Genomic DNA, 288,358 nt, shown 5'->3' with positions numbered 1-288,358 from the left:
GGTTTTGCGGAACACCAGCTTGAAGTTGCCCTATAGCACAGGGCCCATCCAGATCAGTCAAACATGGCATGCCGATTCTTGGAGCAGACACCTACTGACCACTGTAGCAGGGCCCATGCTCACAGGTGCTGTCAATCAGGTGCCAATCAGGCAGAAGATCAGCGGTTTGATTCCTGGCTCCTCCAGTCCACATGTCGATGTGTCCTTGGGCAAGATACTTAACCCCAAATTGCTCCTGATGGCTGTGCCATCAGTGTGTGAATGCGTGTGAATGATTATGGTAGCCCCTGTACCCATTCAGTGTATCAATGTGTGTGAATGGGTGAATGTGATTCGTAATGTAAAAGCGCTTTGAGTGGTCAGAAGACTAGAAAGGCGTTATACAAGTACAGTCCCTTTACCATTTACCATTTAAAAACACTCATCAATGACACAGAAAATGCCAGCAGCCAGAAATGAGACAGCATTTAGACACACTTTGAATTTGGATTTTTATGACAATAATCATGACATAAAATCACTTCAGGGAACAGGCAGGTGACATTGTTTTACTTTAGTTTTATGAGCACTCGCAAGCACTCGCTACCAAGTGTAGCACTCAAGAGTGAGATGGAGTGAACTCCAGCTGTTACAGGCTAACATCAAATAGAGATTTCCTTGGTTTTTCAGTATGTTCTATGTACTGCCCTTTCAATGCAGCATCAACATTCACTACTTTGACTTTTAACATTATAACAACATATTACAACATTATTATTATAACATTATAACTTCAACATCATAAACTAGCATCTAACATAATTAATTAACCTGTGATTAAACGTTTGCCACAGACGTATTCCATTCCTTCAGACTTTGGGGAATTAAAGGAAATCGTAAATTGTTTTTTTTTAATTGTTTGAGATGCAAAATGCAATGCAGCAACTTGTTTTGCCACTAGTTTTTCCAATTTGGTGCCAGCACTTTTGCAGCATCTGTTTTCACTCAAAGGGAGGAATGATCATTCTGACGACAGGGAAGTGATGTATGCCTGCTCTCATGTATACCACATTTTTTGTCAGTACTTCCCAGCTGTATATAACAATAATTCCTAGTAATTTAATTAATCAATTAACATACGTTGGACCCAGATGTGTTACACAAAATTGCTGGATAGATTAACGAATTACAAAATAGTTTGTTCATTTAAGTTTTTGCTAAAATCTTGACTTGTCCATTGTGAGTGGATGAGCTTCCTAGTTACTGTAGCTGCAGTGGTGACAGTGTTTGCTACAGGTCTGATGGTGCTGACTGAAACTCCACAGAAAAGGATGAAGCAGCTTCCTGCAACTTAATCCACTGTCGCACCAGTCTCTCTTCTTGTTTATAGATGTCCATCAACTCTCCATCAATTCTCAGGCAATGATAAGTGTATGTCCTGAAAGCACAATATATTTATACAGGAAGCTGCAGAGGGTAGATGCTATTCTGCCCCATCTCAACAACCATCAGGCTAGAGGTTTCCAGCCAACATCCAATACCTACATGTGGAAGTGAAAGCCTGAATAACAAGGATCAGATTTAATCTAAGACAATGGGTGTACTGAACCTCACTGCAATGCCAGCTATGATTGCCTCAAGTAGTGGTGAACCTCCTTCTGTTTCAATACACACAGCACAGGAAAGAATTGCTGATGTGTTTAACTTAAGAAGTGGGATGCACCAGACCTCTGTACAGCAGAAGCTGGTAAGAAAGGTAAACAGGCAACCACTATGTTGTAAAAAAATTAGGGTGGTGGATTTATCATGTGCACTCTGATTAGTGGTCACCAAGTCAGGGGACAGCCCCATGTTCACAAACCAACTCAGGCTCAAGAGCATGAAGAAGCTGAGTCAACAACTCTCTTGCCTGGAAAGCAAACAGCACTGCCCAGAACTAGACCACTCACTGGGACTGTACAGTCAACTGGATTAGTTCTACATACCAGGCAGCCACTTTTGCCAGTCTCTTGGAATGAGAGACCGGAAGTTTTCTGTAGCACTCAGGAGTGAGATGGAATGAACTCCAGGCCATAGTTGGTTTATATCAGCACATCTGGCAGCAGCAGCTGCCCAGGCTGTCTTCAAAAACATCAAGGAATTGCTCACCACATTTAGGTAAACAGTTGATATCCAGGCTGCAACATTGTGGGAGCTTGTGTGAAAGGATGCCCACACCGTGACCTGTCGATTAACATTGACAATACTGTGCTGATGCAACTCCATAGTGAGGGACTTTGGTCTAATTCTGGGGGTCTTGGAAGATGGTCCTGTTGATCCTGGAAGACTAACTGTCATTCTCTGCAAACTTTGCAGCAGTAGTCCTCTCTTGTAGATGCCCCTTGTACAACATCAGGAGAATTTGCCTCCTTACAAGGGAGGTGGCCCAGGTGCTCATTGAAGTACACCTTATCTCCCACCTGCACGACTATAACTCCCTCTTTGTGGAAGCCCCTGTATCAGCATGACCATTGTGTTTTTCTGCTTGTCTTCATTATTGGATTAAGTTTGTTAATTAGTCATAGGCAAAGTTGTCATCATGTGACAGTGGAGTGTGTAACTTCAGTCATGTTCAGTTAACTGATGTCTGTTGTCTGTTTCTGGTGCACTGATGTAATGTTCCCTACAGCTGTCACATGTGCTATAATACATTATTCCAGTCTTCCTCTCAGGAGGAGTTCATCCTGGTCTTAAGCTAGGGCAGGACTCTTATCACCTTTTTTGTGCACTCTTAGTTGTTTGTTTAGGATAGATGCGTGTACACATTTTGAATATATCTAGCTCTTGTACTGGCAGAGCTTGAATGCACTTATTAAGAGCTGCTTTGGACAAAAGCATCTGCCAATTGAATGTAATATAATGTTATGAACTCAGTAAGTTCCTCAGTGGCAAGCTGGTGGGTGCAGATGAGGTACACCCTGAAATGCTGAAAACTTTGGATATTGCTGTAGTGTCACGACTGGGATGTCTCTTCATTCCTGCTCGGAAAGGACAAAAAGTGTTTGTGTTCAAATTATGACGACGGATCTGAAAAGAAGCTTTGTGCACTTGACTGTGCGCTAAATACAAGTGCAGGGGGTTTCACTTGTTGGCTTTGAGCACTTTCAATGTGTGTCAAAAATGAAGCATATTTGATATGTCAGTTTGCATTTTAAAGTGCATTTTATTGTGTAGTTTTTTCAATCTGACTGTACAACATAACAGTAATTTGTGGGACAGTGAAACCCAGGGTCAGATTGAGGGTGACAGGATGACAATACCTAGTCAGAATCAGAATCAGCTTTATTAGATAAGTATGTTTGAACACACAAGGAATCCAGTTTCCAGTGGCTCTAAATGTACTGACATACAACGTACCAAAAGATACATATACAGAAGATATACAGATAATCAAGTACAGCATGCCAACAGACATAAGCAGACATAAACATATAGCCATTATGTGCAGGAAAGTAGGTGGAAACAAGAAAAAAAATAAAATCAATAAAATAAAAAGTGTTTGTATGTATGTATGTATGTATATGTTCATACACACAACAGTGGACAAACAATAAACATGCAATGTCTATATCAAACTGTCACTGCAAACTATGTAGACAATACTGCAAATAGTATGGGTAATGTAATAAGTTACTTTAAATGCATATAGTCTATACATGTAGATACACATTATTGTCTGGTATGTACAGTAATTTACAAGAGTTTGTACATGTTTATTACATGATTTGCATGTATGATTAGTCTATGTATTGGTAATATATGGTTATTGCACAGAGATTATTCATTGTCATCACATGTCTGATTGTTCAGTAGTGTTCAGTATTTAAGTATATGTGATGGTGTGTGGGAAGAAACAGTTTTCTGTGGTGCCTACCAGAGGGAAGAAGTTGGAACAGGTCATTTCTAGGGTGTGAAGGGTCTTCAGTGATTTTCCCTGCCTGTTTCCTGACTGTGGAGGTGTACATGTCCTGGATGGTGGGCTAGTTGGCACCAATGACCTTTTCTGCAGACCTGACTGTCTTTTGTAGTCTGTTCAATCAATTCAATCAGTTTTTATTTATATAACGCCAAATCACAACAAAAGGCATCTCAGGGCACTTTTCACATAGAGCAAGTCTAGACCAAAACCCAACAATTCCCCCATGAGCAAGCACTTGGCGACAGAGGTGGGGGGGTGGGGGAGGGGGTAACAACAATCATTACAATAACAATAACAGCAGCAATAGCCAGGGAGGGACACCAACAGGACTGCGAAGGACCGCAAAGGCTTGGCAACCCAGGGTTTCCTGTGAGATGAAAAAGCACAAAAAACTCAGGGGAAGAAGCCAAGTTAGTAACATGCATTGATGGTACATGAATGCATACAGATGGAAAGGAGGAGGAGGAGAGGGGACCTCAGTGTATCATGGGAAGTCCCGCCTGGCCGGCCCTAACTATAAGCTTTATCAAAAGGGAAAGTTTTAAGCCGACTCTTAAACGTAGAGGGTGTCCCCCCGGACCAAATCTGGAAGATGGTTCCACAGGAGAGGAGCCTGATAGCTGAAGGCTCTGCCTCCCATTCTACTTTTAAAGACTGAGAGCGCAGTGTTGTAGTGGGGTAATACAGTACTGTTCCTGTCCTGTTTGGTGGCTGATCCAAACCAGACAGTAATGGAGAACAGATTTGATGACTGTAGTGTAAAATTGGATCAGCAGCACCTGAGGCAGGTCGTACTTCCTGACCTGGCGCACATCCTCTGCAGGGCCTTTTTGATGACTGTGTCAATGTTGAACTCCCACTTCAGGTCCAGATCCCAGAAACCTGAAGGGTCAGCTGTTCTACCTCCCATCTGTATGCATACCAGTGGCGGCTGGTGACTCAAAAAATTGGGAAGGACAGGAGGAAAACCAACATGGAATCTTACAACAAACCGCATCAAACTATATCATTGTCCCCCACTTGATGAAATCGGAGGGGTGGGGGGCAATTTTATATGCCAATAAAACAATTTGCTTTCAAAAACAAAAACCCCTGAGTGGCGAAATGGCTGCTTCTTTATTTAGCATATACATATTGTTTCTAAACAAAGAAGAGCTCATTTTAGCCATGGAGTGGTTCAGAATGTCATTTTACCGACAAAGTTAAATTCAAACTTATAGTATTGTTCTATTGTGACAACAGATTTATGTTCGCACCAAAACCGACAACATATCACATGATTTACATGTGTTTCCTATGTATTTTCTTAGTATACAGAAATATATAAAGTACCACAAAGCTTATAATGTGATACAGGTACAGATCAGTGCTGAATACAAGACTGAACACTAAAAATATTCACAGATCTAAAAAAGTATTAATGCATGTATCAAATACATGACTTACACACTCTTATCTATATAAAAAACATAGTCTACAAAGCTGACATGTTAGCACTCGTTATTCTAGTTACTTTAAGCTTATTACTCAATATACGGCTCAGCTTTAAAACGAACTGAAGAAATTGTCGCAAGCAAGCAGCCAGACCTCCTGCACATTCATTCACAAATCACACAACAACAACAGGTACATCATATACATATATATATATATATATATATATATATATATATATCTTCTGCATTCTTGTTAAGGTGATAAATTCACACATCAGCCACACAGAGAGACATTTAACCATCAAAGATTAAATTAGTGACCAGAGAGACAGAGAGAGAAGCTGTATCTGACTCACGTTATCTGACATCTTCCTCTTTCTTTCATGGAGATGAAGTATCCATGTCATCACTTCCATTTGTGGCTGTTGGTCATCTTGTTTGTTAGTTAGCAGAACTTTGCGGCGGTTGGTTAACCAGTCTGATATCATTAGCAACAATGACAAACAAGCTAACTCTCCTAGTTGTTTGCCTGGTTGGTTCTCTTCCTCTCCAGCCGTTCCCTGGTGGCGTCCTGCTGCTGCTGCGCTGCACAATCCAGATCCATTCTCACCATTAGCTTAGCAACGGTCCTTAACAGTCCTTCCATGGATGTATAAAGAGTCCTTCAGGGCTGTTACAAGAACTGTTGGCTAACACAAGCAGCTATCTACTGCTCGATAAAAGAAGTGAAACGTAATTTATCTATATCTTACCAGTCTTCTTCTCTTAACAGTTTGTCACTCTCACGTACTTTACAGTGGTAGAGAATAGAAGATGAAATCTGGAAACTATCATTGGACCGACCGAATGTCAATATTGCATTCTGGTTGTTGATTGGTTAGGGAGGACGTCCTCCCTTGGTGATGCATCATCCACTAACTTGTTTGCCTGGAAGGCAAACTGCAGGGGGTCCAGCAGGCGGCCTGTGATATCCTTCAGGTGGGTCAACACCAGTCTCTTAAAGGACTTCATGACCACAGATGTCAGGGCGACAGGTCCTCGGCCATTCGGTCCTGTCTGGGATGATAGTGGAGCATTTGAAGCAGGAGGGAACTTCACACATCTCCATTGATATGTTGAAGATCTGAGTGAAGATGGGGGCCAGCTGGTCAGCGCAGACTTTCAGACAGGAGGGTGACAAACTGTCGGGCTGGGTGCCTTCCTGATCTTCTGTCTCTAAAAGAGCTGACAAACATCCTCTTCTCGGGTGCTGTGTGCAGGTGGGGAGTCGGTGGGGAGGTGATTGCAGGGGGTGCAGCTGATTGTGTGATGTCTGAATTAGATGGGTTGGTGGGTGAAGGGCATGAATGTGAAATTATCAAATCTGCAGTAAAACACATCCGATCTGATGGTTCTCCACAGTGTGTGGAGGCTTTCCTGTCAATGTCCTGCAGGCTTCTCCACACTAATGAAGGGTTTTCAGTGTAGCTTCTCTTTGCTACTCTGATCTCCTTTGCCAGTGTGTTTCTAGCCTGGTTGTACAGGATCCTCTTCCTACTTTTGTAGGCCTCTTCTTTGGCCTGATGAAGCTGTCTGAGCAGAAAGTCTTAGTGGGCACACAAATCTCATAAAAACTGATGTATGATCTCACAGTGTCAGTGAGTTCATCATATACAGATGGGTGACAAATTAAAGGGAAAAACTGGTACAGGTCTGAATGCTTGATCCCTACAGTGCGGGGATCTGGTGGCTCTGTTATGCTGTGGGGGGCATTTTGCTGGCATTGTGTGGGTCCACTTGTCCCCTTAGAGGGAAGGGTCACTGCAAATCAATACAAAGTTATTCTGAGTCATCACCTTTATCCTATGATGAAACATTTCTATCCTGATGGGAGTGGTCTCTTCCAGAATGACAATGCCCCAGTTCACAGGGCACGAGGGGTCACTGAATGGTTTGATGAGTATGAAAATAATGTGAATCATATGCTATGGCCTTTGCAGTCACCAGATCTCAACCCAGTTGAACACCTATGGAAGATTTTGGACTGATGTGTTAGACAGCGCTCTCCACCACACATCATCAGAACACCAGATGAGGCCCCAAACAGGTTCTGTGGTCCCAGGCTAGTGCTGAAAAATATCCCCTGACCATTGAACCAGAACACATGCTAGACCATTCTCCATGCATGTCAGATTGCCCGTGCAGTCAATTTGACTATTCCCACAGAATAGTCAAATCAACAGATGTCCCCATCCGCGTCGCGATCCTTAAGGGGCAGAAAATACTTGGTTCACAGGCGTTCTTCCAACCCTTGCCCCGCTTCTGGTAGCTCAACCTCAACTACCTATTAGTTCAGAATCTGATGCACGATTGATTCAGGTGACAGTGCTACTACCATTAGGGATATTGATTGACAGCTCTTTTGATGACTTTGAACTGATGCCTGTCATTGGAGAGCTACCCCTATCCATAGCCAGAGACAACATCCTGGACAATGTTCTTTACACCTTCCTGACCAAAATGATCACCATTTCCCACCACAAGTCGCTACAGAGCAAAGCAATCTGTAGCGCTGCTCTGGGCACCAGAGGGGACATGGTCATGTACACCCTCATGACTCAACCAGAAGACACAACCCACTGTCGGCAGCCCAAGGCAATGAAATACCTTGCATTAAGGTGAACATCAGCACAGGACAGTAGGGCCCCCACTCAGCCCACACTTTGGGCTGGGTGGGGGCCCATAGTGGTTAAGCAGCATGCCCACTTAGGAGCCTACTGTGGGCTGCCCATAGTAGGCCCCTAAGTACCCAGATTTTGGGCTGGGTGTGGGCTGTCTCTCTGGGCCACCACCTGGGCCTCATAGTGTGGGGCATTTCAGACCGATAATGGGGCCCACAGTGGGCTGCCCTTGCAGGGCATGCTGCAGGCCCACAGTGAGCCCCACACTTTGGGCTGTAGGGCCCGTCGTAGGACCCTTTGAGCTGGTGTGGGCTATCCACAGCACAGTCCATTTTGTCATGTTATTGCTTCCTAAAATACAAGTCTGTATTTTATTGTCATCAGAAAAATCAGGTTTAAAAATGTTAAATTTATAGACATAAAAATGTCTGAGATTCATGCATGAGGACTGTGAAAACAGTTGTGTATTTAGATATTTTAGGTTACTGTATGGTTAGAAAACTATGTAACACTACATGCTCTACTTACATGCTCTAAGTCAGTGGAAGACTTCTTGGTTTCTTCAAAGCTTAGCTCATGATTGTCTTCTGATTTCTGCAGTCAAGGGATGACAGGATCACTAGCAGGAATCTGAAGGACCTTTGGAATCTGGATGGATTGAATTTTGTATCATTTAATGATATATTAACCTCTTTATTGAAAACAAAATCTACCAGCATTGTTATTCCAAACCGTACCTCAAGGCAATCTGTCCATGATGAACTGAAGCTCCTTGCCCTGCTTCTTCTGGCTTGAGAAATCTGGAAGACACGTCAATAGTGCATTAGTGTAAGATTTATGATTCTGAAAAACAATTTATCTTAGCATATAAATTGAGTTTTCAGATGCATCTACCTTAGTGTGGATATAGTAAAAAAAAAAGTTTGAATTTGCTGAATTTCACACCTGGGTGTGAGAAGAGCAAAGCATGGTGGGAACTAAAGTCTGTTTTGGACTCCTTTTGTTCTACTTGGTGCCATTTCTTTGATATCAGGCTGAAGAGGTCCCTACGGGCTTCAATCAGGCTTTATGACTGCGTGCAGGCCTGCCTGCCTTTGTCTCTCACACAGGGTGTAAGAGGTCCAATAACAAGTGATGAAAAGTAGTAGTGAAAACGTTTGACAGAGCTATAGAATATGTAGATATTCATAATGTAGTTTGTGCAACCTCATTGTTTTCAACTCTCATTTTATATATTTTCACTAAAAATTTTATATATTTTTATTGAAAATAAAAAAATAAAACAAAATAATGAGTTGGGAACATTTTCACATGGAAAGCAGAGAGCACAAGTCTTATAATATGCCTTTAGCTATAAAGGCAGTATAACATAAACATAATTCAAAATCATAAGAGTATATGCTTTCATTTCACTCCCCCCTTTCAGCATTCCATGCTAACATCAGACCTTCAATTATCTACATCTCACATTGTAGAGTCTTCAACCCACTTTGCACACCGTAAAGGGCCATCGCCATGGGGAGGTTACTAACATTTATGATGCATGGTGGTATGGATTCCATCTTATGATTATCCTGTGATCAGGGATAATGGACCTCATGCATGAATGTTTTCTTATTTTTCTCTTATATTTGTTCTTGCACAAAGCAATAAGAGGAAAATAAGAAAATCCTATGTGGGATTCAACCAACCCTCTTAACTGCCTGAACATGTCCTAAATCACTCCTTTCAGCCTGATGAATGCCATCTGTTCATGAGGAGGTGCACATTCGAGATGTGATCATTGGCATATTCCATGCCCTTAAAATTGCCATATAAGACAACCTGTTCCGCTCAGTTTGTGGGCAAGTTTAATTTACAAAAAAAGTTTCCAAAGAGTAAAAACACTGCACAGCTTCAATTCCTGCTTTCAGAAATCAGCAGACAAAACCAGAAAAAAATTAGGAGTGACAGTAGGAGACCTGAAACAATTAGGAAATATGAATCAAGCTAACATGTCAAAGCCCCCACCTTTGACTTTGATGTAGACGAACAAAATTTGGTAGGCACATGCATCATGTCCAGATACACAAAAAGGCCTTGTGGAGCCATACCCTAAGTCCAAAAGGAAGTCAGCCATTTTGAATTTAATTTGCAATTTTAGTGCAGTTTTTTGCAATTTTAAAAAACTCCTGGAGATTTAACACGACTGACTTCAAATTTGGTCAGTGTCATCTAAAGACCTTTACGATGAAATGTCAAAATCTTGAGTTTTCATTGAACGCCTTTGCTGTGGTGACGTGGTGAACTTCAATGTTTTGCCATGAAACAGGCTGTTGTTGTAACTTGAATGTACATTGTCCAATCTGCACCAAATTTCTCATGCTTCATAAGATTCCCAGCCTGACCACATCTCCATGTGAATATTGAGTCATAGCGCCATCTACTGAGAACTGGCAGTCAGCCTTACATGACAAACATCATCTGATTCACATGAAATTTGCAAGGTGTGGGCTACACTTGATATATAGCAACATGATGTATTATTATGGGTGTTCCCTAGCACCGCTTAGTGGACACAGGAAGGGATATTTAACTTGTTCATGGAATGTCTGATAAGAGCCTGGTCCTGAACACATCTGCATGCCTGCAGTAAAAGTCTTGCAACGCACCCTGACATTTTCTCCGCAAAGAATCGCATTTTTCCCAGGGCTGAACTTTTTTTTTTTTTTTTTTTTTAAATTGTGAATAACAGTGGGAACAAAACAGGCACCAAACCTGCACCAAATTTCTGATGCTTCAGAAGAGTCCCGACCATAACACAGTTACATGTCAATATTGAGTCATAGTCATAGTGCCACCTACTGACAACAGGAAGTCAGCCTTATATGACAAACATCATCCAATTTACATGTTGTGGTCTACACATGATATACCGCAACGTGATGTATACTTAGTTGTTCTCTAGCACCACATAGTGGACACAGGAAGTGATATTTAACTCCTTTATACAACTTCCAATATTCATGAAAATACACGTGCATGTCTGTCAACCTCCACTAAATATGTTGCTGCATTAACGACCCTCTCGTGTAGCACCGCCTACTGGAAACAGGAAATTAAATCTTATGTAGCAAACATCATCCAATTCACGTGAATATTTACATGGTATGGTCTACACTTGATATACAGAAACATGATGTAGAATTAGTGGCTGTTGTCTAGCACCACATAGTGCACACAGGAAGTGATATTTAACTAATTTGTGCAACGTCCAATAAGAGCCCAGTCCTGAACACATGTGCATGCCCACAGTAAAAGCCCTTCAAAGGCCTGATCATCACCGCTTGCAGCTGCAATTACCCCTGTGTTTTGACCTTTGGATGCTGAGTCTTCCACAAACAACTCCAACTTTGCATTTACCAGTGGTGTGTCTTTGAGGCCTGGCTTTTGGGCTACACACTTCATTTGTGATGATATCTTAACCACCTTGCTGCAGAGAGATGAGCAGTTTCATTCACTGACATTCACTGTAATACATCAAAAAAGCCTATCTGGGTTTTCCCCACTGCTGGGCTTCAGTATGAACCTCACTCATGGTCTTAGGTTTTCCCACTACTTTGTTTCGCTCTCTTTTTTTCCTTTACGGAGATGTGTAGTGCTGAGTCATCTATTCAAAAAAGTTTTTGTCCTAGTCCTGACACTGCTCCTGTCTCATGCATCTCATCTATCCAATACAACCTTGTACACAATTTAAATCATTCTTTGTCTTTCCCAAACCACTATAGCTCAGTCACATCCTATTCATAAGAAATGTGTGTAGTACACCATGAGTTTACTGCTTTATGTAGTGCACTTCCTGTTTCTGTGTGTGTCTGTTTTTCCAAGCAGTTTTGAGGTTATATGACCTGGGCCCTGAGGGTTGCAGGTCCCATCAGTACATGTACAGTGGCATGCCACGCCCCAGTTGCACGTATTGACCTGGGAAGCCTGATACTCTAGTGACTAACTGTTTATCTCTATCTCCATCCGCTGGGATTACAGTGGCGTGGTGTACAGTTCTTTTACTGTGGTGCCCATTGCTCTCACACCATGAATGTACCCACCACTCAGTTCTGGAGGATTTGGAAATTCAGCCTGTTTTATAACAGAAACAGTAGTCCCAAAAGTCAACCACAAATTTAATATTTTTGCCTGCCACCTTGCAGGGTCCTTTCAGGTGTCAACCTCACAACCACCTATCTAGTCATATTGACCACTTCTTTATATCTACTGTATGTCACAAGGAGAGTGGAGCAGATGAACCCAAATGCAGGAGACGGTAGGCATACAGGATCAAAAGCAGAAATATTTATTGAAACTCAAAAGAAACTGTGGAACAGGCAAACTGATTAGATGACTTGACAATGACTGAACTGAAAACTGGACTTAAATACTAACTGAACTAACAAGGATATGAGGTGCAGGTGGGGACAAACACAGAACAGGGCAGAGCTAATGAGGCTAGATGTAGGGCAGGTGAGTAGAAGGGCAAAGGGAAAAGCAGGCTGGAGAGGAGCACAGGAACACAGGAGTAAAAACACAGAACAGAAAACCAAAAACCCAGAAACACAATCCTATACTTAATAAACTGACATGCATAGAACTGCCACAGAATACACATGAATACAACTCAAATACACAAGCAACACTACAACCTCTCTTATCTGTAATAAACAGAAAACCAAAAAAACATAATCATAACTGAGACTGAGTATATGCTGTGTGAGTACAGACTGCAATGAAAACAAAATTCATGTAAAAACACTGCAAAACCTGGTTTGTCTGTGTTTTGCTATCATTGGCTTATCTTTTTTTCTCTAAAGTTTTAATATTTTCTTGCAGTAATTGATGTGTATTTAAGTTTGTGTGTGTCTGTGTTCTTACTATTTCTCTGGTTTTCTGGGTCCCGACCTTTCCCTGACCATGCACACTGTTAGTGTCCACCTTCTTCTTTGTCTTCTGGGTTTTGCCTGTGCCTCTACTCTGCCTCTGCCCTGTCCATCTCGCCTGTAGCCTCATCCCCTGCCACGGTCATGGGTGTGACTTTGTGCTTGGTGCATCACTCCTTTTTGACTGACCTTGGAACCTGGCCAGCTGTGCTATTTGGAGCTTATCTGCTGTGTCTTCTCTTCCCTTGATCTTTTCTTTTCCTTATCTCTGAATCTTCTTCCAGAATGTACGGCATGTCTCACATCTGCCAGCTTCCAAGACAGCTGCCAATCTTCCTGTATCACAATCAATGCAATGTCTCTTTATTTCAGACTGTTTATCTGGAAGCAGTCCTTGGATGAAGTAGGATTTCAGATGTGTTTCCCATGGCATCATCTTGGTTGTTTGCAGGTCTTGTGAGACAGCTGTTTGCATCTCATACTGGGTTTGGCAGTGTGTCCATGGTCTAAACATACTTTGTGTTTAGAGGATCACATTTTTGGCGTCTCCATCATCAGGAGGGAGAAAACCCTCCACCATGGGGAAGATACTGCCTTGTTCTTGTTCCTCATTTCACTCTGAATCTGTGGGATAAGGAAAAGCTTGTGTCTTGCTTCTAGTGTGCATCTACAGCTGTCCTTGCCCTGGGCTGATCTGCACTGGAAGTGCTGCAGGGGGTGGAAATGGCCTTCTGGTGCCCCTCCCTGTACCCACCCATTCTTGTTGGTGGTGGTGGCTCAAGAATCTTTCCAAGACCATTCTTGGGTTGTGGTCTTCTTCTCCTTGGGGCAACCCCCAAGGAGAAGAAGACTGGAGATTTTGTGGCTGGAGATTTTGGGGCGGGGCCATGTTTCAGACGGGTTCCAACTTATCTGTTTTGAGACACTACATAGTAATCCTTGGCTATATATATATCTGTTTACTCTGCCTGTATTGTGTTTCTTTCTGTCAATCCAACATTAATACATTTTCTCTAGGGAAAGATGAATCAACTTTTGGAAGTAATCAAAAATGATTTGACTTTAATAAATTATCATAAAACTGAATTAATTCATTTAAATAGCATCGATATTACTCTTGTTGAGTCGTACAAATACTTAAGAATTTGGTTTGACTGCAGGCTATCATTCAAGATTCTTATTCAGCATTTGACTTAAATAATTAAAAATCAAACTAGGCTTCTTGTATAGAATTAAAGGATGTCTCTCTTCTTCCAACCGTAAAACTATTGTGTAGTCAACCTTCATGTCTGTCCTTGACTTTGGAGATATCGTCATGCTGCCCATCAACACTTCAGCAGTTAAGCTCTGTTTATCACAGTGCATTATGCTTTATCACAAATGACAAATTTCATACTTATCATTGCTCTCTGTATCACATTATTAGATGGACTTCCTTAAAATCAAGAAGAAATAGTCATCTCATGTTATTCATCTATTAAACACTACTGTTGAAGCTTCCAAACTACTTAACATCTCTTCTCTCATTTAAATCTAGTAACTATAGTACACAATCAAGTATCTACTTAACCTTAGATATCCCTCTTATGTGCACTAATGTTTGCAGAACTGGTTCCAGGTGCTATGCACCTTTTAAATAGATCGAACTGCAAACTGCCCTCAAACTTGAGTCTTACATTCCCCTTAGAGATTTTAAAGGTTTATCTTTTTTATGATATTTGAAACAATTTTATTAATTACTTGCTTATTGTTTGGTTGTGTTATTTCTGTCTGCTGATTGTGTTCCTGTCTTAAGAATGTTTCTTGTTCTCAGGTCTCTTTTTGGAAAAGAGATCTTAATCTCAGTAAGGCTGCCTGATTCAGTAAAAAAATTGTGTTCGGTAATGGTCTATCATGATCAATGATAATAGATTATAGACTCTGTTGAAAACCACATCCATGTAAATATATACACACATATATATATATATCACTGCAACACTATCACATCACACTTGTGCCAACAATGATGGTAAAGCACACCCTCTTGTGTAATATTACGATTATACAACATTTACCAACAAAATAACAGATATAAACAAAATGTATTCATATTGTGAGGCAGTTTGCTCTAAAAATAAAAAACTTTTTGCTTGTGTTATCTCCATTTCCATGGAAATACATGGGGTATGACTAATACCTGGAAAACAATCACTCACGTCAGTAGACTCCTATGTAATGAAGCCTAGTTTACTACTCCAGCAAGTAGGCCGAATCTTAGTAATGACTTAGCAACAGAGACGATGTCTAGTCCCTGCTAAGTCAACCAGCCAACTTGAGCTAATGCTTTCTAGAGACCGTGGGATTTCCCAAACCGAATAAATACCACATATATAAACACAAAACTGCTTTGCTAGCTCAGTCTTGTTGTAACTAAGATATCCACTGAAAGAAATATATTTTCCATGGACAGAATTAGCTACTACATCTGCAAACTTCACATACATCTTTAAGCTAGTAGTGCTGTGTCACCGACTCGCTGGCACAGCTGATAGAGGATGCCGGAGTGGAAGCTAACATATACTCTCAACTGAAGGGAAAAAGTTTTGCTGTGTATAGGGGTAATGATAAAGAGTGGAGAAGAGTTTGGGTTTTTCAGTGTGTGTGAGGGTGTGTGTGTGTGTATCACTCATGCCACAGTCTCAGCATTCAATTCACTCAGTAAAGGGTCCGTTTGTTTTCCCCACGATCCCTAATCAGTTCAGTTCAAGTTTCACAAACATAAAAGAAAGACAACTCAAAACTCCGCTCCAATTTTTTTTTTGCCAAGTTCACATGTCTCCACAATTCAAATCAACCACCAGTCGTCTAACCAGAAATGACTGTTGTTCTTAGTGCGACGTTACGGTATGTAGTTCTAATGAATGGCGGAGTAATATTTTTAGTGATGAGGTTTTTTTTTCATTTGAGCACGGCTAGGTGTGCTGTCATGCTGATTTGAGCATGTTCTAAATGTCTAGTTGACCAATCAAATTGCTTGGTCGGAACTACATGTTGTATAATTAGCATTGCAAATGTCTTTAGATGTCACCTACCAAATTTGAAGTCGATCGGGTTAAGTTAGGAGGAATTTGTTAAGGTATAATGTCTGCAAATGGCAAAAACTGTGCAAAAATTGCAAAGTAAATTCAAAATGGCTAACTTCCTGTTGGACTTAGGGTATGGCTCCACATGTATCTGAACCAGTGGCGGCTGGTGACTCAAAAAATTGGGGAGGACAGGAGGAAAACCAACATGGAATCTTACAACAAACCGCATCAAACTATATCATTGTCCCACCTGATGAAATTGGAGGGGTGGGGGGCAATTTTATATGCCAATAAAACGATTTGCTTGAGTGGTGAAAAGGCTGCTTCTTTAAAGACATTTAGCATATACATATTGTCTCCAAACAAAGAAGTGCTCATTTTAGCCATGGAGTGGATCAAACGTGTCGTTTTACCAACAAAGTGAAATTCAAATTTATAGTATTGTTCTATTGTGACAACAAATTTATGTTCTCATCAAAAACAGACAACATATCACATGATTTACACGTGTTTCCTATATATTTTCTTAGTATACAGAAATACATAAAGTAGCACAAAGCTTATAATGTGATACAGGTTCAGATCAGTGCTGAAAACTAGAAAGATTGAACACTAAAAACATTCACAGATCTAAAAGTGTAGGTTCACATCAGAAAGTATTAATACATGTATCAAATACATGACTTACACACTCTGATCTATGTGCATGACATACAAAATATAGTCTACAAAGCTGACATGTTAACACTGGGGGTGTTAACATGAACACAAAACTCACGGATCGGATCGTATCACGGATTTGAGTCACGAAACAGATCATTATTAGGATCAGCGTTGTTTCCCATTGTGGGAATAAATGTTTCCCATTTATTCTATAACACACTTACAGCCAGAAACAGCAAGGAACTTTTGCCCATGGTCTTAAATGAAAACAACATTTAAGATGTCCAATGTTTAAATAAAATAAAATATATAAAATATTCAATGCTCAGTTATTGCAATATGAGGCATGATACCTTCCTCTTTTAAACAGTGAATGAAACAGCCTCTGTCCACATCATCAAAACTTGATGATAACAGACATTCACCGCTAACGTCAGTTAGCAGCTGAATGCTAATTAGCTGCTCAGCTGCAGCACATTAAACAGCAGGTAAACATAACTCAAATGTCACTTCGGAACCGTTAGATGCTGGTTTGATCATTGTTCTTCAAAATCCCTGTTAGCGACATGCTGTCTGCCCATGACTTGTACTTACAGCAGTTTGTTTACTTTGTCTTAAATGAGACATTAAATTTTGCAATTAATCCGCAGTTCATATGCCTTCCGAACCGTGGGGGGGGGGCAATCAGTACGGAAAACGGATCAACTACAATCCGTTAGACCACTAGGTAACACTTGTTATTCTAGTTACTTCTATCTTATTACTCAATATATGGCTCAGCTTAAAAACGAACTAAAGAAACTGTCAGAAGCAAGCAGCCAGACCTCCTGCACTCATTCACTAATCATACAACAATCAACAGGTGACTGAACAACCACTCAATTAAAAACGAATGAATGAGTGAGTCCAGACAGCTCACTGTAACTTCAACGAGCAAACTAACGTTACCCACAACACATTATATGATCTCTGCTGCATTCTTGTTTAGGAGATAAATTCACACAACAGCCACACAGAGAGACTTTTAACCATCAGAGATTAAATTAGCGACCAAAGAGACAGAGAGAGAGAAGCTGTATCTGACCCACATTATCAGATGTCTTCTTCTTTCTTTCATGGAGATGAAGTATTCATGTCATAACGTCAATTTGTGACTGTTGGTCATCTTGTTTGTTAGTTAACAAAACGTTATGGCTGCTGCTTAACCTGTCTGATATCATTAGCAACAATGATGAACAAGCTAACTCTCCTGGTTGTTCTTCTGGTTGCTTCTATCTCCAGCCTCCCCAGCAGCATCCTGCTGCTGCTGCGCTGCCCAGTCCAGATAATTTCTCCCGTTAGCTTAACAATAGTCCTTAATAGTCCTTCCATGGATGTATAAAGAGTCCTTCAGGCTGCTACAACAAGCCAGCTGTTGCATTGGCTAACGCAAGGAGCTATCTACTGCTGCTGTCAATATTGCATTCTGGTTGTTGATTGGTAAGGGAGGACGTCCTCCCTTGGAGCGTCATTTCACGTGTGATGGCCAATCACAGATTAGCATGACAAAAAAATGAAATACATTAAGTCCAATGTAAGAGATCCCGCCCTGCGGAGGACAGCAAGCGCCCGTCCTCCTCTGTCCCCCACTCCACCTCCACCCATGAATTCCTCTTTCATGGCGAGACATGCAAATTGACCAGCAGGCTATGTCAAGGGTGTTCCATGGAAACTCACGATTTTGATAACTTTTCAACACAAAACTCTTAAGATGAAACCCACCAAATTTGAAGTTGGTCAGTTCAAATTTTTAGGAGGAGTTTGTTAAAATACAATGCCTGCAAATGGCAAAAATGGATCAAAAATTGTAAAATTAATTAAAAATGGCTGACTTCCTGTTGGACTTAGGGTATGGCGTCATGAGGCTTAAGTTAATTCATTCGTCTCTTCTCCCTGTGCCTCAATTAACAGTGCAGTGTGTGGAGGTCAGGGTAGTGGATGGGTGTGTAGCATGTTTGACTTTCATGCAGGAGACCATTGTTTGCACCCCGTCACAGACCTGCAATTAACATCCCTAGCCTTAACTATACTGTGATACAAAGCGAGAATTTTGTAAATGTTGGCATTGGACAGAAATCATTGGACGTAATCTGGGGTTTCTCAAAATTGTTCAATATCAACACTCCTGTCAAGCAATAGGGTTGCAAATACCAAGAGCTTGAAATAAAGAGCTTTTTTTGTAATTTGTTGGGTTGGTGAAGAGCAGGGATGGGCTGAATGCAGGCCCTGTCCTCACTCAGTGCGGCCACAAATTAAATTCAAAATATCAATAAATTGTTGGTTTCACAAGCATTGCAGGCAAGCGGGCTATTTGACCAAATTTGGACCGGATCCTGATTGTAATGATACTCTCCACTGATAGAGGGTGCTCCTACAGGGCGGCCTGTAGCCAAGCAACTGCTTGTACATGGTCTCACCTTGGTCTCGCTAGGCCTCTTTTGCAACAATACACGATGAAGAGACACACGAGTGGCAAAAACCTGGAAAGAAAACTGGACCAAGAGAACCATGTCTTCGAGGCAAGATGGAAAACAGATGTTCTTTTTTCCGGAATTCAAAGGCAAACTTATGTGTTAAGTGTGCCAGGAAACAAAATCAACCATGAAGGATTCAGTGAACTTCAGTCGCCACTGCAACATCATGCACGAAAACAAATATCACATGTACACCGGAGCTACCAGAGCTGCTATCATTGCTTACCTCAAAGGAAAAACTCACCGACAGCCTTTTTACCAGAGCCATGACTACATAGGAATCCTCTCTAAAGGTGTCTTATACTGTTTCCTTGAGCTTGCTAAAGCAAAGAAGCCCTTGTCAGAGGGTGAAACAGTGAAGCGATTTGCAGGAGAGATGGCTAATGCTTTTGGCAATGATAACATGATTAAGAACTTTGAAACGATCTCTATGTCCCATTGTACAGTGACACAGGGAATTTTGACTGCAAGTACTTCTCCTTAGCATTGGATGAGAGAACAGGTGTGATGGATGTTAGCCAGCTTCTCATTTACACAAGTAAATTTACAGTTCATTTGAAGTGCTCAAGGAGTTATTGAAATTGGTGTCTTTGCATGACATTCCCAAGGGCAAGGATGTTTTCAACACTGTTAAAAGTGTTGTCAGTGAGCATAGGGGCTTTAACAAGCTTTCAGCTGTTGTTACCAATGGCGCACCATCAGTGCAAGGAAGACACACTGGTTTTGCCAGGCTCCTCCAATAGAGTGGCACTGACTGTCCAATACTGCACTGCATTATACATCAGGTGAGTAACATTATCGCTAGCTAACTATTAATAAATGATTATGAATGTGGGTATTCTTTGTGAGAATTATTATCATAGGCTAAATCCTTTTTCATTTTGGTCTTACAGAAGGCCCTCTCTACCAAGACAATGAATTTCAGCCATGTCATGAATTTAGTACCAAGGTTACCAATCTCATCGAGTGGGAACAGGTCTCTCAATCATAGGAAGTTTTGTAGCCTTTTTGGATGAAGTGAGTGGGATTTACAGAGGCATACTGAGATCAGATGGTTGAGCCACAGGAAGTGCCTGGAGGGTTTTTTCTGTGCTGCTCACTGAAATCCCAGCACAGCATTCGATGTGATACAAGTGCTTACTGCAGTAAACTCGGGGATACAGATTTTCTCTGCGACATGGCCTTCCTTGCAGATATTACCTCACATTTTAAACACTTGAATGCAAGAAAACATCTCTCAAGTATAGAGCCGACATAGAAACACTGCAACAGCAGTTCATGGACCACTTTCAAGATTTCTACACCATGCAGCCACAGATTGCGTTATTCACTGACCCCTTCTCTGCTGCTTTCAATGAGCAACCCCCAGAGTTGCAGCATGAACTGTGCAAACTACAGTCAGATCCCTTCATTCAAGCAAAGCACAATGAGAGGGGAATTTCATTTTGGAAAATCTTGGAATTGAATTTATGGGTATGATTCTTCCTTCCTCCTAGTTCACAATGTAAGACAGTAAGAAGATCTCCCAAATGAATGGATCATACAGCCTTGATCATCAGCACAAATAAAAGAGAGAGACTGAACATTTCTGTTGCTGTATGTTTTGTATGTTTACATCCCTTCAACTATACCTTCCTGCATTTTCTGTTGTAACCAGTGTTCAGGATGAAACAATAGAGCAGCATCACTGCCCTGCTAATTCCAGCCATCTCTTGCCATCTACCTTCCTGTTTACACCTCCATCAGATGTATGTTTCCAACTGTTCCTTACATCCCCTCTTCCTTATAGCAGCTCTGTTGTGTCTGCCTCTTCTCATCACACAGAGCAGGGTTGTCTTATATCTGCTGTAATGTGTAAATAAAATAGCACAATCATAGATCACATTCAGCTGTGGAAAAAAGAACAAGCCACTCTTCTTTCATTTTATAAATGATATATGTTGGTGTGGTAAATCTTGGTCTAAAGGGAGGACAAATTGAATCAATAAGAACTGCCCCATATGATACAGTTGGAAAAAGAGAGAATCAAGGTAAAGACATAAAGAAGGATGGAAAAAATGAAAATGTTTTTCACAGCTTCTGGTGGGCTAAAATCAGTAAATAGCACAACACACAACACAACTCAGTGAAATATACAGGTAAACTTCAAGCTCAGTGCTCCTCAAACAGCACTGATGAACAATGGGGTAGGACTCTAGAAAAAAGAAAGTGGGTTATTACATGATCCCATTGCTTTTCCACACACAATCCAAACCCCTCTATAGGCTTTTGAAATGAATGTACATGTTTTCCAAGCAGGTATATCTATATTCTTGTTGTCTAGTGGTAAGACCTGGTGAGGTGAAATTAAACAGATAATGTCTAAGGTTTTAAGGGCGATTAAGAGCATATTTCCTTGTGTTCTAAGAAGCCAGTAGTATATTCTATAAAACTGCATGTATTGCATCATGGTGGAGATCTGGATTTGGTGCATTGCATGTTAGAGACATTTTTCTCTGCTTGCTGACTAAAGCCCAGCTAATACAGAATTTTATGAGAGCCAGTACTAGTATTGATATTGTAAGAATTCAAAATATCTAATGTCAATACAATAATGTGTTTTTAACATGAAGACATAACTTGAACAAACATTTTTGTAATGATCCCCCTAAATTTGGTCCTTAAAGAGTTGTGACCAAGATAGTTACTGGACTCCCTGTTTCTAAATGACCTCAAACATATCTTTGACATTTCTGTAATGACTACTGTTCATTGGTTGACACTATACACTGATACAAATATACTTGCAATAAGCTAAAACAGGCCTATGTATTGGCAGGGCTCTCAGTCTGAGTATGAGCAACAGAGCACCTTATCTGATCATTATTATGAAGGGGCACTCCACTGATTTACAAATAAAGGTCAGTTTATCAGTCATGGTTTAAGTGCTACTCACCCTAAGAAATGTCAAGTCTGAGAAAATAATCCTGATGATGTCATAGTGATGTAATCCAGGTTATCTCAGGTTTGGCTTGGATACTACAAGTTCATAACAGGAAGCCTGTGTTTCAAACTTCATGCATCGAGTTTGGAACATGGCATACTAAATCACTGCAGCACCACTTTAAGCACTAATGTAAATGCTATGGTCAGTCAGACTGACTAATTCAAAAGGAAAGAACAGGCCTAAATAACAACAGCCAGTCATAATAATCATGTTCGGCAAGTTCTGAAAGCTAATGAATGAGGGCTCAGTGGATTAGATTTCAATCATATCAACAGGAGCAAATTACCTCTAAAACAGGGATGTATTTGGACTGTTAGTTGCTGTAAATGTTTTTAAAAAAACTCTTTACAGAGCCTTTTCTTATTATTTTGGTTTATGGTTGGAATGGTCTTATGTATGTGTATGTGTATGTGTATGTGTATGTGTATGTGTATGTGTATGTGTATGTGTGTGCTTGTGTGTGTTGTAGACCTGAAGTTTAAGAATGGACTGTCCTCTTTTTCAGAAGCTGAGGAGCTGTATCAGAAACGTATTTTAACAATAACAGGAATCTGCATTGCACTCCTAGTCGTTGGAATCATGTGTGTGGTTGCCTACTGCAAAACAAAGTAATTCATGTCACATTTTTATGTTTGATTTATAACTTAAAGGTAGACTCGCTGATTTTATTATAGCGCCCAATAGTGCCCCCAAGTTACAAGACTCCTCAAATGTGAACTCTGCCTAGTTTCAAAATAATGATAGAAAGTAAGAAGAGTACATTCTTTTGAATAACGCTTTTCAAAATTGGGGTTACATTAAACAATACCTATTAAACTAAATACTAAACAATACATACATGCCAAAAAAGAGACAACAACAATAAATCACATGAGTAATTATTTAGATATAGGAACAAATTGGGGCAGGGAAGCATCAATAAAATTAGATGTTTTTTGTTTTTTTTTTAATTTAAAATTCATATAGCTTGGAGCCAGGACAGCCAAATATTGAACTTTGAGTGGGAAGCTACGAGGGGAATTTGTTCTGATCACCTGAAAAGTCTAACAGGAAGCCAGTATAGTGAAGCCAGCACTGAGGTAATATACCCTTTTCATGGCAGACATTTTGACTTGTCATAGCAGGAAAAGCACAGGTGTAATTAATAACATTAATGATGGCTGCATTCCATTTAGGTGAGTTAGTCCCAGGGCTCTGGTATTGTGCATGCTCACTCACTGACATGGCTTACTGGGACATTTAATGGGATGGAGCGATTGTTAATGTTATCAGTTACACCTGTGCTTTTCCTGCTATGACAAGTCAAAATGTCTGCTGTGAAAAGAGTCGATTGTGCAGCAAAATTTTGAACTAATTGTAATGTGCTCCAGCTTTGGCTTAAACAAGAATACAGAATGTTACAATAGGAGGACAAGAGGAGACAAAACAGTGAATGATTTGTCCTAGCTGTTGGAAAGATAAGAAGGGGCATAGTTTGGTGCTTTTGGACGCTATAACAATATTGTGTATTTTGTACTGACCTCAATGAAAATATATAACATAAAAATATTACTGACCATTATTTCAGTCAAGCCATTATAACATTAGAACTTGGGGTATATGTATCCCTTTTGGAACATTTGGAACTCTCCCCTCTGATATTTTGTCCAGTAGTGATCCGGACTGTCTCACAGTTTAGTTTTTCTTCCAAACAGGAAGCACAGGAAGAAGCTTCATGACCGTCTGAGGCAGAACCTGAGAAACAAGAGGGACAACCTGGCAAGCTCAGCCAGAGGACGTCAGATTTCTAACTTGCCTCTTCAAGATTTGCAGCTTATCAATGTATGCTGGTATTTGTTGGTATCAAATGAGAGGCATCAAAATCTGTTAAATGTGTGCACTCACATCTTTGTTCAACTGTTTTCTGTTCCTATTTCCAAAGCACTGTAATGGGATGACAATGCAGCATGCAGCTGAGAAGGAGACAGAAATAACCCTCTCCACAAGCAAAAATGCCATATCTACGCATGAACCCACCACACTCACCCACATCTCTGGCCAAAGGTAAGGAAGGACTTTAAATGTACTCAGTTTGGTAAATTTGGTTTGGTTTGAATCAGTTAGAACTTGTAACTCTAGGGAGGTGATGTGGAGGTAACATGGGTAGCTTGTCAGCCACTAAATGATTACCAGTAATTCAATGGCTGTCCTGGGGGAGACACCAGGGATGAGGCAAACATAGCAGCCCAGCCATTCTGTCTATCCAGCTACAAAACTAAAATAATGTTATTTATGTTCTCATATTCAGCCTTTTTTTTCTTAAAAGAGTAAGACGAAATAATTCCACTTACTCCTGGTGCAGTTCCTGTGTATAATTTATTGTATTCTGTAACCAGAGAACACTGTTCAGCACAGAGGTGTCTGGTGGTGAGAACAGCTCAGAAAAGACCTCAACCAATAGAAAGTGAATATCTGCAACATCATAGCTTTTCATCCTCTAATTATGAGGTTCATGTCTGGCTGTTATGGCTGTATGTGTTGCCTGTGTGTGTTTTTCTTTTTCCTCTCCTGTCTGTTGCTCTGCCCAGGTCATCTACAATCAAGGGTGGGGCATAACACTGGCAACCTGACTTGATTCATTTATTTACATTAGTTAATATACTATAAACTCTCTATACATGACAAATGGCTCTTGTGTAAATTTGAGGAACTGAAAAAAATAACCATCTGTATGTATGAGAAATACAAAATTTACAAATATAAGGCTTCTGGTGATACTGTTTAAAATCATCTCCACTGAAACCTGATTTAGACCCAACATGTGTTTGTCACCAGCTAGCACCATTTATCCATGCAGTATGTGCTGGGATTGTCCTAAACTTCATGTGATCAGTGGTCATCAAATGAAGTATACTGATATACTGTCTAACATCACAAGTGTATGATTGTGGCCTGGTACTTTACCTGCACTTTTTGGAAATGTCATGAAAGATATTATCACAAAATAAGATACCATACACCAGTATGTTCAGTTTCATCTCTGTGTGTTCAGTGGAAAGACTGGTCTGTGGCATGAGTTGGTTGGAGGTTGGGGGAGGCAACTAGCCTGCACCAAAAGAGGATGATTACATCCTCTGCTGAGTTAAAGTTGTCTACATATGTCTTCTAAGCTGGCTCGCTAACGTTAGCCTCTGTAAACATACTTTCAACAATCAAGTTGGAAGGCGTGTAACCTCTTGTGTGCTGTGTGTATATACTGAGTCTAAGCTAACTATTGATGGTGAGTAAATACCTCCAAATGTTATTTTATGTCTTCATGTGTTAAATATGAAAGATGTGATGTGTAGATGTGGAGTTCTTGAAGTTGTTGGAAGGATCTTTTGTCGGGGCTGAGCTGAGTAACAAAGACATGTTGTGGTGTGTGGTACTTTTCATATTGTATAGGTCTAGTTGTGTGTATGAGGGTGGAAAATTTAAATACGTGATACATTAACAGATTTCTTTCACAGTCAGTAATAGACTAAATTATTTGCCTCACTTGCAATCCGATGGGCATGCAGTGGTCAGTGTTATGATAGTACAAATAGGCTCATTTGGGAAAGGCCACCCAGCCACAACAGTGGCATTTCATTTCTTTCATCAGCTGGACTACACAGTGAAGCAGAAATTTTGCAGTACTGGGAACGAAGCCCTGGATTTTAACTGTTCCTCCTGAGCATCAAGTAATCCTTAACTGTAGACTCTAACAGGATTACTATGCTGTCTCATTCATAGATGAAGATGAGTGAAAACAGAATAGGAATAAACATTTTTATTGGGTCTACTTTCTTACATTTTGGCAGGCTCAACTCAGATTGGCTGTACATATAGTTGCAAATTTGAGAGGAGTTCCAGTTGCTCATTTATTATTTATTAACTGCTGCATCAGTAAATCAGACTTTGAATTCATACCAACTGTGAGCAAAATTGTATGAAACGCAGTGAAAAGCTCAGGTACAAAAATTTGACCCACAATACATTTATGTCACTGTTAAGGCTTGTCTGAAACCTGTGTCCATGTAAACACCCCCTCCCTGTCTCTGCAGCTGGAGTAATGACTGGAGCAACAATGTTCTGTCTGACACTGAGTCTGTCTCGATGATGTCATTGGCGGAGAATAGCCAGGGTGCCATACAGGGCCGCAGGGTTCGTCTGAATGCCACTGGTGGCACCAGAGACTTAAGCGCTCATTCACAGAAGTGCAGAGACACAACCATCTCCGACAGGGACTTGCCTTAAAGTATGAGGTAATTGACTGATTAATTTTAACTTTGCGCCACAAACAGAAAACCAAAATGAAACTGAAACTGGCAACAATAAAACAAAGACTTTCAGAAGATACACGTATAGCAATTTGAAATAAAGTAGCCTAAAATACACACAATAGCTACATCACCCTTAAAGTCCTAAATATAATGTATGTAAGTAAAATATTTAATCATATATGATGCCGCTGTTTTCTAGCTTACAATACACTGTCCACCAAAATGTGACACTACTGGGGCCCAAACATTGAGGAATGAATGAATGAATGCATAAATAAATAAATAGGTAAAGTGACTATAAATAATGTGTGCAGCAAATCAAAATGAAACAAATACACATATCTATGTAGAAAAGAGTTAAGTACATTATTAAAGATTCTTCTATTTTTCTGTTTGAGATATAATCTATTTGAATATTTATAAATTGATGTATGACTTATTATTTATTTCCCAACTTATTTATGTATTGTATTTTCTCATGTATTTATTTTATTTGTATAAGTATTTATTTTCTTAATTTAATGTTATTTATAAAAAATGATTCAAACTCAAGTTCAAAGAACAAAGTTCAAAGCAGAGTGAGGCAGTAACAATAGTTTAGCCATTGAACTGAATTCTGAGAAAATCTGAAGAAATAACACTTCTGTGTCAGAATGTTTGTACTTGAAAACATTACCTCTTCAAAATTTGCTACAGAATTTGGCAGGGGGAAGAAGTGTGATCAGCCAAAATTAAAGGTGCGAGCCGCAATGAGCAGGTTTCAGGTTTGACAAAGCCAAGCAAAGTCACTTCAGCTAGTTTCATTGGGTTTAAAGGAGCGAGGCCAAGCATATGTTTTTCATCATTACAATGTATGCAACATTTCAATAATTGCACACTCAAAGTTCTCCCATTTGTCCCCCTTTCACTGGATGTCAATGAAACTTTGTGTGTATGTTCAGGAGATGTGTGTCTCAGTCCCCAAAGGCTGTATACCAAATTTGGTGTTGATGAAGTCAAAATCCAAAAAGTTCTATTCATGTTACTGTCACTGTTTCACATAATGCAGATTAGCAAAAAATCCATCGTGGCAGACTTTTATGGTCCAGGAGACTTTTTTTCATAGAGCACATTGAGCTGGACTCGTGTCAAATTTCAATTCAGTTGGACACACAGTGTGAGGGGCTTGGCTTTTCAAAAGTTGAATTTTTGGGCCTTGATTATACTACTATCTGGCCGATTGAGCCAATATTTCTTGGGAAGCACATGCATATCATTTTGATTTGAACAAAATTTGGTGTGTATATTCAGGAGGATTTCTCCCATGAATTTAATCAGGAATGCTCAAAGGCATCTTGAGTTATGAGCAAATATGTAGAAGGCCACGTCCACTTTCACCAATCAATATTGCACTTCAGATTTTGTTCAATACTCACCCCAAGAGCATGCACACCAAATTTGGTGAAATTCTGTCCATCTGGATATCAGATACATGTTTGTAGCATTTTGGTGCCCCCTTAAAGTGCTTTGGCAGACCAGTTCCCAATCAGAATGAACTTATGTACCAAAATATTATGAAAAAATTATGATAATTGACATATGGTTAATGAGTTATGGCCAATATTTGCTAAGCCTAGCCCTTTGTGAAGATATTTTGGTTGATTGGTTGGTTGACAACCATTTTTTTCAACCAATCTTGCTCATTTATTTATTTAGTGGTATACCAAATTTGGTGTTGATAGAGTTAAAACTCAAAAAGTTCTATTCATTTTACAGTTTATGCAAATTAGCAAAAATCCATCATGGTGGCCTTTATTATCCATGAGGCTTTTTTGTAGAAAGCAGAGATGTATAAGTGTGCCACATTTCAAGACATACAGACTCACGGTGTGGAGGCGCCGGCCTTTTAAAATGATCACTTTTTGGATTGTTAATTATAGCACCACCATCGGGCCAATTGGGATCATATTTCTTGAGAAGCATTTCTGCATCATTTCTAGTTGTGGTGCCAAGTTTCGTGTCTGTAGCTCATTCCAGCTCACAGTAAATTCAGCATGGGCATAAGATGGCAGATATTGAGGAACGGCCACTTCCACCAATCAGGATGGCACTTCAGATTTTGGTTAACACATGCCCCCAGGGCATGCACACCAATTTTGGGGAAATTCTGTGCACCAGGTTTTCAGACACACCTTTGTGGCATTTTTGGCACCCCGTGTGGGTCAAGCTCACAATGCTTTGGGAGACCTGTTCCCAATCACGGACTGAATGTGTGTACCAAAATTTATCATGATTGAACAAACAGTTAATGAATTATGGCCAATATTTGCTAAGTACCACCCTGTGCAATTATATTTCGGTTGATGGCAGCCATGTTTTTCGACTAGTCTTGCTCATTTATAATAGAAATTTGTAACTCAATCCTGTGATGCTGTATACAAAATTTGGTGTTGATAGAGTTAATTTGCAATTTGAGCTGCGGCAGAAGACAAATAATAATAATTAAAGCTGCAACCAGCAATTTTCAGGCCCTCGCACCTTCACACATGTCGGGGTGTGCTGCAGTTGAAGGGCTTTTATTTTGGGCATGCAGATGTGTTCAGGACCAAGCTCTTAATGGACGTTGCACAAATAAGTTATACATCACTTCCTGTGTGGTGCTAGACTGTTATGGCCACAAATAACTCAACCCTGTGGCCCGCAACATATAAGGAAAATGCCAGACCCGAGGTTCAATGATGCAAGCCATGTTTTATTCACAACAACCTAGGAGTTAAATAAACTACAACAAAAAAAAGAATTAACCAAAAACTATGGGAGTCGGGAGGTCTGGCCAAACAGAACATAAAGGTGGGGGGAAGTCTGGGCCAGTAGTGGGCCAACCACACAGTGGGCTGTCGGACCCGGGGCTTCACTCCCCTTTCCTATCAAAAAATGACCATAACCCAACCTACCAAACAAAACCATGAAAACTGGCCCACCAGACCTCCGTCCTCAAAAAAAAGATGAAAAAAGAAAACATAAATAATAAACAAAGAAAAAGAAAAAAACAGGAGGAGAACAAAGAGAAAAGAGGCCTCCAGCCTCTCTTACATATAGGGCAGGGCCAATTAGTAGTTAGCTGACAGAGCACCTGAGAACGAGAGAGAGAGAAAACAAAGGGAGGAAAACACAAGGGAGGGGGAGCACGTAACATAGACAACACCCACTAATTATACTTCATGTTGCTATATTTCAAGTGTAGACCACACCTTGTAAATTTCATGTGAATCGGATGATTTTTGTCACATAAGACTAAATTTCCTGTTGTCAGTAGGTGGTGCTACAGAAGAGGGTCATTAATGCAGCAACATTTTTAGTAGAGGTCAACTGAAAGGCATATGCATTTTCATGAATATCTGACGTTGCACAAAGGAGTTAAATATGACTTCCTATGTGTGAGGGGAGGGAGCTGGCAAGCATCCCCCTCACTTAAGGTAAAAACAATACATGTACATTGACTAACACAGGAAGTTAATTTTTGTTATGTTGTGCTTTTATTTTGGGAACCCCTACTAATCACTGTCTCTTTGAGGTCTAGTGCACACATAGGAATGCAGCCGCAGGGCTCCAGCAGATGTCAATTACCTTGTTAGGCTGTACCAAGTGGTCAGGAATAAGAGAGGGGAGTGGGTAGAGGGTTTTTTTGTTAAGTTTGGCTTTTGTTTGGTATTTCTTCAGTTTATTATGCATTTTATTTAATCTGTATTAGGCAAGAGTCATGTGTATTTTGTGTATGAAAATATCAGTAAGGTTAAATTTCAAATATGTTTTCCAAATAATAGTTATGCCCAGTGGGAAAGCAAGTTAGTGTGTCAGAGAGGAGGGGAGGTCAGGTTGAGTGTCACCTCTCCTGCTGCCATCCACTGCAACCTGCTACACCAGCTTTTGCTGTCAAGCATTCTGCTACATGGTTCACCACCATCCAAACCTCACATATGGTGTCAGAAGTGGGATGAAATGCAGTCAGATTGAAGGGGTATAGCTTGGAGAGCTGACAGTATGGGACCTAAAGCACACACCAGAGCTCAAAAGATGGATGTGGCTGAAGATGGTCTGAAAGAGGGTGCTGCGGGAGGGCTGCCCTTGATCATGCATCCTAGGAAGGAGCACCTGGTACCCGCAGAGATGGATTCAATTACCGGCATGTTGCAGCAATGTCTTCAGTTCCAACATGACCTAGGTGAAAGGTGGGACAAAGAATAAATTAGACAGGACAAAAGATGGCACCAAATGCAGGTTCAAATGAATAACCTCCATGATGAGATGTAGCAGCAGCAGGAGAGAGAGTCAGTCCCAGTTGATCACACTGCTACAGCAGCAGGAGGTGGAGAAGCATGTTTCCCAGTCCAGTGCCTGGAGCAAGCTAAGAGGCAGGGGCTGGGGGCAGGCAGCAGTTCCCAGACTGGAAGAGGGTGATGATATTGAGCACTACCTGACCACATTCAAGCACCTGGCGGAGGCATATCAGTGGCCAGAGATCGAATGGGCATTGAGACTGATTCCACATCTGACGGGGAAGGGGCGAGCAGCAAAGGACACATTTGACTACAAGAAGGTCAAAGAGGCCATCCTTGCCAAATATAAAATCAATGAGGAACTCTATAAGCAGAAGTTCAGGGAGCCTGACATTCGCCCTAATAAGAATCCGACAGAGTTCAACTGGAGAAGAAGACCAAGGCCGGTTCAAGGCTCCTCAGAAGCCCTTCACTGCATGGGGTAAGCCACTGGGGTCAGGGGGTGGAGGTGGTCCTAGAGAGCCAGAGCCAGCTAGGCACCTAGAAAAAGCTGTAACTCCTATGAAGGCAAGGTCAATTTCTAAGCCTGTTTGCTTTTACTGTGGTCAGGAAGGACACATTAAGCCAGAGTACCCAGTCAGAAAAGCTAAAGCAGCTTATTTTTGTACTGTTCTTCGACCCTGTCAGAGTGAGAATTGTGTCGTAGGAAAACAGCAGGTCATTATAGTTAAGATCAATGGTAAACCGGCCCAAGCGTTCCTTGATACAAGTAGTGTGCAGATGTTTACACCCATCACTAGTCCAGAAGGAGGGTCCCCTAGGAAAGCCAGTCCTGGATATTTCTTGTGTGCATGGTGACCATCGGGCTTATCCTATGACAGTGTACCTGGAGGTAGCAGGGCAAACTTACCTTCTTTCAGTTGGGGTAGTAGACAGCTTAGCCCACCAGGTAATCTCGGGACAGGATGTTCCCATCCTTCAGGAGTTGGTTCGGTTATGTAAGCCAGTCAACATTGTCACTACGTTGCAGTCACAGATCCAGGGAGTGGAGGAGGAGGGAGCTGGTGGCAACCAGGCAGGACTGTTCAGGGTCCAGAGGAACTAGTTCCCCAGCTCCCAGCGCAGGACGATCCAGAGAGTCAGGGTCCAGACCAGGATTCAGGTGAGGAGGGTCTAAATGTTCTCTTTGAATTACTTTACTTTGATGAGGTTCTTACTGACAGTACTGTTAAAGTGAGGAAAAGTAGGAGACAGAAAAGGCAGGAGAAAATGGCAGGTACCGTTCAAACAGGTTCAGAGCTGCCGGAGGCAAAGATTTGTGATACTGAGAAGGAGTTGTGACTTTCTGCAGCTTCAGAAACAAGATAAATCACCGCAGGACCTCTTTAAACAAGCAGCTGTAGTGCAGCGGGGTCAGGTGGCAGGGCAGGGCTATTTCCTCAGAGACCTGGTGCTGTACTACAAAGCAAATGTAGATGACAGGTGGTCATCAAAGACTGGTGGTTCTACAGGGGCTCTGGGAACAGGTGTTAAAGCTGGGCCATAGTATTCCCTGGGCAGGTCATCTAGGGACTAGAAAGACCTTGGACAGAACTGCAAGCCGGTTTTACTGGCCAGGTGTGCGCACAGAGATACAGGGTTATCGTCAGTCTTGTTCAGTCTGTCAGCTAGCAGGGGATAAGAATGTACCCAAATTCCCATTGCAACCACTTCCAATTATGGATGTTCCATTCAGCCGAATAGCGACAGACATTGCTGGGCCATTAGAGCGAACACAGTCAGGACATCGCTACATACAGGTAATTTGTGATTACAGTACCAGATATCCTGAAGCATCTGCCCTAAGAGACATCACTGCTAAACAAATAGCATATGCATTGCTGCAGCTCTTCTCAAGGGTGGGTATCCCATATGAAATTATGACAGATCATGGAACAAACTTTCTTTCAAACACACTCAGGCAGGTGTACAGGCTCTTAGGATTAGGAGTATTCGGACCACCCCTTACCACCCCCAGACTGATGGCTGAGTGGAGAGGTACAACAGAACTCTTAAAAGCATGCTGAAGAAGTTTATCTCCACTAATGCCAAAGACTGGGACAAATGGCTCCCATATTTCCTGTTTGCCTACGGGGAGGTGCCTCAAGCTTCAACAGGCTTCTCACCTCTTGAGCTTCTGTATAGCAGGCAGGTGAGAGGTCCCCTTGACATGTTGTAGGAGTCCTGGGTGGGATCCCAGGAGAAGAAAACCAGTGTTCTGGCATTTGTCTTGCAGATGAGGGAGAAAATGGAGCAGGCCACCAAGCTGTTGAGGAAAAATATGGAGAAGGTTCAGCAGGGACAACAAACCTGGCATGACAAGGCAGCCAGAGAACGATCCTTCAGCCCAGGTCAGCAAGTATTTCTCCTTCTTCCGACAGTTGAGAACAAGTTGCTGGCAAAATGGCAGGGCCCATATACTGTGCTGAGGAAGTTGAGTCCAACAACCTATGAGATTGAGATGCCAGAGAGGAGAAATCCAAAGCAGACATTCCACATCAATCTGCTGAAGGGATGGAAAACCTGGGAAATCTGACCCCAACAGCAAATGTTTGTTCAGACAATGGAAGAGGAGGATGATGTTGTGGGTGAGTTCACTCCTACTAGTCACAACTCTGCATCCCTGGATCTCTCCCATCTCTCCCTGACCCAGCAGCAACAGTTGCAGGTCATTGTCCCCCCAGACTTGTTTCAGGAGAGACCAGGGGCAACAGACCTAGTGGAGCATGATATCCGCCTGAAGGACAGCACCCCCATCAGGTAGAGAATGTATCACATCCCACAGAAGTTGGTGCCAGTGCTGGAAGAGGAGCTTGCAGTCATGCTGGAGCTGGGTGTTATCGAGCCTTCCTGCAATGAATGGAGCAATCCCATTGTCCTGGTAATCAAGAAGGATGAAAGCATCAGGTTTTGCATCAACTTCAGAAAGGTAAATGCACAGTATAAATTTGATGCTTATCTTCTGCCAAGACTGGATGACCTCATTGAACGGGTGGGCCAAGCAAGGTTCATTACCACCCTGGACCTTTGCAAAGAATACTGGCAGGTGCCCTTGTCTGATGCTACCAAGCCCCTGACTGCTTTTAGGATGCCTCAAGGACTGTGGCAGTTTACCAAGATGCCTTATGGTCTCCACAGGGCTCCTGCCACCTTTCAGAGGTTGATGAACCAGGTGCTGGCAGGTATGGAAACATTTGCAGCTGCCTACCTTGATGATATTGTGATATGCAGTACATCCTGGCAGCAGGACTGCCACCTGGCAATCGTACTGGGGAAAATCAAGGAAGCAGGCCTGACTATCAATCCACGGAAGTGTGCAGTAGCTAAGCAGGAGACTCAGTACCTGGGCTACATCCTCGGAGGTGGTAACATTAAGACGGTGCAGGACAAGGTGGAGGCAATCCGAGCAAGGGCGAGGCCAACCACTCGCAAACAGGTGAAGTCATTTCTGGGTCTGGTGGGTTGGTACAGGCACTTCATCCCGGACTTTTGTACAAGGGCAGCACCCTTATCTGATCTCACCAGCATTGCAAAAACCAAGGTACTGTGAGGAGCAGGAAAAAGCATTCCAGGACTTCAAAGAAGCCCTGTGTCAGGAGCCTGTGCTGCAGAGCCCAAACTTCAACTAACCCTTTACAGTTCAGATGGACGCTTCTCACCAAGGGATAGGTGGGGTCCTCCTACAAGGAGAGGGAGAAGAAAGGAAACCAGTGGCATACATCAGCAGGAAACTGTTTCCCAGGGAGACTAGGTACTCTGCAGTGGAGCTGGGGTGTTTAGCCATTAAATGGGTCATCAACATCTTCAAGTACTACCTTTGGGAGGGAGCTCAACTTGGGAACGAACCATAAGGTTCTGCAATGGCTGGAGCAAATGAAGGATACCAACACCGGATCGCGCGTTGGTTCCTGTCCCTTCAACCATATCGGTTCTCCATTTACCACCAGCCAGGGAAGCAGAACACGGTGGCTGAAGCATAAGAAATGTGGTGCAGGTTGGATAATGTACATTCAAGTTACAACAACTTCCTGCTTCATGGCGAAACATTGAAGTTCACTGTCATCACAGCAACAGCGTATAATGAAAACTAAAGATTTTGATAACATTTCATTGTAAAGATCTTTCGGTGACACTGACCAAACTCAAAGTTGGTTGAGTTAAATTTCTATGAGAAGTTTGTTAAAATACAATGCCTGTATATTGCAAAAACAGCACTAAAATTGCAAGGTTAATTTAAACTTCCTGTTGGACTTAGGGTATACGTCAAATTTAAAGGTGGGAGCTTTTACTTTGAGATTTTCTAGGGGGTGCCATTGAGTCATTTTCCAACACCCAAGCCCAAGATCCATACCAGACAACTAAATACACCTCTTCTGATGCATCTGCCAAGTTTTGTGAGTTTTCAAGCATCCCTAGCCCCTCAAAAACCACTTCCTGTTTCATGGCGAATAATGCATTGCCATGGCAACAGCTTTTGATGAAAACTCAAAAACCAAATTTGAGATGGATCTGTTCATCCTGCTAGGCACAGGTCATAAAAGTACAGCACCTGTAACTTCCTGTTGCCAGTAGGTGGCGCTATGACAATGACTCAGTATTGACACATAGATGTGTTCAGGTGAGGACCCTCATCAACCATGAGAAATCTGGTGCAGATTCGACAATATACTTTTGAGTTACAACAACTTCCTGTTTCATGGAGAAACATTGAAATTCGACGCATTACCACATCAAGGGCATTCAGTGAAAACTCAAGATTTTGAAAGCTTTTTATCACAAAGGCTTTTAGATGACAGTGACCAAATTTGAAGTTGGTCAGGTTCAATCTCTAGAAGGAGTTCGTTAAAATACAACGTCTGGAAATGGCAAAAAATACGAAAAATCTCAAATTAAATTCAAAATGGCTGACTTCCTGTTGAATTTAGGGTATGGCTCCATGAGGCTTTTTTGTGCGTCTGGAAATGTTACATGTGCCTACTGAATTTTGTTCATCTACATGAAACTGAAAGGAGGGGCTTCAAATTTGAAATTTTCTAGGGGGCACCATTGAGCCATTTTGCCACGCCCATGCCCAAGACCTGTAAAATATTAAAGTTTTCAAGCACCTTTACCCCCTCAAAAATGCTTTTCTTCACGGAGAAGAATAATAATTAAAGCTGCAAGCAGCGATGATCGCACCCTTGCGCACGCTGGGGCACAGCGCAGTCAAAGGGCTTTTATTGCAGGCATGCAGATGTGTTCAGGACCAGACTCATATCGGACATTGCAGGAAGGAGTTAAATATCATTTCCTGTGTCCACTATGTGGTGCTAGAGAACACCCATTAAACATCCTGTTGCTGTATATCAACTGTAGACCACACCTTGAAAATTTCATGTGAATCAGATGATTTTTGTCATATAAGGCTAACTTCCTGTTGTCAGTAGGTTGCACGATGACTATGCCTCAATATTGACATATTGATGTGTTCAGGACAAGATTCTTATCGAGCATGAGAAATTTGGTGCAGGTTGGAATATGTACATTCAAGCTACAGCAACTTTCTGCTTCATGGCGAAACATCAAAGTTTGCCGTGTTGCCATGGCAAGATTGTTCAGCGAAAACTCAAGATTTTGATGACTTTTGATCACAAACTAGTCTAGATGACACACACTGATTTTGAAGTCATTATGATGAATTCTGTAGGAGGAGTTTGTTAAAATACAAGGCATGGAAATCACAAAAACGGAACAGTAAATTCAAAATGGCTGACTTCCTGTTGGGTTTAAGCTATGGGATTTAGAGACTTTTTGTGTGCCCTAGCATGATACATGTGTGTTTCGATTTTCATACATGTAGGTTTAACGTGCAGCGTGGGCTGCCTTGTTGAAATACTGTAGGCAGCGATATTGAGCCAGTTTGCATCACTGACGGAATATCGTCATATAGATCAAACACGTGAAGTTTGGTGCAGTTTGGAGTATTTACACTAAAGTTATAGCAATTTCTTGTGTCATGGCAAAACATCAAAACTCAACGCCACGCCACAGCCACGACTTCCTGCTCAACTTGGGGCATAGATCCAAGAAGCTTTTTTGTGTGTCTGGACATGATACATGTGCCTACCAAATTTGGTTCATCTACATCAATTCTCAAGGAGGGGCTTCAAATTTGAAATTTTGTAGGGGGCGCTATCGAGCCATTTTACCACACCCATCCCCAAAACCCATAAAATATTACATTTTTCACCACTTTGGAAAAATGCGCAAAGTTTCATAAGTTTTCAAGCGTGTTTAGGCCCTCAAAAATGTGTTTCTTTTGGAATAATAATAATAATAATATAGAAGAATTCCCTCAATTACAAGAGGGCCTTTAGACCGTTCGGTGCTTGGACCCTAATAATTCCTTCAGGAACAAGTGGGCCTTCGCACTTTGGTCCTCAGGCCCACCGCTATGTCCTCGGGCCCTAATAACAATAATAATAATAATTAAAGCTGCAAGCAGCAATGATCAGGTCCTCACACCTTTGTGCATATTGGGGTGTGTTGAAGTCGTGCTAAGCTGTCACTTGAAGCCCCAGTCCTCTGTTAAATGGTATGGAATGATGCTCACACTCCTAGGAAAATGTAACATTTTTGAAGACTGTCTAATGGTGCAGCATTGTAATTATAGAACTGAGAGTTTGCATAAAGTGGAAGGCACACAACCATGCTGCATTAATTTCACATTGCAGTTGATCTTAATGGGAATTTACACCCATACCAAACCACTAGTGGTTTGGACCAGTCATGTCCTATGAGGATTCGTGATCTCACGAATCCAGCTGCCTCACAAGGTAAGACAGTGATAGATAGTGGTAGACAGATGGTTCATAAAACCAAGTATTTTTTGAAAGTGTCCTCTCAGATGGTTCTGTGTAACAAACGATCTGGTGTGTCAGGTTAGTAGTTATCTACAGCCTCTCTAAGAAACCAGCACAACAGGATGCAGACCTTTAAAGAGGGCTTTATGTGTTGAATTTTGTTTTGAATTTTGTGCTCTTAGACAGAAAGGATAGTCCCCACTGGGATGGTACAGATTGATTGAAGTCCCCTCTTTGCTTTAACAAAATTATACTGGTCCCCTGTTAAGTGATGTGGAGTGATGCTCACTCTCCTGCATGGATGTATACATTAGGACAGAAAAAGACAGAAAATGTAATCATCATCATTAAGTTGTTATTGTTTGACAGGAAAAAAGAATTAAGTATTTGATCAGTTTTGTAAAGATGTTTCCTGTCACAGAGTCTTTAGAGGATATTTCATTGTCATCAAGTAGAAATGCTGCCTGGGAAAAACAATTTAACATGGTTTGAGAAATTCAGGTTCATGAGATTTTCAGAGATACAAGGGATAAGTCAGCTAGAGGATAGATTAACCCCCAAAATCCCAGTGTTAAACTACTGCAACACAATTGTCAAGTTTTTTACTCCCTGCCTCCATGTTTGTCATGGACAAAAGTGCATCTTTACAAATACTTGACACACAAAGGAACAACCCCCGTTAGCTGATTCACACTATTATTTTTTTTCTGACAACAATTATGGGATCTGTGATTCATATCAAAATAGAATAGTTTTTCTCTTCAAGATAGATTCTAGCAAGGCAAGATTTTGTCCGCATAATGTGTAATGTCCAGAGTATTTATATTATATATAGTTTAGATTTTACTAAAAAGTCCTCTCTTGTACTATTAAGACAGATCCAATTTCAGTTTCAATTTCATTTAGCAGATGCTTTTATCCAAAGTGACGTACCTGAGTATCAGAGACTGATATAACACAAGCAGGGATCTAGTCAGGAGACAACAACATGAGTAAGTTCCAGAAAGCTTAAGTTTTAGCCCAATAGGAAGTAGGTGCCAACAGGTGGTGCACTGAGGCAATACAGGGAAGGCCTGCCAGTAAGGAGTTGCAGTAGTCAATGCATGATATTACAAGAGCCTGTACCAGGAGTTATGCTGCATACTCAGACAGGTAGGGTCTGATCCTCCTGATGTTGTACAGCTGGATGCTGATGTTTTGTTGTATGGAGGGAATGGCTGGGATGACATGGAGCTCGGTCTTAGAGAGGTTGAGTTGAAGGTGGTGTTCTTTCATCCATTCTGATATATCGGCAAGGCATGATGAGATCCTAGCCGAGACTGAGTGATTTTCCAGTGGGAATGACAGGAAAAGCTGGGTATCGTCCACATAGCAATGGTATGAGAAACCATGGGAGCAGATGATTGCACCAAGTGAGGTGTTGTATAATGAGAAAAGAAGGGGACTAAGCACTGACCCTTGGGGAGCCCCTGTGGATAAACTGTGCAGTTTGGACACTTCTCCCCTCCAAGATACTCCCTGACAGGTAGGATATGAACCATTCAGAGACTTGGTTTAAGACTGTGTGCTCAAGTGTTTTGATAGAAAGGGCAGGAGTGAAACCGGTCTGTAGTTTTCAATCTGTGTTGGGTTGAGTGTAGGTTTTTTGAGCAGCGGGGTGACTCGGGCTTGCTTAAATGCAGCAGGGAAAACACCCGTTGTAAGTGAGGAGTTGATGATGTGTGTGACCACAGGGTTAAGTATTTGGGAAAAGTTCCGTAGCAGGTTGGATGGTGTTGGGTCCAGTGGACAGGTCGTGGGATGAGAGTCCAGTAGAATTTTGAAGACTTCCTCCTCGGTCATAGGGGAGAATGAGGACAGTGTGGCCCTGTTATCTGGCAGCTGTAGACTTGTTGGTCAAGCTCAGAGAACTGGTTACTGATGGCAGAGATCTTATCAGTAAAAAATGAGGCAAACATGTCTGCAGTGAGTAGAGTGGAGGGTGGAGGAGGAGGTGGATTGAGGAGTGAGTTAAAAGCAGAGAACATTTTCCGCGCGTCTTTGGCGCTGCAGATCTTATTCTGATAGTAAGTGATCTCAGCAATTTTTAAACTGGAGAAGAATGATGCAAGGAGACCCTTATAGTCACTAAGGTCAGTGGACTCTGGATTTACACCATTTCCACTCTGCTGCTCTGAGTTCTGCTCTTTGCTCTCTGATGACTTCAGTGAGCCATGGACTAGGGTGGGTGATGCAAGCAGGTTTGGATGTTAGAGGGCAGAGATTGTTAAGAGAGGTGGCTAGTGAGGAGTGTGTCTGTAGCCTTACTGACCACGAGTGAGGAAAATTCATTATGAGGAGGCAGGGTAGCCAATACCTCATTGGAAGGTTAAGTCGGTGTGAGGGACCAGATGTTGCGGTGGAAAGAGACTATTTGTGGAGGAATATGAGGATGTCCTGGTAAGGTGATCGTAAATTGAATAAAGAAATGGTCAGACAGATGTAGGGAGGTGACAGTCAGATTTGCTGTGGAGCAGCAATAAAAATCAGATCAAGAGTATTGCCTGCTTTGTGTGTGGGAGGGGTGGAGACCTGTTTGAGGTCAAATGAGGACAGAAGTGACAGGAAGTCAGCTGTTTTGGTTTTGTCAGTATGGATATTCATGTCTCCCATGACAATCAGTGGTGTGTCGTCATCAGGCATGGCTGAAAATAACATGTCAAGTTCGACAACAAAGTTCCTCAGTTGACAGCCTGGTGGGCGGTATATGACAACCACAAACAGCTTAACAGGAGCAGTAACTCAATACTCGGTATTCAAAGGAGTGTTGTTTAGTTGTTGTTTAGTGGAGAAAGCTTAGTGAATTTCCAGTGTTTGGAAAATTAATATGCAATTATCCATGAATAAGAATGGAGGAGCAAATTAGCACAGCAAATGATCCTTATTAAAAATGAATAAATCAGTATCTTTTATCTGACCTCACTATATTCATGAATGAGTTTAAAATGAATGCCCTGAATATGCCCAAACAGGCACTACAAAGTGTAGTTGATGCATTATTCAAAACCTGCTAAAGATTGGGAAATGTTTTTTCTCCTGACTCCAATTAAGTTATTAAGAGCAAATACAAAATAAGATATAATTCACAGGATGAAGGGAGCCCTCTTTAAAATGCATGCTTTACTATTCCGCACAGGTCCTAAAAATGACCAACAATAACATAGACAAGTATGAATTCCCCAAAGAGAAAATTAAAATTATTGCGCTAGTGTAATCAATCTTTAAAAAGTAACTTTAAGAATATATTTTTTATAGTTAAAGCCTTGATAAAGTAAATTTTGTTGCTACTACTGCAGTACTTCATATTAGTGCATGCAGGCAAGATATGATATGAAAAGTGATAGCAGTAATGCCCTTAAAAAACTGAACGTTATGATACATGAATTTTTTCTTTCACTGAAAGTATGTAGGAGTAATTAGCAGTCAAAAAACATAAAGAAGAATAGTAATAACTAGATTGCTTGCATTTCCTGTCGTGATTGCTGAAAGCTGAAATAAATAGCAAAGCACTGCTGAAAATACTACAGATTTGTTCAGCGTCCCCATTTATACAAGACAATGCATGTGAGAGCTGGAAGCTGTTAGCTGCTTCCAGCTGTTTCTATCACTGCTGCTGCTGCAACCTAATGAGAATGATGAGAGCTGAAATACACTGGAAGCTAAAAACTGTAAGCATTGCTGAAGCAATGCTGAAAACTGCTGAAAAAAAACAGCTGATATCAACTGAAATGCATTGCTTTGAAAACTTGGAAACTGGAGCTGGGAGCTAAAGTGCATTAGCAGAAGAAGCTGAGAGCTAAAACATGTTGCTTAAATGATACTCTCAAAGTTGGAAGCAGAAATAAAATGTCTTAAAATTGTGAAATGATATAGAATACCTTGTATTAATATCAGATCCAAGGGATCTTATTTTGAAAAACTCGTTTCTACTACTAGTTTCCTGGTAACATACAGTGAACATTGAAGGCTTTTATTTAGAAAAGTCTGGCTAATCCTGACTTTCCTGTTGTGAGAAAGTTATCATATTGGACTTTTATTTTGAAAAACAGCCTCATCCTGAACTTCCTCTTAAGATACAGTTACTCTATGGGACTTTTATTTTGAAAAAACAGCCTCAATCTGAGCTTCCTGTTAAGATACAGTGGCTTTTATTTTGAAAATCAGAAATGACGCCCTGTATATAGATGTGTGTGTGTGTTTGTGTGTGTGTTTGTCACTAAAAGTCCCCATGAAGACAGAAAAACCAGTTTGTGTGTGCACGTACATATGTATGTACAGTGCTCAGCATAAATGAGTACACCACACTACATTTGTCAGAAAATCTTAAGTTTCCTTTCAGAATCAACATTATCTATGGGTTACTATACAACCAAATATCCCCACAAATGTGGGCCATTGATTGCAAACAAGATTTGTTAATTTGCACACACAAAAGTGTTTTTCCTAACAAATTCATTCAAGCCCATGTTGCAAAAATGAGTACACCCCAATTAAAGTCTTAGGAGGAAGCCAAACTTAAGACTCCAAAATTCTTATTAACAAGAATTCAACCACAGGTGAGTCTAATTATTCATTTAAGAGGTGTCCAGCAGACAGGTGACTATAAAAGGGCATTACTTAACAAAGAAAACCCCTTCCCATGTCATGCTGTCACCAATGGCACCACATGGAAGAGAAATGTCACCAAACCTAGAAAGGAAATCATTTCTTTGCACAAAAAAGGTGAGGGCTACAAGAAGATCAGCAAAGCTTTACATATCAGTCAGAATACTGTAGCAAAAGTGATCCAAAAATTTAAGAAAGATGGAAGTGCAACCATCTCACAGAGACGTCCAGGCCGTCCACAGAAGTTAACATCTCGACAGGAGCATCTTCTGGTGAGAAGGGTTGAAGAAAATCGCCATGCAAGTCACTGCACTTAGCTAAAGAAGTAGAAAGCCAAACTGGAGTGACTGTTCATGTGACACCATACGGCGCACACTGCGGAGGATTGGCATGCATGGGTATCGTCCACGAAGGAAGCCTCTCCTTAAGCCCAAGCACAAAAAAGCAGGCCTAGAATTTGCCAGGGCCCATGCTAAAAAAGATGAAGACTACTGGGACTCTATACTCTGGAGTGATGAGACCAAGATCACCGTTTTTGGAACTAATGGCTTCAAAACTGTATGGCGTTGCGAAGGTGAGGATTTCAAAGAAAAATGCATGGTGCCTACAGTGGAATATGGTGGTGGCAGTGTCCTTATGTGGGGCTGCATGAGTGCTGCTGGTGTCAGGGAGCTGCATTTCATTGATGGTATCATGAACTCACAGATGTGCTGCTCTATACTGAAAGAGAGGATACTACCATCACTCCGTGCCCTTGGTCATCGTGCACTTTTCCAACACGACAATGATCCAAAATGCACATCTAAAGCTACTGCTGCATTTTTGAAGATGAACAGGGTGAAGGTGATTGAATGGCCAAGTATGTCTCCTGATCTGAACCCAATTGAACACCTATGGGGAATTCTGAAGAGACAAGTTGAGCATCACTCTCCAGCCAGCGTCCAAGAGGTTGTTCTTGAAGAATGGAAAAAGATAGATGTTGTAATATGTCGCCAACTTGTTCATTCCATGTCTAGAAGACTTGGTGCTCTCCTTAAAAATCACGGCGGTCATACAAAATACTAGATGTAGTTTTTGTTGCTGGGTGTATTCATTTTTGCTCTAACTAATTTGAGTAAAACTGAAGATTTTGTGATCTAAGTTATATTTTTTAATTTCATGTTACAGAGTTAAATAAGTGTTCAATAAAACTCAACCATGTGAAAATTTTGGAAATTGTTCTTGTGTTCATTGAGATATTGATAAAAATCTTACTTTTCAAAGGGGGTGTACTCATTTATGCTGAGCACTGTGTGTATGTATGTACAGTAAGTATGTATGTACGGTATTTATGTATGTATGTATGTATATACGGTAAGTATGTATGTATATATGCATACATGTATGTGTGTGTGTATGTACAGTATATGGGACAGTATGCATGTGTATGTGTCTGTATATGTGTCATTTTCTCCCATTCACTTACATTGTAAGAATTTGTTATTTATTTTGAAAAGTCTAGCTAATCCTGACTTTCCTGTTATGATAGACTTAACTGTGTATTAGAGTCAGTATTATGTTCAATAACTCAGACAATGATTTGTACCTCTTTTAGTACCTTTTTAATTTCAAATTTGGTATATTGCACATGAACAACTTTCAAGCAAAATGTGTGAACAGTCTTTCTGTTGTAGGTATATATCTGCTGTGACAACTCCAACTCGGCTGTCTCCAGTGTCCCACACCTCACCTGTAACTCCAGGGTCTCCTCCATCAGAGATGTCAGCCCCCCTGTCCAGTCTGGCCATCTCTGTCCCGTCAGTGGCCCTAAGCCCCTATGGTGAGGAGGAGCGCCCACTGCTGTTGTCAAACAAATGTCAGCCATACAAGTCCTTGAGCCGAGATGAACAGAAGAGGACCTCTGTGCACTACAACCATGGCCATGTGGCACATAGCTTACCACCTAGCCCACTGTCAACCATGGAGAATAACTACCAAATCACAGTCATCACAGCTGCCATCCATATGGTCTCAGCATCGCCTGAGAAGCTAATGAATACAAATACTACTATCAACAACTACAGCACCAAAAGAGGAGGCATCACCAATGGCCATGTGTTGCATAATGTGGAGTCCAGTGGTGACAGCATACTAGAGAGTCAAACAGAGGAGCCCCAGGGGGAACACACACCCTTCCTTACTACAGATAGCACTACAGCCCTGTTGCTTAGGGCTATGGACAGCAGCAGGACTAACCCAGCATCACCAAATGATGACCTGCAAGTCAAGTCATCCAGTGCCACCATCAAACAAGATCCAGTAGCTGTGTAAAGTGAAAAGAAACAGCTGAGAATCCTTTATGTTTAGGAAAAAAAGGAATAGTCACTATTAAACCTTTATTTTCTATAAATTATTTGTTGTGTAAAGAATTTTGAAGATAAATGACAAACAAAACTTTTATTTTAGTGAAGTAGCGAATAAAGAGTTTTATAAATAAAAAAAATGTACAAATGTGTTCATGTCTTGTAGGTAAAGTGCCATACACTAGTATGTAGCAATGGTTCAGTATATTTCAGCGCAGAAAAAATATCAATGGTGCCTTTCTGTTTGGTATGCTTAAGGGAGCTGCAGCATTGCATACTGGGCCATATATCCACCATCTTAATCTTCTGGTTAACAATCAAAAATAACTTGCTGGCTGCCTTTAATATTCTGTAGTATGAAGTGCCCACTGACATGACAGTTTGATAATAAATCTTATGCATTCGAGGTGCATGCTACATCCTTAAATGCTGTGATGGATTAATAAGCAGTGTATGTGGTTTCCTCTCCAGCCATTTGACCTGACTGGTCAATTATCTGATGTCTTTGTACTCATTACGGGCTTTCTCACTGAGACTTTTGTTTGGAAATACAATACTGAAAAATACAATGTCTGGACTGATGTTTATGGTGAAATGATTAATCATTACCTGTATTTGATGAGAGATGGAAAAAAATGTAAGAGATCATAAGCTACACTATAGAAAACCTGTCTAAACTGGTATCCTGCTAGTGAAAGAATATTATAACTGTTAGATAAAGGTGCAATCAGTAAAGCCTGGCTATTTAAGTGTTACAATTATGATGTCCCTAGTGAGTTTTTTCAGCCCTGATCCAAGTCCACTAGTAACAAGTATCTGATGATACTGTGTCCAAGCCAGTACTTCAGTTTATCTAAAAGACACAGATACACAGTCTACACTGAAGCTGCAACTGGAAAATCAGATAAAATAGAACTTAATTCATCCCAAAATATTTTTATGCCTAAAATGCTCAGTATACATAGTAAAAATAATTATATTATACATAGCAGCATAAGAGATGCAGTGTTGATTAAATATACACATTAAAATAACAAGTGTAACCTAAATTTAGCACATCTTATTTTTCCCAAGCTTCTCTGTAACTGTTATTATTATTATTATTATTATTATTGACACATTATCTTATATTACTAATATGAATGAAAGTTTAAAAAGGAGAAGGCAACTCCTGAAATTAATGTGACATGATCAGCTAGAAAGAGGATGTATCACTCTATTGGAATTGTTGGGACTTCACAAACACTCAGTCCTTTTGGAATTGTACAATGATGACAACAAAAATAAATAAATAAAAGCTGCAAGCAGTGATGAACGGGCCATATAAGGCTGTCTTCCATACATTGAGTAGAGGTTGCCAGACATGCATATACATTTTCATGAATATCAGATGTTGCATGGAGTTAAATACCACTCCCTTTGTCCACTATTTGGCATTAGAGAACATCCACTAATTGTCCATCATGTTGCTGTATATCGTGTAGATCACACCATGTAAAATTTCATGTAAATCGGATGATCTTTGTCACATGAGGCTGACTTCCTGTTGTCAGTAGGTGGCTATGATATACTGTTACAAGTACATATTCATTTAGAATGTCAAGGATAACATAATTAAGTTAAATTATTACTGCAAGAAGTGATGAATCGGCCCTCACACCTTGGAGGGAGCAGCAGCCATTGTATTGCTACTGGAGGTCGGTTGACACAGCTCTGAATTGTCAGGATTATTGGATTATTGGATTATCTGTGTGAATGGGTAAAATATTTCCTGCGTACAATACATGGCACTGGAAATTAAATACTGGAAACTGTGTATACATTTGATGAGCTATGTGTCATTTACACTTCACCTCCTGTTGCCTGTAGGCAATACTACATAAGTGAAATATTAATGCAGCAACCAGAGGGCAACTGACATGGATATACATTTCCATGAATATTGGAGATTGCATGTAGGAGATAACTATCACTCCCTGTGTCTACTATGTGGCACTAGAGAACACCCACTAATTATGCGTCATGTTGCTGTATATCATGTGTAGGTCACACCATGTAAATTAAATGGGAATCAGATGATGTTTATCACATAAGGCTGACTTCCTGTTGTCAGTAGGTGGCACTATGACTATAACTCAATCCTGACATGTAGATGTGTTAATGCCTGGACCGTTATCAAGCATGAGAAATTTGGGGCAGATTGGACAATGTAAAGTGGAGTAACAACAACTTCCTGTTTCATGTTATGGGCAAAATTTCATGTTTTGGGTAAAATTGACCAGCACGCCATGCCAATCAATTTTCCAATAAAACTCAAAAGCTTCACAATTTAGCATCTTTAGATGTGACCCACCAAATTTGAAGTCGCTCTGGTTAATTATCAAGTACAAATGCCTGTAAATGGCCTCACTTTGCAAAAAAAATTGCACAGTAAATGCAAAATGGCTGACTTCCTATTTCACTTAAGGTATGGCCTTGAAGAGGCTTATTTTTAAGTCTGTAGATGTTACATTTGCTTACCAAACTTCATACATCTATGCATCCATACATCATCTTAAATTTAAAGATGGGGGCTTTAACATTTTCTAAGGGTGCCCTCAAGCCATTTTATCACACCCAAACCCAAGACCCATAGATATCCAATGTTTCTGAGTTTAGAGCATCCAAAGCCCCTCAAAAATGCAATGTCATACAATACAATAATAATAACTAGAAATGCATTCCCTATGGAAAATGCATGTGAATACTGAAAGCTGAAATAATTCACATAACATTGCTGAAAATACTACAGACTTGTTCAGCATCCCCATCTATACAACTTTGCAGAATTTGGTTAACATGGCACATTACATTTAAGAGATATGGCAGTTAATAAGTAATATGGTGGTGTTTTAAAAATGACCACATGGTGGTGCACCTTCAAAATGTGGTAACCAATTACGAAAAAACAGTAAGTTATATCCAAAAACGAACTAAAATTTTTTGTTTGGGGTCCTCTAAATATGGAATATACCAAGTTGGGTGAAGATTAGATGAAATATGTGCCCACAGAAGCAAAAAATGTGTAGGAGTAGATAGCTTGCAAAAAATGTACAGAAGAATAAGAAGTACAGGAATAAAGATTTGAAGAACAATAGTGTGAATGCTAGAAAATTCTGCAATTTCTGAAGAAATTCCGTGTGAGTGCTGCAAGCTGCCAGCACCTACTGCTGCTGCTGCAGGCTGCTGCAAGTTTCTGCTCCAGCAGCAATTTTTTAACATTTTGTGGCGCCACCTACAGGTGAAATTGTATCGAATACTACAGACTTGTTCAGTATCTCCATCTGTACAACTTTGCTGAATTTGTTACCATGGAATATTATAAACTTAGCACAAAAAGTAAGGAAATTTGTGTTTGGTAGATTATTTCTTTGTTGTAACAATGCTTCTTGGCAATAAATCTTATACTGTTGGAAAGCCTGTTCCCTTTTAAATGGTGCTACATTTATAAGGAGCATGCATTTGTGGGATGAGCAGCAGAGCTGAGTATGTGGGTTGCGCCCATCAAAAATTTGCCAAATCTTGACCAATGCCAAACAGCTTATTTTGCTGTTGCTATTGAGCTTCTGGTGGTATCAGAAGCTCAAAACAAGAGTCAGGTGCCTGATTGGCACCTGATTGGCAACACCAAAACCAAGTTGCGGCATTATTTGGAGTGAGCCCTAGTACCATCTCCAAAGTGAAGGCCAAGTTCCGTATAACAGGGGATGTCAGAGACAGGCCACTAAGTGGGCGTCCCAAGAAGACGACACTTCTTCTGCTCAGGCACATATAGCTCTCCCCTTCTTTTAGCGACTTTCTTGCTAATCCCACAGTTGTTTATACACTATTCAGATCTGCTAGTTACTTTAGCTTACTAGTTACTACTCCAAAAAGGGGTAGGAGCATGACGGAAGTGCAAAAAACCTGGATGTGCTGGGCAGTAACTCATTACTTTGTTTTTTCAGTAACCAGTAGTGTGAAGGATCCAGATGTGAAATCCAGTAATTACACTTTGGCATTCTCACTGTCTTACTGGGATAAATGAAGAGTTAATATTAGTGTGGGTTCTGCATTCGAGTGACAGACTTTCCAGAAGAGAAATGCAACTCGACCCCAAAGATGTCTTATTCACATGTGTGTTCTTAGCTGGCTTGCTAACATTAGCCACCGGTACGCGTACATTCAGGAGTCACCTGATGCTAGTTTTGTTCAGAATTAGAGGGTGCATGAATCGTCAGGACTTCTGGAGTGCTATATCTTTTACCATTTTGACAAGAACATCATGTTTTCCTATTTAGTATTGACATATATCATTGGTAACTGATAGAGGGAACATTACATCATATAGGAGCCCTAAATACTGTATGTCTTCCTTGTAAAGAGAAATCACTGAATTTGTTAGATTTAAGAGAGGGTGTACTTACTGTATTTCTGCTGTGTGTGTGTGTATACATATATATATACATACACACACACACACACACACACACACACACATATATGTATATATATATATATATGTATATATATAAGATATAAACTTAGCACAAAAAGTAAGGAAATTTGTGTTTGTCCACCAAACACCAAACAAGAGTCAATGGCAGAATAAGCTATTTCGCAAATTTTTCATGTGCGCAACCCACATACTCAGCTCTGCTGCTCCTCCCACAAATGCATGTTCCTTACAAATGTGGCACAATTTAAAAGGGAAATAAACAGGCTTTCCAACGGTATAAGATTTATTGCCAAGAAGCATTGTTACAACAAAGAAATAATCTACCAAACACAAATTTCCTTACTTTTTGTGCTAAGTTAATATACAGTGCTGCTTGAAAGCTTGTGAACGCTTTAGAATTTGCTCTATTTCTGCATAAAAATGACCTAAAACAAGAAAAAAAGATTTCCACTCAAGTCCTAAAACTAGATAAAGAGACATTAGTTAAACAAATGAGACAAAAACTTTGCACTTGTTCTTTATTTATTGAGGAAAATGACCCAATGTTACATATTTGTGCGTGGCAAAAGTATGTGAGCCCCTAAGATTATCAATTCATTTGAAGGTGAAATTAGAGTTGAGTGTATCAATCAATGGGATGACAATCAAGTGTGAGTCTGGGAGGCCTTGCCTTATTTAAAGAAGAAAATCTGGGTATTCACTGTCAAACTCTGCACTTCACAACAGAAGTTTGTGGAAGTGTGTCATGGCTCAAACAAAGGAGATTTCTGAGGACTTTAGAAGAAGAGTTGTTGATGCTCACCAAGCTGGAAAGGGTTACAAGACCATTTCTGAAGAGTTTGGACTCCACTAGTCGGTTGTCAGGCAGATCATATACAAATTGAAGACATCCAACACCCCAGGAGTGGTCGAACAACAAAAATCACACCAAGAGCAGGCGTGTAATAGTCCAGGAGGCCACAACGGACCCCAGGGTAACGACTAGGAAACTTAAGGTCTCTCTTGCAGTGGCTACAGTTGATGTTAATGAGTCCATCATCAGGAGAACATTGAACATCAATGGTGTGCATGGCAGAGTTGCAAGGAAAAAAGCCACTCCTCTCCAAACAGAACATTGCTGCCGTCTACGGTTCACTCAAGACCATATGGATTAGCCAGAAGGTGATTGGAACAATGTTCTGTGGATGGAGGAGACCAAAATTGAACTTTTTGGCTGAATAAGAAGCTTTCTGTTTTGCGATGAGCAAACACTGCATTCCAGCATAAGAACCTTATCATGGTAGTAGTAGTAGGTAGTATCATGGTTTGGGCTGCCTTGCTGCCTCTGAACCAGGACAGCTTGCAATCAACAAGTTGTTCTACCAAAGAATGGTTAAAGCAGAAGAAAGATAATGTTTTGGAATGGCTGAGTCAAAGTCCTGACCTTAATCCTAAAGAAATGCTGTGGAAGGACCTGAAGCATGTAGTTCATGCAAAGAAGCCCACGAGATCCCTGATTTGAGACTGTTCTGTAAGGAAGAATGGGCTAAAATTCCTCCAAGCTGATGTGCAGGGCTAATAAACACTCACTGGAATTGTTTAGTTGAAGTTATTGCGGCAAAAGGGGTCACACCAGTTACTGAACGCAAGAGTTCACATATTTTTGCCTCCCACAAATGTGTAAGATTGGATAATTTTCCTCAATCAATAAATACAAAAGATGAACAAAACTATTTATTTTGTCTCATTTTTTAAATTGGGTTCACTTTGTCTAGTTTTAGGACTTGTGTAAATATCTGATCATGTTTTAGCTCATATTTATGCACAAATACAGAAAATTCTAAAGGGTTCACAAACTTTCAAGCAGCACTGTATTTAACAGATATAGAACTTAATAAGTAGTATGTTGGTGTTTCACCAATGGCCACAAGGTGGGGCAATTGGTGCCATGCTTCAATGTGTCATGCACATTCTCATCAGAACTTGTGTACCAAGTGTCATTCATTAAAAATAACAGAATTGCAGAAATATCATGTTATAGTATTAGATTAGCACCCCCTGTCAGTAGAATTGTATCAGATGTTACACACTTGTGCAGTTTGGTTGTATGTACAACATTCCCAAATTTGGTATCAATCCACATTAGCATTGAAGAGTTATGGCCCTTTTAAGGGCATCAGGCCACACCTTAAAAGGTTTGGTAACCAATTTCAGAAAAACAATAGGTGATAACCTAAAAGGAACTCAGAAGTTTTGTTTGGGGTCCTCTAAATATGATGTATAAGTTTGGTGAAGATTTGATGAAATATGTGATAAAAGAAGCAAAGAAAATACCAAATTTTGTTTTAATATTTTGAGCAGTTACAGGTGAAATTGTATCAAATGTTACACATTTGTTCAGCATCCCCATCTGTACAACTTTACTGAATTTGTGAAATCGACTTCTATTATAAAGTGTCTCTGGGAAAAGTGTTAAAAAGTAAAATTACATATGTTAAAGGAGGACCATTGATGTAAGAATAATCACAACAGTGAATATAATGAAATTTACATTTGTTACATCAAGTCATATAAAAATATGTTAATGTGGTAAGGACAATTAAGTTTGCAAGGTCAGAATGAATGCAGGGATTAAAGCAAGAAAGTATTTGTGAACCTGAAAAGTGTCCAGGCGGAAAAGTGTACAATGTATTTAATTACATAATATATGAATTTAAATCTGCCCCAAGTCTGAAATCAGGCACAGTGCCTGAGAATTTTAAGCCCTGTGAATGTAAAAGTATAATTTTGTATAACTTGACAAGTGGTAGTGAACTAGGGTTGGGTGATATGGCCAAAATATTCTATCACAGTATATGTAATTTGACATCATGTTAACAGTATATATCACATAAAATAACTGTAATACATCCGTGCTGCTGACAGGATTTTCAGAATAAATTGATGCCTGACATTCACAAACAGATCAGTTGGACACACTGCAGCTCTACCATTGAAATAACACATATGTTGGTCCACTTATTGAAAAGGGGAAATATGGCATTGCATAGTAGCCTTTTTTATTTGAGTTCAAAGGGATTTCAAAGATGCTATTATTGGAAATAATATGATTTTGTTTCATTCATGTGTGTCATTTCGCCTTATGAGAATATTGACAATGTAAGGGTATAATAAGTAACATAACGTACAGTACCAATACAAAGTTTGGACACAGATTCTCATTAGGAAGAAATTAGAAATTAGATATATTTTTAAAAAATCTACAATGTGAAACAATGACTTTTATCAAATAATAATTTATAAGGAAAACTATTTAACACCAAAATGCATTAGTTATTTAATTTGGAAAGCTTTAATGTATTCATTTTATAGTTTATTCAGTGTTCTTTTTTTGTTTTACTTGTTAATTAAACATTCTTACATATAATTATTTATAAAATAATTTAATAATAAAGATGTGTGTGTTATTTTGTACATCAATGATAATTTTGTCAACAACTTAAGTTGGTTTATTTGAACATTGCACTGCTGCACGTTACAACAGCTCCGGTTATACATTCCACTAGATGTTCCCCTACACTTCCAGTTACCTGTGACGACCTGCTAACATCTGTGGTGAGTTGATTTTTCTTCTGCTCAATAAAGGTTATTGGAATTAAAGTTCATAAGCAAATAACCAAAATATCATGTTACTGATTAACCCCTCTGTGTACTGTCTCCACAATGACTGCACACTGTTGATTCTTTTAATTAATTCTCCTGTGTGCTATCTTTTGTGCTGACACTGGCATGACTATTTACTCAAGGGGAAATTATTCTCCACATAACTCCCCCTTTTGTGACTCTTCAGTCACATAAAAATGTCTTCAATACCTGCAATGTTGGGGTCAGTCACACAGTGGAGCAACGTGTCTCCTGTGATGAGATAACCATAAATGTGGACACCATCTCAAATGGATCCAGTCTTTACAGTGCATGGCGTGGAAGACTTCTCCCTGTTTGGCGGGGAGTGAGTAAAAGCCACATCATGCCTACACCTCCCTGATCTGAACCTTTAGAGCAAACCTCTTTTAGCTTGATGAGGGAAACCACTTAAAATCCAGTGTTTGACTAATCCAAAGTCATGACATTCCAGTACCTTAAGCAGTTTTCACAGATAGATTTTGGTGCTAACATATGTTGTGAAACATAGCAATCAAAACATGTGACACGTCGTAACTTAAGGTTACACAATATTGCTGAATATGCAGTTTTTCTGGCCTGTTGACCTGGAGGTGACAGCAAGCTTAATCAATCAGTCAATCAATCAATTTTTATTTATATAGCGCCAAATCACAACAAAAGTCATCTCAAGGCACTTTTCACATAGAGCAGGTCAAGACCGTACTCAGAGACCATACTCATTTACAGAGACCCAACAATTCCCCCATGAGCAAGCACTTGGCGACAGTGGTAAGGAAAAACAGAACCCGGCTCTTGGTGGGCGGCCATCTGCTTTGACCGGTTGGGCTGAGAGAGAGAAAGAAAGAGGGAAAGGGGGGGGGCAGAATAACAACAATCATAACAATAATGACAATGACACAGCAGCAGCCAGCCAACAGGACTGTGAAGGACCACGAAGGCTTGGCCCAGAACCCAGGGTTTCCTGTGAGATGAGAAAACACAAAAAAAACTCTGGGGAAGAAGCAAAGTTAGTGACATGCATTGATGTTACATGAATGCATACAGATGGAGAGGAGGAGGAGGAGAGAGGAGCTCAGTGCATCATGGGAAGTCCCCCAGCAGTTTAGGCCTATAGCAGCATAACTAAGGGCTAGAGTGTCCCCCCGGATCAAATCTGGAAGATGGTTCCACAGGAGAGGAGCCTGATAGCTGAAGGCTCTGCCTCCCATTCTACTTTTAAAGACTGTAGGAACCACCAGTAATCACACTGATATACCCTTGATAAAACATTACACATAATTAAGGCACAATCTAGCCACAGTTCAATGCAAACTTGATAACAAACTTTCAAAAATTTCAAAGTGCAAAGTGTATTATTCTAAACACTCATAGTGAATATTCAAAAAATCTTTGGTTTATGAGTACCTTCTTTTCCGCAGTACCGAGTCAGGGTGACGGGTTACTCATTGTAGCACATCCTCTTCGCAAGTCATGGCACATCCTCTTCACAGGTTGTGGCGCATCCTCTTCTAACTCCTTTGCTATTTTCTTCAACAACACATCAGGCCCCCATACAGGACACACAGGTTTCAGGAGACATTGATTTGAAACTCCTCCTTGCTCTCCAACATCGGTGGTTACTGGCTCCAGCCAGAACCATGAAGGGGGTCCATGGGCCCCCCCCCCCAGTAAGGCATCCGCTCTGGCATCAGGTTGTCAAACCAGTGATTGCTCCGCCAAACCTCGTCACTGGCAACATACATTATCTCAACAGTCGTTGTAATCCACAAGATGCTCACAAAGCTGCTATGTCCAAGATGTTAAATCACTTTTTTCTTCAGTCTATAAGTGGTGTGCTGAATCAAAACTTGGGGGTGATTGTTTTGCGGTGGCAGCCAATGATCCGTGTGCTTGTTGATAATCCAAGTTTTGGTGACGATCTTTTGTGGTTTCTTTACAATCTCCAGCCAGGTGGTTATATTCTCATCCTCTTCCCAGTCCCTATTCTCTTCTGTCACGATGCATTCTCTGGAAATGTCAATTAGCTCATCTGGCTTGGTCCATATATGCCATATATATTTACAGCACGTTTCCTCCCTCTGTCTCTGACCATAGTTAATCAGCATTCGATAATCTACTGCTGTAATCTTGAACCTGCCTTCATACCTGCTACACTGAGCTCTTAATTTTTCTGCTGTGCGCTCTATTCCCTTTCTGCCATAATGCACTAAGCTATCATAAGTGCTGAATAATATCAAAGGCCTTAACCTCAATGTGATCACTTCTCCGGTAGTAACGGTATCCAAAGGCAAACACCAGCCATCCCAACTCTGATGTATATTCCTGGGTGCAACCTGATCAAACTAGTACTATAATTTGAGAGTGTTATACCTCTGGGCAGTGTTTATATACTAGTTTCCCTGTACGTTTGCTTTCACTCCCACCAGTGCCTGAACCGTGTAGTTAATAAACCTTTATTGCTTATACCACAAATAGTTCAACCACCACTGTTTCTGGCTATATATTGTGCATTGACTATAGGAAGCCATCCCGCACCTTGACCGGATTGTATCTAGGTCTCTGACATAGCTTGGTGTTCTTCTGGCACACCATGAGGCTCCTGATTCCATGCTACATACACTTGTTCATCTGGCTTCCACTCTGCTGCTGTGCCCCCTTTAACCCTTTTGGGTGTGGTGGAGAAAGCTAATACTGTTAGTTTCCCTGTTAACATGACTGGTGCACATATCCCTGTCCAATTTCCCTCCAGCACTGATCGAACCACCCACAAAACCACCCTTATCACAAAACCAGAATACATTTCCAACAGGATGTGTGCCGTTGGAATAGTCAGGAATCTTAAACTGCATTGCCTGATTCTCATTTTCTTTGAAGACAATCCATTCTCCATTTGCTACCACCTGTTGACACTTAATTTGTGCTATGTCTGTTGGGTTGCACACCTTTTTCACCGCTTTATCACTTTTAATTTATCTGATTTTATGGGTCAGTCATATTTTTCGTGCCACGCTTCACAATATCTTCCACCTCCTGACCCCTAGCAACACAAAATGGAAATTCAGCATTATCAGACACTTGCACTGTTGGTGGCACCATATAATCTTCCTATGTCTGAGTTATCCATGTCTGATTTCCACCTGTCATCAACATCACACAATGTGGAAAAGAAAGCCTTCCTCCTTTCCAACAACTCTTGATGTCTGGAACTGGTCTCACCTGGGGAAGCCTTCATTTGTTGTAACATGTCACACATATGTTTGCTCCAGTGGCGGCTGGTTACTCAAAAAACTGGGGAGGACAGGAGGAAAACCAACATGGAATCTTACAACAAATTGCATCATACTATATCACCGTCCCCCACCCGATGAAATCGGAGGGGTGGGGGGCAATTTTATATGCCAATAAAACAATTTGCTCTCAAAAATAAAAATAAAAAAAGTGGTGAAAAGGCTGTTTCTTTAAATACATTTAGCATATACGTATTGTTTCTAAACAAAGACGAGCTCATTTTAGCCATGGAGTGGTTCTGAATGTGTCATTTTACCAACAAAGTTAAATTCAGATTTATAGTATTGTTCTGTTGTGACAACAGATTTATGTTCCTATGTTTCCTATGTATTTTCTTAGTATACAGAAATATATAAAGTACCACAAAGCCTGTAATCTGATACAGGTACAGATCAGTGGTGAATACTAGAACGATTGAACACTAAAAACATTCACAGATCTAAAAGTGTAAGTTCACAAAAAGTATTAATGCATGTATCAAATACATGACTTACACAATCTTATCTATATGCACGACATAAAAAATATAGTCTACAAAGCTGACATGTTAACACTTATTATTCTAGTTACTTTAAGCTTATTACTCAATATACGGTTCAGTTTAAACACCAACAATGAAGAAATTCAAACAAGCAAGCAGCCAGACCTCCTGCACACTCATTCACAGATCACACAACATCAGCAGGTGACTGAACAACCACTCAATTAAAAACTGGATCAATTCCAAATGAATGAGTGAGTCCAGTGTGAAAGAAAATTGAATAGTAGGTTATCTTTTTATAAATCTTTTGTATATATGTTACAAATGTTTTCAAACTAAGGAGTCAATGTTTGTTATCAACTGAATGTGATGTAATGTCATCGTCATTTTGGGGATACATGTTGGTGAAGAAATCCTACTCCTAGGCTAGTTGAACTCTTGAACCTGTTTCTATCTGAGGGTTGCTTGCTGACCTCTGGGGTTAGCTAGAGATATCTTTGTCTTAAGCCTGCTGTTTTACAGACCATACTTGTTTGTAAGAAGGTGTAATGGTTTGTGGAAGTGTCCATTTAGGGACCAGACAGTTTTTAGCTTTGCTTCTGGAGAGGTATAAAGCTGTCTAGTTTGAGTTCACAATCTTTAGAGAAAGGGCTGGCTTTAGGGAAAGGGCCAGCTGAACAATATGCTTTCTCTCCAAAAATACAAGATGATTGTATTTTTGTTTGTGTTTGGACATTTGTATAATTGTTACTGATGATGTGATGGATTGTACAGTGTTTACAACTGCTTCAACAAGTAACAATGTTTAATGCTTTCTTTATGTCTCCATGTGCCTCTTTCTCGAGAGAAAATTTCCACACCACCAGACAGCTCACTGTAACTTCAACAAGCAAACTACCTACAGCACATTATATGATCTCTGCTACATTCTTTTCAAGGAGATAAATTCAGACAACAGCCACACAGAGAGACATATAACCATCAGAGATGAAATTAGCGACCAAAGAGACAGAGAGAGAGAAGCTGTATCTGACTCACGTTATCTGGCGTATCATTAGCAACAATGACAAACAAGCTAACTTTCCTGGTTGTTTCTCCAGTTGCCTCTCTCTCCAGCCGCTCCCCGGCAGCGTCCTGCTGCTGCTGCACCGCACAGTCCAGATCATTTCTCCCGTTAGCTTAACAACAGTCCTTAACAGTCTTTCCATGGATGTATGAAGAGTTCTTCAGGCTGCTACAAGAAGCTAACTGTTGCGTTGGCTAATGCAAGCAGCTGTCTACTGCTCTTATCCATTGTTGCTACTCTGCCTTACAGTGGAGAGAATTGAAGATGAAATCTGGAAACTATCATTGGACCAATGCAATGTCAATATTGTATTCTGGTTGTTGATTGATTAAGGAGGACATCCTCCCTTGGAGCGTCATTTTACGTGTCTTGGCCAATCATGGATTCACATGAAAAAAAGTACATTAAATTAAAGGAGATCCCGCCCTGAGGAGGACAGCAGGTGCCCGTCCTCCTCTGTCCCCCCCCCCCCCCCCCCCCATCCCCCACTGCTCCCCACCACCACTTCACACATGCTGCCCTTTCTCCTCCTGCCCTACAGGTGTCACTGTTGAAGCATTTTAACCAGAATTTCAATAATGGATTTTTCCAAAGAAGAAAGAAAAAATATTTTATAAATAATACTGAGATTTGGTAATGGTTTATTTCAACCAAATATTCTTTTTATATTTTGATCTTCCTCTTGCCTCTCAAAAAATAGAGGAGGAGCAACCTCCTCTGCCTCTATGGACCAGCCTATCCAACTTGCTTAGCTGAATACTTTAACCACTGATAGAACATGTTAGTCTACCACTGTGTGGTTCTCAGTTTACTCATTGTCGCCATCTGATCAGCCTGTGCACTAATCCATGCTGTTCTAGTGTCACATTTTGTTCTGACTGTGTGCTGTCTGTAGAACATTGAAACTATCTTTCCCATCTCTCTAAGGTCTCTACTGAAAATAGCTTTACCAGCTTACTTGCTCTTTCTGCAGTCATGACTAATGTGGTGTTAAAATTTATGCAGCTTTCTTTGTCATACCTGACTGTAATTTGTGCATATCCCTTCTTCCTGCATCTTTTGCCCCATCCTCTCTGAAAATGAAATGCCCTGAATATTGTCTAGGTCTGGTACTTTAAGGCATATGTGGTGATAATCAGTCAGTCGGTCATATGTCAGCGTCAGTGCTTCTCCTAGCGGTATGCGTTCTTATGATGCTGCCACTGTTGCGGTTGCTAATGCACAATTCTCTGTCTGCCTAATGGTGTTCTGCATTTTAGCTGGCTCTTCTGCCTACTAGCCCCACTGTTGGGCCGGCCCTCCCTCTAAGATGATTCCTCAGATTCCTCAGGATGTTTCGTTTTTCTTTATGGTTTCTGGTAACCTGACGCCCCTACTCCTGGGTCTGATGGCCTAGCAGCAAGCCTTTGGGATCTCCTCTCTCCCTGTTGGGCTGACTGCTCAGCTGGTCTTCGGGATTGTTTGTTGCTGCTAGTCATGTATCTGTTGTTGTTGTTGCTGCTGTTGTTATGCTTCTCTGTGTCCCCACCACCCCGCCATCTTCTCTCTCTCTCAACCCAACCAGTCAAAGCAGATGGCCGCCCACCTAGAGCCAGGTTCTGCTTGAGGTTTCTTCCCGTTAAAGGGGAGTTATACCTTATGGCTGTTGCCAAGTGCTTGCTCCTTGAGGAATTGTTGGGTCTCTGTAAATTAAAGAGTATGGTCTAGACCTGCTCCATGTGAAAAGTGCCCTGAGATGACTTTTGTTGTGATTTGACGCTATATAAATAAAATTGAATTGAATTGAATTGAAATTGAATTGATTGTCTCTCTCCCTGAGGAGTTGCAACACCTTCCCCATCTTGTTCTCCTGTGGGTGCAGTTCTTTCCCTTAAACTGTCTCTGAGTTCAGTTAGAGTCCTTCCTGGTCCTTCAGCCCTGCTGCAGCGATTAGGGTGATACCAAACAGTCCAACCTTCAACCTTGACGGTGGTTGGAGTGGCTTAGATCACCTTGAATTGTCCTTTGTTCCTGGGCTGGTCTCAGTGTTTTTTCTTGAAGACCCTGATGTATACGTAGTCACCAGTCACCAGTCACGTGTCTGAGAACCTCTGCAATCTCACTCCTTCTCCCTTCAGTGGCTCCTTTGATCTGTTGAAAGATAGGTCTGTGGATGGCAGTTAAGTGTTTTGACATTCCATTTCTAATTGCTCAAGCGGAGGTCCCTTATGGGGTCCTCTGAGGTATCCAACTGGCATGGGCCGACCCATAAGCATTTCATGCGGGGTTAAAGGCGTTATGTGGTTAGTTTGCATTCTCATCTTCATTATGCCAACAGTACTGCAGCTGGCCACTTAAGTTTCCTATCTGCACACAGATCCCAACACATCTTAGCTAGCCTGAGTTTTAATGTTCGATTTGCTCTTTCCACCATCCCTTGCAACTGAGGGTGATACACACACCCGTGCTTGATGCCCATACACTTAGTCAGGAGCTGTATTGTCACATTCACAAAATTTGGACCATTATCTGAACTGTTCTTATCAGGTACACCAAATCTTGGTATAACCTCCCTGATGAGAAACTTCTCTACTGCTTGTGCATCACTCTTGGCCATAGCTGTAGCTTCTATCCACCTACTGAACCTATCAATAACCACCAGCATGTACTGTTTGCCTTGTGCTTTCCTATCTTCTTCCATGTCAATAAAGTCCATCACTATGTGTCTGAACAGCCCATCAGGCACCGGAATTGCAGCAATAGCAGTCAAAAACACTTTTCATTGATTATGTACAGCACATATTGTACAATCAGCCAAAAATCTGTCAATCATAGCTATCAAATACGGTGACCACCATGCATTCTGAATTTTCCTTTTTGCTCTGCAAAGAACTCCAAAATTCTTCAACCTTAACTAGCTGTTGATTGGTTATTTTGTTCATAGTTATTGAGTTAATTATTAATCAAAGTTCCAAACTGATAGATTAGTACACTTTGAGACTGAATTGGCTATCTTTTTCCCTGAGCACAGGGTGGTGCCCCGTTATTACTAATTCTTATTAATAACTTTATTGATTTTACTAATTAATAATTATCTTTGATGATCATTAATTATTGCTGATAGCCAAACTTGTAGCCAAGGCCCAACATACGCATAGGTCAAACAGACATACAGAGATTCCTTGCTTTAGGAGAGAGATACACCTCATTTCACCACTTTTATGTGCATATCTTACAAATCAATTTATTGGTTATGATTAAGTTTTTCTGAATGTCAGAACAAAATTTCCAATGAGTTATAAGTGACAATTTCAGTAAAATTTATTCAAACAAGACAAATGTGTTTTGCAATGCATTACTTAAAATAAGTAGTGTAATTTTATTATGCAGGGGACTTTTAAGACAAATCGAGCCACAAATGACTAGAAAATGTATACAGTATGATGTGTTTGTTCATTGTCATCTGGTTTAATCCATTTGCTGCTACCTTCATTTCAGTTCCTATTTTGTTACAAATGTATTTTGAACTGTAAATTGGGAAAGTATTCTCGTATGAAAAAAAAATACAACTTATTTATATTTTTGAATATGGTCAGTGAGCACAGGTCTTCCAGTACGTGTCTTTACAAACATGATGATGCCCCACTTGACACTTTTTTGTGTTGACAAGATGTTTGACTGTGCATAAATATTGTTTGCTAACAAATGTGTACTGAATTACTCACCAAAATATTCAGACAAAAATGCATTCAGGTTTCTTTACATTTCAATTTGTGTAGGGATTACAACAACCAAAGACATGTTGAAAAATGAGGTTTTAAGAGAACACTCTAATTTGATCGATGTACCACACATACAGATTTTTTTTAAAAACACTGTCATTGTCAGGAACTTGGATATGAATGTCACTTATGAATCGAGCTAGTTGTTATGAAAGCCATGTTAATTACCACGTAAGGCATATTGACGAGCTGATAAGCATTGATGACATATGACTATTCAATGGCTGATCCATTAATGATTTTATCGATCAGTATGTGACAACACATAATTAATGGTAATATTTTACTACTGATATTTTTTGATATTTCTAGTCTCACAAAATTTATGGCATAGCTGTTTTGCTGGATCACACTAAATCACACTAGGTGAAACAAGTGTTCTTAATAAAGTGCTCAGTGAATGTATAGAAATGTCATCATTTTCTTTTCTTTGTAAGTTTTTATATAATGAATAAACAAAAATCTGATAAAATGTTTGAGGTTATGTCCATCTAAATTTACACATTGATTCAAAAATTGTTAAATTGTCAAGAATTTTTACAAATTTGTCCCAACTGCTGCATATATATTGAAAATCTCAATTATATATTCACTTTATGTGCCAACAACCAAAATGGATTAAATCTGTTGAGTTTAGTGCTAAAGTATCGGTAATAGACAACCAGCAAACAATTATTAAATTTGTAGGAATCATGTTCAACACCATGTTTGATAATTTTGTGCATATGTGATGATATAAACAGTAATTAGGAAAAGCTATTCATTCATTAATAAAGTTGTAATTTTTTCAGATACTACAGCGTGTTCCAATGACTACTGCTGCTATTTCTAGTCTCACTTGTGTTTAGTCAGGGTTAATGTATTTTATCATCTTCACCATATTTGTTACTTATAATTGTACATTATTTTCAAACCTGTCAATTACAAGAACCCCAGCCGGCAGTAATAAAAGGCTCCCGCATAAGCAAACGCATCACAGGATTTAAATACATGAGAACATAGTCACACGACATATCATTTTGTCCAGAAGAAGCTGGCTAGTAGGTTAGCCTAACCAGTTTTACCTAAATGAAACACAAGACAAACACCAAGCAACTGACTGATCGTGTAGCAAAAAGCACTCTGAGAGTAGTGCATGTGCGCAGTCACAGAGCTCCTGATATCTTTCGTTTCACACTATCCACACAAACAACACATCAAATGAATACTGAGATTCCACAGATTCCAGCAGTATAACTCCTATCACTGTCCAACCAAACTTTACTGAAAAAACATTAAAGAACTACAAAACAAACTTCCCTTTTTACAACTAATAATTATGTCTTACCTTTGCTGTTTTTCTATTCAAAAGTTGTTGTCTGGGCACATTAACCACTAGTAATGACTACTGAGTCGATTACAGCCATTCTGTATTCATTTGCATAGAATGGGGAAGGTATTGCAATTGGGCTACCTCCTAGCCTTCCATGTGATGACATAATCTATGTCTCTATCTAGTGGTTGAATCGTAGTGTTGACACAGATTCACCCAAAGGCACTACTTGCTAGAGTTTGTGACTTTTCAATAGAGGGGTGAATTGTCCAAATTGACCGATGGGTTCCCGAGATATTGATGCTTATTGCTCAGGTTAGCTGAGATCATTACTGACATTACATTAGATTTACATTACATTTGATATCATTACAAATACCTGATTTGGGGATTCTGTCTAAACATAACTGCTAAAACCTGTCTAAATTTGCTCTGGTTCACTTTATTAGCATCAGTCTTGGCACAGGTAATGTTCAGATATTGTGCTATGGTTTGCTAGACGTTTTGGGCTGCAACTGCATAAATCCAAAGGAAATTTCATTCGTATATTGTACAGTTTTGTTAGGTGGAAATTAAATGTTTCATTTATACTGTGTTCCATCTTCATTTACTCTAACCCAGCAACAGCTACATTGATGCTTAGAGCTCTGCAGAAATCTCACAAGTGTTACCTTTATTATGAAAAAAAAGATTATTCATATAGACCTTGTAGTTTCAGAAATGTACTATATTCATTTTGGGTATGTCATTTTCAAGCAGGGGCCTGAGCCAGAGGCATAGGGATTAAGAGATTAATCTCATTTTGTCATGTACTTTTACACTGATAAAATTAACTACCAAACAACAGTTTTGTAGATTGTAACTGATTATATTTGTTTTTGTCTTTCTTGTTTTCTTTGTTTGTTGTCTATCTGGTTTTACCGGGAATTGATGTTGCCATATTCTAAATGGTGAGTTTACACTTCTTCACAATCAAAACTATATTGTGTCATCAGTCTTATATTTGTCAAGCAAAAGCAGGGTGTTATTGTAGTATATTTTAGAAATACTCAAAGACCAAAACAGTGCTACAGAAACTATAAAAAATAATAAAAACTGAGAAGTCAGTAAAATAATTAAGGAAAACAGTGAATTGCAATTGTGTAGAAATTTGTGGATATGCCCAATCTACAACACAACATTGTAATTTAATATATATTAATGAAACATGTACGAATGAAACAATTTCTGTAATAGAGTTTGACATATTCCATATTGACAAGTCCATTTCAAAATAATTGGAAATGAGAGGCAGTGTTTTCCATATATTCATTTATTTGTGGCAACCCGCCACAGTAAAAGATTACATGCTAAAATCATAACAACAATATCCCATTCATTTCATTACAATCTGATTCGGTGGGAAACACGGAGAGGTATGAATTATTAGATACACAAGAGGTGACAATGTTTGGGAATCTCATAAATTGATTGTTATTGTTGATGTCATGATTTGATTCAGAATTAGTTATTGATTGAAAAGTGCTTGTCAAGAGTTGAAGAGCTTCTATAATTTTCTAAAACAAAATTTATGGCATAGCTGTTTTGCTGGATCACATTAAATCACACTAGGTGAAACAAGTGTTCTTAATAAAGTGCTCAGTGAATGTATAGAAATGTCATCATTTTCTTTTCTTTGTAAGTTTTTATATAATGAATAAACAAAAATCTGATAAAATGTTTGAAGTTATGTCCATCTAAATTTACACATTGATTCAAAAATTGTTAAATTGTCAAGAATTTTTACAAATTTGTCCCAACTGCTGCATATATATTGAAAATCTCAATTATATATTCACTTTATGTGCCAACAACCAAAATGGATTAAATCTGTTGAGTTTAGTGCTAAAGTATCGGTAATAGACAACCAGCAAACAATTATTAAATTTGTAGGAATCATGTTCAACACCATGTTTGATAATTTTGTGCATATGTGATGATATAAACAGTAATTAGGAAAAGCTATTCATTCATTAATAAAGTTGTAATTTTTTCAGATACTACAGCGTGTTCCAATGACTACTGCTGACAACACCTCTCTTAACATTGAGAGGTATAATTACTATAAATGAGAGGAGACAATCATTGAGAATCTCATAGTTTGATTCTGATTGTTGATGTCATGATCTGATTGTGAATTGGATCTTGATTCAGAGTGATTGTCAGTTAAATATGTCCACTGAAATGCAATCATAAACATACCGAGCAAATAATGTAAGTAAAGTTGATGAAGGTCAATGTCTGACAGATAGGAAAAGTTTTTCATTTAGAAAAGTTGATTGTATTCATTTCAAAGCATCTTGCATTTGAATGTACATTCATTGAACACTTTAGTAGGAATAACCCCTGCAATCTCATTAAATTTAATAGAAGAGCTTGTTCATCAATTTTACTTCAGAAGCTCATAGGTTTTTTTTCATGTATATATCAATGTACATGTATTAGTAACAGCTTTCAATATAATGGACACCAGTACAACACCACCACCCACTCTGGATTTAATAATAAACATAAATTACTATTATCACCTTTCTGACAATGTCAACAAGAATAAAAGGCAGCTATACTTTTACTGTCTATAGGAATGTCTTTGCTGTTGAAGAACTTAATGACTTGCTGCTCAAGTGAGTGCAATTCATCTCTTGGTGCATCCTCATCCTCCTTGTCACCTGCTGTGATCCGTGCATAGGTGCGGTGGGTTGTCTCAAGTCCAGATATCACAAGGTCATCCATCCTTGTATACTGTTCCAAATCTTCAACTCTTCTTTCAAGATCTTCAATTTTCTTATCTTTTTCTTTAATCACAGCCTTCAGTTAACGCACTTCATCAATTAAATCCTATCTGTTGTTTCGCCACCTTACTTAATTCCTCTGACATGAAGTTCAGAGACTTTTTAACTTCTTCCATTTTCTCAGCTAATTTCTTAGTAGCCATTTCTGTGGTTAGTAATTAAAGTACTTGGAAAAAAAACAACCAAATTAAAAAAAAACAAAACAGCTTTCTTGCAGAACTTCCAGGTAATCCAGTATTGCTGGTGTGTCAGCACATTGTGGCACATGCCATCAAAAGTGCCCAAAACTTCAAAAATAACAGAAAATAATCCTTCAAGTTGAAACTTAACTTTCTTGTAAAGCTGTAAACTTTACTGGACCATGTAGATGTTAAGTTATTTTCATGATTTTTGATGGATTGGTTGAGCCAAACAACACAATGAATATGAATGCATATTTTTTTTGTTTGAAATTAAACTTCTCGATCTCAGCATCTCAGTTTGTTATATTGAGTGGGAGAATTTCCACTTTCTTTATGTGTGAGGGGCTGGTCCAATTTGCTAGGCTGTGCAAGGGAAATGCTTTCCAAAAAGGAGGTTATGTTTTTTATATTTTCACAGTTTTCTTGAGTGTATAGATTGGCATAAAATATCCTAAAGGTTTAATTAATTTCTGTTCCATTTTGGGTGATGTTCCTGGTTGGATGTGTAATTGCTGTTATTAGGGATTTCTCTCCCTAAAATTTTAACTTAATAATACAAAACTATTAAGATTACACTTAAAAAAAACATGACATTATTTTTGATTACATAAAGGGATGACTAAATGTGATTTCAGTTGGAGTTTCTGATTCTGGGACTGCTACTACTTTTAGAGCTTTTACTACGATTAAGTATTAGGGTATTAGTAAGTTTTAGTATTCAAATCCTAATCTAACAAGCAATCATAGTTTTCGATGACATTTTTTCACTGATGAAAATGAGACGATAACTAGATAAAAACTAATTTATGATGACAAAAATGATGACAAAATCTATTGACACTTTCATCAGTGAACAAAAACGAGACAAAAATGTTAGGGAGAGACAAGTCGGGAAGAGATCAGACATATGGATAGATTTCACAACTAATGTCAAGGAAAACAAGACCCTTTGTAAACCATGTGGAGCAACAATCTCTGGTAAAAACACAACTTGAAGCAACATTTGCAGATAAGTCATGCTGAAATTCATGCAAAGGTAAGTACACGTAAATGTCTTTTTTTTCAAGCTAACATTATTTTATCAGCTAACTGGTGTGCTAGCTGGTGTGTTTTCACTAAACTTGTAATACAATACAAGCTGAAAGAAAACACCACTTACCAGTATGGATTAGAGAAGTAAATGACCCAGAGTTACTAATCTTAGATTGTAAATTAATGGACTGATTGTCATGCTAAAGATAATAAGTGTAAAGTTTCACTGTCCTCAAATTGAAACAAACAAGTAACAAACAGAACGCACGTCTGAAGAATTGTTTACATTGAGCTTTCAGTACCACGGAGAACATCCAGGCTAGAGGGACGTGTGAAGTAGCAACCAGATGTAACCCAATGAGGTTTGACATAAGTTTATGGTACAGTTTTCTTCCAATTAACAACAAATGACCCTGTAAGAAAGTGAAACTATGTTAAATAAAGGCCAAATAAATGTATTGTCCTCTGGGCTCTCAGTGTTTTGTTTGACTATTATAAAGGCTATGATCTATATAATATGGCATTACATTTGTCTAATTACAGCCTGTGTTGCCTAATTAAGCTATCATAGGTCAATGCTGGCAGCATTAAATGTGATGTGTAATTGCAGTACAGTTTGGTAGTAAGAGTAGAATAGCATCTAACTGTAGCATTTTTTGGATCTGATAAGGCATTGTATTTGAGTTCTAATTAGATTATGGTCTTGTAAAATGGTGTCTAATAGTGTTTTAGGATCTCCTCTTTGGCTTCTAATTAAAGTATAATTTGGTATAACAGTGTCTAAGTATAGTATGTTTTGGGTCTAATATGGCATTACATATGGTTTTGAGTTACAGCATAATTTAGGGGTCTGCAGCTGTCTCCAGTGTTTCAGGCTTTTATCCACATATCAGCACAGACTTGTCCATAATGAAAACTGCAGAGAGCACAAAAGCTTCAGTTTGCGTGTTTTTAGTCAGCAGAGGTGCACACAAAAACAGCTATCTGACATGACACACTGCATGCGTGAATCTCAGCAGTCTGTGTGCGTCACTGAACTGCAGTGTCTCGCACACTTGCAACGTCCACACAGGAAGCGTGTCTGCTGTGGCACTTCTGCCACTGGCAGCCCTATCTTTCTACCTTCTATCTTCCCTGTCTATTTCTGCTGAGAACCGCGCACGTCATGTGGAGAAAGTAGGCGAGACCTCGAATCTCTAGATGACGCGACGCAGCAGCCTCACGCAGACTGTGTGGCTGCTCTAACTTGTTAACATGGGCACCGAAATGAAAAGCAAGAGGTTCCGTGACGCACATGCGCTGCTCACGCATCCTGTGTGTCCCAGGCGTAACTTGCCTAGTATTTTGTATCTATTACATAACCTACTGAAATGTCCATCAAAATAGTAGTAGTAGTATTTGCTCTGCTCTCAACTCAGTTAATTCTGCTATAGTCCTTATTACTGTGGATAAAGACCTGCTGTATTTTTTAACTTACACTAGTTCTACTCAAACACTTAGCTCTCTTCTTCTTTTAGTGACTTTTCTCACTAATCCCACAGTTAGTTATTTTAGCTCTGCAGCTAACGTAGATAAGCAGTTTAGCGATGGCTTCTCTTGCTCTCCTGCTCTCTCTTGCTTGGTGTGTCATATGTTTAGTCGTTCCTCTGCCTCCTTTAGTGATAATGGTACGTGTAATAAATGTAGTTTATTTGGAGTGTTGGAGGCAAGGCTCAGTGAATTGGAAGCGCAGCTCTGCACCATGAAAAACCAATCATTAGCTAATGTAGGTAGCCAGCCCCCAATAGCTGGTGCGGGCAAACCTAGTGTAGGCTCCTACTCCCCCGGTAGTTCCCGAGCAGCTGGGAAGCCAGGGTGGCTGGATGACTGTCAAAAGGAAGCATAGCCCTAAGCAGAAGCCCACGGTTCACCACAAACCAGTTCGCATTTCAAACAGGTTCTCCCCACTCAGTAACACACTGAGCTCCATAATGAGAAACGTGAAGTTAGCGACTCCAGCAGCCATAGTCAAATGTATTCCTGAGGCCAGAGTGGGCGACAGTGAATCAAATTTAAAACTGCGGGCTACAGATAAACATAAATATGGTACGATTGATATTCATGTCGGCGGTAATGACCACCAATTATGCCAATCAGAGGTCACTAAAATTAATGTCAAATTGGTGTGTACATATGCAAAGACAATGTCGGACTCCATAGTTTTCTCTGGACCCCTGCCAAATCTGACCAGTGATGACACGTATAGCCGCATGTCATCATTCAACCGCTGGCTGTCAAGGTTGTGTCCAGCAAACGATGTGGGCTGGTCTGATTAGGAGAGATGGCATACATCCCACTTTGGATGGAGCTGCTCTCATATCTTGAAATATGTCTGAGTTTATTAGCAGACCAAAACCATGACAACCCAGAGTTGAGACCAGGTGGCAGAGCTGCAGTCCTACATGCTACTCTGCACTTCCATTAGAGCAGTTACCTACCCAAAACCACATAGAAACTGTGTGTCCACTGACCACTTAAATTAATTAAATCTAAAATAAACAAAAGAGGAGTCACTTGAAAAATCTAATAAAAATTAAAACCATTTCTGCAATAGTACAACAAGAGAGGAGAATTAAATGTGGACTCTTAAACATTAGATCACTATCATCCAAAGCTGTATTAATAAATGATCTAGTGTCAGATTATGGTATTGATTTATTCTGTCTTACTGAAACCTGGCTGCGTCACAAAGAGTATGTCAGCCTAAATGAATCCACTCCCCCCAGTCATATTAATACTCACGTTCCTCAAGACACCGACCGAGGAGGTGGGGTTACAGCCATCTTCAACTCAAGCCTAATTATCAACCCTAGACCTAATTTTTATTATAACTCATTTGAAAGCATTCTTCTTAGTATCTCTCACCCAATGTGGAAAACTTTACAGCCAGTTCTATTTGTTATAGTGTACCGTCCTCCTGGCCCATGCTTTTATCTGAATTCTTATCAAACTTAGTCCTTAGTACAGATAAAGTAATTCTGGTAGGTGAATTCAATATTCATGTGGAAGACTGTTTTTCTCCAATTGACCTTCCTGAATTAACGTCAATGATTTCTTCATCTAAACCATCAACCTGTCTTTTAGACCCCACCCCACTGAGGCTGCTTAAGGAAGTCTTACCCTTAGTTAGCACTTCTTTACTAGATATGATCAATCTGTCTTTAGTAATAGGCTATGTATCACAGTCCTTTAAAGTAGCTGTATCGGCTGGAAATAAAGCTGCCAACGTTGATTAGCCCGACTCACTCAACACTCATAAAACCATTGTTAAAACCCGGTTGTTAAACTGTCACATTCACACCAATAAGACCAAATCAGGTGGTGCAGCGAAAACGCCAGTCATCCCATTCATTTGGGTGGGGGTTGTGCGTTTCGGCTGCGGGCGTTTTGGCCACTGCGGCGCCACACCGGATTGCGGCTGGAAAGTTGAGCCAAAGTCAACTTTTGGAGAAACGCAACCGGACGTCACTGCGACATTCTCTTCGTTTGATAAAAATAAAGTCAGACTTCGCTGTTGGCTTCCCAACTCATTTTTAAAAAGACGAGAGAAAGGGAGAGAGAGAACACCAGTGATAGAGAGAGAAGCAGTGGTCGAGCGAGCTGGAGAGTGAATGGAGAGAGAGAGCGCTGTTAGCAAGAATGCAGGTGAATCATATCAATAAAAAGTTATTTTCTGATTGTTTCACAGCAGTTACGTTGTAGAGCACAAATAAACATGGCCACAACCCCACACACCTCAGCTCGACCCTGTGGCTAAACGCAGCACCGCCTGATTTGGTCTGAATATGCTATCAGCAGTAGCAGGTGCTAACATGCTAAGCTAACTGTGTCCGTGGCTTTGCACTAGCAGCAGTTCAGATGGAGGAGCTGCTAACCAGCCTGAGAAAACTACAACTATGGGTCGCAAGAAGAAGTTAAACTACAACTGTGGGTCCTTGTAACGTGTATCACTTCAATTTTTCATATATAACGTGAAGTTCAAGCGACCATCTCGCCTTCTCGCATGGGGGTTACCATAGAAACGTTTATGATGAAGGTGATATCGTTTTCTCCTCCAGCACACCAACAGGTGAGCGCCGTACCATGCGGCTACTATAATACTGTATGCAGCTACTATAGTAAAAATCACGGGTGCTGGTGTATAAATGACCCGTCTTTTTATTCCAAAAGTCATACAGAAAGCAAGGGAAGTACATTTAATAAAGCCCTGGAGGGCGGGAGTGGATGAACCCGGTTAAAGAGTACCTGCCCATACAGGACGCTCTAAGAAGTAAAGCGAAGCTCGCAAGGAGGCAGGGATCATTTCATTGGTCAACACTACACCTGGTCTTCTAGTGGTTGGGAGATTTTGACAGGGTTGTTGCACAAAAAATCCAAGAACAGAGGAGAAATCTGGGAGCAGAAGTTCCACGAGCGTGCAGAGGCAGCCTGAGTGCGAGGAGAAGAGCTGAAGCTTGAGCACAGGAAATTTGTGCAAGCAACATTATATTTGAGTGCAAGCACACAGTTTGAGCAGAAACAGAGCAAATCTAAGCGCAAGCAGAGGCTATTTGAGTGCGAGGGCAGGGCTTTGCTCCGTGTGTGTGTGCGTTTTTGTGTGTGTGGAGGAGTTCAGCCCTGAAACAGAGAGCAGAGGAGAGACTGCATTGTGAGAATAAATTACACCAAAATGTTAAAGGTACTGATAAAAGAACTGGTTACGTTGGAGCTTATTAATACTCCAATATTTAATAATTTAGCCCCAGGGCCCGTTTAATACCGGGTTTCTGTATAAATAAATAAAACTGCCATACCTTTGATTACTTTGGAGGAAACAGACATACAAATCAATGTATATACAACTGCAGGAAGGTGGAAGAAGCATTGATGTCTGGAAAAAGTGTCTCTTTCCCTTTCCATTTAATCATATACAAAGCGAAAAGCAGAAATGCAGCAGCAGAGTAAAATCTTTTTGCACTAGTGGTTAAAAATCAACGGACTATGACGGAACAACAACACTTTTGATGGAAATCCATCTGTAGATGGATCTGTTGCACCAATGTGTCCACAGCTGGCTGTGTGTAAGATTATTTCCTTTGAGTTTATTATATATCTGCAGCATCACACAGCAGCAGAAATGAGTTAGTTAATCTGTACGTATGCATGCATGCGGCTCAGCAGCAGTAACTTCAAATAACACCAAATCGGTCAGCATCTGACGGTAAATAATGTTTTATGTTCTGCCACACATCTACACGTCAGCTGTTACACACAGATTCAGGTTTGTATGGTGGAATTGTTTGTTTGTAAAGCATTCCTTATGGATGAATCTTGAGCTCCATCAGAGCTGTAAGGACATCTTTATTTTAAAGTAGCTTATAGTCCGAGATAAGCCTATACCACCCCATACCCACTGGTCCCCCCCAATGTCTGACTGAAGATTTCACTTTGACATATGATGGGTGAAAGGAGCAGAAATGTAGTGTAGAGACAACTTGGAGCTGTGTGTGCGTGTGTATATGAGTGGTGGGGGGGCCCTCTACATACAAAAGTGACTCTAAAGAACAACATACCAAGGAGGAGGGCATAGCTAAATGAACTGGGTGCACAGGATTACTGGTCACAATGACTGACTTTGTTCTAATGATGGAGACAGTAGAGTGTATCCAATAATTCAGTGACTGTAAGCCTAATGCTCATTGGTGTTATTTTGTTACTGTCTGAGATGGTCTTTTGCGAAAAAGCAAGGCCATGCTCTTGTTTCTTTTATATGAGACTTGGTTTTATTTATATTTGATTTAAAGATAAATAAAGACATGTTTCATATCACAACAGTCAAAACTGTGTCTGTATTGCACATTCAAACCTTAATACCATTCCATAATAACAACGGGTAAAAAGATATTTCCTCCAGGAGTCCATGAGTTTGTAGAGCATTCTGTGTATATACAGAAAATCAATTGGAAATTCTAGAGAAATGTTTCAATAATGCATTACACTTGAACTAAACCTGTTACATTTTAGTCGACTAAATCTACTGTGGATTTAGTCCACTAAAATCTTAAGGCCTAAACGCACTGGGAGTGATAACTGACTCATGATAACCTCATTCAAAGGTTTTGTTCTCACTACCGCTCGCTCTCCTTGCTCGACCACCGCCGCGCTGTCTCTCTCTCTCTCGCTCGCCGGTGCTCAGCTGACTTGCGCTCTCTCTCTCTTTTTCGGCTGCAGAGAAAACAGCTTTGGGCGCTGGGTCCTCATTTGACACTCCAAAAATCGAAACAAGGTCGGAGTAGGCGCATCAAGGCAGTTTAAAGCGTGTCATAATGCTTCTAGTGTGTTTAGGCCTTTATGATATTTAGTCAACTAAAACTAGACTAAAACTAAAACAATTCAGATGACTAAAATATGACTAAAACTAAATGGCATTTTAGTCAAAAGAATATGACTAACACCAAAATTTGCTGTCAAAATTAACACTGCTAACAAGTAAACAGAAGTTGCTGCAGGAAGGAAATATTGTACTCTACTAATTTAATTGGGTAGGTTTACATGATCATGTTTTGGTATTTTCTCACAGTATATGCTGTATCATGTACAGTTACTGTACTGTTTTTCTTTGCAAAAGACTTATTTTTGGACTGCAATGTCACTTTCTTTTGACTGGTATACAGCTCAGGTTATTTCACCTTCATATCCCCCTCGCTTGGTGAAATGACTCTTCCACAGGTGCCTGTTAGTCCTGTTTGGGACTATCCCATCTGTGCGCTACAGTTTTTTTGGAGTTGGGGAAGTTAAGTCTTATATAGTTCTAAAACAGTATGCTTCTGTTTCAAGAGAACTTAAATCAAGGGTGAGGATTTTGTGGTTGGTTTGGCAAATGTTAGTCTGGTTAACCTCCCCTAATGTCCCAAACCATCCCAAATGGAGCTAGGTGCTTGTCAGATGAAGTTTAGTCACCATGTTGGTTTGAATTAGCAAGGTAGCTGGAGTTTTTAGGGTAGGTTCGTTGTCTTTTTAATTGAGTCATTATTCTAAAGCATTTCTCTAAACCCAGCATTGTCTCGCACCATGCTGCTGTAGACTGACTTGTACACTTTCAAAACATCCAGAGCTGAAGGGCGGAGCTTGGGGTCTTCCTTCTTACACTCCTTGTGAATCTGAAATAGATGAAAGTGAACTAAATCCCCTCCAGGTACCCTTCCCATCAGGAACCCTGTCACGTCTGGAATCTTCCAGATGTCTGTTCTCTCATCATATTCAGTCATAAGATCATCTGAAAAAGGCTTCCCTTTTTTCCTGAAGGGCCACAGCTGCTCTGGAGCCACAAAGTCCCCAGTGAGCTCCCGGTGGCCACATTTTGCCAACAAGCCTCTGGATTGGTCCACCTCAGGCAGTGCATCCAGATCGTTAACTACTAGGTGAAAGTCACTTGTCAGCAGAAACTGGGAGAGAGTTTTCTCCAGGCTATTGGAATCACACATGACCCGCCGCCCAGCTGGGCTGTTATGGAGGTAATGGAGGATAGAGACATAGTCTATAGCCAGCATCAGTCGGGTCTGCCATGTGTTGTGTTGTTGTTGATGCTCTTGTGCGAGAACACCATCCAAATTAAGCAGTGAGCCAAGTGGGTGGTACTCAGTGACCAGGGCATGGTCTTCAAGGCAAAACCCCACCAACTGCACCACCTGGGGCCCCTGCAGGGACTGTAACATGGACAACCCATGGAGAAAATCCTCCAGGTAATCCAGAGAAGATAGTTTGGACAGAGCCACCTTCTGACCCTTCCACTCTGCCAGATAGACCTGGGGAAAGAAAAGTAGGTGCTTGAGTTTAAGCTCTACAAGACATACTCAGTACTACAATGACAATGGGTCTCATGCGACAACATTTTCATATTATCATCCTAAACCATACAAAAGTGTTGTAAATGATCAGACATGATAAAGGCAACCTAACATAATCATGAGGATGAGTAAATAAAAGTGTAGACAACTTTTTTAAATGTGAAATTAAAAAAACACAACACCACTGCAGAGAGATCAAATATATACTATTGTGTGACCAGCCACATATTCATGATGACATTGACAGGCCATGACATTAAAAGGCCAAAGAGAAGAAATGGGTCTTAGGCTGCATTCATATAGAATCATAGGAGTGCCATAAAAAAGAATAAATCTGTAAAAGAATAAGAAAATAAATGTGGAAATATAAAGAGGAATAAATAAAAGAATAAATAAATGTGGAAATATTAAATCAAATATAAAAGAATAATTATAAGCATTTTCATATATTTTCACATTATTTTTCCTTATTCTTTTCACTAATGCTTTTGCTTTTCCCTATTGTTTTTGCTGTTCCCTTTTTCTTTTGCTGTTCCTTGAAGGACAACACTGTGCTACTCAAGAGTGGTTATGCAAATAACCAAAAGAATTCCTTTTCTGTCTAAACACATAATACATGGGCCACCGATAACTAACTGTGCTATATTCACAAAGGTACCACACAGATCATAATGCAACAATAAAAAAAAAAAAAAAGCAAACAAAAACATAAACAAAATTAAATTAAATTAGTTACAAATCAAATTCATTACATTAGGCTCTAGTTTTCACAGCTTTAGAGTTTGTGCAGTATTTTAGTGTGTCCAGGTAGGATTTTAAGTAGGACATGAAGACAGTTAGGTTGTGTTTCTGTTTTGCAAATTTGCTGGCCCATATATGTAATTTTGTTAATAAAGAAATGTTTAATAACATACATTTTCTTGACAGGCATTTCATCAGCAAAAAACCCCCAAAATAAATTCAATTTTGAGTTTGAGTTGAGTATCTGTTTAAAAAAGATTAAGGTCATACCAAAAAGTCTGAATAAAACAGTCCCAAAAAAGATGAGTTGTCATTTCATCTGTGTGGTGACAGAGGGAACAAAGAGGGTCAACATTTAGCCTGTATTTTACAATAACTGAATTAACTGGATAACACCTGTGCAATATTTTCAAAGACACCTCCCGCACCTTATTTGAAACCAAATATTCCTGAGTAATAACAATGTTTTTTTCCAGTCTATACCAACATACAGATTACAAATACAGAAGTGAGTTTATTAATTGTGCCCCTCTGGATTATTTCCCTTATACATTATTAGTTTTTATACTCAAAAGAGGATCTGAATTCCCCATATATAATTCTGGTGTAGTAGTTTGATGGACAATATCTCTGGTTGCAGATGACAGTAGAATTTTAATACCTGATGGAATAGCATCAAAGACAACAGCAAATTGTTTAGGGAGTACAGGAATGTTATATTCTGATAACAATTCATTATAAGTAAACATATGACCCTCTTTGTTAAACAACTGACAGACAAGTAGCATGCCAGTATAAACCCATTTCTTTAAAAACAATGATTTGTTTGAAAAACATATTCTGGTTATTCTAAGTGTAGTATTTGTGAGGGGAAAAGAGAGTTTTACAGGAAGCTTTTCTATATTATAATTACATCTTAATAGAAAAATTAAATCCTTCTAAGTCCTAAAATACATATGTTGAAATAAAGTTTCATAACGAATTTGGATTTGTCAAGTACCTTCTGATCCACTTAATTGTAAAAGTGGAATGTAGCGTGTTAGAGCGTGAATCCACCAGTACTAAGCTTGTTAATCATTACATTTTTTCGAATGAGATGAGATTTCCTTTTCCAGATAAAATCAAACAAGGGCTTGTCAATTTTTGTACAGACTTTTTTTTTTTGCACTTTTTTATTTATTTATTTATGTATTTATTGTGACCATGTACAGTGTTAAATGTAAATGTTGCCATTTGATGTACTGTACCAGAGTTAGCTTATATCTAATTTTCATCTGCAGTCCCTTATGCAGGTCACAATCAAAGCATATAAAAGCACAATAACAAACAGTACAAAGCAAAAAACACACAGGACACATAATACAAATACATACAAAATACAAAGCTACACACAATAGCACATCACATACACCCACAATGTCAACTCGAAATTAATAATGTAAACTTGTCAAATTAAAAGCGTTCAGAGAAGACCATGAGATGAAATTTAGAGTCAGTGGTTACAGAGCTGAGTAGTTTTTAGCAGATTTTTTAATTTGGTTTTGAACGTACTGATGGAACTGCAGCTCTTTATATCATCAAGTAGGGCATTCCACTGAGTTGTGGCTTTCACATAGAAAGCTGATTGCCTAAATGCAGTGTGGAGGGACCAAACCATTTAAAATTTTATGAACTAGTTATAATAATAATTTGAGAATAATCTGAAATTCTCAAATCGTAAATTCTAAATTTCTCCAGTACCCTACAGTGATCGAAATGCATTGGCTTTTTGCCCAGAGTTTGTTTGTATAAGAATTCACTAGATTTTATGGCTGTTTCTCCAGCCTGCCCCCAACATGTGATGCAATAAGACATATGGGAAAGAAATCATAGCATGCATAAATATCTTGGCTGTGTCTAAAGGGAGACAGTTTCTAATATGTCTAAAATTTACTTCTTTTAAGAGATTGAGAGCTGAGCCAGCATAAACAAGTCTACATAGGCCCTCAGCTTTGGAGAGCAAGACTCGAGCAGTTATGGTTAATCTATCTACTGAAGGAAGGAATCTCTGTCTGTATGTCTGTATGCCTGTATGTCTATGTCCTTCATGCATCTCTTGAATCATTCATTGGATCGACTCTACATTTGGTGGGTGTATGGCTGGGGAACAAAAGGAGTCCAGTGTCGAATTTGGTGCAATTTGGACACACGATAAGTTTAATATTAATAAACTTTGAATAAACCAGCATTCAATGAGCCGCTCCACTCTGTGCAGGGGCAGAGCAGAGCTTCAGGGCTCTGCCAACTGACTCCCACTAGTCAGGGAGAGAACAGAGACCCGGCATGACACGAGTCAGAGAAAAGTGCTCTAAAAAGGCAAAGTGGACAGCGAAAACAGAGCTTTTAATCAAGAATGCACATTTGTATCCCGTGTCTAGACAGAAAGCATAGCATTAGCAGCACATTTAGCAGATCAGCAGCGAGTGACTACACAGGAGGCGTTCAAGTACATTGTTGAGCATAGGTCACCCACATTTTGGAAGTGCTCAGAGCCCAGTAAACAAAGACTGTAGTTAAGTGCATAAAACAGAGCAAATACTTCCATGGGCAATTCAAAACCAGTTTGTTTCATACGCTCTGAGACCATGGCGAAAGTGAAGCACCACTACAGACAAAGCACAAATCTTTGGAGCAAACACAACGTGAGCAGCATGTTTAGCACATCAGCAGCAGCAGCGAGTGTACCATTGTGCCTACACAGGAGGCGTTCAGATACATGCTTGAGCATAGGTCACCCTTCTTTTGAAAGCACTTAGAGCCCAATACACAATGACTGTAGTTACGTTAAAAAAACAGAATAAATACGCCTTCAAAAGCAGTTTGTCTCATATGCTCAAGACCATGGCAATTGTGAAGTGCCACTACAGGCAAAGCTAAAATCTTTGGAGCAAACATACCCACCCAAATCCGAACTGAAGACACAGAAAATAGGAACAATCTAAGAGACCCGATATGATCAATCCACTTTATTTTAGGATGCACATTATTTTTAAATGCAACCCTTATTTTACTTGAAATGAGAAAAGAACATGTATTTACTATTAGATTACTCTGTGTATAATAGAATGTTAGTTTCTTTCATGTTGTTGGTGTATATACTCATTCACACCTCACATCAAGTGTACTCTATAATACTTTTTGAACCAATAAATAAAATCTCTGCTGCAGTGAAGAAATTAATGGATTTAAGTTTTCACTCATTCTTGAAATTTGGTCTTTAACAATGGTAACACCCAAGTATTTAACTTTAAATTTAGCAGGAATTCCTGAAACTTCTAAATCACTGCAGACCTTGATGGGATGCAACTCATATTGGATAGGCTAAGTTTGAGACCGCAGGCTGCTTAAAACATCTAATAGTTTAACTGCAATATCAATTTGAGATCTATCCTGTAATAACAGAGTTGTATCATCCGTTAGCTGACCCAGAGAGATTACCTTTTCTGCTATCAAAATACCTTTTAAGCTACTTTTTTAAAATGTAAGTGGCTAAAATTTGCTTGGGAAGTAAAAATAAATAGGGGGAGCCGGGACAAGCTTGACAGGTACCCCATTCCATTCTAAATCTCTTCATAGTTCCATGGGGCAATTTAATCAAAATATTCCCAAAAGTATATAAGGCGCATAATTATTTTTTAAAGCATTCTCCAAACCCAAATAAATCAAGAGATTCAAACATAAATTGATGCATAGAGTTAAAGGCCTTGTGAAAATCTAGAAAAAGGAATTAAACTATAATCTAGTAGTAAATGAGTAGTGAAAGATATCAAGGATGAGTCTTATAGTATCAATTATGTATCTGCCAGACATTAAGCCATTTTGGGATTCATCAATAATGTCATTTAGGACTTTAATTTATTTGCTGGACATAATGCAATAATTTAATAGTCATTGTTTAGCAATGAGATGGGACACCAATTATCCAACATTAAGACATCTTTCTAGGGATTTGGGATTAGAGTAATTAAACCTTTGCATAATAAGGGAAGGAGTTCTTCATTGTTGATACTCTCGATAAAAACATTAAGCGAAAAGGAGGCAAGCTCTGCTGAGAACATTTTATAAAATTCAGAAGTCAACCCATCTATTCCAGATTTGTTCAATTTAAGTTTCGTAATCCTTGCCGCTGTTGCCAAGTGCTTGCTCATGGTGGAAATTGTTGGGTCTCTGTAAATTAAAGAGTATGGTCTAGACCTGCTCTATGTGAAAAGTGCCCTGAGATAACTTCTGTTGTGATTTGGTGCTATATAAACAAAACTGATTTGACTTCATATCATCCTTAATTTCTACAACAGTGATTGGACACATATTGTTTCATTAACATCTCCAATTGTCCTAACATTGCCATTTCTGCCATAGCAACAGTGGCATATGCAGATGCAATGGCCAGTAGCTCCCTAAAACTATGCTACATTTTTGTTTTAATTTGCCTTTATTTCTGAAGCACGTGTTACTTATGACAGAAATACACTCATCAACATTGGAAAAGGAAGTGGATTAAGTGTAGCGGACCTTGAAATGATCACTGTGAACACCCAACCGGATCAGCCGGTCACCACAAGCGGTGCAATTGCCCCGGGGAGAGAGGGAAAAGAGCCAAGATCAGAGCCAAGCTAACACAGCTTGGACCTAAGGCTATTCCTCTACCCAACTTACTTCTGGCTAATGTCCAATTGCAGGAAAATAAAATGGATGAAAAAAGACTCAGTTACCCAGAGAGCCTGGATGAATGGAGAGGTGAGGGATCTATCCAGAACCAAAAAAGCTGCTTTTCAGTCAGGTGACAAGGAAGCATACAACACCACCAGAGCAAGACTGAAAGCTGGCATCAAGGAGGCAAAGCAGAGGCATCAGCAGAGACTGGAGAGGGATCTCAACACCAACAATGCCAAAGATATGTGGCAGGCGATCCAGAACATCACAGACTACAAAAGCAGGATCGCCCTCGTAATGTGTGAGGCCACGTTGCCAGATGAACTTAACTCATTATATGCTCTCTTTGATATCCTCAACAAAGAGTCAGCTGTAAAGTCCACTCTGCCTTCAGAGGACCTGCCACTGTCAGTATCCACAGCGGATGTGAGAAGAATCCTGCTGAGAGTGAATATGAATAAAGCTGCTGGGCCTGATAACATCTCTGGCCGTGTACTAAAAACATGGGCCAACCAGCTAGTTGATGTTATTACTGACATTTTTAACATATCACTGTCACAGGAGAGTGTTCCAATCTGCTTCAAGACAGCCACCATCATCTCTGTACCTAAAAAGTCTACATCTGTGCTTAGTCTAAATGACTACCGCCCTGTGGCACTCACTCCCATTCTAATGAAGTGCTTTGAAAAACTAGTTTTCAAGCGCATCCAAGACAACATCACAGCCACTCGCACACTTTAAAAATGACAACACCTACACATAATGACAGCACTACAGAGTGCTGTTTGTTGATTTCAGCTCAGCATTTAATACAATCTCCCCCATGAAACTGATTGGAAAACTTAGCACTCTGGGCTTGAGTACCACACTCTGCAACTGGATATAGGACTTATTCACAAACAGACCCAGGACAGTTCAGACTGATGGTCACACCTCCTCCACTCTACTGCTCAACACCGGAGCCCCCCAGGGTTGTGTGCTCAGCCCCCTCCTATTCACGCTGTACACCCATGACTACAACCCCAAACATGGAAAGAACTCTGTTGTGAAGTTTGTGGATGACATCGGTCGGATTTCAAGCAACGATGAGAGTTCATATCGGGAGGAAATCAACAATTTTGGAGAATGAACATCAGTGGAGCTGAAGTGGAGCAGGTGAATAGTTCCTGGGTATCAGCATCACAGAAAACCTTTCATGATCATCACACATCTCCACCCTGGTAAAAAAAAAAAAAAAAAGCTCAGAAACGACTGTACTTCTTAGGGAAACTTAAGATGGCAAAATTCCCATCCCAAGTTCTTGTTAACTTTTACAGAGGAGCAATAGAAAGCATCCTGACTGGAAACATCACAAATTAGCATGGAATGTGCATGGCGTAAGACAGGAAGGCTCTGCAGTGGGTGATTAAAACCACCCCAGAACATCATCAGTACCCATCTACCGAGTGATATCGGTGAGGTGAGGACCCTGCACGGAGCCAAGGGATACTAAAAGACAATACCCACCCCAATCACAGCCTGTTCACCCTGCTGCCATCTGTTAAAAGATACAGAAGTATCGGTTGTCGTACCACCAGACTACAGAGCAGCTTCTTTCCTCAGGCTGTGAGACTCCTCAATTCATCCTCTGCACTCCAATATAAAAAAATGTCTTATTTCTATGACTTATTATTTATTAATCCATTTATATAATTTTTCTCTATATAATCTAAAGAATTAAAAAAATCTTCTAGTTCTGCAGTTGACAGGTTAGATTCATATAGAGTTTTATAATAATTTTCACAAATGTCTTTTGGATTGTCAACAGTTGTGCCATTTATGTCGGGATCAGACTACACAATATTTTTGTGTTTCACAATCGTCATCATGTCAGATTACACAATCATAGTAGGGCTGTAGTCGATTAGTTGGTCAATATGCTCTCATCCGCCCAAATTATCATTGGTCAAATAATCGCTGTGTTACTTTCATAAAGAGAAAAGTGCTACATCAATAGCCTTCCAGGATGAATCCATTTGCTCCAGCGGGAAGGACAGACTAACAACTTACCTGTGAAAATGGGGGTGTATTCAAAACAGCCCCTTTGTTTTTATAACTTATAACTCACCCAACCTAATGGGGACTGCTAGGTTTAACTGTACTTAACGTTTACTGAGCATTTCCTGATTACTGAATCAGTGTTTTCCCTATAATTATAACAACAAGAACCCCCACCAGGCCAAAAAAATAATTTTAATGCCAAAAATAACACCAAATATCCGTTCATTCGGAAATCAACAGCGTTTGGGAGTCTCTGTGCAGCGCTGTTCCGATGTGCGAGTCAACTGCTGTGTCATTCCCTGTGAAACTACTGGTAGCGTAGCTCTGTTAAGGAATATGGCGTTGCATAATATGTATACTTAAGAGTTTTCTCGAGTTTTCTTGGAGGCCAGCTCAAAGAGGAATCTCTTTGACGCTGTTTTTATAAGTTAAGATAAAACGGGAGGATTTTGGGTGTGTTCTAAAGGGTTTTACGCCGAATTATTGATGAATATTCAATTTCTTTGTTCTAGGGGCTTTAGGTGTGGCTGATGCTTTGCAGCCTGCGTCTCCTGGAGTAAAGGAATTTCATGGAAGTCTAATTCTGAGTTTTTACATGCAAAAATCACACTTCAGAGTCACTGTGGCCTAATATTTCACATTAGGCCACAGTGGCCATATACATTATTTTCATCATGATATTTTCTGATTAATAATGGTTAAGTTTACATATGTTTCATAATAACCTTCATATTAACACTTCATGATGTCTAAGCATACAACCTTCATTGGTTCAACTTTCTCAAACTATTTACACATCTTAAACCATCTTTTGAAATAAAGTTTCATACTATAGTGAAAGGAAATAAAGTTAGGCAACACTTATGTGATTAGATTACTTTCAGAAACATATTTAAATAAAAGTTGAACATAACTTCATTCTTTCAACACAGCTACTTGTCTAATTTACCTACTAAAATATGATTGTCTATGAGGTTAATAGATCACAAGTTAAACACTTGGGTGATTTTAAAAAACAAATACAAGGTTATCAAATATTCATTAACTCTTCACATAGGGGAATTTAACTCTTGTCGATAGAGGGCAGTATTGTTACCTGTAGTATAAAAGGTTAATAAAATCCAAGCCTTATATCTCTTTATGAGATAGTCATACACCTATGAAAGTTATACCATTCTTCTTGTATTTACATGACCAATAACATGATATAATATATTTCCAGTTTGCCTCAGATTTGCAAGGAGGCTTCACAAAGTCCTCAGGAATGTGGGTTAGTTTATGGCTTTGGTGATAAAAGTCTGTGCTCCAACTAAGGTGGGAGTTGTTTTCCTCCAGTCCAAGTGGCCTTTAGGGTCATTTCATGCTTTTAGGTCGTGTCATAATTCAACTTATCAAAATGGTTTCTTAGGAGGTCTTTCTGAGTCTGTTGAGCATCACTGATCAAACCCCCACTTAGAGGGTTACAAAGGTCAGTTCTGCCGAGGGTCTGCTCTTACAAACTTAGGAATCCAGGGAGTCTGCCTCTTATTTTCCTCAAGAATCAAAGATTAGTAACACAATCAAAGAACAAGCAGTTGTCCTCCTACACCGCCTTACTCTTAAAGTCAAGTGTGGTCTGTTGTGCTTGTGACTATCCAGTTGTGATGTAGCACTGAACAATACGGCATCGTTGAGTGTTGAGGTGCATTGCAAACAAAAAACTTAAAACTCAAGGCAATAGTTTGAAATTTTGGGAAATATGCTTATTTTCTTTCTTGCTGAGAGTTGGATGAGAAGATTGTTACCACACACTATCTGTCCATTAAATATGAAGCTACAGCCAGCAGATGATAGGACAAACTTTGGAGGGAAACAGCTAGGCTTTGTTCGAAGGAAACAAAATACACTGACCAGCACCTCTAAAGCTCACCAGTTACCACATTGTATGTGGTTTGTTTGAAGAATGACATCTTGTTGACATGCAACTAGCAGAAAAGATTTTTTTTAATGTTTTTTAACATTTTTAGATGTCTAACTGTTGTTTCAATGGCATTTTAATTAAGTAATTTCAACAGGTTACAAACACAATATCATTTGAAGTCCTTGTAATTTTGAGTAAGCCCTGCATTAGTATAGGATGGGGAATCGAAAATACTTTCTGTTACTTATAATTCACCCTTTCCCTTTAATTCAGTTCACACAATAAACTAAAAAAACATTCAGTGTAAAACATCATCTACCTTCTTAACTGCTCCCTGGCCGATGAGCTTCAGCTTGTGTACTTCGGCATTTATCTGTGAACATTGAAGCCAGGGGGTGCAATTTTTCATGGTCGTCATTTTAAAGTTTCGAGGCGTACAGCTTACATGAGAAGACAGCAGCTGTTCATTAGTCTGATACACAGAGTCCAGATACAGGTAGATCAATATGTTGCTGAGGAGCAAAGCAGCAAGGCATATCACCACCACTGGAACACTGTAGGAGATAGTACTGCTACCGCTCCGATCCATAGTGCTATACATCTGAAATGGAAAACAAAGGTGGGAGAGGATAATATAAGTAGGGGAGACCAAGGACAGTTGTAACACTTTTCGCAATTTTCCCAATAAATCAAAAACCATTGGAACTGGAACAGTCTATTTGCTCTATTATAAACTGCAATGTGTCAACTACTGAAACAATGTATTTAAGTGGTTTCATGAAATACAGGTTGCAAAACTGATTTAAATAATCACTCCACTGTTACAACTGTCCCTGTACACTGGGACAGTTGTAACACATGCCAGGGACGGTTGTAACATGTCAATCAATTAATCAATCAAATACTCAAAAGGAAAACAATTATTTATCATTCATGTTATTGTGACTTTTCTTTTATTTTTTTTAAATAATGAATACCTTTATTCACACTACATGACAAAAAAAGAGGGGAAGCCATCAAATTATAATGCAAGAAAATTATTTAATGAGTAGAACAAACAAAATCAAAATCAATCAATCAAAATGGATTAGTTTGAGGTATGAGTATAGGGTCACATTGCAAATGCTGTATGATTTGGCCACTGTCCTGACTGATTTGCTCTGTTTTATGCCATCTGAAGCCCTCTCCAGCAAAGGTTTGGGACTCCCCTGTCTGTCTTCCTCTTTCTGATATTTAGCATGCTGTAAGCAAACACGTTTCCACTGACTATTAGCAACTGATTATCATTAACTTACAATGTAATTTTATGACATTTTACATTTAATTTGCTATCTAGCTATCTATCTTTCTATCTATCTATCTAGTTTATATAGGCCTTTAGGTTTTTAAAATGCAGAATACCATCTAATTGACATGGTTATATTTATTAGCCTACATGAATATAAAGATACAGATTTTAATGACTGTCTCAAAATACAATTTAGCTGTTTCAAATGCAGTGTGCACATTTTTGAAGCTGGGAAAGCGGTGAAATTTACTTAAATCCCCCCATTGTCATAAGTTTCAGGGAGACTACTTTTGTCATTGAGAGAAAATGACTTTCTGCCTCTGTCATGATTTCAGTGTTCACGCAGCAGCAGCCGCTTATCACAGGAGTAAAGTACAAAAATAGATTTACATAGTTTAAAATGTTTTTCCATATGTTGTCATGTATGAAGAGACCCAAAATGAATACTGTAGGCGGACTACTTGATTTATAGGTGACTTATTTAAACAGCATAAATATTGTATAAGAATGATTCTGTCTCAGAGCTTTTTGATCCATATAAGCAGCTGATCACTGTAACTATAATCACTATAAGCAGTTACCACTGTATACATTTAAACACAGCAGAAGGTCATAGTTTGGACTTTATTTAATTTTCTTTTTGTCTTCACAGCTTGAACAAAATTGGTGAATGAATAAATAAATAACTTCAAAATAACGCTGCCACACTTTTATTTCTTAAATTATAAATGCTAAGCTTTTAAATAAAAGGGTTGCGAGTGTGAAAAGACACTTGATGGAACCGTCTTTTGAGAGTCTGTTTCCGTCCGTCGGACATTCTTTGACATGCAGCTGAGTTAAGCTTGACCGTTAGCCCGCCATGGAGCAGGCTAGTTCTGCTGACTACGTTACCATGGTTACCGAGCTGGGACTCATATAAGCCGTATTGATGGAACGGAACTCTCACTTAAATTAGATTATCAGATCTCAGGACAGTATCCAAAAAATAGTATAATATATAATAATATAATAATCTGATAGAAAAACTTTTACCTCAAAAAAACACCTTTGCTTCAAGATTCAGTTTCAAATGTGGCTCCTTTTTTGTAAGCAAGAAGACAATCTAACTGAGCATGTGCAGAGTGAGTGTAATCACTGTAGCTTGTTTCTGATTGAGGGAATTCAAGGTGTTACAACCATCCCATGTTACAACTGTCCCTGGTCTCCCCTATACTAGCTACAGCTCAAAACTTTAGTAAGTTAAGTCAATAATAAGTCAATATTGTAAAATTCAGTCTTTTTAAAAGATTTTCAAAATAAACTTTGCATGTAAAAACTCAGACTTCTCCAAAAAGTTTTGCTTTTTTCTATAGAAACAAGCCCATTTATTTCATTTTCTCATATCAGCTCCCACATTCATAAAAAAAACCCTCCAATTTGTAAAGTATCAAGCGTGTTATCAATACTTAGTCGGACGACGGATGCTACAATTATAAACTGACTGTCACTCCTGACATCACGCACTGTAGTGTACAGGCCTGAAGATTTTATCAGAAATCTTCAACACATTATAACTTTACTCCCACAGCTTCCAGTCCACAAGCATAATTTATACAAAAAATGTAGACAAACTTGTCCTCTCATCCAGTGTTACTTCCATTAAAATATGTCTCATGGTTTTTGAATAAATCAAATAAAAGCGCAGAGAGTGCTGTCTAATAGTCTCAGACTCAAATGTAATCTGAACTATTAATCTTGTTAAAAAGACAGATGATGGTTACATTTGAATTGAGATAGCTCCTTCATTTTAAATCATACAAACACATATCCTACATGAGTATTGCGAATGAAGTCTCGGGAAGCTCATACTCAAAAATTTTTTTCGATGTGACTCTTTGCACATGCATGAGAAGTTGTGTAGCTTGATATTGGATATAGGTCTTGGGCATGGGTGTGGCAAAATGGCTCAAGGGCCAAGCCCCCTAGAAAATTTCAAAGTCAAAGCCCCCACCTTTAATTTTGACATAGATTTATGAAATTTGTTGGGCAGATGTACCATCTCCATATGTAAAAAAAAGCCTCTTGGAGCCATACCCTAAGTTCAACAGGAAGCCCATTTTGAATAAATTGTGCATTTTTTTTCCACCAAGTGAAGCCACTGACAGGTGATGTATTTTAACAAACTCCTCCCAGAGATTTAACCCAAGCAACTTCAAATTTGGCAGGTCACATCTAAACCCTTTGTGATGGTAATTTGTGAAGCTTTTTAGTTTTCATGGAACACCCTTGGTGTGGCATACCAGTAAATTTTGCCCTAACCCTAACCCAAAACATGTTTGGGGCATTAAAAAGGAAGTTGTTGTGACTCCACTTTACATTGTCCAATCTGCCCCAGATTTCTCATGTTTGATAAGAGTCCAGACCTGAACACATCTACAAGTCAATATTTAGTCATATTCATAGGGTCACCTACTGACAACAGGAAATTAGCCTTACGTGACAAACATCATCTGATTTAAATGAAATTTACATGGTGTGGTCTGCATATGATATACAGCAAGATGAAGTATAATTAGTGGGTGTTCTCTAGTGCAACATAGTGAACACAGGAGATGATAGTTATCTCCTACATGGAATGTCCAATATTCATGAAAATGTATATACATGTCAGTTGCCCTCTGGTAATGTATTGCTGCATTAATGTTTCACTTATATAGTACTGCCTACATGCAACAGAAATTGAGGCCGAAATGAGACTTAGCTCATCAAATGTATACACAAAGTCTAATAAGTCATATCCACCACCACGTACTGCACTCCAGAAACAATATTTAACCCATTCACACAGTGTCCAATGATCCTGACAACCACGGCTTCCGCTCCCTCCGATATGTGTGGTGCGAGGGCCCATTCATCACTGCTTGCAACTTTAATTATTATTATTCCCCCACGCCATCACAGTTGTGAGAGGCTTGGGACACTCGAAAACTCACGAAAATTGGCACACACGTCAGAACTGGCGAAAATTGCGAAGTTCTGTGGTGATTGGGCTTGGGCGTGGCCAGTGGGCTCCAGAGCGTCCCAAAACGCAGGGCCATTTTGGAACAAAGTTCCTTTGATATCCGTAAAATTCACTGGGTTCATTGCTCTCATCATTATCAACATAATACGTATTTTTTCATCCAACAAGAAGTCAGCCATTTTGGTTTCGAGTGTCAGTTTTCATTTTACAAAGACATGTGAGAGACCTTAAGGATGCACGAAAACTTATGAAACTTTGTATCTATGTTAGAATTAGTAAGTATTGCCATTAGTATCACAATTGGGCTTGGGTGAGGCACATCGGCTCTATAGCTCCCCGTAATTACTTTACGCATTTTTGAGGTACTAGGGGTGCTCTAAAACTCACGAAACTTTGCACATGCATCAAAAGTGGTGATATCTCATATGGGTCTTGGGCATGGGTGTCGCAAAATGGCTCGAGGGCACCCCATAGAAAATTTATTAATTATGATGTAGATTTACAAAGTTTGGTAGGCAGCTGTACCACTTCAAGACTTTAAAAAAAAGCCACTTGGAGTCATACCCTAAGTCAAACAGGAAGTCAGCCATTTTGAATCTACTTTGCATTTTTTTCACAAGTTGAAGCCATTAACAGGTGTTGTATTTAAACATACTCCTTCTAGAGATTTAACCCAAGCAACTTCAAATTTGGTACGATACATCTAAACACCTTTGCCAAGCTTTTTAGTTTTCATGGAACACCCTTGGCGTGGCATGCCAGACAAGTTTGCCCAAAACATATTTGAGGAATTAAACAGGAAGTTGTTGTAACTTGGCTTTACATTGTCCAATCTGCCCCAGATTTCTCATGCTTGATAAGAGTCCAGGCCTGAACACATCTACATGTCAGTATTGAGTCATAGTCATAGTGCCACCTACTGACAAAAGGAAGTCAGTCTTTTGTAACAAACATCATTACGTGAAAATTACATGGTGTGGTCTACATATGTTATACAGCAACATGACGTATGATTAGTGGGTGTTCTCTAGTGCCACATAGTGGACAAAGGAAGTGATAATTATCTCCTATATGCAATGTCCAATATTCATGAAAATGTATATCCATGTCAGCTGCCCTCTAGTAAATGTATTGCTGTATTGTGTTGCTCTGCAATAACAGCAGTTCGACTGCAACATAGTTAGACTGTGCACACTCCGACATGCGTGAAGGAGCCAGGGCCCGATCATCACTGCTTGCAGCTTTAATTCTTCTGTTTTGTTTTATGGTGGTTGGCATCCATAAATGTTGCATTACCGCTGTCTGCTGGACTGTAACAACTTCACAGTGAAAACTATTTACAGTGGCCACTCAAAGATATATGACATTGCAGTTAAAAATTACCCAAAAATCATTATATTCACTGCATCAGCAGTGCGCAATGGGAACTTGATGTGCTCAGAGACAGAGGCAGAGAAGATGATTCAGGAGTAGCTCCCCCTGGCAAGTGACAGACTGCACCAAAGGAGGCATTAAATTCTTTTAATTTATCATTGATGATTTAGTCCTGTTGGACACATTTATCTATCTATCTATCTATCTATCTATCTATCTGTGATTGATTGATTCAAACAATACAGTTTGATTCGTTTAGGCTATGTGTTTCATTTGTTGATTGTTTAATTGTTGAATGTTCTAATAAATTTTAAGAACCAATCTGCTTGTTTGTCAACTCTCACACACCATTCAAGTCTATTAGGCATAATACAATATGTAATATAAGCCTATAATGAATATTGCCATATTGACAAAGGTTATGTATAGTGCGAATATATTTAGGCAATGTGTAGGAAATGCAACGTGTATGGCAAGCCGTTTTAACATTTACTCAAACCACACTCCTGTAATAGATATCCACAATAGCATTTCTCCAAGTCAAAATTGTATTCTCACTAGTCAGAATGGTGGTTAATGATAACCACAATAACATTCTTACTAGTAGAAATAGTATTTCAAGATATCTACAACTTGGATTATACTAGTCAAAAATAAATTTAAGATATCTAAAAATCCTTAAAAAGTATACGTATAATGCTTATTTATACTTACTTATAAGTAAGTATAAGTGGGCATTTTAACATTTAATAGCTAGACTGGCTATTGCAGATATCTGTAATTCAATTCTTCCTGGTCAAAATGAACATTTCAGATATCCACAATGACATTATTTCTAACCACAACATCGTTCTTCATAGCTTTGTATTCTGAATTTTGTGTCCTGTGTGTTTTTTTTGCTTTGTACTGTTTGTTTTTGCGCTGTTATATGTTTTAATTGTAAGGGCTGCAGATGAAAATTAGCTTGAAGCTAAATCTACAGTGCATCATTTCTGTTAAACACTGTACACTATCCCGATAAATAAAAACAATACAAATGGCGTCACTTTTGCCATTCATGTGTATTGCGTTGTGGATATCTGAAAGGTCAACTGTTAATAGGAACAATTTCATTATGTATATCTTAATGTTCATTTTGGCTTGGAAGAACTGAATTATGGATATCTGCGATATATATCCATTCTAGACATTAAATGTTAAAACGACTTGCCATAAGTGTGGCCCCGTCGGGCTGGACTGATGAAGATCGCGTAGAGAGCGTTGGAACACCCCACTGGCGAAGGAGTGGTGTCCGACTTCTCCGCGACGCCTTGCCATTTAGCAAACTATCGCTACACTACTTAGCACCTACTTTTCCCCATACGGCGCATCTACACCCGCCCTACATCGCTGAGTTGCGGATAAGATATGTCTAACGTTAAGTTCAGTTATCAGCAAGGAGTGTAGTTATGTAGATTGTTAGGTTAAAGACAGACAGGCACAGCAGGGTTACTGCAAGCCAATGTAACTACACAGCGAATGTACAACTTTAGCTACATCAACATTATTTAGCATCACTTAGTTACATACCTGGCGCCACGTTGGTTCACATAGTGTTATAATTCACCACGGGACATTATGACGAGAAATCTGTTCCCTACCAGCACTCCAACTATAGCTAGCACAGAATAAACGTTTCGTACCCGGAAACAGAAAAACACTTCCTGTCACATTTACAGAATAAAGGCTTCATAATTACGGCACTCGGTCCTTCACAAAAAAACAATTAAGTCAAATCAATATGGAGTGCGTTCAAGGTAAGATGTTAGGTTATTGACGGCGTGAATTAGGCTAGCCATACTAACGTTAGCTAGCCAGACTAACTGACAAGCTAATTAGGCGGACGTTAGCATAGAGCTAGCTAGCTTAGCCAGATACGTAGTCCTGTCCTTCTCACATTTTAGCGTTAAGACGAGGGAAGGGCTGATCCGGAGGTAATGTTAAGCACGTCACAGCTCTTTAGACTAGACTGGTTACTTAACGTTCTCCCGTGCCTAGCCTGGTCTTAAAATAGAATGAAAACAAGACGGGGCCCTTGCCTGTTTATGATGACCATTGCTAAGTTAGGCTACGTTAAGCACATAGCTATAAAACAGTAACTGATACATCAATTTTACATGTAACGTTACATATCCACGGGGACACAAAAGTATGTTTAGATCACTTCACAAAAGACTCTTTCCTGAAGATCCTGGTTGGCATGCGAAAGTTGAAGAAGGGTGCTGTTGTGCCAACTTTGTTTGAATGGACTGATGGCTGTATGAGGCCTGTAAGGAGGGCTGTTGTCAGAGGATGAAATCAGGACGTGCTCCACTGTCTTTTTCCTGACACTGATTGCAATGACCAGTTGGGCGTTTTCCTATTAGAAAAAGTATACTATTCACCTTGCTGTGACCAAGTCTTAATCCACTAATAATTACTTGCTCTTTAGTGTTTATTCCACTCTTTCTTATCACTCCTACTGTATTTTGTATTTCATGCGCCTACCTTTTGTTGCACTGTCCCAATGTTGTTGCCGTTGTTTATTCCCTCCAAACTATGCTTTCCCCTTTGATTTTGAAAGTTTAATATTAATATCTATTCTCTCATGATCGCCTCCTTTGCTAGCTTGTCTGCTTTCTCATTTCCCGGGATTCCTGAGTGCACTCATACCGACATGAACTTTGTTTTTCTCCTGACTGGCTAACCTTGAATTAGTAAATAACAGCTCATGTAATATGTCTTGGTCATTACTGCCTGATCCTGATTTAATGCTTGACAGTGCTGACACAGAGTCACTACAGATGAGTATTTTTGCCTGCTGACACTTCTTCCACCTTGTCTAATGCTAACAGTACTGCAATAAACTCACTAGCATAAACACTCAAATAATCTGATGTTCTCTTACTAACCCCCTGCTACATCCTTACCTACTCATCCAAAACTTGTTTTTTGTACTTTTTCCTTCTCCCAGCAAACCTCTTTGCTGGGAGAAGATTCTCTTACTTAAATGACTATCTTTGTGTCCCCTTAGATCTATCCAGTAGTTGGCCATCAGATGTTTCCTACAGAGCCACAGTGCCCCTGCCTCAGCTTAAAGAGCACACATTGGAGCCTGAATAACATCCAGGTCTGATAGCACAGTCTTGGCTGCTGAGCCATACCATAATCTGTTCTTGCCCTGGTTAGTACTACATAGATATGTTTCAATGATCCAATATCTCTATTTTGAATAATAATTTGTTTCTGGTGTATTTTTTTCCACAAAAAGTTAAATTATCTTGTTAAAATCCTTAAATGGACATCTCACTCTACTTCTACCTCATTAAAAATTCCAGAATCTATAAATATGCAAATATATTGCAGTTCAGAAGTTCACCTGTTGGACACAAGGGGCCAGATGTATAAAACTCTGTGTAGATTCATGACTAAAACTGTGTACGCACAAAGTCAGACATATGCATATACATTCTTTTCATCAGATTTATAAAGCTGTGCATACGCATGGTTCTGTTTTATAAATCTCAGTCATTGTGAAACTTGGTGGACGTGCACAAGCCTCATTTACACTCTCACAATTAACCATAAATGGACTGTAAACCATCATCAGTAGTAATGTAATCAATGATTATTTTTGTAGCGCTCATATCTAAACTGACTTCACAAGGTGTGACACAACTAAGGATAAAATAAAAAGAATATTAATAGCAAAAAAATTAACTCCTATATAAATTAAAAGAATGATTAAATTAATCACACAAAACTTAGGAACTTTCCACTTTCAGCAGATGAATATGAGAACAGCCTTCTAGTGTGAAACTCTGCACACATCATTCTGCAGTGAAACTCAAACATGCACCTGTAGGAACAAGAAGCAAAACCTTTTTGAGTGGAGGGGGACTTCAACACTTTTTAGTTCCTCTCAATATTCATAATTTGTCTTAAACATGTATATACCACTTTCCCAATGGGACTTTTGGACCTTACTGAATTATCACTTTAAGAGAAACGCATTGTTTTACATGTGAATAACCTCAGATTAGAGATTGATCACTAGTTTCAATTGTGCTCTCCTAAAAATGTGTCCCTCAATATTTTCCTTCTCTTTTACTTCCATTGAAGAGATTGCCCCTCTACACCCTGATCATGATTATGCTGAACTGCCCCTGCCACTGGAGGAGCAACTTAAGGAAGCCTACAAGACCATCAATGATCAAGCAGAATTAATAGCACAGCATCAAGAAAAGCAGTTCCTCCTTTGAAGATTCCAAGGTGGTGATAAGAACCCTTTTTCCTTTTTCTTTGTCATCTGAGGCAAGGTTTTTCTGAACAGGACTTTGCATTGCGCTTCAATGTGTCACAGTTAACTGTAAGCAGGGTCTGTGTAACTTGGACAGACTTCCTAAATTTCATGTTAGGATCATTTCCAATTTGGCCTTCAAGAGAACCTGTAAACAAGCTGCCTCCTTGTTTCCAGAGCGCTTATTATTAGTTATAGTTATATTAGATTGTACGGAAATACGTGCAAAGACCTAGTTCAAAAGTTCTCAACTTTGAATATACTCTCACTACAAAGGTAATACCACCTTTAAGGGCCTAATTAGATTCTCTCCATCAGGTGAAGTGAATTTGTCAATGACCTGTACACAGGTTCGATATCTGACAAGGGGATAACAAGAGAATCATTGATCCTATCTTTACTTGAGGAAGGCGGTGAGGTCATGGCTGATGAAGCCTTTCTCATCAAGCATCTTCCTTCTGAGATAAAGGTCTCCCTTGTGATCCCACTCTTTTTAGGCACAAGTAGACATTTAAACCCAGAAGAGGTGATGCAGGCACAAGCAATAGCCAAATTTCACATTCATGTAGAGGAGGATCAGGAGTATCACATATTTAATTGTCTTACCCATGACACAAGTGGGCTCTTTTAACCAACTGTGGACTGTTTGTGGCCTCTTACGTAACCTCCAAGGCCCTCTGTTCTAAAGAGTGCTAGTGCCTCAGCCGAGTGTTGCCACTTCCTGTATCTGTCATTTCAAATTTACAGCCCCTCAGCATTTTATGCACAGTCTAAAGTATTTGTACTTCACTGTGCAGACTGATGTATGTGCAGAATTTGACACTGGCAGGCTGTTTGCACATTCATCCACTGAAAGTGTAAAGTTTGTCTTTGCTCATTGAAATTTAGGCCGAAAACCAAATCCAAAAGTGAGAAATACTGTATTCATCATGTTTGGAAATAATCATGGCACTATGCTGCCCGGAAAGACACTCCCCAGTGTCTTTCCGGGACTATGCTGCTGTGCTCTCTGTTTCACACTGCATAACAGCTGCAGCCCACTTCTGCTGTTTCAAGTTAAAGTGTTGTTGTAAAGGAGAAAGTTCGTGCCAAAACAGAAACTTTATTTAAATTCATCTTAAAAAAAATGTTGCACTGTAGACTCTTTAATTCTTATGTATTTACTTGCATCAATATACCTGCAAACCTTGACAGTTTATTGAAATGTTAGTGGAATTAATTCATTTTTTGCATCCTGATAGACTAAAATGTCTGTGTGGATTCCAAGAGAGACATCATGTATATATTTAGGCCTCAACTAAATATTTTCTGGAAAATACGGGTGCATTTTCTTTTGAACATCAGCAGCTGCTTTAAGGAATCAATCAATCAATCTTTATTTATATAGCGCCATATCACAACAGAAGTCATCTCAAGGCACTTTTCACATAGAGCAGGTCAAGACCGTACTCTTTAATTTACAGAGACCCAACAATTCCCCCATGAGCAAGCACTTGGCGACAGCGGTAAGGAAAAACTCCCCTTTAACGGGTAGAAACCTCAAGCAGACCCCGGCTCTTGGTGGGCGGCCATCTGCTTTGACAGGTTGGGTTGAGAGAGAGAAAGAGAGAGGGAAAGGGGGAGGGGGGACAGAAGAAAAACATTCACAACAACAACAACAACAACAAGCACAAGCAGCAACAGCCAGGGAAGGATGCCATCAGGACTGTGAAGGACCGCGAAGGTTCGGCCCGGGGGTCAGGTTTTCCTGTGAGATGAGAAAGCACAAAAAACTCCGGGGAAGAAGCAAAGTTAGTGACATGCATTGATGTTACATGAATGCATACAGATGGAGAGGAGGAGGAGGAGAGAGGAGCTCAGTGCATCATGGGAAGTCCCCCAGCAGTCTAGGCCTATAAGAAACAAGACTATAAACATGAAAAACCTCTATAGTATTTAAATCAGACTTTCTTTGGTGAATGAAATTACTTTTGTGCAAAGATGTAATACTCTGACCAGTGGTGTAACTTCATCACTCACTTGACCAATGAATGTTTATTAGGTCTCTTTATGGACAGGTTTGAGATTTAAAATAGGAAATTATACTAAAATCCACCCCAAGGGGTAGAATGAATTACACTGATGGGCTGTTTTACAGTTTGTATTTATTTATTCATCTATTTTTTTATTATACACAGTGGAAGTTATATTTGAGCCAGCTGTATTTCAATAAACAGAAATTACATGAATTCTATAGATATCTTCTGTATTTTATATCAACTGCAAAGAAACTACATTTGGTAGACTGACTAAATGATTATTCAAGACCATATAAAACGTCAATTGTCACAAACATGAAAAATAAAGAACGATTTCATTAAACATGGACTCTTGTGTTTCATTCCATAGATTCTTTTTAGAGAAAATGTCAAGTTTGGATTTCATGTTCTTCCATTGTTCAGGGTTGAAGTAGACAAGCCCCAGATGATGGTCCTATTTGCACCTGAAAAAGAAATCACACCATATCATACCAGTGATACCCATATGTCCAACCATCTGGAAGTAGTACTCATGGATGGTCTTCAGAACATAGGTGACACCAGCCTTGCAGTACAAGTATGCACAGTCACAGTCTGAAACTGTCCTTGTCTGGACACTTGATTTCCAGAAGTCCATAGGCTGGTGCTGCACTAAAGTCCCGCACTTTCTGTCTGGTGAGGCACCCAGGTGTGGGGCATGGGGGTTAATCACAAATTTGCAGGGGTAGACTTTATTTCCAGTAATGTCCTTGTACTCAGCAGCGGCAACTGGCTCCATTTCTAGGCTGCTCTTCATTGTTTTAGTTTCATGTTGGCTGCAAAACTGTAAAAGTCTTGCTGAAAGTTCCACTATATGTGGTCGAGACAAACTCTACTCAAGCCTACTTCTGACTATTTTATTTAATATTAATTGGTGACAAATTCAACATAGTTAAATGTCTTGCACCATTTGTGGGGAATTTACACAATTTGTGCAACTTCTACTGAACTAGATCTGAACCATCAGGAATGACTAAATGACAAACACAAGCAAACATCAAAACCGTCAGATAACCTGAGGCAAAGGAGAAGCTGTGGTTTTCTGCACCTAGCAGATAACCCTAGATTTTAATCTCAAATGTAAAAAGGAAGTTGTTCAAAAGTTCCAAGTAGTCTGTTGTAAGAGATAAAGAAAATGTCACTATTTTGTGTAAAGTCAGGTAATATCAGCATGTAACTGATAGATGTCTTGGAGATAGACGATATGTGGTAATACAAATAGGAGGAAGTTGTAGAATTATAAAAAGAAAGGCCAAGAGAGACTCAGAGTTCCCTTTTCTTTTAGCCGGACCTCCTTTTGCCTCAAAAAGCCCTAAGGAAAAAGATCTCTTTGAGACTCTCTTTAGTCTTTTAGCTTTTTGCTTTTTAACCTTTTGTTCAAGTTTTTGTATTTTACTTTTTGCATCTTATATTACTTATTTTGTAAAACCTAAAAAAACTGGTTTGTATTTTTACACACTCTGACCAAAGTTCCTGACTTGTGCCCATCTCTGAAGTCTCCCAGTTAAGCAAAGACGCCTCCCTTGGGATAGGCTGACATTAGTTTTAAATTCATTTAGATTAAAAATTATGATGAAATTTGTTAAGGATAACTAGTAGTGTTTTTTGAAAAACAGATTGGTAATGGTTGAGATTTAATGACTGAGGTCAACATGCTGCTGTATATTTGTATATATTTATAATGGATTTAATTGGCTAAACTGTAAGGGCCAGGGCTCCGAAGCTGCCCTATAAAACTGAGCGAGTGCCCTCAACCGTCAGAGTGGGCCTCATCCAAAGATGACCTGTTAAAAGGCCACTTGGAGTACTTTAAAACCTCAAACACCTGTTTGCACCAATACACTTCGTTGTAAGCCAGGCTGTTAGGAATTCCTGACTACATTGGCCCATTGGTAAAGGTTCAGTGACAGCTGGTGATTATAGAAGCCAGGCTGAATCTGGTTCTCTAAGCAAGGCTTGGATGGTCTTGCGTGTAGATTTTGGGAACCCCCCTTCGATGCCTAGGTCAGTTGTAAAGCCATCTGTTGGTGCCTTATCCACACCGGCAAGGGGTATCGGTTATTTGTTATCTGTAGGCAGAAACCATTACAGTCTTTCACCCTTGAGCAAATTCTCTTGAATGATGATGGTATCGGTCAGTTGTCTTATACTTGATGCCAATTAAGTTAAGTTTAATTAATTAATTATATCAAATTTTTAAATGCAGCCTGACTTATTATTTATCTCTTTGTTACGTACTTAGCTGTGAAACCTGGTGAGCATTATTGTGAGTAAAAAGCATCTCATCTAGCTAAAGTGCCTTTCTTAGGTTTAACTCTAGGCCTATACATGCACAGTTGTGTGCATGTATAGGCCTAGAATGGATTTGCATTCATCTTTTGCATTTGTCTTTTGTAAGGTTGGTAATTTCTAGACCAAAGAAATCACCAACTATCTGCACATAAGGAAAGCCTGCTATGCAGATCAACATTTCCGTACAAAGCACTGGCTACAGTGACCTTTGCCGACCGGAACTAGTGTAATGTTTTTATAAATAAATTTGTAAATTTATTTAAGTCAAGTCATCTTTAAGGGAGCTGCCACAAACTCCCCAGTGTCTTTCCGGGATTTCAATATTTGTTTGAGCCTCTGCACTCTAATGAGCTTCATTTTACGGTTATGCTTACATATCTGAAATAGAAGATGTAGCTCATTACTCGGGTGTAAAACATCAAACAGAATGTATGAGAGAAACTCCACAGATTACACTTTCATGATGTCACAGATTTGGGGGTGGGGCTAACTATTTTCTCTTGTTTGTGGCTACAGGGGGCAGTAGTAGATGTTCACTAGTATTATTCCAACTGTCCAAGACCATATTAGTAACATATTTACAACATTTTGTGGGGGGGAAAGTGGTAGGCTGCTGTTGCTGTATGTATTGGAGGAGACATGCATTTGGCTTCCATCCTTCCTGTATAGAACTGGGGGTTCGTTTGTTCAAAGTCTGTTACCAAACCTAAAAAGTGTATTTGCAAACAGGATTTATGCAATAGATTTAATATGTAGCTACAAACCTATGCATACGACACATTTGAATGTGTCCTTGACAGGGGTGATTTGTGCATCTGTCAAGACCACAATGGACACTTTGTTGTCCCTGGCATATTGCCCCAGGTCCCGCTGGCAGCTCCTCTGCAGTCAGCAACAGCTCCTCCAATTTTTCTTTGGTCTCATCCTCTAGGAGACTGCGGTAATAAGGAAATCTGACCAAAAAAAGTACCTAAATGTTTTTTTTTTAAATGTGGGAAAAAAGTGAGATGCCTTTAAAAAAAGAGTGACCACGTTACACATTCTGGTGTAACTTACAGTAAACTGGTAATGCTACTAGTTTACAAGTTTATGGGGTTCACTGAATGCACCATTAGTCCAACCTAAGCCCATATAACTGTGGACCTCCAGCCATAGTTGGAAAAGGCCCAGCTGGGATTTGAAGTCCCAGCTGCTTGATGGGGACATTTTTAAGAAACTTTTTGGGGTTATATAAGAAACAAGCTATACATACTGCATTGATACCCTTGTAATAAATCTTTTTCGGCCAATTTTTTTCAATATTCTTTGGTTTCATACCTTGTAAAAAATCTCGCTGGACGTGGGGGTGGAGGTCCAGCATGGCCAGTGGAAGCTGCATGACTTGTCTGGAACTGAAAAGGCGTTGCCATTCTGGACTGTCTGAGCTGAAACCATTAATCCATTAATCCATTAGATGTCAACTATTAAATTAATTGCCAACTACATTTTTCGCCATTTTCAGACATTTAATAGACCAAACAACTGACTAACTAATAACTGATCAGTTAATCAAGAAAATAATCAACTGATTAATCAGCAATGAAAATAATCATTTATCGCAGCCCTACCTGCAGGTGGTTGAAAGGTAGGGCCATCCTCATCCCCACAGACCTCACATCTGCAGCCTACACAAACACCATCAATGTAGCCAGTGTGGCCGGGCAACACAACATCCCCACTGTCTGTAATCAAGTAAATGCTGGATGGAATCAGCTTAAAGTACAAGGATGACAAGGTTTTTAAGTTTGATATTTTTCCCATATTCTCTCTCTCACACACACACACACACGGACACACCTCACACTTGGTCCCACTGCCAAACTAACTTTCCTCTCCTTCACTCCTGTACACATACACATTCCTCACAGTCCCACTAGCTCTGAAAGTCCAGACGAAACAGCATTTTGAGTGTACATAACTACAATATCGTGACATATTTCCAAGTGAAACAGGATAGACAGGAGGGACATATCGTTAGGAGGAATTTGATTTGAAAATTGAAAAGTGGGTGGCTAACTAAAAGTTGAAGACTGATTGATAGGTGGATGTCATGATATTATTGGTTGAAATTGGTTGGTTCAAGCGTACATAAGAAATTAATTTTTCGTATTTAATTTGGCCTTTATCGTTAAATAGGTGCACAATATGACTGGGGATGTGATCTAAAAGGGTTAAAAAGGCATTTTTTATTTCATGTCAATTTTTAAAGTATGTTTCCCAGAGAGGTGAAGAGCTACCTAAACAGCATCACAGAATAATAATACATATCCTCAGATGCATTGTTATATGATGGGGCATGTTGTACAGGGTGTTTACACTGCTTGACATGTGGCCAGTGTTGTAAGTAGGGACAGGAAAAAATATTGCTTGTTACACCATTATTAAGCATTCAATGCTTATTACACACATATACTTGAGAAATAAAATCAAAAAAGGCAGATCAAGTGGCCAGGGAGCTATAAAATCCAAAGTTGAACCAAACTTTACTATTGCTCATCTTTGCAGAAATAATATACAGACAAGATAATCACTGGCAAATTTAGATTTTTGTTTATACCATTAATGTGCACACACAACCAGGCAAGGCTTAGAGCAAAAACATAATTCAATCTATCAATAAGTGAGGCTACTATTATTGCAAGTACAGTACAGTGCAGTTATACTTCAAGAGTACTGCATTTTATGCAATGTTCTCATGTTCAAAATATTGCACAATGCAGTGAAACTGCTGTATGTGTCCTAAATATTACATAATGTATGAAGCCAATTCAGTCATAGACTCAAACATCTATGTTGTGAAACACAACACTACAGGAGGTAGCAATATTACATTTGATTCCCCTTTGGCCACTTTTCACATTAAATCTGCTCAACCACAAAAACCAGGTTCTCTACCTGCCTACAAAGCACCCTTGCCCCACTACATGCGAGGGGGAGTCGAATTCCAGCAGGGAGTCAAATTTTGGCACAACTCCATCTTCCATCAAGTCAGCGTGGTGTCTGTCATCAATTTATATTTTAGTAATAGTGTATGCTTTTTTTATTTATCAAAAATTGGTCAATGAAGAATTGGACAATCTTCAACACATTAATGTTATAGACTAGGCCTTTCTCACAAATGGTTTAACTGCACTCAGCTGGCTAATTCAAGAGGTTAAGGCCCAAGATCAACCCTAACAATATTGTAACCTATTAATGGAAGCATCGGAAAATATGATAACGTTCAGTTCATTACATTTTTTTTCGCAATAAATCAATTAGGTCCTCAAATGATTTTTGTTTATTAATTAGTCTATATACTCTCACCATTTTCATGTTTAAGTGATACATTGTCATGTAATTACAGTACCGTTAATACAAAATATAATTAGTACAAACCTTAAATATTCTTGCTACATTAGCAATTGTGAGGTCCATTTCCCGAATGTTGACTGTCTGGGTTCCACACCAAAGACTAACTCTTTCGTGCTCTTGCTGCATAGTGTAATTGAGTGTTGGTGGAAAAGGCAGAAATCTAGCTAGTTTTTGTCTGCATTTTATAGACAAATGTGCATGCAAACAGGTGTCCTTTAACCTGGACCAAAACAATTCCTTTAAGTCTTTGATGCACAACATGGGTCAAAATATTATTTTGAGGTATTGCTCAATTAACTTGTCTTTGATCACCACTAATCCTTATTTTCATTTTTAATTTCTTACTTTTTGAATAAAAATCAAAATGTCAAAAATTACCCATGTATGCAAGTGTGATTTAAAAAAAAGAGATATACTATAATAATTTTGTTAAAATAATTATTTTAGAATTAATGTGACCAAACACATTTAATATTTGAAATATGTTTGTCACTTTGTCACACATAACACACTTATCACTGATAACTGATAACACTGACACTCTCTCAGCCTTTTGTAGCTTAAGGCTCACTTCTGATCTGAGAAAAACAGTCCAAATATATGTCAGGATTTACAGCTGTTTCTAAGGTGCCTGTGTTTGGGGAGAGAACGGTGCCTGTTGAGGGCAGGAGGTGGTTAATTTTGTCTCTAATAGTTAGAATTTTATCATAAAAGAAGCTCATAAAGTCATTACTACTGAGAGCTATAGGAATACATGGATCAGTAGAGTTATGACTCTTTGTCAGCCTGGCCAAAGTGCTGAGAAGGAACCTAGGGCTGTTTTTATTTTCTTCTATTAATGATGAGTAATAGGCGGCTCTGGCATTACAGAGGGCCTTCCTATATGTTTTAAGACTATCTTGCCAGACTAAGTGAGATTCTTCTACTTTGGTGGAATGCCAAATCCTTTCCAATTTTCGCGATGTTTGCTTTAATTTGCAGGTTTGGGAGTTATACCATGGAGCTAACCTCTTACGTTTTATTATCTTCTTTTTTAAGGGGGCGATGGAGTCGAGTGTTTTTCTTAATGAGAAAATAAAATGGTCTCATAATCAAACACAAAGCACATAACCTTGTTAGTGTTGACTCAAACACACCGGCTCCTGTATTGTCCGAAAGTAAGAGCCGAGTACAATCATTTACTGTTTGTTTGCAACATGAAATGAAACTTCTCCTCACCATTGTTGCACTCACTTAATTAACCTTCCTCTTTGTTCTGTATTTGGCGGTGCAAGGGACGATAGGTTGGTGGAGGTGGTCTATGCCAGTGATATGTAAATGATATGTAACAAAGGCCCTGTTTATACCTAGCATTAATGTGTCTCGGGTGATCCAATCACAAGTGGACAGCTCTAAGTACAGGTGTGAATGCACCCAAGACGCACTGAGGACGTATTGAGATCCGATCACTCAGACGACTTTCAGGGGTGGTCTGGGCTACATGTGGCCACATTCATTTAGCAGTGTAAATGCAATGTGTCCTGGGCCACGCTGAACGACCGCCTACTCAACTGACATCCTCTGTTATCTGGCAGACTAGGCATGAGAATTGAATTGCTGCCTCCTGTGTTCAACTTGTTTGATAACAGTATAAAGAAACACATTATTTTGTTTTTCCGTTTTCATGTGAATTAACAGAACTGCAGTTATTAGTTTTGCTGTGCTGCTCAACATAATGGAGCCCAGGATTTATCAGGAGGACAGCTACTTTACTCCAAACAGTATGAACATGGACTGTGTGTGTGTGACAGCTGACCTACTGGATGTGTAGAAGAACACAGAACATTAATTCAAATTCCTGACCACTCCTGTTGGTGTGTCGGAGATTTAAATAATCAATGAAGTTAGGCTGTTGTGTCTTGTGCGTTACTGCGCACAGGATCTCTCAATGGGGAGATGCAGCTGCGGGGAAATCGTTGCATATAACTCTATATTTGTTACACATATATGTTCTGACACGGCACTAGAACAAATCAATATAATGGCCATTTAATTTTTGTGAGGGGGCACATACAATGCATTGTATATTTGTTTATCTTGTTATCAAACAAGTTGAACACAGCTTTGGACAGGACCCCCGAGGCCTGTACTACGAAGCAAGTTCAACATACCCAGGATATTTCATTACCTAGCTTCACTGAACCTTACAGTGGCTGTGCAGATAACCAGTACTTCAAAGCTGGTTATCAACTAGCTCAGTCAACCCGGGGTTTTCTTATCCAGCTACGAGCGTGTTCATGTGAAAGAGGCAGGGTTAATTATGAGCGACCTCATCAGAACCATGAATGAAGTACTTTATATGATATGAGATGAAACAATGATACCAAGTACCTGTGGAAAACTTCTGTTTAAGGGACAGCAAAAAGTCACATTCAACAAAGTGAAATGTAAACGATAGACTGTAATCATACAACAGATTAAGAAGATGTAGAAACACTAGAAATAATTTCCACATATTAAAAGTAGGCTAAAGCTTAAAATACATAGCCTATAGGAATGATTATATATGGTTTAAGTATAGAGTGAGTATTTTTTGCTATTTAGTTGGATGATGAAGAAACCATGAATATGTCACATAAAAAAAGAAACTTCAAAGCAATGCTACACTGTTTCTGTTACCAAAGCAACGATCAGAAAAGTAATTAATGACTGATGAGGTCTATCTGACCCAAATGTTGCATTTATGATTATGGGAGCCAATTCACAGTGTGTGGATCATTTTTCTAATAAAAGACAATATTTCATTTTTATTTCCAGTTATCACAGAGTTATGTTGAGCTGCAGTGATGGAATCAGAGTGTAAAATCATCCATACTGTCAGCTATCACTCTGTGGATAAAATAAACTTCGCACAATTAAAATGAACTTTGCACACTTAAAATGCAGCTAAAATTATCATTATGGGTTTAGTGTTGTAAACCATCTCTCCGTTAGTTAGAAGCTCTGTTTTAAAACCAGAGTGGAAATAGAAAGCCTGGGCCAATAAAATGTTTCCACTGACCTATAAAAATATATATTACTCTTTTTTACTTGTCACTTTATTGTAACTCAGGACTTTTGTCCATGTCGAGATCCTGTAGGAGTGATGACTATTTTTTTTTTTTTTTTTTTTTTTTTACAGTGATCTGATTGGTTAGTGGCATGGATTCTTATAATACATCCATGGTTACTGGTCGCAGTGTTGTTAGGTTGAGATCCGATCCTCTGAGGTTAAACTGTCCCGGAGCAGGTTAGCTGTTCAGCATAAATTACCATGGTGATGTACCCCGGTAAGAAATGAACCATCGTCGCAGGACTGAAAACCCAGAGTTAAACTGGAAGTTACCTCGCTAACCCCAAATTCTGCTTTGTAGTACAGGCCTCTAGTGTAGGTGTAAACAGAGCCAAGGGGTTTTTGGAGAGCGGTAAATGCAGCCTGGATCTCCGAAAAGGGCCTGTGTGTATATATATTTAAATGTGTGCGTGTGTGTATGTGTATATGTATATATACATACACAGTGGGGTCTAAAAGTCTGAGACCACTTGTCAAGATACTTCTATTTTGCATTTGTTTTGAATGTAATACTAATTTTTTTCATTAAAAATAATAATATCAGCTTAACAATTTGAGTGAAACATTGAGTCTTTGAAAATGTGAATTTCAGAATTTCAGTGGGGCTGAGGTCAGGTGACTGTGGAGGAAAGTCCATGACAGTCAGGACTCCTTGGTCTTCTTTGGTCTTCAAGTAGTTCTTGCAAAACTTTGAGGTGTGTTTGGGGTTATTATCCTGCTGCAGTATGAATCCTTCTCCACAAATATGAAAACCAGAGGGTATAGCATGTCTCTGAAGAATATAGTGGTACTTCTCCTTGGTCAGGATGTAGTCAATTCGGTGCAGGTGTCTAAATCCAGAGTAGGCAAAATACCCCCAGACTTGAATATTCCCACTATCATGTTTCACTCTGGTTTTGATACACTGCGGTATCATTCTCTATCTTGTTCATCTCCTTACATACACCCTTTACTGCCATAAATCTCAAACTTGGATTCATCAGTAAATAGGCCTTTTCTCCAGTCATCCACTGTGAAATGCTGGTATTTCTTAGCTCATCCCAAGCGATTGGCCTTGTTTCCCTTCCTGAGAAGTGGTTTAGAAACAGCTACTCGTCCTCTGAGACCACTACAGGACAGCCTTCATTTGACAGTACTTTTCACTTTCACTTAGTTCTGATACCATGTTTCCCGCTATCACAATGCTGTTTAGTAAGCAATGATCTGCTGGAAACTTGAGGCAAAGCCATATTTATAATAGGTGAACACTGGTTGCAAGTTGAGTTACTTGAACTTGAAGTTGAGTAGATCAAACCAACCTGAGTGTCATCTCAACCCATGCTTCAATGGTAGGGAAACAACTCAAAGAAATCTAACCTTCTGTACAAAGGAGTTGGTCAGTGCCACAAATTTGCTTAAATTTGATTGCTGACCCAGAAATAGTGCAGAATCTTAAATATTTCTTCTTCATTATACATGTCATAACTTCTTGTGATTTTAAATGTATCCTCAAATTTTCTGATTATTTCCAGGTTTATGTGAAAATATTAGAGATTTTCAATGTTTTGAACTCCACTACATATGTGTGTGTGTGTGTGTGTGTGTGTGTGTGTGTGTGTGTGTGTGTGTGTGTGTGTGTGTGTGTGTGTGTGAATGTGTATTTATTACGAGCTTTGTAGAGATGGTAGTTTTATTCTGAAAACGGGAACGGAATCAGACCGGAAGTATAGCTGTTACAGAGCTTTGCAAAAAAAAAAAAAACAAACGACAAAAAACCCACAGGTTATTATCGCACCAATAGAGTCGATTGAAAGACGTCCAGCGGCAGCAAACAGGTACCATTTTGTTCTATAAAACATCTGTGTAAAGCCTTTAAAATGTGCAGTCGAGCCAAGGTCCAAGCTAACGTAAGCTTCAAGTTGGCCATCTAAAATGAAACTAATCGGAAGCGATGCCATGTTTAAACTGTCAAAAGCTAGGTTAAGCTCATGTCATAAACCGACATGACAATTTACCTTATTTAACCCAAATTACAACAAAAGTCTGTTATTCATCTTTACAGTTTGCGTGCCTCGATAGAGGAGTCTGGTATGTTCATTTGTGTCTAATAGCGTTAAAGATAGCTATTTTCTTTTGTCGACTCCAGTTCAGACGTGACATCTGTTCATACGTAATGGTGTTTTTCCGTCAAAACAAAAATGCATCATTGCGTTTGAACATGTTGGAATTGATGCAATAAAACACGTCTTGTGCTTGGGGCGTCCTTTATTTACACTCCACCTTTTGCAGATCTTAATTTTCTAATTTATTCAAGCATTAGGTTAGCTACATCTTTGCTAATGTGGGTATTGGCCCGCTGTTACTTAGAAAATTAAACTACAGCCGTGTTCATCAAAATGCTGGAATAGTGAGATGCATATAACTGAGGTTTGAGGTTCTAGGTGGCTGTAGTGGTACATAGTGGTACGTGAACATGTTCAATCAAGAATCCTTTTGCGTTTTCTGGTGGAGTACGTGCTGTAGTCCATGATTGGACTAAGCCCTGTTTCCATAGTTTCCTGAATCGTCTCGGTCGGCTGTGATGTCAGTACAGCACTGCCCTTTCACACTCCCCCTCTCCCCGTTATTTCCACCTCTGATATCAGCGATGAGTCACCTAGCAGGCTGACCGTTTCAATGATTAGGGCCCTAGCACGAAAGTGTCAGGGGCTCAGCGATCCCTGGCACTGAAAGTGCGAGGAACCTATTGTTTTTGTTAAGATTATTTGGGCCCGAGCATGAAAGTGCCAGGGCCCAATTGGCATCAAAAAGAAGGTTGTTGTAACTCGGCCTTACATCGTTCAATCTGCCCCATATTTCTCATGCATGATAAGAGTCCAGACTTGAACATATCTACATGTCAATTTTGAGTCATAGTCATAGCGCCACCTACTGACAACAGGAAGTCAGCCTTATGTGACAAACTTCATCTGATTTACCTTAAATTTTAATGGTGTGGTCTACACATGAGGTACAACAACATTATGTATAATGGGGTGGTTGTGGGTGTTCTCTAGCACCACAGAATGGCTATTTTTTTGAAGGTGATAATTATCTCCTATATGCAATGTTAAGTATTCATGAAAATGTATATCAGTTGCCTTCTGGTACATGTATTGCTGCATTAATATTTCACTTATGTAGTATTGCAGTGTTTCCTATTTAAAAACAGCTGTGGTGCTTTTGGCTATAATTCTAGTTTTGGACCTTATATGTCACTGTCTGGGTCTAAGTTATGTTAAAAGTTGAGGCTTATTTCTAATTACTACTTCTGAAGCATCTGGACTACACTTTAGTTTTAGATAACATTAGGGCTAAATTGTAATCCTTATTTTGACTTAACATTTATAACATCTTTTGCAGTGGTGGTAATGTTCTTGCTGTGGTGGTGCACCACTGCTAAATGAATGCAGAGGAAACACTCTATTGCTTGACCAGATATCAATCCATCCTCAATACGTCTTGGGTGCATTCACACCTGTACACTTGTGATCGGATCACCCGAGACGGATGTTAATGCCAGGCATAAATAGGGCCTTAGACCACATTCAGAGGTGGCCTTGGCGGCATGTGGCCACATTCTTTTAGTAATGTAAACACAATGTGTCGTGGACCACATTGTAGGACTGCCTACTCAACTGACGTCCTCTTTTTTCCGGCAGACGAGGCACAGGAATTGCATTGCTGCCTCCTGGTCCAAAGCTGTGTTCAACTTGTTTGATAACAGGATAAACAGACTATTTTGTTTTTCATGTGAATTAAAAACTTAATCCACCTCCCGTTTTTTCCTGTTTTTCCTGTTCCCCTAACTGGTTACCCTCTTCAAATCGACAATTAAAATAGAAATTAAACCAAAACCAGAAACTAACTTGTTTTTCGCTTGTCTGTCTAAAAAAATATTTCAGAAGCTAAACGTTGCTGGATAGTTTCTTCTTTCCTGTCAAGTTGATAACTACAGGTTTTAGTTTTGCTGCGCTGCTCAACATAATGAGCTCCGGATTCAGGAGGGGATGGCTGCTTTACTACAAACTGTATGAACCTGGACTGCGTGTGTAACAGCTGACCTAGTGGATGTGTAGAAGAAAACAGAACATTATTAACATTAGATCCTGACCAATGCTGTTTATGTGTCGGAGATTAAAATAATCAATGCAGTTACGCTGCTGTGCCTCATGCGTAAATGTGCACAGTGTCTCATTGGAGAGATGCAGCTGCAAGAGATCACTGTATATAACTCTCTTTCTCTCTCTCTCTCTCTCTCTCTCTCTCTCTCTCTCTCTCTCTCTCTCTCTCTATATATATATATATATATATATATATATATATATATATATATATATATATATATATATATATATATTTCGATGCAGCACTAGAGCAAATCAATGGGATGGGCATTTGATTTTCGTGAGGGCGCACAATGCATTGTATATTTGTTTATCCTGTTATCAAACAAGTTGAACACAGCTTTGGACGGAGCGGACACCTGCACCTAACGCCGGTTAATTACGAACGAATTTGGTCTTCGCGAACGGAAATGATGTTCGTGTTTATTTGCATGAAGTGAGATCTGATCAGAAGTGGTCACTCAGGACGCATGTTAATGCCAAGTGTGAACTGACGTACTTAAAGCTGTGCACTTGTGATCGGATCACCCAAGACTTAGCCTATGTTAATACTAGGTGTAAACAGGGCCTATGAGCAACAGGAAATGAAGCCTAAATGACACATAGTTCATCAAATGTCATCTCCAGCGCAACATACTGCACAGAGGAAATAATATTTTACCCATTCACACAGTGTCCGATAGTCTTGACAATACAGAGCTGTGTCAACAGACCTCCAATAGTAATACCACGCATGAGCAAGTCTTGAGCTCCATGGTGATATAATAATGATGATAATAATGACATGGCTATGAATTGTCAGGATTATCGGACACTGTGTGAATGGGTAAAATATTATTTCCTGTGTGCATTTTATGGTGCTGGAGATGCCTTATTAGAAATTGTGTGTACATTTGATGAACTATGTGTCATTTAGGCTTCATTTCCTGTTGCCCGTAGACAATAAGAGAAATATTAATGCAGCAGTGCATTTACCAGAGGGTAACTGACATGGATATACATTTACATGAATATTGGACATTGCATGTAGGAGATAACTATCACTTCCTGTGTCCACTATGTGGTGCTAGAGAAAACCCACTAATTATCCGTCATGTTGCTGTATATCATGTGTGGATCGCACCATGTAAATTTCATGTAAAATTGATTTTTGTCACATAAGTCTGCCTTTCCGTTGTCAGTAGGTGGTGCTATGACAATGACTCAATATTGACATGAAGATGTGTTCAGGCCTGGACTCTTATCAAACATGAGAAATTTGGGGCAGATTGGTCAATGTAAAGTGGAGTTACAACAACTTTGTGTTTAATGCTCCAAACATGTTTTGGACAAAATTGTCCAGTACACCACGCCAAGGGCGTTCCATGAAATAGTTGTTCATTAGGAGTTCATTAAAATACAACACCTGTCAATGGCTTCACTCTGCAACAGAAAGCAAAGTAGATTCAAAATGGCAGACTTCCTGTCGGACTTCGGGTATGGCTCCAAGAGGCTTTTTTTTTTAAGTCTGGAGATGTTACATCTGCCTACAAAATTATATACGTCAAATTTAAAGGTGGGGGCTGTGACTTTGAAATTTTCTGGGAGGTTCCCTCGAGCCATTTTGCCACACCCATGCCCAAGACCCATATCAGGTTACATGACTTTTGATGCATGTGCAAAGTTTTTGAGCAGCCCTAGCACCTCAAAAATGCTAAAAGTAATTAGGGGGCACTATAGAGCGGATGTGCCACGCCAAGCCCAATTGTGATTCTAATCACAATACTTACTAATTCAAACATAAGTGCAAAGTTTCATGAGTTTTCGCGCATCCTAAAGGTCTCAAACATGTGTTCGTAAAATGAAAATTGACGAATGAAATCCAAAATGGCTGACTTTCTGTTGGGCGAAAAAATTCAAAATATGTATTATGTCGATAATGACGAAAGCAATGAACCCACCGAATTTCATGCACATCAAAGAAATTTTGTTCCAAAATGGCCTGAGTCCAGTCACTACAGAACTTTGCAATTTCCGCCAGTTCTGACAAGCATCCCAAGCCTCTCAAAAATGCAATGGTGTGGGGGAATAATAATAATAATAATAATGTTATTAATAATAATAATAATGATTTTTACAAGAACAATAGGTTCCTCGCACTTTCAGTGCCAGGGACCGTTGGGCCTGTTGGGGGGAGGAGGGGTACATAAAAACACGTTCATGAAAAGCAACCATTTACGGCATACGGCCTTTAGAAACTGAGTACAATTAGCTGTAAACCATTAGGGATGTTCTTAATTATTTTATTATTATTTATTTAATTTTGACCGATTAATACTATTACCTTTGTCTCCCCCTTCTGGCAGTGAGAATAAAAGAGGGCAATCGTCTGTGATTGTCTGACACAGGCATGCAACACACTATTGTGTACGCACTGAATAACAGACACAGAGAGGGCATAAGAACGGATATGTTTTGACAGTCCACTGGCCCAAAAACATGGGATGTGTCCCAGTATGCCCAATGGCCAGTACACCACTGGTCATAACCTACTGTTGTGGCTGTAAAATGGTGGATAAATTGTTTTGAGTGTCACAAAAACTTAGAGGTTGACGTCTGAAAATTGTGACTACAAGTTTCTGTTTTGTTAACCTGTTGTTTTTGATCATGAATAAGCTGGGAGTGAAGGACGAGGAGGGGGAGGTTTTTGCTCTGAATTGAATCTGGAGGAGTGACTGTAGTTATCAACTTAACAGGACAGAGGAAACTATTAAGCAACGTTTAACTTCTGAAGTTTTTTAGACAGACAAGTGAAAAACATTAGTTATTTTCTGGTTTTGGTTAAATTTCTATTCCAGTATACAATATGAAGAGGAAAACGGGTTAGGGGAACTGGAAAAACAGGAAATAACGGGAGGTGGATTATGTTTTTTTTAATTCACATGAAAAACAAAATAATGCATTTCTTTATCCTGTTATCAAACATGTTGAACACAGCTTGTTGAACAGTGCAATTCCCGTGCCTAGTCTGCAAGAAAATAGAGGACATCAGTTGAGTTGGCAATCCCTCATTGTGGCCCAGGACGCATTGCGTTTAGGCTGCTAAATGAATGTGGCCACATGCAGCCCAGACCACTTCCGAATGTGGTCTGAGTGATCAGATCTCAATGCGTCCTTAATGCGTCTTGGGTGTGTTCACACCTGTACTTAGAGCTTTCCACTTGTGATCAGATCACCCAAGACGCATGTTAATGCCAGGTGTAAACAGGGCTTTACAAACATGAATGCATGTCCTGCAGCTTAGCTTGTTGAACGAGTCACCAAACAACGTCACCGCAAACGTCAATTAGCGGCTAGATAGCTAATTAGCTATCTGTCCATGCTGTCTGTCCATATACAGCAGATTGTATAGTTTGTCTCCAATGAGACATTCACTTTTGAAGTTAATCCGTGGTACACATGCGTGCCAAACCGTGGGGGGTGATCTGTACAGATCATGGATCAGCTACGTTCTGTTACACCACTAGGGGTGTCAGTATGTAGCTTTCAGCCCTTATCTTGTTGAGCTCTGAATGTAGCAGTTAGTGATCAGTGGGCCCATGTGTTGTGATTAAAAGTAATAAATCTCTGCGGCAAGCTGATGTACGACATATACCTCAGAGTAGGGATGGGTATAATTAAGATTTTTAGGGTATTACTACTCTTACTGATACTGCTTATTGATCCAGTACTCTTACTGGTTCTTCTTGTTATTTTTTAAGAGAAACAAATAAATTAAGAATAGCAAAACTGACATTGCACCCATATTTATAGCTAAACCATCAGCTGGCTAATGGTTACTTTAAATTAGTAACCCATGTTTGTATAATTAACCCTGTGTGGGCTCTAGACTGCTAGCATACATAACATACCTGAGGTTGATGGGGCAACAAGAGATAATCTACAAGCTAGGCAGTCAAAAACTGTACATTTCTCTGCCTGTATGTGATGCACTTCGCTAGATGTTTTGAAAGATTGCTTGTGTTTCTGCCCTTACATACAAAGACTTGTTGCACTTGTGGCAATGAGCATTGTCAAATTGACTCTAGTGAAGTGTAACCAGACTTTCGAGTGTTTAGATCTCTCTGCCATTGTCACTAAAAGCAGGGTCTGTGTGTTTGTGTGTTCGTGTGTGTGTGTGAGAGAGAGAGACAGAGAGAGATCTCTCTTCTGGATTGGGAATAGCGAAAATGCATTAGACAGATGTCTTAATCTTATTGCAAATTAGAAACGGAGTTGGTGAGATACGTCATAATTAGGGAGGGCTAGTGAATTTTGATTTCTAAATCAAAGCAGACAGAAATTAGCTAATTTTTAGCTGAAAAAGCAGTTTTTGCACATACAATATGTGTATTGCTGGAAAAACCACCTGTATTAAGATCATAATGCCAACATAAGCCTATGTAAACATTGTAAAAAAAAGATGTTGTGTGTTGTTACCCTTTAAAGGGGCCCAGTGGAGTTTTCTTGTAAACAGACAAAAGTTATTTTTGCATGAGAGTTACTCACCAAAACGCATTGTGTCTATCCTTAAGCTCTAACAAAAGTGCTGAATGCTTTTCCTTTGTTATAAAACAAAACCGAAATTTATCAGTATTTCAAACCCTGCATTGTATACATCCATCTTGTTCCAGAAGTTTGAACCATCTTACCCACTGGGAGGAAGCAAGAGTAAATTGCAATCCCAACATGCCAAAGGAGTGAGGTCCACCAGAGATATTACCTTCACCTCCCTACTCCTGAACCAAGCCAAGCAAGGAAAACAGGTGAACAGGTGTGACACACTCTGTCTCCTGCAATTACCGTATTTAGCCTTTTCCCACAGGATAGTGTTGATAGCCTCTGTTCCATATTTGCAGGCCAGACAGCAGCAGTAAAACATACTGTGATAACCACAAACATGATGGGAGTCCCTGTGTGCTGTGTGGTCATACTAGCATTCATTTGTCACAGCCACAGCCTGGAAACACAAAACCCACTGTACAGGCCCAAAAGGTAAGAAAAAGCTTTTAGCTTTTTATTTGTTTAGAAATTTAATTTGTTTTTCTTATATCCTGCCTCTTAGTCATTCCTCTTCTTGTGAACTAACACAATTATGTTTACATTCAATGTTTATAACTAAAACACAGTGAGTATTCCTGAAGTCTAACAAAAATGTTGAATGTATAACGTTTGCAAAGCAGATTTAAAAAAATTTTTTTTATCTGTATTGTTTACATTAGCCAGTCTTTCCTCCTTTGTCATGAGTCATTCCTGTCTTTGCTGGTGCATTGCTACATTACTGCCACCATCTATCAATCAGTGGAACAGCACAAAATTATTGGCAGGAATGTGTATTGTGTCGCCTGCATGTGCACAAGATACAAACAAAACAGCAACCTGCTCATAGAAATATTGTTATGTAGTGCTACTAGTGGTCAGAAACTCCTCTGGGAAAGCTTCTGTTACAACAGTTGTATTTCAATTTCTTACATTGCTGCATGTTCTAAATATAAGCAAACATGATAGAGCATCAGAGGGGTGTACTATGAAGCAAGCTCAACATACCCAGGCTTTCTTTGTGTGAGCTGGCTCGACAAACCCTAAACTCACAATCAGAGATAAGTGGTATCATGACGGTGGATATGAACTTTCTTTGTTAACCCAGACTTTCTGCTTCAGGCTCTGTGCGTGTCCCCATAAAAGGGGGCGTTTGGCACGTCATTTGACTCTTTTTCCGCACAAAATGGACCGATCGTGTGCTGCCTGCTTCAGTCAGGAGGAACAAGTCATTAAAACGGAGAGCTACGAATATTATAAATACATTATCACAGCAAATATCACAGTTGCTGCAAATAAGATGAGAGATGAATGCTGGCAGAAAATTGCAAATTCGTTAATTAAAACACTAATTCATTAATTTATTAATAGCAATTCATTTAAATACTTATTTTACCATTCAATGCCCTCTCCGTGCCTCCCACATCCAAAGCTCTTAAACTTTAAATTTGATGCAGCAGATTTAAACATTATACTCAAGAAGTGCATTTAGGTCCGACTCTGTCTCATAATGGAGGATAATCAATCAATCAATCAATTTTTATTTATATAGCGCCAAATCACAACAAAAGTCATCTCAGGGCACTTTTCACATAGAGCAGGTTAAGACCGTACTCTTTAATTAACAGAGACCCAACAATTCCCCCATGAGCAAGCACTTGGCGACAGCGGTAAGGAAAAACTCCCCTTTAACAGGTAGAAACCTCAAGCAGAACCTGGCTCTTGGTGGGTGGCCATCTGCTTTGACCGGTTGGGTTGAGAGAGGAGCTCAGTGCATCATGGGAAGTCCCCCAGCAGTCCAGGCCTATAGCAGCATAACTAAGGGCTGATCCAAGGTGAGCCTGGTTGGCCCTAACTATAAGCTTTATCATAAAGGAAAGTTTTAAGCCTACTCTTAAACATAGATGGTTCCACAGGAGAGGAGCCTGATAGCTGAAGGCTCTGCCTCCCATTCTACTTTTAAAGACTGTAGGAACCACCAGTAAGCTTGCATTCTGGGAGCGCAGTGTTCTAGTGGGATAATACGGTACTATGAGCTCTTAAGTAAGTAGTAAGTGGAAATCACTTTAGATTTTGCCCAAATCAAAGTGAAATTAATATTATAGATTGAATATTATCTGTGATAAATACCAATAGACTAATTAATTTTATTTTATTTTTGTTCAAAGCATTTCTTCATTAGTTTTTTGTTTTTTATTAGTTTTTTTTTTCATTATTTGAAATACAGTTTGATCTGTTGTAACTAAATCCCATCCTACAAGTAACCCCAACCTCTTGCACCATTACAAATTTACAATATGGCCTATCAAATCAACGGTAAGTATGATAAAAGACTAATCAGTTTTCTAATCGGTGTTCTAATAGCTGCAGTACCAGCAATGTTAAACAGAACTGGCAGCAAATCAAGTAGTTAGTGAAGCCGAAGCTCGGAACATAACCTACTCCGGACCAGGTTAAGTTTGCAGCATAAGTAACCATGGTGATCTAGCCAGGTTAAAAGAGAGCCACCTTCGAGACATTGAAAACCCTGGCTTTAGTCTCAACGTACCTCGCTAACCCACTAATCTCACTTCATATTACACCCCTCTGGTTGTTCAAGTTGTTGGTGTTGTTAGTGTACAGGGAGAATATCATCAACTAGGTCTGTATCTGATTCAGGACTTGGAATGGGTATCAAAAGGCTTTTATCAAATAGGAAATTAGTTAATAAGATTTTCCATGCCTAATAATGCCAGTTAATGTCCAACCCTGTTGGAGAGGAAGGTCATGAAGGTTGACCCATACAGATAGACAAAGATAAGCTAGGCATAAACCCAAGTCATTGGGTTAGTCTGAACTGGTATCACTCTCTCCCTCCATCTGTCACTCTCCTGCTTTTTTTTCGGCAAGTCAGTTAAATGACAATGGGCCTCATTCAAAACAGTACGTATGCACTGTACTTAAACCATGCGTACAAACTTTTTAAGCACAAATCCAGGATTCATCAATATGTTCTTACTCTGCAAACAAATTTAGAACTGCCTTAGACGATGCATATACACAAATCATAAATGTCCCACGATCTTAAAAAATGATATGGTCAACATTTATTCAGTGTAAACAGTATATTAACCACATCATTTAAAAAATGATTGGGCCTAATTATACAACAAAAGTGTGAAATTGTTAATAATGCAATTTATTTAGTAATTATAAAATTAATAGCTAAGATGTTGTAATCGATAAATTATCATCATAAATGTAGTGAAATTATTAATATATTAAAATTGTCCTGTTCCCACTTTTAGATGACAGTATATTTAGTTATATATCAGTTATATATCAGAATTTCCATATTGGAATGTGACATTAGTTCATTATCCCCATCAGATTTTGCCACGATATATCATGCTCATAGACTATAAAAAAGTATAGATGTAGTCACTGTGATCTCACCCATTGGTTTGTGAACTGCCACTTTGAAGCCTTGAGTTTAGCAATTTGATCATCGCCATATTGGATTTGGTTGTTGCCATGTTTGATTTTTGGAGCCAGAAGTGACCATATTTGGACAAGAGGGTTGAGCTGACCATAGCGCTAGCTGCTAGCTTGGTTAGCATGATGCATTTACAATCTATGGTTAACAGTGATAATGCTAATGCTAATGCTAATTTCCACTAGTGAAAAACAGGCCTAAAACCATTAAAATGAAATGTACTCACCGGAAAAACTGAACATCCAACTCCTTAGAGGGTCTTAATCACAACCAAACACTGAACAAGACTTTTTTAGGCAACAAAAATGTAATAATTATCTTTCATGAACTGGAAACGCACTGTGAAATAGCAGCAGCTACGCCTATACTCTGGGGTTACGCCATGGATACGTTACATAATCAATGTTTTCGCTATGGAAGCGACTTGTCAATCACAACATCACAACATAGCCACGCCCTAAAGCATACGCTGCTTTATCATCTATTTTACTCTAAATGGGACCATAATTTACAAAATGAAGACTTGAAACTAGTGATTGAGACCATAAACGCATTTGGAAACAGTTTAATGAGGTAATAAATCAAGTGAGAAGTAGGGTCATTTTCTCATAGACTTCTATACAATCGAACTTCTTTTTGCAGTCAGTGGAGTCGCCCCCTGATGGCCATTAGAAAGAATGCAGGTTTAAGGCACTTCTGCATTGGCTTCACTTTTCAGGCTGGGAGCTACCCTCTTGGTCCAGACGAATCTATCCATATAAGCCACAACCATTTGTGCCTAGATAGATTTTCCACCATTATGAATTTTGTCCAAATCTGTTTTTTCACTACTCTTCTTACAAATTTTGAGCAATTGGTGTCAAATTTGTTAGATTTTTGATATTGAAATAATACATTTTTAAACCTGTGTCTTTAAGTTCAATTTTACATAAACTCTCATAAATCAAAAATTGGCTTAAGCAATTGTAACCAAACTTACTGCATATATTTGGATGCTAGATCCAAGCTTCGTTATGCAGACCTGGGATATTCTGCCACCAGGGGGCGCCACAGATAATAAAAGTTTATATTGAAATTTGATATACACAATCCATGTTTATGTGTCAGTTTATGCATAAAATTTGGTAATGCTTGATTAAAATGGGTGTAGCTTATTACAACAAAGTTGAAAGTTTCCAGACATTTCAAACTTCAAAAATCAAAATAAATCACCTGTGCTTCCCACAGAGCGGAATTTTTTTCAGCACATCCACTGAATTGTGAAAAAAGTTTGCCCCACTGCAACCTATGGTCCATTCAGAAGTCCGATACGTTATATTTTTCAAAATATGCAAAATCAATTAACATCTACAGTGGGATCCAAAAGTCTAAGATCACATTGAAAATCTCTGATATTTTCACATAAACCTGGAAATAATCATAATCAGTTTGAGGATTCAGAAACATTTATCTCTGTTCTATTTCTGTTTATTCTAAGCAAAAAGGGTTTTAGCATCAAATCATGGCTAGACTAAAGGTTTCTATGGTGGCAGTGAACAGAACCCTAAAACAATTTGCAGAGACCGGATCAGTTGTATCCAAAGCACGATCAGGCATACCAAAAATGACCACACCGCTCGAAGATCAATACATCACGCTTAGTTCTCTGAGAGATAGATAAGCAACTTCATCACAGATACAGAATTTACTAAATAAAGATTGCAAGGCTCCAATCAGCAAAAGAACTGTCAAAAGAAGACTGTCTTGTAGTGGTCTCAGAGGATGAGTAGCAGTCTCTAAATCACTTTTCAGGAGGGGAAACAAAGCCAAATACCTGAGGTGGGCTAAGAAATACCAGCATTTCACAGTGGATGACTGGAAAAAAGTCCTATTTACAGATGAATCCAAGTTTGAGATTTATGGCAGTAACAGAAGGGTGTGTGTAGGGAGACGAACAGGAAAGAGAATAATACTGCAGTGTATCAAAGCCATAGTGAAACATGGTGGTGGGAATATAGTCTGGGTGTTTTGCCTATTCTGGAGTTGGAAACCTGCACCAAATTGTCTACACTCCTTCCCACTCCATCAGAGACATGCTATACCCTCTTGTTTTCATCTTTATGGAGAAGGATTCATTGCTTTGCAAGAACTACTTGAAGACCAAAGAAGACCAGGGAGTCCTGACTGTCATGGACTTTCCTCCACAATCTCCTGACCTCAACCCCACTGAACATTTATGGGAGTACTTGAAGACTGAGAAAGACAAGCATTCTGTGACATCACAAGAAGCTCTTTGGAGTATTGTCAAATCATGCTGAGATAACATGGGTTATCAGGTTTTGTACAAACTTGTGGAGCCCATGCCAGCTCGAGTGCTGTCATTAAAGCAAAAGGACATACCAAATACTAAAAGATATTCTGAAATTCATGTACATTTTTCAAAGATACAACTTTTCACTCAAATTGTTAAGCTAATATTATCATTTGTAATGAAAAAAATAGTATTACATTCAAAACAAATGCAAAATAGTATATATGATGATAGAAGTCTTCATTCATTCATATGCAACCAAAATTGACACAGACATTCTTTGCATACTAGATATAAAGTATTCTAAATGGTGTTCAGATTGGTAAGTCCCACAATGATATTGAATATCTTGCTCTAAATAGTACTGTAAGCACAACATTTTCATTTGATCTCATTCTGGTCCAGGGTTTGAATCCCCAGGTGGCCAAGTCCTATGTGCCAATAATATAGCAATTTATTCATGTGATATGTTTTGAAGTGCTTATTGAGGTCATATTAAGTAGAATGCTCACAATCTGTTTGGAACCCCAATCATTGCTGCTAGTGGCTATATTTAGGGATCCAAGCAGCAAAGCTGCTGGGACCCTATTGTATCTGTTAGGATCATCATTATTATTATTATTATTATTATTATTATTATTATTATTATTATTATTATTATTATTATTATTATTATTATTATTATTATTATTATTCTCCTTCTTCTCCTTCTCCTTCTACTACCACTACTACTACTACTACTACTACTACTACTACTACTAGTTCTTCTTCTTCTTCTGCCCTAAAAGTATCTTGGTCTCAGAAACCGTAACAGTGACAGTTCCCAAACTTGGCAGATAGGTTGGAAATCTCACCCACTACTCAGACAAACAAGTATACTGATTGGCCCAACGATGGCGCTATTACAACAGACTTTACGTTTTGGCCTATGACTTTTGAACTGTAAGTCTCAGAAACAGACAAAAGATTCACTGAGTGTTTGGTCATGTTACTAAGTGTGGCACGAGATTCAAAAGCCAGTGCACACTCCAGCAACAGCCCGGCACTTTGGCTCAACAGCAGTTAACACAACTCTGAAAAGTCTTACAGTTTTCTCTCAGGTAATGTTACATCTAGCATTAGCACAGTAAAAAAAAAATGAATCAGCCTGGAGCTCCACAGTTAAATAACGTGTAAATGATGGTGCTATAACCAGAAACTTTATGTTTTGGCCTATGACCTTTGAACCTTAAGTATCAGAAACAGAATTCTTTTTTTCCTGGATTCTGTGGATCCAGAAAAATCTATCCATATAAGCCTCCCCCATTTGCACCTTGGCTGATTTTCTGCCATTTTGAATTTTGTCCAAATCTGTGTTTTCACTACTCCTCCTACCAATTTTTTAGCAATCGGTGTCAAATTTGGTACATAGCTAATCTGGACTGAGTCGGGAGAAAGTAGTTTTTCTGATTTTTGATATTCCATACCATTTTGAAATCATACATTTTTAAACCTGTCTTTAAATTCAATTTTACATAAATGCTCTTTAATTAAAATTGGCTTAAGTGATTGTAACCAAACTTGGTTCACATGTTCAGATGCAAGGCTCAAGCTTTGCTATGCAGTCCTAGGATGTAATGTCGGTAGGAGCCGTCACAAATGTGAAAAGTTTATTACTTGTAATCGGCTGCACACATTTGAATGAAATTTGGTTTGCACGGTCTAGGGTAATGACTTAGTCGATGCATAAAATTTGGTAATGATTAATGAAAGTGGGCTTGGCTTATTGCAGCAAATCTAAATTTTAAACTTCAGTAAATCTAAATAAGTGATCTACATGTCCTACAGAGCTGAAATGTTTTCAGCACATCCACTGAATTGTGACAAAAGTTTGCCTCACTGCAACCTATGGTCAATTCAGAAGTCTGTCACTCTATATTTATCAAAGTATGCAAAATCAATTAACGTCTATATCTCCAAAAGTCTTCATTCATATGCTATGCATGTGGCAATTTAAGCATGTGGCATGTTTTCAAATTCTTCTGAAGGTCATATTACGTTGAAGACTGCCCTTTGTGCTTGGACCCCATTCATCACCTTTTGCGGCTATATTTATTGTGAATGCTGATTCGGAATACACACTATTGTTCTTCTAAGCTGTATTAGTGTGAATGCTGAAGCATTCTTACTTTTGTTCTTCAAATCTTTTATTCTGTTTCTTGTACATTTTTTAATTGCTAACTACTTCTGCATACTTTCAAAATGTTCAGCTCTTTAAGCACATTTCATCTTTCTAGCATATTCTAGTAATTAGGGCCCGAGCACCGACCGGTGCGAAGCCCTATTGAAACTGAAGGAATTATTATTAGGGCCCGAGCACCGACCGGTGCGAAGCCCTATTGAAACTGAAGGAATTATTATTATTAGGGCCCGAGCACCGACCGGTGCGAAGCCCTATTGGAACTGAAGGAATTATTATTATTATTATTATTATTCCTCCGAAACAAACGCATTTTTGAGGGCCTAAACATGCACGAAAACTCATGAAAATTTGCACAGATGTCAGGACTGGCGAAAATTTCGATATTTTATGGGTCTCGAAATAAAGCGGGACAAAATGGCTCGACAGCGCCACCTAGAAAGTCAAGAAAATTGAGCCCCTCGATACAGATTGTCGTAGGAGAACGAAATTCGGTATGCATATGTATCATGACCAGACGCACCAAAAAGTCTCAAGGACACATAGCCTAACTCCAACAGGAAGTCGGCCATTTTGTATCAAAGTTGAAATTTTGCACCGATTTTGTCATTTCCAGCCCGCATACTTTAACGAACTCCTCCTAGAGATTTGACCCCAGGACTTTCAAATTCGGTCCGTATCATCTACAGGCATAGGAGATTAAAAGTTGCTAAAACAATTCTCATTAGTCTTTCCTAGGGGGCGTGGCTGGGCGGCGAATTTCGATCCTTCGCCATGAAAAATGAAACGGCTATAACTCCGGCATACATGATCCTAAGAGAGCCAAACCTTTTGTGCTTCATAAGAGTCCCGCCCTGAACGGGTCCATGTGACAATACAGGATATGAGTCATAGCGCCACCTCCTGGCAACAGGAAGTTACATGTTTTACGCTCTGACGCCCTGTGGGCAGCACGGTGATGGAATCCAGCTGAAATTTACTGAGAATAGCCTCAAGACCTTGGAGATCTTATATTATGAAGTTGGTGACCCTTCGTCGAAAGGTGTTGCCATGGCGACGCGGCGAATTTCGATGTGACGCCATGAAATTTCAATGCCTTATAACTTGACTCCACGTGGTCTGATCTTTTCCAAATTTCATATGCTTGTTAAGAGTCTCGGTCTGAACACATGTTCAGTCTCATATTTAGCGAAAGTCATAGCGCCACCTACTGGCAACAGGAAGTATCATGCGTCGTACTTTGTCTAATTACTCCTAGGAAATTTGGCTGATGCACCTGAAATTAAGTCAGCTAAAAAACAAGACCTTGGTGATGCTACATTTGGCAGCTCATGACCCAAAACTGAATGCTGTTACCATGGCGACACATCCTTCGCCATGAAATATGATACTGTTTTTCAGGGAGAAGGGATTGCTCTACAGTCATGAAACTTGACACACATGTCTAGAGTGATGTCAGCTAAAATCCTATGTGGTCGCTTTGAATGGGCGTGGCAAAATGGCTCAACAGCGCCCCCTTTCAAATTTCAAAATTGCAGCCCCGCCTTCCAGATTAACGTAGAAAGATGAAATTCACAGGGCACATGTATAATGTCAACACGCACAAAAAAGCCTCTTGAAGCCTTATTGTAAGTCGAACAGGAAGTCGGCCATCTTGAAAAAAATGGTACATTTTCGCCTTTTCTTGGCCATTTCGCATACCTTGTATTTTAAAGAACTCCTCCTACAGAATCCATCGTAAGGACTTCAAAATCAGTGTGTGTCATCTAGACTAGTGTATGATCATGATGGTTTGGCCGTGGCGTGGCGTTGAGTTTTGATGTTTCGCCATGACAGAGGAAATTGATATAACTTGAGTGTACATGGTTGGATCTGCCTCAAACTTTACACAACAAGTCACTGACAAAAGCCCTTCAACTGAGCGTCACTTCGACATGCGCTGGGGTGCGAGGGCCCGATCATCGCTGCTTGCAGCTTTAATTATTATTATTATTATTATTCCTCCGAAACAAACGCATTTTTGAGGGCCTAAACATGCACGAAAACTCATGAAAATTTGCACAGATGTCAGGACTGGCGAAAATTTCGATATTTTATGGGTCTCGAAATAAAGCGGGACAAAATGGCTCGACAGCGCCACCTAGAAAGTCAAGAAAATTGAGCCCCTCGATACAGATTGTCGTAGGAGAACGAAATTCGGTATGCATATGTATCATGACCAGACGCACCAAAAAGTCTCAAGGACACATAGCCTAACTCCAACAGGAAGTCGGCCATTTTGTATCAAAGTTGAAATTTTGCACCGATTTTGTCATTTCCAGCCCGCATACTTTAACGAACTCCTCCTAGAGATTTGACCCCAGGACTTTCAAATTCGGTCCGTATCATCTACAGGCATAGGAGATTAAAAGTTGCTAAAACAATTCTCATTAGTCTTTCCTAGGGGGCGTGGCTGGGCGGCGAATTTCGATCCTTCGCCATGAAAAATGAAACGGCTATAACTCCGGCATACATGATCCTAAGAGAGCCAAACCTTTTGTGCTTCATAAGAGTCCCGCCCTGAACGGGTCCATGTGACAATACAGGATATGAGTCATAGCGCCACCTCCTGGCAACAGGAAGTTACATGTTTTACGCTCTGACGCCCTGTGGGCAGCACGGTGATGGAATCCAGCTGAAATTTACTGAGAATAGCCTCAAGACCTTGGAGATCTTATATTATGAAGTTGGTGACCCTTCGTCGAAAGGTGTTGCCATGGCGACGCGGCGAATTTCGATGTGACGCCATGAAATTTCAATGCCTTATAACTTGACTCCACGTGGTCTGATCTTTTCCAAATTTCATATGCTTGTTAAGAGTCCCAATCTGAACACATGTTCAGTCTCATATTTAGCGAAAGTCATAGCGCCACCTACTGGCAACAGGAAGTATCATGCGTCGTACTTTGTCTAATTACTCCTAGGAAATTTGGCTGATGCACCTGAAATTAAGTCAGCTAATAAACAAGACCTTGGTGATGCTACATTTGGCAGCTCATGACCCAAAACTGAATGCTGTTACCATGGCGACACATCCTTCGCCATGAAATATGATACTGTTTTTCAGGGAGAAGGGATTGCTCTACAGTCATGAAACTTGACACACATGTCTAGAGTGATGTCAGCTAAAATCCTATGTGGTCGCTTTGAATGGGCGTGGCAAAATGGCTCAACAGCGCCCCCTTTCAAATTTCAAAATTGCAGCCCCGCCTTCCAGATTAACGTAGAAAGATGAAATTCACAGGGCACATGTATAATGTCAACACGCACAAAAAAGCCTCTTGAAGCCTTATTGTAAGTCGAACAGGAAGTCGGCCATCTTGAAAAAAATGGTACATTTTCGCCTTTTCTTGGCCATTTCGCATACCTTGTATTTTAAAGAACTCCTCCTACAGAATCCATCGTAAGGACTTCAAAATCAGTGTGTGTCATCTAGACTAGTGTATGATCATGATGGTTTGGCCGTGGCGTGGCGTTGAGTTTTGATGTTTCGCCATGACAGAGGAAATTGATATAACTTGAGTGTACATGGTTGGATCTGCCTCAAACTTTACACAACAAGTCACTGACAAAAGCCCTTCAACTGAGTGTCACTTCGACATGCGCTGGGGTGCGAGGGCCCGATCATCGCTGCTTGCAGCTTTAATTATTATTATTAGGGCCCGAGCACCGACCGGTGCGAAGCCCTATTGAAACTGAAGGAATTATTATTATTATTATTATTATTCCTCCGAAACAAACGCATTTTTGAGGGCCTAAACATGCACGAAAACTCATGAAAATTTGCACAGATGTCAGGACTGGCGAAAATTTCGATATTTTATGGGTCTCGAAATAAAGCGGGACAAAATGGCTCGACAGCGCCACCTAGAAAGTCAAGAAAATTGAGCCCCTCGATACAGATTGTCGTAGGAGAACGAAATTCGGTATGCATATGTATCATGACCAGACGCACCAAAAAGTCTCAAGGACACATAGCCTAACTCCAACAGGAAGTCGGCCATTTTGTATCAAAGTTGAAATTTTGCACCGATTTTGTCATTTCCAGCCCGCATACTTTAACGAACTCCTCCTAGAGATTTGACCCCAGGACTTTCAAATTCGGTCCGTATCATCTACAGGCATAGGAGATTAAAAGTTGCTAAAACAATTCTCATTAGTCTTTCCTAGGGGGCGTGGCTGGGCGGCGAATTTCGATCCTTCGCCATGAAAAATGAAACGGCTATAACTCCGGCATACATGATCCTAAGAGAGCCAAACCTTTTGTGCTTCATAAGAGTCCCGCCCTGAACGGGTCCATGTGACAATACAGGATATGAGTCATAGCGCCACCTCCTGGCAACAGGAAGTTACATGTTTTACGCTCTGACGCCCTGTGGGCAGCACGGTGATGGAATCCAGCTGAAATTTACTGAGAATAGCCTCAAGACCTTGGAGATCTTATATTATGAAGTTGGTGACCCTTCGTTGAAAGGTGTTGCCATGGCGACGCGGCGAATTTCGATGTGACGCCATGAAATTTCAATGCCTTATAACTTGACTCCACGTGGTCTGATCTTTTCCAAATTTCATATGCTTGTTAAGAGTCCCAATCTGAACACATGTTCAGTCTCATATTTAGCGAAAGTCATAGCGCCACCTACTGGCAACAGGAAGTATCATGCGTCGTACTTTGTCTAATTACTCCTAGGAAATTTGGCTGATGCACCTGAAATTAAGTCAGCTAATAAACAAGACCTTGGTGATGCTACATTTGGCAGCTCATGACCCAAAACTGAATGCTGTTACCATGGCGACACATCCTTCGCCATGAAATATGATACTGTTTTTCAGGGAGAAGGGATTGCTCTACAGTCATGAAACTTGACACACATGTCTAGAGTGATGTCAGCTAAAATCCTATGTGGTCGCTTTGAATGGGCGTGGCAAAATGGCTCAACAGCGCCCCCTTTAAAATTTCAAAATTGCAGCCCCGCCTTCCAGATTAACGTAGAAAGATGAAATTCACAGGGCACATGTATAATGTCAACACGCACAAAAAAGCCTCTTGAAGCCTTATTGTAAGTCGAACAGGAAGTCGGCCATCTTGAAAAAAATGGTACATTTTCGCCTTTTCTTGGCCATTTCGCATACCTTGTATTTTAAAGAACTCCTCCTACAGAATCCATCGTAAGGACTTCAAAATCAGTGTGTGTCATCTAGACTAGTGTATGATCATGATGGTTTGGCCGTGGCGTGGCGTTGAGTTTTGATGTTTCGCCATGACAGAGGAAATTGATATAACTTGAGTGTACACGGTTGGATCTGCCTCAAACTTTACACAACAAGTCACTGACAAAAGCCCTTGGACTGAGCGTCACTTCGACATGCGCTGGGGTGCGAGGGCCCGATCATCGCTGCTTGCAGCTTTAATTAGGGCCTGAGCCCAAAGGGCGAAGACCCTATTGTTTTTCGTGCGTTTGTTTCTTTATTATTAGGGCCTGAGCCCAAAGGGCGAAGACCCTATTGTTTTTCGTGCGTTTGTTTCTTTATTATTCTTTATTAATACGCCACTTCAATCCTTAATTTGACCCCCTAAACATGTTCAAAAACTCACCAAATTTGGCAAGCAAATCAGGTCTGGTGAAAAATTTGATAAAATGTAAAAATTAACCCCCGAAGTGCCAAAATGTGCTCTCTAGCGCCACCTATGTATCTAAAACGGCCGCCACGGCCCGTAGGAATGTCGTAGAGAGATCAAACCAAAACTCAATTATTCGTCTCATCAAGACCTACAAATCATACGCTGACACCCCTGACCTAAATCCAACAGGAAGTCTGCAATCAGCTTTTCAAAATAAGACTTTGCCCCAATTTTGGCCCCCGAACAAACGCTATCTCCTCCGAGGGCGTTAATGGTATCGGCTTCAAACTTGAAAACATGACTTATCACACTGTGTTGAGCAAAAGTTATTAAAAACTTTGTAATAACTCGAACTGTTTAGATTTAGTAAGCCCTGAAAGTTGGAGTGCGACATTACACCTTACAATGTAAACCAATGGGGAGGCAATCTCTGGGCATGGACTTTGTGCCAAACTGGGGCATCTGGCGTCTAAACTATAAGTCCGACCACTTTCAAACCTGTATCAATGGATTCGCGACGAAAATTCCTACAAAAAAATGTGATTTTTATGTAGGATTTGGCCAAAGTCATGGGATTTATGAGGATATTTCACAAGAAGTGTTCTCTAATATCCTCCTCTCCAACTGCTCCTGGTGATGTCACTCCCTCAGTGCTGTGAAACATTCCGCAATACACACTCATTATAAAATCACAGGAGGAGCAAGAAAAGACCTTAAAACTCACACTCTAATATCTCAAAAACAATAAAAGATAGAAAACACATGTAAATTCAAGATTTGTAGGTCAAAGTCTCGTGACTCATTTAAAGTTCAAATGAAGTTTGTATCTAAAATTATGTGGAAGCAGTAAATGTTCAAAAAGGTGTGGGTTCGCTCACACTCTCCATTCAAATATATGAGTATTTTTCTGTGTCCAGCTGCAGTTACTTATTGTCTCTACACACCTGACAGTACACATGTCAATCAAACTTTCAAAATAAAAGCACACCACACTTGTAAGAAATATCCCTCATTTTTAAAAAGCGTGATCTGATCCCGACGGGCCAGAGCGCAACAGGAAGTATCATGCGTCGTTCTTTGTTGTATTGCTCCTAGGAAATTTGGCCGATGCACCTGAAATTCACTCAGCTAAGATGTAAGACCTTGGTGATGCTACATTGGGCAGGTCATGACCCATGACCAAACGCCGTTGCCATGGCGACACATCCTTCGCCATGAAATACGATGCTGTATTTTAGGGACAAGGGATGGGTCTACAATCACAAAACTTGGCACACATGTCTGGAGTGACACCAGTTAAAATCCTCAAAACTTCATTTGCATAGACGTGACAATATGGCTCAACAGCGCCCCCTTGAAATTTTCAAAATTGTAGCCCCGCCTTCCAGATTAACCTAGGAAAAAGAAATTCGGGAGGCTTATGTATCATGTGAAGACGCACAAAAAAGCCTCTTGGAGCCGTATTGTAAGTCCTACAGGAAGTCGGCCATCTTGATAAAAGTGGTCATTTTTCGCGTTTATGTATCTCATCATTGTACGCAATCTCAATTTCAAAATATGATTTTGTGCCAATTTTGGACCTTGAATAAACGCTATCTCCTCCTAGGGCGTTAATGGTATCGGCTTCAAACTTTAATACTTAACTTATCACACTGCGTTGAGCAAAAGTTATTAAAAACTTTGTAATAACTCGAACGGTTTAGATTTAGTAAGCCCTGAAAGTTGGAGTGCGACATTACACCTTACAATGTAAACCAATGGGGAGGCAATCTCTGGGCATGGACTTTGTGCCAAACTGGGGCATCTGGTGTCTAAACTATAAGTCCGACCACTTTCAAACCTGTATCAATGGATTCGCAACGAAAATTCCTACAAAAAAATGTGATTTTTATGTAGGATTTGGCCAAAGTCATGGGATTTATGAAAATATTTCACAAGTAGAGTACACTAATATCCTTCTCTGCAGTTGAGAGGGAGAGAGAGAGAATGGGGGGGGGGGGGGGATGGGTGGAGCAGCAGGTTCGTTATGTAGTTTATTAGACAGACAGGAATAATGTGTAGGATTTAATCATTGGTTCACAGCCTGAAGCGGAGGGTGGCAGTAATGCACCTAATATTCTGGTTGTCAATCATTGTTATAAACCAGAAATAGGAGGGTAAAATATTTTCCCGCACAGAGTGGTACATCCTGTCAGCCGAGGGATTTCCTATCTGTGCAGCTGAACACAGCAGTTCTCTACGTACTGTTTTACCGTGATGGTCACGGTGTTTTTTCCGTAGGTTTCACTTACTCAGCTGGCCGACAGACCCGCTGGTTCTCTCCACCTTAACCTAAATAACATATCGGGGCTCGGTGCTCCGGTTGGATCTAAACAGATAGCCAGGGTTAGCTAAGAGGCTAGCAGAGGCTAACTGGTTGTGCTTCTTTCCGGTCATGCTGCAGTTAACGCTCCGCTGCTGCCTGTTTGCTGCCTGTTCTCCGCTTTAACCTAAATAACAAATCGGGACTCAGTGCTCCGTTTGGATCTAAACAGAGAGCCGGGGTTAGCTGAGAGGCTAGCAGAGGCTAACTGGTTGTGCTTCTTTCGGTCATGCTGCAGTTAACGCTCCGCTGCTGCCTGTTTGCTGCCTGTTAGTTGTGTTCACCACGCTAGACTATTTTGTGTTTGTCTCGCTCGGGACTACTGTGTTTGTGCTGCCTTGAGTGAGAAAGTAAACTGATTTGTCGATCTGAAACCAGACAACGTGCGTTACAGACTGCCGTCCATACGTGCGCTCTCTGTGGAAAAAGAACCGCTTCTCTCTCTCTCTCACGATCGCTTTCCCTCCTCCCTCTCTTGTGACTAACACCACACTCACGCGCGCACAGATACACGCACCGACATCGTTTTGCACATCTGATGGTCAGATAACGTCGGACAAAAGTGTCCAACCTGCAAGTGTCCAACCCTGTGCAAAGCTGTTTGTGTTTTGTTTGGTAGAATTAGATTTTAGAATAGCTATTTATTGAATGAAGCATTTGTTAACTTTGTTAATTTTGCTAAGTTTCATAAACACTGTTATATCTTTAAAGAGAAGTTCTTTTGTCATTATTGGTAACATATTGTGAAAAGTGGCTGATTGAAGGAGTCAGAGCTCGAATTCAACCGTTCTTTGTTTACCCTTGAATGTTGATATCTCTCAGATATTAACATTCTAGGTGAACTCCCATTTATGAGATTACCTTGTTCAGTTATTAGTCCCGGTTTCGGGGTGGTGCTCCGTATTTGTTAGTTCATATTAATAATTCTGTTAATTGTTATAATTATTTATTATTGATAATTGATAATTATAGCAACTGTGTTCCTTGCAGATCCTACAGTTGGTGCCTGAATTATTGATTAAGGTGAACAATATTTTGATTTCATAATCTATAATTACCCATAATTGTTTGTGAACAGAGGGATGGGCTCACAGAGAGACACTGGTTAGTATTGTGTGTCTAAAGACTCTCACACTGATCATCTCCAAACGTTTTCTTGGTTCCCAGAAGCTTAGGTGACTGCGCCGCGGCCTGCTGTGCGCAAGGGCGCGAAGGCCCGTCCAACGCTGCTTGCAGCTTTAATTCTTTATTAATACGCCACTTCAATCCTTAATTTGACCCCCTAAACATGTTCAAAAACTCACCAAATTTGGCACGCACATCAGGTCTGGTGAAAAATTTGATAAAATGTAAAAATTAACCCCCGAAGTGCCAAAATGTGCTCTCTAGCGCCACCTATGTATCTAAAACGGCCGCCACGGCCCGTAGGAATGTCGTAGAGAGATCAAACCAAAACTCAATTATTCGTCTCATCAAGACCTACAAATCATACACTGACACCCCTGACCTAAATCCAACAGGAAGTCTGCAATCAGCTTTTCAAAATAAGACTTTGCCCCAATTTTGGCCCCCGAACAAACGCTATCTCCTCCGAGGGCGTTAATGGTATCGGCTTCAAACTTGAAAACATGACTTATCACACTGTGTTGAGCAAAAGTTATTAAAAACTTTGTAATAACTCGAACTGTTTAGATTTAGTAAGCCCTGAAAGTTGGAGTGCGACATTACACCTTACAATGTAAACCAATGGGGAGGCAATCTCTGGGCATGGACTTTGTGCCAAACTGGGGCATCTGGCGTCTAAACTATAAGTCCGACCACTTTCAAACCTGTATCAATGGATTCGCGACGAAAATTCCTACAAAAAAATGTGATTTTTATGTAGGATTTGGCCAAAGTCATGGGATTTATGAGGATATTTCACAAGAAGTGTTCTCTAATATCCTCCTCTCCAACTGCTCCTGGTGATGTCACTCCCTCAGTGCTGTGAAACATTCCGCAATACACACTCATTATAAAATCACAGGAGGAGCAAGAAAAGACCTTAAAACTCACACTCTAATATCTCAAAAACAATAAAAGATAGAAAACACATGTAAATTCAAGATTTGTAGGTCAAAGTCTCGTGACTCATTTAAAGTTCAAATGAAGTTTGTATCTAAAATTATGTGGAAGCAGTAAATGTTCAAAAAGGTGTGGGTTCGCTCACACTCTCCATTCAAATATATGAGTATTTTTCTGTGTCCAGCTGCAGTTACTTATTGTCTCTACACACCTGACAGTACACATGTCAATCAAACTTTCAAAATAAAAGCACACCACACTTGTAAGAAATATCCCTCATTTTTAAAAAGCGTGATCTGATCCCGACGGGCCAGAGCGCAACAGGAAGTATCATGCGTCGTTCTCTGTTGTATTGCTCCTAGGAAATTTGGCCGATGCACCTGAAATTGACTCAGCTAAGATGTAAGACCTTGGTGATGCTACATTGGGCAGGTCATGACCCATGACCAAACGCCGTTGCCATGGCGACACATCCTTCGCCATGAAATACGATGCTGTATTTTAGGGACAAGGGATGGGTCTACAATCACAAAACTTGGCACACATGTCTGGAGTGACACCAGTTAAAATCCTCGAAACTTCATTTGCATAGACGTGACAATATGGCTCAACAGCGCCCCCTTGAAATTTTCAAAATTGTAGCCCCGCCTTCCAGATTAACCTAGGAAAAAGAAATTCGGGAGGCTTATGTATCATGTGAAGACGCACAAAAAAGCCTCTTGGAGCCGTATTGTAAGTCCTACAGGAAGTCGGCCATCTTGATAAAAGTGGTCATTTTTCGCGTTTATGTATCTCATCATTGTCCGCAATCTCAATTTCAAAATATGATTTTGTGCCAATTTTGGACCTTGAATAAACGCTATCTCCTCCTAGGGCGTTAATGGTATCGGCTTCAAACTTTAATACTTAACTTATCACACTGTGTTGAGCAAAAGTTATTAAAAACTTTGTAATAACTCGAACGGTTTAGATTTAGTAAGCCCTGAAAGTTGGAGTGCGACATTACACCTTACAATGTAAACCAATGGGGAGGCAATCTCTGGGCATGGACTTTGTGCCAAACTGGGGCATCTGGTGTCTAAACTATAAGTCCGACCACTTTCAAACCTGTATCAATGGATTCGCAACGAAAATTCCTACAAAAAAATGTGATTTTTATGTAGGATTTGGCCAAAGTCATGGGATTTATGAGGATATTTCACAAGTAGAGTACACTAATATCCTTCTCTGCAGTTGAGAGGGAGAGAGAGAGAAGGGGGGGGGGGGGGGGGGGGGGGGGGATGGGTGGAGCAGCAGGTTCGTTATGTAGTTTATTAGACAGACAGGAATAATGTGTAGGATTTAATCATTGGTTCACAGCCTGAAGCGGAGGGTGGCAGTAATGCACCTAATATTCTGGTTGTCAATCATTGTTATAAACCAGAAATAGGAGGGTAAAATATTTTCCCGCACAGAGTGGTACATCCTGTCAGCCGAGGGATTTCCTATCTGTGCAGCTGAACACAGCAGTTCTCTACGTACTGTTTTACCGTGATGGTCACGGTGTTTTTTCCGTAGGTTTCACTTACTCAGCTGGCCGACAGGACCCGCTGGTTCTCTCCACCTTAACCTAAATAACATATCGGGGCTCGGTGCTCCCGGGTTGGATCTAAACAGATAGCCAGGGTTAGCTAAGAGGCTAGCAGAGGCTAACTGGTTGTGCTTCTTTCCGGTCATGCTGCAGTTAACGCTCCGCTGCTGCCTGTTTGCTGCCTGTTCTCCGCTTTAACCTAAATAACAAATCGGGGCTCGGTGCTCCGTTTGGATCTAAACAGAGAGCCGGGGTTAGCTGAGAGGCTAGCAGAGGCTAACTGGTTGTGCTTCTTTCGGTCATGCTGCAGTTAACGCTCCGCTGCTGCCTGTTTGCTGCCTGTTAGTTGTGTTCACCACGCTAGACTATTTTGTGTTTGTCTCGCTCGGGACTACTGTGTTTTGTGCTGCCTTGAGTGAGAAAGTAAACTGATTTGTCGATCTGAAACCAGACAACGTGCGTTACAGACTGCCGTCCATTACGTGCGCTCTCTGTGGAAAAAAGAACCGCTTCTCTCTCTCTCTCACGATCGCTTTCCCTCCTCCCTCTCTTGTGACTAACACCACACTCACGCGCGCACAGATACACGCACCGACATCGTTTTGCACATCTGATGGTCAGATAACGTCGGACAAAAGTGTCCAACCTGCAAGTGTCCAACCCTGTGCAAAGCTGTTTGTGTTTTGTTTGGTAGAATTAGATTTTAGAATAGCTATTTATTGAATGAAGCATTTGTTAACTTTGTTAATTTTGCTAAGTTTCATAAACACTGTTATATCTTTAAAGAGAAGTTCTTTTGTCATTATTGGTAACATATTGTGAAAAGTGGCTGATTGAAGGAGTCAGAGCTCGAATTCAACCGTTCTTTGTTTACCCTTGAATGTTGATATCTCTCAGATATTAACATTCTAGGTGAACTCCCATTTATGAGATTACCTTGTTCAGTTATTAGTCCCGGTTTCCGGGTGGTGCTCCGTATTTGTTAGTTCATATTAATAATTCTGTTAATTGTTATAATTATTTATTATTGATAATTGATAATTATAGCAACTGTGTTCCTTGCAGATCCTACAGTTGGTGCCTGAATTATTGATTAAGGTGAACAATATTTTGATTTCATAATCTATAATTACCCATAATTGTTTGTGAACAGAGGGGTGGGCTCACAGAGAGACACTGGTTAGTATTGTGTGTCTAAAGACTCTCACACTGATCATCTCCAAACGTTTTCTTGGTTCCCAGAAGCTTAGGTGACTGCGCCGCGGCCTGCTGTGCGCAAGGGCGCGAAGGCCCGTCCAACGCTGCTTGCAGCTTTAATTAGGGCCCGAGCACCGACCGGTGCGAAGCCCTATTGGAACTGAAGGAATTATTATTATTATTATTATTATTCCTCCGAAACAAACGCATTTTTGAGGGCCTAAACATGCACGAAAACTCATGAAAATTTGCACAGATGTCAGGACTGGCGAAAATTTCGATATTTTATGGGTCTCGAAATAAAGCGGGACAAAATGGCTCGACAGCGCCACCTAGAAAGTCAAGAAAATTGAGCCCCTCGATACAGATTGTCGTAGGAGAACGAAATTCGGTATGCATATGTATCATGACCAGACGCACCAAAAAGTCTCAAGGACACATAGCCTAACTCCAACAGGAAGTCGGCCATTTTGTATCAAAGTTGAAATTTTGCACCGATTTTGTCATTTCCAGCCCGCATACTTTAACGAACTCCTCCTAGAGATTTGACCCCAGGACTTTCAAATTCGGTCCGTATCATCTACAGGCATAGGAGATTAAAAGTTGCTAAAACAATTCTCATTAGTCTTTCCTAGGGGGCGTGGCTGGGCGGCGAATTTCGATCCTTCGCCATGAAAAATGAAACGGCTATAACTCCGGCATACATGATCCTAAGAGAGCCAAACCTTTTGTGCTTCATAAGAGTCCCGCCCTGAACGGGTCCATGTGACAATACAGGATATGAGTCATAGCGCCACCTCCTGGCAACAGGAAGTTACATGTTTTACGCTCTGACGCCCTGTGGGCAGCACGGTGATGGAATCCAGCTGAAATTTACTGAGAATAGCCTCAAGACCTTGGAGATCTTATATTATGAAGTTGGTGACCCTTCGTTGAAAGGTGTTGCCATGGCGACGCGGCGAATTTCGATGTGACGCCATGAAATTTCAATGCCTTATAACTTGACTCCACGTGGTCTGATCTTTTCCAAATTTCATATGCTTGTTAAGAGTCCCAATCTGAACACATGTTCATTCTCATATTTAGCGAAAGTCATAGCGCCACCTACTGGCAACAGGAAGTATCATGCGTCGTACTTTGTCTAATTACTCCTAGGAAATTTGGCTGATGCACCTGAAATTAAGTCAGCTAATAAACAAGACCTTGGTGATGCTACATTTGGCAGCTCATGACCCAAAACTGAATGCTGTTACCGTGGCGACACATCCTTCGCCATGAAATATGATACTGTTTTTCAGGGAGAAGGGATTGCTCTACAGTCATGAAACTTGACACACATGTCTAGAGTGATGTCAGCTAAAATCCTATGTGGTCGCTTTGAATGGGCGTGGCAAAATGGCTCAACAGCGCCCCCTTTAAAATTTCAAAATTGCAGCCCCGCCTTCCAGATTAACGTAGAAAGATGAAATTCACAGGGCACATGTATAATGTCAACACGCACAAAAAAGCCTCTTGAAGCCTTATTGTAAGTCGAACAGGAAGTCGGCCATCTTGAAAAAAATGGTACATTTTCGCCTTTTCTTGGCCATTTCGCATACCTTGTATTTTAAAGAACTCCTCCTACAGAATCCATCGTAAGGACTTCAAAATCAGTGTGTGTCATCTAGACTAGTGTATGATCATGATGGTTTGGCCGTGGCGTGGCGTTGAGTTTTGATGTTTCGCCATGACAGAGGAAATTGATATAACTTGAGTGTACATGGTTGGATCTGCCTCAAACTTTACACAACAAGTCACTGACAAAAGCCCTTCAACTGAGCGTCACTTCGACATGCGCTGGGGTGCGAGGGCCCGATCATCGCTGCTTGCAGCTTTAATTATTATTATTATTCCTCCGAAACAAACGCATTTTTGAGGGCCTAAACATGCACGAAAACTCATGAAAATTTGCACAGATGTCAGGACTGGCGAAAATTTCGATATTTTATGGGTCTCGAAATAAAGCGGGACAAAATGGCTCGACAGCGCCACCTAGAAAGTCAAGAAAATTGAGCCCCTCGATACAGATTGTCGTAGGAGAACGAAATTCGGTATGCATATGTATCATGACCAGACGCACCAAAAAGTCTCAAGGACACATAGCCTAACTCCAACAGGAAGTCGGCCATTTTGTATCAAAGTTGAAATTTTGCACCGATTTTGTCATTTCCAGCCCGCATACTTTAACGAACTCCTCCTAGAGATTTGACCCCAGGACTTTCAAATTCGGTCCGTATCATCTACAGGCATAGGAGATTAAAAGTTGCTAAAACAATTCTCATTAGTCTTTCCTAGGGGGCCTGGCTGGGCGGCGAATTTCGATCCTTCGCCATGAAAAATGAAACGGCTATAACTCCGGCATACATGATCCTAAGAGAGCCAAACCTTTTGTGCTTCATAAGAGTCCCGCCCTGAACGGGTCCATGTGACAATACAGGATATGAGTCATAGCGCCACCTCCTGGCAACAGGAAGTTACATGTTTTACGCTCTGACACCCTGTGGGCAGCACGGTGATCGAATCCAGCTGAAATTTACTGAGAATAGCCTCAAGACCTTGGAGATCTTATATTATGAAGTTGGTGACCCTTCGTTGAAAGGTGTTGCCATGGCGACGCGGCGAATTTCGATGTGACGCCATGAAATTTCAATGCCTTATAACTTGACTCCACGTGGTCTGATCTTTTCCAAATTTCATATGCTTGTTAAGAGTCCCAATCTGAACACATGTTCAGTCTCATATTTAGCGAAAGTCATAGCGCCACCTACTGGCAACAGGAAGTATCATGCGTCGTACTTTGTCTAATTACTCCTAGGAAATTTGGCTGATGCACCTGAAATTAAGTCAGCTAATAAACAAGACCTTGGTGATGCTACATTTGGCAGCTCATGACCCAAAACTGAATGCTGTTACCATGGCGACACATCCTTCGCCATGAAATATGATACTGTTTTTCAGGGAGAAGGGATTGCTCTACAGTCATGAAACTTGACACACATGTCTAGAGTGATGTCAGCTAAAATCCTATGTGGTCGCTTTGAATGGGCGTGGCAAAATGGCTCAACAGCGCCCCCTTTAAAATTTCAAAATTGCAGCCCCGCCTTCCAGATTAACGTAGAAAGATGAAATTCACAGGGCACATGTATAATGTCAACACGCACAAAAAAGCCTCTTGAAGCCTTATTGTAAGTCGAACAGGAAGTCGGCCATCTTGAAAAAAATGGTACATTTTCGCCTTTTCTTGGCCATTTCGCATACCTTGTATTTTAAAGAACTCCTCCTACAGAATCCATCGTAAGGACTTAAAAATCAGTGTGTGTCATCTAGACTAGTGTATGATCATGATGGTTTGGCCGTGGCGTGGCGTTGAGTTTTGATGTTTCGCCATGACAGAGGAAATTGATATAACTTGAGTGTACACGGTTGGATCTGCCTCAAACTTTACACAACAAGTCACTGACAAAAGCCCTTGGACTGAGCGTCACTTCGACATGCGCTGGGGTGCGAGGGCCCGATCATCGCTGCTTGCAGCTTTAATTTTATATATTCTTTTAAAATATTAAAATTTCTAATTGAAAGTCTATGGGAGGAATGTTTGAAAGTTTGTATCTTAAAAACTAAAAGTACTGAAGTATTCATACTTCTTGGACAGGTGTCCCTTGTGGAAACACTTAACATATTAAAACATGGTGCCAATGGCACCACCATGTGGTCAGTTATTACATGTTTTACATTTTGGCTCATGAACCGTGAGCAGGGTTTGTGCTAGCTGGCATATGCCGGCTTTTTGCCAGTATCATGTGTAGTTGTCCAGCAGATGAAAAGACCAAAAATGTCCGGCGGGAAATATGCCTATTGCCAAATAAATAAATACCATTATTAATAGCATATTAAATAACCTAATACTGTGTGACCTATAGTATGTTGTCAAGACAACTTAAATATAAACGGATATTATGCAAAAGTTTGTTTTGCCTTCGCTCTGTGACTAAGTGTGGCACAAGATTCAAAAGCCGGTGCACATTGCAGCAACAGCCTGGCGCTTTGGCTCAAAAGCAGTTAACACAACTCCAAAAAGTCTTACCGTTTTCTCTCAGGTAACATTACATCTAGCATTGGCACAGTGAAACAAAAGAATCAGCCTGGAGCTCCACAGTTAAATAACATATCGTTAGGAAGTTTAACTTTTCAATGGCCCCATTGAGATTGACATTGCTCAGGGAGACCACGGCAGGTGGAGGTGGTGGTGGAGCTGTAGCCGCAGGCTGCGCACATGGCTGCATTAAATTAATGATAGCAAAGCTATTTGTTTATTTTATTGTTTTAACCTATATGCTCAGTTTGCAAAGCTTGCGAAGAGTTCATTCTGCTGACTACTTTTAATAAAATACATTTGTTGACTCATTGTTTGTGTTTTTTGTGTTTTATTGCTGTTTAAATGTAGACTATTATATGGCTATTCAAAAGTCCTGTATGGCCAGAATTCTGGAATATTAATGGACATAATGACCGTCAAAAAAAAAAAGCATAAACTCTGACTGTGAGGCCTATCACAACAATATTTGCACAGTATATTCCTTGGATGATGCTGATTTGACTGACATAGGCCACACCCATTTTCACCTGGAAAAATTTCCTGCAACTTTGGATTTTTTGGTTATCATATTTTTTGCTTCTGTTGTAACATATTTAATCTAATCTTCACCAAACTTCGTAAATACCATATTTAGGTGACCCCACATAAAACCTATGAGATCGTTTTTGGGTATCACTTACTGTTTGTCCGTAATTTGTTACCAAAATTTTGAAGGTGTGGCCTGATGCACTTAACGGGCCATAACTCTTCAATGCTAAATTTGATTGCAACCAAATTTGGGAATGTTGTACATACAGCCACACTGCACATGTGTGTAACATTTGATACGATTCTACCTAGAGGGGGAACTACTGTAATATTATAACATGATATTTCTACAATTCTGTTGTCTTTAATAAAATTAAACTTGGTACACAAGTTCTCCAGGAGAATATGCAAGGCATATTGCAGCATTGCACCAACAGCCCCATATATTGGCATTAGTGAAACACCACCATGCTACCTATTAACTGCCATATCTCTTAAATGTAATATTCAAGGGTAACCAAATTCAGCAGAGTTGTACAGATGGTGATGCTGAACAAGTCTGTAGCATTTGATACAATTTCACCTGTAGGTGGAGCTACAAGATTTTAAGAAATTTTTGCTGGAGCAGCAGCTTGCAGCGGCAGTAGCAGCAGCTTGCAGCAGCTAACAGCTTCCAGCTCTTGCTCGCATTTTCTTCAGAAAATGTAAATATTCTAGTGACAAATATTATTCATGGCTCCGCCCAGTTACCACAGTTACATTACAATCAAGCGCACCTGCAGAGCGGCCATCCCAAAGTAAAATGAGGTATCAGCTACATGAGTCTCATGCTTTACGTAAGACTTGTGTTTTAATGCTGTTGTTCTACTTGTGAGATAGAATGTCTATCCCTTGTGGTCTCCTCTTTAGGACCCCTGTCAGAACCGAGGGTGTTTGGGTTTTCCATATAGTAGTATTTGCTATACGGTGCTGCTTGAAAGTTTGTGAACGCTTTAGAATTTTCTGTATTTCTGCATAAATATGACCTGAAATGTGATCAGATATTTACACAAGTCCTAAAACTAGATAAAGGGAACCCAATTAAACAAATGAGACCAAAAAAATCATTTTTTTCCTTTTTTTTCATGTATTTGTTGAAGGCAAAAGTATGTGAACCCTTGCTTTCAGTAACTGATGTGACCCCCTTTGACAGCAATAACTTCAACCAAATATTTCTGGTAACTGTTTATCAGCTCTGCACATCGGCTTGGAGGAATTTTAGCCCATTCCTCCTTACAGAACAGTCTCAACTCAGGGATGTTGGTGGGCTTCTCAACATGAACTACATGCTTCAGGTCCTTCCACAGCATTTCTTTAGGATTAAGGTCAGGACTTTGACTCGGCCATTCCAAAACATTATCTTTCTTCTGCTTTAACCATTCTTTGGTAGAACAACTTGTGTGTTTAGGGTTGTTGTCTTACTGCATGACACATAGTCTGTTGAACTTCAGTTCACAGACAGATACCTTGACATTTTCCTGTAGAATTGGCTGGTACAACTCAGAACTCATAGCTCCATCAGTGATTGCAAGCTGTCCTGGTTCAGAGGCAGCGAAATAGCCCAAACCATGATACTACCACCACCATGTTTCACAGATGAGTTAAAGTTCTTATGCTGGAATGCAGTGTTTGCTCATTGCCAAACATAACGCTTCTCATTCAAGCCAAAAAGTTCAATTCTGGTCTCATCCATTCACAGAACATTGTTCTAATCACCTTCTGGCTTATCCACGTGGTCTTGAGCAAACCATAGACAGCAGCAGTGTTCTTTGTGGAGAGTTTTGGGTTTCTCCCTGTAACTCTGCCATGCACACCATTGATGTTCAATGTTCTCCTGATGGTGGACTCATTAACATTGACTGTAGCCACCGGAAGAGAGATCTTTAGTTTCATAGACATTACTCTTGGGTGCGTTGTGGCCTCCCGGACTATTGCACGCCTACTCTTGGTGTGATCTTTGTTGTTCGACCACTCCTGGGGAGGGTAACAATGGTGCTGAATTTGTACACGGTCTGCCTTACAGTTGTCTGGTGGAGTCCACACTCTTTAGCAATGGTTTTGTAACCCTTTCCAGCCTGGTGATTATCAACAACTCTTCTTCTAAGATCCTCAGAAATATCCTTTGTTTGAGCCATGATACACTTCCACAAACCTGTGTTGTGAAGCTCGGAGTTTGACAGTGAAGACCCCGATTTCTCTTCTTTAAACAAGGTAGGGCCTCCCAGACTCACACGTGATTGTCATCCCATTGATTGAAACAACTGACTGTAATTTCCCCTTCAAATGAATTGATGATACTAGGGGTTCACATACTTTTGCCATGCACAAACATGAAACACTGGATCATTTTCCTCAATAAATAATGAACCAGTGTAAGGTTTTTGTCTCATTTGTTTAACTGATGTCTCTTTATCTAGTTTTAGGACTTGAATGGAAATGCTGTATTCTAGATTCTTAGCTGTTTTTTTGATATTCATATGGAGATGTTTTTTGATAGATTGTATAATTTAAGCTGTTAAGCTGGTTTTTCATATCTACAGTATATGAAGATGTTTTTTGATAAATTGTATAACCTAGGCTATTTGTCAAATGTATTGGGTTTTTCTAATGATTTTTAAATGGCATATGAATCAGGTACTTGCTCCTCCTACAGTATGTAAATGTGATTGAGGACACTCCTCCCCATGATAGAGCACACCTGTGTCCTATCCCCTATATAATGTCTGTTGAGTTGTTGTGTCCCCTCAATACCCTGAAGAAGACTGTCATGTTGAAACATTGCTAACTTATTTAACTATTCTTGCATTATGTGTACGAGTGTGCGACTACCTTTCTTCACACTTGTACTTTCATTGTGGTCAGCACCTCTATAATACTGGTGTGCATTCCTCTTCTTTCCCATCCTGAAAGTTAATCATTTCTGATGTAAAAAACACCAGATTTCCACACAGTCAGAAGAATAATAACTGTGTGTCCTGGTATTGGTTCAGTTATAAAATCCAAGCACAGCATGAAATATCTCTCCTGCTGGCTGCTGAAAGCTGAAGAGTCACTGGATGGTAAAGGAGGACGGTAAAGGAGGATATGGTTGAGACGGTGCGTGTCTGCTTAAACAGGAATTAGCGAACTTCACTGCATTTAACAATGGAGCTGAGAGCTTGGGGCAGGAAACAGTCGCTCTGCGTCATGCTGTCCTCCATTTCCATCATCCCTCTCTGTTTCCATCACACTTATGTATTTAGGTCATTTAGAGACAAGACTGTAAATGTTTACAGCCTGTAATGGTGTCACCCTTCCTTAATCTGTATATAATAACGTTAAATGACACAAAGAAAACAGTAATTGAAACTGCAAGTCGAATCAGAGGCTCATTGACTGATGCATAGACTCAGCAACTTTTAGGGGCCAACCCTATTTTATATTATTAGATTCTGTTTCTCACCTTAATTATCATTTCCACCTTATCATGTAACCAGCAGGTCACTCTAGAAAACCAGAAACAGAAACAGGATTTCTGCTTAAATGAATAGCAGGGACTAACAGGGAATAACAGGTACATGTGTGTAAATGGTGCTTATGAATGGTTTACACATCTGGCCCCAGATTTACTTACTTGTAAACCCACTGGAGATGAAAATTTCATATCATGATTATAGTAACCAAAACTATCACAGTTATCAGTATTATTGTTAAAGTGTGCTAAAAATGTTCAAAAAGTACAATACACACACTGTTATCATTTCACAGTATTATATTGAAAACCACATATAAAATTAGCCAATGCCTTTTTACCATTTCAAAACCATATCAAATGTGCATTAACAATAAGGATGGCACTGTGTGGCCATGAGAGGCAACTGCACTTTGCACTGCAGCAAAAAGGAATGCCTGTCTGGTCTACTGTATGCATGTACTATATTCCTGTTCTCATTAAGCTGTCACTTTTCTTTTTCTGACTTTTTCTTGTTGTTCAGTAACATACAGAAACTCCTCAGCTGCATTCAGACTGAAAACAGTCTGAATGACTTTTTCTTGTTGTTCAGTAAAATACAGAAACTCCTCAGCTGCATTCAGACTGAAAACAGACCTGTGTAAAACAAAACAGGGGGCTGTGTTAGTTTTACTGTGGTTTATCGTGAAACTGGTAACAGTTTCATCCGTAAAACCCATGATAAATTTGTGTTTCACCTTTCATTCAATTTGCTCTCACAATCTTTGTGTTATTAGTATATGATTTTCTAAGCTATGTTTGAATTGATTGCCTAATGCAGCTTGTTGCAACATGACTCTTTGGTTGCAGCAAAAGATGAGCTTGTTTCAGTTTCTTGCTGGACAACCCTGCGCTGGTGCCCTCTGTGCCACAGTACCTCTGTGCCTGCCCTGTGGCTAATTGGGATGGATGAGGGCATTGTTTTTTCATGCAGTGCTCATGACAATGTGAATACAGCTTAAGGGTGCATCCAGAAACATTAGCTCTCTGTGGTAAAACTTAGCCCTCTCATTAATTTGAATAGGGGCAGTGCGTTGATGCGGTAGGGGCGCCAATGCAGAGGGTTCGGCAAAACAACCCAGGTTTATCTGACAAAGTTAAATGGCTCAACTTTGCTGCAATGTAATGTCCTCTGGCAAGGTGCTGCTTTGATCAACCACATACATGCAAGCACACATTCCTGGTGGGATTACTCTGTAACATGAATGCTGTAGTGGAGTGTTTACATTGCAATCGTCACAACAAAAGATAAAATAATGGCAGCCCGGACAACTTTCCAGAGTTGTAAGATCCTGTCTGTGAGTATTACAGTTGCCTTAGGCCATAGCTCAATATGCAATCAATGCCTGGTACTGTCATCCACACACATTCTGTAAAGAAGGGCTTAGTAGGCATACATGTAAAAAAAAAAAAAAAAAAGCATTATATTGTAGCGACTCTTAAAGGACATAATTTACCATAATTGGTGGTTCAGAACAAACAGTTACGTGCTCATTCTATGTATTTTTTGTGACTCTTTTCAACAGTTTGTGTTCAGCAGCTTTTTAGAAAGCAGTGTTAGCTGTGTGAAAAATAAATGACACACACCTTTGAGTCGTCAAAAGAGAAACTGTTCGTCTGTCCTTTCCTGCAACTTCCACACTGGTGACCCTGATGTTTGCCTGCCGGATGTCTCCAGAGACATCTCTTCATGAACATGGTAACAAATGCATTCTCCCACAAGCTGCCTGAGTTCTGGGTATCATCTGCCTTGGCCTGGTTTGCTCAGGCGGAAGCACAATTTGTGTTTCAGGAGATCACTGCTGATGACACAAAATACTATTTGGTGTCAGCCCTCAGGAGTTCAAGAGAAACCAGAATGGCAAGCTTCCTCAAACACCATCCAACAGAGGACAAATATGAAATGCTCAAGGCTCACCTGTTGAAATCCTTTGAACTGTCTGATGCTGAGTGGGCCAGCCGGCTCTTCACTCTGCAAGGGCTCGGCAACTGCAAAATGGTTGAACTTATGGAAAGGATGCTGGATCTCATGGGAGAGCACAAACTGGACTTCCTCCTCCTCCAACTTCTTCTGCAACAACTGCCATCTCAGGTATGGGCTGCTCTGGCCAACACCACCATCACTGACTGCCAGGCTCTGGCCAAGGAAGCTGATAAATTCTCCCAGCAGGACAACAACATGGTGTGTCCCCCCCCCCCCGGCCCTCCTTGGCATGGATTTTCTATGCGCCTATGGACTGCTGGTGGATGTCAAAAACCGCCGTTTGATCCATGCTGCCGCCTTCTGTTCGTATGCATTCAGTGGAGCAGACTCCCTCAGGCTGTCTAGCATGCTCCGAGTTTCTCCCCCTCCTTGCCAAGTTTCCGGACCTTACGCAGCCCACCTTCTTGTCATCCGCCACCAAGCTCGGGGTAGAATACCACGTCATCGCCACCAACCACCAGTCTATGCCCAGGCTCAACACCTCGACCCACCTGCCTGGCTGGAAAAGTCATCTTTTTCAAAGTTGACGTCATCTGTGAGACCACCGGATGCCTGTCCACCCGCCAGACATCCCCAAAACAGCGGTAATCCCACTGTTCAGACTGATTGAGTTCTTGTGCATGCAGTTTGGCCTTAAGAACGCAGCGCAAATCTTCCAGCACCTCATGAACTCTGTGCTAAAGGACTTACCCTTTCTCTCAATCTACCTGGACATCATCCTCGTCGCCAGCACCTCCAAAGCAGAACACATGTCCAACCTCTGGACTCTCATTGAGCGGCTCGGCCAGCACGGGCTGATCGTCAACCCAGCCAAGTGCCAACTCAGGCTGTCCACCATTGACTTCCTTGGATATCGACTCATCAAAGAAGGGGCAGCTCCTCGACCTCTGCCTCGCTTTCCGACACTTCTGCTCTCTGCTGGAGGCTCAACAGTTCATGGTCCTTGTTGACCACAAACCACTTACATTCGTCCTGGCCAAGGTGACCGAGCTGTGGTCCGCCCACCAGTAGCGACAGCTCTCCTACATATCGGAGTTTACTACAGACATTCAACATGTTGCTGGAAAAAAACATTGTCACAGACTACCTCTCCTGAGCCATCACAGGAGCTGTCCACTTGGGGCTTGACTATGCCCACATGGCTGCAGACCAGGCCTCAAGAAAGATATGAGGGACTGGGCTGCCACCTGCGTGGAGTGCCAGTGTGTTAAGGCTCACTGCTACACCACAGCCCCCCTGGCGCAGTTGTCAGTGCCCCCCTCCCACGGTTTCACATACCTCCTCACCATGATGGACAGGACCACTCAATGGCCAGAAGTCCCACTGGGCATTCATTGGGACCTGGGTCGCCCGGTTCGGCACACCATCTGACCTATCCTCTGACTGAGGCCTTCGAGGTCCTCATGTCTGAGCCCTGGAACACAGTTGCAGAAAGCCTCATACCACCTGCAGGCTAAAGGGTTGTGCGAGCAGTTTCATGAAGGCTGCTCTGTGGGCCAGCCTTAGGGACAGCTGTTGGATCGACAGACTCCCATGGGTCATGTTAGGCCTCAGAACTGCCCCCAGGGGCCCCATCTGCTGAAATGGTTTACGGCTAACTGCTGCAGGTCCCGGGGATTTATCCCCAACATCACAGCTCCCTGGTCTGCGACCCACCAACGGACCATGCTCCTGGATAATGCCAGGGTTTTCACACAGGTCCCCACTTCCCAACATGGCCTCCGTCACCCCTGAATTCCACCGGGCGCGTGTGCGCCGCGTTCCGGCTCCAACGCAGCTGCCGGAGCTGATCGCGGCCACTCCAGTCAGTGTATCCGATTCCACCGGGCGCACCGCTGCGCGTTTCAGAAGCGTCCCAGAAGCGTCCCAGAAGCGGCTCTCCGCTCCACTGGGCTAAAGACAGGTGGCCCGTCTATTTTTTACGGAAGCCGCGTCAAGCAGTGCAGAGCAGATCGAGCTGGGCAGGAAGTCAGACCCAGAAGCAGCATTGAGCATCTGGTCAATTTTCAAAATAAAACGCCCCGTGCAGACTCCTGGTTGTATATCAACAGTAAACTCAATTAAAACAGACGAATAAAGAAATTATTTAACTATGTAGCCTACTTAACAATAGTAGAAGCACAAAAAACAAGGAAAATGACCAAATCAACGAAAGTTTAGCAAGTTAGCAAAATTGGGCAGTTTAGTTGCCCTGCTACTGCAGTAATTACGGTAGCTTCAAGGGACTTAATCAGCTTTGACTAGGCTGCTGTAATTATTGTAGTGGGAGTGCAACTGACTTTAAACGGCGAAAGGCTTCCCGGCAGTGAAGACGCTCCGCTTCTGACATGCTCCCAGTGGAATAGGGCCCTGTGCAGATGACAGAGCAAAACCACGTCAGAGCCGGAACGCGGCGCACACGCGCCTTGTGGAATCCCGGGGTCAGTCTCACGTCCCCACAAGCATACGACGAAATGGTATGGTACAGTCTTGTATAGAGGATATTCTGGAGGATCTAATAGAAGTGAGTGTACACAAAGTCACATAGTGGAGGAGGGGCCAAACCATTTAAAATTTTATAAACTAGGCACAAATTAGAGAATAATCTAAAATTGTCAAAGCACAGTAAATTGTATTTCTACAGTACCCTACAGTGATAGAAATGCATTGGCTTTTTGTCGAGTGTTTAGAGTTTTTTTGTATAAGGACTCAAGAGGTTTTATGGCTGTTTCTCCAGCCTGCCCCCAACATATGATGCAATAAGACATATGGGAAAGAATCATAGCATGCATGAATATTTTGGCTGTGTCCAAAGAGAGATAGTTTCTAATATGTCTAAAATTTGCTAAGTTGTACTTTATAGTTTTAACTGATTTTTTAAACATGTTTCTTAAAGTTCAAATTTGGATCCAGTGTCACACCAAGATATGTAAAATCAGTAACTATGTCAGTTTTTTCACCTTTGATGAAAATATCAGCATTAGGAGGTTGTACCATAGTTTTAGAGAAAAATATCCCTCTTGTCTTGTTTACATTTAGACTCAGACATGACTGATCAAGCCAATGTTTGATCCTTTCCAATGCAGTTGTTAGCTTATCAGCAGCTAACTCAGCTGTTTTTGCATGTGTGCACACAACTGTGTCATCTGCATACATTTGTAGTTCTACATCATGACACTGTTGAGGGAGATCATTAATATATAGCCTAAATAATAGGGGACCTAACGCTGATCCTTTGTGAAAACCCACTGTGTACTTCATGTTACTGGACAGTGTGAATGTGATTTTTGAACAAACAATGTGTATTACCATCTTCAGGTTATTTTACTATAATAAATAATGCTCTGCTCTGTTACTAAACCTGTGCATATATTTGTGGTCATGGATCTATAACAAGCCGTCCAACGAGCTGATGAGGCCTTTTACCAAAAGGTGGGCTACTTTGAAATAATAGTAATAATAAGCTGACTTCATGAAAGCTATACCTCTGCTATAATGAAATAAGCTTGCAAGAAAAGTGTGCTACACATTATTGTACAGATTAAATAAGAACAGCAAAAATAATTAAAGCTGCAAGCAGCGTTGGTCGGGACCTCGCACTCTGGCCGTCGGGATCAGATCATTTTGCTTTTTAAAAATGAGGGATATTTCTTACAAGTGTGGTGTGCTTTTATTTTGAAAGTTTGACAAGATGAGAATTTTCTGCAGGGTGAGACATGTCTGCCTTGCTCATATCTGTGTCATCAAAATCATGCAAGTTTTGGGCCCATTCACTTAAATTTCAATTAGTAAATTGAAAACTCGATGAGTTTGTGTGTAAAACATTAATTTCCTAATTTCTAATCCTCTATTTTTAGAAAAGTAAAGACTTTTAACCCACATGACCTGGTCAAAGTTTGATTGAAATCTATATTGTCAGGTGTGTAGAGACAATAAGTAACTGCAGCAGGACCATAGACTGTATAAAAATATGGATGTAGTTACTGCAACATCACCCGTTGGTTTCTGAAGAGCAGTTTTGAAGTTCAAAGTGAGCAGCTCCGGCTGTCGCCATCTTGGCAGTACATGACTGCCTAACACCCAGCCAATCAAAAATGGGCAAAGAGGTGGGCTGAATGGCTGAAACGAGCCACTTAGCGGCTGGTGGACCTGTCATTCAAAGCAGCCATGTCTTTCATTATGCAAAACTTTACGGCTTAATAAAATTTAAACGGGCGAGTTATAAAAAAATTCACCCTCCATACAGTTGTAATGAAAGGGGAAATTAGCTATAGAAACCAAAACCATTTTTTGTACCAGGCTGTAAACATGTTTATTTTTTGTTGTAAAGTTGGGCATTTTAACATGGGGGTCTATGGGGATTGACGCGCTTTTGGAGCCAGCCTCAAGTGGCCAATCAAGGAACTGCAGTTTTTGGCACTTCTGTATTGGCTTCATTTTTCAGCCCCGGAGGTTGCCGCTTGAGCTGGACACAGTTGTAAAAATGCTCATATATTTGAATGGAGAGTGTGAGCGAACCCACACCTTTTTGAACATTTACTGCTTCCACATAGTTTTAGATACAGACTTCATTTGAACTTCAAATGAGTTACGAGACTTTGACCTACAAATCTTGAATTTACATGTTTTTTCTATCTTTTATTGTTTTTAAGATATTAGAGTGTGAGTTTTAAAGTATTTTCTTGCTCCTGTGATTTTATAATGAGTGTATATTGCAGAATGTTTCACAGCACTGAGGGAGTGACATCACCAGGAGCAGTTTGAGAGGAGAATTTTAGAGTACGCTTTTTGTGAAATCTCCTCATAAATCCCATGACTTTGGCCAAATCTTACATTAAAAATCATATTTTGTAGCAGGAAATTTTGTAGCAAATCCATTGATACAGGTTTGAAAGTGGTCAGACTTATAGTTTTGATGTCAGAAGCCTCTGTTTGACACAAAGTTCATTCCCATAGAGTACCTCGCCATTGTTTTACATTTTAAGGTGTGATGTGGCACTGCAACTTATAAAGGGCTTATAAAATCCAAAACCGTTTGAGTTATTACAAAGTTTGTAAAAACTTTTTTTCAGCATAGTGTCATAAGTCATGTATCAAAGTTTGAATCCGATACCATTAACCCCTCGGAGGAGATAGCATTTGTTCTGGGTCCAAAATTGGCACAAGTCGTACTTTGATGGGTGTATTGCGGACTTCCTGTTGGATTTAGGTCAGGGGTGTCAGTGTATGATTTGTAGGTCTTGATGAGACGAATAATTGAGTTTTGGTTTGATCTCTCTACAACATTCCTACGGGCCGTGGTGGTCATATTAGTTACATAGGAGGTGCTCTTGAGCACATTTTGGCACTTTGGAGGTTAATTTTTACGTTTTATCAAATTTTTCACCAGACCTGATGTACATGCCAAATTTGGTGAGTTTTTGAGCATGTTTAGGAGATCAAATTTAGGATTTAAGTGGCGGAATAATAAAGAAAGAAACAAATGGAACAAATACAAGAAGGTCTTTGCCCCTTTAGGGCTCAGGCCCTAACAAACAAACACATGAAGAACAACAGGGTCCTCTGCCTTTTGGGTTCAGTCCCTAAGTATGATAATTATGATTACGCCAATGTATGGTATGATAGTTACAGACTATGAGAGGAGGGGTGCGGACTTGGGCAACAGACATCCAGAGGCAGTTCTAGAGTCTGATGCGTCCTCAATCAGAAAATCCCATCCTATGTACTAAATAATCAGATATTAATCAAAAAGCATTTATAGAATCTAAATATTTTTATTTTGACACATTTATATTAACAGTTAAATTCTGTTAGCTGCTAGATGGCATTAGTCATGTTCTTGCATTTTTAAAGACCTTTATTTAATTTTATGATAAAATTTACAAACGCCATCTCCTAAGACGTTAGCTAGGCTACATGTTACATGACATTATGTATCTTTGTTAACTAACTTTTTGGCTTACCGTTTGCTATCAACAATCATCCTTTATCATCATTTGATATTATCTGCTCCACTTACCACTGTCCTGCTTTCTTTTCTGTTCCTCCTCTTTCTTTTCTCGCAAACAGTAGTTATCTGGATGTAACCCTGGCCACCCCTTTAAAACCATGCATGACTACTAATAACCGACTGTCCTGCTGTAAAGCAGGAAATAAATCATGTTATTCTTATGTGTGTCCCTAAGGTCTCAGGAAAATGTCTGGTCCGATCCCAGCGACTGTGTGTTGAGAACAAAGCAGTCACAGGTCTTCACAAACTCTCACAACTTCTCTGTGGATATTCGGATGCCCGGTGTTGTCCCAAGTGTGGTGAGTCTGTTTCTCTGAACCATACTTCTAAGTCTACATTCTCTGACTTCAACAGTATACTCATCATTACAGCTGACACCATTAATCAATTGAATGAATCAATGAATTGAAGGAAATTGATGGTTGTCTTGATAATGGATAAATCTACAACAGTAAACTTCACTGGAATTATTAATTATTATTATTAATGTTGTTATTGTTAATTAGAATTGGCTAGTAATCAAGGGTTCCTACTTTATAGACATAAACAAGGCAGCATGGGGAGCATCCTCATCAGCTTTCACTGTCATTTATTTCTCTCAATATGCATTTCTATTTTTTTTTCTGCAGTTCTAGTCAGCTGTTTTAGAATGTGACATTAGCTAAGGGGATTAGTTAAAGGCAGTGCTTTAAATTTTTGAGATAAACTTCTCAGGCCGATGCAAATGCAAAAATTGCAATGTACAACATGACCACACTAATAAGAAAAAATCGACCCAATAAGATGAAAAGTTACCTAGCGCTGCCTCCTTCTGCCAGCTAAAAGGCTAAAAAAAGCTAAAGGAAGCCCCACCAAAGATACAAATAGTAGCAGTAGTAAGAAGTCTTCCCTCGCAAAAAGTGATTTCAAAATGAATGACATCCATTCATGGCAGCAGTTTCCTTGACCTGGGACATGCCATGTTTGTTGACAAGTCTGCCAGCCTTGCCTAACTAATTTGCATATTGAGATCCGATCACAATGCAGGCACAATTGAGAAAACCCTGGTAGCCAAATGGTTTCAGTGCGTGTCACATAACTGCAACGTGTGTGGTTTGACCGTCTGAGCATCACTCACTGGTCAAATACAAAATTTGTGGCTGCTACATGTGCACAACTTTATTCACACAGTAAACAAGCATTTGGTGCCACTAGTTTCAATATCTTGTGCCCTATTTTAACCACGCAAGCGCAACAACACACATAGTAGTGCAGCAGTGATTATTAAGTAGTGATTATTAAATACTCTCTCAGCCAGTTACATCACTCCTCTCATAGCTCTGAAACAGCTGTGCCAATCACAGTTCGGCGTGATAATTACAGCTCAACAAACTGAAGCTTTTCTTCAGGAAATGTCTGAATGATTCAGAGCGCCAGAACATTAAGACACATCACCACAAATCTGCAGTCAAGGACAGAGTATGATTTTTTGAACATCTACACTGTGCGCACAATTACTAGGCAAGTGAGTATTTTGACCATATCATCATTTTTATGCATATTTTCCAACTCCAAGCTGTATAAACTTGACTGCTTATTGGATTTAAGCATATCAGGTGATGTGTATTTGTGTAATGAGGGAGAATGTGGCCTAAGGAGATCAACACCCTATATCAAGGTGTGCATAATTGTTAGGCAGCTTCTTCTCCTCAGGCAAAATGGGCCAAAAAAGAGATTTAACTGACTCTGAAAAGTCAAAAATCGTAAAAAGTCTTTCACATGGATGCAGCACTTGTGAAATTGCTAAGATATTTGGGCGTGATCACAGAACCATCAAATTTTTTGTTGCAAATAGTCAACAGGGTCGCAAGAAACGTGTTGAGAAAAAAAGACGCAAATTAACTGCCAAAGATTTGAGAAGAATCAAACGTGAAGCTACCAGGAACCCATTATCCTCCAGTGCTGTTATATTCCAGGACTGCAACCTACCTGGAGTGCTGAGAAGTACAAGGTGTTCAGTGCTCAGAGACATGGCCAAGACCATGATTTTTATGCAGGACAATGCTCCATCACATGCATTGAAGTACTCCACTGCGTGGCTTGCCAGTAAAGGCCTTAAAGATGAAAGAATAATGACATGGCCCCCTTCCTCACCTGACCTAAACCCTATTGAGAACCTGTGGGCCCTTCTTAAACGGGAGATTTACAGTGAAACAAAACAGTACACCTCTCTGAACAGTGTCAGGGATGCTGTGGTTGCGGCTGCACAAAAAGTTGATCGTCAACAGATCAAGAAACTGACAGACTCCATGAATTGAAGGCTTGTGACTGTTATTGAAAAGAAGGGTGGCTATATTGGTCACTTATTTTTTTTTTTGAAATTTCAGAAATGTTTATTTGTAAATTTTGAGTTGTTTGTTTATTATTCTCACTTTAACAGATGAAAATAAACAAGTGAGATGGGAAAATTTGTTTTTTCATTTAGTTGCATAATAATTCTGCGCACTAATAGTTGCCCAATAATTGTGCACACAGAGAACTGTAGTTGTTCAATAATAAAATTGGTCTTCATAAATACAACTTGCCTAATAATTGTGCACATAGTGTAGTTACCATAATAATGATAGAAATAAAAAAAAAGATGAAACCGTTTATATTATTGCATCAGACTGTCACTATTTCAGCTATAATTCCAATGTATCTCACCTTGTAAATTGTCTCATAGTTCAGTAATTAATGTTACACTTCAGTGTGTCTCAAGAATAGAACATAAGATGCTATTTTTGTTAAAAAGAAATTGAAAAAGAGGTTATTATGAGCCCTGGTAACTGGACGTCTAAACAGGCAGAATATTGAGTTATAACTGCCCAGTTAGACTGGTTACTCTGTAGCAGCCTGGTGTCATCAGGTGATTTAATGAAGGTCAACACAGTGAACAGCTGTGCATAATGGCACTGTGCTCTGGCGCAGCACTTCTCTAATTGGAGGCTGCAGATTCATCAACGTATCTGTCCTTCTGCCTTGAGATACTGCATGGATTTAATGAACTTAAGAAGACGTTTGTCTTCTGATAGTATAAAGCAGCTGTGGACAACAGATACTGTAAGAATCACCCACATTCATTTATAGATCAATGCAGACTGATTTACTGGCTTTCCTGCTTTAACCATATTAAATGTTATATTCTGTGCCAATTTTGGTTGGAGTCTGTTGAATTGAAATATGTTATTTACATTTCTTCAAGGAGGGTTGAATCGAGGGCAGCTGGACTTGGTTGTAGATACCTGAAGATTTTTCGCCTCTCATCCAACAGGCTTCTTCAGTTCTAACTGATTGGTGGGGAGTCCTAGGTATTTAACCCCTGTGGGGTTGTTATCATGGTCATGGATACCACTTGGTTCGTTAGTGCTCCTGACTGTTGTAATGACAGTTGTTAGTCATTGGAGTCTCCTGAGGTGAAAACCTGAGGTGAAGTGTAAATGACAGTCATGGGGGTTGTCACATGAGGCCGAATGTGAATGGTTGTTTAATCTCCTGGGAAGGGATGAAAGGACAGCATTGTAGGTAGGGGATAAGCAGTGTCATAGACTATGTCCATGTTGAGGGATGGTCTACTTTGACATAGAGACCCTCTTTCACTCCTCTTTCAAACCATCTGTCCATCCTTTCCAAAATATGCACGTTGTTGTCCTCGAAAGAGTGTCCCTTATCGTTAAAGTGTAGGTAAACTGCTGAGTCTTGATCTGAGGAGTTGGCCCTCCTGTGTTGAGCTATGCGTTTGTTTAATGGTTGTCAAGTTTCCCAGATATACAAGTCTGTGCATTCCTCACTGCAGTGGACTGCATACACTAGATTGCTTTTCTTGTGTTTAGGTGTGCAGTCTTTCAGGTGGACCAGTTTTTGTCTGAGATGTCTAGAATGTTTACAATAGCTACAGAAGGAGAAAACCATCAATTGCGTACAATATCATTGATTGTATACTGTAGAAGCCATCCCATGCATATATGTGCTTCCCAAGATTCACAAAGAAGGAGCCCTCCTCAGGCCCATTATTAGCAGCATCAACTCAGTTACTTACAACACTGAAACTCCCATGATGTAACCTCATTTGAATATGCATCCCAACTATGGATGTGGTGGAAACCACTACATGACATCACCCTTAGTGATAGAACCAACTTCAGCCTAGACCTGATTTGCGAACTGCTGGCCCTCTGTCTGAACATCAGGTATTTCCAGTAAACTGAGGGGTTTTACAGACAAAAGCATGGCTGTGTCATGGGCTCACCAGTATCTCCCATTATGGCCAACCTCTACATGGAAGAAGGATAAAGCATAGCCCTGAATTCCTTCAGAGGAACAGCACCGAGCCACTGGTTTAGATATGTGGATGACACATGAGTCAAAATTAAAACATAGGAAGTGTAAGCCTTCACAGAACACATTAACTCAGTGGACAGTAACATCAGGTTCACACAAGAGGACATCAGGAACTGTACATATTGAAGAGAACAGGAGTCTCCACGTTGGGGTATACAGGAATCACACACACACAGATCAATACTTACTCTGACTCTCACCACCCACTGGAGCATAAGCTAGGAGTTATCAGAACCCTGCACCACTGAGCTGATAATGTACCCAGGCCCAGGCCCAAGAGAAGGAGCACAAACACCTGAAGGATGCGCTTAAAACTTGAGGATACCCTAACTAGACATTTTTGAAAACAGCCACAAGATCCAGGAAGAACACCAACACTGCAGATGGTGAAGAAAAGAAAAGGATAGATGTGACAACATCATCATTCCATACATGTCTGGAGTATCTGAGAAACTCAGGAGGATTGTCAACAAACACTGCATCCCTGTGCTTTTCAAACCCAGCAAGACACTAACACAGAAAGTGGTCCACCCGAAAGACCGTACAACCAAACACAAGAAAAGCAACCTAGTGTATGCAATCCAATGCACTGAGGAATGTACAGACTTGTATATCAGGGAGAATAAACAACCATTAAACAAACACATGCCTTGACACAGGAGGGCCAATTCTTCAGGTCAAGACTCAGCAGTTTACCTACACCTGAAAGATAAGGGACACTCTTTCAAGGACAACAACATACATATTTTGAATAGGAAAGACAGATGGTTTGAAAGAGGAGTGAAGGAAGCTATCTATATCAAAGTAGAGAAACCATCCCTCAACAGAAGAGGAGATCTATGACACCACTTACAATGCAGGGTTCAATGTTATAGTTTTTTTCACTTGTCCAGTTGTGCAAGAGGGTCAGAGATCAACTTTTCCAAAGTCAATTTTTACTTGCCCCTAGAGATATTGTTTTATTTATTAGCAGTTATCAAATAACAACACAGACTAAAGTTAATTGTCATGTTTAATTTTTAAGTAAATTAAACAGAACAAGGACACAGAGTGTAATAGATACGAAGCAACAAACATTCTTGCATATCAAAAACAGTATGGCCCATCCCCTATATTTAACTGAAAACTGAATTCTTTTGATCAGCCCAGTTTCTTTCAAATAATGGAATAGAGTCCGTAAGCTGATGGCAAATACATTTTTTAGATTCATTTCTTCCACTCCAAGCTTCCTGATTTCCCTCTTTAATGTTTCTTATTCTACAGAGGATTTATGGCAGTGAAATATTACATGCTCCACTGATTATCCTATTTGACAATGCTGACATAATCCTGAGGGATGTTTGTTTCACGCATCACACTACTAGCCTACTCAATTCTTGAATGGCCAATGGCATGTGCCAATATTCTCTGATACGTGCAAGGGGAGGGGGCTATGCTGTGTGCCAGAGAACGAGAACATAATTTATGATACGATGATGATTGAAAAAAATGATTGAAACACTTTTTATTTTATTACTTTTTTTTACCACTTTCCCAATTGCGCAAGTGGCATTTTACTTGGCCAATTGGGCAAGTGAGTTGCTGGATTTACTAGCCCGATGTGGCATTTTACTTGCCCTGGGCAATTGAGTAAGCCTTATTGTTGAACCATGCAGTGCTTTTCTTTCATCCCTTCCCAGGAGATTTAATAACCATTCACATTCGTCCTTGTGACAGCTCCAACAACTCTTGTTTACACTTGGCCTCAGGTTACTCCAATGACTCTTAACAACTGTCATTACCTGCCAGGAGCACTAAAGAATCAAGTGGTATCAGCAACCTTGATAATGACCCCACAGAGGTTAAATACCTGGGTTTCCTTGGTTTTTGTGGTCTTAAGGACCAGATTATTGCCTGAACCTCACTCAACCAGATGTTGAACCTCCTCTGTAGTGTCTCTTCACTGTCAGATAAATCCTACTATAGTGGTGACTTAAGCAAACTTCACTGCAGTGTTAGAGGAGTGGATGGGGGTGCAGTCATGTGTGAAGAGAATGAAGAGGGCTTGACTAAACGCACAGCCCTGCTGTGCACCTGTGTTCAGGATTAGGGTCGAAGATGTGTGGTTGCCCATTCTGACATTTTGTGGTCTGTTAACGAAGAAGTGGCTAATCCCAGGTTGTTGAGTTTGTCTACCAGTTTATGGAAGATTATAGTATTGAAAGGACTAAGAACCAAAGTCAATGAATAGCATCCTGACATATGTGTTTGAAGTGCGATTGAGACTGCATCCTCTGTAGATCTGTTTCCTCAATAAGCAATCTGGTAGCTGTCCTAATCAGTGGGGATGATGGCCTTGATGTGAGAAATTACAAGCCTCTCAAAGCACTTCATAACTGGTGTTAAGGCAACTGGGTGATGGTCATAAAGGCTTTTAACTGCTGTCTTTTTGGGTGGATTTTAAGACAGGTGGGGACTATAGTCTGTTTTATGAAGAGGTTAAAGATGGTGGTGAACACCCCTGCTAGTTGGTCAGCACATGACTTCAGTGTGTGGCCTGTCACCTTGTCTGGTTCTGTTGCTTTGGTGATCTCTACTTTCGTCAGAGTGGATCTCACCTGGTGGCGCTGTAGGACGAGTACATGCTCCACCTTGGGCGGTTTCATATGAGCTCTCACTCTGCTGATGGTGAGTAACCACATGGCCATCTTAATGATAGTCATGTGGTCCTGTGAATGTTCTACTATTATTCATTCATTAATGTTATTGTATTCTTTAATGTTTCAGTCGGACACTTACCTGTGCATGGCATTTCCTGTGCCAACTAGTCGTGATGCATTTATTGGTGAGTACATTTTTTCAAATATATTTAATTGATCGACAAACATACAGCGTGTAGCCCTATTCTAAAACCAAAAATCATTAGTAACTACACAGACTAGATGGTACCTTTCTAGGAGATGATGTAGGTCAGCTGCAGTCTGAGTTGTACCAATGGCTACAGTAGTCATTGTAAAGGTAGTTGAAGAAGAGTATTGAGTTTTGGTAGTAGCAGCAGTAGTAGCTGGATTAGTTTTTGCAGACATAACTGTCAACAATGCAAAGGTTAAACTTTAAGAGAAGATATTCAAGCCTATTTGGGGAAAAAACACATTACCCATAAGGGGGGTGACATAACAAAAGTAAACGTGTTTTAGTTTATAACTCATAATGCAAAATATGCAAAGCCCTCTTTTCATACTAGTCATAACACAGGATTGATTTTATATGTTGTTTACTAGACACATTTGTTTTTTGATGGTACAGTGTCACTTCAAAAAAAATGCTTTATCTCAACCAAAGGAGCTCGAAATTGCACAAAATTGAATGGGCACCACCAGTATGAGCTGCTTATGTAGCATGCCAAGTTTGGTGCAAATCCAACTTTAAGTACTTATAAATACTCCACATAATTACTGATGTTTCTTTCTACAGTACACTTGATCAATGATTAGACATTCTTTTTACAGCCTCTGCCCAGTTACAGCATCTAGTTTGTTGGGCCTAAACCATGTTGTCAGACAAAAGCAGGCTTGTAAACTCTTAAGCCTGGCTACGGGGCTGCCCTTGTCTTTTAATCCCTGAAACAAAGGGAGAGTGCCAAAAGGCTGCTCACACAGACTACAACTGCCAGCCTGCCCCGCAGTTTGCACCTTGGTGCGAAATCTGCGAGAGCCCCAAACTCTCATCTCTCATTGGCAGAGATGCTCCAACGCCACAGGGAGTCCCGGTGACACAGTTGTGACATCACCTCAGCTTTAAATACTGGCTGCACAGATATACTGATTACCTTTCCATTGTAACTGTGCAACAGGAAGCTTGGCTTTCCCCCATGAGCCAGTTTACTAAAGGAGGTATCTCCGTGCATGTGTATTCCCCCTTGCCAAGTTTGAAGATCCTCCCCTCGCTGGATGAACTGAGACTTCTCCCTGAGTTCAACTGAGCACAATTTCCGGATCCGAAGAAGAGACCGCTGTTGCAAGCTAGCGCTCTCCTGTCACCTGCAAAAAGAATAAAAGGATTTCTTCACGAAGACGCAAATAACTTCTATGTACTGCTGCCTTCCGACCAAGTCCACTGTACTGTGTTCCTCGCTGATCACCAGCTGCCTAATAGCCAGCTGGTTATCTGCTCTGACTCCAGCTACACTACTACACTCGTCACATCTTCATTTCTCACTTCTCCATGTGGAACAAAAATGGTATGAGAAACGCCAGGAAAAAGGAAGTCAAACACACTTTCTGGCTTGCGACTTCCTTGTGATGGGCCAGGGAATAACTGTGTATTGGAAGAAGATCAAGGCTCATTCCAAGATCTCTGGTCCTGATAAGGATGGCAACGATCATGGGCGTTTAGCAAGGATTGGCTTCTGATTACCCAGGCCAGTGTGGTAATGCCACCACCTGCCAACAGGCGAGAGAAAGATGAGGGGCCCCTAAACCTGCACAATCTATGTAGATCCTCAGAACCTAGAGATAGCTATTCAAGCTATCTGGCAGCTGGTGGACCTCTCAACCCTCGTCATGCGAGCCCAAAGAGCTGCAAGCTCTATGCCCCATCCAACCTCACCTGAAATCAGACAAGGGCCTGTTGGTCTTCACTCCCGATGGTCAGGGACTGGCTCGCTGGGTCGTCCTGACAGACCATAGGGAGGTGATGTTGGCCCACAATCATGATTCTCCTGTTGGAGGTCACTGGAGCTACAAGGCCACCCTCAGGACCCTTCAGCAGGTTGCCTACTGGCTGTCGATGGCCTGCAACATGCTGCTCTACATCCTGGTTTGCTGCAAGTTCTCGACCCCCACTCCAGAGCCGAGGGATCACCTTTCCGTGGTTCCTCTTTCAAATGGACTGGATCGGCCACTGCCCAATTCCTCTTGAGGTAACATATACCTCTTAATGGTCACATGTGCGTTCACCAAGTGGGTTGAGTGCCTCCCAGCACCCAATGACATGGCCATGACGACCGCTGTCCTGCTGCTGAACCAAGTGTTCAGCTGCTAGGGACTGCCCCCCTCCATCAACTTGGACTGAGGCACTCATTTCCCCGTGGGCGTGGTGACTGCCATGTTTGAGATCCTGGGAGTGGAAGTCAACTTTAATGTCAGATGTCAATGAATATGTCAGCGTGACAACTGCCTATATGGCACACCAGTATGTGACCATCTTCGGGCCATGTTTGCGTGGGCCCAGAAGGACCTGGAATCCAGTGTCAAAGGAGCCAAAGGAAAATGTCCCACCGTGAATACCATGTACGTGACAAAGTGTTCTATTTCAGGTTTGCCAAGCTGGTAGCTCAGTCCAGGAAATTCCTACCCAGCTGGTCCGGCCCTTTTGAGGTTGTGAGAAAACTCTCTCAGGTAGCTTCCCGAATCAAGACTGTTCAAACCAAGCCAGGTGCCAGCATACAAATGGGTCTATGCGAATCAGATCAAGCTCTTTAAGCTGCTTTCACTTGTAAGAGGAGAGTTAGCCTGCATGCCTGGAAGGGGGGAGCAAGCTGCATCCCAAGGTGGGGAGGACACCCCACAGTAGCTCTGTAGGGATAGATGCATGCCTCAAATCTCCCTGCTGGCATGCATTCCTAACCCCTACTCCCCTCTCACCATAGTAACTAAACTCTGGTCTGTTCCAGGATGAGACTCCCTTGGGTCCTTGGCATCTTCCTCAGCCTACGAGTCACCCGCTTGCTGATGTGGCTGACCTCAGCCTGCCAACCAGTATCACACCGAGTATGTGTATCTACACCAAGAGAATCTACGTCCGGCTAGATCCCTGGGATGTGTACTACAAACACATCTGCCTGCCTCCATGCCTGACATAGGGCAGATTGAGCAGAACCCAAACACACGACACAGTTAAGCATGCCAAGCAAATGACTGTTTGCTTCCTCAAACAGCGACGGAAGTTCCTGGTCACGGAGGAAGACCTCAGTTGCGGGAAACGTTGAAAGCGATTCTTTGGAGGCCTGTTCACTGCAGTGGCTGCCAACTCTGTCAGCACTAGAGCACTCCAAAGGCAATGAGGACATGCCAGAAATCCAACAGAGACTCCTCCTCCAATGAGAACAGTTATAGGACTTGGGTAAAACCCCTCAGGGTACCTTAGTCACTGTTAACTTTCATTCTGCCTCATTAACAACACGTTGCATGCCATAGGGACATTGTCAGAGGTGGTTAGAGACAACATAATGTACGTGCATATAGCCAGGGATCTGATGCAGGACCTCATTAGGGAGATTAGCTCCTCAATCAGCAACCTGAGCAGTGGGCAGATACCAGCCTATCTTGTCCCCCCAAGCCTGGTTGAGCAAACCCTTAGATCTGCTACGACCACTGATGTGCAATCCTCTGGCATGTAGTCTTGGCAGTACAATTCCAATCTATGTAGATCCTCAGAACCTAGAGATAGGGTTCATTCTCAACCCCTTCCATCGTAGAATGGCAGAATGTGTACCAGTTAAAATCCATGCTGAGTGTAGGTTTTTGGCAAGGCAACACCAAGCGGCAACCTTTGGGGCTGAAAAATTAAGCCAGTGCAGAAGTGCCAAAAACTGCAGTTCCTTCAATGGCCACTTGAGGCTTGCTCCAAAAGCGAGTCAATCCCCATAGACCCCCATGTTAAAATGTCCTACTTAACAGCAGAAATAAACATGTTTACAGCTTGGAACAAAAAAACAGTTGTGGTCGCTATAGCTAATTTTACCTTTCATGACCACTGCACAATTTTTTTTATAACTCACCTGTTTAAATTTTATCAAGCTGTAAAGTTATGCATAATTAAGAAAGGGGCCGCTTTGAGCCTCTAACCCATCCTGTTCCTGCTCCTCTCCACTTCTCTCCCTTTGGTTTCTACCCTAGTGTCGGTGGTGAACACTGAGTGGTCAGGGATTGTGGTGGATTAACGCCACAGACTGTAACTTAATGTGTTGTGCAATTATGTGATGTGTAGTGTAGTTAAGCTTAGGTAGAAACCATCTGCCCAGATGATGCCTTAGTTTAACTTCTCAGATGCCAGAGCCTCTGCGAAACTCATGGACTACTGAACTGTATGAACTGTCTAACTTTCCTCCCAAGGATAAAGACTTTGTTTTCAAGGACATGGACTGTGTAACCGTCAGATCACACCTCCTACATGGACTAGTTGGTCCTTTAGTTACTCTGAAGACTGGCCAGCACCCCACTCTTCAGACCAAAGGGGGGGATGTTGGACCTCAACCATGTGGTCAGACAAAGGCAGGTCTACTTGTAAACTCTGAAGCCTGACCACAAGGCCGCCTTTGTCCCTCAATTCCTGAAACAAAGGAAGAGTGCCAAAAAGGCTGCTCAAACCACAACTCCCAGCCTGCCCTGCAGTTTGCACCTTGGTGTGAAATCCCCAAACTCTCATCTCTAATTGACAGTCACCTCAGCGAAGTACCAGCTGCACAGATACATCCATTGCCTTTCCCTTATAACCGTGCCGCAGGAAGCTTAGCCTTCCCTTGTGAACCAGTTTACTAAAGGAGGCAACCTCAGTGCATGTGTATTTCCCCTCGCCAATTTTGAAGATCCTCCCTTTGCTGGATGAACTGAGACTTCTCCCTGTGTCTTCTCCCAACCAAGCACAATTACTAGATCTGAACAAGAGACCGCTGGTGCAAGCTACCGCTCTTCTGTCACCCGCAGAAGGAAGAAAAGGATTTCTTCACGTAGATGCAGATAACTTCTTCGCCCTGCTGCCCTCTGACAGAGTTGACTCAACTGTATTCTTTGCTGCCCATTGAGAAACCAGTCACTGCTAGTCCTTGAGGAAATGAGGATAGCGCTGCTAGGACCATGCATCAGAGGACCTGTGCTGGACCCCACTGATGGACTAAACATAGCTACATCTGATCGCTTTCTGAAAGTGACCCAAGTAAGAGGCTAACATCTGGGCAGAGACTGTGTTGTGTTTTGTGTTTTGTTAGCTTTATTACTTATTAAGCTTTATTGCTACTGTGTTGTGAATTGATGGACCACCGAGTCCGTGGATACTGGTATCCCTCAGATATTAGCATTCCTAAGTGAACTCCTTTTATGAGACTACCTTATTGTTTGGTTATTGGTTCCCGTTTCCAGGTGGTGCCCCGTTATTATTAATTGATTTTAATAATTAATAATTACCATTGATAATTATGAATCATTGCTAAAACATGCTCCTCCCAGCACTAACAGGTTGAAAAATATTTTAGTTGACCTCGTTGCATCGACACTGGAACTGAGCACTTCAGAGTCAGAGCTGCTCTGTGTCACATTGTCCTCCATTTCCATGATTCCTTTCCGTTTCCATCAAACTTGTATATCTAAAGTGATTTCACTGTGACTTACTATAAATATGATGATGCAGCTAAAGAACAATCATCGACGTTTGGGGGCAGCCCTAACAATAATCTAGCATAGCCTACCTGGTAAACAACACAAGTTTCATGTGGTTATGCAGTATGTCTTCTAGTGTTGTCATACAAAATGCTGGTGAAAATTTTGTTAAAAATGTAATTTTGTATAACATAATTGTATCACATTGCTGTGGTCTCCGGGACTTTACCTGTTGCCGTATTGACCCCCATCTGCCATCCTCACCCATTGCTCTTTCTACCTTGAATGGAGATTTCTTACCACGGACTTGTAGTCAAGCGATTTGAAACTGACAGCTAGTAAGAAGAAGATGGATTCAAGCTTGTTGCACAAAATGTTAAAGGTACAGGGAACTCAAAATCATTAGCTAAATAGGTGTTAATTATGTATAGTATGTTGTCTTGCCATCAGCTTTTATAGAAACATAATGAACCATTGTTAAATGAAACAGCAGCAATAGACCAACACATATTTTACTGTTACAGCTGTTTGACAGTAACATTTAACAGCTTGTCAACCTCGTCCCTCTCTTACCCCATTCAGACCAACCCACTGATGTGTGTTAAACTTGTTTGGGGGTCTATCTGTATAGGACGGTGGACAGGGGGCAGAGGCTACCCTCTTTGATGATCTAGCATTGCTACCAGTAATAGAAATAAGTCCACTGATACGAAATTTCAATTTAATTTAACCAACTACTGAGGGAGTGTGAGAGAAAGAGCATAGGGTTGTGAGAAAAAGAGAGAGAGAAGTGGAGAGAGAGAAAGAAAAGGTGTGCTGGGTAATCAAGAGAGATGGAATGTGCATCTGGACAGAGCACATAGAGCCAAAAGGGACTTAAAACACAGTGTCTGAACCAGGCACTAAAGATAGAATATTTGATGAAGAAACAACATTGAAATTACAGCAGGAAATTTACAGCAATTGACACAGCTGTAATATGTGATTTACTCCAAAACTATAGAATATATCAAAACATAGTATACACAAAATTAACAGAAAGTCATTGAAATTCTTTGGCCAAAATGTGTATGAACCCTGAACTTTGAGATGGCAAGATAGCGCCAGTGTGTCAGCTGCTCCAACTGTTGTGTGTGTTTCTGCTGTTTCTAACACTTGCTGCACATTTCGTCAACACTCTATTGGTGTATGATCGCCAAACGCTGCCAGATCTGAGAATCACCGCCAAAAATCTTGTCAAATTTGATCATTATGGGAGAAAAACTGACCCTCATTTCCTATCGGATATCCCAACATACATCCGCCGCACTCTAGCGCCACCCCCGCGGCGAAAACGGCACCGACGCCAGGGAAAGCGTAGCGGCTGTCTTGTGAGGCTGAGGGCCAGGTTGGTACGTCCTGATCGAGGCGGATATGGAGCTGGGCCTCGCCTGTGTGTCTCTCGACGTTCCCTGGACCCTGTAGCTGCCTGTTTAGTCCCGGTGGCGGGCTCGGATGTGGTGTTCCAGCCCCGCAGATCCTGCTCTCCTTGTCTCCGCTGGTGCGGAGTGAATCTGGGGATCCTGCGGCCTCTGTGTCGGGCCTCCTCGTCAGCTGTTCGCTCTGATCCGCCAGCTCCTGCCAGGTTTGGTCTGGTCAATGCCAGATCACTTGGGAATAAATCATTTATCCTCAAGGATTTCCTCATATCCTGGGAACTGGATTTCCTCTTTATCTCCAAGACTTGGCTGAGTGTTGGTGAGTCCAGTGTCTTCACAGAACTCTTACCTGACGAGTGCTGCTATTTTAATTCTCCTCGGATGTCTGGCTGAGGAGGAGGAATTGCGACTGTTTTTAAGAGTGACTTTAAATGCAAACAGATATCGCTGTCATCCTCCTTCACCAGCTTTGAACTGAGTCTGTTTGAGCTGGGGCATTCTCACACGGTGTTGTGTGCTGTGGTTTATCTGCCTCCTAAATACAACAGAGACTTTTTATCAGATTTTTCTGTGTTCTTGGCTGATATTATGCCTAAGTATGACCGGGTCCTTATCGTTGGAGATTGTAATATTCATGTGTGTTGCCCTGAAAATCCTTTGGTGCGGGACTTTTTAAACATCATTGACTCTTTTAATCTTGTGCAGTCTGTACTTGGGCCTACACATGAACGTGGTCGCACACTTGATCTTGTTTTATCTCATGGTTTGCCTGGTTTGCTTTTTTCTCTGATCATATGCCTGTACTGTTTGAAGCTGCTGTTTGCTGTCAAACAGTTAAACCTAGCGCTGCTGCTTGCACATGTCGAGTTATTAACCCTTCCACTGCTGCTCACTTCTCAGATGCCTTCAGTCAAAACTGCGTTATGCCTGAATCTGTGTATGAGGATACAGAGGCTCTTAACTCATGGTTTCTCGACACCTGTCAAACTGCCATAGACATTGCGGCTTCATTGAAGACCAGACAGCATAAAACTAAATTGGAGGCGGAGCCCTAGCTGAATGAAACAACCCGTGCTGCCAGGCAGGATTGTCGAAGAGCTGAGCAAAAGTGGAAAAAGGACAAATTGCAAGTGTCTTTTCAAATGTTGAGGGATTACTGGCGTCATTACCAATCCACTGTGAAAGAGGCTAAAAGAAAATATTTTTCTGATATTGTCTTGTTAAACTGCCACAAGCCTCGTGTGTTGTTTAAAGTGATCAACTCTGCTCTGAATGCACCACAGACTGTTGGAATTGAGGCCTCCCCAGCTGTGTGTGAAAAATTTCTTCACTTCTTCACTGATAAAGTCACTTCTACCAGAGCATTTATTTCACCTCCTGCCATTGACCCTTCAGTGTCTGTCCCCTGCTCTGCTGGGTTGGACACATTTGAGCCTGTGACCCTGCCCTTTGTTCAGGAGATTGTGGGTCATTTGAAGCCCTCAGGTTCTCCAGATGAAACTGTCCCTCTCCAGACTTTTTAAGGAGGCTTTCCAGACTGTTGGACCATCTTTTCACACAGTTATTAATAGCAGTCTGTCCTCTGGAGTGGTTCCTGTTCATTTTAAACATGCCGTTGTGCAACCTTTGTTAAAAAAACCTGGGCTGGATCCTACTGTTTTGGCAAATTTCAGGCCTATCTCTAAATTGCCTTTCCTCTCTAAAATCTTAGAAAAGGTTGTCTATTCTCAGCTCATGGACTTTTTAAATGAACAAAATATTCTTGAGATTTTCCAATCCGGTTTTAAAACATTGCACAGCACCGAATCAGCGCTTTTAAGAGTTTTTAATGACATCTTTTTAGCTGCTGACTCTGGTCACTGTGTTGTCCTTGTACTTTTAGATTTGACTGTAGCTTTTGATACTGTGGACCATGAAATCCTGATTGCTCGTTTGGAGCAGTGGGTGGGCATCAGTGGCACAGCACTTGAATGGTTCAGGTCCTACCTGTCACATCGAACCTTCTGTGTCAGCCTTGATGACTCTGTGTCCTCCACTGCTCCCCTCTCATATGGGGTACCACAGGGCTCTGTGCTTGGCCCTCTTTTATTTTCCCTCTATCTACTCCCACTTGGTTCAATTCTCAGGAAACATGGCATTTCTTTTCATTGCTATGCGGATGACAGTCAGATCTATGTCCCCCTAAAAAAGTCAGACTCCTACAGTGTTAAGCCATTGCATGAGTGTTTACATGACATTAAAGCCTGGATGTCTCTAAACTTCCTAAATTTTAATGAAAAAAAGACAGAAGTCATGGTCTTTGGTGGCACTTCTGTGACCCCCCTGGTTGATCTGGGTTCTTTGGCACAGTACCACAAGCCAACTGTGCACAATCTGGGGGTAAAAGTGGACACAGACCTTAAATTTGACAGCCAGATTAAAGCTGTGGTGAAGTCAAGCTTTTTCCAGTTGAGGCAGCTGGCAAAAATTAAACCAGTCCTTCAGAGACAGCACTTTGAGACAGTAATCCACGCCTTTGTGACCACTCGGCTGGATTACTGCAATGCACTTGATATGGGGGTTAGTGCGTCCTCCATTGCTCGTCTTCAACTGGTGCAAAATGCCGCTGCACGTCTTTTAACTGGCACAAGCAAGTTTGAGCACATTTCACCTATTTTAGCTTCACTCCACTGGCTGCCTGTCCATTTCAGGATTCATTTTAAAATTATTTTATTTGCTTTTAAAGCCTTGAATGGCCTAGCCCCACCTTGCCTCTCAGACCAATAGAAAAGAATAGGCCAAAAAACAGAGGCATCTCACAATTTTAGAGCCGTTATTGTGAAACTAATAGCTTTTGCGCTGTGGACCAACAAAGCTATTACACATTCTGATGTGAGACTCGATTGATTTTTCAAGTGCTATATAATATTTTAACCAGGGTGTTTTTCCTCCTCAGTGGACTTTATACCTCATGCCAGTATGGACACAGTCCATCACATGCTGCTGTTTGGCTGCCAGACTCCATTCTCCACTAGCAACTACTGGTAATATTCAACTTCAGGTCACTGTTCTGTTTTTAGTGTTGAAAATGAACATTTTTTTTATTACATTGTTTTCTTTATTAACATTTTATTCTACCTATTAATGAAAGGCATGCTTGTATTAGTTCAATATAGGCAGGGTGCTTTTTAGGCAATTTGGCTTTTTTTTGGTGCTAATTTCCAAAATTTGTTTGAACACAAAACTGCAGTGACCATGACAAGTAATATTTTTTCCCTGATAGCCTGTGTGTCAGTCCTTTTTATGGAAGTGCCTGCAGGTTTTCTTCCCACCAAACACTAGATTGTTGTTGTAGGAACAGGTGTTTAGAGGTGTACCTTTTGTAATTCACTGTGTTTCCCCATTTGATTGTGTCATTTCTCTCTTAAGGGACTGCGGCAGTGTACAGGGCACTTGTGAGGATGAAGCCTCCATTATGTATGCCTGGGCTCAGAATGCACCACCCACTAAATTACCCAAAGGTATGTCTCTCAAAGGGTTGGTTCACAACTATTAATAATCATATTTATTAACTGACTTCTAGTGGTATCTAGTCATGTGGAGGGTTTTTGCTGTCATTTGTCCAGCTTCTGTCTTTGAGATTTTTGTCTCTTCTTTAATTATTTTGTGGTGCTTACAGCATTGAATTACACATTACTCTGTATAATCCACTGACCAGTCAAAGTAGGATTGTGTATTGTCAAGTATGGGTTTTCATGTATAGTTATCCATCTTTTCTTTCTTTTGTATCTCAGTTTAGAGTGCCATGTGGATTTGTGTCTTTTTCTTACCTGTTTTTCTCTCTGTTGTCTCATCAGATGTTGGCTTTAAAGTTGGAAGAAATTCAGGCATGTCCTACTTTGTACTGCAGATCCATTATGGAGATGTCAGTGCTTTCAGAGGTAAGTCTCAGTGGAAGTTAAAGTATTGACAACAACTACTGGAACGATTCCCATGTAATTTGGTATAGACATCAGTGGTGCCCAGCTGATGAAACTTAATGAATTTGTTACTTTAACTTTTCATCTAGTAGCACCAGCAGGTCGAAATCTTTGCTTATCCCTGGAATTAGATATCTCAACAGATACCAGTACAGACGTTAATGGTTCTCAAATGATCATTCCTTATGACCTTGGTGATCTCTGTCTTTGCTATAGCAGAATCATAATGTTTACAGTTGTGGCTTTGAATGAAATATCTCAACGCTTATTGGATGAAATTTTGTACAAAAATCCATTCCCTGCCACGGAATAATTGTAATCACTTTGGTGATCCCTTGACTTTTCATCTAGTGCCACCATCACTTTGTCCAATACTTTGGTTAATATAGTTAACATTGTACATTGTAATTGTGAGCATATTAGCTTGCTGATGTTAGCAATTAGCTCAAAGCACAGCTGTGCCTAAGATAGCCTCACAAAGCTGCTAATATTGCAGACTTCTGTAGACTCTGTACACCATATCTACAAAGGAGGTGTAGCGTAAGCAGCACATTGGCAGAGCAACAAAACTCTTAGTCCTCTGTGTCTACACAAGATGCATTCGGGCAGTGTTGAGGGTCTAAGGATACAATGTAATTCAATCCAATACAACAGCACTGCACTGTTCAACATTCTTGACATAGTTTAAGAGGAGTTGACTTCATATCTCTTTGAGGATCTACTTTTTTGTGGTTGTAAATTGGACTGCCATGATAAAAGGTGTTTCTAACATTTCACCCACTTCCGTTTAGGTAATTTACATACAGTACACATCAACTTTGGTAATTATAGTGCTTATTCAGATGAAAAAATAAATTTGGCAGATGCTAAGTCTTGTTTTTTTTTTCTTTTCTTCTGCAGACCATCATAGAGATTGCTCAGGACTTACCTTAAAAATGACATCCAAACCGTAAGTATTTACTTAAAAGCATCAACCTTTCTGTTGTATAATAAAATACAAAGTCTTGGTAGAGGTACTGTGGAATTAGGTGCTTGTTGGACATGAATAAAGAACGACACGGTGTTCAGCTTGTCTCCTTGAGACTACTATATGTGTGTTTCTTCTAGAGGACCAGGAAGAATGTATGTTTAGAAATCAGCTTGACAAAAAGGAATAGGAAGGAAATGTCAGGCGAAAAGTGATTAAAAATGTGACCAAAACTTTACAGCTTCCTACCCTCTAACTGTGTATCTGTGTGCCCTCCTCAAAGGCAGCCATTCATTGCTGGCATATACCTGCTCATGTCTGTGGACACAGTTATCCTTCCAGGAAAAAGAGGTATGTTTAATGTCTATTTTCTTCTATGTAAATGAGTCAAGTGCAAAGATATGAAATTCTTCTTATAGGCTTCTCTGAGAGACATGTTCTTTCAATATTTGTTTTATTATACATACAGTGATAAAACAAAAAGTGGCATAAAGGTGACCATTGGGCATATGGCTCATACAAAGATTATGACAGAACAGACATGAAGTTGAAAGAAGTTAGTTTTTTTTTGTGTGTGTGTGTGTGTGTGTGTGTGTGCACATGATAAAAGGATGTGTATGATTGTTATCTCTAGAACAGTGTATGTCATACGAAGAGGTAAAGAAAAATAGATCAATTAATTGGAGTTAAGTTAAATTTACATATGATTAATAATTAATAGTTATAATATATATATTCATTGTAATATAGGTTCACCACCATCATTATTATCACCATCACAACCATCATCATCACCACCACAATTAGAATTAGAATTATATGAAGGAGTGACATCGTTTTTGGACCGATCTTGGTAATTTGTTGTAAAATTGTGTATCTAAGTCACCCAAGGCTGTGTACCAAATTTTGAGTCATGACCAAATGCATGACAAATCTTTAAACTTTTTGCATTTGTGGTGCCCCCTAGTGGCAGAATATCCCAGGACTGTGTAGTGAAGCTTGGACCTAGCATCCGGACATGTGCACAGGTCTAAAAATGTGTAATTTCAAAATGGATTGAAGTATCGAGACTTCCTTGATAGCTTTTGATCCTTAGATGGTGCTGAGCAAGTTTCAGGACGATTGGCCCAATAGTTTCTGAGGAAAATAAGTTTCTGAGTTGTCGAAAATAGGATTTTGAGAAAACTGAGAAAAAGTTGCAAAGCTTGATATTTTCAGAGCAGAAGACTGTTGGAGCAAAGATGCAGTTGAATTGAGAGGTTAAAATGATGAAAGCATTTTGACTCTAAACCATAAACTTGATTGTTACTGCACCACCTTGAGGCCAGTATGTCATCTTATGTGCTTGAGTATTGGGTGGAATTTGCAAGCCACCCGCCAATTTTGGTGACTTATGGTCTTACGGTTTTTGCTACATGAACACTTTAAGTGGAGAAAAACAAAGAAGAAGAAAGCTTCAAGCAGCAATGAATGGGCCCTTGCACCTTGCGTGCATCGGAGGGACCAGCAGCTGTGGTATTGCTACTGGAGGTCAGTTGACATTGTGGAAAAATTATTTGTGTTCCCCAGGTCATTCTCTGGTCATCTTCTGTCCTGGGAGCAGTAGGTCTCTTTCAGAGCAGTTCATCTCTCTGCCTATTGAGGTTGGCTGGTATAAGCAGCTGTCTTGATAAGGCTGGCTGTCTCCTATGTTAATCCAAGGTCAGGGTGAGATATGCTGTGCTTTTTGCAGATGGTCAGACTGGTCTCCTCTTAGAATGGTTACCATTCTAGGGGCCAAGGGTCCCTGGCGCTGAAAATGCAAGGAACCTATTTCTTTTGTAAAGATTATCATTATTATTATTATTATTATTATTATTATTATTATTATTATTATTATTATTATTATTATTATTATTATTATTATTACCCCATGCCATTGCATTTTGAGGGGCTTAGGATGCTTGAAAACTCTCTCGGACATGGCCAGCTGGCTCCATAGCACCCCTAAACGCAGTGCCATTTTGGAATGAAGTTTCTTTGATGTTCATTAAATTTGGTGGGTTCATTGCTCTCATCATTCTCAACATAAAACATATTTTCTCAAAATTTTTTCGCCCAACAGGAAGTCAGCCATTTTTAATGTGGTGTGTCAATTTTCATTTTACAAACACGTTTTAGGCCTTTAGGATGCCCAAAAACTCATGAAACTTTGCACCTATGTTCGAAGTAGTAAATATTTCAATTAGTATCACAGTTTGGCTTGGGTGTGGCTCTTCGGCTCTATAGCACCCCCTAATCACTTTTAGTATTTTTGAGGTGCTAGGGGTGCTCGAAAACTCAAGAAACTTTGCACATGCATCATGCATCATGCGTAACTTGATATCTGATATGGGCCTTGAGTTTGGGTATGGCAAAATGGCTTGAGGGCGCCCCCTAGCCCCAACCTTTAAATTTGACATAGATTTACAAAATTTGATAGGCAGATGTAACATCTCCAGACTCAAAAAAAGTCTCTTGGAGCCATACCTCAAATCCAAAAGGAGGTCAGACATTTTGAATTTACTTTGCAATTTTTGCCCAGTTTTTGCCATTTGCAGGTGTTGTAGTTTAACAAACTCCTCCTAGGGATTTGACCCTATTGACTTCAGATTTGGTCGGTGTCATCTTACGACCTGTGTGAGGAAAAGTTATCAAAATGTTGACTTTTCATGAAATGCCCTTGACGTGGCATGCTGGTAAATTTGTACATTTCACTATGAAACAGGAAGTTGTTCTAACTCCACTGCACTTTGTCCAATCTGCCCCAAATTCCACATGCTTGACTGGAGTCCAGGCCTGAACACTTTGACACAATGAGTCATAGTCATAGCACCACTTACTAACAACAGGAAGTCAGCATTATTTGATAAACATCATCCGATTTACATGGTGTGGTCTACACATGATATACTGCAACATGACATATAATTAGTGAGTGTTCTCTAGTATCACATAGTAGACACAAGAAGTAGTATTTAACTCCTTCGTGCAACATCCGATATTCATGACAATGCATATGCATGTCAGGTGACTTTGACTTAATGTACCCCACTTGGGTAGCACTGCCTTGTGGCAACAGGAAGCAAGCTTTATGTTACAAGCTGATTCTGATCTCCATAAAAACTTCCCACTCTCACCAAGGTCAGAGTCTTCTATGTACTGTTTAAATGTTTCAGTTGAATGGCAGTCCTCTGATGTTACCTGATATTGTTGAGTTCCTGATATTGTTGAGAAGTCAGTTATGGAATTCATGACTGTGTCTCCACAGATTATGATTTGTAGAATCACTTAACTGCCTTAATTGCATAAATGTTGTATTTTTATGAACATGTCAATCTATATTACAATTACAATTACTAAATATTATAAACTGTATTGTACAGTGAAGGGTAAAAACTCGCTTTTAGAGGTGTGTGCACCTCTGTCTGCCAAATGTAGCCACTGTTGGGACGGGCAGTAGTGTGTTTGGTTATTAGCAATAATTGTGTGATGTGACAGGTGTGTATTGTGCTTTATTAAGGCAAGGTTCTTGTCCAGCTGTTTAAATTAATTCAATGTTAAACACTGCTGCATTTGTCGTATTTTCCTTTGTAGAGGATCTCTAATTAAGCCTATTATACTTAATGTTTTATTGGTTACATTACCAACCCTAATTGCAAAAAATTAAGGGACAATCAGCAGTTAGTGTAAGGCACATTGTCCACTCCCCATAAGCCACAGTCCATTACTGCTGTTGAAATGGGAAAAGAATAGCAAGGGCAGAAATGTTACAGTGTACAGTGATAACAGATTTGGCCTGCCTTGACATTCCTCCTTTTTTCTTTGTCAGTTACAAACGCAGACATTGGCTGTGATTACACTTCATATCCCTTCTACCCGTTTGCCTTCAGGACCCACACACACCACCTTGGTAAGTCATACCAGAGAATTTGGCTTTCAGAGTAACTTTTATCAGTGGTAGTCTAGATGAGTGTTTCTGTCACAGGGAAAGTGGTCAGCGGCTACAGGATCCGAGATGGGAAGTGGAGCCTGATTGGGAGACAATCTCCTCAGCTACCACAGGTACGTTATCACATCAGAGAGCAACTTAAAACCGACATTTTCATGCCACCCAGTAGCGGAATAGTTAAGGCATATACTATTAGAACCGCAATGTCCCATGATTGATTCCAGCAAGGAACCTTTGTTTCTTGTCCTCTCTCTCCTTGTTTCCTGTTTGCCTGTTCACTATCAATAAAGGTAAATATGCCCAAAAATTAAATTTCAACCTTTAAAATGTCATGTTTTATACTGTAACCCACTGCTGCTGTTGCCTTGGACTTTCTATACAGAAACCCAGTCCAGGTTACTCCAGTAGACTCCAATAGCCTTACTCCTTGTGTCCACATGATCTGGCTGCGTCATGTTCCAGTTGTGCTATGCTCGTTCACTGTTTCAATGTCCACTGGAAATAATTCAGAAGCAGAGCGTCTGTTCTTTAGCTTCTGCATTTCTGATAAAGTTCAGAGTTGTCAACAGGCCAACAGTTATGCCTGGAGGAGATACAAGCATGGATGACCTTTTATAAGTCTGCAGAGTAAATGAAAGACCTGGGGCCATATTCATAAAGCTTCCTAGTACAAAGAGTTGCTCCTAGTGACGAAATTCGAAGAAAATTCTTAGAATTATGTTTTCTACAGTTAAGACTAGATCCTGGTAAAGATAAAAGTTATTCACAAAGCATCTTAGCCCATAAGAGAGCTCCTAAGGTGAAAAACTGTTAGGAGAAAGGAGGAGGCCTTTAAAGAGGCTTAGAAGTTTCTTAGGCAGAGGAGGAAATGGCAGAAAGACAAAGAGGTAGGAGAAATATTCTCCAAACACTGAATGACAGTTAATGAAAGACTACAGATTAGATTGTGCAGGGATAATGTTTGTAGTCGATCTTATTAGCGATACGCTCACATAGCCTACCCACCCATGAAATGAAAATGATCACATATTTGTCGACTAGAAAAATTTGGAATTTGCTGGCAGCTGGAGAAAAAAAATTACATGCCAACCAACACTGCTACTTATAGAATGGCCCGCAATCACAGAAATTGTTAAAAGCTTAGCCATTTTTCCCCCAGTAATATCAAATTGATTAAGTACTAAAAGGACCAGCATGGTAAATACATGTAAAAAAAATAAATATAACAACTATCAGCATGTGAAGAGGCTACATGCACAAGTTGTTTTCAAACATTTTGAAGGCTACTTTTAGAGTATGGCTCACAATTTATTCAACAGAGATGTTCATTACATGAAATAGTATTTATAATAACACCATGTCTTAATGGAGACTAAATTCTGTGATTAGGCATATCGATTTCACTGTCCATTCTATGCCCATTATCACTAAGAGTGCTTTTTTTTTTTTGATCAACCAATCACACACTTAAAAAAAATGTCATACCTAGCAATGGGGTCAACCACACCTCCACACTAAGGTAAAAGTTTCTGTCCCTTCCTTGCTCAGAGTTGCTCTTAGAATTTTCCTAATTCACTCCTAAACTAGGACTACTTGCTAGAAATTTTTAGGCCAAGTTAGGAGCTCTCTGAGAGTATTCTCAGAATGTTTGTGAATATGGCCCCTGATCTTAGTTAGCTGTCTCACTTGGGCAAAGCAGGACTTCAACACTTCAGTCACCTGAGCATCAAAAGACAATTCTGAATCAAAAATAACACCTAGGTTGCAAGCCTCTTGGTGAACATTATTAGACAAGGCACCCAGAATAGAGGAGAGATTGTTAATACTGCTAGTTCTGGGGCCACAGGGTGTAATTATTATAATTTCTGATTTGGAGTCATTCAACTGCAGGAAATTTTGGGACATCCATCTCTTAATTTCAGCAAGGTAGAACATAATACAAGAAACATTGGTGGTACCACGCTTTAGCAGGACATACAATTGGATGTCATCTGCGTAGCAATGGAAATTGATGTCTACGCATGCATTTGCCCCGGGGGTAGCATGTATATAGTGAATAAGAGGGGACCCAAAACAGACCGCTGAGGGACCCCACAAAAGAGAGGAGTGCAAGAGGAGGAGGCATCTCCAAGCATTACAGAGAAGGACCTGTTTGACAGATAGAAGATGAACCAATCCAGAGCCACATCACTGATGCCAACATAGTTCTACAGATAGCTGATTAAGATATTATGGTCCACTGTGTCAAAGGCTGAGCTGAGGTCAAGGAGAATTAAAAGAGGAGTACAGGTAGATGTGTGCTTTGTGACTGTACTTGAATATGACAACCCTTTTTGCCTCTAAGGCCAGACTTGAGCCCTGCGTGAAAAAACATAGCCCTCTCATTCAGTTAAATGGGGGCAGAGCTTTGACGCATTGGAGGGGTGAATGCAGAGAGCTCCTGCAAAGGATTGCGGTCATTTGGCAAAAAAGTTGAACCTGGTTCATCTTTTGCTGCAGAGCATCGTGACGTCATCCAGCAAAGTGCTGCATTGGCCAATCAGATAGATACAAGCGGTCATTCCTGGTGGATTACTTTGTAACATGAATGATGTGTTTCTGCTGTTTATCTCGCAATCATCACAAAGAAAGATAAAGTAGTTGCTGCCACGATAACTTTCCAGAGAAGTTAAATCCTGAGTGTGAGTATTATAGTGCTGCTTTGCAGTGTTTTGGTGTCTGATAATGTTTTTTTACGCAGGGCTGTTTTTGGTATGAATGCAGCCTAACTTTCTCTGTTATCACTCATTTTTTTGTATAACGAACGCTTTATTGAATGTTTCAACAAGGTAGCAAAGACAGACAAACGATCATTTCACTTAACAGGGGCCCTATAAATTAACTTGCACATATACACACCTAGATGGAGGTTGGGGGATACACAAACATACACAAACAATGAAAGATACGCAGGTTCCAGACCCGGTTGATACTCACTCACTGGATAGAATGGCAGCAAATTATTTCTGGGAGCCATAACAGAGCCGGAATGTGACGCAGCCTGATGCTGTGGACATTGCAGGTTAGCCTGTCACTGGTAAACAGTATAGGATTCTGATCAATCTGGACAGGGCCAGGCTAGCAGTTTCCCCCTTTCCGGTTTTTATTCTAAGATGAGTTAACTGGCTTCTAGCTTAATATTTAGCCAAGAGATATGATAGAGTGGTATCGAGTTTCTCAACTTGGCAAGAAGACATATTTCCCAACATGATGAGCTATTCCTTTAATCAATGGTTTTGATAATTGATCAACCATTTAAGTACTTTATCAAGGTGAGTGTCGGTGAAACAAAACAAGCATTTCAAACTAAAACCAGAATGCAGTAGTTTATGTAATTTTTGCATTATTATGTATTGAAAATTTTGCATTTATTTTTTTCAATAAATTTTCAGTTAGGGTGCTGTATGTTGTTTGCTCAGCAGTGCAAGTATTTTCTCTCCAGGCTTTCTATCCTGCTAACAAGGAAGTAAATGTGAAGTATGGTGACATCATTGCAGCCAGATGTGTGTTTACTGGTGAGGGCAGAATCTCCAAAACATATATTGGGTAAGTTCTGCTTTAAAACCCAATGCACTAATGCGTTTTACACCCCATTGTTGATCAGAGTACCTGTATAATAGATGAGCTCTTGTTTGCTTTCCTTGGACTGTGTTAATATTGACATACAATGTAGCTCCTAGGCATTTATCATAGGAATGTAAGATGGGCACTGTGACTTTATTCCCATCATGGTCTGTTCTCCTCTGCCGATGTGACATGTGACATGTATTTCTTGTATGGGCACAAGTCTATGTCACTAGAAACTGAATTTAAATCATTTATATTTGAATTTGAATTGCTCAACTTGAAAAACTGCATTCAAAAATTAATTTGAATCACATAATTTGAATTTGTATCATTTAACTTGAATGATTGTATTGAAAAACTAAATCTGAATAGCATAATTTGAAATTTAATTCATTAGTTTGGAACAGAATTGCAATAAACTTGAAACTAAACTCTCTCCAACTCTCTATATACTTCCACATTCAGTTCTGGTAATTCAAATTCAGTACTTGCAATTCAATTTCAATGCCAAATTGAGAAAGAAAACTTCCATACATATTCTAATTCCTGATTTCCGTTCATAAACGCACCTTATAAAACCAGATATGGGTCATTATCTGTTTTTTGTTTTCCTACTACTGTTTCTAAGTGGAAGTGGTTTGGTTTTCTCATTTTAAAATGAAAAGTACATAGCTTGAAAAGGAGCTCTGTGAATCTGCACTTGATTGCTCTTCCTCAACAACCAGATGTGTGTCTCAGTAAACTGAAATTGAATTGCAAGAACTGAATGTGGAAGTATACAGAGAGTTGAATTTTCAGTTAAGGATAAAATACAGTTTCAGAGCAAATTAATTCAATTTGATAATATTCAATTATAACATTAAATTTCAAATTATGCTATTTAGATTGTTTTTCAGTGCAAGTATTCAAGTTAAACAATACAACTTAAAATTATGTGATTCAAATTCATTTGTTAAATACAATTATTGAAGTTGAGCAATTCAAATTCAAATATAAATGATTCAAATTCAGTTCTAGTGACATATTTCTGCCCATACTCTTGCTATCTAATTGCTCATGCAGTGATACTACGTAAATATATGCTGTATGCACTAATGGGGGAACAAAGCATTATAACCAGGCATTCAAATTAAAGAATACACTGCATTAAAAAATGCTCGGGTCTGTGTTCAGTCATGAAACTTGCCTTCATGAAATACGATTCTGGAAGGCAGATTTGAGTGATACATCCATGAGTTTAATCTAATCAGACACCAAAAATGCACAAAGGTTTATAATACTGTAGACAGGATAACTGTCCAGATTACAAAGTAATCTACCAGGAATGTGTGCTTGGACACATTCATACTTGCATGCTTCTGTCCGAAAACCTATAAAGTATTCTGTTGGAGGGGTCACACGGCTGGCTTTTCCAAAATTGGAGTACAGTTAGAAAGTTTGTTGTTGAACCAATGGATCTATGACAGTTCAACCAATGTGTATGAGTTAAAATTGTTTTTTTTGTAATCACAATCAAATCCTTAATTGATCCTACATGCATCCAGTATTTCAAAGAAACTTGAAACTAGCTATTGCCTTCACAGTGAGACCAACTGTAATTGAGATATACTATAATATAATAATCTGGAAGCCCCCCTCCCAGTAGGAGCTTGTAGTTTTGAAAGTTTAATTCATACATATTTAAGACCATAAAAATGTAGATATTGCAGTATTAACACATAAGGAAAAAACAACTTACTAACATTATCTTTAATATTAATAAACGAAGATAAATGTCCACAGTACTTCTTTGTTTTATGAATGAAGTGGTACTCGAGTTGAAGCAGCCACAGTGCCTGAGGCCCTATTTACACCTGGCTTTAATATCTGTCTTGGGTGATCCAATCACAAGTGGACAGGTCTAAGTACGTCTGTTTACACCTGATATTAACATGAGTCTCTACATGCGTTTTGAGTGACCACTTGTGATCGGATCACTTCCCCGCACTATATGCAAATAAATACATCATTTACGTTTGCAAAGACCAAATTCGTGGTTGTTTTTAACTGGCGGGACGAGAAGGGGTCCATGTATCCTCTGTCCAAAGCTGTGTTCAACTTGTTTGATAACAGGATAAACAAATATACAATGCATCGTGAAATTCAAACGCCCGTCCTATTGATTTGCTCTAGCGCCGCATCTGAACACACATATATATATATATAAAATACAGAGTTAAATGCAGCGATCTCCCCGCAGCTATGCGCATTTACGCACAAGGCACAGCAGCATAACTTCATTGATTATTTGAATCTCCGACACGCTGACAGGATTGGTCAGGATCTAATGTTAATTCATATTCTGTGTTCTTCTACACATCCAATAGGTCAGCTGTTACACACACAGTCCAAGTTCACACAGTGAAAATGTTTGGAGTAAAGCAGCTGTTGTCCTGATAAATTCTGCGCTCATTATGTCGAGCAGCGCTGCAAAACTAAAAATGTAGTTATCAACTTGACAGGACAGAGGAAACTGTCCAGCAACGTTTAGCCTCTGAAATATTTTTTTAGACGGACAAGTGAAAAATGAATGGTTTAATTTCTATACCAATTGTCGATTTGATGAGGAAAACGGGTTAGGGGAACGAGAAAAAAAAAAGGACAAAACAGGAAGTGGATTACATTTTTTAATTTACCAGAAAAATGGAAAAACAAAATAATGCATTTATCCTGTTATCAAACAAATTGAACAACCTCAAACCCTGCCCCCAAAGTTTTGTACTTTTGGAAAGTATCACCCCTGTGAGCAGAGACTTTTTGGAGTTTGAAACAACCTCCTTGGACATCATTTAGATCCTGGTACCTCTGGTTGAAACGCAGGTAGTTGAACTAAGTTCCTGAATAGGTTCCTAGTCCATGGGAAAAGTTACTGCAGTGGAAACGCGTCTTTACAGATCATCTGCCTTTCTGTATGTACTGCAGTGAGTGATGTATTTATCCCCAGGTACTTTTCTCTGTTTTGTCCGCAGTGGTACCTCCGATGATGAAATGTGCAACTTCTATATAATGTACTATATGGACAGCAAGCATGCGATCCCCTACATGAACTGTATGGAGACCGGCTCCAAAGAGCTATTTGAGCATATTCCAGCTGAGGCCAATGTTCCCATTGCTATCAGTCCAGGTCATATGAACTCAATGATGCATATGGGACACTCAACAGGTACAAAGGCATTAAGTACTGTCTCTGTTGTGTACCTCAAACCCAATGTTATTAATTTAAGTATTTCATTGTTTTGTTTTTACATTGGATAAAATGTTAATGTATGCCAATGTAAGGTTCACACTTTTTTCACATGTTTCTCCATTTATGCCTCCATGTCTTGTTGAACTTTAATTATTTTTCAAAATTAACCTGCCTGGCTTTGCTTTTGTCCCAAAGATCATCAAGATAACAGATCACTGATGGATACAAACAAAGGAGGGCAGGCTCTGGATCAGGGTGAGTTCAAAGCCAATGAGCTGCATCACTGTATTATTACAACCATACTAGGGTGTAAAACTATTTACCTGGATATTGAAGTTTTTTTTTTACTACAAGAACCAGGCTGATAATCAGACCACTGTGTTATTCAATCTGATATTGCCCTCTTGGCAGTCATTTTCTGTAGCCATCCACTATGACTAACACTAGCCATATGCCATTTACATTATAAGTCAACACTAAGAGTGTGTTATTAGAGTAGAGTATAGATAGCATAGGTTTACAGAGAACAATAATTGACATAAAGCCTACATGTTTTGGCAGATAACTGTACAACTGGACAACTTGTTCTACAAAATCTGACAGAAATTAACACACTCTCAAATTAATGCACTCTCGACTGCTAAAAGCTCTGGGCACTGTGGAAATTAAAGTTATGGATATATTCCAATTCTGATTTTGAAATATTAAATAGCAGGACAAACTAATGCCATTAATATTGCAATTAAATTGGCTACTATGTACAGTGTATAATAAAACTGAGTACGTCCCTTTGCAACATCACTAAAATGTTAAATGTTTCAGAATTGTATCATCTTACAATAATTGTAGTATTTTTAGGGTTATTTGTTATTAAAAACAGGTTATACTAAATTGAAAACACGAGCCTCAAAGTACAACCTCAATGCAATGAAAGTGAATACACCTGTGACCAATTTAATTCAATTCAATATTTATTTATATAGTGCCAAATCACAGCACTTGGTGACAGTGGCAAGGAAAAACTCCCCTTTAACAGGAAGAAACCGCAAGCAGAACCGGGTTGGGCAGCCGTCTGTCTTGACCGGTTGGGTTGAGCGAGAAAGGGGGGGTTGGGGGCACAGAGAATCAGAATAACAACAATAATAACAATAGAGCTATGACTAGTAATAATAATAGCAGCAATAGCTGGAAAAGATCCCAGGGCAGGACACCAACAGGACTGCGCCACCATCCCTGCACCATGATTGATGAGTTGATGATCAGTTTTCTGCAAGATGAGAAAGCACAAAAACTCCGGGGAAGAAGCCAAGTTAGTAACATGCATCAATGGTACATGAATGCATACAGATGGAGAGGAGCTCAGTGTATCATGGGAAGTCCCCCGACAGTCCAGGCCTATAGCAGCATGATTACAGGCTTATCCAAGGCAAGTTTGGTCAGCCCTTACTATAAGCTTTACCAAAAAAGGAAAGTTTTAAGCCTACTCTTAAATGTAGAGAGGGTGAAACCAGTGAAACAAAAGTGAGTACACCTGTGACCACTGATCCAAAAATGATTACACCTGTGACATCCAATTAAGACTAATTGCCTGAACAAGGTTATAAAAGAACCTGTGAACACTACAACTTTCTCAGTTTTGGCCTGGGTTGTGCCAAATTCATCATGGCTCCACAAGGTAAGGAATTGCCTGAACAAGTAAGAAACCAGATTGTGAGACTTCATAAAGATGGGAGAGGGTACAAGATCATCAGTAGGCTACTGAACAGAGGCCAACAGAAGTTGCTGTAGTGGTTAGGAGGTACAAGAAGACCCATACTACCAATAACAGAAGGTGTGAAGGCTGTCCTCGAAAATGATGGCTCACACAGTTCGCTATTTACACAACCTTGCATTGAAAAACAGATGGGCAAGTGCCTCCACAACCTCCACAGAGGATTGGTCACAAAACAGCACAAAACTGCATGATTAAACTTTGCCAAAAAACATGAAAAGAAACCTGATGAATATTGGTGGCACATTCTTTGGTCAGATGAAACCAAAATAAATTTGTTTGGCTCAGGTGGGGTCCAGCATGTTTGGCATGGACCTGGCCAGGACTACAACAGTGACTGCTCTGTGCCAACCGTGAAACATGGGGGTGGGAGTGTGCTGATAAGTGTGCTGATATGGGGCTGCATAAGTGCAAAAGGTGTAGGTGAGGTGACATTTATAAGTGGCACTATAAATGCAAGTTTGTATACCCAAATACTCAATGAAAAACATGACAATCATCCCAAAATTCAAAAATCACCTAAGAGTTTTTAAAGAAGAAAACAGTTAAAACTATTACCTGGCCAAGTATGTCCCATGACTGGAATCCAATAGAACACCTTCACAACTGAAAAGAATCATCTGTGAAGAATTTGAGAGATTTGTTCTAGACTGGTATCATTCATGCCCAGGATCATTGAATCTGTTATCAAAAATAAAGAAGGGCATACAATGAAGGGTGTGCTGACTTTTTTTGCAGTTCATTCTCACTGGTTTAACTCTTCTTGGGTATTGTCTAAAAACAAATAAAATTGTATTAAATGAATCAGGTGGTGAGGGACAAACTGAAACCCACAGTGAGGGGAACAGAGAACATTTTACACACAAGGTCTTCCACTCCAACCTCCTGAGAGAATTTTCCAGCATATCAAGGGAGGTTGGTGGGGGCCCTGTTCAGAGGACTTCAAAAGGACTTCACACAGTTATAGATATGACCATTGTGAACAAGTACAGTAGAAATGTCAGTTTTCATGATGGGTTTATTAGCAGGCAGTGCTTACAGAAACATTGATCAGCCATTTCTAACAGTGCAAAAAAGCTTGACCATCATAAATATTAACCAGTGATATTCACATGATGTTTGGTTAACAATCAATTGTCATTCCAACTCAGTGATATAAACTGTGTTTGAGCCATGAGTTGTAAAACCAGTGTGAACGGGCGAATTTGGGGGCCTTAGGAAAACTCAGTTATGGGGCCTTCTTCACACTTCATTTTCACCCTTTCTCTGATTGAGAATATTGGTATTGGTGGTGGTAGACAAAGTACTTAAGTCTTTAAGCTATTAATACCACACTAACAATACTTTGTTAAAAGTAAAAGTGGAGGTCATTTTAGCAGCTTTATATACTGCTTGATAGCTCAAGCTGTCTCTGTTGATCATATATTTTGTGTGTAAAATCTTAATCTGTAAAGTAACCAGTAACAAGCTCCCAGATAAATGTAGTAGAATGACAAGTACAGTGTTCCCTCTGGAAGAGAAGGAACTGAATCCTCCCAGTAGAAGTGGAATATAAGTAGGCCTATACAGTTTGTATAAAATGGAAATATTGAAGTACATGTACCCCATAACTGCAAGTATAATGCTTGAGTAAATGTACTTGGTTACTTTTCAATGTATGATGATTTCCACAACTGCAATCAAATGTTGATGATTTCCATAGCTGCAGTTACCAGGTTTTCCTCTGCTTTTCTGACATGAACTGCTCACTGAACCAGCCTGTGAAAAAAAAAAAATTATTATTATTATTTATTATTATTTATTCAAGTGAGGGAGGCCACTTGTACTTTTGGCTACTTGAATATTATTCTCCTTATGCTGTGTTGGATTGCATGTTACCTCGAGGAGTTTCGCAACCCTATCAACACGTGAGTCAAGTGCTACGCAGTTTTACAGCGGCTCCTCCAGAACAGTCAATTAATCTGTAGAGTGTGGGGGGTGCTGTTTTGCTGTCCTTTTGTACATAATTTTGGGGTATAATGAGTAAGGATAGTAACACAATTTTATATGTTTCATATCTAAACATCATAATAAATCTATAGCTGTTCAGGTGCCCTTTTAGTTGGGGGCCCTAGGCAGTTGCCTACCTTACCTAATGATAAAGTCCGTCCTTGAGTGCAAAGCTGAACTGTGGACAGCAGACAGAATTTCTTGTCTGCTTCCTGCAGACTCTCCCCCTGTAGTGATCTCAGATTTATCGCTTCTGGAGGGCAAACATCCTGTTTCTGCATAAAAAAATTTTCAAAAGCCCCAAACGGAAAACAAAATCTGACCACAGATCACACATTTGGTTATACACAAGACTTTAGTGAGTGAGTATATGTTAAAATCCTGTTGTTCGCAGTGGACTTTGGGGAGAAGCCACTCTAGTCAAGCATTCAGAGCTCATTTCCCACAGATTAAATACAATTGGTCAACAAGGAACACCCACAGTAATGTTGAGAGAGGGATGGTTACAATTTGAGTGGCATTTTAGTGGACCAATAGAAAATCCCTTCTGGGACTTTTGAGTCACATGAGGAGAGAGACAATTTTTTGGGAGGCAGTTTTTCTTCTTGGTCGACTGAAGTCCAAAATGAGAGCAGTTTTCCACATAGTCTTTTAGACCGAAAATAGATCAAGTGATGTCTTCTTTACAGGAAAATATATTTCATGATTTCAGTGTTTGTAGTTTGCTTTTTTTTTAATGTGATGTTTTAAATTTTATCTGCCTGTCCTTTTGCCCCCACTGTTATTACATTGCGGGCAGAATGTTCAACCTCCCTGTCAAGTATATCTCAGAGTTGTTCCACATGCAGAGGTTCTCAACAACACTCTCATTGTGGGGTGTACTAGGGCTAGACAAGAGGAGAAGTGCAGGGGCCTGGCTGAGGACTTTTTTAAGATGTGGCAGGTGAAACCATCAGTTGAACACTTTCAAGATGGTGGTGGAAAATTGAGGAAAATTATCCAATGTTACATATTTTTGCGTGGCAAAAGTATGTGAACCTGTAGGATTATCAATTTATTTGAAGGGGAAATTAGAGTCGGGTATTTCAATCAATGGGATGACAATCAAGTGTGAGTCTGGGAGGCCCTGCCTTATTCAAAGAAGAGAAATCTGGGTCTTCACTATCAAGGTCTGAGCTTCACAACACAGGCTTATGGAAGTGTTGTCATGGATCAAAGGATATTCCTGAGGAGCTTAGAAGAAGAGTTGTTGATGCTCACCAAGCTGGAAAGGGTTACAAAACCATTCCTAAAGAATTTGGACTCCACCAATTGACAGTCAGTCAGATCGTGTACAAAGTGAAGACGTCCAACACCATTGTTACCCTCCCCAGGAGTGGTTGACCAACAAAGATCACACCAAGAGTCCTGACCTTTATCATATAGAAATGCTGTGGAAGGACCTGAAGCAGGCAGTTCATTCAAAGAAGCCCACCAACATCCCTGAGTTGAGACTGTTCTGTAAGGAGGAATGGGCTAAAATTCCTCCAAGCCAATGTGCAGGGTTGATTAACAGTTACTGGAAACGTTTGGTTGAAGTTATTGCAGCAAAAGGGGGTCACACCAGTTACTTAAAGCAAGGGTTCAGATACTTTTGCCTCCCACAAATATGTAAGATAAATAAATGCAAAAGTTTGATGTATTGATCTTCTGATGATGTGGTCACTTTTGGTCTGCCTGATAGTGCTTTGGATACAACTGATCCAGTTTCTGCAAAGCATTTTAGAGTTCCACACACTGTTCCCCTAGAAACAAATTAGTCTAGCCATGATTTGATGCTGAGAAAGCTTCTCTTTGATTAGAATAACAATTTGACTTCTGACACTTTCACTTAGTTCTGCTGCAAGTTAAATTACTTGAACAAGCCTCTGGTGGGTAGATAAATCCACCTGAGTGTCATCTGAACACATGCTTCAATGGAAGCGATACAACTCAAGGAAATCTGCCTTTTGTACAAAGGAGTTAAGTTGGTCAGTGCCACAAATTTGCTTAAAATTAATTGCTGACCTAGAAATAGTGCAGAATGTTAAATATTTCTTCTTCATTTACCGTCATTACTTTTTGTGTTTTTAAATGTTTCTGAAACCTCAAACATTCTGATTATTTCCAGGTTTACGTGAAAATATTAGAGATTTCCAATGTGGTCTCGGACTTTTGGACTTTGGACTTTTGTATCAAAGTCCAAAATTCCTGAATTTTCACACATTTCCATAACACATGAATGAGTGTACCCTCCCCTCTTCATCTCCAGCAGGTAGAGTCATCTTCGAGCTTGGCTTTGTGAAGTCTGGCAGGGATCCAATATAATTTGAATTGTATTAGCCTTGTGCATGCCTCCCATGACATGTACTTCAAGTTACTTTGAATGTTGGCCCATTCCTGCTCTGAAAATACAATAATTTTTCACTAAGGATGGAGAGCTGCACTTCTGCAGTAACATAGAATAAAACATGGATACTTTGTGACCTTTCCTTAGCTGGAGAAGATAAGATCTGCACAAACTGAAACTGTCGCTGGAAGTGACTGTAAATGTAATTAAACTTTGGGACTACTATATCATCTTTATTATGTTGGCTCTATCTATATGTAGTTTAAATTGGTCTATCAAATGTTCAGTATTCAGAAGATCTGAAAGATTGTGTGGAAATAAAACAACAAGATATCGAATACCCTAGGCTGGCCACTTAATATGCCCTAATTCAAATACTTTTTTGGGACAGTAGGATGTTATGGGTATGGCCTCAGATTTGGACCAGCTTATCTTGTATCCAGACAGTTTGAAAAGTTAGTAAAAATGGACAGTAAAGATGAAATTCACATCTCTAGGCTCCTGACAAAATTTAAATAACATCTGCATAAAGTATCAATTTATATATTATAGGCCCTATACATATACCTTGGAAGTTACAGTCTGACTGAAAAGCCATGGCTAATGGCTCCAGGGCAAGAGCAAAGATAGCGAGGGAGGTGGGGTCATCCTGACGAGTGCCTCTCCTTAGTCTAAACTATGGAACTATGGGGAGATAAGTCTATTCATTCTCACAGCTGCAGTGGGTTCTTTATAAATCAGGTGCATCCAGCGACAGAAAACCTCCCCCCCCCCATCAAGGTGAGAGAGATTCAGGCTTGACTGCAGTCGGGTGACCACTATGTTTACCTACAGTGAAAATTAGACACATTTATGGCACAATTTTATTTTAACTATTCAACTACTTACCTACAATTATTTGCGCAACACAATCCAAATAGCAAATAGGCTATGGAATAGTCATTGTTATTGCTGTTACTAGTCAGCTAACATTGGTATAATTATAGTTACTTTAGTTAATGTCAGTTAACCTGTAGCTTCAGGCTGTTCCTCCCCTCCGTCTTCTCATATCAGCGAAGTCAGGTGCATGCGGCCATCCTCTCTGTTATTATATGGGAGGAATTTTAGATGCTAAAACCGGGCATGCTGTGATTGGGATGGACTCTGCCAACCTCTGACTCTTAGCGTGTTGTTAGAGAGACAACACGCTGAGAGTGAGGTAGGGGGCGACTTGTGACTTTTAACAGCTTGAAGCCAGGAATGTTAAATATTTCATGTCTGAAAAGGGCTTTAGACAGAGCAGGTACAGTATCAACAGAAACAGCATTACATTGGACTGTTGTGAGTGACCTGAGTCTGAGGGCATTGTTCTTACATCCCTCACCTCATTAGCTATTGGTAGTGAGTGAAATAACTTGACTATGGATACAAACAACTGAAAACAGCTTCCTTCAGATATATCTGGCCTTACCCTTAGGAAAAGAGTGAGGGTGTCCAGTTGTATTATTCCCTGCCCCAGTAATCACAGCAGACTTCTCTCTGTTGTATATAGTTTTTGTGAACAAGGATTTGTTATCATGTTAGGATCTTTTTAGTGGGGATGCACAAATCCATACAAAAATTGACATATGATGTTTCAATGTTCACAAGTTCATTAAGGCTGTTTACACCTGCGCTGAATATGTTCACATTTTTGCAGTCCACCATAATAGTGGAATTAAAACAGCAAATTTCACTGGAAGTTTACATTAATATCATAATTAGAAATTGCAACACAAATACAAAAAAATGACATCGAGATAACATAGATAATATTGAAATATATAAAAATACAGCCAATAAAACTTATAAAAAAAGATACATTATTCTTAGGGCCCTATTTTAACAATCTGAAGCGCATGGTCTGAAGCGCGTGGCGCAATTGCATTGAGGGTGTGTCCAAATCCACTTTTGCTATTTTAACAGCGGAAAAATTGTCGCTGCAGCAGGTGCATGGTTCAAAGGGGTTGTCCATAGTCTCCTAATTAATCATGGGTGTGTTTTCGGTGTAACATGCAATAAACCAATCACAGTGTCATCTCCCATTCCCTTTAAGAGCAAGGTGCACTTGCACCTTGGCAGACTGTTATTATGACGATGCATTTGCCAAGTAGTAAGAAGGAGCGCTTCTCTGCAGAGGAAACGGATCTGCTTGTGTGCAAAGTGAAAGCGCACGATCCATAACGAGCACACTGCTGCTCCCGGACCCTCCCGTGGTCAGCCCCAGACCACCAGATTAAGGTCCTGTTCATTAATTTGTTGCCAATTAATCATCGTTTGATTTTTGAAAAGGTTTATTCTCTTAAATTACAGCTTTGGTTTCTTTAAAATCATTTTGTTCAGTAATGGAGTAACAGGTCAAATCAGCAGGGTTTTAATTGCTGAAAGTATGGAAAACTGATTACTGTACTCTCAAAAATGTTAAAGAATATTTGTTAAATATTGTTCAAAAATTAAATCATTAATTTTAATCATGTAAAGAATCATTTACACAGTTATCAGGACTTGATCAGCTCTCCAAGGTGCTGATCCTGCTGCTGGCAGAAGCTAGAAGATGGGCAGATTTATTTCCTTCTCTAGTTTAATCATTGTTTTCACCTCATTTATTTCCTCATGTGTTCCTCATGTTATCATGTATTAATGTAGCAGGAAAGTCGATCTGTGTTTGATCCATTGTTGTTTACTGTTTAAATACCTACGTGTATTGCCATGATTTGGTCAAATAATTAAACAATTTAATCCATCAATTACTGCAATTAGTTAATTCTGATAAATAGTATGACTAAACATTATGACATGTATATTTTTAAATATATTAATATACATAATAATAATCTTTCACATTGTAATCCTTTTATTTGTTATCTTTTGCATGTTTGTGCGCTGCTACACACAGGACATGTGTGTAACAAGCAGAGTGCATGGGTGTTTTGTAGGCGCATCTTGATAATGCGCCCTTAAAATAACAGAAACACTGCGCCATTGACTTTAGACCAGTTTTTTGTTGGTCAATAGCTCTCTGCTTCCTCAAGATAGCAATGCGCCAACAATGCGCCTGACCACACCTTACTTTAAGACTGACACACCCATGGGCGCAAGTGCCATTGCTATTTTAACAACGTGGGCGCTGGACGGGAAAATGACAACTGCGTCGATCTTAAAATAGCAAAGCTGCGCTTAGCGCCGCTCTGCACCTGGCGTAAGATAGGGCCCTTAAAGTCATGAGCCTTGCCAGTTGTAGTCAGCATTAATTCATGTTCATGCAACAAAAGATTCCAATTTTTACCAGTTTATCACCAAGTGTAATAAAGTATAAGTTTTGAAAACTAGAACTTCTCAAACCATTCCAGTGGACACATCCATTTTTCTGCTCTTCATCCGCACTCACCATTTTAAGCCTACAGGGGGTTAATTGATAGTCAAAGATTTTGACTGGAATAGACATTTTTCAAATTTGCATAACAAAAGCAGCTTTTCAAGTGGAGCAGTTCTTTTGTTATTCTTGCTGAGCTGTGTTGCACATCTAGGCCTTACAAATACAAATATGTATGCTGTCTTTTTGCATCTCTACCAGAGAGAGACAACACAATTGATAAAGAGGTACTCCACCGTTTTTCCCGTATCAGCTTGTTTCCGGGTGTTGTAGAGTACTATTGCATATGTGAAAAAGGTTGTATAAAGCTTTTTGTTGCTCCAGAGGGAGCGGTGTGAAAGCTGATAAATTGCCTTAAGTGATTTCACTTGAGTCGGCATTGGGGTCGGGCTTGGTTTGGGCTGCTGCTTTACATTACAGTAATGTTATTGTAGCTTGATAGTTTGGTTAGCTTGACTGCTTATAAAGGCTGCTCAATTATGGCAAAAATCATAATCACGATTATTTTGGTTAATATCATGATTATTTAACACGATCACTCACTGACTCATGGAACAGAAATGCTTCCATTTTATGAAATGTATCAATCCACGCAGACTCCGAGACATGTGCGAGTGACATGCATCTCACAAAGACCCCTCGCCTTCTTTAAGCTCCCAGTCTATTTCTGTCACATTTAGTGAAGCGTAATCTGCACAGACAGCTGTATAAATCACACAAATATTCCGCTGTATATGTGTTTTGAACTTATTAATTGTATTTATGTTGATTGATCAAGGCTCCCAGTCTGTCTGTGAGCTGCCTGTTTCACCACAGGCAGATTCCCCTCACTTGCTATGGTGGGCGTGGAAATAAAATCAATGATGCAGTAAATACAAACACTATTGATTTCTTCCTGTGGAGCCGACATGAAAACTATTTCGGTTCAGTAAATTTCTGCTGTCAGTCAGCCTGGTGAAAGCAGTTTGTCCGGCTGCTGTCCTCTCAGCTCCCCTGGAGCTGCGGCTGACAGACGGCCAGTTCTGTGGAAAGAGACGCTGAACGTAGGTTGGAGTTGGTGTATATTGAATGGATAGAGCGCATTTATGAGCTGCTCACATCTCGCTTACTATGTGGATTCGCAGTGAGAGTGAGTTTGGGCTTTTAGGGAGAGTTGAAAGCGCACCGTTGTAACAGAAAAGGGTGCGTGGATTTCTGATAACGCAAGACAAAACGAGAGCATCATTGCAAAATGGAACAAAGTATGATAATCGTTTTATCTTGATTATCTTGTTTTCATAATCGTTGGAAGCCAAAATCATACTTCAAAATAAAATTCAATCAATCACCCAGCCCTACTGCTTATGTATTCCAATTACTGTACACACAATTACTGTAATTAACACCATGCCAGTTAAAGTTCTTCATGCTCTGTCAGATTTTTAAAAGAAAGGCTTTTTACATTTCCAGAGTGAGGGAATCAGGAAAGAGGAGAGAGAAGTGAGGAAGAATTGTGGGATATAATGGTGTTGAAAGAAAAACAAGGAGAAAGTAAAGAACTGATTCAAGAAGGTTCAAGATTAATTTATTGTCATTTTAAAACACAAGATTGTACAATGAAATGTCGTTTGTAGTCCCTTAGTGCTACTCACAAAAACAGAAATTATATAAATGGATGGTACAACAGCGGATACTTCTGTATCTCTTGCCAGATAGCAGCAGGGTGAACAGGCTGTGGTTTGGGTGGGTATCGCCTTTTAGTATCCTTTGTGCTCTATGCAGACTCTTCACCTCACTGATATCATTGAGGCTTGGTAGTGATGGGTACTGATGATGTTCTGGGCAGTTTCAGTCACCCGCTGCAGAGCCATCCTGTCTTGGGCCATGCACATCCCATGCCATTTTGTGATGTTTCTAGTCAGGATGCTTTCTATTGCTCCTCTGTAAAAGTTAACAAGAACTTGAGATGAGAATTTTGCCGTCTTAAGGGTGGAGATGTGTGATGTCCATGACAGGTTCTTTGGAGGTTGGAGGTTCCAGGAACTTAAAACTTTTCACCTGCTCCACTGATGTAGACTGGAGTATGTGTTTTTGCCCCCTTTTTTTATAAAATCAACAATCGGCTCCTTGGTTTTGTTAACATTGAGCAGTAGGGGAGACCAGTGACAGTTGTAACATGGGACGGTTGTAACACCCTGAATTCCACCAATCAGAAACAAGCTACAGTGATTACGCCCATTCTACACATGCTCAGTCAGATTGTCTTCTTGCTTACAAAAAAGGAGCCACGTTTGAAACTCCCAGACAAAGTTGCCAGCAAAAGTGTTTTTTTGAGGTAAAAATTTAACTTTTCCATCAGATGTATTTTTTTGGATATTGTCCTGAGATCAAATGTCTAGGAATCCAAATAAGTATTATTAGAATCACTGTTTTGTAAGCTAAAAATAGAAATGGCTAACATGTGTCAAACTAGCAGTCAAGCTAGTTAACATGAGGTGAAAGAATGGCTGGTGATACTGGGACGGCGTAATGCCTTGTTACAACTGTCTCTAAACCAAGTTTTATTTATAAAAGGCTTACATAAACTGGATGGATGGATGGATGGATGGGTGGATGGATGGATGGATGGATAGATAGATAGATAGCAAATTAAATGTAAAATGTCATAAAATTACATGCTAAGTTAATAATAATTAGTTGCATGCTAATAGTGGAAACACGTGTTTGCTTACAGAAGGCTAAATATCAGAAAGAGGAAGACAGACAGGGGAGTCCCACTTCCTTTGCTGGAGAGGGCTTCAGATGGCATAAAACAGTCAGGAAAGTGGCCAAATCATATGGCATTTGCCATGTGACCCTGTACTGAATGTTGACTTAAACTAATCCATTTTGATTTCATGTTTAAACCTTTTTGAGGATGTGTGTTCTACCCATTAAATAATTTTCTTGCATTATAATTTGATGGCTTCCCCTCTTTTTTGTCATGTAGTGTGAAAAAAGGCCTTCATTATTTTAAAAAAAGAAGTGAATAGTCACAATAACATGAATGCTAAATAATCTTTTTCGTTCCGAGTATTTGATTGATTAATTATGTATATTTTTGACATGTTACAACTGTCCCTGGCATGTGTTACAACTGTCCCAGTGTACAGGAACAGTTGTAACAGTGGAGTGTATTTAAATCAATTTTGCAACCTGTACAGATTTCATAAAACCACTTAAATACATTGTTTCACTAGTTGACACATTGAATGCAAATGGACAGTTCCAGTGTAAATGGTTTTTGATTTATCAGGAAAATTGCAAAAATTGTTACCAATGTCCCTGGTCTCCCCTAGATTGCTCTCTGTGCACCATTCTGCTAGATTGTTGATTTCCTCCCAATACGAACTCTCACCTTTGTTTGATATCCGGCCAATGACGGTGATGTCATCCGCAAACTTCACAAGAGAGTTCTCACCATGTCGGGGGTTGCAGTCATGGCTGTACAGCGTGAATAGGAGGGGGCTGAGCACACAACCCTGGGGGGCTCTGTAGTTGAGCACTAGGGTGGAAGAAGTGTGACCACCAATCCAAACTGTCTGGGGTCTGTTTGTGAGGAAGTCCAATATCCAGTTGCTGAGTGTGGCCCAGAGTGCCTAGTTTTCCAATCACGGGGGACATTGTATTAAATGCTGAGCGGAAATCAGTTAACAGCATTCTGATGTAGGTGTTGTTATTTTCAAGGTGTGCGAAAACTGAGTGGAGGACAGTGGAGATGGCATCCTCTGTGGATCTATTGGTTCTGTATGCAAACTGGTGAGAGTCCAAGCTGTCTGGGATGTTGTCTTTGAGCTTGAGAACCAGTTTTTCAAAGCACATCACAATGGAAGTGAGTGCCACAGGGCAGTAGTCATTTAGACTAGACACAGACGCAGACTTTTTAGGTACAGGGATGATGGTACAGGTCGTCCACTAATCGGAAGATTGGCGGTTCGATTCCAGGTTCCTCCAGTCCACATGTTGAAGTGTCCTTGGGCAAGATACTGAACCCCAAATTGCTCCTGATGGCTGTGCCATGAGTGTATGAATGTGTGTGAATGATAAGTTCCCTCTGATGGGCATGTAAGGACCTTGCATGGAAGACTAGAAAGGCACTATACAAGTACAGTCCATTTACCATTTACCATTTGATGCCAGCTTCCTGACCAAAAGGCAGCTTTTTTGGCTCTGGATAGAGCCCTCACCTCTCCATTGATCCAGGCTCTCTGGTTGGGGAATGATTTTATTGTCTTTGTGATCACCACATCATCAACACATTTGCTAATGTATGATGTCACTGTTGTCCTCAAAATTGATGTGGTTCTCCTGGGTGGCGGCATCTCTGAACATGTGCCAGTCTGTGCACTCAAAACAGTCCTGTAGAGCTGCTATAGCTTCATCTGTCCACACTTTAACAGTTTTTACTGATGGTTTGACCCCTTTTATCAGCTGAGTGTAAGTAGGCAGGAGAAGCAGGGAAATATGGTCTGATAGACCAAAATGGGAACGAGGGCGAGCTTTGTAGCTACCAGAAATGTTTGTATAAAAATGGTCCGGGGTATTGCTTCCCCTGGTGGGGATGTGGACATGTTGGTGGAATTGAGGTAAAACAGTCTGTTTGATTAAAATCACCAGCTACAATAAAAATACCATCTGGTTGTTTTGTCATGTGAATGCTGATGACCTCATGCAATTCCTCCAGTGCATTTTTTAAATTTTCATCTGGAGGAATGTAAACAGCAACTACAAACACACTGTTGATGTGGTTGACATCTTAACATTAAAAACTCATTATAAACTCGACATCATTTTGTATGTTGACACTGTTTCGATGCTTTCAACTGTTTGTTTGTCAGAATTCTACATTCTGCATTTACAAACAAAATGAAAAAAGTCAATTACAGTCATTTTCACTTGGACAAGTGACTTTTGTGCCTGGACAAGTGAAAGGTAAATTTACTTGTGTGAAGGACAAGTGCCTCAAAAAGTGTCAAGCCCTGCACAATATGTGTATGTAGGTCAGAGTTTAATCGTACAAGATCATATGAGTCTTTTAAAAAAATATTAATGTCTCCTTTCGACTGACTGTAACTTAGCAGGGAAATGGAAGAGATTACAGTATATATAGCAGGTTTTATTGTGTGTAAAATAGCTTATACACTGCCCTAGATTTAATTCCATGACTTTCTATTCTAGTCTATTTTTCTTTCTATTGTTTCCCGCTGGCTGACATCTTTCCTTCTCTAGAGTCAGCTTTTCACTGTCCCAACAGAATCTATCCAAATCTCTACTCCTAACCCACTTTTCTGTAGAGGAAAAGTGTCTTTTCCACTACTGGCTATGTAGTAGACAATAAATATTGTACTTTATCATTTCAACTTTACTGTCCCAGTGACATAATATATCTGCCTTCCTAACAATACAACTACATTTGCCCTGTTTAGTAACACAAAGCTTAGTTTCCTTTTCCTTTGTTTCCATTCTTTCCTGTCCTTCTCTGTCTGTCTGTGCAGGTGACCTCTATTCTCTTATGTCCAAGCTGCTAGGACAAGAGAGCAAGGACATAGTTCACATTCATAAATACAACCCCAGCGAGATGAAGAGAGTGAAGGCTGAGTTGGTGACTCAGATTCATAGCTCAATGCAAGAGAAAGACCTGGGCTCTCCCAGTGCCAGACTAGCCTTCCAAATAAGGAAGAATCCTGTTTTGGTGAGGGACAGAGTCCACAAATTCCATCAGCTTGAAGCTACAGTCAAGCCGCCAAGAAGCAAGCTGCTATCTGAAGGACAAGGTGGGTCCAGGATGCTATATTATTGTAATCACTGATGCTGAAAAATAACCCTTTGTTTTTGTCTTTTGGACACCCCTTCAGTTTTGCAGAATAGTCGTGCTATGAAATTACTATATTATTTATATTTTTTGCCCAAGATCTGCGATCTGTGTTATCTATCACATTATCACACTAAAGTTATATTTGTAAGTCTTTTAGTCATTAAAAATTAAAAAGTCATTAAAAAATCATTAAGTCAATTAAAGATAAATATATGAAATAGTATGTATACCTTACTGTTTAAGCAGGACTCTACTGTGAGAGAAAAAATCTTAAGTTTCTCCATTATTTTTTCTCCCTGGCTGTTGCATCCTTTATTTCCCCCTCAATTCTGCCTCCTCTCTCCTCATCTTTTCCTTCAATGTCTGGAAAATTCAAAGATACCTCCCTTTTAAAAATCTGACAGTGCACAAAGCTCTACTTGAACTTGCAGAGTGTTATTACAGTGACAGATGATTAACAATATAATATTGTATTTCAGGCTAACTGTAAGGACCATACCATTGGTTTTCTATGTTTAAGCCAAATAATGGCTATCTGCTTACACTTTCTGTTAGTCCCAAAACATGAAGCCATATTGTAACTTTTGTAATATTTTGCTGAATTCTTTAAATTTTCAAAATGAAATGTTCAGGTGATACACCCACCTTAAAATTCATCGCTTCGCCCATCAAAGCACATGTCCACATTTATAACTCATGGTAATTAGGATTTTTCTTGTAAATTAGGAACACCATACTAATGCTGAACAGGTTCTCTATTGCTCTCAAAACAGCCTGAATTCTTCATGTCATGGATTTCACCAGATGGTGGAAACATTCCTTTCAGATTCAGATCCATGTTGACATGATTGCATTACATAATTTCTGCAGATTTGTCAACATACTACAACATATCACCACTTCACAACATAGTTTTCTCTATGTTGGGAGGTACAGTCATGGGTTCACAGGGTGAACAAGAGGGGACTGAACACACAGCCCTGGGGGGCTCCAGTGTTTAGCAGTAGAGTAGAGGAGGTGTGACCACCAATCTGAACAGTTTTCTGTGAATCTGTTGGCTCAGAATGCAAACTGGTGAGGGTGCAGGCTGTTTGGGATGTTGTCTTTGATGTGCAAGGGAACTTGTTTCACAAATCACTTCTTAAGAACGGGAGTGAATGCCACAGGGCAGTAGTCATTAAGACTTGACACTGCAGACTTTTTAGGCCCAGGGATGATGGCGTCTGTGTTGAATCAGGTGAGAACACTCTCTTGTGACAGTGATCTGTTAAAAATGCCAGTAATGACATCAGCTAGCTGGTAGGCACATGTTCTCAGTACACAGCCAGTGATGTTATCAGACCTAGCAGCTTTACTCACATTCGCCCTCAGCAGGGTTTTTCTCATATCTGTTGTGGACAGTGAGAGTGGCTGGTCCTCCGGAGGCAGGGCAGATTTGGCAGCTCTCTTTTTGTTGAGGAGATGAGATCAAAGTGAGCAAAGATCTTAAGCTAATCGGTTGGGAGTAGGCTGGCAGGAAAAGCTGAGAGATGTAGTCTCATTGTCCAATATGGGGGCAGGGGAGGGCTTTGTAGCTGCTAGGAATGTTTGTGTAAACATGGTCCAGGGTATTGTTTCCCCTGGTGGGGGTGAGGACATGCTGGTGAAATTTAGGTCAAACACCTCTGAGGTCTGTTTGGTTAAAATGCCCAGCTACAATAAGGATACCGTCCATTTTTTGAACTGTATGATGGCATCATACAGTTCTTGCATTGCACATTTTGAATTTGCTTCTGGGGGATGTAAACAGCAGTAATGAAATCAGTGGTAAATCCTTGTCTTCTGTAGGCAGGGAACGCAGTCTGTTCATCAAGTGCAATGGCTTGATCCAGTATGCTGTGATGGACCCAGGCCTCTGTAAAGATGAGGGCACAGCAGTCTCTGATTTCCTGTCACTGGGTCAGTTTGAACCTTATTTTGTCCATTTTATTTTTCAGCAACCAGACATTGGCCAGAAGTAAACTGGGCAGTTGGGTGGTCAGAGTTAGCTTAGTGTAGCTCTTAGCCCAGCTCTCTTCCCCCACCTCCTGGGATGGTTGCACTGCTTGTGATGGTATTTAGTCTGGCAGATCTGGCTAGGTGTGTCCGGGACATGAAGGCTTGGACAGTAGATGATATGGGCAGTGATCGTCTCTAGGTCCGTCACACTTAATTCAATCCCTGTGTTTCCATTTCCAATGTTGATGGGTGTTGATCTATCATAGGTATAATGTGCTTTGGTATTGGTAACAGCAAAATAAAGTACCAACAATAACAAATTTGTCGCGAAGTTTGAGGGAGCTGCTGGTTGCTGCGTCTACATGCACCACCATCTGTCTTTGTTTATTTTTTTATTTGGTTAAAAATTCAATAAATAAATGAACACAATGCTGTTTACAGTCTGGTAACTCAGTCTTCCCCTTGGAAACAGCTGATGTCTGTTTGCTCTTGCGTCAGTGCAGAGGGTTTGCTTGTTTTAATGGGGGATTTGGTAGAGTTGCATTATGTTCACATGTGGGTACAATGGTCAGCTGTGGCTCAGGAGGTAGAGCAGGTTGTCCACGAATTGCAGGGTTGACAGTTTGATCCCTGGCTTCTGTCTGGTAATCTAAGTGTCCTTGGAAAAGAAACTAGACTCCAAATTGTTCCAATAGACAGGCCAGCACTTTGCATTGTAGCTTGCCATCATCTGAATGTGAGTGTGAGTGAGATTGAATGTATGAGTGAATTGGTGAATGAGAGGCAAATTGTAATTCCAGTCCAATAAAGCTGATTCTCGGCTCTTACTTGGCACTTTAGAATATTACATTATTGTTTTTAAGCCATACCTGTGTAGCTTTGGTTTTACTTTTATGGTTACTGTTTTCCTGGAAAATATATTTTCTCCAAAGTTGCAGCTGTTATTTGAATGCATTCATGTTACTCTCTATTTTCACAACCTTTTTGGGGCCTGCTGCGAAGTGACAGCCCCACTGTGCATTTCTGCCACTGTCAGGTTTTTTTTTTTAAATGCTTTATTGATTCACAAAATACAAACAAAAAAACAAAAGTCATACATTTCTGACAATAAATCAGCGTACAACTTAGACTTACCATTTCTAAACCCCTCCCAACCAATTTACAAATCTAAACCAACCCTATACCAATGCGCCCCTCAAACAATATCAGTCATAAACATCATTGCTATACTTTCATCTTATAGCATAGATAACATGCAGTGTTGATACTGTAGAACAGCACTAATAGAAAAAGAAGGAAACAATCATTAGCCTAGATAAAAAAAAGAAATGAAATGAAATTTTTTAAAAATGAAATAGAATAAACATGTTTTTTTTTTTTTTTTGTTTTGTTTTTTTTATATATATATATATTGACATTAATTACTATTCCACTGGCGCCCATGTTTTAGCGTAATCTGTCTCATTATTTTGTAGTCAGAAAGCTACCTTTTCCAATCTAATCATTTCTTCTGCTTCAGTGATCCATTCTTTCTGAGTTGTTGTATTTAAAGCAATCCAGTTATTCATGATTACATTTTTTGTGACCATACATACTGAAAGAAAGATATTTTTATTCTTTGAAGATACTCTGCAGAAGTTAGGCAAATCTCCCAATATATGTGATTGTGGTGTGAGTGGAATGACTATGTTAGTGTAGTTCATTGCTTTCTTTGTTATCCCAAACCAAAGATCTTTAATTTTATTGCAGTCCCACAACAAATGGAGCAGAGTTCCTTCCACAGTACCACATTTTATACACTTACTATCATCATTTATGCCCATGTTATATAGCTGTAATGGGGTGTAGTATAATCTATTAAGTATTTTAAATTGCCTTAGCTTGTTTTTTGTACAATGGAACAGCTGCCTTACAGTTTTCCATATATCATTCCTGCCTTAGCGGTTGATTTATTGAGGTAGCTGTGTTAATTCCAATGATCTTTGAGCATCATTTCAAGATGTTAAATGACACTTCAATTGGGCATTCCATGATTTCCTTTGGAAATAGTTACATAACATATAGACATTTCATGTCAATGCATAAGCTTTGTGACATATTTTCTTCTATGTATTTCCGATCTTTGCTTACAGAGGGATCAAATAATTCACTAAAAGGATAGATAGTAGTGAAAAAAGTTGGGTAGCTGTAGTCCACCTTTCTTGAATGAATTAGACATCCTTAAATATGAACATTTGGCCTTTTTACCATGCCATATAAAGGTTGAGATTGTTTTATGCAAATGTTCAAACCAGGTTTTTTGTATTGTGACAGGTAACATCATTAGAGTGTAAGTGACAGTAGGACGAATATTCATCTTTACCATGTTCACACAACCCCACAGAGATATGGGAAGGTTTGACCATCAATCTGTTGATTTGTGTGAGATTTATATCACATGTTTGATAGCTATTTGTTGTAATTCGTAATCCTAAATATATTAGCTCTGTTGGTTTCCATTTAATTTTTGTATTTTGCACAAGTGATATTGCAGTGTTTGTTTAGAGGACATAGCTCATTTTCCCCATTTTACTTTGTATCCTGAAAGTGAGCCATATTGAGTGATAATCTGATTGATATAACAAAGTGAGGACTGACTCATTGACTTCCAATTTTTATGCCTTTAACATTCTTTTCAAATCTTATTTTCTCAGCTAATGTTTCAATGATTAGATTTAATAAAAGTCCTAAAGCTGGACATCCCTGTTTAGCTCCTCAACATAAAATGAAAGGTTTTGAAATGACATCATTAGTTCTTATTGAAGCCGTGGGCTTTGAGTAGATCATCTTAATCCACTGCATAAAATTGTTACCAAACCCGTATTTCTACAGGGAACTGAACATAAATAGGCTATTCAGTTCGAGCAAAGGCTTTTTCAGCATCTAAAGTAAACAGTGCTGCCAGGTGAAGGAGCTTTTTTGCATAATGAATGATATTGAATGATCTCATTGTGTTGTCAGATGTGTTGTCATGATTTTTCATGAAGCCAGTTTGGTCAGTGTGTATCAGCTTTCCGATTACCTGAACTAATCAGGCTGCAAGAATTTTGGCCAACATTTTATAATGCAAATTTGCTAATGATATTGGACGATAGTTACTACAAATTAAAGTGTCTTTATCTTTTTTATGAATTACAGTAATGTGAATAATGAAACGTAAGTGGAAAACTACCATTGTTGAAAGATGTTTGAAAAGCCTGCACAAGTAGAGGGGATAGGTCCTCGCAAAACCCATGGTGGAATTCTGCATTATAACCATCAGGCCCTGGAGATTTGTTCTTAGAAAATGAGTTAATGGCTTTATTTATGTCAAATAGAGTTATTGGCTCTTCCAATGCATTTTTTAAGCAGGGGAGATAAATATTCTTTAAGAATTCCTGTGGTAGATTTTCATAAAAGTCAGTAAAGGTCTTATTTATTTGATCTGGATCAGCGGTAGTTGAGTTATTTGGTAATCTAATACAAGATATGGTATTTTTAGTCACCGGTTTTTTAAGTCTTGAAGCTGGCAACTTTCCTGCCTTCTCCCCACATTCATGATAATTTACTTTTGATCTTTTTAGTTTATATTCAATTTGTTCCTCATAATGTCATCATATTTCATTTTTAGCTTACACAGTTCAGTTCATATTCCATCCTTATATTCATTTGACAGTGAATTTTGTAACAGCTTGATTTCTGTTAATCTGTTTTCTTCTAGGTGCTGCTTTTTATTCTTTAGGCTACTTATGTTGATTAATTCCTCTCTAAGGCAACATTTTAAAGCTTCCCATATCACTTACACTTTGGGTCTTTTTGGCCAAGTTGATAGTTGAGATCTGGGAATGGAGCAACATGCAAAAAGTCAGACTGTTGTTCCTTGATATCTACAGGGCCCAGACCATCTTTATGAAAAGATTCACCCTTACCTTTCAGTGCTATCTAAGCTGAAAAATCGTCCATTAAACAAATAGTGCAGTACCAGTGAGTTAAAAAAGGCAACCAAAAAGGCAGCAATACAAATGTATATGAACAAATTCAGGCTTATTTGGTCCTCCAAGACATGCAAATTAGCCTTCTACCTTCAAAACATTGATATACCTTTTGTAAATGACTAATTAATGCTATGATAACATTACAAATATGTTGTAAGTCTCCTATAATTTTTTAATTAATTATGAAATATTCATGAACAAATCATTAGTAATAATAATAACACATTTAATATGTACCACACTTTTCATTCATCGTGAAACTCAAAGTGCTATAGTCTTAATAACATAGATGATTAATGATTCATTGATATATTATGAATCACTTCTGAGCCGTTCAAAACAATTATAAGAAATTATGTTATGATATTATATGAACAAAGCACTGTCTAATAATTCATAGATAATTTGTTTTTATGTGGATAAACATTTACAGATTATTTACAGTCAGGGCAAATACAAAGACCTACCACCACAGAAATTTTCAATTCCCAGCTTTCCTGTGTTTTCAGTATTGGCCAGGTGCTTCGTAGAACACAAGTGGCTGTGTTTGTGAGTCTAATGGAGTGGAATAATTTGAACCTGTACGTATTGTGACTTGCCACTATAGCTCCTCATGCAGGTGAACAGTAACCTGTAACAAAGGCTTATGCATATACACAAAACATTGTAAAAAGTGTTACTTTGTTAAAATAAATAAATAAAATTTTAAGAATTAAAAAATGAGGCAATATCTTGCAAGTAAAGAAAAGCAAAAAAGAGGAAAATTAGTTTAACTTTATTAAAGTAAACATGAATATCAATATTTTAATATTTTTACCAACTCTTATTTTTATAGTATAATGTCAAATCTACTTTGAATAATTAGTAAGCATTAGTAAGTTTAATAACCAAATTAGCTCATTCTTGACAGTATCATTGCTTTCTTGTAACACAGCAGTTTAAATTTAACATTGTTTAGACTTTAACATGGAAAGACAATATAAACCAAAACAGAGGTCAACAATTCTGACACATTACTACAAACAGACCTGATGTTCCCTCCACAAAAAATACATTTTGACCCTGCAATGTGTTTAGTTGCCAGTAATCAGCTTCCAAAATGACAAACATACAATTTTAAAGTGCTGCTAAATGTCTCATTTATAAAAAAAAGTCCACTCAAACTAGAACTTCAAAAAGCTCCACACATACTGGAACACACAAAAAGCTGTGCACAAGCCATGTCAGGCCAACAGCCATGTTTGATTATGTGAGTCAAGATCATGTAGGCAGATTTTAGCCTCAATAATTTGAGTCTCATAAAGTCTTTGAAAGACTTGAAAAGTTTGGAAAGGATATTTCGGACTGAAGGTGTAAGGCCTGGGAAACACTGCCTACCTCTACTTGAGTAGTGCGTGTGTGTTGCTGAACTGCTGCGGCCTGACACATGCGGTGTCCATGTAGAGAGCGTTGCTGCTGGGGCATTGCTACTACCAGCCCTATCTTTCTACATAGAGTTTGACTTTGATAATTGCCATCAAAAATAGAATGTTTCATATAATTTCATTATAAATTTCATTTATCTTTAGTTTAGCCAGAAAAAGGTTAAGAAGTGTGTTCTCAATTGTGAAAAATAAATGTGAGGTGAAAGCGGCTTTCTTTCTGACAAGCTTGGTGGTGTCTGGTTGGGGCTACTTCAGTGTCAGCCACATACACTCCTCACGCAGGACAGGTTTTTTTTTTTTAATTGATTATATTGTTCCCTCTAAAAACACACAAATAGACAACTATTAGAACAATACACTGTCACAATTTTTAATAAAAGTACAAATACACAGTGAGTTGATTCAGATGAATAAACTAGAAAATTAATAGATTTTTATCTGACATATGAGCAGGAGAAAGATGAAAACCACATGGGGAAAGGTGCGGACAGACTTTAGGTGGATTTCAGACTGAGCTGCAGCAGTCCAACATGGCGCTATGGCTGTTCAGACTGAAGCTGCAGCAGTCCAACATGGCGCTATGGCTGTTCAGACTGAAGCCTGAGCATGTGGGAGACATGAACATCTTCCTGGTCCTCTCTGACTAAAGAGTACAAATGTCCCCCTCCTCAGTCACTTTAATCAACCAAAATCTTGTGCTATTTCATCATACTGATGTAGCTTTAAAGGTTCTCTATGTAGGAATCAGAAATTCCTTCTCATTAGTGACATCTGTGGCTGTTAAATGAGCTGTAGTCAACTCCTCGTGCTTGCGCTTGCGGGGCGAGACTATTGCAGGAGATGTCTTTTTCTTGGCTTGCACTTCTCATAATTGCATAAAAGATCTCAAACGTTGTGTTTTGCACCGTGTTTTAGCAAAGCATCTCTCACTCTCAGTCAGTCAGCCCCTCTCCCTGCTGTATGTACGTGTGCTCGCTCACACAGAGGCTCCTGCTGCGCTGTGGCCGCTGGCTGGTGAGAGCCAATCCTCACCGCCCAACTCACAGAAATATGCGTTAATCAAAGTTATCAATAGCTATTGCTGCTTTCCCTCCACGTTATGCCTGCAGGTGCATCCTGTAGTGTTACCTCTACACCGATGGCTAAAACTCAAATTTAAACATTGAATAAGAGGAGCCTACTTATGTGTCTTTAGTAGAATATTAATAGAATAATAGAATATATTAGTAGAATAATTCCTGGGAGACTCCATACACAACCGACCCCAACAAAAAATCAGCAGCACCAGCATAAGAAGTTCAAACCGGTTCTGTTGAAGCAGGGCAGGTCATTATGAACTTTTGATATAAGCACCAATTGAGTTATTGGACTCATAGACTGTATATTAAGACTCAACTTACTACAAAGTTTTCTAAATCTCAGTTTTGTAACACCTGTTACAAAGGACATGTGAATGTATAAACTAAAGTTTTACCATTCATGTGCAAAGCTTTATGTAGACTATTAAGTTGGAAAGCAATCTACAGCTAAAGGATGTTAATATAATATAATAATATAATAACTTAATTACTTAATTGCTTTGAATGGCTCACAAGTGATTCATAATAAGCTATAGCAACAAATCATTAATTAATCATCTACTAATGATTTGTTCTGAACATTTTTCATAATTAATAATTTATAGATAACTTACAACATATCTGTGATATGTTAACATGGCATTAATTCATCATTTACAGAGGTATATTGATTTGTTCATGATTATTTCATCATTAACTAATGTCTTATAAATGACTGGATAAATTTCTACTGATCATTATTATAAAGTGTTACCCAATTTTTCTGTTGCCCTCATTTTTTGTGTAGATATCTGCCCATTTTGTACTTACAAACTTTACCCTTGTGTTTTGTGGCTATTGGCTTTACTTTCTCATTGTTTGAAGCCCCACATACATCCGTACAATTTTTTTTTCTTTATAAATGCATTTCCTTTTAAAATCCAATATGTAGAAAAGTACCCAAACCACAGTACCACAACCTGGGCTTCCACATTTGATGAAGTTGCTACCTATGTTTGAGGTCAGGCTCTAAACTCTTTGTTAGACCTCTTAGATTATAGATTTTACTAGATTTTTATTTGCATAAAGGATACAATAAAAATATTACAAGTAAAAAGTTATATTAAATTGTGCAGGAGAGGAAGGGAGCCCAAGAGCTTATACAAAGTTCTCCCCCCCTTTTCAACAAGTCATAAAAACATACTGAGTCATAAAACAATATAACATCAAATAGACAAAGAAACCTTTATAGCAAAGAACAAGAGAAAAAGAAAAAAATAATCAAAACAGAAATTTGAACACTTTAAACGTGCAAGAAGTGTAATACATACCCAGTCACACAAAATTCTATTTAGATAAAAGATATTTTTTTAAATGTGTTTTTAATGTTATTAAAGAAGATGACGACTTCAAAGTTGTACTTAGTGAATTCCAGAGATGAGGACCTTTAAAGTTGATAAAAAATTGATGATTGGAAGTGCAACAATAAGTTAATCAAAAGTCCTTTGATCGCCTCATTGAATAAGAGTGAATTTCTGATGATAAAAGGAAAAAATTATTAAATATATCTGGAAAATTTTGCCCGTGATATATGAATTTGAACATAAACACACGTTAGAAGAGTATTTACAGAATAAATTGACAAATTTATTTATTTAAATTTCCTAAACAAAGGTGCAGATGGCTCTTGGCTAGTGGAGTTCTTAAAAACCTTTTTTGGATTAAAAGTAACTGATTGAGGTGTGAAGGATATGTAGCAGCCCAAATAATATTACAATAATTGATATATGGATAGATTAAACTATAATACAGAGTTAAATAAGAAGAAGGATGAATCAGAGAACAAACTTTCCTCAATATTCCAATCATTTTCATTGACCTTTTGCAAACATGTTCAAAATGTTTTTTCCAAGTTAATCTTTCATCTACAATAACTCCTAAGAATTAAGTAAATTAAAAACAAACTGTTCAAACTCCCATCGTACAAATCCAAATAAACACCCCTATTTGGGGTGGCTATGATGTAAACACCAATCACAGATAAAGGGCATGTGAAAATCAATTGTTTTTAATCATTTTTTTCAGCTATGCCTCTGAGACCACAAACAGAAATAATGTGTCATTTTTTGTAGCAGACTTCTGAAACATGTTATCATCTGAACATCATGTTAATTACCAATTCTAATAAAATTAGGAAAAGTTGTAAATTATCAAAGTGATAAAACTTGTCAAAAAACAAGTATGTTTTTGAGCTGTCAAAAAGACTCCAAGTTTCCAGAACCCCAAACACAACATTGGAGTTAAAAATGACCAACGATTAGGCCAACTATTCATCTCAGAGATATACCACAGTCACCTCTGATGCCAATTTGAGAATAACTAAACTGTTTTGTGTGTTTGTTTATGTGCATCTGGTTCTCTGTCTCTGTGTGTGTGGTGTAGACTACCATCTGGAGCAGGTCTCAGCGTGGCCACAGAGTTCTCTCCAGCTGGGTCAGGTATCAGGACTTGCCCTTGACTCAGATTCTAATTTGGTAATTTTCCACAGAGGTGACCACCACTGGGGGACAGAGTAAGTTGCTTGATATGATGCTCATGATATATCCATTTTCTGTTGATAGAGGGCTTCTGTGAGTATGCATAATCAGATGTGGCCGAAAATATTGGTACCCTTTCACCTTTTTTTAAAAAAAAACAACTAAAACTTCTCTGTATTAAGTTGAAATGGATAGAAGTATATGGTATCCATCACTTTCATCTTTATTTCACATTGAATATAACTGAAACTTTGCTTTGATTTACAACTTAACATATTATTTAATACAACAACACAAATGAAAATGGCATGGCCAAAAATATTGGAACCTTTAACTTAATATTTTGTAGCACAGCCTTTGGAGGCAATAACTGCAGTCAAGCACTTTCTGTAACTCTGAATAAGGTTTCTACACCTCTCCACTGGTAGTTCAGCCCCCTCTTCTTGAGCAAACTGCTCCAGTTCTCTCAGGTTTGATGAGCAACGTCTCCCAACTGCAAGTTTCAGCTCTTTCCACAGATATTCAATGGAATTCAGATCAGGACCCATAGCAGGCCACATGAGAACGGTCCAATGTTTCCTTCTCATCCAATCTTGGGGTTTTTTGATGTATGGGGTCATTATCCTGCTAGAAGACCCATTGCCCTGCAACTAAGACACAGCTTTTTGACACTGGGCTGCATGTTTCACTCAAAAATGTGTTGATAGTCTTCTGATTTCATTGTACCCTGCAGAGATTCAAGGCACTCCGTGCCTGAGGCAACAAAGTAACCCCAAAACATCACTGAGCCTCCTCCATGTTTCACAGTAGGCATGGTGTTCTTTTCTTTGAAGGCTTCATTTTTCCCTCTGTAAACATAGGGTTGGTGTGATTTACCAAAAAGCTCATTTGTCCAAAGCACATTCTCCCAGAAGGACTGTGGCTGGTCAACATGCATTTTGGCAAAGTCCAGTCTGGCTTTTTTGTGTTTCCCTCTTAGAAGTGGGGTCTTCCTGGGTCTTCTACCATAGAGCCCATTTTCATTCAGACAGCGGGAGATGGTGCAACTTAAAACTATCGTATCTTGAGCTTGAAGATCAGCTTGGATCTGTATTGAAGTTTTCTTTGGTTCTTTCTTGACCATTCGAGCAATCCTTCTGTTCAATCTTCGGCCAATTTTCCTCTTGCAAGCACATCCATAGATGTTGGCTACAATTCCATGGGCCTTAAATTTCTTAATAATATTGGCAACAATGATCCCAGGAACATCAAGTTCTTAGGAGATGGTCTTGTAACCTATATGTTGATTACCTTTTCATTACCTTTTTTTTAAAAATATTATTATTACCTTTTTTCTAATGTCTTCAGACCACTCTCAAGTTTTCCTTCTGTTTTCCATGTTCACTGTGATGCACACAGTGACACAAAACAGCAGAGTGAGTAATTTTCTCCTATTAAACGGGATGCATGAGTGGTTATAAGATTGAAAACACCTATGATACTAATTAAAAGACAATAGTCTGCATGAAGTTTCACTACAAATCAATTATTTCTTACAACTTCTAAAGGGTACCAATAATTTTGTCCAGGCTATTTTAAGATGTCTTTGAAGAATAAGCAAGAATTCAGTTATTTACAACTTTTTTGTTTTGTTCCACTGCAAACCAAACATAGACATGCATTGATAATAAAATATCTTTTAATTTCAAATGGCTAATGGTGCATTATTTTAATAAATGTGAGGGTACCAATAATTTCGGCCAGGTCCGTAATGCATCTGACTGGCAGACAGCACTGATCTGGTTTGAATAATTGCCCATATTTCCTAATTTTTAGGCTTGATGCTAATGGATAGCCATGGTATTTTTTTAATATGTTTAAACCATTTTGTAAGCCTGCTATTGCTGGATGCTAATGTCAGTCTTACTCACTCACATACATTCAAAAGCAAAAAAACAACAAAGATCCAAAAGCTGGGGCAGCTGTAGACTACTTTTCACTATGAGTGAGACCTAGCAGAATCGTGGCGCCCTTGCTGAGTTAAGGGACTCAAAAAGCGTGTCTATAAGGAATTACTGGGACTTTTAAAAAAAGAACTACATGAAAACAATCCACCAACATTGTTGTTTCATTAGTACAGCATCTAAATCAGAACAACCGTCCCATTAGAGCAGAGTATGTAAATTATGTTCACTACACAGCACACCCACAGAGCTATATATTCATGAGAGACCAGAAACTACTGACTAATTTGTATCTGTATGTGTGAATGCACTGTTAGACAGGGCATATGGCCGCAAATTACATTGATACGATGTTATTGTTGCAAGCACACTGTCAGAGCAATCAGACAAGATGAAATGGGGCTACACTGTGCAGATTTTCTCTGCTGCTGAGCATATGCAGCTGATATTAGGCTCACTTCTTTAACGATATAACAAAACAAAAAATACTGTTATCCTTGCTGAGTTTTGTTCTGTTTTTTCAGCTCTTTTAACAGCCAGGCTAGATACCAGCAGAGGTCCCTTGGTCCTATTCAGCAGTCTACTATTTTGGTTGTGAACCCCACCAATGGCAACATCCTGAAGGCTTCTGGCAGAAACTTGTAAGTTCTATTGTGCTTTATTCCTCTTGGTTATGAAAGAGAGTGCTGAGTAGGATCAGAGACAGCCAGTTATTGTAGCACACGTGCATATCCTTGATGTACTGTGGCTTGGATTGTACCTCATTTATATGTTGCTTTGCTAATGCCTGCTAATTGAATAAATGTAACACAGTATTTCCTGTATCGTTAAGGCGGCCTGCCCCTAGCTGATCCAGCCAGGCTATTCTGGTCCCAGAGGCACTAGTCACACTAGACAGAGCAGTCAGTGCCTTGTAATCACCCGCTGTAAGGTGATCAATACCCCACAGTTCTGAGCAATGCAACTGGCCCTGGAGAGAATCCCCACAAGTCTAACATACTTGATATTTGCAGTCCCGTCACTGTGGACATTTCAGCATTCAGCCGTGCTTGAAATCTGTAGGGCTGTAGTCAACCAAAGAAAATGTTGGTCGACTAAAATCGTCCATAATCTTCAACTAATCAATCAGTAGCGCGCGTGCACGCGGGGGGGGGGGGGGGGGGGGGGTAAACTCAGCAGCCACACATTTCTCTGTTCTGTATTTCTGTCTTCAGGTTAGGCTAACCCATTGTTGCTAACTTTGGAGCTAACCCCCTTCACTTTTCCAGCATTTGGGGAAACAACAGACGTGACTTTTTTGCATTTATTAACTGACACACTGTAGGCTACATCTACTGCCAGACTGGCAACTTACTACTAACCTTTTCCTCTGCTCCGCTTGTATCCACCGTCACTTCTCTGCCCCTCACTCTTCCCCACTCGCTAGGCAAACATACTCCTTAACGGAGCCACGCTACCAATAGTTTCCCAGGCAACGACAGAGGTTGACTCACATACCGGAACAACGCTGCACAGAGACTCCCAAACGCTGTCGATTTCAAATCAAAACCAAATATTAAAAAAAATTTTTTTGGCCTGGTGGGGGGTTCTCGTTGTGTCATTATGGAGAAACACAGATTCAGTAAATGTTCAGTACATTCAATAAACATTGAATATAGTTAGACCCAGCAGTCTCCGAGTTCAAAGTTGTGAAAACAACGGGGGAGTTTTGAATACACCCCTGTTTTCACAGGTAATTTGTTAGTCTGTACCTCTCGCCACATGAAATAATGGATTACTCCTGGAAAGCTATTGATGTAGTACTTTTCTCCTTATGAAAATAACACAGAGATTATTCGACCAATGAGAATTTAGTCAGACGAGAGCATATCGACCAACTAAGTAACTAAGTAATGAATTGGTTTTGTTTCTTGTAGTTTCTTTAAGTTCTCTTTTCTGTGCTCTTTTTCTCTCCCTCTATCTCAACCTCACTCTCTCTCCCTCACTATTTTCTCGCTAATTTTCTAACAAGACAGAGAGGCTTTTATTTTTAGCTGTATATTTTTTTATTTAGTAAGTAACCACAATGAAAAATAGACAATTTTTTTCAGTTTCCATGTAAGTGTTACTTTTATGTTCATCTACATTCTCTCCCTCACTATTTCCTTTTGCTTATTTTCCAACTTGGTGGTGAGGCACACTGATGGGGTGTGAGAAGGGCAATTTCACCTGTTAGGTGTGCCATAGATTCTTAGGAGTCATCTTCAATGGGGGAACTAACATTTTACATCCTGCATTACAAGCAGAGTGAAACCAGTCTCAGAGCAGTCATTGCTTTCTTCAACTCTTCTAATGAAGCATTTGTCTGATGTTGCAGGTTTTACTTGCCACATGGAATAACTACAGACAAGGAGAATAATTACTGGGTTACTGATGTGGCTCTTCATCAGGTAAGATGCAGGTGATATTCTAGCCTAAATACCACCATTAATCAACTCAAGGCATCTAAGCATTTATAATTACTCTGATTTTTTCTTTATTCTGGAAAGTGCAGCTTTCTTTAAAACATTAGTCAGAAAGTAATTAATGAATTGAAAAAACAAATTAAAGCTGCAAGCAGTGTTGATCAGGCCCTCACACCTTCATGCATGTCGGGGTGCGCCCCAGTGGAAGGGCTTTTGTTGCGGGCATGCAAATGTGTTCAGGACTGGGCTCTTATGGGACACTGCTCAAAGGAATTAAATTATAACTTCCTGTGTCCACTATGTGGTGCTAGAGAGCACCCGCAATATGTCATGTCACTGTGTATCATGTGTAGACCACAGCATGTACATTTCATGTAAACTGGATGATGTTTTTCATATCAGCATGATTTCCTGTTGTCAGTAGGTGGCGCGATGAGTATGACTCAATATTGACATGTACAGTGCTGCTTGAAAGTTTGTGAACCCTTCAGAATTTTCTATATTTCTGCATAAATATGACCTAAAACGTGATCAGATATTCACACAAGTCCTGAAACTAGACAAAGTGAACCCAGTTAAAAAACGAGCAAAAAAAATCTTTTTTTTTTTTCATCTTTTTCATTTATTTATTGAGGAAAATTATCCAATCTTACACATTTGTGGGAGGCTAAAGTATGTGAACCCTTGCTTTCAGTAACTGGTGTGACTCCCTTTTGCAGCAATAACTTCAACCAAACATTTCTGGCAACTGTTTATCAGCCCTGCACATCAGCTTGGAGGAATTTTAGCCCATTCGTCCTTACAGAATAGTCTTAACTAAGGAATGCTGTAGACTTCTTTGCATGAACTACATGCTTCAGGTCCTTCCACAGCATTTCTTTAGGATTAAGGTCAGGACTTTGACTCAACCATTCCAAAACATTATCTTTCTTCTGCTTTAACCATTCTTTCGTAGAACGACTTGTCGTTTAGTGTCGTTGTCTTACTGCATGACCCACTTTCTGTTGAGCTTCAGTTCACAGACAGATACCTTGACATTTTCTTGTAGAATTTGCTGGTACAACTCAGAACTAATAGGTCCATCAATGATTGCAAGCTGTCCTGGTTCAGAGGCAGCAAAGCAGCCCAAACCATGATACTACTATCACCTTGTTTCACAGATAGGATAAGGTTCTTATGCTGGAATGCAGTGTTTGCTCATCGTCAAACAGAACACTTCTCATTCAAGCCAAAAAGTTTGATTTTCGTCTCATCCACCCACAGAACATTGTTCCAATCACCTTCTGACTTATCCATGTGGTCTTGACAGAACCGTAGACGGCAGCAATGTTCTGTTTGGAGAGAAGTGGCTTTTTTCCTTTCAACTTTGCCATGCACACCATTGATGTTCAATGTTCTCCTGATGATGGACTCATTAACATCAACTGTAGCCACTGCAAGAGAGACCTTTAGTTTCTTAGACGTTAATCCGGGGTCCGTTGTGGCCTCCCGGACTATTACGGGTAGGCCCTGGGTAGGGCAACAATGGTGTTGGATGTCTTCAATTTGTATATGATCTGCCTGACAGCTGACTGGTGGAGTCCAAACTCTTCAGAAATGGTGTTGTAACCCTTTATAGCTTGGTGAGCATCAACAACTCTTCTTTTAAGGTCCTCAGAAATCTCCTTTGTTTTAGCCATGACACACTTCCACAAACCTGTGTTGTGAAGCTCAGACTTTGACAGTGAAGACCCAGATTTCTCTTCTTTAAATAAGGCAGGGCCTCCCAGACTCACACTTGATCGTCATCCCATTGATTGAAACGCCCAACTCCAATTTCCCCCTCAAATGAATTGATAATCTTAGGGGTTCACATACTTTTGCCACACACAAATATGTAACATTGGATCATTTTCCTCAATAAATAAATGAACAAGTGCAAAGTTTTTGTCTCATTTGTTTAACTGATGTCTCTTTATCAAGTTTTAGGACTTGAGTGGAAATCTGATCATGTTTTAGGTCATATTTATGCAGAAATAGAGCAAATTCTAAAGGGTTCACAAACTGTCAAGCAGCACTGTATATGTGTTCTGGCCTGGACTCTAGTCATGTGAAATTTGGGTTGATTCGGCAAAGTCCAGTGAAGAACAACAACTTTCTTTTTAATGACAAAACATGAAAATTTATGGGCACACCACTCAAGGGTGTTCTGTGAAAGTCAAGATTTTGATAACTTTTCATTACAAAGGTCTTTAGATGAAACTGACCAAATTTGAAGTCGGTCAAGTTGAATCTCTAGGAGGAGGGCGGGACCTTTATCAAGCATGAGAACTTAAGGGCAGATTGGACGATTTATGTTAAAGTTATAACAACCTCCTGTTTCATGGCGAAACATCAAAGTTTGCCACATTGCCACGGCAAGGGAGGATTTTGAGCAAAAACAAAAAGATTTTGATAACTTTTCATCACAAAGGTCCATAAATGACACTGACCAAATTTGAAGTCGGTCGAGTACTAGGAGTTTGTTAAAATACAATGGCTGCAAATTGCAAAAACTAAAATTGCAAAGTAAATTCAAAATGGCTGACTTCCTGTCGGACTGAAGGCATGGCTCCAAGAGGCTTTTTTGTCTGTCTGGCCTACCAAATTTTGTTCATGTACATCAAATTTAAAAGTGGGGGCTTTGAGTTTTACACTCTTTTTTACTCTTACAACTTAGCTGACCAAATTTTAGGTGGATTTGTTTAACCTGCTAGGAGTAGTTAGTAAAACTTAGGGTCTATAACTTCTTATTGCCAGTAGGTGGCGCTATTACTATGATTCAGTATGAGCCTGTACACGTCTTCAGACCAGGACTCTTATCAAACGTGAAATTTGGGAAAGATCTTACCATGTGAAGTCATGTTGCAACAGTTTGTTTAGCAATGGCGAAACATGGAAATTCGCCGTGTCACTGTGGCAACAGCGTTCAGTGAAAACTCACAATCTTCACAATATGGCATCAGTAAGGTCTTAAGGCTTTTCTAACCAAATTTGAGGTGGATCTGTTCATACTGCTTGGCACAGATCGTAAAAGTACAGCATCTGTAACTTCCTGTTGCCAGTAAGTGGCACTATGACCATGATTCAATATTGACACAGTTGAAGGGCTTTTCTTGCGGGCATGCAGATGTGTTCAGAACCGGGCTCTTACCGGACGTTGCATGAACGACTTACATATCACTTCCTGTGTCCACTGTGTGGCGCTAGAGAACACTCACTAATTATACATCATGTTGCTGTACATCAACTGTAGACCACACCATGTAAATTTCATGTAAATCGGATGACATTTGTCATAAAAGGCTGACTTCCTGTTGTCAGTAGGTGGCGCTATGACTATGACTCAATATTGACATTTAGATGTGTTCAGGCCTGGACTCTTATCAAGCATGAGAAATTTGGCGCAGGTTGGACGATGTAAATTCAAGTTACAACAACTTCCTGCTTCAGTGCGAAACATCACCGTATCACGTTCACCGCATCGAAGTCGGTTGGATTAAATCTCTAGGAGGAGTTTGTTAAAATACAAAGGCCAGAAATGGCTAAAAGTTTCCTGTTGGACTTAGGGTATGGCTCCAAGAGGCTTTTTTGTGCATCTGGACATGATACATGTGCCTACCAAATTTCGTTCATCTATGTCAAATTTAAAGGTTGGGGCTTTGACTTTGAAATTTCCTAGGGGGTGCCCTGGAGTCATCCCTGTCATGGCGAAACATCAAAACTCAATGCAATGCCACGGCCACACGGTTCAACGATAGCTAAATCTTTTAAAACCTTTTAATCACAAACTAGTCTAGATCAGGGGCTCTCAACTGGTCTCACTCTGGGACTCACATTTTCCCATGGTCATTAAGTCGCGACCCACTTTTATAGAATTCAAACCAAGCACATTTATTTTTCAAAAATATCCTTCAAAAACACACATATGTCATCTTTTTTTTTTTAACATAAATACATGTATTTACATGTACAAAGTGCATTTCAGAGCACATTATTAAGAAACTGAGGAGGACCATGACAACTGCATGTACACTAAAATAAATATCAAAACTGCACAAAATAAATAAGGCCACAAAATTAGATATTTTCACTTATATACTTATATCGCTCCATCAAAGCTAAAACAGCCAGAATGTGCATTAGCTTCTTTCCACAAGCTCATGAACAGCCAAGCACCTTAAACCTGTCCATGCAAAAAAAATCCGTTTGGATCCAACCTAAGCACTGAGACCCGGTTTGTTATTCAGGATAAAGTTAGAAGAAGCAGCGGGTCTGTCGGGCAGCTGAGTGAAGTGGAGCCTGCGGAGGAAGCACTGGTTAGCCTTGGCATCACTACAGGCAGATTCACTCGCTACAGTGGGTGAGGAAATAAAACCAATGAATCGATAAGTGCACACACTGTTGATTTCTTCCCGTGGAGCCGACATGCAAACTATTTTGGTTCAGTAAATTTCAGCTGTCAATTAGCCTGGTCAAGGTAGGTAAGTCTGTGGACAGAGACACTCGACGAGTGTTGGAGGCATTTAGGGAGGAGAGAAAGCGCACCGCTGTAAAGGAAAGGGGTTTGCTAGATTTGCAACATAAGACAAAATGAGAGCATCATTGCGAAATGACAATAATAAACAGTAAGTTAATTGTTTTATCTTGATTATCTTGTTTTCATAATTGTTGGAAGCCAAAATTTTAATCGAAAATAAAATTTGATTAATCGCACAGCCCTATTTTGTACTCTCAGTTGCAAGCACTTCATTACATCTCACACACTGGAGTTGCTGCCCCTTTTTATACTCAGTGTACAAAAATTCACATTTTAAATACCCCGGGTCATATTTCCGCGTCGCCATCTTGCCTCCGAACATCAACACAAACTTAAGGTGAACGTCAAGCAAATGATGGTTACCATGGCTACAGCGGGAGACTGCTGCACGTCTCTGACGCATGCCTGTCAAAAAAAATTTTTTTCCAAATAAAAGACAAGTCCAACATCAGATGCACATTAAATATTATTTAATTATTATTTATCTATAATAATTATTTTATTTTAGACCCGCTGTCCGCAACCCACCCAGAACGGGTCTGCGACCCAGGTCTAGATGACACACACTGATTTTTAAGTTGTTACGATGAATTCTGTAGGAGGAGTTTGTTAATATACAAGGCATTCAAAATCAAAATTGACCACTAAATTCAAAATTGCTGACTTCCTGTTGGGTGTAAGCTATGGGTCCAAGAGACTTTTTTGTGCGCCCTGGCATGATACATGTGTGTACCAATTTTCGTACATGTAGATCTAACTTGGCACAGGGGCTGCTTCGTTGAAATATTGTAGGGGGCGCTGTTGAGCCATTCTGTCACACCCATGCCCGCCACCTAAACAATATTACAGACTTTAAGACCTGTCATATGTGTGCAAAGTTTTCTGAGTTTTCAAGCATGTCTAGCCCCTTAAAACACCTTTGTATTTTGTAGCGAACAATGTGTTGCCATGGCAATTGCTTCTGATGAAAACTCAAAAGCTTCAAGTGTTATCATCATCAAGGTCTTACACCTTGGCTTACCAAATTTGATGTGTTTCTGGCTAACCTGCTAGGAGTAGTTAGCAAAAGAGTGGCACTTAAGACTTCCTGTTGCCAGTAGATGGGGCTATGACTATGACTCAATATGAGCCTCTACTTGCCTTCAGACCAGGACCCTTATCAAGCATGGGAAATTTGGAAAAGATCTAATTATGAAGAGTCAAGTTATAACACTTTGTTTGTTCATGGCAAAACATCGAAATTTGCCGCACCACCAGAGCAAAGGCGTCTAGTGAAAACCCACCATTTTCACTATATGTAATCATCAAAGACTTAATTCTTTTCTGACCAAATTTCAGAAAGATCTATTCATGCTGCTTGGTACAGCTCATAAAAGTACAGAACATGTGACTTCCTGTCACCAGTGGGTGGCGCTATGAGTATGTCTCAATATTGACACATAGATGTATTCAGGATGGGACCCTCATGAAGCATGAGAAATGGGGGCACATTGGAAAATATACGTTGGAGTTATAAGGACTTCCTGTTTTAGGGCAAAACAACAACATTCGCTGCAACGGCAAGGGCATTCAGTGAAAATTCATTTTGATGATTTTTGATCACAAATAGTCTAGATGACACACACAAATTTTGAAGTCAATCTGACAAAACCTGTAGGAGGAGTTATTAAAATACAAAGCATGCAAATCACCAAAAATGATCGCTTAATTCAAAATGGCCGACTTCCTGCTGGGTTTACGGTTTTGCTCCAAGAGACTTTTTGTGCATCTGGGCATGATACATGTGCGTACCAATTTCTGTGTGTCGGTGAAACATGCCACAGAGGATACAGTTTGAGGGGCACTGTTGAGCCACTTTGCCACGCCTATGTTCAGGATCTATAAAATATCAATATTATTAATTATTCTAATAATTAGAATTATTATTTCAATCACAAGAGGGGCCTAAATATATTTCTAGTTTAACATGTAGTATATCAGTTAAATCCTCTAACTGAATTAAAGTGTGAGTAATATTTTGGGAATTGGGCCAAAATCACTGTATATGAATTTGTCCTTATTTCACACCAAGAAAATCAAAGGTAATCTCAAGTGTCATATTCAGTGTCATAGACAATATAAGGGTGGAAACACTAGTAATATATTGCTTTAACAATTCACAATGATGATCTGTTAATGATTAATTTATCATTTACACATCATCATCATCATCAATTATGTATATATAATTGTTGATAATTCATTTAACAGTCTCAAGTCACTCCAGGTCTGGTGCTTAAGTATTAAAAACACAATTCAATACACAGTTCAAATTACAGAAATTGAAAACAGGACCACATAATGCAACCAACAAAGTCCTCCTTCTGTACTCTCATCAGGTGTTAAAAGTGAGCAGTGACGGCAGAGACAGAACCTTGCTGGCACTGGGAGAAGCTTTCACACCAGGAAGTGACAACAACCACTTCTGCCAGCCCACTGATGTGGCTGTTGACACTGACACTGGGAACATCTTTGTGTCTGATGGCTACTGCAATGCCAGGATACTGAAGTTCTCTTCTGATGGCAGATACTTGTCTGAGTGGGGTGCAGGTAGTAATCTGACTGTACACACACACATCACTCACACACACACGCACATACATGCACACACACACACACAGTGGAGATATATATATATATAGATATATATAGATATATAGATATATATATATTATAAACCAAGCACATTATATTTATTAAAGTTTAGAATATAATATTTTTTCAAGTAATAGCCTCACAGTTTATCTGGAGTTGAACTGCAGCCAAAGTATATGTTTTGTAATCAAAATTACATTAATCTCATAGAAATCCTACTGCTGAACTTCACCTGAGCTCTCCTTCACTAATAGTGTGTATTTAGAGGGCTGACCCAGATGCAGTGTAAGAGCTGATTGTGTATTGAGCGTTGCCTGTTCAAAATGTGCCTGTTTGGAATGGGCCGATTGCTTGGCCCCGGCCTCTACTTCAACACATCGGAAAATTAATAGGTACAGTTGATGTTAGGTGTGAATACACCAACAACATGAAAGAAACTAACTGTTATACACAGATGTTATAAATAATAAGTACTTTAATAATAAATAAATGTTTTTTTCTAATTTCAAGTAGCCAAAATGAGGGCTGCATTTAAAAATAAAGTAATGTGCATCATAAAATAAAGTGGATTGATCATATTGGGCTTTTAGATCGTTCCTGTTGTCTGTGCCTTCAGTTTAGATTTGAGTGGGTATGTTTGCTCCAAAGATTTGTGCTTTGTCTGTAGTGGCGCTTCACAATCACCACAGTCTCAGAACATATGAGAAGTACTGTGGACTCTTTACCAGGACTCTTAAAAATATAAGCTTGTGTAGGCCTGTCTTGGCAACTACTCACTCAAGGTAAACTCCATCTTATTGCAATTTCATAAGAATATGTGAAATGACAAGAAGGACATTTCCAACTTTTTTCTCAAAAGTTGGTTGCAGTTTCATTTCAGTAGTGGACAAATTACTGGGTAATTATTATTGAATGACTTGCTGATAATTTACTCTAAATAATAAAGCTGGTAACTAGTAAGCAGTTAACCTCATTGATTGTATGACCTGGACTTCCGTGAAAATGGACTTCCATGAAAATCAATAGTGACTTTTAGTCATTATCTGTGGAGATTCTCTAATGTGGAATTCTAGGGCAGTTTATGATGACAAATAATGATCAGGTTTTTAGTGAGTTAATTAATGCCCTCATAAATTTATTACATATTATAATACAATAATACTATTATTACAAATGGAAAAATGTGATGTGGACAATAATTTATAATAATATTTTAGACAAGTGTTTAGAGCCTTCACCATCCCAGGATACTTTTTTTATTGTAGACTTGTTTGTAACAACTTAAGTTTATCTTTTTAAAATGTAAACCAATCAACTCTAGGGGCCCATTTTCCTGAAATAGGGCACAGGTGCAGACGCAGGTCTCAATTCCTGGCACATGTGGATGTGACCAACACATTTTTTGAAATTTTCCAATTTTTGTTGGTGCAAACTGGGCACAACCAGGCGTAACATGGAAGAGAGGCCAAATACATTATTAGTGGGAAGAATATGGAAACAGCAGGTGAGCTTCAGAAATGACCACACACAGTAATGATCAGATGAGCTCCTCTCATCCCCTTTAAAAGCAGCAACAGGTGAAATGAGGATGAGAGAGTTCCACCAGATATTCCAAAATACAAATTGGACACCCCAAACATTAATATTCATCGCTCCAAATATGGTGACAATGATAGAATGAAATTTCATGTAGTAAGAATCTATTCTGAGTGACCATAAATCAACATCAGACTCGCTGCAAGAAACAGCCTTTTTCTACTGCAGTTCAAGGTTGGACCAATTTTTGATTTCCAACGTTAATACTGAGAGCAGATTATCATTTCCAAATTTCCAGTTTTGGTTGTGTCATGTCTTTAATAATTTTGTTACATATTCCAGTAAATTGTAAGCTATATTTGCTTACATTGCTGCTTTCTTCATAGAATGCAATAATTCAGTGGGTTTATACATCACTGACACCAATGCAGACACAATCTGCACATTAGGGGTGTGGCCGAATCCAAATACATTATTTGGCAAAGCACAAATAGTGGGTTTTTTATGAATATTTGTTTTATACAAATATTTTAAAAAATTATTTTTTGTTTTCGTGAAGAAAAAAAAAACATAGTCAGATACCAGTGTGCAGGTCAGTTACATCGCTATCTCAGTCTCTGCCCTCTGCTCCACTGTTACATCTATCAACAGGTCTCAACAAGGGGAGTAGCATCCACCTCCTACATGACACACATTTCCTAATTTGGACATCACTCTCGGAGTTGGGGGTGTTCCCCAGAAATAAAGCAGAGCTACTGACACATGCCAAGTGCTCCCAAGGGACTCTCCATAACCTGTTGTTCCCCTTCTCTTTTCTACAAAGTTAGGTTGTAAAAAATAGGAAATAAATGAAAAGTGCAAAGCAATAATTTCCTTTGAAGTTCTTCCTTACACGTTACATAAATAGGTAGAGGTCTGTCTGCAATGAGGCAATAACTAAATTTAGCTCAGTAGTCAGCACAGTCATCTATGATCTGGGAGACTCCATTTCAAGACCTGGTGTGGGGATCTCCTTTGTAAGGTAGTTTTTTCATGAACACTTGTAACACTTTATTTTTCTAAAATTAAAAGCACAATAAAAACAAGAACAGGATTTTTAAGCCTCTTTCCACTTTTATTCGAATACAGATACTAATACGAATAATTTTGCTGCCTCAACAAATAGAGACATAAATGCAAATACTGGTCCCTCTGCAAATCCCTACTGCACATATTCAACCATCTTGTCTTATTTTTCTGACTGAAGGCTCATCAGACAGGAGGAGGCGCATACCATTCCGGATTCCCCACAGCCTGGTCTTCCTTCCTGATAGACAGGAAGTGTGTGTGGCTGACAGGGAGAATGGACGAATCCAGTGCTTCATAGCTGAAACTGGAGAGTTTGTCAAGGAAATAAAGAAAGAGGAGTTTGGAGGGGAGGTGTTTGCCATCACTTACAGTCCTGCCGGGGGTGAGTTTACTGACTAAGCTGGCCAGGGACCTTCACATCTCATCCCCTCCCCTCTCTCTTTATTTCTCTCCATTTTCTATTCTTCTATACTCTCATTCACAGTACAAGATCATTACCCTCCAGGAGGCGCCATAACAGTACAAGATCATTACCCTCCAAGAGGCGCCATAAATTATTGCCAACCAGGACAAACCATTTCAAAAATATCTCCTTCCACACTGCAATATAGACCTTAAACCTCTTGGCAACTTAGTACGATGATTTGCCCCCCAACCAAACTGTTGTGCTGTGTGTATTTTTTTAATTATATTTGTCTACTTAGGCACACTTTTTAAGCCTGTGTTGCAAACTGGAGGTGTAACACAGAAAGAGAGGAATTAACAAATGATGCTGCTGAATTTCATTATGGAAAATGTAAGATCCAGTGTTTTTGGAGCTTGATCCATATTAGAGGCTGAAAGTCATCTTAGCCACTTAGCCCCAACTGAAATGCTAGAATATGCCTTTAATACATGTTTTTAATTCAAGTATTCCCTTCATACTGTGTAGTTGTAAGTGCTTAACAATTATTTGTGTTTGTGTTTGTGTGTGTGTGTGTGTGTGTGTGTGTGTGTGTGTGTGTGTGTGTGTGTGTGTGTGTGTGTGTGTGTACTCGTCTTTGTGCATGAAGGCTTAATCTTTGCAGTAAATGGGAAATCTCTGTATGGCCATTCAGCTCCACTCAGAGGGTTTGCAATAAATTATTCAACCAAGGATGTTTTGGATACCTTCATCCCAGAAAAAAAGGTAAACACACACACTCCTATCATTCACTCATTCCTATCTAGACTATACTGAAACACAGGTGTATGCTGTATGTGATCAATGCCAGCAACTTATCAAGCCACTACATTGTGTGCTTCTTAGACCATTTGCCTGCCAGAATACCGCAACTATTCCACCCCTTCCATTATCCATACCCGTTTATCCTTTGCAGGCTTGCAGGAGACAGGAGCCTACTCCATCTTTATAAACACCACTACTCCATCTTTATTAGGGGTGTTGATGAAAAAGAAATACTTGACATTATTAAAAAATGTATTTAAAAATAAAAAGTCCATTATTCTGTTTTAAAAACATAACATAAAACACAGTTAATGTAAATGTTGCGACTTTATTTTAAATGTGGTGAACTGTACACGTACATTAATTAAACAATTATATAATTCATCTTGCGGCACCCTTGGCACCACCCAATGCCCCATGGGGGCTTCTGCGTTTCATGAAGGTGGTGAGTGAGTTACTCTATCCTCCACTGATACCAAGCGTGATGAGGATGCATTGTAAATTATGGTTTCAGGGAAACATTCTGCAAAGGGAAGTAGGGAAATGGGAGGAACAGGGGGGAACGAGAGAGGGTGTCTTCCCTACCCTCAGTGACAGATTCTAACAGTTCAGGAACATGTCCCACAGAGGATGCTGAGGCAGGTTATTCCACAACTCGGTTTGGGTGCTGCCCTTATGGAGGTCGCTCCCTCTAGTGCCTTCTTCAGAAGTGTTCCTCAAATATCTGCTTTCAAGGTTTCTCCCTCTGTGCCATGATTTTCATATATGACCCTATTATATTATATTATATTATATTATATTATATTATATTATATTATATTATATTATATTATATTATATTATATTATATTATATTATATTATATTATATTATATTATATTATATTATATTACATGAATTAATGTTTTTAATTGCTAATGAGTGAATGAGTAGTATTGTTACATAAAAAATGAGACCTTACTCGACTTTCTCAGTTGTCTGTAACACCCTGTGGACAGATTTCTATGTGAAGGACCTGGGCCAGATTTTTGACGTGACGTTTTTGTGCCTCTCTCCCACTAACATCAACAAATGACCAGCATAACCACACTGTACTGGGGCCTGTTTCAGAAAGTGAGTTTAGTGAAAACTCTGAGTTTGTTCACTCTGAGATGAGGGAAACTCTAGGTTTTCAGTTTCACAAAGAAAGTTAACTTAAACTTGGGGTCAGTTACCGCAGTAACTGACTCTGTGAAGCTAACCTGCTCTCTGGCAGGTTTTCGTCAACAAACCCTGATTTTCTTTCTGTCTCCTCATTCATTCAGTCCGTATCAAAGCGCATTCATTAGCAGAGGTTTACTATCTGTCAGAATCTAAATCCTGGTCGGATATTAGTTTAGTTACTCAAGGACTTTCTAAAGTTACCTCTTTCATGCGCATCAGTCATTTCTTTGAACAGTGTTTTTTTTCCTCACATTCAGATATCACACAGCCTGAATTCATCCTCAGCTCAGAAAACCTCTTCATGTCCTTCTGTTATAACTCTGAGACTCTGTCAGTTTGTCAGAGCAGCTCCTGTGCTGAAATGTTTATTGCACATAATGTGTAAGCTCAGTTTAAATTTAAACAATTGTTATGAAGCTTTAGACGTGGGATCAATGAATAATTATCTCTATCACTCATGATGTGATTGGTTGCACTGATGGGACATCATTCCTATAATATTATATGTTAATATGCTGAGTGAGCAGGATTGTGGTGCAGCTGCAGAATGTAGTTTGAAAGTGAGATTTTTAAATAGGGAGCATAATCTTAACGTGTTTTAACAGCATTTCAGTGACAATGTTTAAATTGACTACATTTGTTGAAGTAGCTGAAATAAAGTCACTGAATACTGTTGAGCTGAGATACAAATAGATGTCTAAAAATTTTACATATTCTGTATTTTAACCTTGGCGCCTTTTCAAGTACAAATCACCAAACACATTATTACTGGATCAGACTGGATGTCTCTGTCTTTGATCTATATATGTTTTAAATCTTTAACTATATTTTTCATCTTCAGTTGTTGCCGCCTGTTATTTGTCTGTCAGATTAAAGCTGAACAAATATATTTAAAATGTATGCAGCCTGATACACAATCAGATTCCACTTTATCATCATTAAGGAAATGTAAGTCTGCTAAATGATGAATTAATGGACAACACTGAATAAAACTTTATTGTGTTAACTTATTGACACTTTTCCCATTTATTTATTTTTTTTTAAATATAAATGTGCAGCATCCGCACACACATGCATTAATATCACTACGTCCACTGGATTAAAATGGAGGCTCTGCCTTTTATTTACCTGTTGCCATGGTAGTATCGGGGCTCCATTGATGATGGCTTTTTTTATTCATCACGCACACGCTTAACTAAGAGTGAACATACTCAGAGTTGATTGAACTGACTCTAATCAGCTGTTATGAAATCGAAAACTCTGAGTTTCCCATCAACTCAGAGTTCAGGGTTTGACTTAGAGTTTGCTGAACCTGCTTTCTGAAACAGGCCCCTGTTCTCATTATGTGGCAACACAATTTAACAGCAAGCCAAGCAAGTCCAATAAATTCAAAAGCATTGGGCAGAACACACACAACAACACAGCAAAAACGGTGGTATCCAACCAGAAATACCCTGCAGTTATTAGCTCTCCAGCCAGCAGAGCGATAGCAGATCATAGCTCACCTCTTTTCCAGTTGGAAGTCCAAAAGTCATAATAAGCACACATTTCACAACAAACACACAGCGTGTTGCTCCCCAGCCACAGCTCGTTGCTGCCCGGATACAGCCTGTTGCTCCCTGGCCACAGCTCATTGCTGCCCGACAACAGCTTGTTGCTGCCCAGGTCATAAAATGAGTCTTATTTGTAATAATGGAGTATCTTAAATTTTGAGATGTTGCTTGGTAGCATGATAAAATATCAACCCACAGGATAGGCGGTTCGGCAGCGGATCTTTGTTGTGTGTAAATTCTCAGTGTCTTCTCTCTGTACAAAATGTAACCAGTCAGGCAAAGTGACACAAGTTTTATGTTTAGGAGTTGTGGTAATTTGTGTAAGCTGATGGATTTGGAGAAAGATTATCAGACATTATCCAATGTCAATTTACTGCCCACTACAGTACTTCACCGCAGATCCTGCATGTTTAAAAACTAGTGTATTCTCTTGAGTCATAAGGAATCAGAGTATTAGGTGCTTGTTAACCAGTTGAAGCTTAGTATATGAATAGGACTATTTCTTTTGGCCTTGGTCTTTACGCAGTCTCATTTGGACTCACTTTTTACTTTAAATTGGTGTGTTCAGTCTTTGATGGGGGCAGTTTTGAGAGACCTGTCTGTCTGTGCATTAGGGCAGGGAAATAATTCAATATTATTGTTTATTGAGTGGAATCTTCTCAGCGACATCTGCTTAGTATGTATTTTTGCATTTTGTCAGGGTCATGCCAAAAAGCAGTCACCCACCAGGAACTAATTTCCGTCTGTGTGTGCGTGCAGCCTGTAAAGCTGTATCGCCCAGTTTATTTATGCCTACAGCTGCTTTTATCGTCTTTTGGTGGAAATTAGATTTTGGGTTGGATGAAAAAACAGGTGGAAAGGTGCCATCCTTTTTATATGAAAGTATTTGCTCAAACAGAGTGGGATCCATGACAAATACTGCTCATAAAGATGGGTGAAATTTTTCTAACAAGCTCTATAATGTGAAGTTATGGCACAGAATCAGTTAAATAGTCAGTTAAACTGTAGGCCAGTGAGCAGTGTGATAGAGGTTGGTGCTGTTCAAACAGTTTTACATCAAGAAATAAATATGATTAAAAATGAAGCAAAAATGCAGTATAAAAGATAAAGCCATAGAAAAATATTACACAGCATAAAACTATAATCCAAACTAAATGGTTAATTCAAAGTGATTGGCGGCAAACACAATGTAAGACTGGGTTGTTTTTTTTAATCAAGGAAAGGGTTTTGCTCAATTGAAATGGAGATAATTTGAGAAAGAGGAAGTTTAGGTTACAAGGTATGAACTGCAATCACTTATTAGCAAGGAGAAAATGAGATTTTACTGGTCATACTGGCCAGGTTTTTAAACTGGTAAAAAGGACTGGATGGCTTATAATCTTTAAAATATAACCCACAGGAATGAAGTAGAAATTATTTGATGGAGAAAAAAAACCTTTCAGTAACAAGGTATGAGCTGCAATTGCTGCAATTGCCAAGTAGGTTTGCACATACAAGGAAGGTGTTGTGGTGCATAACAGTCAAAATATACACAAAATTAAGTAATCTCAAATAATATGAAAAAAATGTATTTTAAGTGATTAGAGCTGCTACAGATTTAAATTTTATAAAGAAAATGTACCAAATATTGACCAGGAATGTGCAAATGTTCATAGTGTAAACAGTATATGCAGTGTGCAATTAATGATAAAAATAATACAAGTTGTGTTAATGTAATGCACCATGTTATGTTTGGGGGGGTAGAGAAACAGAACAACAACAACAACAATTATGTGACTGTTTATGTAGAAATAGAGTATAGTGCTATGCTGAGCGAGGATTATGTGAAAAAAAGAGGAGGTGTGATGTTTAGTTTTATGTATGTGTGATATTTATTTATTGTGCAATTTGAGTAAATCAGTGAGAATCTCTGTGCATAAGATGGTAGCAGAAAACACTGTGTAGCAATTGTCAACCTGAGGTAATGTTTTTGCATTTTGCAGAAAATCATTGTTAAATGTGTTTATCCAATGTAAAGCATAACACAGTTAACTGCATTACATATGATAGTTACATTAAAAGTGTGCAGCAACTCTGTGGGTGTCAGGCTCCTGTATCAGGTGGCTTGCATCACCTAGGTCACATGTGACTTTTTGGTATATGGTCTCCACCTCCTGCACATGCATGTCACCCAGAATTCAGACAACCTTACATACATTGTAACTCTCATTTTATTGTCTAAGTAGTGGGTGAGTCATTGGACTGGCCTACCACGTTTGCTCGCTATACATGTTGCAGTTTCAGATACATTTATGGCCAAATAATAATAATAATGAATTAAAAATATTACAAATCCAAGCATTTCTATACTGTATGAATGAGAAGTTTCCTAATGCACACACAAATTTTAACTACAGTAAGCCAAGCTGAGCCCTCCAGTCTAAACTTTTTTGTCTACCATTTGGACCAAATAGACATGTTCTATACCCAGACCATTGTGATTAGTTTGGAAATAAGTTTTGGGATGGTGGTGAATCTTTTTTTTTTCCTTCATTTGCAGGAGTTTGAAATGCCTCATGACATAGTTGAAACCAGGGACGGCAGTGTCTTCGTTGGGGATGCAGGCAGCAAATCAGTCTTCAAGTTTACCACTGAGAGTAAGCTCAGCTTCATTAAGACCATTATGAATCAAACTAACTTAACTTGTTACATTCCAAATCACTATTTTCCTCTAGGTATTGGTGATATTGGTGAATATAGATACATTTTTTATTAATGGAGGTTTTAGTTGTGGCATAGCAGATGAACTATCTACCTGTAAATGAATATTGCACCATTATTAAACTTTTTTCATCTCAATTTTCCAGAGGCACATCGCTCTGTCAAGAAGGCTGGAATCGAGGTTCAAGAACTTGAAGGTAGGTTTTGTTGAGCTTTACAGAGATTCAGACTGTATACTGTATTCATCATGTAAATAGATAATAGTTAAAATAAGAATAATAGATAGATAGATAGATAGATAGATAGATATAACTTTATTGATCCCCAAAGGGAAATTCAAATTGTCAAGAGCTCATCAAAATCAAATATAAAAAACAAAAAACTATTCAGTCAATTCAGGATGAATTGAACAGTCTTATTGCTGTGGGGACAAAGGATCTCCTGAAACGCTCCGTTCGGCAGCACAATGAGAGGAGCGGGTTGCTACAGCTACTCCTCTGTCGCTCCAGGAGGCTGTGGAGAGGGTGTCTGCTATTTTCCATTATAGCTTTCAGTTTGTTCAGTTTGCCTCTCTCCACCACAGATCTCTCCACAACTCCCGGATGTTGCTGTGGTGTAAATTTCTTTCAATTTTCTTTTTGTATTCCACCTTTGCCATCTTCAATCTCCTCTTCAACTCATGTTGCACCTGTTTGATCTGTTCTTTGCTTCCTTTTTCTGGTTGAGGATTGCTTTTATGTCACTTGTGATCCAGGGTTTGTTATTGGGGAAACATCGTACAGTCTTTGTAGGTATGACTGTATCTCTACAGAAGTTGATATACTCAGTAAAACAATCAACCTGACTGTCAATGTCCATATTGTTCCCATCTGTTTCCAGCAGCACATTCCAATCTGTGCATTCAAAGCAGTCCCTTAGAGCCTCACTAGCCTCAGGTGTCCATTTCTTGACTGTGAGGGTAGTTGTAGGCTGACTCAGCACACAGGGCTTGTAGCAGGTCTGCAGAAAAAACAGGTTGTGATCTGACCGGCCCAGTGGTGGTAAGGCAGTAGCTCTGTAAGCTTCTTTGACATTGGTATATAGCAGATCAAGTGTTTTACTTTCTCTGGTAGGACAATTAACAAACTGTGTAAATCCAGTCAGGTGGGAAGATACATGGTTGAAATCTCCAGATATTAATACAAGTGCCTCAGGATGTTTAGTCTGTATCCTGGCAACAGTTTCATTGAGAACTTCACATGGAACTTCAGCAGTTGCCTTGGGAAGTATTGTTATGATATGACTGAATTCTCTTGGTACATAGTATGGTCTCATACCAACTGCCAATATTTCAATATCTGGACAGCACATCTTCTCCTTGACAGTAAAATGCAAAGGATTACACCATCTCTGATTCACAAATAAAGCCAGTCCTCATCCTTTCTTTTTTCCACTAGCTTTAGTGTCTCTGTCCATCCGTATGAGAGTGAAACCAGGTAGTTCCACACAGGAATCAGAGATGTTTTGATTCAACCAGGTTTCAGTAAAACACATGAGGCTGCACTCACGGTATACTCTCTGAGTCTTCACCAATATCTCCAGCTCATCACTTTTGTTGGGCAGAGAGTTGACATTTCCCATGATGACCGATGGCAGAAAGGGCTATATCTCCATTTCCTGGCCTTCACCTTTGCACCAGCATGGCAACCACGAAAACACCTCTTTATCTCAGCTATAATAGGATGGTATCCCCTGGAGTAAACTCTTTTCCCCACAGAAACATCCATCAGCAAGCAACAAAAAACAACAAAAATAAAGCAAAATTCAGCAAAAACTGAGAGCTCCTAGACTTTGCTGCTTGTTGAAGTGCATGTTCTAGAACAATTATAATAGTTAAAGTACTTGATGTTACTGAGAGTCCAGCCAGTTGCAACACTTGTTTTCTATGCAAGCCCATAAGACAATGGCATATCCCAAAGATTTGATGCAGCGACCCAAGATGACACTCATCAACTCGCCATATACCTCTGTCCTTTTTCTCACTATGTGTGTCAGTTGATTCTATGTGCCTTTGCAGTAATAAAAAACCTGTTAATCATAAAATTTTTATCTGTATAGAAATGGAGACCTTTGTCAAAACTAAGGTGAGGCCGGAGCCTAACATGTCGAAGACAGCAGCCATCCAACAGAAGCAAACTGTCTCTCAACAGTCTCAACCACAGGGAGAGGCAGAAGAGGAGAAGAAGAGTGGACCAAAGCCAAACAAAGAACAAGGTGTACTCCCAGCCATCATCACTACCCTTCTGCTCATCCCTCTGTTGCTGGTCATCTCCATAGGAGTCTTTATCTGCTGGAGGAAAAACAGTATGTATGACACTAAGGCCATGAGGCAGTGTTCAGAAGAGGTTGTTAAAAGTAATGATATTGAAGAACATCAAAATAAACTTAAATTAGGCCTCAGACCTCCATTTGACAAGACTTAAAGGATAGGTTCATATTGTTTCAGGCCCATCTTAATACATTACTCACAAGCCCATATGTCCAGTACATTTAAAGGGCTGTCATTTTTCCTCCTGCTCATACTGGTAGCAAAAAAGATCCCCTCCTAAAGTGATTTCAATGTAAGAGATGCAGGGCAAAATCCACAGCCTTTGTTTTGCGCAAAAGTACATTCTAAAGATCAGCTGAAGATGCTGTAGTTAGGATGTTAGGATGCTGTAGTCTGCATTAGACAAATTAAATGAGTGTCTTCCAAAGTTTGTATTTTTATAATTAAATTTCCTCTCTGTGCCACAATGGACATCGTTTACCCACTAAGCCATGGCAGAGGTAGTAGTAACACAAAGTGGGAATTGCGCACTAAAAAGACAGTAACTTTGGAAGATATCTGCTTGACTTGTCTAACTCAGACTGATGCCTCAACATTAGCTTTGGTTGAAGACGAATGAAAAATGAAGAAGCCAATTGCTCACACAGTTTCACAAGCAGTAAGTCCAGGAAACCTTAACGGGCTCTTGAAGATGAAAAAAAAGTTTACAGAAAAGAAAAGGTTCTGAAGGCTCTCTAAGCCAGAGCAAGGAGAGGTTCTTATATTAAGAGCCTATTTAGTCAGGCAGATTGGTTTTGATCTGACAAGTTCTTCATCAGGGCGAAAATAGTCAAGTCAATTTTATTTATATAGCCCAATATCACAAATCACAAATTTGCCTCAAGGGGCTTTACAATCTCTACAACATATGACATCCTTTATCCTTAGATCCTCATATCAAAATATAGTCACAAGTGGCAATGATCGGAGTCCAATCAGATTGTGAAAAATTCCAAAATTTGATGTTTTTAGAGCAGAAGACCAGATGCAGATGACTTGAGAGATTAAAATGAGGAAAAATATTTGACTATAGGCCAAGCTGTTTTTGAGATAACTGCGAAAACCTAAACTTGTTTATTACAGCGTCACCTTGAGGTAGGTGAGTGTCTTTATATGTGCCTGAGTAGTGGGTGGAATTTGCACCCATCTGCCAATTTTTGGTGTTTATAGGTCTTACAGCTTTTGCTGCAAAAACACTTTTATCAGATAAAAATAATAAAACAGAATGTTCAAACGGTCACAATAGGCAACCTTCGACTTAATATGACCTCAGTAAGTACTTGAAAACATAACACATGCATGAAATGCTACACTGTTGGCAAGTAGGACTTGGGGATTTGAACCCTGGACCTTTGTGTACCAGAGAAGGTGACTTACTGATTGCGCCACTAGAGGGAATACTTTCCATACACCTTCTTGTCTGTTTAAACCCAAAACATTAAAACCTGTCAAAATGTTGGAGATAAAATTCTGAAAAAAAATCACACATCATTCTGCTGGTTTCAGGTGTATTGTCAAATATTTTGGTGAAATTTGTTCAAAAATTGGATTAAATAGAAAATGTTGTGCTTACAGTACAAATTAGAGCAAGATACTGAATATCATAAGCACATAATTTGACATGCATATATTGTACAACTTTTAAACAACAAGAGTACACAACAGATGGGCAGAAACCGGAGGATGCATACCCCTTGGTGCCAGGCTGGATTTGAACATGTGACCTTACAGTTATGGGATATGTGCTAAGACCCCAAGACAACACAGCTGTACCTGACAGCAACAGACACTAAACATTAACTTATTTCTCCATACAAGTAGTAAATTACTGCATTGAAGTCAATGAGAGTGAATGACTTGGATGAATGAAACCTGTGTGATGTGTGCAAACAAAACACGAAACCCCAACCCATCTAGCTGGTGGAGGCCTGGGAGGAAGAGAGGAGGAGGAGAGGAGAAAGAGGTTAACAAGGAAGCCACCCAAATAGGCTGAGGCCTATCCTACCCAGGTGCAGATAGTTCCTTAATGCCCTCTCCAACCCCACCCTCTAGCTCCTGAGCAGGAAGCCAAACTAAACTCACAAGTAGAAGACAGAGAGAGCAATATCACAAAACTTAAAAAATTCACAACAATTTAACTGTTGGAAATACAATTCTGGAAAAAAAGTCACACATCAACCTGCTTTTCTTGAGTGTATTGTCAAATATTTTGGTGAAATTTGTTTAGAAATTAGGTGAAGTAAAAAATGTTGTGCATACAATACAAATTACAACAAGAGAGTGATGGACTTCTGAATTGTCCTTACGTTGCAGTGAGGTTAACTTTTGTCACAATTCAGTGGATGTGCTGAAAAACAATCAGCTCTGTAGCACATATGAGTGATTTATTTTAAGATTTTGAAGTTAGGAATGTGAAATGTCTAGAAATTTAGATTTGCTGTAATAAGCTATGCCCACTTTAATCAGTCATTACCAAATTTTATGCATCAACTGAATCATGACCCTAGATCGTGCAAACCAAATTTCGTCGAATCCATGTAGCCGATTACAAGATATAAACTTTTCACATTTGTGGCGCCCCTAGTGGCAGAATATCCCAAGACTGTGAAGCAAAGCTCAGACCTAGCATCCAAACATGTGTACCAAGTTTGGTTACAATCGCTTAAGCCAATTTTGATATATGAGCATTAATGCTAAAATTTAATTTAAAGACACAGGTCTAAAAATGTGTAATTTCGAAACAGATTGTATTGAAATTTCTGTAACCTGTTTCCTGACAAAGTTTTGGGACAATTGCCCCAACGGTCTCTGACAAGTTGTTAAAAATAGGATTTTGAGAAAATTGAGAAATTGCTCTAAAAATTGAGAAATTGCTCTAAAAATGTTAAATTTATCAGAAGACCATTGGAGCAAAGATGCAGATCAACTGAGATTTTAAAATGATGAAAGAATTTTGACACCAGGCCAAGCTGTTTTCAAGATAATTGCAAAAATGGAAACTTGATTATTACAGTGCCATCTTGAAGTCAATGAGTGCCATTTTATGTGCCTGAGTAGTGGGTGGAATTTGCATCCCACCTACTGATTTTGGTGACTTTTGGTCTTACGGGTTTTGTTGCACATACACTTTTAGTGGAGAATAAGAAGAAGAAGAAAGAGAGAAAGAATAATGAGAACAAAAACACTAGGGCTCCAGCAGCGGCTTGGACCCCTAAATAGTAAAAACAGATTATTTACACCTGGTACTACAATAAACAAAACACTGAAAATAGGAAAATAATAAAATGCTCAAAACTATGTCCTTAGGATCAGCTCGGAGGCATATTTTAATGGATTGGTACTGGCTAAAATAAATCCAAACAAATGTAGATTATTGCCTTTGTTTGCTGTGCTCAACTGAGTTTTGATATGATCATATCATATCAATAATTTGAGATGATCAATTTAATAGTTTTGTACCCGGATCTCCAGTATTTGGATTGAGTAGCTTGTGAAAAATAAGACGTCCTAGATTTAGGCTACACCTGTCAATGTGACAGATGAATAATCAATAAAGATTTCTTAAAAAGATAATAAAAATGGTTAAGTTCTATATGATCTAATTTCCAGGTTGCAGCATGAGTTTGCACTCGGCAACTGTGTCTTTTAGATATATCAGCTCCAATTCTATTGGCAGATACCTGTTATTAAAGGATTTGGCTCGGGGTCAGCACACAAAAAATCAGGACATCCCTACTAAAAACTGTACAACCTGCTCTGCTCTGTATGCTGTTGTCTTTTGTACTCTTAATATTTGGTCAGCATTCAGCAAAATATTGTTTCATATTATTTGTTTGCAGACCAACATGAGGTGAAAACTGAATCCAGCGCTGTGGGAGGGATTTTGGGAAAAATAAGAGGTAAGTCATTTATGACATAAAAATAAAATAAGTATTACATGTATTTTCTTATTTTACTAACTGTATCCTGTCTTGATTATTCTGTGTACAATAAACACACCTTCCCATTCACTTGAATGAGAAAGTGTATCCAAACTTTTGACTGATATTGTACACTTTTTAAAGACACTTAGCAAGCTACTGCTTGTAATATACATTAAACTCAACAGCAAACTTAATACACCACAAAAACAATGCTTACAAGTAATCATTAATAACATTCTAATAACTGACTTGGCACTGACTTTACTTGTTAAAGTTTTGCTGATAACATCTCTAATTTTAGTTGGTATCATTTTCAATGCAGAACTTTTACTTTTGGTGAAGTATTTTTTGCACTGTGGTATTACTACTTTTACTAATATAAAGGATCTTATTAATTCTTCCACCATTGGAACGAGTTGTTGAACATCAAGTTATTGATTATTTTTTTCTTCAATTAAATAACATTGTGGAGCATCCATCACATCAGACTTGTTTAAGACACATGATGACCTAATTTTGGATTGGATTCCAAGTCTGAACAAATCACGGGAATAGATTTGTCTTTATTTTTGATAGGGACATTTTTGTTGGACACAGCTTTAAGTTGAGGTTGCCAGATCATAAAGTCAGCCAACCCCCGTATCCTGCTCTTTCACTCTTTATCATCATAACCCACATTTACAGAAAACACACAAACCTGGCAACTCTGCAGAGATCTTACCATTAAGATTATGTACAGTTAAAATGACAAGATCGTTTGAGATCAGTAAAAATATTGGTAGGGACAATTCAACAACACCTTGACATTCTCTACCATCTACACCCATGGAACAGATACTGTATAGAGCTCTGCTGCAAGTACACTGTCCTCTGTAATGTCACAGTATTTTCACAAGACAGATTCATGACATAGGAAGAGTTGTTTATCTTCATTGCACTTTAGAAGTTTTACCCAGACTAAAAAACTCTTGAATATTAAAATATGATTTATTTTCATCTTGACCCTGATCTTACATTGGGTCAGTATAAAAATTCAAAAGTAAATGTTGTACTGCAAGGTCAGTATGAGCATTGAAACCAAAAGTCCTCCTGAGAAGGACACATTCATCTTTGTAGAAACTGTAGATATCATCATGTTAGTGACATGTTATATTCTCCCCTTCGGTGTTTTCCCTCTGGGCAGGTAAAGCAGTGGGCAGTCTGAACCTTGGGAACTTCTTTGCGTCCCATAAGGGTTACAGTCGTCAGGGCTTTGACCAGCTGAGTACTGAAGGCAGCGACCAGGAGAGGAATGACGAGGAGAGCAGCGACTCAGAGAATGAAGAATACTCTGTTCTGCCACCTCCTCGATCCTCCCCTTAGACGCTCAGGGGCTGGTCACCAACCTTCTGCTTACGTTGCCAGGATGTATGAGTGTAACTGTTGTGTTAGCTGCCAATCTTATTGTTTATATATTTAAGTATATACTGTACATAGAAATTATTTGGTATGATTAAGACAATTTATTTAATCTTAATTTAATTTACCCGTGGTCTTGAAACAGCATTGATGACAGGATGACACATACACAAAGATTTGTTTTCCCAAAATCAAACTTCTCTGCCAATGGGCAGAGATAATTCTACTTTTTATTTCTTCCATTTTTCCTTGTTTCATGAGTTTTCTTTAAATGAAATTGAAATGAATGAAATGAGGAACTGAGGAAAATTCTATGAAATTCTTGGAATGAATTGTTTTGTCTTGGAAACAGGTAAAACAAATCTAAACCTATTCCTGGATTTTTATTTTAACTTGTAAGAAAAAAAGTTTTTGAAAAAACTGGGGGAATTTCTATGACTGAAATGTGGTATTTCACTGTTGGTCAGTTGATGTTGTCATTGGTTTGTACTCAAAGCAAACCTTTTGTTTTTTAAACCTTAAGGGCTCTATTTTAGTGGCAGCGCTAAGACTAACACAAGCAATGCTGCAACAGTTGGTATTTTCCTTACTGTGACTTGCTTTGCCTATCTGTTTGCCCGTCGCAGAGGTGGGAGAAGTGCAAACAAATGGAAGCGCAAAGAGGGTTCTTTGAATTTTGGGAGAAATTGGGTCTTAGACCATGCCTGTTTGTGGGGCAAAGTCAATTCACTGCCAATTTGTTGATTCTGTCAACAAGAGCAAACTAAACACTTGGAGATAATGTGAATCAATAATGAAACAATCCCCAAAATGCAAAAAAAATCATTTTAATTAAATACTCTCTGACAGGTAGATGCATATATGGCATAAAAAACATTTAATGTGGTTGAAGCAGGAGCATCATTAAATCAGTGCACAATCAACAGATGTAAGATATCCTCACCTGTACTTTACTGTTAGAAGTTAGATAGCATTATCATCTGTCCTGTTTCTGTAAACAAATGTGTACTCATTGTAACATTAGAGCCTGCAGGAAACAAATAGGCTGTACATGTCTGCATGTTTAGTGACAGAGATGCCAAGACAAACTACAGCCTGCATGTTTAACTGGGCAATGCTGCTACGTCTATTTGCTAGCATTAGCAATAGCTATGTAGTGCTAAAACATTACAGTTCTTAAGGTTACAACATTAGCAGTACTACTGAGCGGGCAGCTTCTTGTCAGATGGAAATTCATGAAAACATAAATTAGCCTTTTTCCGTTTGTTGTTAGAGCAGTTTGTAACCGTGCAGTGACATTAGCGGCTCCATCACACCAATGACACAAGCTGTCAATCACTTGTTAGGTGGCCTATGGGCACTAAGCCCACCCCCACGTCAAAACAGGATCATCAGCGAGAAAAAAGAGCAAACTGAACTGAGAGCAAAACTGAGGACTGAGAGCAAACAAGGAAAAGACATGTAAAAACACAGAAACAGTCCGAATGGAAATCAGTTACTTAATACAATAATTAGAGAATACATGATTACATAATTGCTGCTTTGGTTGCAAGTGTCTTATTTCTTGTTTATTTCTGGTTTTTACTTACAGGATTTTTTGTAAGGTTTTGGGTACATATTCAGGATTTAGAGAATTTATGTTTTTGATTTATGATATGTTTTTCATGTTTACATTCAGCTGACCTTGTTTAGACCCCATACAGATATGTTGCAAAATCTGCAACCTCTGATTGTGCTGTACCAGAGCACATAGCCATTCATTTTACACACATTTAAGACTGCTCAGTTTTACTCGTTTGCATTGTTGGTTGTATTCTCACTGTTGATGAGGGAGACACCGGATTATCAGGACTCATCAATTCTATGTGCCATTAACATCATTTCCAACCTTAGATACAGCATAATTATGTCTGAAATAGCACTGGACTGATGTGATCATATAAACTGATTGACCAATTTTTTTATATTACTTCTTTCTATTGTTACTGTAGTAATTATCTAAACACCCCCACCATCTGCCTCTGCTCCATTCAGACAAAACTAGGATTTCCTGAAATAGGCATGTCTCCATTTGTTGAGCTAATGTTGTCATACTTCACTGTGATTGGCTTAGGTGTTTCAGAGCTATGATACCAGAGAGGTGACTGGCTGAGAGTGTATTTATTAATCACCACAGCCTCTGATCTATATCCTTCTTCATCTGCACTTTGCACTGCTGCACATACATGAACCAAATAGTGGGTGTGCTTGGCCCCCGCATAGTCTGTGAACTACCACTTTGCGCTGGTCGCTGTGCTTGCGCCATCAAAATAGGGTCCTAAGAAAAAAACAGGAAATTGCTGTTGTCACCTGTTTAGCAATTGACTGTTTGTTTTGATTTTCAGCATTTTGATTCTGTTAAGCCTGGTTTTAACTTGGATTTTGGGACACCAGAAGGAGACTTAAACTGATTTTCATTAGATTTCAATATCAGAGTAAGAATCAAATTAATCAATGTTGCGATTTTATTGGGATTTTAAGAATGAGTAGTTTAACAGCACTAATATGCAGTATACAGTCACCAAACACTTTTTGTCGACATTGTGAGAAAGGTGATAATTCTTTGAGTGCATTATATTAAAAAGTGTTCCTAATATTTTGCTGCACTCATGTTTATTAATGGAGTGGACAAATTTAGTGCTTGGTGAGTGTATATACAGTTTAATTTTACTGGAAAAGTGCATCCATACTTGCATAGATCAATTCCATGTAATGATGTTAAACACATAGCATTATTTCAACATAAATGTTTGGTCCATGTTTCAGATCAGTAACATTTCACTTGTAATTGTGTGCCTTTATTTTGCCTTTCTTCAGCACATGCCATTACAATATGTACAAAGGGATGAAAACAGCTGCTGTTAATAGAGCTGCTACTATATAGATTTTTTTTTCCTCCATTCAAGTCAACAGGAAAAGTATATAATACATATATGTCTGTATTTTTATGTTTGTGTGTGCACTGTCAATCAAACATTGTTCAACAGCCAGGTCTCAAGCACTGTACCCATTAATACATCAAACTCACTATAAATTCAAATGGTTTGCTGTGAATTGCAAGTATACAATTTTTAGCCAGTGGGATAGAACATGCAAAACAGCTGGTATGGTCCTTTAAATGTTTGTCTTCATTAGGGCTGTCCCTAAGTGCATCTCTGCATTTGAATGAATCTTTATCGGTGATCTAATCATTTGTGTATTGTGAACTAGGATCGTCCCAGTCATGTTTTCTCAACCCTCATCCCAACCTGACTATGAGTATCTGAGTATGATCTGATACTTTCAACTGAAAGACATGGCTGTCCAGTGTAGACTCAAGCTACAACCTGAAAATGAGATAATATAGATCTTTGAATAATTAAATGCATATATGGCACATTAAAATAATAGATGTAGCCTAAATTTACCACGCCTTATTTTTTACAAGCTTCTCAATCCGAATACTGGGAGTATTATACATAGTTCCAAACTATTAAATTGATCAGACCTCCTGAAATTAACTTGATGAGAGGAGACATATCTGTTGGAATTTTTTAGTACATACTGTACCCACACTTGCTGCATGCCCAATTGTACAGTGATGTTACAGAGTGGATGGTTCCTCCTCCACAGCAATCTTTGGCTAAAAGTGAAAAGTTGCTCAGTGAATGTTTTGTACATTGTTCTTTGCAAATAAGCAAGAGAGAGGATATCCTTATTGTGGACCATTGTGCACAGGTACAACAGCTCTCAAAGTCCCATTCCATTTCTGTCCTTACAACTTAGCACAATGCTTGAGACTTATGTTATGAATTGTAATTCATGAATTGAAATGAATGAATGGAAAAATGAGAATATGAAAGTCTGAGAATAGTGATTCAGTGAAATCTGGTGGCACCAATGCAGTGCTCGAGTAGCTTGAAAAACAGTGCAACACTTAATGTCACATCAATAAAGACACCTCATAAAAATACAAAGAGGAAACACAAAGATTGTGGGATGAAGTGTGTTGTTCATCCTTTCAGAATATTCTGAATTTTCATTCCGTATTCTCTGGTTTTATTACATTTATTCGCTATAGTTTCATCCAGTGTTCTCAGACCTTCATCAAATATATCTTCTGTTCTGTTTCTGTCCATATTCTTAAGTTGCCATAAAGTTTGAATGATTTAAATGGATGATTTACTCAATGGCATGCCATAGAAATAGCTTTTCTGATGTTAGAGTCACATGTGGGCTATCTGATATTTATTGTGACACACTGGTTTTGCTGCAAAAGTACTATTTTCAGTAACAATGTTATTTGTGTAATAAAGTGTCTGCAAAGCATCACAGTGTCATGGAGGTTGTGGGATCAGACCACTCAGGCAGTTGGTTGGATGACTAATGATTTTGGACTTAGATGTAGAAAACTTGTCCTCCGAGAGGCAATTTGGGGTACAGCACAGAACATATAGACACATTAAAAGCACATCAGATAAACAAAAACAATAGTTAAAGATCATCTACAGCAGACATAAATATAATCACAGTCCATGCAGGTATTTAAAGTGAATGTCAATAACTGTATCCCAACAATTGTAATAAAAATAAATAGATAGTGAATAAACTGCACATCCCCTATGTATCCATGTACTTCACATTGCCTAGTCCATGTAGTCCGAATCCCCTAGTCCATATATTTCCTCTTAGTCCCCATGGCCACCACATCTTGTTAATTGAGTTATTGCCATGAGAATAAATTAGTTTTTTGCTCGGTTGGTTCTGATCTTGGGGTATCTGTGGGTACATCCCAGGTCTCTGATATTTCCTTGCTTCTCGCTTGAACTGTAAGTCGTTGTGGTCCACCATTTAGAAGGCCATCCCAAGTCTCTTATTTGTGCTCCAAGGATCGAGGATTGAGGAGGATTGAGGAGGAGCTAGGTGAGGATACACAAGAACAGCCTACACAAAAGTCTTAGACGACACGCCCCCTTATTGGACATCAGTTATTGATTGGCTGTTGCAGCCGATTGGACTGATCTGATACATCACAACATAACTGCAGTTTCATGAAGATGTGGAGACAGATAACAGATTAAACTCAAGTGTATCACTCCCAAGTTTTATTACAACAGTGCCTGGCACTGAAAATGCGAGGAACCTATTGTTTTTGTAGAAATTATTATTATTATTATTATAGTACGGCATTGCATTTGAGGGGCTTGGGAAGCTCAAAAACTCATGAAAATTGGTACACACATCAGAAATGGCGAAAATTGCAAAGTTCTTTAGTGATTGGGCTTGGGCGTGGCCAGCAGGCACCATCACACCCCCAAACGAAGGGCCGCTTTGGAACCAAGTTTATTTGATTTTCATGGAATTCGGTGGGTTCATTGCTCTTATCATTCTCAACATATTAAATATCTTTTTTAAATTTTTGTCCAACATGAAGTCAGCCATTTTGGATTTGGATTGTTTGTCAATTTTCATTTTATGAACACGTTTGACGGCTTTAGGATGTGCGAACTCACAAAACTTTGCACCCATGACCGAACTAGTAAATATTTCAATTAGTGTCACAATTGGGCTTTGGCGTGGCATTTCGGCTCTATAGTGCCCCCTAATTGATTTTAGCATTTTGAGGTGCTAGGGGTGCTCAAAAACACACAAAACTTTACACATGCATCAGAAGTGGTGTAACTTGATATCTGATAGGAATCATGGATTTGGGTGTGGTTAACTGGCTCAAGGACACCCTCTGGAAAATTTCAAACTCAAAGCCCCCACCTTTAAATTTGACATAGATGTATGAAATTTGGTAGGCAGATGTACCATCTCCAGACTTAAAAAAAGCCTCTTGGACCCATACCCTAAGTCCAGCAGGAAGTCATTTTGTATCTATTGTGCATTTTTTTCGCATACTGAATCCATTGATATACACTGCTTGCAGCTTTGATAATAATAATAATTATTATTATTATTATTCCCCCACACCATTGCATTTTTGAGGGCCTTAGGATGCTCGAAAACTCATGAAAATTGGCACACATGTCAGAACTGGCGAACATTGTAAAGTTCTGTAGTGATCAGGCTCAGGCGTGGCCAGCAGGCTCCATAGTGCTCCCAAACACAGGGCCATAGTTAGATAAAGTTGCTTGGATATTCATGATATTCAGTGGGTTCATTGCTCTCATCATTCTGGTCATAAAACATAGTTTTTTCGCTATACAGGAAGTCAACCATGTTGGATTTCGTGTGTCAATTTTCATTTTACAAACATGTTTGGGGCCTTTAGGATGCTCACAAACTCGCACCTATTTTCAAACTAGTCAGTATTTCGATTAGTAACAAAATTGGACTTGGATGTGGCATATTGGTACTAAAGCATCCCCTAATTACTTTTAGCATTTTTGAGGTGCAAGGGGGGTTTGAAAACTCACGAAAATTTACACATGTATCAGAGGTGGCGGAACTTGATATATGATATCATGGGCACCTGGTTATGTTTTAAATTGGGGGAGTAAACTTGGAAAGATACATAAATGTTGGGGGGGTCTGGGGGTCCTCCCCCATCAAATACACAATTTCTAATAAGTCATCTCCAGTGCCACATACTGCACACAGAAAATAATATTTTACTTATTCACACAGTGTCCGATAATCCTGACAATTCAGAACTGTCAACAGATCTCCAATAGTGATACCACAGCTGCCGATCCCTCTGATCTGTGCAAGGTGCAAGGGCCTGTTCATCACTGCTCGCAGCCTTAATATTTTCTTTGTTTTCTGATTCATCATCTTGTTAAAAATCTGTGTTAATTGTCCATCTGATCAACAAAAGAACTATAAACAACTCTGTTCATTTATTAGAAAGATTTTTCTTTTAACAGTCTGTTATTTCCCCCATTAACTGTTATTATGGATAAAATTAAAGTAAGGAAGAGTCTGTCTGTCAGCAAGAGACACAGTTTAATATTTATATTTTACAAAATTTGTCATCATATCCATTCAGTCACATGAATCAATCATATTCTGGGTTATTAAATAATGAATTAACAATCAGAATATCAATAAATACAGACTCAAATAATTAATAAATAATATGGACACAATCTGCCAGTAGAAATGGTTCCTGTGCCTCTGTGCAGGATACAGTACATAGTATAAATACAGAATGCAGGTTTCTATTCTTGTGCAGGTGTTTGTTTAACAGGTAACAGACTGCAGAGAGAAAACACTGCTGCTCTGGCAGTGATAACTCTACGCCTTTATCAGTATTAGCAGCATGTCAGCCCGTTAAGGTTAGCAGTTAGCGATGGCTTCTCTCTCTCCCTCTCGCTCTCCTGCTCTCTCTTGCTTGGTGTTTCATATATTTAGTTATTCCTCCGCCTCCTTTAGTGATAATGGTACATGTAATAAATGTAGTTTATTCGCTCTGCACCATGGAAAACCAATCATCAGTTTATGTAGTTAGCCAGGCCCCAGTAGCCGGGTGTGCCACTCAGTGACATACCTGCTGAGACCAACTCTGATTATGAGCAGTTCCATAGTGAGAAATGTGAAGTTAGTGATACTGGCAACCATAGTCAAATGCATTCCTGGGGCCAGAGCGGGCTACATAGAATCAAATTTAAAACTGCTGGCTAAGGATAAGTGTAACTATGGTACAATTGTTATTCACATCAGCGGGAATGACTCCCAATTACACCAATCAGAGGTCACTAAAATTAATGTTGAGTCGGTGTGTACACTCTGCAGTTTTCTCTGGGCCCCTGCCAAGTCTGACCAGTGATGACAGTGATACAGTGATGTATAGCCGCATTTCATCATTCAACTGCTGGCTGTCAAGGTGGTGTCCAGCAAATGATGAGGGCTTCATAGACGACTTGCGAAGACCCAGTCTGATAAGGAGAGATGGCATACATCCCACTTTCGATGGAGCTGCTCTTATATCTAGAAATATGGCTAAGTTTATTAGCAGACCAAAACCATGACAACCCAAAGTTGAGACCAGGAGGCAGAGCTGCAGTCTTACACGCTTCACTGCGCTTCCATTAGAGCAGTTACCCACTCAAAACCCTATAGAAACTGTCTGTCCCCCGACCACTTAAATCAATTAAATCTAAAGTAAACAGAGGAGGATTCATTCAAAAAAATCTAATAAAAATTAACACCACCATTTCAATAGTACAACAAAATAGGAGAATTAAATGTGGACTCTTCAACATTACAACATCTGTCATCTAAAGCCATAATAATAAACGATCTAATCTCAGATTATCATATTGATTTATTTTGTCTTACTGAAACCTGGCTGTGTCATGAAGAATATGTTAGCCTAAATGAATCCACTCCCCCTAGTCATATTAATACTCACATTCCTCAAGACACCAGCCGAGGAGGTGGAGTTGCAGCCATTTTCAACTTAAGCCTAATTATCAACCCTAGACCTAAGTTTAATTATAACTCTTTCAAAAGCTTTGTTCTTAGTCTCTCTCACCCAACTCAATTCCCAAACCCAATTCTGTTTGTTATAGTGTACCATCCTCCTGGCCATACTTTTTATTTGAATTCTCAAACTTAGTCCTTAGTACAGATAAAGTAATTATAGTAGGTGATTTTAATATTCATGTGGATGTCGATAATGATAGCACTGCGTTTATCTCATTATTAGAATCAATTGGCTTCTCTCAGAGTGTAAACAAACCACTTACTGTCTAAACCACACCCCCAAGCTTGTTCTGACTTATGGCATCGAAATTGAACATTGAATAGTTTTTTCACAAAATCCTATCTTATCAGACCATTATTTAATAACTTTTGAATTCCTATTACTAGACTACACATCATTAGACAAAAATGTCTTCACTAGATGTCTATTTGATAGTGCTGTAGCTAAATTTAAGGAAGCAATTCCATGAGTATTGAATTCAATGCCATGTCTCAATACTTAAGAGGTCTCTTATGCTAATTGTAGTCTCTCCCAAATTGATAATCTTGTTGATAGTGCCGCAGGCTTATTGCAAATAATACTCGACTCTGTCACCCCTTTAAAAAGGAAGATAATGAAACATAAGAGTTTAGCCCCATGGTATAGCTCCAAAACCTGAAAATTAAAGCAAACATTGCAAAAATTTGAAAGGATCTGGCATTCCACCAAACTAGGAGAATCTCACTTAGTCTGGCAGTCTTAAAACATATAGGAAGGAGCATTGTTATGCCAGAGCTGCCTATTACTCATCATTAATTGAGTAGGATAAAAACAGCCCTAGATTCCTTTTCAGCACTTTGGCCAGGCTAACAAAGAGTCATAACTCTATTGATCCATGTATTCCCATAGCTCTCAGTAGTAAGACTTAATGAGCTTCTTTAATGATTAAATTCTAACTATTAGGGACAAGATTCATCATCTCCTGCCCTAATCAACAGGTGCCAATTTACCCCCAAACACAGGAACCTTAGAAACAGCTGTAAAACCTGATCTATATTTAGACTGTCCCTCTCCAAATGACCTCCCTGTCCTAACTTCAACAATTTCTTCATCTAAACCATCAACCTGTCTCCTAGACCCCATCCCAACTAGGCTGCTTATGGAAGTCTTAAGATTAGTAAGCACTTCTTTACTAGATATGATCAATCTGTCTTTATTAACAGGCTATGTACCACAGTCCTTTAAAGTAGCTGTAATTAAACCTCTTCTTAAGAAGCCTAATCTTTGGCCTCTTATATCTAATCTTCCCTTTTTCTCTAAGATCCTTGAGAAAGTAGTCGCCAGTCAGTTGTGTGACTTTTGACATAACAATAGTTTATTTGAGGATTTTCAGTCAGGATTTAGAGCACATCATAGCACAGAGACGGCACTGGTGAAAGTTACAAACGATCCCCTAACTCCCCTAACTCAGACAAAGGACTTCTCTCTGTACTTGTCTTGGTAGATCTTAGTGCTGCATTTGACACCATTGACCATCACATCCTATTACACAGACTGGAACATTTAATTGGCATTAAAGGAACTGCATTAAGCTGGTTTAAATCCTGTTTATCAGATTGATTTCAGTTTGTATACATTAACGATGAATCCTCCATGCATGCAAAAGTTAGACATGGAGCTCCACAAGGTCTGTGCTTGGACCAATACTATTCACCTTATATATGCTTCCTTTAGGTAATATTATAAATGTTCATTGCTATGCAGATGATACCCAATTATAATTATCATTGAAGCCAGATGAAACCAATCAGTTAATGAAACTCCAAGCATGCCAGAAGGACATAAAGACCTGGATGACCTGCAATTTTCTGTTACTAAACCCAGACAAAACTGAAGTTATTGTGCTTGGTCCTAAACACCTTAGAAACCCACTATTTGGGTTTCTAACCCTCTATGTACATTATTGGTCTCTTGTGTAAAAAATTTTGGGTTGTTTTTAGCATAGATCTATTTTATAATCATTTTTCTCTTTAGAGGTTTAATGGTTTGTACACATATAGTGCAGGTTGTTTCTTTGTTGTGTTTTCAGCAACTGTTTTTTCTGCTCATGGGCATCTTCATGATTTGGATTGCCATTTTTGGACTGTTGCTTTATGTGTGTCTCCTGTCTGGGACATTCAGTCCTGTACGTTGTTTCTCTCAGGCTCGCGACACCGGTTGTCTTTCATGTTGATTACTGAGGCCACACTCCCATCTCTCTCCCATTTCTCTTTGACCTAGTTAGTGTTAGCCTTATTATTTGCCATTAATAGGTCATAAGTCATTGAAATATGTTTGCCACTAATTTTTGGGTTAGCAGAGATTCAAGTTGAGAAAGACCCACCCAGTTGTGACTGTATAAAATGTCACAGTTGTACGTATCTATAAAAATGTGTGGCTGGTATTTCGTAGGAGTCTTTTAATTAATGAAATTAGCCTGTCACCATCATACAGGTTGTAAAAGAAAATTGAATAGTAGGTTATCATTTTATAAATCTTTTGTATATGTTACAAATGTTTTCAAACTAAGGAGTCAATGTTTGTCATCAACTGAATGTGATGTAATGTCATCGTCATTTTGGGGACACATGTCGGTGAAGAAATCCTACTCCTAGGCTAGTTGAACTCTTGAACCTGTTTCTATCTGAGGGTTGCTTGCTGACCTCTGGGGTTAGCTAGAGATATCTTTGTCTTAAGCCTACTGTTTTAGAGACCATACTTGTTTGTAAGAAGGTGTAACGGTTTGTGGAAGTGTCCATTTAGGGACCAGACTGTTTTTAGCTTTGCTTCTGGAGAGGTATAAAGCTGTCTAGTTTGAGTTCACAATCTTTAGAGAAAGGGCTGGCTTTAGGGAAAGGGCCAGCTGAACAACATGCTTTCTCTCCAAAAATACAAGATGATTGTATTTTTGTTTGTGTTTGGACATTTGTATAATTGTTACTGATGATGTGATGGATTGTACAGTGTTTACAACTGCTTCAACAAGTAACAATGTTTAATGCTTTCTTTACGTCTCCATGTGCCTTCTTTCTCGAGAGAAAATTTCCACAACAAGGTCATCAAACTTAATTATATTTTTCTGGGCCCATACTTTAAATCCATGGTCTTTCTGGACAAATTCTAAAGAAGAGTTGGACATTATAGGAGTGAGTAGAGATAAAGAAGTGTCTTGTCCTAAATAATGATTGATTTTGTTCCAAATTTTAATTGAATGAATTATAATTGGGTTATCTGTGTATTTCTTTACAGTTTTATTATCAAAACTATATGGGATTTTCAATAAGTCTTCCATATTTAGGATATGACTTTCTATTTCTGTCCAAGAGGGGATTTCGACTTACCCATGTGGTGTATGTCATCTACTGATATATACATGGGAGAGAAACGAAAAGAAAGAGAGAACAAAAATAATAATATGCATGTCCATTGTTTTATCCTCCAATCTTAAAGAGAAAGAAAAATCATCCATCAGCATATTGTCCAAATACTTTCAGAAAAGTCTATAGGTTAGAACCTCACCAACATCAGTAGATGAATAGGTCACTGTATGAGGCCAACGGCGCAGTGTTGGCTGCTTAACTCCACGTGCTCGAGTCCAATCTAAGTGCTTGAGTCAATGACAATGTCCTCTCATGAGAGCCCTCATATTGCTTAGTCCATGCATAATATATGAAGAAAACTGAGTGAACAATAGACTGGCATTCTCCAAATGTTTTTGTGTTTAGTCTGTCATGGACAGGTTTTCAGTGAATTTTCGAGCTTCATCTGGGTCCACGTTATTATGGAATTTTCCATCTTTAGGGGTTACAAATTAGGTTACATTGGGTCAAGCCTGGGCCTTGAGGTCACACTGTAATTCTTAAGCACAAAGGAGACATTCTCTCCTCTCCTTGAGACTCCAGAACCCTCTGTGATGTTTTGGGGAAGGCAGAAGCCTCTCTGATAAAGGGTAAATCAGCATTGCCATGGTTACCAAGGTCGGAGGGGGCCTTCCTAGACAACACAGATGGGTGAATGCGTAGCCAGAATTTGCTGACAGTGACCTGAAATTCCATGCAACGTAACCTGAACTAACATGGGTAAAATGCAGTTCCTTGAGTTGAAACTAGTGAACCAATTAGACTAATTTTTCATATTGTAGCCTGATCTGGTGAGGTTAAAGACTAAGAGTCAGACCTTCAGAGGGCAGAACAGAAAGAGACAGCATCAGAGTTGCAGAAGACTTCGATGTTTGCTATTTCAGTTCTCCTTTATCAAGTGCTTCAATAAACATTTTCCGCTTTCTCCACTGAGGTGCTGACCATCGTTCAAAATATCCACAACACATGTAACTTAGTTCTTTACCAACATGTTTCAGTAGCAGGCGAGCAGGATAAACCAGCCAATATTCCACTCTCTTCTCCTGCAGGATTTTCTTCGTCTTGTTAAATCTTCACCTTTTTTGTTGAAGTTTAAATGAGTAGTCCGGGTAGAGTCAGATGATGTTTTTGTGTTGCAGCATGCCCTGCTGCATGCACCACTGTCAAGGCCCATTCCTTATCCTGGTAACAAAAGAACTGTGCGGTTGGCCTGGCTTCAGCGTCAGAGCAAGTGAACAATAGACACACCCACAGGACACTTGCTCTAGAGGCTGAAGCCAAGACTGATAATTACACTTGAGGTGGACGGGCAGTCCACGCCTTTACTTGAGGGGTTTACCAACTTTTATGTAAACAGTGTCACGGCTCTTGTCAATCAGATGAAAATGTCTTTTTTCCTGTGGGTGTGTTGGAGCTCTACTCCATTTGGAAAGTTGTCTGCCCCCAGGATGTTTTGTAGTAGTTTCTCCACATATTCGGTGGGGTTGCTTTCTTCCGATCCTTCTGGCAGTCCTGTCAAGCGGATATTGCATCTCGTGGAGCGATTTTCCATATCGTCCACCTTTGCTTTTGCTATTTGCTATTTGCAATAGCTTTTTCTTCTACCTTGTGTTCCGCCTGAGCAAGATGCCTGGACAAGTTATCTACGTCACTGTCAATCTTGTTCAAACCGCCCTCCATGTCTTCTTGTTTCTTTTCAATAAGTTTTGTTTTCTGTTGAAAAGTCTTTAGTGTTGAATTTAATTCCTCAATCTTGCTGGTTATCGTCAAGTTTCTTTCATTGATAGCTGCAATTATTTCAGCTGAGCTGTACTCCTGCCCTGCACCGTCTTGTTCGGCAGCCATGGTGGGTGACCTGGGCTCTTGGCTAGCAGTTGTAATGTGTGTAGACTATCAATATGTAATGAGTGAACTCTTGTGGGTGTTGCCCCTTCTGATAATCACTGATGAGAACAGGTGACACTTGCCCATTTCCTGGTTTAACAGTCCCTTCAAATGGAGACATGTGGGGCTAGGAGGGAGGTTTTGCCTCACGTTTTCTTGACTTCGGTATTGCTGTTAAGGGTGATGAACATCAGATTAAGGTATCCGCCTTATCTGTTTTCCTTGTGCATGTTATCTGTGCATATACTATACTACTATATACTATACTATATACTTTTAAGTATTTTCCTGGCATTTTTGCAGGCACTGTTTGCAGTCAGACTGGAGCTAGCTGGAGGTAGCGTTAGCTTTAAATGAAGAGACCAGAAAACCTGTGTGTGTATGTGTGTGCCAGATGACCACCCCAGGGCTGGCTGTTCAATCACTTTTTTTCTTTTCTTTTTTTTTTTCTCTTTTTGATGATGCTAGTGTTCATATAAGATCACAATTTCCCTTGACACCAAAGAGGGGGGTTTATTTTATTGTATTTTTTACTGTTTTATGATTATGAGTATTATTTTGATTCTGTTGACTGTGGTGTGCCAAATAGCTGAAATAAAAAAAATAAGTGTCAAAAATAGGAGCTTGTCATGCTACATATGAAGGGGGATGGAATGCACGCCACTTCTCCAAAAGCATATTACAGAGCCATTTTTATTTTCTTTTATTATCACACAGTTCACAACAGTTACACTACAGATACACTACAGATATTGAACACTACAGTTCAATATCAGTGTAATCAGTTATCGGTGATAAGTGTGTTATGTGTGACAAAGTGACAAATCAATATTTTTCAAATATTAAATGCAGTATTGCTTGGTCACATTTAATACTAAAATAATTAGTTCCACAAAATTATTATTATATTTGGTCTTCTTTTGTTTAATCACACTTGCATACATTGATCATTTTTTGACCCATGTGTGTAAAACCGATGTAGTACTACAAAAAGTATTTTTGCTCATAAAGAAAGAAAGGAAAAATGAAAACAAATGATTTGTGGTGATCAAAAATATATTTCATGAATACTTTGATTATGAAATGATGAAATACATATATTAAATAAAAATATAGCAAATAAACACTCATGCCATGCATGAAATAACATGGGTCATTTTTGACTCATGTTGTGCATTAGAAGGGTGCTGTTAAAAAAAATCTTTTTTATTTGAAAAGTAAGAAATGAGCAAATGTTGCAAATGTTACAAGAATTTTTAAGGCTTGTGGTAATTATAATTTGTATTGACGCTACTGTAATTACATGACAATGTGTCACTTAAACATGAAAATAATCGGAGTATATATGTAAAATAATCAAAGAAAATAATTTTAGGACCTTATCGGTTTATAGAGAAAAAAAATGAACAACCTGAATGTAAATCTTATCATATCTTCTGATGCTGCCATTAATAGGTTACATTAATGTTAGGGTTGGTCTTGGGCCTTAACTGTTGATAGCGCTGTTAAACCCCATGTGAGTAAGGCCTAGTCTATAACATTAACCTGTTGAAGATCCAATTCTTCAATGAACAATTCTTGATGAATAAAAAACATTTAGTGTTTTACTTAAACATCAATAAATGACAGACACCAAGCTGACTTAGGTCAATGAGGGAGTTGTGCCTTAATTCGACACCTTTCACATATAGCAGGGCAAGGGTTCTGCATAGGCAGTCAGAGATCCTTGTTTTTTGTGGTTGAGCAGATTAAATGTAAAAAAGTGGCCAAAGGGGAATCAGATGCGTCACAATGTAGATGACTGAGTATGTCTGACCGAAGTATGAAGTATGATTTATTTTGAACATTATTCAATATTTCAGAGACATAAAGCAGTTTTATAACATGAGAATATTGTATTGTACTTGGAATAATGCTAGCCTCTAAATTTGCCTGTGATTATCTTGTCTGTATATTAATCTGCAAAGATGGTTGGTTCATCTTTTTTATAGCTCCCTGGACACTTGGTCCATATTTCTTTATATTTCTCAAGCATATATGTGTAATAAGAATTAATTTCTTTATAATAATGTAACATGCTATATTTTTTCCTGTCCCTACTTATGACACTGGTCACATCTCAAGCAGTGTAAACACCCCGTACAACATGCTCCATCATATAACAATGCATCTGACAAGTCAAGGCAGGTCACAACAAATGATTAGTACCACTTAGTAGCAATGTTCTGATCATACTCCAAAGTTCACCTGCCAACTGAGTCCAAACCCTTATACTGCTTTATGTATTTTTATACTGTAAAGCCATTTAGCTAGCTCTGAATTACTGATGCCACACAATTTGACTCCTCACTTCTCTGGTGAACACACTTTTAAAGTGGAGATGAAATGAAAAATGCCTTTTCAACCCTTTTAGATCACATCCCTGGCCATTTTGTGCACCTATTTAACAATAAAGGCCCAATAAAATATGAAAAATCTTTTTTTTGTGTTATAATATCAAATCTAATTATGTTTTCTCCCTGAAATATGTTTTACAAAATATGTTTGACATTGAACCCATCAATGTCAACCAATAATATCACAACAGACACCCATCAATCAATCTTCAACTTTTAGCGGCACAGAGCTGAGATTCATTAGTTAGCTGCCCACTTTTAAACGTTAAAATCAAATTCCTCCCAATGTTATGTCCCTCCTGTTGATCCTGTTTTATTTGGAAATACGTCACAATATGGAATTTCGATACTCTTGAAAAGCTGTTTCATCTGGACTTTCATCTGGACAAAGAGCTAGTGGGACTGTGAGGGATGTGTATGTGTACAGGACTGAAGGAGAGGAAAGTTAGTTAGGTAGTAGGACTAGGTGTGAGGTGTTTGTGTGAGAGTGAGTGAGATAGAGAGAAAAAATGTGGGGAAAATATCAAACTTAATTAAAGCTGCAAGCAGTGTTGAACGGGCCTTCGCACCCTTGGGCACATGGGGCCGTGGCGCAGTCACCTAAGCCTCTGGGAACCAAGAAAACGTTTGGAGATGATCAGTGTGAGAGTCTTTTGACACACAATACTAACCAGTTTCTCTCTGTGAGCCCACCCCTCTGTTTATCACAGATAATTATGAATTATGAAATCAAAATATTGTTAACCTTAATCAATAATTCGGGCACCAACTGTATGATCTGTGAGGAACACAGTTGATTATTTGCAATAATTATCAATTATCAAAGATTATTAACTAATTATAACAATTAATAGAATTATTAATATGAACTAACAAATACGGAGCACCACCCGGAAACCGGGACCAATAACTGAACAAGGTAGACTCATAAATGGGAGTTCACCTAGAATGTTAATATCTGAGAGATATCAACATTCAAGGGTAAACAAAGAAGGGTTGAATTCAAGCTCTGACTCCTTCAATCAGCCACTTTTCACAATATGTTACACACAATAATGACAAAAGAACTTCTCTTTAAAGACATAACATTGTTTATTAAACTTAGCAAAATCAACAAAGTTAACAAATGAATTCTAGAGGGATTGAAAGTTGAAACAACGGATACAGGAAGTGGCGACGCATGTAAGGGCAGCGGAGCGTTAACTGCAGCATGACCGAAAGAAGCACAACCAGTTAGCCTCTGCTAGCCTCTCAGCTAACCCCGGCTCTCTGTTTAGATCCAAACGGAGCACCGAGTCCCGATTTGTTATTCAGGTTAAAGCGGAGAGAATCAGCGGGTCTGTCGGCCAGCTGAGTGAAGTGAAACCTGCAGAAAAACACCGTGACCATCACGGTGAAACAGTCCGTAGAGAACTACTGTGTTCAGCTGCACAGATAGGAAATCCCTCGGCTGACAGGATGTACCACTCTGTGAGGAAAAATATTTTACCCTCCCCTTTTTGGTTTATAACAATGGTTGGCAACCAGCATATTAGGTGCATTACTGCCACCCTCTTCCTGAGTTTTTCCCTCATATAAGCTATAGTCTTAGTACAATATATGATTACATGTGTAATAGTCTCCTCAGCCAAGTGGGAAAAAATATGTGCATATATGAACAACAGCAATTGGAGAGGATGACAGTCAAAAAGTAATCATGTTAAATAATCATGATCTCAATATTGAACAAAAATGATCGTGATTATAATTTTTGCCATAATCAAGCACCCCTAAAAACAACAATTGTGATTTACATACACACACACACACACACACACACACACACACACACACACACACACACACACACACACACACACACACAGAGTTTAAATATGTATGTGATAAATTGTAAATATGTATGTAATGAATTGTTTTCTTTAAGAAACTGTTACTTACATACTTACTTAACATTTTTCAGTGTGCTCCTAAAGTTATATGTATGCTCCTAATTTCTTTCATTTAGGAGCACATGTACTCCTTGAAAAAAAGTAAGGATTGAACACTGCTGTCAGATGTGTAGAAACACTAAGTAAGTGGAGTGTGGCCAGTCCAAGGGCTTCTGTCACAGGCAGTAGATGTTTACTTTACCCATCCCCCCCCTCCCATTCTCTCTCCTCCTCTCAGTTGGAAGGAAGGATTTCAAAGTGATCTTCTTGTGAAATATCCTCATAAATCCCATAACTTTGGCCAAATCCTACATAAAAAATCACATTTTTTTGTAGGAATTTTTGTCGCGAATCCATTGATACAGGTTTGAAAGTGGTCGGACTTATAGTTTAGACGCCAGATGCCCCAGTTTGGCACAAAGTCCATGCCCAGAGATTGCCTCCCCATTGGTTTACATTGTAAGGTGTAATGTCGCACTCCAACGTTCAGGGCTTACTAAATCTAAACCGTTCGAGTTATTACAAAGTTTTTAATAACTTCTTCTCAACACAGTGTGATAAGTCATGTATTGAAGTTTGAAGCCGATACCATCAATGCCCTAGGAGGAGATAGCGTTCATTCAAGGTCCAAAATTGGCAAAAAATCGTATTTTGAAATTGACATTGCGGACTTCCTGTTGGATTTAGGTCAGGGATGTCAGCGTATGATTTGTAGGTCTTGATGAGACGAATAATTGAGTTTTGGTTCGATCTCTCTACGACATTCCTACGGGCCGTGGCGGCCGTTTTAGATACATAGGTGGCGCTCTCGAGCACATTTTGGCACTTTGGGGGTTAATTTTTACATTTTATCAAATATTTCACCAGACCTGATGTGCGTGCCAAATTTGGTGAGTTTTTGAGCATGTTTAGGGGGTCAAATTTAGAGTTAAAGTGGCGTAACAAGAAAGAAGAAAGAAACAAACACACGAAAAACAATCGGGTCTTCGCCCCTTGGGCTCAGGCCCTAAAAATCTTGTCATCACTTTACTTCCAGCTGATTCCATCCAGCATCTATTTGATTATGGACAGCGGGGATGTTGTGTTGCCTGGCCCCACCGGCTACATTGATGATGTCAGTGTAGGCCAGAGATGTGGGGCCTGTGGGGATGAGGATGGCCCCCCATCTCAACTACCTGCAAGTAGGACTGCAATAAACAATTATTTTCATTGTAGATTAATCAGTTGATTATTTTCTCGATTAATCAATTTGATGTTTGGTCAATAAAATGTCTGAAAATGTCAAAAATTTTCAGTCATTGTTAACCAAAGCCCGAGATGACGTCCTCACATGTATGGCTTTGTCCACAACCTAGAGATATTCATCTTACTGTCATAGAGGACTAAAGAAACCAGAAAATATTCATGTTTAAGAATCAGAAAATTTTGTTTTATTTTTTTAAATACTGAAATCGATTAATCAATTATATACAATGACATAGTATATAATTGATTCCATGATTCCAAGATTCCATGTTGGTTTTCCTCCCCTCCAGCCACCACTGGCAAGAATCCATCTTAACAGGCTTCAAGTTATGTGCTTGTGTCCAAACCACTGGTGGTTCGGATCAATCAGTGCCGCAAATCCAGCTGCCTTGCAAGGTAAGACGGCAGCAGACGGTGATCATCCAATCACCTTCCAAGTATTTTTTGGAAGTGCCTTCCCTTTTCCAAACAGTTGTCAGGGATGACTTCTCAGATGGTTCAGTGTAATAAACCATCTGGCGTGTTAGATTACCATTTAACTACCTGTTAAAAAAGAATTGAAACCTCAATTAGATTCAGATCCCTCAACGAAGGTTCTGAGCTACAAAGCATTCAGCTACAGACTACCGATAACTGACTTACTCCCCATTGTTGACGAATGACTGTATTCCAGGGCTCTGACTCTGTTTTGTACGACTACTATCTGTAATGATAGACCTTTGTAAATATCCAGGCCATTTATCAAAATCATCAGCATTTCTGTATGTAGCTGTAGCCTACTATAAAATAAAGCATGCAGCAATGTGACAGTATGAGCAGACATGCTGACAGGTTCATGGTACAAAACCAAAATCACATGGAAAATAAATACATTGATAGTCCTCATATAAATTAAACAGCTAGTGACATTAGGTAGCCTAGCCTGACAAGCATCCTTGTGCCTTTCATACTCACACAGAAATGTATGTGAAAGTGTGTGCCAGATAATATACATAGAACAAGTAAACACACACTAATTAATGTCACTGTATGACATTAACATAAATGTGAATGCACATTACTTATCTTTACTCCAGTATGAAACTGCAATGATGTTGTGATGTATCAGATCAGTCCAATCAACTTCAGCATCCAATCAATAACTGATATCCAATAGCGTGTTGGCCGGTAAAAGACTTCTGTGAAGGCTGCTTCATGTATCCTCACTCATAGCTACTCATAGATCCCTCCCCACTCCTCGCTCCTCAACAGAAATTAGAGCTTTGAGACGGCGTTCATGATGACGGACCGGCATGACTTACAAGGTTCAAGCAAGGATCGAGGAGCGAGGAAAGATCAAGTAAGAGACTTGAGGTGTTCCCTGTTTCTAACGTTTCATCCTTCTGCCATCGGTGTTGCAGTTTCTCATTTCTCCGGTTTATGTGTGTACGCATGGATCAGAGGTTCTGTGAAGGACCGCACATTTTCCCGTCAAGTTTGTTTTTTTATAAGTCCCAAAGTTTCCTTGGAAAGTGGCATATGCCTTCTTTTGTGTGTACGCAACAGCCCCTGGTGATAATCGTCAGTCCATGAAACTGGTGTTGCTGAGGGTAACTGTCCATGCTTTCCTTTATTTATTTTCACTTTTTTTGACACTTTGGAACTTTGTGGAGGTGTTGGGGCAGTGGGTGGAGCTTCTAACAGTTCATACAAGGGCTTAGCTTTGTGAGAAATATTTTGAATGTATAATCTGCAGTAGGGCAGGAATACGGAAGACACATATGAAAAAATATAAAAGATACTGTAGCTGTGACATCACAGCAGTGTGTTCCCTGAGCTGCTGATGACAAAACAGGACTGAAAGTCTCAAAACACAGCAGAGAGCAGTGCTGCAGCACTTTGTCCTATGATTCAGTATTGATTAAAAACCATCCATGACATGCAATTTTTTTCCCTACCATATGGTTTTTAAAGAAATGAATTCAGCAGTTTATCAACCACCAATAAGCCATATACCAGACCACTTTCTTTTTTTTTTTTTTTAAAGCTCAGCATTTATTTTATGCAATAAGAAACATAATTTGATCAAAAAGACATGATTTAAACATGTAGGACCATGTTTAAACAAACAGCTACAGTATCTTTTATATTTTATATCAGTTATCCTCATCTGCCAGTGGAAAACCATTGGCACTGAATAAACAAGCTTCACACTGACATCACCAGTGGCTCATGAGATTAGATGTAATAAGCTGCTTTGGGTTGAGAATAGAAACAATAAGAAGTGGAGCAGTCTGAGACGCACGGACAATGTGAACAGTGGGGAAGAGCAGCAGCTGCTCATAGACTGTCTGTCTATCTTCTTCATATCTGACATTTAAAGGTTTAATAGCACCTATCAGGATTTGACACCAAAAGGTAAGTCACCTGTTTATTTGAGTTTCTGAAGGCATGTGCAAAACATCATTCACCTGGTCTGGCTAAAGTAAATGGTAGTTGTATGTAAGATGTTGTCAATATCACCGACAAGCTTTTTAACATGCATTCCAATAACATAGTAACTTGCTAGTAGGGTTCTTTGATTTGCAAATTATCCAGAAAGTGTCTGATTGACTTTACAGTTTATTTCCAAAAAAAATGTCTTAATATAAATTGTATTAATGTTGTTGTAATTATTTGACATTAAAATATTTCAGTTTTATATATAATATACAAATTTTTCAGTTTTATCTATTTATAGGTGGTGTTCATTCAGACAGAATTAATCTTTTCCTTTACAGCTGCTTAATCAGGGATCTGTTCAGTGTTTTGGCAGGAGCAGTATTGTGGGCACAAATAAGAGGCATAAAGATTTGAATCTCATAAACAACTGAATACCTAATTTTGAAATGTAATCATGACTGAATACATGATATTTATGTGGTCTGAATTCTCCTCTTTGAAAATGTAAATAATCAGTTTCAAGTTGTGCAATTTCAAATGTTATTTCCAGTATATAGATATTTTCAGGGTTCCCAAATTCAGATAGAAAATTAAAGTGCCCATTATTCAAAATCTATATTCAAATTGCTCAAATTCAGTAAGCTCAATTCCGGACTATTATAAAATTCTCATATGATATTACTAAAAAGGTTTAAAAGAAACATATCATCATGGGAACTGCCTTACTACATCTACATCCCAATATGGCACTATAAAGTTTTTAAAGCTGCATCCAACTACTTCTGGAAGCAGCAAAATCAGTCTCACAAATGAGAATAGGGAAAGTTTATTATTTGAAGAGCTTAGAAAGAAATATAATTTGAATAGCGATGCTTTCTTACAGTATGCCCAATTTACGTCATCACAACTGTTACACCATTTTGAAATCCAAGTAAGGGCTTATATTACTCACTCCACACTTGAAAAATGGACTTAAAATAATCTGATCTTTGCTGGCAAGGTTATGTACAAATGGGCAATGAAATCCATATGAAATCAAATTAAGTACAATTTCAGGTTACTCCACATTTAAACCTAAAACCACATTCACTTTCAAATTGAACATTCACATTTTGACAGAATATTCAGAACTCCAGTATAGTTTGTCCATAAAGGATTGGTCCATCAGTTTCATATTTACTTGCTCCAGATTTGCTGCTTTAAGTCCATAGACAGCAGTCAAAAAATATATGCTTTAAACTGAACCCAGAACACTATGTTAGCTGAATTATAGCAGTCTTGACCTTGGTTATTTTCCTCCATCATGTTCCTCATATACAGTTCAAATAGAGACAGAATGCAAAGCCGTCAGTTTTGGCCAAGCTACTTGGAAAGTGTTGTAAGTTAAGCTACCAATTACACTACATTAAACAAAGCTCCACTAAATTGAAACTATCCCCCAAACATTATTATGTTTTATATGATTTACAGTTTAAAAAGTGGTATTTTTATTAGGCCCACTCTGTACTAGTAGCTATATCTACATAAATAAGCAAATAATTTTGCCTAGCCACCATATATATTGAGACTTGCATTTTTGTTGTACTCTCTGCTGGTTAATGTTAAAAAAAACTACAAAAGTGATTTTTCAGAGTAATCAAAACCTTTCCTCTGGTCACTCATTTCCCCCCATCTCTCCCCCCCTATATATAATTGTTTTTGTATTTTACTTTGTCTTTTGCATCCTCCTACCTCCCCACGATTAATTTTATTAATTATCTGCCTACAGAAAGTGAAAATATTGTAGCTAGCTAGTAGTCAGCTGTTGACAAGTTGATAACTGCTAATTTGTATTAAACGTCTTGAAAGATGAGAGCAGCTTCTTCTTTGGATTGCACAGTTAATACCTGATCACATAATTAATCTCAATTGTTTTGGTTAAACTCATGTATTTGTCAAGGTATGGCCACAGCGATTACTTCAGGATCAATTCCTCTCTATCCTCAATGTTACAGGTTCCCTCCCATTTTTCCATCAAGTAAACTCAAGCTCATGCCTGTACTCCTGCACCAGAGATGTTGTAGGCATCAGCCCAAGAATTTGTATGTTATGTCACTGTCATATGGAAGTGCTTTCGTTGGCTACACACTCATGTTTCAGACTGCAGTAGAAAGCTCCACTGTGCTAGAGCTTCAGAAATGCTTGGGAAAATGTAGCTTGCATGGATGCTACCTCACTACTTGGCAAAAGAGTTTTGCTACCGAAAAGCTATTTGATTCAGAAAACAGCAACATTATCACCACACTACTGAGAAATGTAGTTAAACTAGTAGTACTGCTACTTGTTGTAACACTACTGTTTTTCGTACATGTAGGTTTAATGTGGCATGGGGGCTGCTTTGAAGTTCAGCGCATCACTACATCAAGGATGTTTGATGAAAACTTGTGATTTTGATAACTTTTCATTGCAAAGATCTTAAGCTGACACTGACCAAATTTGAAGCTGATAAGGTTAAATCTCTAGGAGGAGTTTGTTAAAATAGAAGGCCTGGAAATGCCAAAAATTGCGCAAAAATCGTAAAGTAAATTCAAAATAGTGGACTTCCTGTTGGACCTGTCTGGACATGATACATGGGCCTTCCAAATTTTGTTCATCTATGTCAAATTTAAAGGAGGGGGCTTTGACTTTGAAATTTTCTAGGGGGCACCCTTGGTTCAACTAAATATACCCCTTCTGATGCATGTGCCAAGTTTCGTGTGTTTTTGAGCACCCCTAGCCCTTCAAACATGGCTTCCTGTTTCATGGTGAATAATGCGTCACCATGGCTTTTGATGAAAATTCAAAAGCTTCATCATTTAGCATCATCAACGTTTTACAACTTAGCTAACCAAATCTTAGGTGGATCTGGTTAACCTGCTGGGAGTAGTTAGTAAAACTATGGGGCTTATAACTTACTGTTGCCTGTAGATGGCGCTATTACTATGATTCAATATGGGCCTGTACATGTCTTCAGGCTGGGACTCTTATTAAAAAAGTGAAATTTTGGAAAGATCTGACCATGTTGAGTTGAGTTACAACAGTTTGTTTTGCAATGGCGAAACATCGAAATTCCCCACAATGCCATGGCAACAGAGTTCAACGAAAACACAATCTTCATAATATAGCGTCATCAAGGTCTTGAAACTTTTCTAATCAAATTTTAGGTCGATCAGTTCAACCTGCTACACAGAGGTCATAAAAGTACAGCACCTGTAACCTTGTGGTTGCCAGTAGGTGGCACTGACTATAAGTCAATATTTACACATAGATGTGTTCAGAGAGGGCCCTTTATGAAGCATGAGTAATTTTGGGCAGATTGGACGATGTACGTTTAAGTTATAACAACTTCCTGTTTCATGGCGAAAAATCAAAGTTCACTGCATCGCTACATCGCCACAGCAACAGCATTCGATGAAAACTCAAGATTTTGATCACTTTTCATAGCAAAGGTGTTAAGATGACACTGACCAAATTTGAAGTTGTTCGCATTAAATCTCTAGGAGTTTGTTAAAATACAACGCCTGGAAATGGCAAAAAATACACAAAAATCCCAAATTTAATTCAAAATGGCCAACTTCCTGTTGGATTTAGGATATGGCTCCAAGAGGCTTCTTTGTGCATCTGGACATGATACATGTGCATACCAACTTTCATTCATCTACGTCAAATTTAATAGCCAGTATGAACAGGAGGAATGACTGCCGTGAGGGAAACCTCTTTCAGTGTTCATATGGACACCTCACAGTTGTTGTTGAGAAATTGTTTCCCCTTTAAATAGTAAAAGTTTGTAATGTCACCATGTCCGGTCTGGATGTGATCTGAACTCAACTGGACACATTGACATCCCCTTGGAGTAATCTTCCTTACTTAATTTCAACTCTGGTATTTTAGCCCCTCTTTTGGGCACCAAACCAAAAATAAATCTAATCACAATAAATCAAAAGAAAATATTCTCATAATGACAAAACCCCTATTTTCTTTGACTTGTTTTGCAGTTGATGTGAGGCTGTGGTGGATTTAAGAATGAGCAAGAGGGGAAGGAGGAGAAACAGCAAGAGGAGGAAGAGCTCCAGCAGCAGTAAACGTGAGTCTAAGCTTTGGGTGGAGTGTTGGATGGAGTGAGGTTAATCTTGTGCTTAGCTGAGTCACATTTTTCACAAACTTGAATGCAGTTTGCCAATATTTAGACTTGTTTAGATTAAGAAAAGGGCTAGTACTCAGTCTAGCAGGTGTAAAATAAGTTCTTATTAACCATTTGTATTGTAATAACTTAATTTTGTATTAAAATTAAACTGAGTCTGGGCCTTCAAAACATCCTGTTTCTCACTCTGCTTCTTGAATATTGTCCTTTGTATTATTCTCCATGCCTTTAGTTTTCTGGAAGAGCAGTCTGTTAAAGCTATAGTACATTCAAGCCCTTGTCAAACGAGCTCACAAAATGCTGAATAAGCCTATCATGGCCAGGTAAATATCTCTGTATTTTTAATCTGGTGTCTGGTTTGACATTCCAACGCTGGCCGGATGAATGCATACTGACTCTTGTCAGCCAAGCAGACTAACTTCTGGTTAGCCCTTTGCTAGCTTGAATGCGGATAAAATAATTTAATTGTGTGGCTCTTCTAGACTTTCCAAATGTTGTAGGACCGAATGGATTCTGATTCTGGAAATTCTGATAGTGAAATTAGTCATTTTGCAGGGGTTGTGCGATGCTCATGTTGGGTCTCACAGGTCAACCACATGTTTCAACAAGAAACAAAGAGAGTCCTTAAGAAACTCAATTTCTCAGAGTCCTTGGTTGTTTGAACCCAAGTGTGAACTCCACCCATGGACCCAGGCTAACAAAGCCAGAGCTCCCCCTCTCCACTCTCTCTTTCTCCCATTGCTGCTGCTGGGAGCAGCAAGAATTGCTCCTCTCTTTCTCCTAACTGCTGCTGAGGGAGCAGCTCAGCAGCTCAGCTCTCACGTGTGGCCTGCTCACAGCAGACACACACAGAACTCTTTTCTTTACGGCAGAAGATGCGAGAGCCTGCCTGAGACCTGAGTCTGAGTCAAGACCTGACATTCCTGCGCTTGCCGGATGGATGCATCCGGCCAGTGGCTACTACACAAGTCTGCTGGCTGATTTTACAAGCACAGGAGCCATGAAGCAGAGTTAGCTTGCTGCTTAACCGTAAGGACTTAACAAAGGAGCAACCTGGGCCCTCTGGCCTGCACGGTTGGATCACTGACAGCCCAGCAAAGCCTGCACCTTTCAGCCTTGGAGTCACAGCTCGTCTCAGCCTTACTCACCCATGGATCGCCAGCTCAATAAAGCAGCACCTCTCTCGCTCCAAACACTGGTAACAACTGGGCCTAGCCTAGCAAAGCATTGCACAGCACACATTGCTGTCTCTATAATGACTCCAAAAGCCTCAATTACATTTATTAATTGGGGAATTATTGTCTTTTAAATTCATTAGAAATAGTATGACATCATCTGTGTACAGATAAATGTGATTTTCATGACCACCAATAGTTACACCTGAGACAACTTCATGTGCTCTTATAGCACAATTCTCCCCATATGGAAACTACAGACCAATCTCTATAATCTGTACCCTTGCCAAAATTTTTGAGAAACTTATCTTTAATCAATTATATCAGTACATCAATCTGCAATGTAATATTCTATCTCCAACCCAATCTGACTTTAGACCTAATTTCTCCCCCACAACAGCCCTTCTAAAATTCACCAGTGATGTGTTCTCCTCCTTTGATAAAGGCCTACTCACAGGTGCAATTTTTATTGATCTTTCCAAAGCTTTTGATTTGGTTGATCACTACCTCCTCCTTGATAAGCTCTGTTCTATTGGTCTATCTCAAAATGCTCTCCTCTAGTTTAATGCCTATCTTCATAATAGACATCAGTGTGTTGTCTTTCAAGGTTCTCAGTCTGATTATTTAACTGTTGATAAAGGTATTCGACAAGGCTCCACTCTTGAACCACTTCTTTTCTCTATCTTTATTAATGATTTTCCACAAATATCCTTAAATAGTCTTATTCATCCATATGCTGATGATACTGTTATATATACCTCTAACTCTGATTTATTACAGGTCCAGAACTCCTTTCAATTTGACTTTAATTTGGTTCAAAAATGGCTTCATAATAACAGACTCATATTGAATAAGGAGTCCTGCAGCATGGTGTTTGGCATGCGACAAAGATGTTCACATCCCTGTGGCTTTCATATTAATTTTGATGATGGATCTCCCCTTGAGAGAGTTAATTCCTCTAAATATCTCGGACTTTGGATTGACCCTGAACTCTGATTTAAGCCCGACACTGATTTTATAATGAATCAAACATATGGTTGTCTGTGCTCACTCTATTGCTCAATTAATGGTTTTTCATTTCATGTCAGAAAAAGAATAATCTGTCTCAGATGGTGAGAGAGCTGTCTGTATCTGTGATTTGTAGTCTATGTTGTAAGTATTGTAAGTATGTGTTATATTCTGTATTTTTTGTTTTTTAGGACCCCCTTAAAAATGAGATGTTACATCTCAAGGGGCTATCCTATTAATAAATTCAAATTTATAGCCATAGATAAAGGTTCAGTAGCTAAGACAAATTTCTGGTGACTAGACTCCTTGTCCAGTCGAACAGTGGAGATTAAATTAATTAAAGGAAACATTGTTATTGGTAAATATCTCAGCAGTTGGGTCTGTGTATAGAGGCTGAATCCTTGAATCCTCTAGAAAATGTATACCAATACCAAAGCTTGGAACCACATTGAAAAATTAATTAATGTTGCAATATGGATTTACATTGTGAGCTGTAAAATCCATTGAAATGTTGATGGAAATCTCATGGTGTCTTTAGTCCTGTCACCAAACCTTGATTAAAATAGAAATGCAAGTGAATGCCAGAATTATGAAAGTTATTTTAAATCTAAATCCATTAGTATTCACAAGATATAACTGGTATTATTTTAATATATTTAACATATGTTGTTTTTTGTTTTACTTTCAGAGAGTGTCTCACCATACATCTTTCAAAAGCAGAGGAAAAGTAACAGTGAAGGCTATAGAGATGATATTGTTGAAAAGGGTGAAACAGACAGTCTTCGACAAGAAAATGTTCTGTTAGGATCTGAGGATGAGGAAAAATACCACAATGCACCACCCAAGGAGAAAAGATTTAAACAAGATTATCATGTGAATTCATTTCCAAACCAAAGGAGTATTTATACCACAACAACAGAAGACAAAGAGAAAGGAATGAAGATAGTAACATCAGTGTCTGTTACTGAGAAGGAGGATTCATCCCCAAAGATCATCTTTCAGCAGTCACATGAACTCTTATCTGACAATCTGACCCACCCATCAACACCAGTTACTGACATGAAAATTAACTACACTGGATCACACATGAAAGTTGAAATTCAAGAAGTTCGACAACATAATACTTTTGACATCAAGACCACAGTTGTTTTCATGAATGAAACAGGAGATGGTGCTGAGAGGTTTTTAAAGGGAAAATGTGAAAGGGTGGGATATCCAAACAGTGAGTTATCTGAGCAGCCATCACAAAATGTGACCAATCTCAATAGAAGTCAGAACACAACAAATTACAGATTTACCTTTGGTGGTATGAGCGAACAAACAGTGGCTCATAGTGGTTCAAAATCTGTCAGTCCAGCAAAAATCTGGGGCAATCCAAACTACTGTAAATGCTACAGTGATCACAAACAACAAATGTCAACAGATTTTACATTTACAGACCATCCATCAAGCCCACCACCAATGTTAAATATCAAACCTCAAGGGAAGTGGAAGCATTTTTGCAAAAGCTTCAGTAGTGATCAGTTCTGGGACATTCCTCCACCCCGAGAGTTTGCAGACATCAAATATAACACTTTAGAGGACCTAACACATGACCTGGCTTCCTGTAGGATTGGTGCCTGTAGCCTAGCTGGCAAACAGCAAAGGGAATTTCACCCAACACCTAACACAACCTGTAATGAAGAATCTGGATTCCCATTTTCTGTTGAGGAGAAGGAAAAAGCAGATCTGCCACCTTCGTATGATCAATTATCAGAATCTGACAACTATGAGCCCATGTCCATGAGACTGTCTTTGTCAACTAACAGGTCCAGCTTCACCAAAGATTTCATCAACTATCAAAAGAGAAAATCCTGGATCAGAAACAACAGTATTGCCACTGTAGAACACAGAGCATGTTCCATACCAAAGAAAAGACGTCAAACTTTTCCTGGGTTGTCAGAGGGTCCAGGGTTGTTTCAAGAAGATCTTCTGGGCAGCAGATATAATGAATCTTTTGCCTCAGACACCATCTCCTCTTCGATCATGTGCTCATTTCCTCTCCAAACTGACAGACTGGGAAGGATTCACCAGTGCAATGACAGGTTTTCTGCATTTGGAATAGGAAATTATAATTCCTCACAAACCACGGGGAGTTCTAAACCTGTCTCGGAAATCCCAAACAACCATGATGAAAAGCAATCATTGCTCGGGCCATTCTACATGACCAGCTCTGAGGATAATCCTGATGATGTGTTTATTGTCAATGAACAGTGTCAAAGACAAAGTGGCATCAGATGCCATTATAAATATCTCAGACAGCAAGACACAGACTCAAAACAAAGCGTTTGTAAGTACATGGAAAGTCGAGACACTGATAATTGTGGAGATAAATTGGATCAAGGTGAAGTAGCAGATAGTGGATTTGAACAAGAAATGGGGGAAGTAGAATATCACAGCCCAGAGCTCCTCACAGATGAGTTCAGTAGAAGAGCCTTCTCTATACAAGTCATTCCTCCGTCCTGTAGTGGCTCAGAGGAACAAATTCTACAGAGCCATCCTGTAAAATTATTCCAGAACAATGAGGTTGAAAATGCAGGCCAAGAGGATTCAGTCTCAGTTTCACCCAAACATAGTAACTCCTCAGTCTTGACAGTTGGTGCAGTTGAGCAAAGATTCCTGCAGATGGACTCAAGATTGACACTGGGTAGATTGCAGGGCATGGATGTTCATTCATTAAACACCAATGAGGTTACAGAGGAGATTCAACCTAAACTATTAGGTGAAAAAACAGGTAATACCCAGCCTTCTCTGTCACTGATGATTGAAGAGACAAATGGTCTGCAACTGAACACAGGAAGAAGGGGTAAAGAGGATTCAGAAAAACCTGTAGTCACTGCATCATGTCCTGCCAAAGGTTCTACAGACATAGAAATCCACACGGAAGAGCAGCTCAGTAAAAGTGATAAGGCAGATAAACAGACTGTATCCAGATGTAAGTTACAGTAATGTTTGATGCTTTCAAATAAATATTGAACAACAACAAATTTAAGGTTTTAGAATTTTTTAAATGGAATGTTTAGGATATTCATCTTCATTTCCAGCTTCCTCAGAGGCCAAAGAGCATCTGAAACCTGTGATTTATAAAGACCCAGACAGCAGTGGCTCTGACCATTGGGCCAAGAGGCGAAAGCTTTTCAAGGAGAGCAAGCAGTGGAGCTCAGCTGGAGGAAGCTCAATAACCAGTGACATCACAGAGGAATCAGGTAACTTCTGGGCTGAGCCTGGACATATCTCTAAGACTCAAGGCAGGTAGCAAAATAATTACTGCTATATATTTAGTTAGAATATATAGTATGATCGTAGTGAAATGTATCTTAGGACATCCATTCAGGTACTGTACTTCAGTGCAATTTTGTGGCACTCAGTATTCCAGGATGCTAGCACATGATTGGGCTATAAGCTCATTGATCTATCTGTGTTAGGGGGTATAAGTTACAAGGTAATGTGTTACTTTAATGTCATTAATTTTCACTGTAGTGTAACTCATGTTTAAATTGTCGGTGCCAGTTAGTACTAGTCAGTATTAATTGCACTAGTCTGGTGAAAATTATGTTACTCTATTACCATTGAAATCTTAACCGAATACACAGAATAAACATTAGCAGATTAAATTATATCAAATCTATCAAGGAAAAAATATTTTTCTGTGGCTCATTGCTTCTCCCATATTCTTCCCTCATATGCATATGGGAAGGAAGCAGGCAAATAAAGAAAAATAGCAGAGGAGGCTGGATGCATTTTGAATTTATATTGTGTCATGATAACACACAGAATAGTATTGTAATGTCCAGGTCAGAGTCATCTGTTTGTGGCAAAGTTCTGTTGAAGCACTTGAATACTAACCAGAAAGTAGTGACTGAAACACCATGACCCGTTATGAATAATAGTGAGAATGTCTGAACCCCTACTAAGCAGGCTAAATGCCTCAATTTTGCAATTTTTTGCAATAACACAGGGAGAAATGAAGAGACTGTTTCAGGCTGTGGGGTGAAGAGAATGCCACTCATGCCTACAACAGACTCACCTTACAAATAGGATTAGTATGTCTTTTTTAAGGTAGTGCAAAAGAAAGATATGCTGTTCAGATATGCCCAAATTGTGTTGTATCAAGGGTGAAAATGAACCAGAATCTGATCCATCCTGACTACAACAAACAACACAGGTTTGAAAATGCATGCAGAGGGACTGCAGATGTAACTCACCTGTCACCTTCTGGCAGAAAAGGGAGTTCAACTAGAAGAGGCTTTACTCCACAAATATGACTGAGGCAGGTGCAGATCATGGCAGAAAGCTCTGTAGGAGGGCATCTGACACTACACCGGAACCTACCCTTAACAGAAAGTGGGCACCTGCTAATTCTGAAAAAATAGGCAATAAGGAGGGAGACATTTAGAGGATGAGTAAGGTTCACATGACAAATGACATTAGGTGAAAGCTTTATGAACCTGCAGTGAGTAAGTTAGTACTATAATGTGCCACCAACTACCAGTTTATGCAGCCCTTACTTGAGTGCTGGACAAAAACATAGTTTGCTAAGCTTCTAAGATGAGACAACTATCAGAGCAAATGTCGGATGACCTGTGGCTAAGAGTAATGAGTGGATATGATTACTAAACTAAACTAAATTGCATGTGGTGGAGATGTAGCAAACTGAACTGAGAATGTTTTAGAGTGATTGTGGAAAAAAGTTAACATGGAAGCAGAAAAGGAAATGCCAGAATCACAAAGATTGGAAGAAGAGGAAAAGAGGAGACAGTGAATTTGTCACAATGCATGAAACCGTAGAACACTGATAGTGAGAACCTCTAGAAGAACGTTTATGTGGTGGCTGAAAAATACGACTCTAAGTAGAGATGGGACTATCTGGAATAGGACAGCAATCTGATTGTTTTGAAAATGACTAGGAAAGTTTGAATTGGTGCACTCTCTGTGAAATCAAATAACTGCAACCATGCCATCAATAGAAAAGGGCTGTTTGTGACAATAATCGAAACAGAAAAATATGAAAGCATCAAATATGGAGATTAGTACTGGGGTAGCAGGGACAGCATTGGATGAACAAAAATTTTACATATTTGAGCAAGGCAGGATCATAGGATTTAAAGGTTTACAAAGCAAAGCCAGCTTTTATTTAGTGAGTGGCAGCCGCATACAGATGATGTAATGGAGCAGTCAACTGAGAATCAGCTTTGTGAAAGAAGGGCAGGCCTGGGGAAATGGTTTTGCAGAGGAGCATCTCTGATCGAGGTCCTGAAATTGCTGACAGTATTTTTATGACCGGGAATATGTTTTTGGCTTTGATGATAAATTTATTTTGGTCGAAGAGCTAGGTTAAATGACACTTGAAGACACAATGTGCTGAGAGGGGGAGTTTCCTTTATTGATATGTCAAATGTCAACCTTTGTCTTGACCAGGTGTGGCCCCAGGTATGGCGTACAACTGCAATGGAGTAGATTTCTTATAAGGCTATTGATAACATGGGCTGGTCAAGATGATTGAACTCAGGTGCCTAGGCGCCTAAAAACTATTCCCAAAAGCCTTTGGAGGGAACAGCATCAGTAAATATTTAAAGGGATGCTGCTGACGCCTCTTTGTTCTGATAGAAGAATGAGATGCCATTCCATTAATTTAGAAAAGCTTTCCAAAACACCACATCTGGCAAGAATCTGTCATCAAAGCTAACGCAATCAAGTAGAGACTCAGTGCTAGAGACGAAAGGAGATGGGACACAAAGGGTCTGCCCTGAAGTATGATACACATAGCAAAGATAAAATAGCAGAGGAGGGATAGAAGATCATGTTTAGTGATGGATTCTTGGAGGGGAAATGAATTGATCATAGATATGAGACGAGCCAATTTATCCAATGGGAAAGATGCTTTCATTTCCATGTGATAGTGAGAAACTCTAAGCAAGTAGATGGTCTGATTGTTTTGTCAGTTGACAAGGGGACATAGAGTGACTGAATCAGGGTGGCAAGTTTAGACAGAGTAGGGCTTGGATTTGGAGATGGAAAATCTATTTGTGGGAACTGTTGAGGAGATGAAGGATGTGTGGAAAGTGTATCTTGTTAAGCAGGATCCAGCACACAGATTCAGAAAGGGAGTTAAAAATATGACAGCTGACAGTGAGGCATGGCACCGTGCCCTGCAACTTTGAGCAGCTTGACAGCATCGTCAATGGAGAGTGGAGAGAAAAGTGTTCACTTGGAATCACGCCATTTACAATAGAACCAGGACCATTAAGACTTATCAAGTTTTTCTTTCCCCTGAGTATTTGTATGTGGCTATGCTGAGGGTTTGTCTGAAAAATGGGGAAGAGAGAACATGGGACCAATCATGAAACCTTTTTGACATCTTTATCCAGAAGAGCATAAACTACTTCAGGAACACTAAGAGCTGACTGCAGGTGTGGGAAAATATGAGTTGTAGTGAGAAGCGAGAGGACCCCAACCTGATATCCCCATGATCAGGAAGAGTTGCAGCTAATTCTGGAATATTGATAGGAGTATAGATGGTTGTTGTTGGAGGTTTTTTAGCTCTAAAAAGGCTTCCTAAATCTGGGCTCTTTTTCTGCAATATGAGACAAGTGACAGCCTTGGAAAGTGCACACATTTTCATTGAAATCATTGCAGATCTGAAATCCTGAACAGCTTCTTATAGCTGTGTGAATCTTTCATGTTTTCATATAGAGAGGAAGAGAGATAGGGAGCTGGAGTCTGTCCTGGTTTGGGGGTGATAAGTGATTATGGGCAATACCCTGATGAACAACTAGACAGAGGGAGCATGAAAAGGGGCCATGACCACCCACATGGAGGATGAGATAAGGACAGAAAACTGATCCTCTGTAGTGGCATATAATCTCGCAAACAAGAAAAATGTCTGCACCCAACTCAACACAACATTTTGGATAGACATCACAGATGAAATCTCTCTATATTGAATGCAGCAACAAACTCTTCAATATTCAGAGGATGGTGAGATGGGGGTTGGAGGATTTCACAGGAATAGAAAATGATTCATTGCCAACTAAACACTAGGCACTAAGGAGCGGTGGGAACTGCAGTAGATACTTAGAAGTTCAGATGGGGCGCACAGTGGTAGAACTTGATGGCTTGGCTTGATGGCTCCTTTGAGGTGCTAGATGCAGGGACATTGAGTGTGCTGACAGAGTGCAAGAAAATTGAAATAAGAGCGAATCTGAATGATATATTTGAATACATTTATGTATTTGATCATTTGTTTATTTGTATATTCATTTGACTGTTTCATTAATTGTATTATTTATTTACTTAGCTTTATTACGGGTTCAACCTATAGCTTACTGATGACATTTATTTATGTACCTTAATCAGTGCACCAGGAGGAAAATTGATTTAATAATTGTACAGGATGCAGGATAATACACACTCCCTCCTTAGGTGCAAATGCACTCGAGCAAAATGAGGAGACTGAATACGAGGTAAAGCGTGAGGAGGCCCAGTGAGGGGATAAACATACTATACCAAATCAGACAATCAACTGACATCATGTCTGCCTGCAAAAAAGACAGCGGGGAAAAGGGCTGTTTATGACCTGGGAGAGGCATAATAAAAGGCCTAAACATATGCAGTGATTGAATAAACAAGATGAAGTAGGAGGTTGGAGGAGAGAGGAGTGGCTGGACCAAAGTGAAAGGCATGAATGCCTGGCTCAGTATTATCATTGAACAAAAGTAAACTTCCAATAAATCAACTGAAAGGGAAGACTTTAATACATAGAAGCAGATGTAAATGACAATGCTGCTTAAGGTAAGTGCAGCAGGTACATAAAAGAAAAAAAGTATGAAAATAGGACCCTTTGCATGTCTTTCTTTTTGCTTCTAATGTCTCACTGTTAGCAGTCACTCTTGTTAGCACTCATTCTGTCCTATTTGTTATTAAGGAAGGCCAGTCGTCCTTAATTTTATTAGCTCCATGCCAATGCTCTTATTTGCCCATGTGGAAGATTGGATACAGAGGATTCATATTTTGAAATGTCATTTAACGTATGCATAGGTGTTGCCAGGATCAACCAGACTAAAAACAGTGGTTGACAGTCAAAATCTGCACTCCAGTGACAACTGGGCAACTGTTGCTGTGAAATCCTGTACTCTTAGCAACTCAACAATTGATCAGAACAATTGTGTGTCATTATGTATCTTATATGTACTGAACTCTATCATGTATTGGTTTGTAATAGACCTGTATTTTTTTCCAGTATCGGAGGATACTCACTCTGTAGATATGACAATTCGAGACAATGAAGACAGGGGCTTTTATACAGAGACTTTCCACTCTGCAGCATGGATTTACCAAGGAGATGATGGGGACTCAGGGGCCATTCCTCCCAGCCTCATCACTAGAACTCGTACTATCTCAAGTAAGTCAGAGATTTTGTGATTTTGCAAGATGTACTTTCTTATGGTCACATCTTGTAAACACCATGCAATATTGTACACCAAAATAGTCAAATACATACATATCTTCCTACACTAAATTAAACTTTCTCCTTCTTTTCAGTTCGTGAGAGGACTGTCAAGATCAGCAAAGGAACAGGAGAGTATCCTTGGGGCTTTCGAATACAGTTTTCTAAACCAATTGTCGTTACAGAGGTTGACACAAGTAAGTGAATTCCTAACTTTCAGTGCTGACTCATCTCGGTGTTGTAGTCTCTGAACTGAGAGGTTTAGTTTTTCTGACTTGTTGGCATTCAGGTATTCACACAATTAAAAACAGTAGCTAATCTGGATTTGAAACTATGGCAATATACTGTTGTTAAAAATGTTAGTCCTCTGCAAAGTGATATTAGTCATGTTTTGTCAAGCCTGGAAAGTCCATTTTATAGGTTATCTCCATTGCTCTCATTTTATCGCATTGCTAGCAACTGTCATCTAACGGCTTGATCCCACCAGGCGCATGTGCGCCACGTTCCAGCTCCGACGTGACCGCTGGAGCTGATTGCAGCCACTCTAGTCAATGCTTGTGATCCCACCGGGCACGTTTCAGAAGTGTCCAAGAGACGGCTCTCCGCTTCGCTGCATTAAAGATATGTGCCCCGTCTATTTTTGAAGCTGCGTCAAGCTGCACAGGGCAGTTGGACCTCAGCAGGAAGTCATACAGAAACAGAATTGAGCATCAATTTTCAAAATAAAACACCCCGCGCAGACCTGATCATATATCAACAATAACTACGTACACAACTCAACCATAGTAGAAGCACACAAATCAAGGAAAATGACCAAATTAACGAAAGCTGAGCAAGTTAACAAAATCAGGCAGTTTAGTTGCCCTGCTACTGCAGTAATTATGGTAGCCTAAAGGCGCTTTATCAGCTTTGACTGGGCTGCTGTAATTACTGTAGTAGGAGTGCAACTGAATTTAAAAGGCGGATGGCTTCACCGCAGTCAAGCTGCTTAGCTTTTGAAAAGCTTCCGGGGGGATAGGATGCCGTGCAAAGGCCGGAGCTAAACGCGTCGGAGCCGGAACGCAGCTCACAGGCACTCAGTGGGATCCGAGCATAAGGCAGCAAATGTAGCAATACAATAATTATAACTTCAATAAATTAGCTTCACTGTTTATTACTCCACTGGAAATACAGTGGTGGACATGTGTAAATGTCAAACAAAAAGCTATCTATGAAATGAAATCTGGGTACCAATTATGGATGCTAGTGTAATGTAATCACCTGTGGGCAAGATACGGAAAAGTAAAGACCTTTAAATTGTCATTCTATTCATGTTTAAACCACTTATGCTGTTCAGAGTCACAAATGGCTGTCGCAGCATGCAGTGCGGGGGTAAGAATACACCTTAATTAAACTGACGGGTTCTCACCATGCCCAGAGTAATAAGCATTAACTAACAGTTAATCAACAGTTAACTAATGTGTTTAGTTGTCATTTACTAATGGTGTTCATTGTAGTGGAGAATTGCTTGATCCCTCAATAAACACACAAGAGAGAATTGTCAGGTTTTGAATAATAGTTCTGGGGGAGCAGAGTCAGTCCCCTCCTGTCCACAGACAGGCAGGTGCAATTCCTGAATGTGGTTATTCTTTTAATCAAAGTATTTACAGTTTCATAATTTTGTATTTTTGAAAGTAGCTTTAGTGTTCTGAAAGTGAAACAAGCAGAATGGTACTAAACATGATAGTGTTATCAAGGATGATGGAATTATGTTTGTGGTACATTTCTTGGCTTAAAGGCAGTGGAATAAAAGTCTAACTAAAGTATATAACACATATTGTGATATACAGACACATACTAACATACAGTATTAATTGTTCTTAGACAAAATCTAAAACTACATTTTTAAGTCCATGGGTTTTACAGTCCTCTGTCCTCCTTGATCTGACTGCAAATGGCAGGGATCCATGTCATTTGAGAGTATGTGTATGTTTGTGTGTGTGTGTGTGTGTGTGTGTGTGTGTGTGTGTGTGTGTGTGTGTGTGTGTGTGTGTGTGTGTGTGTGTGTGTTCTGCTAAATGTCTGTGAGTGTCTACATGTCACTGGAGCATGACATATTGTGCAGCATGTCTTGTGCCTTATGCTGGTTTGCCCAGTGATCAGTTCTTAGGTTGGTTATTCAAGTCCTGAAAGTCAAAATCCGCAGTGGGATTAAAGTTGGTGCCAGCTTGTCTCTGTGTGTGACTGGCTCTTAGAGGTGAGTGATGATAATTAATGGTGGGGGTCATTTATCCAAATGGTACTATCAGTTCACGCTGGGGTGTGAATTGATCTTCCCATCTTGCTGGCTCTTGTAGCTTGATGGATCAAAGGTGGTTTGGGTCAGTAGTCTGGTTTGGTGACCATGCAGGAGATGGGGGTCCCTTATCTGATCCTTTCTGTTTGCATGAGGTTGTTTAGATGGTCAGGTCACCACAAGGACTGGCTTCATGTTCAACCCAATCGCCAGAAGAAAAAGTTGGCATTGAATGTTTCTTCAAACCACAGAAACGTTGAATATATAAGTTCAACACGTGAAATACGTATCATATCAATATTTCTACAAACGTAGCATATTAACATTTCTACCCGTTGAATAATGAGGTTCTATGGTGTGACAACGCTGTGGTTAATGTCTGGATAGGTTTAGGCACAAAGGCCACTTGGTTAGGGTTAGGGAAAGATCATGGTTTGGGTTAAAATAAAAATAAAAAACAAAATAAAAACGGCCAATGTCTCTCTAAAAACAGTCGGTTTTCTTACCAGAAAAACGGCTGCACATGTCCTGACGTCTCGCTTTTGTCGGTTGAAACGGGAAGCGGACATTGGTTTCGAGGTGGTCTTGAACCGTACCTTCTGTTGACTTCCAACTTGCTGCCAAGAAACTTACTAAGCATCCACCTGCCCCTCCTCCTCATAAGAGGAAAGATCAGCTTATATAGATCGCATGTGAACTACGTCACTTTAGAAATGTTGAGATGATACGTTTTGTATCAATAAATCATTTATCATTCTTCTGATGTTTAATAATGATGACTGACAATGTCATCATCATGTCAATCAGTCGTTTCAAATATCCACAGCAGCCATGCGTAATGATCAGCTGTTGGAGAGCCTGTGCGTAATTCTCACTGAGGTCTGATGAGCGGAACGGACACAACTGTTGACGTACAAACGGTTTAAAGACCTTTACATCCATTTTTGGCTCACTGTGACAGCAAATGAGGCTCGTGCATGTGATTCCACAGTGTGTGACATTAAAAAAACAGAATCAGGTGTATCTGCGTCTTTCTAAGTCTGGCAGATAATAATGTATGTGCATATTTCTGTCACATAATGCCACGTTGTTAAGTGAATTAAAAGTTAATATATACGTTTTCATGAACACACTTATGTTTATCCGACAGAGATCATAAATACAGAGTGTAACAAAACACCATACAGCTGATGCTGCTGTGCCACACGTCATATTTGATTTGACAACGCCGCTAGCTTCGCAGTGCCCGCTGCATCCATGGAGTTATTATAGAAAGTAAAAGCCAATAAATAACGCCTCCATGGCTGCATCCCATGGTTTGCAGCCATGGAGGTGCAAACCATGGGATAATGGTGTCCCACTGTCCCGGCTTCATGTTCTCCACGTTTGCTCTGCAATGATGTGACATTCACGGACAAATTATTCGAAAAAATCTTTTGGGTGAATGGAATGTACTGAATCATTTGCGGAAAGAGATTTATTACTCAAAAGATTTTACTCCATAGTAAATGCCTTGCACAATAAACATTAAAAGGATATTTCTTTATGATGCCATTTGTTTCACTTGTTTCTATGACTACGTTTACAACAACAAAAGCACGGCGGGTAATGAACAACCCGATAGTAGTCGCCTTTTTGAAATGTTGATATGATACGTTTTGTTGAAATGTTAATATGCTACGTATTTCACGTGTTGAAACGTAGATACTCAACGTTTCTGTGGTTTGCAGAAACGTAAACTGCCAACGTTTTATTCTGGTGACCAGGCTGTCATGTTCCAGCAAAGAGTTTTCCAGGGTCATCAAAAAAACAATCTGCATGTACAGAATAAGTCAGATATATCACCATAAAGTCTACTTTCAAATGAGATTTCATCCACTTCCAAACTCAGTTTCACAACTCTTTTGTTTAGGGATGCAGGATAATTCAACTCATTGGAGTTTCCAGAGTAAGAAAAAAAACACAATCCAATTCCCTTGGCTACGGTGAACAGATGTCCCAGTTTCAAGGTGGGTGTCCCGAGTCCCAACAACTATCTGTAAAACACGATAATTTCCTGGTTTTCAACATTCACCACCAAATTGTCCGGGTTTTCGCCGCAATTAAAATAATAATTATAATATTATACTTGTGTTCAGCACTTACATAGGTGTTTATCATGTTCTTTCCCACTCATTATTACCTAACTCAATATAAAAGCATCATGCGTCTGAATTCAACACTGATTTGTCTATGTGTCTCAATCAATCAATGTGTCTAAGAAGAAAGACTGCAAAGCGTAAAGTAGCCTTTGAGGTAACTTTCTTTAAAGGGTCTTTCTCAGTTTTTCTTATTATCAAGGTGCAATTGTGATTTAATGTTTTGATGTTTAAATCTTTGTAAACTTGGAACCAGCTCATGGCATAGCATTGTGAAGATGAAAGTTAAAGTTGTTTTTATGTTATAGCCTATAAAGATAGGCCACAAAGAGATCTGTACCTTGTTTTGTTTAAAAAAAAAAAAAAAAGAATCTGGCAGAGAATGTGTCACAGTCGGCCATTTAGCTGGCTGCCTGCACTTGTGCACAGTGACACATACCTTGGTGGATTTTGGGAGACAAAACATAATTTTTTTGAAGAAGATTGTAGGGAGAAAGTTTGAGTTTACGGAGCACATTCTGAGAGGGTCCAGTGGGAGGCTGATGACAAGGGTTTTGTAAGGGATTATTTAAGGGAAGGAGAGGGAAGACAACACATACTGTGGCTTGATGACATAAAGAGATGGAGCAGAGAAAGAAGATATGAACAACTCAAGAGAAAGGCATGAAAGCCAACCTTTAGATTGGAGGTTGCACAAATAATTGATTGATTTATCATATGAGCAATGCCTCGTTTTACTGATACCAGATGAAGTTAATTTTTGTTGGATTACTATAAAATTATAAGACAAATCCCTACACAATAGGGTTGTGAAATTGAGTTTTGAGGAAGTAGATGAGATCTCATTTGAAAGTAGACTGTATGATGATTTATCTAATGTATTCTATACTGTACATGCAGAATGATTTTTTGATGACCCTAAATTTGTAGCTTGGAATTAACTCTTTGCTGGATCATTGTGGCAAGCCCGTCCCAGTGGTGAAACATTCTGAAAGAATACTGGAAGCCATGTGGCCAGGTGATTCAAATCCAATTCTAAAAGACACAAAAATGACAACAGATTTTCAGAAAATTGCCAGATAAGGGATGATCATCACCCACCAATTTATCCTACCTGGATAGTAGGGGTGTGCCTGAATACAAATATGTTATTTGTCAAAGCACATATAGTGGGGGTTTTTACAAATATTTATGTCATACAAATATTTTTAAAATTATTTGTTTTCGGGAAGAAAAAATAAAAAAACATGTCAAATACAAGCACACAGATCGGTTACATTGCTATCCTCTGCTCCGATGTTACGTCTATCAGCAGGTCTCAACGAGGGGAGTCACATCAACCAGCACCTTTCCTGATTTGGACATCACTCCTGGAGTAGGGGGTGTTCCCCAGAGATAAAGCTAAGCTACTGACACACGCAAAGTGCTCCCAAGGGACTCTCAATAACCTTTTGTTCCCCTTCTCCTTTCCACAAAGTTAGGTAAAATAGGCAATAAATGAAAAATGCAAATCAATAATCGCCTTTGAAGTCCTTCCCTACAAGTTATGAGACCTGGTGTGGAGACCTCCTTTGTAAGGTAGTTTATTCATGAACTCTTATTGTAACATTTAAATTTTCTAAAATTAAAAGTGTGATAAAAACAAAAACAAAAATAGGATTTTTAAGCCTCTTTCCACCTTTATTCGAATACAAATACAAATATAAATAATTTTGCTGCCGCAACAAATATAGATACAACCACAAAATACATCCCTACTGGATAGAGAGACATTTAAGGGGAAAAAAAGAGAGACACTAAGGACATTTTATTTTCATTTCATTTTATTTTTGGTTACAAGAGCTCTTTTTATTGTGGGTTTTTTTTCAACTTTTGTAAACTGTAAGAGAAATGTTGAATGAAGCATAATAAACCTGACAACTGTTAACCACTTGATCTTTTCATATTTACTCCTCAGAGCCCAGGTAGCATCATAACCTAAGTTGAATGCAAGTGCTACAGTAGAGAGTTGTCTCTTTGAACCCAGTGGCCATTAAATGTATAATAGTTATATATTTACATGGTAACAACAATTTAAGCTTTGTGTTGGTACATATTGTTACGTTGTATAATCACGTTTATTATTTAATCCTTACATGACAAACACACTTTTTTTAGTACATAATAGTATGTATTAGTTAGTAACACTATGGTACATAGAACAGGTCTGTCTATTCCATGGGAAAGGAAACCATCCATTATGTGGTTCCAAAGCTGTGATACAGACTTCATAATACCATGGGATTAAACATTGCTTTCTTTTACAATACAGTTTCAGTTTACTGAAACTTACAGTACTTTACAGTACTCTGTAAATTGCAATCTCTTACTTAGTAATGTCAAACATAGTGCAGTTCCCATTCAAAATGTGCCTGTTTGGAACAGGCAAATTTCTCAATACCTAGAGAGAACAGTGCCTGTGCCCTAAAGCCTCTCATGCAGACTAGCGGTAGATTCTACAATTTACCAATACTAACCTCACAGGCAGGCTGTCGGTATACACTACAATTTACCAATGCTCCCTAAATGCCTAGCATGCAGACTATCGGGAGACTACAATTTCGAGCTGAGCTGAAGTTGATTGGATGAATTGCAGTGCCTGTTCAAAATGTGCTTGAGACATCCTGCACTATGTCTTGAACATTTATTCTGAACGGAAATAGTGGAGCTCTGAACTTTTTCAATTCATTCTCTATTGTAGTTCTTGTCACTATGGATGTAATCCCCCCTCTGACCACAATGTGGGTTGCAACAGCAAAGTGATGCTGTCCACATTTCCTCTCATTGATCCACGGGCAGAAGAAAAAGCAGAGGCAATGTTGTCAATTAGGTATTTTTATGTATTTCTCGAGAACTGCTCATCCAAACAACTTCACACTTGACACTGCACTTTCTTGGGCCCTGAGCAGTACACCTGCCAAGTGTGAAGTGTGAAGAGATACGCAAAAGACACACATACATACAGACAGACAGGTTAATTCCTCTTGGAGGCTCTTCAATTTTAGTTGAAAATTTAGTTTTCAAAATAACTTGCAAGCAGCATGCCTGTAAGAAAAAATGTTTTTGTCAATTTTTTTGCATAGAACAGTGAATTACTTAAATCACTTTTTTGTTATTCCTTTCAAAGAATGCCAAAATTGTTAATTTTTCTAAATAAAATAATTGCATTTTCTTTTAACATGAAACATCTTTTTAAATTTGGAATGATTCATGTTGATAACGGATGGTTGTCATGATGAATTGATTTCCAGCGTAAATGTTTAACTAATGTTTAATAGCTGTGCTTGTTTCAAATTTACAAGGGCCACAAAGAACATTTATACATGGTTAATTCAGTACTTATGCATTTATGAAGTGTTACTTAAGAGACACACAGTTTCAACTTTACAGTAAGGGTCACAAAGAGTATTTATACATGGTTAATTATGGTTAAGTAATGCTTATTCAGCATTCTTATGCATTTATGAAGTGTTACTTAAGGAATACACGTTTTCATCTTAACAGTAAGGGACACAAAGAACATTCATTAATGGACAATTATATAATTATATAAATAATTAAGTAATGCTTATACAGTAAAACATGCACAATAATTAGGCTATAGTTAGTCTATAAGTTAAGAAACGTTTACATGAAGATAAAGGAACAAGGAAGGGACCTCTACTTGAAGACCATGGAGTGTGTCCACTGATCTCAACCTTAACAAAAAATAAGTCATAAGTTGAGGGATGGACAAGTAAGTGGACAATCACCACCCTTAAATAAACACTCATAAGAATAAACAGTTTTCTCTTAATGAAATGGTTTAGCTGTGAACTTAATGACATACATGTTAATTAACATCTTTCTCAATCATTTACTAGTATTAATTAATACCTTAATGTAAACATGTAAACCCTTAATACATGTTAACAGGACACATTTGTTAACAGCTACTTAATGCTTATTATTGTATTAATTAACTGTCAGTTAATGCTTATTACTGCATTAACTAATCTTTATAAACAATTAATTAATACACTATTAGTAAATAATTACTAGACAAATTAGTTAACTTAATTAACTATTAGTTAATGATTATTACTGCATTAACTAACGTTAATTAATGTATCCTTTTTATAAAGTGTTACTGAATTAATTCTCTGGTCACTCTCTGGTCCACTGCAAGCCAAGCCACACACATTATGGCCTGCCAGCCACCCCAAGCCTACCAACTATGCATCTGCTCTGACTTGCAAGACTTGTGCAATGGTCACTTGTCTCTGTATCCACAAGTTAGGTTTTGGGGGGTCTGCAAAGCCCGGAAGCCATGGTAGATCCTTTCTGAAGCCTTCCTACACTGTTGCCATCACCCTTCCCCATCATTACTGTCTGCCAGTCACTGCTTGTTCTTATTCAATGAGCAATTTATTCCCATCTCAGCTGATGATGGTCATTGTTTGTGAACGGTGGCTTATATAAATATATGTGCTCTGTAAGCTAAATTTTCTATTTCTGTGGTTTCAGATGGGGCAGCTGAGGAAGCTGGGTTGATGGTAGGAGACTATGTCCTGGCTGTCAATGGAACTGATGTCACCAGCATCCCTCATTCTGAGGCTGCTGATTTGGCTAGGCAAGGTATGCTGTTTTCAGACCTGTTAATGCATGATTATAGGGGCACTTGCACATTTGTAGCCTTGATACACAAAGTAATTTTATGTAGAGTAAATGCATGTTTCAGCTAGCCAATGTTTCAGCATGCTGAGACTATCAGAATGCTTGGTCAGGTTTAGGAGGATTAGAAACACATAACAGTGATTTGAGGCAAAATATTAACAATATGACAATATGATCATGTCTTGAATGAACTGAGTTTTTTTTCCAATTTTGCCAAATTAGAACATTGAGGGCCAGATGTACTAAGAAAATGCACGCTGTGGTTTTCACTCAGTTTGCAGTCACAATACGAGAGAGATCCAATTTACTACGGCTGTTGCTCATTCAGTCAATCAGGGAATGGACAGCCCACTAATCGCAATTAGCACATGAGGCAGCCATAACAATGCACAGCTTAGGGGTATAACCTAAGCATCAACCAATACAGAGAGAAAAAGAAAGTGTAAACTCACTGACACTGAAATAGACATGTTGATCAACCAGCTAATGGCATACAAACATACTCTCCAGGGACACAAATCCATTTCAAATGAAAAAAATAAAACCTGTGCCACAACTGCCAATACAATATGTGCGGTGGCAGTCACAAAACAAACTCCTGGCGAGGTCAAAATGAGGTGCTGACAGCAGTGGAGCAAGTTGTCCAGCAAACCTTAATATGAGAGCAGGTGGAAGGCGTGGAGGGGATCAGCATGACTGGCAAGTCCATACAATCCCAAAGTAATAAGACTATGTCATTAAAACTATGGGTGAACATCTCCATTTTGCAGGAGTAACACACTGCATATGTATATTTTTTGCATTAAATTATTTTTGTGTTTTTGAGAGTCTATTGAAACTGCACAAATGTAATAAATAACTTTTGTGATCATATAAAAAAATCACTGTGCTCATCAAAGAATTTATCTACACATACAAACTGCTGCTAGGGTCTATTCTATCTAGTGTTTCAAAACAACACTTGTTGTCTGGCATATCTGTTGCCGATAATACCGTAGATGCTGCTGAAGATGAAGCTGTCATGAACTGACCCAGGGTACTTTGCCAGAACGTTAGTGATCCTCTATTTAGCATCACATATTACTTTGACATTCATTGAATATATGTGCCCTATGTTTCTGTAGATGTGTTTATGGAGGGCAGGGGGTATGAGTATACCACTCATGTGTTATGTCAAAAAAAAAAATCCTGTGTGCGCTGGATATCTTCTTTGATTGTGGGGAACCTGATGTATGCACTAGTACGCTGTAGGAGCGCATCCAGTACCACTGGAAACGCATGTCTAAATGTAGATCGAGATATGCAGTTGCAGATTAAAATAATCCAGTGGCCAAGTCGCCAAAAGCTTAAATGGGAGGTTCCAGCTCGTTCTTCACTTCATCTAGGACTGTGATTGTTCCGTGACTGGTCTATCTATATCTTGTAACAATTTCTTGTTCAGGCAGTTAAAATAATGTAATCTGGGTTATAAAGATCCTTTCATTGCACCATTGAGGCCTGTGCCTATGTCTGTGTCTAGCTGTAATTACTGCTGCCATTGGCTAGGGAAGTCATCCCTACAAAAACACAATTTTTATAGGCCACTGCAAATTAACGCCTACTTGTCGGAAGTAGAGAATTCTCCCCACAAAACTGGGAATTGCAAATTGTGTGGCCTTAAATCCAACGGAATTCATAATCAAACTCTGTTGACGTGTGATGGAAAACTGCCATTCCATGATCAAACGAATATGCCAGTGAGAGTGCAGAGATAGCATTATGCCAATAAGAGACAGTTCCTAGGGAGTTAGCAAGAAGGCTAATCTGTGATATAGCAATTTGGTTTTCTGTGTGAAATGATTAAAGGCCGCCAGGTTCATTTTTAGTGTGAGAAAAAGGTGGAAGATGCTGAGGCAGTAATTTTTAAGATAAGTCACACTTGTATTATCACCAAAGTGTCAAGGCCACTTATGAACTCAGAAATAATGCCCAGTCAGTTGAATATAATTAAAAATGAGGTGGAGACTAAAAACTAAGCTCCACAATAGGAGAGGTTATGAAAAGTATATAATATGAGGTTTTATGATTTTGCATCAGGTTTTTCTTTGTCCTGGGATAAAGGCCTTGGTTTGCTCTGTATTTCTTTATGCACAGTAAACTTATTCACATTGAAGTCTACCAGCCTCCAGTGTATTTTTGAGTCTCTCTCTTTCTTATAAATTTTTGAGTTTTGTGTTGAGTCATGAGTAATCTGAAGATTTATTGGCCCATTTGAAGATTTTTCTACAACAAACGTTGTAGAAAAATCTACAACGTTTGTTGTAGACTGCGCGGGGACTTTCCGTGATGCACTGAGCTCTTCTCTCCTCCTCTCCATCTGTATGATTTCATGTCCTATTAAAGCATGTTACTAACTTGGCGTCCTTCCTGTAGTTTTGTCCTTTCTCATCTCGCTATGGATCCAGGGTTGTAGATCGCCTGCTGCCCCTGTGGTCCTGTTGATGCCCACTGCTACTACTATTATTATTAGTCATATTATTATTATTATTGTTGTTGCTGTGCATCTCTGTGTCTCTCTTGCTCTCTCTCTCTCTCCCTCTCCCCCTCCCTTTTTCTCTTTTAAACCAACCGGTCAAGGCAGATGGTTGCGCCCCTTTTGTTCAAGGTTTCTTCTCGCTAAAGAGGAGTTTTTCCTTGCAGCTATTGCCTTGCTCATGGGGGAATGTTGGGTCCCTGTAAATTGAAGAGTACGCAATAGACCTGCTCTATATAAACAGTGCCCTGAGATAAATTCGGTTGTGATTTTGGGCTATATAAATAAAATTGACTTGACTTGACTTGATGCCTCCTAATATTTGTGTGGTCCTCCCCTAAATGCATATGCAATGAGGAGAGAGGTGCACCTTGCAGATAGTCACACTCATGACTTGCAGACTAGGACTCTAGACTGCTGCATCAGCTTGGTAAATATGGCTCACGTGTTTAGGGTAGAATGCGTCTGTTCCTTAGTACATCTGACCCTGAATGTTTATGTATAGAATCAAAATACTTGATGTGAATTTTTATTAAAATAATGTTAATATCATAGGTCCAGATGTTCTAACGTTGACCATTGGGTCAGACATTGCTCGTGGTCCTAATACGCCAAGACCAGCTTGTCGTGGTTATCTTCACAAGCGTACCCAGTCTGGTCTGATTAAAGGCTGGAGGAAGAGGTGGTTTGTACTCACACATGACTGCTGCCTTTACTACTACAGACACAAACGGGTGAGCAGGGACCAGTCATCATCATTCTAGTTATTTAAAGCAACAGTGTACACAAAATTTAAAGAAGTGTATATTTGACATTATTTCATGTACATTACAGGATGAAGGCAAGAGGCAGGCTTTATCTGCAGTAAAGCTGGAAGGGGCTGATGTGGGACCAGATATTTCGCTGGGAAAACCATTTGTGATGAGGTGCCGCCCTCAGTCTGGTAATCGGGTGTACTTCTTCTGTGCTACTTCCAACCAGGAAATGAAAAGGTATGGTACAAATAACAACTTTCTAAACCAAAAGAAAGTATGTTGACATATACCTGTTTCATGTGTATTGTAAATTTGCAGAAACGCTGAATGGAAAAACTTCAAATAAAAATACAAACATTGTATCCATAATCATACCTATAAATACTGCAAAAAAGTTTTATGCTTGGCTGAAGTGGAAAACCTGGTGTTTCCAATAAAGAGACGTGACAAAGCTTGAAGGTGTATTCATAGAGAAATCCTTTGCCCTTTTGTTCTTGATGAGATTCAGACATCATTAACATTAAAAAATATTTGGACTTTGGGGTGCACATCAGGACATGTATGTTTAAGCTGTATCGTTGTGATTTTAGGTGGCTGGAGGCTATGGAGAAAGCTATTCATCCAATCACACAGGTAACATCTAACTGTCATAAATCAAATGGACCTTGGTATAGCATTATTTAAAAAAGCATGTTGTTATGACTGTAACATTTATCAGAGAGGGGGATAAGAATGACTGTCAGGCTGTTGCTCACATTGGCTTATTGCCTGTTATATTTAGCTCTCAAGCTAACACTAATCTCAATTAACTCATGTTTCAGAACCACGTGTGGGTGGATGTCACCAGACATAACTCTAATTTGCCCCCACTGGCTGTGAAAAACCCTGATTGTCTTGGATTGCTTCATAAAATGGACAGAGACAAGGACATGTGGTTGCAGCACTACTGCATTCTGAAGGATGGTTGCCTCTACATGTACAGTGGCATCCGCGCTACTCATGCACTTGGTATTGATATACTGAATGTTGTTTCAAATGCTTACATGCAACATGGTAGCATTTTTGTGGGAGTGTAGATTCTAAACTAAAATGGACCTTTTTTTTTTATATAACTAGCTTCCCTTAATGATCTATTTAGCATATGTTTACATATAGTCTCCTGAATAACTGGTCTATTGTAGTGGATGTGTTTTTTCAAATTTTCAATTTTTCATCACTCTCATCACACACATCTCATCACCTTAAAGACGTATAAGGGATATGAAGAGGCAATAAAGCTCCAGAAAAAAACATATCAACATACAGTATATTCATCATTTTTATATATTATTAATTCATATTTAATTACATGATATTTTAAAGCTGCATTAATTGATTTTTTGGCCACTTGGGGGCAGCAGGATAAATTTGGAATGATGTTTTAGCTCTAGTTTCATCTTCACTAACCTGGCTAACCTGGTGCCAACCTGGCTCTTTAGCTGCTAAATGCTCCACTTCCATAACTAGCTTTGTCTATGCTGGGCAGGTACAGTGGGTTTATCAGAGCTTCACTAAGACATCTGCCTGCTGCTGGAAACAAGGTTGATGATAGCAGAGTTTGCAGGCTAAATTTCACTCTGCTGAAATGCAGTGATTATATTGTTCACATCCAAGTCAATTTTTCCCTGTTTTTACCTGCGAAAAGACAGCTTCAGCCAATTACAACAAGCAACATCACATGTGGTAACAGCTACATGGCAACATTATAATAGCAGAACACCTTATTATTTAAGTCTCCCAGCAGTTGGCTCTCTTTGATAAAAGGATATGGTTGGAGATTTTCTATATTTTTCTTAAAAACAACGAGCCACAAGGCTGCTTTGGTTGACATGTTCCTTCACCCCTGAAGAGTGTGATTATGGTAGTTTGTTTAGAAACAGCTCCAAAGAGTAATAACAGCGATTATGTTTTCATCTCTCTCAGAGAGCATTTCTTGTAAGGCAGACGCCACTGCACATGCATCGGAAGGCAGCTCTGTTTGCAGAGCTTCGCTAGATTGTTGTGCTACATATCACAACTTCTTCACTTTGTACTGAAGTTCTTAGTATGGTTGTATGTTTGGTTTTCCACAGTCTCTGTGGATTTTAGGCTACGGAGCCCCTGACAATGAGTCTGGGCTGATCTTTCCTCTGTCCGCTGACACAGACTGTAATGTACTTGTCAGAGTAGGTATTACTGATATGAGTGTCTCTTCTCAAATGTGGGGCTCGCATCTCCATGTTTTCACCATCCTTACGTGGTGCAAAACTTAATAAAGGGACTGACTGTCCTTAATTCACATTGGGATAGATGTTAATACTTAAGATGCTTTTTCCAGTGAATATTTTTGCTATTTTGATTTTTTGTTTATTTGCCATGTTAAATGTAAAAACATATAGTGTTACTGAGTGACCCTACACTGCATCAATCTTTTCTTTATATATTTGACAACTTTTTTCTCTCAGCTAATTCTTTACTGAACCTCTATAGTGATGAGATTGGTGAAATAAAACCTCAGAACAAAGAGGTTGTAAATTGATCAATACACATCATCTGTATCTTCAGGTGGGATCTACCTTCATGGGTACATGGTGCGAGAGCAACCTTTTGGATTCAAGAAATCCACCATTGAGCTGAAACCTCCATCGGATGAGTTCAAGACTTTCTACCTCTGTGCTGAAAATCCTAATGAGAATAAACGGTGAGGAGCTGAGTCTGATTTTCTTTACAGGAACCTTTGTACAGTAGAATTTTAGATTTTAAGGACTTTTGAGACTTTGGTGTAAGGTATTGGTTTTTCTTTGCATTTCCATTTTATTCACAACCAAGTACAGCGGTACTTTGTTGTGGTCCTTGATTTTTCCATAATCTATCACAAGTTTCTAATTTATTTATGTAATTTATATTAATAATCTATCTTTACCTTAATTTTGAGATATCCTCTGTAACACCGTTTTTTTTTTTTCTTGGCCCAGTATATTTGAACATAGCCCTCTTTAGCTGTGTTGTGGATGTGTTATGATTAGCAGGTAATAACTGGGCAGATCTGCACTGTTGAGCTGGACTTATTGAGTTTAATTACTGTACTGCTAATGCAAAGCAAACATCTACTAGCTGCATCTACTAGCTATAGAGTTTTTCACTGGGGTGGCTTTTATTGTGAAGGAGAGAGAGTTGCTAGTTGCCAAAAGCTACTGTCCTAGGAAACCTGGTCTGCACAACAAGATATGGACATAACTGGCACTATTTAGTCAGTGGGTCGGTTTTAATTATTTTGGGGATAATGAAGTAAGATAATGTTAAATGCAGAGCTATTTCCACAGGCTATTAGTGAGGTTTGTGCAAACCAGCACACCTCCAACACCACAACAAGATAACCCAACACTCTTACTTTGTTGTGTTGTCCTGTGGAAAACCACTCACATCATGCCAGCATGTTTGGATGGTCAAGGTTACTCAAGGCTCAGTTCAGTCTGGCACAGGTATCCCCACGTATACATGATGAAGGATACGTTTGTTTTTTTGTGACCCAACACATTTGCTTGACTATTCATTATCAGCATCACCTGAAAGTACCTGAAAATTGGACTTGGTATCACATCCTGAGTACAGCCAAAATGTCCTTTGTACCATCAAATATGTTTTGTAACATGATGTCACCTGAATCATGTTTTTACCAACAAGAGGAGGAAACATTTTCAATTAACCCATTTGCAAAATCCCCAAATCTTCATGTTTGACTGGAAACAAAAGCATGATTAATGTTGTTATGGTTATGTTTAGGCACTCATAGCAGTTGGCTAAGGTTAGGGAATCAGCCTTAGTATTAGTAGCATTGGTATTAGAATTTTATTTTATTTTATTTTTCTTACAATACTAGCCCTAGTCATGTTACATGTTCCATTAAGCTCCTGTGTAACCCAGAGGTATTGAGTGAGGAATTTGTTGAAGACATTCAGCACAGATGTTGTCATGTTTTTTTACAGATGGATCATAGCTATCAAAGCTTCAATAAAGAAGTGGCTGCCTTTACATCAGGCCCTTCAGGACTACATAAATGGACCACCAGAAGAGACCAGGATGTGAGACACACTGTACTCTGTGATTACTGTCAGGAGTCTGACTCATCCTGTGGAGCATTGGATGAGCATTCTGTTTGTAGATTACTGCACTTTTTTATGGAGGATAATTTCACTGAGGAAAATTCTTCTGCTATAGAGAATAACTGTAGGCCACAGTGAGCAGAGCCCTCAGTCCACAAGTCATCATTTACATACAGCACAAAAAGTCAAATGGTAAACTGCAAAGTGG

At 39.5% G+C, this 288,358-nt stretch overlaps 4 protein-coding genes and 2 long non-coding RNA genes across 12 annotated transcripts; 4 read left to right on the top strand and 2 right to left on the bottom strand.

Moving 5' to 3' along the window:
• Positions 1-4,264: 4,264 nt before the first annotated feature.
• LOC121886221 lies at positions 4,265-13,198 on the bottom strand. Its single transcript, XR_006092696.1, has 4 exons — positions 12,939-13,198; positions 8,771-8,833; positions 8,562-8,681; positions 4,265-4,304 (listed from the first exon to the last, which is right to left on the bottom strand). It is a non-coding gene; the product is annotated as an uncharacterized LOC121886221 (long non-coding RNA).
• A 6,716-nt stretch (positions 13,199-19,914) lies between these two features.
• Positions 19,915-45,146, top strand: LOC121886102 (pro-neuregulin-1, membrane-bound isoform-like). The gene is made up of 8 exons (XM_042396024.1): positions 19,915-19,972; positions 22,679-22,781; positions 23,868-23,994; positions 24,095-24,216; positions 26,238-26,423; positions 30,747-31,193; positions 31,743-31,874; positions 43,911-45,146. Exons 2-8 carry the CDS (start codon positions 22,753-22,755, stop codon positions 44,545-44,547), a joined length of 1,680 nt encoding a protein of 559 aa, XP_042251958.1. The 5' UTR covers positions 19,915-19,972; positions 22,679-22,752; the 3' UTR covers positions 44,548-45,146.
• A 28,063-nt stretch (positions 45,147-73,209) lies between these two features.
• Positions 73,210-92,619, bottom strand: pomk (protein O-mannose kinase). 2 transcript variants are annotated; one of them, XM_042395330.1, is made up of 3 exons: positions 92,100-92,619; positions 84,230-84,511; positions 73,210-74,495 (listed from the first exon to the last, which is right to left on the bottom strand). In XM_042395330.1, exons 2-3 carry the CDS (start codon positions 84,509-84,511, stop codon positions 73,725-73,727), a joined length of 1,053 nt encoding a protein of 350 aa, XP_042251264.1. In that variant the 5' UTR covers positions 92,100-92,619; the 3' UTR covers positions 73,210-73,724. The 2 variants fall into 2 exon arrangements, with proteins under 2 accessions (XP_042251264.1, XP_042251263.1); XM_042395329.1 differs by lacking the exon at positions 92,100-92,619 and adding an exon at positions 91,143-91,231.
• Positions 91,281-95,207, top strand: LOC121885656. Its single transcript, XR_006092596.1, has 3 exons — positions 91,281-91,369; positions 92,626-92,775; positions 93,714-95,207. It is a non-coding gene; the product is annotated as an uncharacterized LOC121885656 (long non-coding RNA).
• Positions 95,208-106,445: 11,238 nt separating this feature from the next.
• On the top strand, positions 106,446-239,471 carry pam (peptidylglycine alpha-amidating monooxygenase). Of its 6 annotated transcripts, none has more exons than XM_042394361.1 (27): positions 106,446-106,538; positions 113,525-113,661; positions 113,747-113,882; positions 150,566-150,689; positions 157,516-157,573; positions 167,457-167,544; positions 167,930-168,021; positions 168,358-168,441; positions 169,381-169,429; positions 169,731-169,798; positions 173,298-173,378; positions 173,454-173,530; positions 176,899-177,002; positions 180,032-180,225; positions 180,445-180,504; positions 195,282-195,560; positions 206,516-206,645; positions 209,078-209,194; positions 210,910-210,982; positions 217,934-218,144; positions 220,972-221,175; positions 221,846-221,961; positions 227,296-227,392; positions 227,603-227,653; positions 229,554-229,799; positions 233,643-233,702; positions 234,910-239,471. In XM_042394361.1, exons 3-27 carry the CDS (start codon positions 113,788-113,790, stop codon positions 235,086-235,088), a joined length of 2,937 nt encoding a protein of 978 aa, XP_042250295.1. In that variant the 5' UTR covers positions 106,446-106,538; positions 113,525-113,661; positions 113,747-113,787; the 3' UTR covers positions 235,089-239,471. The 6 variants fall into 6 exon arrangements, with proteins under 6 accessions (XP_042250295.1, XP_042250294.1, XP_042250293.1 ...); XM_042394360.1 differs by having other exon boundaries at positions 113,522-113,653; XM_042394359.1 differs by having other exon boundaries at positions 113,522-113,661.
• A 32,018-nt stretch (positions 239,472-271,489) lies between these two features.
• pdzph1 (PDZ and pleckstrin homology domains 1) lies at positions 271,490-288,133 on the top strand. Its single transcript, XM_042396023.1, has 10 exons — positions 271,490-271,609; positions 271,750-271,851; positions 275,842-275,938; positions 280,613-280,723; positions 283,830-284,008; positions 284,109-284,266; positions 284,620-284,662; positions 284,851-285,037; positions 286,613-286,748; positions 288,034-288,133. Exons 1-10 carry the CDS (start codon positions 271,490-271,492, stop codon positions 288,131-288,133), a joined length of 1,233 nt encoding a protein of 410 aa, XP_042251957.1.
• Positions 288,134-288,358: the final 225 nt, after the last annotated feature.

The sequence above is a fragment of the Thunnus maccoyii genome, chromosome 19 (assembly GCF_910596095.1).
Source record: "Thunnus maccoyii chromosome 19, fThuMac1.1, whole genome shotgun sequence".
Classification (NCBI taxonomy): Eukaryota; Metazoa; Chordata; class Actinopteri; order Scombriformes; family Scombridae; genus Thunnus; species Thunnus maccoyii.
This window is presented reverse-complemented; position numbering and strand designations above follow the sequence as displayed.

Excerpts from the sequence above, each read along its gene's own strand:
- pam (XM_042394361.1), top strand. The coding sequence starts at position 113,788 with ATGATGGGAGTCCCTGTGTGCTGTGTGGTCATACTAGCATTCATTTGT. Across the intron at positions 180,226-180,444 it reads GCATATGGGACACTCAACAG|ATCATCAAGATAACAGATCA; the intron begins GTACAAAGGCAT and ends TTTGTCCCAAAG. Across the intron at positions 210,983-217,933 it reads CTGATGTGGCTCTTCATCAG|GTGTTAAAAGTGAGCAGTGA; the intron begins GTAAGATGCAGG and ends TACTCTCATCAG.
- LOC121886102 (XM_042396024.1), top strand. The coding sequence starts at position 22,753 with ATGTGTGTGGTTGCCTACTGCAAAACAAA. Across the intron at positions 23,995-24,094 it reads AAGATTTGCAGCTTATCAAT|CACTGTAATGGGATGACAAT; the intron begins GTATGCTGGTAT and ends CTATTTCCAAAG. Across the intron at positions 24,217-26,237 it reads ACCCACATCTCTGGCCAAAG|CTGGAGTAATGACTGGAGCA; the intron begins GTAAGGAAGGAC and ends CTGTCTCTGCAG.
- pdzph1 (XM_042396023.1), top strand. The coding sequence starts at position 271,490 with ATGAAGACAGGGGCTTTTATACAGAGACTTTCCACTCTGCAGCATGGA. Across the intron at positions 271,610-271,749 it reads TAGAACTCGTACTATCTCAA|TTCGTGAGAGGACTGTCAAG; the intron begins GTAAGTCAGAGA and ends CCTTCTTTTCAG. Across the intron at positions 284,009-284,108 it reads ACTACTACAGACACAAACGG|GATGAAGGCAAGAGGCAGGC; the intron begins GTGAGCAGGGAC and ends TGTACATTACAG.
- pomk (XM_042395330.1), bottom strand. The coding sequence starts at position 84,511 with ATGTATAGCACTATGGATCGGAGCGGTAGCAGTACTATCTCCTACAGT. Across the intron at positions 74,496-84,229 it reads GCCAGGGAGCAGTTAAGAAG|GTCTATCTGGCAGAGTGGAA; the intron begins GTAGATGATGTT and ends TTCTTTCCCCAG.